This window comes from Pan paniscus, chromosome 11, assembly GCF_029289425.2.
Source record: "Pan paniscus chromosome 11, NHGRI_mPanPan1-v2.0_pri, whole genome shotgun sequence".
In the NCBI taxonomy this organism is placed as follows: Eukaryota; Metazoa; Chordata; class Mammalia; order Primates; family Hominidae; genus Pan; species Pan paniscus.
In genome coordinates, this window is record NC_073260.2 from 28341498 (window position 1) to 28601017 (window position 259520).

At 38.5% G+C, this 259520-nt stretch overlaps 1 protein-coding gene and 1 non-coding gene across 22 annotated transcripts; one reads left to right on the forward strand and one right to left on the reverse strand.

Annotated features, from left to right (window-relative positions):
- Positions 1–40233: 40233 nt before the first annotated feature.
- Positions 40234–205715, forward strand: LPAR1 (lysophosphatidic acid receptor 1). Of its 21 annotated transcripts, none has more exons than XM_063594270.1 (7): positions 40422–40571; positions 73800–73874; positions 76362–76456; positions 105680–105757; positions 107012–107159; positions 137032–137779; positions 203260–205715. In XM_063594270.1, the coding sequence occupies exons 5-7, from the start codon at positions 107115–107117 to the stop codon at positions 203559–203561; spliced, it is 1095 nt and encodes a 364-aa protein (XP_063450340.1). In that variant the 5' UTR covers positions 40422–40571; positions 73800–73874; positions 76362–76456; positions 105680–105757; positions 107012–107114; the 3' UTR covers positions 203562–205715. The 21 variants fall into 21 exon arrangements, with proteins under 21 accessions (XP_034823864.1, XP_054973712.1, XP_063450340.1 ...); XM_057298673.2 differs by lacking the exons at positions 73800–73874; positions 76362–76456 and adding exons at positions 67694–67836; positions 70161–70214 and having other exon boundaries at positions 40442–40571; XM_055117737.3 differs by lacking the exons at positions 73800–73874; positions 76362–76456 and adding an exon at positions 67694–67836 and having other exon boundaries at positions 40353–40571.
- LOC112440961 (U6 spliceosomal RNA) lies at positions 175565–175673 on the reverse strand. Its single transcript, XR_003028938.1, has one exon. It is a non-coding gene; the product is annotated as a U6 spliceosomal RNA (small nuclear RNA).
- Positions 205716–259520: the final 53805 nt, after the last annotated feature.

Genomic DNA, 259520 nt, shown 5'->3' on the forward strand with positions numbered 1-259520 from the left:
GGTGGCTCACGCCTGTAATCCCAGCACTTTGGGAGGCCGAAGCGGGCGGATCCCGAGGTCAGGAGATCCAGACTATCCTGGCTAACACGGTGAAACCCCGTCTCTACTAAAAATACAAAAAATTAGCAGGGCATGGTGGCACGTGCCTGTAGTCCCAGCTACTCGGGAGGCTGAGGCAGGAGAATGACGTGAATCCGGGAGGCGGAGCTTGCAGTGAGCCGAGATCGCGCCACTGCACTCCAGCCTGGGCGACAGAGCGAGATTCCGTCTCAAAAAAAAAAAAAAAAAAAAAAGAAAAGCTGGTTAGGTAAGATGATTACCTTCTTTTAGCCTGGAAGCTGTAGTTAACCCTGACCTTTGAGAGTAGAGCAGAGGGTAGTTAACAGGTGCTAGAGCCAGATTGTCAGTCCCTGGCTGTGTGACCTTGAGCATCTTTCTAAGCTTCAATTTCAACATCTGTAAAATAAGGATGTGATAATAAATGTTTCTATTTCTAGAATTAGTTAAAAAGGAAATGAGATAATCTGTGTAAAATACTCAGTGGCTCACACATAGTAAGAACTCAAAAAGTTCTGCCATATATTGCTGAAATTGGAGAAGAACTTGGAGTAGAGAATGAAGATGATTTCTTGGTTCTCCATGAACACTGCACTTAACTCCCAATATATAGGGTTTCCCAACTAGATTGAGCTACTTGTTAGCTTCCCCTAATTGCCTACATTATCTTTTTTCTTTGTTCTTTTTTGTTTCCCTAAGGGCCACATTTCCCCCACCTCCTCTCTGGAAATTGAACTGCAGAAGTTGTAATAGGTATGTGCAATAGGAAATGCTATGTAGGGCAGATTGACTGTGGCTAAAGCCAGGAGTTCCCCCAAAAGAGGATGAGAAAGGTTACTGAGTTAGAAAATGTGGCAAGCAGAAGATGTTGAGGGGCATGGAGTAGTGGCCACAGGGAACTTGTGGAAATGATGTTAACACAGTGGTGACAGCAAAAGTTTGAAGACACCGGGAGAGTAACTATGGGCTTGAGGGGCAGAGTAAAAATACATTTCTAGGTCTGAGAATGAATAAATGAGTCAAGAGATTTAAGGAGGTCAGATAATAAATTCAACTAGTGGCAGCCCAGTGGGATGCCCAGTGGGAAAAAGAGGAGTCACAAAAGGTTTCACCACCCAAAGATCTTGAAAAGAAACTTTATTTATTTTATTTTATTATTATTATTTTTTGAGATGGTGTCTCGTTTTGTTGCCCAGGCTGGAGTGCAGTGATGTAATCTCAGCTCACTGTAACCTCCACCTCCCAGGTTCAAGCAATTCTCCCACCTCAGCCTACCGAGTAGCTGGGATTACCGGTGCCCACCACCACGCTTGGCTAATTTTTGTATTTTTAGTAGAGACAGGCTTTCACCATGTTGGCCAGGCTGGTCTCAAACTCCTGACCTCAGGTAATTCACCTGCCTTGGCCTCCCAAAATGCTGAGTAGGAAACTATATTTATTGAGCAGCTGTTATATGCTAGTTAGTATCACATATATGTCACCTCACATAATCCTCACAGCAACACTGTGGGGTAGGTACTCTTATCACATCCATTTTGAATGAATAGAAGTGCATTTTGAATAATAACTTTTCAAGGTCACATAACTAGTCAATGTTAGAATTAGCCATGTTATTTCATTCACTTTAAGATAGTTACTTGCCTTCTGAAAAACCTGTAAAAGAATTCATTTTATTTTATTTTATTGATACATAATGTACATATTTTCAGGGTGTATATAATATTTTGATATGTTCATATAATATAAAACAATCAAATCAGGGTAATTGTGATATCCTTCACCTAAAACATTTCTCTTTTCCTAATGTTGGGAACATTTTAATTATTTTCTACTGGCTATTTTGAAATACACAATTAATTATTTTTTACTATAGTCACTCTACTGCTTCATCAAACAGTAGGCTTATTTCTTCTATCTAACTGTATTTTTGTACCCAATAATCAATCTGTCTTTATCTCACCCTCCCCCATCCCCTTCCTAGCTTGTGAAATAATTCTATTAGAGATGACAACAATTTTATATAAACAAGAATTAAGTAGATATATTATTGCTAAAAACTGGTCACTAAGAGAAACAGCAGTAAGTGGAAAGTAAATTTGTCATAGTAGGACAATGATTGATAAGCTAGGAATTACATGCACTGTAAATGCCAATTTAGAAATAATCTAAAATTATTTGAGCGTTCAAATGAGGACTTATGTGCATTAGAATAGTTTTTAATATAAAATTTACTCTCTTCCCACAACACAAGAGTACTCCCTACTAAATCTGGTATCTGAAACTGAAAGTATCCAGAGAATTCGCTGCCCCACTAAAGTTTCCTAGTAGTGAGATTTTGATGTGTCCTGATTTTCTACCCTAGAGCAAAGGAGGACTGTCTTTAATATTTCCCCATGATCTGCCTCTGAGAGAATAAGACTGGGGATGAGAAAGTTAGATTCTTACTCTCTGCAGCAAAAGAGCTTTGTAGAAGCAAGTTGAGGATTATTTGTTTGTTTGTTTGCTTGTTTGAGATAGGTCTCACTATGTTGCCCAGGCTGCTCTCAAATTCCTGGACTCCAGTGATCCTCCTGCCCCAGCCCCGACAGTGCTGGGATTACAAGAATGAGCCACCACTGCACTCGGCCTGGGGAAGTATGTAGGACTGGGTTCACTCTCAGGTATGATTTAGCATTTTTTGTTTTCAGGAAATAGAGAGATGCCTTTACACTAAGAAGAGGAACTCACTCTAAAAATCTAATGATTCTTTTTTTTTTTTTGAGACAGTCTCACTCTTGTTGCCCAGGCTGGAGTGCAGTGGTATGATCTCGGCTCACTGCAGCCTCCAGCTCCAGGGTTCAAGCAATTCTCCTGCCTCAGCCTCCTGAGTAGCTGGGATTACAGTTTCCCACCACCACCACGCCCGGCTAATTTTTGTACTTTTTTTAGTAGAGACGGGGTTTTGCCATGTTGAACAGGCTGGTCTCAAACTCCTGACCCACCCACCTCAGGTTCCCAAAGTGCTGGAATGACAGCCGCTGTCGTGAGCCCCTATGCCCTGCCACATCTAATGATTCTTTGGTGTTGTAACGATGAATGTGCATAGTGCAGGGCTGTCTCTTGTAGTCAAGGACCAGTCCCCGTGGGCAGGGCTTGGATTATAATCCCCAGTAAGCAAGAAGAGGAAGTGAGTAAGAGAAAAATTTGATGAAGAAAGAAAAATACTAACAGGTTCCAGGTTTCCTTTGTTTTTCTTTCTTTTCCTTTCTTCAGCTTAGGGTGGGAGCTAAATCACAACTTTCAAAAGGTCAATATAAATGTTATTCCCTTAGGGCAACAGAGATGGAATCCTTAAAAATAAGTAAAAATAACCAAAAGTAGACATCTTTTGGAGAATTTTCAGTTCATGGACAGTCCAGAGAGAGTTGTAGGATTTCCTTTCCATCCTACCAGAAGCATACTTTTACTGTCTTCCCCACTAACAAATTCTAATAACTGCTAGGTAAAATGGTGGAAGTACAAAAACAAGAATATCATAGCAGCACAGGTCAAATTTGAGAAAGTTACTTTTCTTACACATTCTATGGCCGTGGGAGGAAATAGGGATATAGACCTGTGGGGAAATAAATGTCTTGGTATAAGAATACACTTAACAGGGGGGAAAGAAGTGACAACCTGTGAGATTTGCTACGTAAGGAGAAAAAAAATCATCTGCTGTCTTCGTATCAGGCTTTCGCTCTCCTTTCCAGGCCAAGAGTATGGCTAAAAGTTATTTCTTGCTGAAAGGCTGCTGAGGGAAGGGGAATCCCATAGTTCCAGGGCTTGATTCCTGACTAAAACATTGTCAGTTCAAAACTTCCAGCAGTTCTTTGGTTTTGTGTGTGTGTGTATGGTGGGAATTAGGCAAACATTTTTTTGTTATGGGAAGACCACCACAAATACCCTATTCTGGATTGGAGAGGAGAGAGCCCATGTAGTTTCAAGGAACTAAAATACTCTGCTATTCCTTTTTTTTTTTTTTTTTTTAAGACAGAGTCTCGTTCTGTTGCCCAGGCTGGAGTGCAGTGTTTCTATCTTGGCTCATTGCAACCTCCACCTCCTGGGTTCAAGTGATTCTCGTGCCTCAGTCTCCCAAGTAGCTGGGATTACAGGTGTGTGCAACCATGCCCAGGTAATTTTTGTTATTTTTAGTAGAGACAGGGTTTTGTCATGTTGGCCAGAATGGTCTGGAACTCCTGGCCTTAAGTGATCCACCTGCCTTGGCCTCCCAAAGTGCTTGGATTACAGGCGTGAGACACCATGCCTGGCCAATACTCTGCTATTCCTTTTGACATCATTGAGGATAGAGTTGGATCTTTGCAGATTTTGTAACCTTTAAGAAAATGTTGCTTTTCTAAATATGATTTAGACTGTACTGTTTCTTAAATTTATTTATTATTCTTATGAAGTGTGTGTATGTGTGCTTTCATAGTTATCCACAGGCCACTCACTGGGAGTGGGGTATAGGACTAGGAAAGACCAAAAGCAATGATATGATCAAAGTCTCTCAAAGATCATACTTAGAAACTCATGGGGCTAATTCAGTCAGAATAACCTAGACTTTTGGAAGTATCTTTAAGTCTGACTATTTTATCCTGAAGCTGATAGGCTTTAAATATGTGTTTCCTCTGAATCTCACGTTGAAATGCAATCCCCAGTGTTGGAGATAGGGGGCTGGGTGGGAGGTGATTGGAGCATGAGGGTGGATTTCTCATAAATGATTTAGCACCATCCCCTTGGTGCTGTTCTTGCAATAGTGAGTTCTTGTGGGATCTAGTTGTTGTAAAGTGTGTGGCAACTTCCTCTCACTCTCTCTTTTGCTTCTGCTGCCGCCATGTGAGATGCCTGTTCCCTCTTCACCTTCTGCTATGATTAGAAGTTTCCTGAGGCCTCCCCAAAAGCTAAAATTGGCACTATGCTTCCTATACAGCCTGCAGAACCATGAGTCAATTAAACTTCTTATAAATTACCCAGTCTCAGGTATTTCTTTATGACAATTCAAGAATGACATAATACAGATGCTTTTGTTATAGAAGAGAAGTTTCTGTTGAAGAGACTCTCTGCCATCAAGCAAGAAAATAATTTAGACAGTTTTAAGTTGATCATATCAGGAGATGTGATTTTTACATGTTAACAATTTCTAGAAAATGTAGGTTACATGAACTAGTTGTTAGATATTGAAATTAGAAAATATTAAATGAATTCATATTATAATGTTACACTCTTTTGAACTTTACTCAAAAAGAATCTGAATTCTAGAAATGCTTCTTTTTTATTAGGTAGAAGAGTAACTCTGAACTTGTTTTTTTCTTTCTCTTCCTTTTGTAATAATTTGTTTTACAATATCATAGCAGATGTTTGTAATTTTTTGGCTGCCCAATTTGAACCCTCAACCTATATTTGGAAACTGCTTTATATCTGAGTCTTGGTAACAGGTTGAACCTGAGAATGTTTCCCAGCAGAAGAGGAAATTCTTGCCACCTATACTGACGGTGCATGTGTGTTTTAAATGAAAATGGAGCATTTTATTGGTTTGTGGCCATTGAGAAAAGAATTATTAGTCAAAAAGTCCCTTTCCAGATTTTTATATTGATCAAATAAAGTCACTGAATATACATTTTGTGGGTTAGTTAAAATCTGGAACATATGCAATTAGAAGATGATCCTTCAACTTTCCTTTACTAGTGAGCTAAAAAATATTTAGAATAATGATTCTCCCTGCCTACATATTGGAATCACTTGGAGAGTTATAGAAAATGCTGATGTCTAAATACTACCCTAGAACAAATTAAATCAGTATCTCTGTGGTTGGGATCTAGGAGCTGGTATTATTCCAAACTTCTCAAGGGATTGTAATGCACACTCAGGTTTGTGAATAATTGATCTAGAGCAGAGGTTAGCAAACTTTTTGTAAAGACCAGACAGTAAATATTTTAGGCTTTGCAGGCCTTATAGTCTATGTTGCAACTACTCAACTCTGCCATTGTAGTGCAAAAACGGCCACAGACAATATATAAATAAGTGAGAGTGGCTGTGTTTTGGTAAAACTGTTTACAAAAACAATCCACAGGCCAGAATTAGCCTACCAGCCATGGCTTGTCAACCCTTGACTTAGACTAGAGAGAAGAACAAGAGGATTTTTTAAAGAAAGAGAAACATTTTAGCAATGCTGCAGTAGTACCTTCTGTCTTTTATACTACCCTAAAGATGTTGTTGGTTCATACCCAGAATGCTTTGAAATAAATATGACCTAAATAACAGCAGAAATTACCCATGTCGGAACTTAAACATATGAAAAAAAGTTCAACATCACTGATAATTAGAGAGATGCATATCAAAACCACAATGAGATACCATCTCATGCTAGTCAGAATGGTGGTTATTAAAAAGTCAAGAAACAACAGATGCTGGCGAGGCTGTGGAGAAATAGGAACACTTTTACACTGTTGGTGGGAATGTAAATTAGTTCAACCATTGTGGAAGACAGTGGGGTGATTCCTCAAGGATCTAGAACCAGAAATACCATTTGACCCAGCAATCCCATTACTGGTTATATACCCAAAGGAATATAAATCATTCTATTATAAGGACACATGCACGCATATGTTTATTGCAGCACTATTCACAATAGCAAAGACATGGAATCAGCTTAATGCCCATCAATAACAGACTAGATAAAGAAAATGTAGTACATATATACCATGGAATACTAAGCAGCTATGAAAAGGAATGAGATCATGTCCTTTGTAGGGACATGGATGGAGCTGGAAGCCATATCCTCAGCAAACTAATGCAGGAACAGAAAACCAAACACCACATGTTCTTATTCATAAGTGGGAGCTGAACAATGAGAATACATGGACACAAGGAGAGGAACAACACACGCTGAGGCCTGCTGGTGGGGGTGGAGGTAGGGAGAGCATCAGGATAAATAGCTAATGCATGTGGGGCTTAACACCTTGGTGCTGTGTTGATCTGTGCAGCAAACCACCATGGCACACGTTTACCTATGTAACAAACCTGCACATCCTGTGCATGTATCCTGGAACTTAAAATAAAAAAAGGAATTACCCCGTCCCCTTGTCCTTGAAAACTTACATAAAATCTAAGAATCTCAACTCATGGCCCATATCCCAAGGACTTGGGAAATACAGATTTTAGCCCATGGTTTCACTTATATTCTCAAGATTACTTCTTGTTCCAAAATTGACTGCATCACTTTTCCTATGGCTGATCTCTTCTCTCTCTTCCATGACAACCTTGCTTTCTCCCCTTAATATGTGCATAGCAGGCTCTCCTGAAGTTGTGAGGCAAAGAAAGATATTTATCTTACAGCAATACAAACAACTTAAGTTTGATTATTAATATGTCTCTTCTAAAAAGCCTATTGGCCACCTAAGGAGTTTCCCCAAATATTGACATTAAATTATTATAATCAAACTATCTCTCATATTAAAATGATAATTTTTATTCTATGGCATGTAGAAGAATATAGTGCTATATTATGACAACGTATGTCCAAACCAGGGTACTATTTCAGTTTTAACAGTAACTGTTTAGATTCATAAACATTCATGAACCATCAGCCTGAGAGAACAGCGTTATCATAGACACCCACAAACACAGAAATCCAAACAAAGTAGCTCACAAGGTATATATATATATATTTTATATATATCTTAATCAAATTATATAGTGTATACGTCTTATACAAATTATATTTAAATAAAATAGAATATTCCATATTCTATATAGAATAATATACTATGATAGTATATATTATAATATTAATGGTATATATTACACTACATATATGGTATCTACACATACATCATAGTATATATAGCATATCACATTATTTCATTTGAATATAATTTTTTTTTTTTTTTGGAGACAGAGTCTCACTGTGTCGCCCAGGCTGGAGTACAGTGGTGCCATCTCAGCTCACTGCAACTTCTGCCTCCCAAGTTCAAGAAATTTTTGTGCCTCAGCCCCCCAGGTAGCTGTGATTACAGGCGTGCATTACCATGCCCAGCTAATTTTTGTATTTTCAGTAGAGACGGGGTTTCGCCATGATGACCAGGCTGGTCTCGAATGCCTCGGCCTCCCAAAGTGCTCAGATTACATGCGTGAGCCACCACTCCCAGCCTGAATATAATTTGCTTAATGAAAATAAATTGTTAACTAGGTGGTAAGGCATCAAGGAATTACTATCCTTATTTTAACTTTTTCAGAAAATACCTCTAGCAAAAGCTGAAATTTCAAGAGCTCTTAGCATACAAAAAATGGGTCAGAACCTTGCAAATGGTATTAAAGGGTAGAGCATAACCTTACTAAAGCCAAAGATGGAAATGTGGGAACAATGGAATATGAGGGTAACAAGAAATTTAGTCTGAGAGAAATGATGATGTTGAAAGAGGGAGTAGCATGGTGAGAATTAAAAGTGGAATTCAGCAGATAGTGCCAAGCTATATGTGCACAGTGAACTTCGTGATTTGCATTAATGAATAGGTCTGAAACTTAGAATTTATCATAGAATCTGTATTTCAAAGCTCAAAGGGACTTTGGAAGGAAAAAGCACATTTACCAAGCATGAACTATGCACCGAGCATAACATTTTTGTACAGGTATTTTCAGGGAGGCAACACCTTTGAAGCCAGTTCATATAGATGCAAATCTTGGCCCTGCCACCTTTAGTGGCCCTGGAGAAATTAATTAACCTATTTAGTCATTTGGTTCCTTTCTTCCTTTCTCCCTTCCCTTTTTCTTTTCTTAGAACTTAATGGAATACACTGGGCTCACTTTCTTGGAGTTTCTTTTCCTCTCTTCTTTCTTATCTCCTTCTCCCTCTCTTCCTCTTCCTCTCTTTGTCCCCCTACTCCAGTTTCCTCATGCATATATGGAGAGAGAAAGTCTTCTTCTTCTTCTTTTTCTTTTTTTGAGACGGAGTCTCGCTCTGTTGCCCAGGCTGGAGTGCAGTGGCGTGATCTCGGCTCACTGCAAGCTCTGCCTCCCAGGTTCACATCATTCTCCTGCCTTAGCTTCCCGAGTAGCTGGGACTACAGGCACCCGCCACCACGCCCAGCTAATTTTTTTGTATTTTCAGTAGATATGGGGTTTCACCGTGTTAGCCAGGATGGTCTTGATCTCCTGACCTCGTGATCCACCTGCCTCGGCCTCCCAAAGTGTTGTGATTACAGGCATGAGCCACCACGCCCGGCCCAGAAAGTCTTTTGCAAGAATTTTGTGTGAATAAAATTGAAGCAATTCTCTGAAGTGTATGGAACATTGTAGCTACTCAGTGGATGTTAATTTTCTGCTATCCTTTTAATAGTTTAGAACACTGAGGCTTACAGGTTAGGTGTCATCTTCGATGAAGAGATTTGGCCAAATTTAGGGGTTTTGTTTATTTCCCTGGTTTGATACCTGCCTCCCCCCACCACAATTACACTTTGTCACCACTCAAGTTTGAATGATGTCTACTAGGTAACCTGAATAGATCTGGTGATGCCACATCACTAGGCAGTTTCTAAAAAGGCAACTATTCCTTTCTGTTTCCTAGAAATGTGTAAAAAGTAGCCCTATCATGGAGACAGCAAGGCAGATGACCAATCAACTGTCCCTGAAGGTACATAATTTAATCCGGTGGTCGAATTAGATAGAAAAAAACCGTAAGATGTTGTATAATAGGAAAGGACAGGCACTTAGATGATCTGAGTAGAACAGTGTAAGTATTTATTAATGAAAAAGTGTTTCTTGATGGGCCACTGGGATGGTGGAGCTAAGCTTTTGGAATCTTGTGGCTATAATAAGAAAGCTATTTTTTCCAACTTTGAGATAATATTTCATCTGTCATTTTCTGGCATAATTGGACATTAACAAGACATTAAACATTGAGCTCACTGATTCAGATTCACAGAATAGAAGCTTCAAAAAGTCTCTTTTCTTGGGAGAGGTCAAGCTTATCTAAGCACTCTGAGACTCGTGTGGTATTATTCACGCTGGACAGATGCAAAAGGGCACTGGCTCAAACTCCTTCTCTTTCTCCATTTGTTTTTTATAGGAAAATATACAAGGATGACCATGCCTGTGTATTGTACAAGTCAAGAGCCATGTGACTTGTGGTTTTATGAACTTAACTGGTAGCTCTTTCCAATGGGTAATATCCACCCCACTCCTAGGAATATACCCTAGGGGCAGATATGTAAATTTGTTGATGGCAGACATGAGACATAGTACCCCTTACTGAGGCTGTGGTCCCAGTGGTCAGACAAGAAACAGACATGCTGAGTGGTGTGCTCTCAAACAGTAAATGGAAGGACTGATGTCACTTGATAGTCCATATTTCACAATAAGGCACGAAGTCTAGCTCTCTACCCTTCAGAACTGAATCATGCTCACAAGCCTAAAAAAGGAAAACTAAAAGCAGAACATGAAGAATACGTTCCATTATAAGCTCAGGAGGGAGGTGAAAAGTTTAAGCAAATGAAAAACAGAATCATTGTCAACGGTTGGATATTGTGATTCACATACAAACGCACCAACTCATTAACCAACTGCCAATTGTCTTTTGGGGGCAGAAGAAAATATTACAAGATATAAGATGGATATTTAGCTAGTTTTCCTTAGCATAATAAAACGCAGGCTTTCGATCTTTTCCAACTCTTATTGCTGTGGAGAAAGGGTTTTAGTAGAGAGTGAGAGAATAGATCCCTGCCACAGGGACACAAGCTGGTATAATCAGAGGAGGGAAAAGACCGTATTATTTAGGATAAACAAGAAGGGGAGAGCAATTTAATTGGTTCCTGATGTTCCACATAACACAGGCCAGGGCTTTTAAAACCCAGTGGCTTATTTTTATTTGTGAATATATTTGAGTTTTTAAAAAATGGGTTTTCTGGCCGGGCACGGTGGGTCATGCCTGTAATCCCAGCACTTTGGGAGGCGGAGGCAGGCGGATCACGAGGTCAGGAGTTTGGGACCAGCCCAACCAACATGGTGAAACCCGGTCTCTACTAAAAGTACAAAAATTAGCTGGGCGTGGTGGCATGTGCCTGTAATCCCAGCTACTCAGGAGGCTGAGGCAGGAGAATTGCTTGAACCCGGGAGGCGGAGGTTGCAGTGAGCCGAGATTGCGCCACTGCACTCCGGCCTGGGTGACAGAGTGAGACTTCATCTCAAAAACAAAAAACAAAACACAAAACACAAAAAGTCCCACAACAACGGGTTTTCCATCTGTGTCGGTGGAATTCCAGTCAAGGAACTTCGATCCTGGCTGCTTTCATCTTGTGATCACCTTTCAAAACCATAAAAAGGTCTTCTCTTTTCCTTTATGTAAAAGTACTTCCAGCCAATATTTAATATGAAAGGGATGTTTATCAGACTTGGGATGGGCATATTGAAGCTATTCAGAAGTTGATGCTTTCTTTCCCTGTCTCTTCTTTTTCTCATATACACACTTTTTTTTTTCCCTGCTAGTCTCAGTGCCTTAACTATATTTCCTGTTGTGGATTTGTACAGCTGAGAGAGGTATAGGCAGAAATAAAATTCTTTTAAAAGCGAGTGAGAAGACTAAGAATTAAAGGGGAATTGCTGCGTAAGAGAGAAATGTGCATTAATTCAATTGCAAAACCTCTGACTGACAGTGAGCTGTGATTATTTCAGAGAGCTGACAATTTCAGTACTGTGTGTTTGCCAGATCTTGATCTGAAGTCCAGACTTAGAGGCGGTATTTGGAAGATAATTCTCAGTGGGTGCTGTTGTTACATTTTTTTCCTTCCTATCTCTAGGAAAGCTATGTCTATAAATTATTTAAATTCAGTAAATCAAATGGGTTTCTTTGTGAACTTTTGCAAATAAAAATGGAATTCGTTATTTTAAAAACCAACTGAGGATGATTAAACAGTTTTTTCACATGAAAGAAGTATCTAGTTTCTGGATCACGAAGCCTCATGACCTGAGACAACTCTAAAGCAAACTAACATTTTTCAATCCACTTTCCCCATAATGTTTTTTATAAGCTGTGATACTCATGAGTTAACTTACATATAATTAACATGTTTCTGATACAACGTAAACATACTTGCAGCATTTGTGTTTATCTCAACCTTTAAAACAAAACACTCAGTGAAAGACATGCCTCTATTTTAAGAAAAATAAATTTTTGTCAACCTTAATTTACAAAATAAGACACAATAGGATGGATATTTTCATGTCAAAAAGAATTAATTACTTGACCAAAAAATTACTACACAATTTCTTTAAATTACAGACTCTGACAATACTATTTAAGTATACTTTTACTAACCATAATTTCATCAACATGTAACTTTTCAGTAACAGATTGCAATAAGGGACCACAACCTTCTAATTAGTTGCGTTTTAACTATTTTTAATAAAACAACCACAGTCTTTGCCTGTATTACACTTCTGCAGCCGACAGTTTTTAAAAAGATTTTTTTCCATACTCTTCTAACACAGAACTCTAGTATCACATGGAATATTTAAGCCTTTTTTCATAAGGTCTATAGGATGGAAGCTTTCTTGAAAGATAATGAGCTAGTAAAATTATGGTGAAGGATAAAGGTGCCAGGACAATGTCAGCTTTTAAATATCTATTTATCATACATTCCAGATGATAGAAAAGAAATGCTGGAGCAAGAGGTCAGCTGTTTTAATGTTTCTCTCTGAATCAAAGAGGGGAGGGGACTTTATGGATCCCAGCTGTGCTTACTTTCGGGTTTCCTGGCTCGTTACCATTCTGTATTCTGTAGTCTACATGTCCAAAGCTCAAGGGAGATTTTGATCCAGCAGCTCTTGCACAAGTTAGTTTTCTTTTCTTTTTTAAAATAAAGAATATCAGATACTTGTAATGCTTAGCATACTGCCATGATGCGCTTAAATGCCAGGCCAAGGCAGGGCAGGGGTGGTGGTGCAGGGATTTGGGGGAGACCAGGAAAGGAGGAGATGGGGAGAGGCTGAGAAAAGAGAGATGAAGAAAGGGGAAAAGAGGAAGAAAGACTCCCAGAAAGTGAGCCCAGTGTGTTCCATTAGGTTCCAAGGATAGAAAAAAGAAAGGGAGAAAAGAAGGAAGGAACCAAATAACCAAGAATTGAGAGGACAAAAGGGCCTTATGTATTTTTTTTTTTAGCCTCTTTTCTGGGTCAGTAGTTCTTTTTGTAAAAATTTTTTTTTGAAACAGTCTTGCTCTGTTGCTCAGGCTGGAGTGCAGAGGAGTGATCTTGGCTCACTGCAGCCTCGACCTCCCAGGCTCAAGCGATCCTCCCACCTTTAGCCTCTCTAGTAGCTGGGACTACAGATGTGCACCACCATGTCCGGCTAATTTTTCTTTTTAAAAATTTCCTGTGGATACAGGGTTTCACCATGATGCCCAGGCTTGTAGGTCAGTTGTTCTTGAGTGTTAGTATTTATCATAATCATCTGGAAAACTTACGAAACGCAGACTCCCAGGACCTGCCCAGAGTTTCTGATTTGTTGGGATGGGGCTGGGGTCTGGGAATCTGCATTTGAACAAGGACATATTTAATAGTAATACTAGCGTTGAAAAGCAGTTCATACAGGTATTGGAGCCTTGGAGAGGTTGCTTGAGGACAGGCTATATGCAGTGGATGAAGTCACATACACAGAAAGAATGAACATTTCAGATGGAACTAGAGGACACGGGGAGAGAAGTGTCTAATGAGCAAAACAAAAGTAACAATAATGAGATGTGGGAGAAGTGGGGTTGAAAGAGGAAGTGAGTAGCTACAGAGATCCATTTTAGATTATAACGTCTAGATTTGCCTACCAAAATGAAATAGAAGACGACCATGTTGCTGTTAAGGCATTCATTAAGTTAGAACTTACGGCTAAATTTCTTGATCACGTGGTCACATATTCCAACATTTCTGTTTGAGATACTTACTGCACAACAGAGAAATCGTAAGAAAGTACCATCAGAAGTAAATGACTGATTGAAATAAGTGCCCTTATTCCCAGAGAGGAAGATGGTATTTCAATGTAGCTGAAGCAAACCTGTTGCAGAAGAGATAGGATCAAAAAATTCACCAACAGAAGGATGGAAGCCTGTTATTCTCTGCCTCAAAAAAGAAAACTTCAAAGCTCAAGTGCCTGTTTTAAGGGTTTAGAGATGAAAATGGTACATGGTTAGCCACTGATGATTACAAAATTTTTATGTATAAAAAACCTGGAGGCAGCAATAGTGTTGGAAGGAAGCCTAAAGTTGGATTCACACAGCACTTTACCTAAGCTTGAGAAAGTCAGCTGTTCCTCTCAAATAATAAGGGGTGATGGAGATTACTGGTATTGGAGTAAGGGTGGGTAAAGCTATCCTAGTCTCTTTTTTTTTTTGGTGTGCCAACAAGGATACTCTTCCCTGAAGCAGATTCACATGTCTCCCTAAAATGTCCATAAAACCACAGAAAAAAAATGAAAACATGAGTCTTCGAAAAGACAACCTGTCTGCATTCTGGAGGGAACTCTACTTAGACTATCAAGATCTTGGAATAACCTATACACATCTCATCACTGCAGCCTCTTTGTTTCAACAGCATTCACGTGCACTGGTCTGCCAGTCTCCTCAGTGTCCTTATGTCCTCCATGGGAAGGCATGTGCTAATGTCAGGTGCCCCTGTATGGCTCACACAAATGTGGGAAGCCATCTATCCAGCCACTCTCTCGGCCAGTGCTGTGTTACAGCTCTCATACGTTGTTGGACATCACATTGCTCAAGTGTGGCTGGGGGTTCCCCTAGTCCCAAGAAAGCACTCCATGAGCTCCAGGGTTCTCAGTTTCCCTGACACCTTTTCTTTTCTGGGTGTTTTCCTCTACTCTAAGAGGAGGAAAGTGAGGACACTGGTGTCTGATTTCATCCTTTCCTTTCTCTCAAAACTCTGCTAGAAAAAGAAAGGATGGACTTTCACTCCTTCCTATGTGGCAGGGGCTTTGTTGAGTGCTGTCTACTTTATACTTGTAATGAAACTCTATGATCAAACTAGTGATTATGTAAGTGAGAACTCAGATAATTTAGGAAATCCCCTTCCTGCCAGTCAAAGCCATTTGACAGTCAGAAGCTGAACATTGACTGACTCCTTTCTTTCTCTTGCGCTCCTGCTGTTAACAGTCCTAATCATCCCTGACTATCGCCCAAATTAGATGGATCCTCAAAAAAGGAAAACCACGTTAAAATAGTTCAAAAAATAATTTTCATATTGCATATTTTCCCCAGTTTATAATTTTTAAAAAACATTCCTTGTTTTCATTTATAGGCATTTTAAATTGTTGTTTAATTTAAATCTATCAGTCTTTTTCTTTAGGCTTTCTTCCAGTGGTGTCATGCCAAGCCATCCCCAAATCAAAAGATTTTTTAAAAAATCAATCATATAGTTTTCTAATGCCTTTGTATGTAATGTAGGTATTTATTTCATGAATGACCACTGCAGTACCCCATCTTAGTAAATAATACTTCCTTTCTTCCTGTTGTTCAGGGCAAAACTTTGGCATCATCTTTACTCTGTCTTCCTCTTATGTTAACATATTCAATCCCTCCGCAAACCCTCTTAGCTTTTCCTTTGAAATATATTCAGAATACAACCATCTCTTGTCTGGTCAATTGCAGTAGCCTCCTAAATGGTCTCCTTTTCCCTGCCCCCTGGTAGTCTCTTCTCAACACGGCAGGCAGATTGTTCTTTTAATACATGTTATTTTTCTGCCTAAAACCTACCAGATTACCGTCTCATTCAGGGGAAAATCCAAAGTCCTTCCCACGGGCTGCAAGGCCATCTGTGGTCTCTACCACAACACACACACCAACTCCCACCACACCCAACCTTCTCTGACTTTCTCTCCCAGACTTCTTTCCCTTATTCCTTTCTCTCCAGCTATGATCTTGACCTCATTGCTGTTCATTGAATAAGGAAAGCAAACTGCCATCTCAGGACTATTGCACTTGCCTTCCCTTCTACCTGGAATGTGCATTCCTGTCCCTTCCTCACCTCTTTATCTGCTTTCCTCAGGTCTCTCTTCAAAGGCCATCATTACAAAAGCTTGTTTCTGGTCACTTTATCTAAAATAAGCACTCACAACACTTATTGCTACCTGATATATTACTTATTAGTGAATTTTCTGTCTCCTCCCATTGAAACAGAAGCTTGAGGGAGAGCAGTGTTTTGTATACTGTCGTATCCCCAAGGTCTAAAATGGGACTCTACTACCTTTATTAAGATGTCTTTTTAAAAATATACCACATTTTGGTATGATTTATGAATAAAATTACAAGTCACTTTTAAACACCTAAAATTAATTTTATGTACTTATTTTTAAATTTCATAATAATGGAGTCTACTCTATAATGTTGCCTTTAAAACATTTTAATCTATACTTATGTCAGGTTGGTTTGCACTTTGTTTTACTGTATTAAATTCTCCTTGTATTTCTAATAATTTTTGCTTTAGATAGTTTAAGGCAATATTGCTTGAAGCTCAAAGGTTCACTACTATACCTTTTTGATAAATTATGTCGTGTATTCCTATGAACTGTCCAGGTTTACCTCATTTAATTTTTTTCTTGAATATTACTTAATCTGATCTTAATAATGCCACCCATGAGTTTTTAAATTAGCATTGGCTTAGTACTTTCCCATCCTGTTTATTCTCAAACTTATGTTTTCTTTTCACGCTTCTTAAAAACAGCAGACTTTTAAAATTCACTCAACCTTTAAAAAAATGTTCAAACTTGTTTTTATTGCTACCATCCATGTGTCCTTCAATTATTTAGAAAGAAATCTCAGACATCATATCATTTTACATTTAAATATTTCAGTTAATATCTCGAAAAGAATTCTTTTAAAACATAACTATAATAGTGTTATCACACCTAAAAATTAATAATAGTTTCTAATATCATGAAGTACTCAATTACAATTCAAATATTCCAATTGTCTGTCTTTTTTCTTTTACTTTTTTTGAGATAGGGCCTTGCTCTGTTGCCCAGGCTGGAATGCAATGGCATGATCTGAGTTCACTGCAACCTGCATCTCCTGAGCTCAAGCCAACCTCCCACTTCAGTCTCCTGAGTAGCTGGGACTACAGGCGCATGCCACCATGCCCAGCTAATTTTTGTATTTTTTATAGAGATGGGGTTTCATCATGTTTCCCAGGGTAGTCTCAAATTCCTGAGCTCAAGCAGTCCACCAGCCTCGGCCTCCCAAAGTGCTAAGATTACAGGTGGGAGCCATCATGTCTGGCTCATTTTTCAAAATATAATTTATTTGTATCATAATCCAACTAATGTCTAAGCATTGAAATTGGCCAATATGTCCCTTAAATTCTGTTTAATCTAAAGGTCCACCTCTATCTCTGATTTTGTTTTTCTTACTCCACCCTTTAAATTCCTCACCTAAAACTGTCCCAGAGTGAGTTGTCAAGAGAGAGCCCTTGGACTTAACAATGAATGGTGCATTTCACTGGTAGCCTCTCATTTATTTTACATTTTTCAGGTTTCATCAACATCTTGGACCAGAGTTAGGTGGAACAGGAGTTAGATACAAACATCATCTTTCCCTGCTATGTCTGCTATGTCCATGGCTTAGTAGTGATTTCACAAGGTAGTATGTATAATTAGTGAGAAGCACGTGTAGTCATTTACATGAACTTTCTGAAAACTCTTACCTTTCTACTTTCTCTTATTATATACTGAGGTTGGGGGAAAAAGTGTTGTTAATAGCTAGGACATATTATGCCATCTCTTATTACAGCTTGTAAGTCTGCCCCCACTTTTTAGCATCTCTCTTTAGAAAGTGCACACTTGGAAGCTCTTTATTTTCAGCTGTCAACCTTAATTACCCACTTTTGAAAAATGAGAAAACTTATACTCAGCACCATATCAGTTGCCATAAAGCAGTTGATCTCCCATATCTTTGCTTTATATTAATAACAATAGCTAACATTTGTTAAGTATTTTATGTCAGACCTTCAGAATTTTGCATAAATTACCTCATTTAATCCTCATGGCAATTCAGTAACAGGGGCACTGCTAGCTCAATATAATAGGTGAGAAAATTGACACCTAGAAAGGTTAACTAAAGCAGTATGAGGCTAAATAGCTAAACAGGAGTGGAGCTATGATTGGAACTCAAGTCTTCTAACTAAATGTTCATGATGCCATCACAATGCTGCCATGGTCATACTCTGTTCTAGGAGACGAACAGTGTATACCCGTGGCTCAAACTCATTAATTTGATTTCCAGACTTCTGCTACTTAGTTGGTTTTGCTTTTCTTTGTTGGCAGTCATGTTTTTAAATCTATTAGAATTCATTCTTCTTTTCCAATTACTACTTTCTAATACATTCTAATGGAAGCATGTTTTTTATTGTATTTATGCATTATCCAATAGATTTTATTGGAAATGCCACTTCAAAATTTTTAGAGGCCTTATTTACGGTTCTTCATTACCATTGTTTCCACTGAGGCCATTTTTTTCTGATCTTAAAAAAATTTCCTTTTCTCTTCTAGTGACTGATTGTTTTCTTTCATCTGGTGATTTTTCACTGACCACTTACTTATGAATGAGGATTAGAATGATCAGCACCAGTGGGCTTCCCTAACAATCTGGTTGGATTGTGTTTAATATTCTTTGGTGGGGCCCTTCCCTCCTTTCCCTTCTTCCCTTCTCTGCCTTCTTCTCCCCTCCTTTCTTCCCTTCTCTTGCCTTCCCTTCATGGGCTTCCCTAACAATCTGGTTGGATTGTGTTTAATATTCTTCGGTGGGGCCCTTCCCTCCTTTCTTTCCTTCCCTTCCCTCCCTTCTTCTCCCCTCTTTCTTCCCTCTCTTGCCTTCTCTTCGTGGGCTTCCTTAACAATCTGGTTGGACTGTGTTTAATATTCTTTGGTGGGGCCCTTCCCTCCATTTCTTCCTTCCCTTCCCTTCCTTCCTCTCCCGCCCTTTCTTCCCTTCTCTTCCCTTCCCTTCATGGGCTTCCTTAACAATCTGGTTGGATTATGTTTAATACTCTTTGGTGGGACTCTTCCCTACTTTCATCCCCTTTTTATGAGAAAGGAGAGAAGGCTGTGGTGAAAGATTCAGAAAATGGGAGTATTAGAATAGGTGTTAAGCTGCTGTAAAAAAAGAACCTCAAAATACCGGGACTTAAATAATATACCGATTTATTTCTCTGTCAAGTAACAGTCTAGTAGTGAGTAGTCCAGGTTGGTGGGGCAGCTCTCCTATCTTCAGTTAGTCATTTGAGGACATTGTTTCTTCCATCTTGTTGCTTCTTCAATCCCTATGGTGTTATTTTAACCGGCTGAAATTAGATCAAGCTAGAAGGAGAAAGTACAGTGATGAAGGGCAAGCAATTTCCTTTCATGAAAATGATACAGAAGCTGCTGCAGACATCTCTTCCACTCACATTCTTTCACATACCTCTTCCATTTCCATGGATGAGAACTAATCACATGACCATAACTGGTTGCAAAGTAGGCTGGGAAGTGGAGGCTAAAACTGAATATCCATTTGCCTAGCTAAAATTCCACTACTAGGGAAGAGGAGAAGAAAAGATTTCTGGTGACCACTAGCAGTCTGCTACACCAAGCTGATAGGTAACAGATCTCTTTAAAAGTATGTAAAGCCAGGTCATAATGTTTCTCTAAGAGCCCAAAGTCATCTATGTGGCTCACAAGCCAAAAGGTGAGTCTCTGAAGTCTGGTGCCGGCGCACAAATGGAACCTCTTTTTTACCACCATAAAACTTAATTGGTTTTTAAATTGTTGAAATAATTTTCTTTTCCCTTCATCCCCAAAGATTCTGTGCAAAAGTGCAGAATACTTTTTCTGATGTTCTAAAAGGTAGCAATCTAGGTTATTTATTTAAATACCCTAAATGAAGAAAGTCTATTCAGGGATATCCTCAAATCCCAACTCTTGTTCTCTCCAGAGCCTTCTTCAAGTGCTCCATTTTTCCCTTAACAAAGGAAGATGGAGAAATTCTCCCCAAAGGGGCCAGGGACTCTTGGTTCTCTTCCTTCTGTTGGAACTCCTTGGATAGCAAGGGAAAATTTTAAACTCTGAAATAAAAATGGGAATGTATTGGCTTATGCAATGTAAAAGTTTGCAGAACAGACAAGAGATACACCTTGATCCAGGGTTTCAAAATAGGTCATCAGGATATGTCTCCTAATGTTACTTTTCTGAGTGTTGGCTTACCCCTTTGGCAAGTTCTCATTCATGGCGGTCTCCAACATTTCAAGTTTTTGTTTCACAGCGCCAATTCTATTTTATTTTATCATTATTTTTTGAGACAGGGTCTCACTCTGTTGCCCAGGCTAGAAAACCGTGGCATGATCATGGCTCACTGCAGCTTCAACCTCCCAGGCTCAAATGATCTTCCCACTTCAGCCTCCTGAGTAGCTGGGACTACAGGCACATGCCACCACACCTGGCTATTTTTTTTTTTTTTTTTTTTTTTTTTTGCCTCAGCCTCCCAAAGTGCTGGGATTACAGGCATGAGCCACTGCACCTGACCTCAACAGCCCTAATTCTAGCAAGGAAAGAGAATATACCACTTTCTCATCAGGTCAAGTGAAAGTACCCAAGATCATTAACATTGGCTCTGACTGGATCACTGGTACATCTTAGAATTTTTCAATTCCATGATCACATTGAATGTTCTGAATGACCCGTACCACATCATCCACATCATAGGCACCCATAAAGAGCAAAAGGTTAACATCACACAAAGTAGTAGAAAGGAAAATCAAGGTTCTGTTAGCAGAAGGGAGCTTGGATGGTAGGCAACAAAATAACAACAAATGTCCACCACTCATCCATTTGCCTATGAAGTTGACGAATCTGGCTAATCTTAGGATGACTCTTAAATACTTGCCTTTGAATAAGGATGTTCTCTAGAGCCCTTTAAACTACTGAGTTTCCCTGAGTCGTCTTCTTGCAGTGTCTTATTCCAAGTGTTTGTGGTTATCATGTCCCCATGTTCTTTCACTTTCAGGTCAGGCACATGTCTTTCCCCTAGGACCTACTGATCCTGAGTAATATCACAATAATGACCATGTTGTAAAACTCCTTGTAGTGTTGATTTTATAGGTCACTTCCATTTTCTGTAGCTTCATGCCACACTTCGTTTCTCCTGCAGATGGATATTTTTTTAAATTTCATGTTTCACTTTAAGAAAATGGGGGTACACAAAGATTCATAGCAAGGTAGTTTGTAAAGAATTTTAGGGGTAAGAAACCTTTATTTAATGAACAGAATAATGGATCTCTCCAAGAATTTTTTTTTTTTTTTTTTTTTTGAGACGGAGTCTCGCTCTGTCGCCCAGGCTGGAATGCAGTGGCGCGATCTCGGCTCACTGCAAGTTCTGCCTCCTGGGTTCATGCCATTCTCCTGCCTCAGCCTCCCGAGTACCTGGGACTACAGGCACCTGCCACCATGCCTGGCTAATTTTTTGTATTTTTAGTAGAGACGGGGTTTCACCGTGTTAGCCAGGATGGTCTCGATCTCCTGACCTCGTGATCTGCCCTCCTTGGCCTCTCAAAGTGCTGGGATTACAGGCGTGAATCACCACGCCCGGTTGGCTCTCCAAGATTCTTTAAAGACTGAACCTATTGATAGGTGGTTGTATACCGTGGGGTTTTCTCTAAGGCTTGGAATAGACAAGCCATTTGTTACACTAATGCCAAGGCTCTGTTCATATTGATGAGGAATAAGTGGGGAGCAGAGAATTTTGTTTGACCATTGTTCTTTTGAATAAGATAGATTAGTTGGGACTTCCACAATGTGGTGTGTGGCGAGGTGGCTAAGAACACAGACTGTATAAACATCCTAGTTCTGCCACTTACTGCCTACTTGATCTTAGGTAAGTTACTTGACTTCAGTATTCCTTATTCTTCAATAAAATGGAAATAATAACAGTATTCATGTCACAGAGTTGTGATGCTCATAGGAGTTAATGTGTATAAAATGTTTAGAGTAGTGTAAGAACCTGAAAGTAATATAAGAGCCAGGTAAGGACATACTAAGAACTTTGTTAGTGATTATTATATTATTTTTCATGAGAATTGCTACATAAATATTCCATGAACAAAGTGAAAGAAGTGGCTGGGTGAAGTGTAATCTCAATCTCATGCGTGTAATCTCAACACTTTGGGAGGCTGAGGCAGGAGGCTTGCTTGAAGCCAGGAATTTGCGGCCAGGAGTTCGAGACCACTCTAGACAACATAGAGAGAATCTGTTTCTACAAAACAATAACAATAAAAGAAAAGAAAAGAAATAAAAAGTTTAAAGTGAGAGAAATATGCAGTAGTAAGTTCCTTGAAGAAACAACCAAAGCATAAAACTCAGATTTTCTTTTTATGAATTCTGCCTAAATTATCCACTTCTGAGTAAGAAGGTGGAAGTAGCATACTAACGGAAAAACAGGCTAATGAGCCTACCCTACTTTCACATTCAAGAGGTGGAATAATTTATGGGAAAGCTTTCAAAGCTTCCAAATGCTGCAATCAAATCACTATATGGAGAAAGCTACAAAATCAAATTCCAAACAATGAAGACATCAGTTTCTTAATGGAACAGTTCCAACCATCTGGCATTCGTATGTTGTTTGTAGGGGTGGTTATTGTACAGATATAATGACCCAGTTCCACCTCTAGGCAAGAAGCTTTCATGAAGGAAGTTTACCCTGGCCACTTGTGGCTGGTTAAAATGACCAAAAGAGTTTTCTTTCCTTTTTTTTTTTTTTTAAACTGTGCTATTGTTAATATTTCAAATTTGGACCTTTTCCCAGCAAAACACAAAAAGAAGAAGCTTCAAATACATTCATAGAGTGCAAGAAAGTGAGCAGAAGGAGGTTTCAATGTTTCAGAAAGAAATTTTTTCTTCAAGGCAATTTTTTTTTAAAAGAAGTACCTTATTACATAGGCTGGATCCAGTATTAATGATAATCAGTTATTTTTATTAAACAGGTTTAAATTTTGGATACTTTTTAAAAACTACACCTTAAAAACGGACTTTGGATAAAACTGGAACACAAAAAGCAAAGACATTTCATTTTCCTTTGGATGCACTGCCAATTTTGTTAGCATAGTGTCTTTTCCATTTACTATGGAACTTGACCTACAGTCTAAGGTTCAATTGTTCATTTAAAATTAATTAATTCCACAAATATTTACTGTATAACTAGAAAGTGCTAGATACTGAGGTAGGTATATTTAATGGAGTGCAAAAAAAGTGGTTTTAAAGAAATTGGAACAGGCAGGTTGTGAAAAGGGTAGGTTGGTACAAAATGTTAACAGCATGAGAGATTTTTTTAAAAAAGATAACCAGATAAGATGAAAAAGAAAATGGAAGACAAAAGGGAGACATGCAAGAAAAATTAAAATGCATTCTAAATAAAATCTATATTGGAGTAATTGAAGAGAAAAATGTTCTGGATAATAGCAATGTGGATTTTACAGTTTATAAGCTATCCTAGGATGCAGTGGGGAAAGGCAAAGAGATAAAAATGACAAGTGACTGACTGAATGGAGAACAGAGATCTCAGAGCCAATATATGGATAAGGCTGTTCTTGAAGGAGACTGAAATGAACAAAAGCAACAATTAAATATATGGTAGAAGAAAACTTTCCTGAACCTATTTTATGAAGGTTTATATACTTGTTTATAATCCTATTAAACAAAGACCTATTTGTGTAGATTTGAAGGGGTTTCTTAGTTCCAACATAGTTTCTTAAGAGAAAAAAACATTTAAAGATGTGCTGAGACTAAAATATAGATCACTGCTGGAGTGCATTTGGGCTGCTATAGTAAAATACACTAAAATGGGTAGCTTTTAAACAAAAGAAATTTATTTAAAACAGTTCTGGAGGTTGGGAAGTTCAAGATGAAGGCACCAGCAGATTTGGTGTCTGGTGAGGGCCCATTTCCTGGTTCACAGATGGTACCTTCTCGCTGTGTCTTCACATGTGAAAGGGGTCAGTGCATCTCTTTGAGGCCTCTTTTCCAAAGGCACTAATCCCATTCATAAGCGCAGAGACCTCATGACTTAATTATCTTTCAAAGGCTCTACCTTCTGATATCATCACCCTGGTGATTAGAATTCAACATATAAATTTGTGGGTGACACAAATGTTCAGACCATAGCAACCACCCAGCAGGCCTTGTTGAAAAATGTGAAGATTAGCCCAAGCAACTGAGTTGTGTACCAAGTTGAGAGCATTTAAAAAGTAGTATTAAGGGCTGGGTGCAGTAGCTCATGCCTGTAATTCCAGTGCTTTGTGAGGCCCAGGAGGAAGAATCGCTTCAAGGCTGGAGTTTAAGACCAGCTTCAGCAATGTAGTGAGACCCCATCTCTACAAAAAATTAAAAAGTAAATTTAGCCAGGTGTGGTGACACGTGCCTGTAGTCCTAGCTACTCATGAGGCTGAGATGGAAGGATTGCTTGAGTCTAGTTCGAGGTTACAGTAAGCTATGATTGTGCCACTGCACTCCAGCTTGGGTAACAGGGTAAGACTCTGTCCCGGTAAATAAATAATAAAGATAATTATTAAAAAGGAAGAAAAAAATAAACTGAGCATTCAGCACCAGAAAGGAAAGAGGATAACAACATAAACCCAAGGAAGTCAGTAGTTAAACCCAAGGATTTGACTGTAAGCAAAATAATTAATGAGATACACAACAGTAAAATGAACAGCATTGATAAATACATCCTGGATCTGATTTTGCAAATTATTTTTTTAAAAAGTATCTACAGTACTAGGGTAAAGAAATGGGTAAAATACAGTAAGCAAATACCATTAACAATTTCAGTTCAGGCAATTTGAAATCTCAACAAAAAGATTGTTACATAAAAATTATTTAAAGATAAATAGAATAGTAGCTATGGAAAAGACTTGTTATAGGGTGAGTTCTCAGGAAGTAGATGGGGGAGATTTAGGAGTGCAAAGGGTTCACTGAGGAGTAACATCCGTGAAAGGAAAAGGTAGAGAAGCAGGATAGGGCAGGGGATGCCATCAGATCATGATGCAGACCCTACAAAGTCTTTGCTATCCCGACGTGGATCTTGGGAAAAAGGTGGCCCATTAGAGAAGCTTCTTATTAGGCCCTTGCTCAGTCATTGGGCATGGTACACCATGAGAAGAGCATAATCTCAGCTATCACCTCTTTGCTCATTCATTGGCTGAAAGGATGCCCCGAGAGGAATATGAACCCACTTCCAAAGCTACACAGGACCCTGAAGGCGCTAAATACCATGGGCTATTAGCTAACTACATTCTTTGCAGCTGGTCAGTGTGTTTTCTTGAAAGGGATCTGAATGGCACATTTCCATGTCTTCAATAGTCCACCCCTTGCTCTGTGTGGAGCTATTTCCCCAAACTTGTTGAGGTAGCAGCACCTCCAAGTGTCTGATGGGCCTCTTTGCCTGCAGGAAATCTTAGAAGAGGAAGACTAGCAGGATGAATGTCAGGCTTCATCACAATAGTTGGTCTCAGGACCAAAAATAGTACTCACCCTCTTATTCCCTTATTATACATGCTAATTCTCTAAACCCTCAGTGAACACCTCTGCCAGTCTTGCTAATGTACCTCATAGTGTGTCCCAAATCCTCATTCCTCACAGATCTGTGTTTTTGTAACCGTACTCTTCTTTAGTTGTGATATTTGTCCATTCATAGCCATAGCTGGACAAGGAAGTACCAAGAGGCACCCAAGTGGGTCCTGTGAGTTTCATAAATCTTCCTTCCTGCCCCCATTTAACTACAGCAGCCCTATCTCCTCCTGTTAATTATCAGGGTGGATTATTCCTGAAAGGATGGTGATTGCACTTCTTGTCTGCTGATTTCTAGGCGTAAGGACCACAATTTGCCCAGACAACAACCATGGCTTGTAGTTCAATGGGAACTTTGCAAGAGTGCCGATCCTCTAACCCTGAAGAGCTTAAAGTTGTGTGAAGGGGGGCACAAAGTGACACAGGGAGTCACTGACAGTGATGATAAGTGGGGTCACTTCTGCTTCCATCTTCTTGGGCCATGGACCCATGTATTTTTCGCGTTAGTGGCAAAGCACTGCATAAACATCCCTGATCCAATGCATATACTGCATCCTGAATAACAGTTCCGTATTCTTGCAAGGCACTGTCCCAAGTTGGTGCCTTAGCTGCGTCTTCATCAAAACATTCCATCCTTTAGTAGGAAACTTCTGGATGGTGCAGTATGTGATAAGCCCATATGCACCTTCTTCATTGTAAACTAAATGCCCTGGTTGAATGTTGCATGGTATTCCATGCCTATGAATCAGGCATTCTATAAGCCCTGGATAGCGATACTGGCTGAGGCCCCAAGGGCAGGAAAGGAAATGACATATACAGACTAGATGTCTATTCCTAAGGAAATGAACTACTAATCCATCCAGAAAGAAGAGGCCCAACCTAGCAATCTTGCTACCAAGTTGCTAGTTGGTCTCATCAAGGAATCTAGGGGCTGAACTGGTCTCTGTTTTAGCAGTTTGAACGCTCAGAAATAACACTAGCTAGATCAGCTTTGGTAAGTGGAAATCCATGTTCTTGGGTCCGTGCAGCCTCCCTCTTTGCCATGGTGGCCACTTCATTCATTTGTTCATTGTGTTAGCACTGGTAGCGCTGCTAACAAAGGCTGACTCAGTGTTCCTGCTTGAGAAGATAAGCAGCAATTCTATCTCTTTCCTCTCCTTTGCCTGTTGGAAGAATTATGGAAGCGGGGACCAGGCTCCCGCCTGTAATCCCAGCACTGTAGGAGACTGAGGCAGGTGGATCACTTGAGGCCAGGAGTTCGAGGCTAGTGTGGCCAACATGGTGAAAACCTGTCTCTACTAAAAACACAAAAATTAGCCAGACATGGTGGCATGCACCTATAGTCCCAGCTACTCGGGAGGCTGAGGCAGGAGAATCACTTGAAGCTGGGAGGCGGAGGTTGTAGTGAACCTAGATTGTGCCACTGCACTCCAGCCTAGCCAACAAAGGGAGACTTTGTCCTAAAAAAAAAAAAAAAAAAAAAAAAATTATAGACGGGGAGGATCGTGTTCATTCAGGTTCATCTTGGGATTGATTATGGTACTCAATTTAATACACTTGCCAAAACTTGTCCCTAATGGTCAGATCCATGCTCTCTCAATCTAAATTTCTACAAGTCAGTGCAGATCTCTCTCTGGGAAGAAGTCTAGTAATTTCTATTGTTAATCTTTCAGAAACCTAAAGTCTCAGAAAAAGGTTTTAAAGATAACTTTTCATACTCCTTCCTTTCTAGATATTTTCTTAGAAATTGGAAATAAATTATCCTCATCAGCAAATCCTAGTAATGTTCAAGTGCTATCACTTTCTTTCTTCTGATCACATTGCATCTTCCCAAGGGGTTTAAAGTGTGCTCTGTTACTGTTTCAAACTCATTACAGTCAATTTGTATTCTGCAAATTAGCAGTGATTTCTGCAAGGTCACCTCTTGTCTGCATAGTAATCCTCTCCAGGTTGTAACTGTCTTATACCAAAGTGGTTCTTACTCTAGGATTTGTATTCTTTCCATGGTGCAGACATGAGGTGCCCAAGGGTTCCTGGCAATCATGGATGAGGACTCCACACTTCGTGGGTATTATAGGCTGAAACATTTCCCTCTCTAAATTCCTATTTTGAAATTCTAAACCCCAGTACCTTAGAATGTGTCTGTGTTTGGAGATAGGTCCTTAAAACAGTAATTAAGGTAAATGAGGTCATACGGATGGGTCCTAATTCAATATGACTCATATCCTTATAAAAAGAGGAGATTAGGACATAGATATACACAGACCAAGGGAAGATGAAGGGAAGATACGAGGAGAAGACAAGCCAAGGAGAATGGTCTGAGAAGAAACAACCCTGCCAACACCAGGAACTTGGACTGCCAGACTCCAGAACTTTGAGCAAATAAATTTCTGTTGCTTAAGCCAGCCAGTCTGCAATATTTCATTATACTAGCCTTATCAAACTAATACAGTGGGTTTGTTCCTTTTTTATTTATTTAAATTATTTTTAAAAATAGAGACGAAGCTGGTCTTGAACTCCCGGGCTCAAGCAATCCTCCTGCCTCGGCCTCCCAAAGTGCCAGGATTATAGGTGTGAGCCACTGAACCTGGCCAGTACAGTAGATTTGAATCACCATCAATAAACTTAGATATACAAGAGTATTTTTCTTTATTTCAGATTAAATTCCTGCTCTGGTACCCTTATTCTTCAGAGTTAGTGGGAAAACAGGAGCTCAGCTCTTTTGGAGTTTTCTTTCATTCTTAGGGAACAGTTACACATACCTACCCAGGTCAGTCAGCATTCCAGAGTTTTCTGTAGTTGCAACATGTTGGAGAAGGTCCAGCTAGTTTTGGTCCTTAGAGGTTAACTTTGCTACTTCATTTGCCCAAGTCCATTGCCACTATGCCATTCATGGGACATGAGCATCTGTGACTAAGCTATTCTAGGGCACATCTACCTAAGAATTCCTATCCCTTGAAGTCTTTTATTCTCCAGGGTCTTGCTGTCTCCCCAGCTTCACTGCTGGGAAGCAGGGCAGATGAGCTGTCTGCTCTCAGGATACACAGACCTCTGTTTATCACTCTTTCACTTGTAGAATATCTGTTTTCAGTCTGGGGAACTAAGGTCTATTCATGCCACTTTTTAAATCCCTTTCTCCTAATCTTTCTGTAAAGATTTTTGGCTCTTCTGTTCTCTGTTCTGTCTTGTACTTTCCTGAGCAATAAGCACAGAGCATATTACTATTCAACAATGAGAGAGGGAAAAGTGGAAATACAGGGAGAAGACAATATGGCATAAGAATCTCAAAATAGAGTCCTGTCAATTAATTTTTCTATCCCACTACAGACAGAAAAACTATACACACTGATTATCAAAGTATATTTTATGGTTACATGGAATTAGGATGCTATCTATGAGAAACCACAAGCTTTATGCATAGGAACAAACTATTAACTTGTTTCTTATAATTTGTCTTAGGACATGTTTATCGTGTGTCTTGGTTTTACCTAGGAATACAATCACTTTCTGCTGTTAGGTGTTATAGTGATAATATGTGGTTAATCACAACAGTAGCCCCCGAAGGATCTAATGGCTGAACATTATTCCATAATAGTTTGTTTTAGAAATATTATTGTATGGATAGACCCCAATAATTTCATTTGCCCTTTTTTTTTTTTTTTTTTTTTTTGAGACATAGTCTTGCTCTGTCACCCAGGCTGGAGTGCAGTGGCGTGATCTTGGCCCACTGCAACCTCCACCTCCCGGGCTCCAGCGATGCTGCCTCAGCCTCCTGAGTAGCTGGGACTGCAGGTGGTGCCACCACACCCAGCTAATTTTTTGTATTTCTAGTAGAGACATCATTTTGCTATGTTGGCCAGGCTGGTCTCGAACGTCTGGCCTAAAGTGATCTGCTGCCTCGGCCTCCCGAAGTGCTGGGATTACAGGCATGAGCCATCACAACCTGCCTCATTTGCATTTAAAAATATATTATTGAGGTGTAATTTATGAACGTTAAATTCTACCAATCTTAAATGTTCAGTGCAATGTCCTGCATCTTGTTTTGTGTGGTGGTTACATATACCCATGTTAGCGGAATACATATACCCATGCAATCACCACACAAAGCAAGATATACAGGATATTTCCCTGACTGCAGTTTCCTTGTGTGCCTTTTCAGTCAATCCCCACCCCAAAGGCAATCAATGCTCTATTTCTTTCATCATAGATTAGTTTTTTCTATTCTAGAGCTTTATAAACATGAAATCATGTAGTATGTACTGTTTTGTGTCATTTTTTGCTCAGAGTGTTTTGAGATTCACCCATATTGTGTATATCAGTAGTCCATTCCTGATAGTGCTGACTGGTCTTCCATTTGTGTCTTTAAAAAAAAAAAATCACTGGAATGTACTCTGTTTCTGTATCTGGCAGAGTATATGTTGGCCTCTGAGAAATGCAGGGGTTTGACAGAGCCATTCAGTTAAATATAATCAGTGCCTAATCCAGCAGTTTCTGCAAAGGTGTCACTTCTTTAACTTGTCCACTTATAGTGAGTACTCACTCTAGGGGCAGTACATTTGAGTCTCTCCTTTTCTCTGATCCATCCATGATCTAGCCTACAGGGTGTCATTGAACCCCTGAGATTACGTTCAGAAGGTGGGTGAATATATGCATTAGTTAAGCTAAGATTCTCACAATTTAATGGATCAAGGAAATTTCTTTTTTCATACAAGAATCCGTAGTGGGTATCCATGTTAGCAGAGAGGTGCTACTCTACATGGATGCTTAGGTGTCAGGACTATGGCTGCTTATTATCTTGGCTTCCAAAGTTGGTGTGGGCATCACCATCTTAGCCAGAAGGGACTCATAGCACAGAGGAGCACCCATGGGAGGATTTTACAGGTAGTCTCAGAACTGGCAGAAGTCACTTATGCTCACATTCGACTGGAGAGAACTGTTACATGTCCTCAACTATCTCCAAAAGAAGCTGATGTCCAAGAGGGCAAGAATGGATATTGTCACTAGAGGCCTCTCCTACAATATGTATATTCTACATTTATCTACAGCTTTGATTAGGTTCTCAAAGGGACGGGTCTATACCCAGAAATGTTTCAGAGCCTGCTGTAAGGGCATGTGGGCACTGCTGCTTCCACCTTGCCCTTGAAGGTATACTGGGCCATCAAGGCAAAACATGAAAATGACATAAAATACACATAATGTAGGAAAATCCTGCTGTTGCACAGGATGACATAATACTGTTCATATTCCTTGGAATACTCATTGCAGAATTTGAGGTCGACATCCTATGAGCTACTAGATCTCACAAAAATCCAGCATATTAGAACAAGACATATTTTATGTGAAAGAAAGGAGCAATTTTTTGTGGTATTTTTGTGTCTTTTGTAAGAGATTCTTCTCTACCCTGAAGTGATGAAGATATTCCAAAAATCTGGAAGTTTCACTTTGCAAATTTAGGTTTTTAATTCATTAAGAAATTTTTGTTTTTTTTAAAAAAACTTATTTAATACTCATATATAACAAAGTAACTTTTTAATTAATTGATTAATTTTTAAAAATTATACTTTAAGTTCTGGGATACATGTACAGAATGTGCAGGTTTGTTACATAGGTATACATGTGCCATGATGCAAAGATAATTGGCACTTTATGTAGAGGAAAAAATATCAGATCCCTACATCACACTACTTTTTAAAATGTTCTTATAGAGGAAAAAATATCAGATCCCTATGTCACACTATTTTTTAAAGGTTCTTAAAGAGGAAGAAATATCAGATCCCTATGTCAAAACCTATGTTTAAAAGGTTAACAACCTTTTAAAAAGTAGCGTGATGTAGAGAACTGATTTTTTTCCTGTATATAAAGTGCCAATTATCTCAGCATCATTTATTAAGCAACAACACATTTTTTTTTTTAGCTTTTATTTTAAGTTCAGGGGTACATGTGCAGGTTTGTTACATAGGTATAGTTGTGTCATGGGGGTTTGTTGTACAGACTATTTCATCACCCAGGTATTAAGCCTAGTACCTATTAGTTATTTTTCCTGATCCTCTCCCTCCTCCCACCCTCCACACTCCAATAGGCCCCAGTGTGTTTTGTTCCCCTCTATGTGTCCATGTGTTGTCATCATTTAGCTCTCACTTATAAGTGAGAATATGTGGTGTTTGGTTTTCTATTCCTACATTAATTTGCTAAGGATAATGGCCTCTAGCTCCATCCATGTCCCTGCAAAGGACAAGATCTCATTCCTTGTTATGGCTGCATAGTATTCCATGGTGTGTATGTACCACATTTTCTTTATCCACATTTTTTTTAGCCCATCTGTCACTGATGGGCATTTAGGTTGATTGCATGTCTTTGCTATTGTGAATAGTGCTTCAATGAACATATGTGTGCATGTGTCCTTATAATGGAATGATTTCTGTATTCCTTTGGGTATATTCCCAGTAATGGGATTGCTGGGTTGAATGGCATTTCTGTCTTTAGGTCTTTGAGGACTTGCCACCCTGTCTTCCAGAATGGTTGAACTAATTTACACTCCCACCAACAGTGTATACGCTATTTTTTTGTTTTTGTTTTTGTTTTCCTCCACAACCTCACCAGCATCTGTTATTCTTTGAATTTTTAATAATAACCATTCTGACCGGTATAAGATGGTATGGTACCTCATTGTGGTTTTGATTTGCATTTTTCCAATGATCAGTGATGCTGAGCTTTTTTTTCATATGATTGTTGGCTGCATGTATGTCTTCTTTTGAAAAATGTGTTTGTGTTCTTTGCCCACTTTTCAATGGGGTTGCTTGTTTTTTCTTGTAAATTTGTTTAAGGTCCTTATAGAGGCTGGATATTAGACCTTTGTCAGATGCAAAGTTTGCAAAAATGTTCTCTCATTCGGTAGGTTGTTTACTGTGTTGATAGTTTCTTTTGCTCTGCAGAAGCTCTTTAGTTTGATTAGATCCCATTTGTCAATTTTTGCATTTGGTGTCTTCATCATGAAATCTTTACCTGTGCCTATGTCCTGAGTGATATTGTCTAGGCAGTCTTCAAGGGGTTTTTATAGTTTGGGGTTTTACATTTAAGTCTTTAATCCATATTGAGTTAATTTCAGTATATAGTGTAAGGAAAGGGTCCAGTTTCAATCTTCTGCATATGGCTAGCCGGTTATCCCAGCACCATTTATTGAAAAGGGAATCCTTTCCCCATTGCTTGTTTTTGTCAGGTTAGTCAAAGATCAGATAGTTGTAGGTGTGCAGTCTTATTTCTCAGTTCTTTATTCTGTTCCATTGGTCTATGTGTCTGTTCTTGTACCAGTATCATGCTGTTTTGGTTACCGTAGCCCTGTTGTATAGTTGGAAGTTGGGTAGGGTGGCCTTCAGCTTTGTTGTTTTAAGCAAATCATCTTTGATGTGTGAATTTACATGGACTTGGACATTTACATGTGGTTGTTTCTGAATTCTCTTTCGCTACGTTATCAGCCACTGCACCAATACCACGTTATTATTATTATTTTTAATTTGAGAAAGAAGCCTTAGATTATCTTGATAGCTGGATGGAAAATTTTCCCTCCTTAAGCTTCTCCAGAATTCTCTTGATTATTCTTGGCTTATTAGGCTTACCCTTGAATTTTAGAATCAAGTTGTCAGGGGCTGTGAAAACCCTATTGCAATTTTGAGTAGATTGCATTACATATATTGGAGGTTTTGCATCCACAAACACGGTGCATATTCAGGCCTTTTTATGTATTTTAATAAAGTTTTATAATTTTCCGTATAGGCACTGTACTTTCCTGTTAGTTTTCACTAAAGTTATAATAAAGACTTGTTGCTAATATGGGCCAGGCACAGTGGCTCATGCCTGTAATCCCAGCACTCTGTGAGGCCAAGATGGGCAGATCACTGGAGCCCAGGAGTTCAAAACCAGCCTGGCCAAAATGGTGAAACCCCGTCTCTACTAAACATACAAAATTAGCTGGGCGTGGTGGTGCATGCCTGTAATCCCAGCTACTCAGGAGGCTGAGGCAGGAGAATGACTTGAACCCGGAAGGCAGAAGTTGCAGTGAGCCGAGATAGTGCCACTGCACTCCAGTCTGGGCAACATAGCTAGACTCCATCTCAAAAAAAAATAAAAAAATAAAAAAAATCTGTTGCTAATATTGAGATGGTATTTGTTCCCTTGACCTGGACCCCCTTCGTGGACAGGAATGGAGTGGCTCATTTCACTCAGCCTGCAGTCCATGGATGGCTAAGTGTTAACAGCTCAGTGAAGGGTCAGGGTGACAGCCTCCTGCACCTGCCCTTTTTGACCCTGAGTTCTTGTTTCGTGTCCAGGGAGAATCAGGTCAAATGAACTGTTTAAAAGATGAATGCAGAAGACTTTATTGAGCAGTGGAAGTGGCTCTTGGTGAAAGGGGAGCTGGAAAGGGGATGGTGTGGGGAAAAGGTGATCTTTCCCTGAAGCCCAGCTGTCTCTTGCTGGGCGCCCTTCTGAAACTGCACCATCTGAAGTTAGCCACATTTATCCATAGCCTCTGATGCTTAGTTGCCTGTCTGCTTGCTGCTTGGCTGCTTGTATCCCCGCCAGTCAGCTGCTTGTGCTTCTCTTTTCCTTTTTTTTTTCTGCCAGCTGGTCTGGTTTTTATGGGCACAGGACAGGGGGCAGGGTGGGCCAAAAGGCAATTATTTGGGATGAAAAATGGGGTCAGCTGTTTTCACTTAGGGCCAAGGTTCCAGGCTTGAGGGTGGGGTTTAGCCAGAAGCCCAGCCCTTCAGGATCAGCTGTTTTCACTTAGGTTAGGGGTTCTAGGCTTGAGGGTGGGGTTTAGCCAGGAGCTCAGCCATTCTGTATCAATATGTGTGAGAGGCCTTTCAAAAATTATTTTTTCTAAGGGGGTGTGGCTTTTTTGCATATTGATCTCATATTCAACAATGTTGCTAAGCTCTCTTTATTAGATACTTTATTGGATTTGCTTGAATTTCTTAAGCAGACAACTATATAACCTATAAATCATATTTTTCTTGTTTTCTAACTTTCATACCTTCTAATTTGTTTTTCTTGTCTTATTATATTGACAAGTGGCTTCAGTACAATGTTGAATGGAGATGGCAAAAGCTATCTTTGTTTTGTTGCCAATTTTGAAAGAAAAATGTTGAATGAATTAACATTAAAAATAATGTTTCTGGAGTTGGGTTATTGGTAGCAACTCTTTATCATGTTCAGGAAATTCCTCCCTATTCCTACTTTGCTAAGATAAAAAAATGAGTTGTGAATTACTTTACATTTTCATATATATACATACGTATATATGTACATACATATATATGTACATACATATATATGTATATATTACACATATACATATATACATATATACGTATATATGTACACTTATGTATATGTGTACATATATACATATATATGAAAATGTAAAGTAATTCACAACTCATTTTTTTATCTTAGCAAAGTAGGAATAGGGAGGAATTTCCTGAACATGAAATATGTACATATATATATACACCTATATACGTATATATGTACATATATACGTATATAGGTGTATATATATATGTGTGTGTGTATATATATATATATATATATATTTTTTTTTTTTTTTTTCTCCTGGAGTCTCACACAGGCTGGAGTGCAGGGGTGTGATCCAGGCTCACTGCAACCTCCACCTCCCAGGTTCAAGTGATTCTTTTGCCTCAGCCTCCTGAGTAGCTGGGACTACAGGCGTGCGCCACCACGCCTGGCTAATTTTTGTATTTTTAGTAGAGATGGGGTTTCACTATGTTGGTCAGGCTGGTCTTGAACTCCTGACCTCGTGATCTGCCCACCTCAGCCTCCCAAAGTGCTGGGATTACAGGCGTGAGCCACTGCATCCTGCCACATTTTCTAATATTAAGCCATCTTTACATTTATGGTATCAACCCAATATGTTTATTACGCATATTGTGAAAACACATTGAAATTGGTTTAATAATACTATATGTAGAATTTATCATTTTTTATTCCTTATTAGATTGGTCTAGTATTTTCTTTTCTATGGCTTTGTCAGGTTTTGGTATCAAAATTTTATTAGCTCATAATGGACTGGAGTGCTTTTTTTCTTTTTCTATGCTTTGCAACCATTTGAATAGAGGTTATTTGTCCATGAAGATTTGGTAAGTCTTACCAACCAAAACTTTGAACTTTTTTGCATATTTATTTAGAAATAAGAATTTAAATTATTTAATGGTTTTAAATACATTTGTATTATTTTTGAATTAATGCAATTTTACAATTTATTAAAAAGTATTTCAGCTCTGTAATTTTGTGTTTTTCAAGTTTTAAAAATACTGAGCTTTGTATTATTTAAAAATTTTGCACATAAAGTAAAATTTTCTTGATATGTTTATCATACATTTAAATGTACTTCGGCCAGGTGCCGTGGCTCACGCCTGTAATCCCAGCATTTTGGGAGGCCGAGGTGGGCAGATTACCTGAGATCGGGAGTTCGAGACCAGCCTGACCAACATGGAGAAACCCCGCCTCTACTAAAAATACAAAATTAGCTGGGCATGGTAGCGCACACCTGTAATGCCAGCTACTCGGGAGGCTGCGGCAGGAGAATCACTTGAACCCGGGAGGTGGAGGTTGTGGTGAGCCAAGATTGTGCCATTGCAGCCTGGGCAACAAGAGTGAAACTCCGTCTTAAATAAATGTACTTCAATTAAAATCATACAAAATGTAACTGTACTGTTTTGCTAAATTACATTACAGAGAGTTTGCATGAGTTTATACCTATTTTTCAAGTATCATTATTTAAAAGAAATCTTTGTCAACAAAGGAAAATGTAAAATCATGTATTATTTTAATTTTCATCTTTTATTGAATTAAAAATTAATTTATTGAAGAAAGTATTTCAGCTAAGTTTTTTAATGTTCATAGTATTCTTAGGATTTAAAAAATTCTACTGAAACTGTAATTATAATCTCCATATTCATAGCCTTCTTTTCTCTTTTTTCATTGTCAATTTTACCAGAAATTTATCTATTTTGCTATATAGAACTAGGTTTTTGTTTTGTTGACCCTTTCTATGATTTCTTTGTATCCAGATCTATTTTTAGCTTTATAGTTGTATATATAACACACATATTTTTTTTCCTTTTCCTTTTCTTTCTTCACTCTGTTTTAGATCTAAGCCTTTTTTATTTTGGATGAGGGAGACTACAGAGAAAGGATCTGCTAGCCTTGACCTACTTCTGATGTTACCCAGAGTATTCATGCAGATGTATGTGATAAGAAAAAGGTGAACACAGAGTTACTCTGTTTGGGGCTTTCATTGCAGCCTAGTCCTTGCAGGAGGCTGCTGCACGCAAACCCAAATTCTCTCCATTCTTGGAGTCTCCTTATGCCACCTGCACTCTGAAGAGTGTTATTATTATTACTTTTTACTAAATTGGGCTGCCCCACCCACCTTTGCCGCTGGCCTTTTAAAATAGAAAGGTTTCCTAAGGAGAATGCTTTTTTTTTTTCCCCCTAGCCAAGGGGAAAAACACTGGAGAGGCACAAATATGCCATTTCAAGGAGGAAGAAAACTATGCCTGGAGGCATCTGCAAAACTTTCCGGAAAAGGCTGAGTTCTATCAGGGTATTGTTTCACCAACATACTGTCTTTGAATCAGTCTCTACCTTAATAGACTGGGGGGAAAGTTTCCAACAGATCGTTTTTGCTGATAGTTTTGATTACTCTCGAACAGAAAATTTCAAAAGCTTTTTGCCAGAGGGAAGCGAACAGAGGGAGGAAGAGAGAACTCTTCCATGAGTGTGCCATGACTGGGGAACCTTTTGAACAAATAATAGTGCCAAAGGCAGTGACAGCCAATTTTTCCACCCGAAATGCTTCTCAGATTATAGTCCTTGGATCACTAGCTTATATCAATAGTCTGACAAAGTCTATGGTGTCCTTCCAGATATTAACGTAAAACCTGAACTTGAAATATCCATCACAATGTTTCATTTTGCTGAACTTTTTCTGAGACACAGTCTTGTTCTGTTGCCCAGGCTGGAGTGCAGTGGTGCAATCTTGGCTCACTGCAACCTCTCCCTCCCAAGTTCAAGAGATTCTTATGCCTCAGCCTCCCAACAGCTGGGACTACAGGCATGCACCACCATGCCGGCTAATTTTTATATTTTTAGTAGAGACAGGGTTTTAGTAGAGACAGACATGTTGGCTAGGTTGGTCTCAAACTCTTGGCCTCAAGCGATCTGCCCACCTTGGCCTCCCAAGGTGCTGGGATTACAGGTGTGAGCCACCATGCCTGGCTTCATTTTGCTGAACATACATATATATTTAAAAATTTTAAAACTTTTTAAGAGACAGGGCCTGGCTGTTGCCCAGGCTGGAGTGCAGTGGCACAATGGCGGCTCACTGCAGCTTCGAACTCCTGGGCTCAAGCGCTCCTCTCACCTCAGCCTCCCAAAGTGCTGGGATTACAAGCATGAGCCACTGTGGCTAAGTATATTTTTTGTCATGTTTGACAGCGCCAGCTGTCTTTGGGTCTTTACCTCTGCTGAAGTCATTTGAAGAAACAAATCTAAAGAAATACTGCTTGGCAGAGGGGAGGAGAGAAAGGTTAGGACAGAAAGCATCAGGATGACTCTCCAAGAAAGGGAATGTCTGAATGACAAGAGGACTACAGACAGGAGAAAACATTCAAGAAAATTTAGCAAGGTATTCTTTGTTCCTGTTGAAACCTCATCATCAATGTTAGTGTCTTCAGAAGCCCACCCAAATATATTATTTTACTTTGATAAAAGACAACTTGGAACCATATAAAAGACTGCACTGGTACCATTATTCCATTTTACAGATGAGAAAAGTAGCTCATTTGGAACATAATGAGCTAGGTTTTATGGATTAATCTAGATGCTGAACTGAATTCTGTATTGTATTTCATTTTCTCTGTCCTTTTCTACTGGATGTACATACCTACATTTAATTTTAAAGTTATCGATCTAAAGCTGGCTGCAGAAGCTGTCTCATTTAGACAGGTCCACGCTTGTCAGGAAGACAGGTCTGTCCAAGCAGACCTTTCAGTTTGTTCTATATTTCATTTCAGGCCACAGCAGACCAAATAAAGAGGAAATGAAGTGTTTTATAGCAAATAACTTACCATTGAATACACATGTCTTGTACGGACAGGCCTCCCAATTTGATGTTAGAAGGGGCCACAGAGTAGTTAAGATAGTCAAAACAGAAGCAACTGTATTCCTTAAGAAGGTAAGAGACAAAATCAACATATTAAAAATATTCAAGTTGAGTGGTAGGTAAGAAACTCCTTTTACTTTACCTTTGATTTATGGGGAAAGGCTAAACATGGAAATAATTAATTTTAAAATGTCTTTATATTAGGTATAGAAGTATTGGTGTTAAGAAATCTGATAGTAAGTACAGTGTATAGGAAGAAAGAGACGGGAAAATTAGCTAATAAGTGATTTTTTGACTTGAGTAGAGCTATGGTTAAAAATATATGGAAACCTCTTTCGAGTATATTTTTTTCTTACCAATATATACTTTTTATGATACTGAGATTTTATAGTGAACATTTGCCTATTCATCCCAATATAATATTTCTTATAGTTTGGTATCAACCCCTATCATTATTTGTGAGATAAGGGAGTGGTTTGTATTCATGGGTATACATATCTATACACATTTCTGCATGCTGTACACAAACATAAGTAGCATTGTGCATGAACATATTAGCACTGTGCATGTACTAAAATTTCAATTTTTTCACATAGTAGGTTGTTATAAAATAAATCATATATTCGTAGGAAAGGTATAGAAAGCAAAGTTATTTAAAGTGGATTTTAAAAAAAGATTTGAATGATTTTTTTTTTAAAAAAGGTTAGAACCATTGTTTTTAAAAGGAAACAGCTTTAGATAGTAAATTATTTACAGCCAGGACTCAGCCCTGAGCATCCTGTGAAAACCACACGAGCTTGGTCAAGGTTCTAAGCAGTCACCGGTGGGAGATGGTCATGGTCCCGTCACAGCATAACTCACTTGAGGCTTGAAAAGTTTCCGTCCAGCTACGGTTTGCAGTGACCTTTCTCTTCTGCAAAGCCCACGGTTACCTGGTGGCCACCACCAACATAGCCCCGCCTCGCTGTCCTGCGTTTCTCTCAATCAGATCAGTCCTGCCGAGTCCCCATGCCTTACTGCTGGTGTGCTGTGTCCTCTGTGCCATTTCAAGGCGAGGGCTCATGAAACTTTTACTCACACGCTGCTATTTTTGATATGCGGTGGCCTTAGCTGTGGAGCGAGAGGCCGATAATTGTGATCACTCCGGAAATCCTGGGAAGCCAGAAGTGGGAGATGGGTGTGGTGAGGTGGCGTGGCTAGGGAGACCCCATCGAGTGGGTGTTGTTATAAGACCTGGGCGAATCCTTGTGGCTGCCACTCTCCTGAGAATGTTCCCTAGGCCTTAGTCCCGCGCCGCTCCCACCCACACCTCCAGGTGTGCAGTCCCCGCCCTTAATTACTCTCACTAAAATTGATAGTTTACACTTGCAAAGCTACACTGGGAAAGCGGAAGAGAAATTTATAATCGTGGATATGGAGAACTAGGGGAGCAGACACACTTGCTTTGGTTTACAGATCCAGTGAAGTGAAAAATCAGAACTAGAAACGTATGCACCTTCCTAGCAGCAAAGCCGCTTCTGCGTTCTTCGCAGCCTCCAGTGCAGGGCGGCGCTGGGAGAAACTTTGCGCCTTCTGGAAAGTTTAGAAAGTGAGCCACGAAAGAGAGGCCACATTTCGGGGGTTTTGCGGGCCCCGCGATGTTTTCCAGAGCTTTGCGAGTGGGAAGAGGAGAGCGACAACGTGAAAATGCCCCGTGCCGGGGCGTCCACCGGAGTCCTGCCAGCTGTCCGGCGCTGGGGTAAGCGCAGGAGGGGCGGGGGTGGGACCCGAGCTGGCGGCCACGGGTCTCCCGCGGCGGGTGTGTCGGCTCGGGGGCGGGGCGGGGGAAGCTGCTGAGATAATGAATGGGAGGCTAAGGCCACCCCCCAGCCCCGGCCCTGCCACCACCGTGGGCTGTCGAGCCAATGAATGGAGGAGGGGGCGCAGAGGTCAGGGGCGCTGGGGGCGCCACACCAGGTAAGGGGTCCAGCTTGGGAGCGGGGAGGGCGGACTCTGGGGGTTCGGGTGTTGCTGACTTGTGCTACGTGGAACAAGCAGAAAAGAAGGAAGGCGGAGGAAGAGAGGAGGCTGGCGTCGGCGCTGCTCCTCTGGCCCTCCCTCTGCGCCCCCTCCTCCTGCCAGCGCGCCAAAGCCGGGCAGTAGGGGCCGACCGGCGGCTGACGCTCCCCGAGTGGCGACTCCGTCTCCAACCCCGCTGCGGAGCGCGGGCCGGATCTGGGGCGGCCAGGGCCCGGAGCCGCGGAGCCCTCCCCGCCGCCCGGCCGAGCACGGGACCCCGGCGGGGTGGGCGCAGGGGGCGGCCCCGCTCTGGGCGACTGCCGAGGGGCGGGCGGAGGGCCGGGCTCGGCTGGCGGTGGGGCGGGGGCCGCCGGGACTGGGCGCGCGGCCTGAAGCCAGCCCGGGGGCGGCAGGAGAGGGACGCGCGGCGGCAGCGAGCGCAGGTAAAGGGGCCGGCGCGGCGTGTGGGGACGGCGCCCCCTGGGCGCGAAGCCAGAGGCCGCGGCGACTGCTCGGCCCGCCACACGGCGCGCTGAGCTCACACTGTCCCGCCGCGGACGGGCTTTGTGGTTGGGGGCGCGCGTGCGAGTGCCAGTGAGAGTGTGGGTGCGCGCTCTGGGCCGCGGCGCGGGTGGGTGGCCGTGCGTTCTTGCGAGCCGGCCTGCAGGAGGCGAGGCTCCCCTGGCCTCCCGCACCCAGCGGCGGACCGAGCACCGGGAGGGAAGTTGCCGCAGCCGCCCGGGCCGCCGGCCCTCCTGTCCCGCGCCAGGTCAGTGCGCCCCGGGACCCGCCCAAGTGACACGTAGGTGGCCTCCGGTTACCTGGGTCGGGGTGGGTGCGCGGGAGGGCTTGCGAGGGGCCCTCGAAATTCTCGCAAAACCTCGTCCCGCTGGACGTGCACCTCCGAGGGGTCCCTGCGACCCTGGGGCTCCCGCACCTCTCGCTTCCCACTGACGACTCGGTTGTCCCCCACCACCGGGCTGAGGACTTTTAACTAAGTTTCTGTCCAGCCGCCTAACAAACGTGCTTAGCAAGTAACAGGAGGTTGTAAGGCAAGGGAGGGACCTGGCTTTGAAAGTTGATGGTTTTGAAATCGACGGCTCCTTTGACTTGCGTAGGACTCCTTTGTGGTGAATGGATTTAAAGTTTGTTCTTGTTTTTCTTTGCTGCCATTTGGTCTTTGCAATGTTAAGAGTGAAGGCATTCAGGACTTGCTGCTGCCTGCTGTCTGGGGCCTGAGGTTGTGGCTCTCCGCTTCTGCTCTCCTCTCTTCATTTTTGTTGAAATCCGTGGATTTTTTCATAAATGTGGGTGCTGGCTTGTTTCACTATGGACGCGTCGTTTCCTATGGGGTTAGATAGATATTGGTAAACATAAATATTGAAAACGTAAATGATGATCACAGCGAAATCCTCTATTCCTTCAGGCTCTAACAGTTTGTTTTTCACGTATTTGCATAAGTGTGTTTGCTCAGCTAAGCATAACTGGTAAGCCAGAGGTCTGTGATTCAGAGTCTGCAGTTCTGGTTAAGGGAAGACTGTACACTTGGAAAATGCGAAGTTTTTAAAGAAGTTATTCCCTTGCCAGATAGAAGAGTGGGTCCCAAGGAAAAAGGGTGTATGTTAGAGGTATGGTTATTTGAACCAAACTAAACATCATTAAAATACACAGGGAGGTAGATTGTCACCTAGTTGTTTCTGCCCTTGATTTCCATATCCCAGTAGGAGCGAGTATAATTGCCCCAAATGCAAAATTATGAATAATAATCAGCATTGTAAGTATATTAAGGTTGCATTTTTTTCTTGATACTTGTCTGATTTGAGGATAAAAACACCAAGTGGCAAGAGAAGGAGGTAGCTTGAGGCAGGAAAGCACGGGCGAGGAGCGAGGAGGGAAGGCTGGGTTGTCATCATCCGAGCCCGCAAGGTACACCACGTCCCCTAGCGGCGCGACCTCAGCCAGTCGGGTCAGCTCAGATCCTGGTCTCCGTCTCCCCATCCGGAAAATGGAAGGGGTTGGTGATCGTTGCTGTTCCTTCCAGCTTCCCAAATAGCGAGAAACCGGTGGGAGGTTATCTTATTATGTTAGAGCAATAGGAAAAGGTAGGAGGGGGAAGTGAGAGGTCCAGAGGGCCAGGAAGATGGAAGAAAACCAGCAACAGAGGATGCCTGGAGGAGAAAAATCCTTGAGCTGGGAGCTCATTTCCTCTGTTTTTTTTTTTTTTTTCCTTTCCTCAAGGGACTCAATAATACTTTCCCCCCTCAGATCAATCTCTTGTTACCTTTATTATTTAAAGCTTGTGAGTTTGCTTAGCTAATGCACTAAGGTGAGGTCAAGGTGATCCTTGCAGTCTGACTTCTACTAGGCATCACTTGACTCATTTGCATCATTGTCTCTCAAGGGAACAGCTCCTACCCAGGTCTGTGGGCACTCAGCATGGATTTCAGTCTCCCTGTGAGTGATGGGAAAGAACTAACAGAGGTAAGAATGTAAGTGGCAGCCCTTTCGAAACTTCTATTTTTGTTCAAACCTAATATTTTCCAAAAAGTGATTTGATTTTTTTGTTGTTTCAAATTATACCGTAGGCTGCAAGGTTTTACTGAATCTATTCCATTAGTGACCTACTGGAACATTCAAAGAATAAAAATCTCACTTGCTCAGTGTTTTTGATACACAGTGACATTTAGTCTGAAGTAAGTGATATTTAGGGCCAAGAATCATTTCAAATGCTTAGTATGGAAAGTTGCAATCTGGGCAGAATACACTGTATCATTTTCACTGGGAAGCTCCAAGTATTCAGCAGATAACAGAACTTTCAGAATTTAGTTTGAGGTCAAGATTTTAATGTCTGTGCTTGATGTGTGGCCTGTCTTCCTTTTCTTTGATGTTTTGGTATCAATATGCCTACACCCTTGAGGAACATTATTTATTTCAAAAGCTGAACCGTGATGTAATAAAAACTTAAACATAAGCTCTTGGTTTAAAGTCCAATAGTCTTCTCTGGCCTTAAGTCAGCATCATACTACTGTTTGGTTTCTTATTTTTACATATCATGTTACCCTCTTATTTAAATATCCCGGGCCAGGTGTGGTGGCTTATGCCTGTAATGTCAACACTTTGGGAGGCTGAGGCAGGACAATCACTTGAAGCCAGGAGTTTGAGACCAACCTGGGCAACATAGTGAGACTCTGTCTCTATAAAAAAATAAAAACATTAGCTGGGTATGGTGGCATGTGCGTGTAGTCTCAGCTACTTGGGAGGCGGAGGAGGGAGGATGGCTTCAGCCCAGGATTCAAGGCTGCAGTGAGCTGTGATTGTGCCATTGCACTACAGCCTGGGTGACAGAGAGACTCTATCTCTTAAAAAAAAAATCTTAGGGAAAACTATTATGGATGTCTTAGAAAGTTGAGAGAAAAGGAGGTAATTCTATTTCAGCAAACAATTATTGAATTCCTTCCATGTGGTAGATGCAAGGATGGTGAAAAGGAAGCTCCAGAAAGAACTGCAACACAGGGGGGAAAGATGCAGTGAGCCTCACGGTTCATACCGAATATGTATATGCAGTGTTGTGTAACTGGGTGGTAGCTGTAGAGTCCAAGAACTTTGGCATGCCAGGGAATGGAGAATTACGTTTTGATTCAGGGGACGACTTTATAAATGTGGCTTGAAGAATAACGTATCTTTTAAAAGATGAATGGTGGGGGAATGAAGACAAAGTGAGAGTGTGGGGTGATGAAGGCTGGAAAGTTACGAAGGGACAAATTGTGGGGGACCTCTGATGTTATTTTAAGGAGTTGTGCTACATGGGGATAGGGAGGCAAGGAGGAAGTATTACATAACCTCAAGATGTGGAAAGACACTGAGTAACACATATTGGGGCAGAGTGAGGGGTGCGATGATGGACGGAGGACTGGGCTTTTATTCCATTACAATCCGTGTAACTTATGGCTGCTACGTTTTAAGACACTATTGCCTGTTTACTCAAATTATATAGAATAAACTAATAAGTAGTTTCTTCCTCCCTACTCCCCGAAAATTGATAGTGCTTTATACTTTTAGAAATTTAATTTAGTAAAAATTAATGATGCTATTGTGTTATAGCTGGACCTTGTGGAGCCTTTTGAACATGTGGGGTTGAAGTCATTCTGCAGGCACAGAGCTGTCCAAGAAAACATTTTTTTTTTCCCTCTCTTTTTTGTTTAGGGAAGGGCTTGCTGGTTAATGCTAATTTAAACATGACTCTTCTGGCAGCTGGCATTCTTGACCCTGTTTATGTTATACATGGTATTTAACCACAGTGATTGGGTATTTGCAGCACAGAAGAAAAAGAATTATTATTAGTTTGAAACCGGCATTAATGCCTCTGTAAATGATAGGGCAAGGCAGTAGATGGAAGGAGAGAGGGAAGCCAAGTAGCACACTCGGTACTGCAGTGAGAGATGACATAACCACGAGAATTCTTTAAGTTTAACTTCCAGTAGAAGTAACTTGCTTTCTACATATTTTAAATCCCTAGAGCTAAAGCATTTAACTCATTATCTTCACTCTGTGGGATCCATTTGGGAGAGGTATTCAGGAGCTTTATAGGTTCACACTTGCTCCCCAGTACCTCTGTGTCACAGGAGGATATATATTGGTTTTCAGTTGCATGTCAGAGGTGGAACTGACTTGGATGTCTTTGAATTGCTGTTGAATCTGGAGATGCTAGGGTACCCAGGAGACAGACAGGAAAAAGAAGAGGCTGGGCACGGCGGCTCATGCCTGTAATCCCAGCACTTTGGGAGGCTGAGGCGGGTGGATCACCTGAGGTCAAGAGTTTGAGACCAGCCTGGCTAACATGGTGAAACCCTGTCTCTACTAAAAATACAAAAAAGTAGCCAGGTGTGATGCTGGGCGCCTGTAATCCCAGCTACTCAGGAGGCTGAGGCAGGAGAATCACTTGAACCCAGGAGGGAGAGGTTGCAGTGAGCCAAGATTGTGCCATTGCACTCCAGCCTGGGCAGACAGAGTGAGACTCCATCTCAAAAAACTTAAGAAAAAGAAAAAGAAGCTGGCTGAATTTCTTTCAATTACCTTGTGAATTCAATTTAATGAATGATCTTCCCAGCAGTTTGTTTTATCTTCTGCAAGGGAACTTATGTTTGGCATGTTTAATAAATTAAGTTAATTAAGTTGGAGAAGCCCAAGGTTAGTATACTTTATTTTAGGATACATTTTTGGTAGGAGAGGAGGAGGGGTGGCATGGTGGTGGTGATGATTTTATTTAAACTCTTTGGCATTTTTTAGCAGGTTAGTATGATTTCAAAGTAGTGTTGTTGTTGTATTATCAACTTGTGGGGCTGGGCCAAAGAATATTGTCTTAATACTTGCATGTCCCTGTCATCTAATCAGTGCTATAGAAACTTTAACCCTGAAGTCCATGTAAAATTGTAATTATTTTTTTCCAGAAATGAAAGAGAACTATTTTACTACATTCATGGATTTAGGTTATAATTTATTTTATTTTTGTGATACTGTTTTAAAAAAGTGATATAATGACAGGGCAGACCCTTAACTTTAGTCTAGTGCTAAAACAAACATGCAATAAGCCTGCATGAGGCAGGCCAAGCTGTGTTTGTTGTATTATGAAAATAAAGGAAAATGTTTCCAAAACCAGCATTTTTCTCTAAAAGAAAAAACTTTGACTAATAATACCTGGCCATGGGTGGGATTTCCAGCTGTTGGTTGAAGGAAATTTTGTTCATTATGGCCATTATGTGTGCTATGTTTCTTAGAGTTTAGGATTTGCTATGCTGAGATTGCTACTGTGAACCATTCCTGTTATAGCAAGTTTCCCTATATTCATTAACTTATGTGTCTAAACAATGCTCTAGATTAGACTTTATATCGATCTGTTCTACTAAATTTTCTTCCCCTATGCCTAGGTGGTTCTCTTTGACCAACCCTTAACTGCCCTGATTCTGAAATTCTGCTCTAATTGAAGGATATTCCTGGGTCTTTGGAGGGAGAAATGGTTCAGGGGCAGAGGAAACTTTTTTTTCCCCCATCTCAGGAGCACTTAACTGACTGCCTGCTATATACCAGGCTTTGTGCTAGTTACTAGGGGTGAGTGTGAATAAGGCAGGATTCCCACCCTCCAGGAGGAGCTTACACACGATTAACAGATAATTACAATTCAGTGTAACAAGTGTTATGAGAGAGAAGACTTTGCGGGAGCACGAAGCGGGGCTCTTGACCCTCAGCGGTGAGGTGGTGGAGGTCAGGGAATGCTCCTGGAAGGTTAGGATCTGGAAGGATCCTGGGAGATAAACCAAGCCTAGAAGAGGTAAAAAAGGGATCAAGAGGCTTTCTATCTCCAGTTTTGCTACTCCTGGGTAGGTCAAAGTGCCTCTCTTTTTACATCTGGAAAATAAGAATAAGAACTGATATCTGGTTGGTAATTCTAGTTTTCATTTACTATGTGTTCCTTAATCCTTTATATTACTCTTTCTTCCATATTCAGTAGGCATTTGTACCCACCCTGTGCTGGGAAGATAGCACTGCAGGAAACAAGATGTGGATGGACCCCTTCTCTCATGGAGCTTGCCCTCTATCATATGACATTAGTAAGAGAAGTTCTTTTAGAATGCCTTCAAACTCAGGCATATATATCTTGTTATTCTTCTATTTTAGGAACATTTTCTCCAAGGTAGTCTCAATACTTTGAGGTGAGTTGGCCTTTCCCTTTTAGGGAAGGAGACCACAGAGCCTGGTAATCGCCTTTTCATTTTATATGCTTGAAATATTTTGCTAGGATTTATCTGTTTTAAAGTCTAGAGATAGACATAGCTGTGTTTTATCTGTAGCCCTGCCTTGCTTCCATCTCATTTTCCCTATTCTTACTTTTAACCCAACTTGTGTTTGAGATTCTTTGCTCAGTGTATAGTTTGCTTTCTAGAATAATTCAAATCTAGTGCCTGTGGAAAGTCAGACTTATTTTTTATTTATTTGAGATAGGGTCTTGGAGTGCAGTGGCATAATCCTGGCTCACGGCAGCTTTGACCTCCTGGGCTCAAGCTATTCTCCCACTACAGCCTTCCAAGTAGCTGGGACTGCAGGTGTGTGCCGCTATGCCTGCCTATTTTTTTTCTTTTTCTTTCTTTCTTCTTCTTTCTTTTTCTTTCTTTTTTTTTTTTTTTTTTTTTTTTAAAGAAATGGGCTCTCACTACATTACCCAGGCTGTTCTCAAACTCCTGGGCTCAAGGGATCCTCTCACCTTGGCCTCCCAAAGTGTTGGGATGACAGCTGTGAGCCACCGCATCTGGCTAATACTTATTTTGAAGTCACCCTGTCATGGTGCTTTGCTTCACTAATGTATTTCACTTATGATCTTGAAGTCACTCAGGGATACAAACACAATAAAATGCATCCCAACCAGGAGAGGGTAGCTGCATTCATTTACAAAAATTTTTTTTGCAATGATTCAAACACTATAGATGTGTCTAAAGTAAATGTAAAAATCTCTCTCTGCCACTTTAACCTTACCCATCTGATATCAGTTTGTTCCATAGCCTTCCATAGTTGTCCTTTTACTTATACAAACCTACAAAAATTAATATTTATGTATATGTGTGTGTGGGGTAAGTGTGGATATGTTTATACATACTCATATGTATGTTTATGTGTGTATCTGTCTGTGCCTGCCTCCATTTTCTTTTGCTTTAGAGAGGCTATACTTGAGGCTGCCATCAAGAGTGAGAAGTTTGAAGTTGGAAGAGCCTGCATGGGCCCTTCTTGAACTGGTGCAGCATGACATGACTCAAGAGTTCTTGTCAGAGTGATAATGAATGTCTGGCTATTATAAACGGGAACCAAGAAAACTATTTCCAGCTGTGTGACAACCAAGACGACAAAAAGCATTGCAGACAATATTATTGCCACAAGGACCCTGCTTCATCTGGGTCTCAGACGACGGGAGGAGGGGCATTTTGGAGCACGTGTTTGGCATCTGTGAACCTTTTGTTAGGTAGAAAACAAGGCCTGGATGAAAGGCCTTTCAACCACTTCTGGAGCAGAGAAGATAGGTAGAGTTATTCATTATAGGCAGGTTTCATTGTAGGAGTATTCAATGAGGACCCCCGCCTTGGAAGTCTGTAATCAGCAGATGATAAGGATGGTGTGTTCTTACTAAGAGAATAACACAACTGAAACAGAATTGCCTTTTGTTAAGGGGATGGTTTGCCTTCTTGGACTACGATTGTGGGGAGAAGGATTATTGTCAACTAAGTGAGGCATTCATTCTGTACCCACTATTTATTGTAGTTCCACAGAGAACTGCTTGCTTTACTTTCTGACTAGGCACAGAGAAGTAAAGGTTCAAAGGCTAGGGCAAGATGACTGACTTTTCCAGATTTAGCACAATCTGTTCTCTGGTCACTTTGAGACGCTGTCAGTTTAGTTTCATGCAGCTGATATCTTGGAGAACTTCTGTGTCCTTACGTTTGGCTGAGGACACTAAATTTTTTTTTTTTTTTTTGAGGCAGAGCCTCACTTTATTGCCCAGGCTGGAGTGCAATGGCATGATCTTGGCTCACTGCCTCCTGGGTTCAAGCAATTCTCTTGCCTCAGCCTTCCAAGTAGCTGGGACCACAGGCGTGCGCCACCATGCCTGGCTAATTTTTTTTGTATTTTTTGGTAGAGATGGGGTTTCACTGTGTTGGCCAGGCTGGTCTTGAACTCCTGGCCTCAAGTGAACCACCCGCCTCGGCCTCTCAAAGTGCTGGGTTTATAGGCGCAAGCCACCGTGCCTGGCCTGAGGACACTAAAATTAAAAAAAAATTAAGAAAGTATGGTCCCCGCTCTTGAGTAGCTCATGAACATGGAGCGATATGGACTCAAATGATTAAGATCAGGTAGGTAGTGATGAATATGGTAAACCAAGGTTCAAACAAAGAGCTGTCTGCATATCTGAGGATGGAGGACAGCCTTAGAGGAGGGAAATGACTTGCAGCAGGATGCCAGCCTCAATGGTCTGTGGAGCTCATTCCATGCAGAAGAGTAATGAGGAAGACCCAGTGAGTGACAGGCTTGGGGAGGAGTGCCTGGAATTGACGGTTTGTGGCAGGAAGTGGTGGGACCAATATCGAAGCTTGTGGAGGTAGAAGGGTACTGGAGACTACTGCGGACAAAAAAGGGCATGTTGATGCCATTACCAGACAGGACATGAGAGCATGATGATTGTTGCAGTGAGGCTTGTTAGTTTTAGACATGTCTAAAACCATGCAGGCAGAGATTTTCAGCTGATAGCTGGCAATTTGAGTTTGAAGTTTAGCTGAGAAGTCAGTTGGCAGTATTCAGGCATAATTGCTAAATGTAGAAGTAAATGCCAGTAAACTGTGTGTGATAAGCTGGAGAGCACTTTTAGAGTGAAAAGATTGATATATTTTAACAAGGACAAGGCTTATTTCAATTCTTTAGGTTATTTTTCTTTAGAAGATTAAAGTAGTTTTATGGGTTATCAAGCATTTGTTGAGCGTTTACTATGGCTTCTCTTGATAGGTGGTCCTGGGGAGATAGGAAGGAAATGGTGCAAATTTCAACAATATCCCATTGGGGTGAACAAAAAATCCCTGAAACAGCCCATTCCAGCTATTGTTATCTGGAAAAAAATCCTTTCAATAATTAGATGGTGATTTGATGTCTGGGGGAAGTTGCAGATATAGTTTTAATTTACTGTAGGACTAGTGGCAGTGAGTCTCATATTGCTGTCATATAAAAGGTAAACCTTCCAGAAGAACTTTGGAAATTTCAGTAGCCTAAAGACCACGCTTTGAGAAACTTGTAAAGGTTTGTCATAGAGGTTTTAAAAGTCTGATCAAATAATTTTAAGCTTTAGTTAGCCTACTAAAAAGTAGGATGCAGTACAAGTTTGTCCTTTACTTGGTTAAAAAAAAAAAAAAAAAAAGTCTTTTTCTAATTAAGAATTTATTTTCACTTTAGATAATTTTATTGGCATGCCTTTTTGCATGCAAGATAGAAAAAAGACAAGTTTATTCTTAGTTTTCTTTTTTCTAAGCCATTATGATTCTTTTAAATTATACTCATTTCAATTTGATAGGAAAAAACAGTATTTGCTCATTTTAAAATATGTGGAATGTACAGGGATTCATGTGTAGTTCCATCACTTAAGATTGACTTTCTTGCTAGGCATGGTGGCTCGTGCTGGAAATCCCATCACTTTGGGAGGCCAAGGTGGGCAGATCACTTGAGGTCAGGAGTTCAAGACCAGCCTGGCCAACATGATAAAACCCTGTCTCTACTAAAAATACAAAAATTAACTGGATGTGCTCTCTTGAACCCAGGAGGCTAAGGTTGCAGTGAGCTGAGTTTGTGCCACTGCACTCCAGCCTGGGTGACAGAGCGAGACTCTGCCTCAAAAAAAAAAAAAAAAAAAAAAAAATTCTTATTCCATTTTGGGATAATTTCTTGCAGTTTTAAAAATATTTGCTTTTACGGAATATTTAACAGCATTCTCCTTTGTATCACAAGTATGTACACAGGCCATTAAAATCTTTCATTTTTAATTTCTAATGACTACATATTAGTCACACTATTTAATGTGTGTGTGACTAATTAAACATACCTAATTATGTTTAGTCATTCCCTTTCTCCGCTTGCTTCTTTTTTTTTTTTTTTTTTTTTGAGGACTTGTGCTTCTCTGCCCATATTTCAGTGTTGATGTTCCCAGAGTTCTATCCTTACTCTAAATGATCTCCATTTTTGAGCTTATCCACACAGTGGACTGTGGTTTCCTGGTCTTTGTCCTTCTGCCTAGGACGTTCTTTCCTAGGTATCCACATGCCTGCTCTCATTATTTTCATGTCTTAACTCAAAGGTCAACTCCATACCAAGGCCTTCTATCACTGCATTTAAAATTGTGTGACCTTTCCTGTCTACCCAGCTTGCCTGATATTTTCTTCTCCATTGCACTTTTCTTCTGACTTCTTAGATGAGGACAAGACTTAAAAAAAAATTCTATTTTTATTTTCTGCTGTTTCCCCAAAATATTATTCTTGTTTTGTTTCTTAAAGACCATGTCTTGTTCTGTCACCCAGGCTGGAGTTCAGTTGCTCAATCATAGCTCACTGTGGCCTCAAACTCCTGGGCTCAAACCATCCTCCTGCTTCAGCTTCCTGAGTAGCTGGGACTGTGAGCACATGCCACCATGTTTGGTTATTTATTTATTTATTTATTTATTGGGTAGAGACAGGGTCTTGCTTTATTACCCAGACTAGTCTCGAACTCTCACCTTGACTTCCCAAACTGTTGGGATTGCAGGCATGAACGCCGCACCTGGCCTGTTGATTTGGGGTGGAGCGTTCTGAAATTGAGGCAGTAATTAATAGCCTACCAACCAAAAAAAGCCCAGGACCGGACAGATTCACAACTGCATTCCACCAAAGGTACAAAGAGGAGCTGGTACCATTCCTTCTGAAACTATTCCAAACAATAGAAAAAGAGGGACTCCTCCCTAGCTCATTTTATGAGGCCAGCATCATCCTGATACTAAAACCTGGCAGAGACACAACAAAAAAAGAAAATTTCAGGCCAATATCCCTGATGAACATTGATGCGAAAATCCTCAATAAAATACTGGCAAACTGAATCCAGCAGCACATTAAAAAGCTTATCCACCACAATCAAGTTGGCTTTGTCCCTGGGATGCAAAGCAGGTTCAATGTATACAAATCAATAAACGTAATCCATCGCATAAACAGAACCAACGACCAAAACCACATGATTATCTCAATAGATGCAGAAAAGGCCTTCAATAAAATTCAACACCCTTTCATGCTAAAAACACTCAATAAACTAGGTATTGATGGAACATATCTGAAGATAATAAGAGCTATTTATGACAGACCCACAGCCAATATCATACTGAATGGGTAAAAGCTGGAAGCATTCCCTTTGAAAACTGGCACAAAACAAGGATGCCCTCTTTCACCACTCCTATTCGACATAGTATTGAAAGTTCTGGCCAGGGCAATCAGGCAAGAGAAAAAAATAAAGGATATTCATACAGGAAAAGAGGAAGTCAAATTGTCTCTGTTTGCAGATGACATGATTGTATATTCAGAAAACCCCATCGTCTCAGCCCAAAATCTCCTTAAGCTGATAAGCAACTTCAGGAAAGCCTCAGGATACAAAATCAATGTGCAAAAATCACAAGCATTCCTATACATCATTAATAGACGAACAGAGAGCCAAATCATAAATGAACTCCCATTCACAATTGCTACAAAGAGAATAAAATACTTAGGAAAACAACTTACAAGGGATGTGAAGGACGTCTTAAAGGAGAACTACAAACCAGTGCTCAAGGAAACAAGAGGACACAAATAAATGGAAAAATATTCTTATGGATAGGAAGAATCAATATCATGAAAATGGCCCTACTGCCCAAAGTAATTTATAGATTCAATGCTATTCCCATCAAGCTACCATTGACTTTCTTCACAGAATTAGAAAAAACTACTTCAAATTTCATATGGAACTAAAAAAGAGCCCGTATAGCCAAGACAGTCCTGAGCAAAAAGAACAAAGCTGGAGGCATCACACTACCTGACTTCAAACTATACTACAAGGCTATTACTGGTACCAAAACAGATATAAAGACCAATGGAACAGAACAGAGGCCTCAGAAATAATACCACACATCTACAACCATCTGATCTTTGACAAACCTGACAAAAACAAGCAATGGGGAAAGGATTTCCTATTTAATAAATGGTGTTGGGAAAACTGGCTAGCCATATGTAGAAAAGTGAAACTGGACCCCTTCCTTACACCTTATACAAAAATTAACTGAAGATGGATTAAAGATTTAAATGTAAGAACTAAAACCATAAAAACCCTAAAAGAAAACCCAAGCAATACCATTCAGGACACAGGCATGGGCAAAGACTTCATGACTAAAACACCAAAAGTGATTGCAACCAAAGCCAAAATTGACAAGTGGGATCTAATTAAACTAAAGAGCTTCTGCACAGCAAAAGAAACTATCATCAGAGTGAACAGGCAACCTACAGAGTGGGAGAAAATGTTTGCAATCTATTCATCTGACAAAAGGCTAATATCCAGAATCTACAAGGAACTTAAAACAAATTTACAAGAAAAAAAGAACTCCATCAAAACGTGGGCGAAGGATATGAACAGACACTTTTCAAAAGAAGACATTTATGCAGCCAACAGACTTATGAAAAAAAGCTCATCATCACTGGTCATTAGAGAAATACAAATCAAACTACAATGATCTACCATCTCACACCAGTTAGAATGGCAATCATTAAAAAGTCAGGAATCAACAGATGCTGGAGAGGATGTGGAGAAATAGGAATGCTTTTATACTGTTGGTGGGAGTGTAAATTAGTTCAACCATTGTGGAAGACAGTGTGGTGATTCTTCAAGGATCTAGAACCAGAAATACCATTTGACCCAGCCATCCCATTACTGGGTATATACCCAAAGGATTATAAATCATTCTACTATAAAGACACATGCACACGTATATTTATTGCAGCACTATTTACACTAGCAAAGACTTGAAACCAACCCAAATGCCCATCAATGATAGACTGGATAAAGAAAATGTGGCACATATACACCATGGAATACTATGCAGCCATAAAAAAGGTGAGTTCATGTCCTTTGTGGGGACTTGGATGAAACTGGAAACCATTATTCTCAGCAAACTAACACAAGAACAGAAAACCTAACACTGCATGTTCTCACTCATAAGTGGGAGTTGAACAATGAGAACATATGGGCACAGGGAGGGGAACATCACCCACTGGGACCTGTTGGGGGGTGGGGGACAAGGGGAGGGATAACATTAGGAGAAATACCTAATGTAGATGACGAGTTTATGGGTGCAGCAAACCACCATGGCACATTTATACCTGTGTAACAAACCTGCACGTTCTGTACATGTATCCCAGAACTTAAAGTGTGTGTGTATATATATGTGTGTGTGTGTATATATATATATACACACACACACGCCCATATATATAAATATATATAATTATGTATATATAAATATATATATAAATATGTATGTATATATAAATATATAATTATGTATATAAATATATATGTATATATGTATATATAAATATATACATAAATATGTGTGTGTATATATATATAAAAATATATATATGATGCCCAGCACACTGAATGTATTAGCTGCCATTTTCATTATCTTCATTGGTAAGTTGAATCATATGAGATTGCTGGTATTTGACTGCTCTTGACCTATAAAATGTTTTGTACGGTTCAGTCTAATATTACGCCCTTCAGATTTATCTGGCCAGTTGCATCTTCTGCATTTCCTGAGTTCAATTCATGATTTTTTTCTACATTTGTTAGAGTATCTATCTTGTTGAAGTTCAAAAGGTGTGGTATGCATTGTGCATATGGTCCAAGAACATGCTTCTTACCCATTTTTTGTACTATGTAGTTAGTGGAAATAATGCCTTGGCTTTGGCTGCTTTTTCCTCATATATTTTTAGTGCTATTGCCAATTTTTGTCTTTGTGTGCACCTTCTTGAGCATTTTAACTGGAAATTGTGATGAGTTTTATTGGGACATTTAGTTCAGTGGCTTTCAAACTTTTTAGACATGTCCCATAGTTAGAAATGTTTGTACATACATTTGAATGAGGTATTAGTTGTATATAGTTTACTACATATAGTAAACTCTGACATTTTCTTTTCTATTTATTCCTATGATAATTTGTTCATTTTCATTTTAAAAAGTACTGGTTATAACTCATACATTTTGAAAACACTATCTGGTCATGAACTGCAGTTTGAAAGACACTGATCTAGTCTGTTGCTGTGCTGTCTAAAATCAGGTTCATTTTTCAACATCCATTTGTTAGATACAGTATCGGTTATTTTGCTAGTAGCTGGGAATAGAGTGATGAGTAAAGCAGTCGTTATCACTGGTGGCATGAAGCATAGAGTCTACTGGGATGGAGCATATGAACCAAAAAAAAATCATCCAAATGTATAAATACTCTGCATGATAAATTCTGTGGGGGAAAAGAGCAAAAGTGATTAAATGGGGAACCTCATCTGACTTTGGGGGTGATTCAGGATTTCCCTGGGGAACTGACATTTGGTTAGGTCTGCAGATGAGAATGTGTTAACTCTGTGAAGGACTGAGCAGGGGTGTGTGCGTGGGATTGCAGAGTCATGGAAGAAATAGTAACAGAAGCAAAATAGAAAACCGGAAGGGAAAGACAGGTGGAAGGCAATCTTCTTTGTTTGATGAGTTGGCATTTTTTGTGATACTTAGTAGGCCTTCCTGTTTGTGGCTTTTTTTTCTTACTTGACAAAAGTCAAATAGGAATGTCAAGGATTTTTTGGGGGGGATGGATGTTGGTGTTTGTTGAAGTAGTTTTGTATTAGAGCAATGTAGTATATTGCTAAATAGCAGGGGTTTTTTGTTTTTTTTTTTTGAGACGGAGTCTTGCTGTGTCACCCAGGCTGGAGTGCAGTGGCACGATCTTGGCTCACTGCAAGCTCTGCTTGCCGGGCACGCCATTCTCCTGCTGCAGCCTCCTGAGTAGCTGGGACTACAGGCGCCCGCCACCATGCCCGGCTAATTTTTTTTGTATTTTTAGTAGAGACAGGGTTTTACCGTGTTAGCCAGGATGGTCTCGATCTCCTGACCTCGTAATCCGCCCGCCTTGGCCTCCCAAAGTGCTGGGATTACAGACTTGAGCCACCCCGCCCGGCAATAGCAGGGTTTTTTGAAGGCTTGCTCTGTATGAGGAGCTGTACAAAGTTGTGTTCAATATGCAGGAGAAGTAGATTTGGTTGGATTAAAAAATACTTTTATATAGTATAATTACCAATTTAGTAACTATGCATAATTTGTAAGAAATTATAACACTAAAGTTAAGTTTTTTGTCAGTGAAGATCAGATGGTTGGGTGAGTATTTCATTGCTTCTTGTTGATTTGAATATAATGGTAAGAATTATTGCTGCACTAGGATTTTTGTTTTTTTTTTACCTTGGTAGGATTTTAGTGTTCATTCCCCCCACCCTCTTTTAAAACTGAAGAGTTTAAAAGAAAGATTTTAAATTAGACGTCCATAAAGTAAGTTGGAGACCACATGAGATGGGAGACCATGATTCAATTGCCAGTTCTTCCATTGCTGCACATGGTACCCTTGACAATACCCAACCTTTGAGGCCCTGGGAACCTTGTCTTAAAATGGAGGACTTGAAATCAGTTTGCAAGAATCATTCTCCCAGTCCTATTATTAGTATTAAGTGCCTTTATGCTTTCTATTTTCAACTTTGCTCTGGCTGTTTAAAGACTTGGCACCCCACCATTTAACTAACCTAGTCCAACAAGCTCAGACTAAACTTGGGAGAACTCCAGGTATTTGCATCTTTCTGTGTCTTTGTGGGGTCAGGCTCAGGTGGCACTAATTCCTTCACATTGGGCAACACTACTAATGCTTCTCATTACAACATGGAAGAATGGGTAAAGATTAGAATTCTCTTGAGACTTTTTTTTTTTTGTGACGGGGTCTTGCTGTCATCCAGGCTGGAGTGCGGTGGCGGGATCTCTGCCCACTGCAACCTCCACCTCCCGGGTGGTTCAAGCGATTCTCCTGCTTAAGCCTCTTGAGTAGCTGGGATTACAGGTGTCTGCCCCCACACTCAGCTAATTTTTGTATTTTTAGTAGAGACAGGGTTTCACCATGTTGGTCAGGCTGGTCTTGAACTCCTGACCTCAGGTGATCCACCCACCTGGGCCTCCCAAAGTGTTGGGATTACAGGCATGAGCCACGGCAACTGGCCTAAATCTTTTAAGACTTTATATCATAGTTTGCAGTTTGACAACACTTGGAATTAATTTTTTTTATCCTTTCGGATTCAGCAAACATGGAAAAATATGATTATCTTATGTTTATATGCTGGATGCTTGCTTTGGAGAAATATGCAGCATCTAAGTTATATATAATCCACATTTTATAAAAACCCATTGGATGAGGGTGATATTATTTTAAAAAGATTTTAAAGGGCTAAGGAATCATATGGAAGATGAATTCAATTTTAATGACTACACCAAGTTTAAGGAATATTTTATAAGAAATGGGCTTATGTGAAAGAGAATTAAAGGTACTTGGCAATTCAGCTTATCTTTTGTTTTTCCTCCTAGCTTTATTGATGTATAATGACAAGCAAAACTGTATTTAAGTTCTACTTATGATGGTGATATACATATATACTGTGAAATGAGTACTATTAAGTATCGTCACCGTGCTGTACGTTAGATCCCCAGAACTTACTCATAACTGGAAGTTTGTACCCTTTGACCAGCGTCTTCCATTTCCCCCATCAACTCAGCTTTTCTTACCAGTATATTAAATCATTTGATTCAAATACATTTCAACATTATTTTTTGTAATTCAATATATTCAGTCTTTCAAGTTCATTTATCATAACGTGAATATGTTATTACACTCGTTCTTATTTTTTGTTTAGAAATCGAGGGAAGAAAGATGAGATGCATGCTTTTTCTGTTTGTCTGAACTCTGCTGAATTCCTCATTCATAGTAAAATATTTACTCAGGAAGTCCACGTAACTCTGGAGATTTTACTTAGTGTGTTTTGGTGCTGATTCATCAGTTGATTTTTTAAATTTGTTGTTAAATATCTTCTTAAGCTGATTATTATATGGAAACCAGCCAGAACTCCAGGCTCCTGATCTGAGACAAGGCAGGGGCAGGTCACACAGGCACAGGCAGTGTTTGGCAATGTGTAGGTCCAAGCAGGTACTAGGCACAGGTGCTCAATGCTAGTACTAGAAACAGGTTGGGTCTGAAGGGGTTGGGGTCATGGGGTTAGGGTAGGTTCAAGGTAGACAAAGCCAGGAAGAGGCACAGAGCATGTAGATGCCTGGCCTAGAATTCCATAAAAGGCATTCTGGATAGCCCTAAGAGAGAAGTGGTGTAGACAAAAGTCTAAAGCTCCCAGGAGAAATTTATTTTCAGAGTTGGAAGCATCAGTTGAACTTCGCTGATTGTTCAAGGGAATCTCAACACTCAAGCAGGGGTTTAGTCACCATGACCTTGGGAAAAAGTCCCCGCTTCTCTTCAAGTGTTTGGTCATCTTGAAGTAGAGGGCTTCGAAATCACAAATTCTCATCTGATTCAGGGATTAAGAACCTTGTTGAATACTATTTCTCTAGGAGCAGGAATTAGCTGAGGTCTCATGACTAAATGTATTCTTTCTACAAGAGATTTATTATAAAACATATTTAACATTTGCTATGGACTGGATTTTCTCCCTGATATTCATGTTGGAGCCCTAACCCCCAGTGTAGCTGTATTTGGAGATAAGGCTTTTAGGAGATAATTAGGATTAAATGAGATTATAAGTGTGGGGTCCTAATCTGATAGGATTGGTGGCCTTATGGGAAGAGGAAGAGAGAGATCTTTGTTTCTGTACACATTCACCAAGGAAAGGCTGTGTGAGCAAACAGTGAAAAGACAGCTGTCTGCAAGCCAAAAGGAGAGCCCTCACCAGAAACCAACCATGCTGGCACCCTGTATTACATTTCTAGCCTCTAGAATTATGAGAAAATAAATTTTTGTCATTTAAGCCACCTAACGTATGGAACTTTTTTTTGAGACGGAGTCTCACTCTGTCGCCCAGGCTGATGTGCTGTGGCGTGATCTTGGCTCACTGCAAGCTCCACCTCCCAGGTTCACGCCATTCTCCTGCCTCAGCCTCCTGAGTAGCTGGGACTACAGGTGCCCGCCACCAAGCCTGGCTAATTTTTTGTATTTTTTTTTTTTTTTTTAGTGGAGACGGGGTTTCACCATGTTAGCCAGGATGGTCTCGATCTCCTGTCCTTGTGATCCGCCCGCCTCGGCCTCCCAAGGAACTTTTTAATGGCAGTCTAAGCTAATACAACATTTCACTAATTTGGGTAGGGAATAAAAGTAACTCTGTCCAGTAGCTGTTCAGCAGAAAACACACACTATCATTTACCTGCCTAACTCTCTTCCTTTTTCCTTCTTCATCCCGTTTTAGTGGCAGAATGACTCAGTGAGTAAAAATGTTCCAGTGAACACATCTTAAAGTATTTAAAACTGTTCAACTTATTTAAAACCAATTGTTTTTATATGAAATACTGTTTATTATCTTTTAAAATATATCTCTATTATTATTATTTTTAATAGAGAAGGGGTCTTGCGATGTTGACCAGGCTGGTCTCGAACTCCTGGGCTCAAGCAATCTTCCCAAAGTGTTGGGATCAGAGGTGTGAGCCACCATACCTGGCCCTTAGTGTATTCTTAAAAACATTAAAAAAATTATTTTTGAAATCACATTATGGCAATATTTAAATAAACAAACCCACTTGTATTAGCAGTTCCCTAATGAATGTATTTGTTATTTAGTCATGTTAGTTTTATGGCCTATTTCTATTATGTTCTATTTTATGGTCTACTTCTACCTAGAAGTAACAAATGTGTGTTTTTATTTCTACTGATTGTTTTTTAACACACTGTTATATAAGGCGATATAGTCTGAATCATATTTTTAATAGCCTGATAATAATCCATTAAGCTGTTAAACTGTTCATTCAACCATTGCCCTATTTTTACACAGTTTTATTTCCTTTGTACTTGCTGTTTTAAAAAGTATTGTACTCAACAACTTTTATGTAATTTCCGTAGACTGATTAAGAGTGAGATCACTGATTTGAAAGTAATATCATTTGGTTTCCAAGTAGATTTTAAAAGGTAGTTTAAAAACTTAACTTTCAAAAGTAACACCTGTTTGTGCTCATTTTAGAAAACAAAGAAAAATATAAAGAAGAAGAAGGAAAAAGTACCCATACTCCCCACCTAGAGATAGCCATTGTCAAGTTTATGGGATATTCCCTTTTAATATTTTCTCTGTAAATTTTATCTAGTTGGAATCCTACTGGGCATAATCAGTACTTTGTCCTTTCTCTTAATAGTATGCAGTAAATGGAAGTGATGTTAATTCCATTCAGCTACTGTTATAGTGAACTCACTTCAGTAAATATCTTTGCAAGCCTATTTTTGCATTTCAGGTAATTTCTTTAGAGTAGATTCCTGGTAATATAATTTGTTGCCTTAAAAGGCAGGGATGATTTTTATGGCTAGAGATAGAAATGATTAAATTGATTTCCAAAACAATGATAATGCTTCATACTCCTACCAGCAGAGTTTGAGAAAAACTTAAAGATGGAAATTAGTATAAGTGAAATGTGAAATGATTAGAGCAATGGGAAACTATAATAATAATCTGTCCTGGATGACATTGACTAGACCTCATTGGTGGATGTTCTCTCCACTGTGGTCATGTCTTTCACTCATCCACAGTTTTGTCTTCTAACAGAGAACATTATGTTTCAAGCTTCCCTTAGTTTTATGTCCTTTAATATGCTGTGAAAAGGTTTTGTTTGTTTGTTTGTTTGTTTGTTTTTTAAGACAGAGTCTTGCTGTGTCGCCAGGTTGGAGTGCAGTGGTGCCATCTCGGCTCACTGCAACCTCCACCTCCTGGGTTCAAGCAATTCTCCTGCCTCAGCCTCCCTAGTAGCTGGGACTACAGGCAGGCGCCACCATGCCCAGCTAATTTTTGTATTTTTAGTAGAGATAGGTTTCACCATTTTGGCCAGGATGGTCTCAATCTCTTGATCTCGTGATCCGCCTGCCTCGGCCTCCCAAAGTGCTGAGATTACAGGCGTGAGCCACTGCGCCCAGCCAAGTTTTGTTTTTAACTGTATACACTGCATCAACTGATGGTAGGGTATTCCTGATGAGTATACTTCTGTGAAATAACTGGTTAACTACTAGAAAATGGAGCAAGTGCTCTAAAAATGAATAGAAAAGAATTAAAAACTAAATGGTAATTACACCTGTGCTGGTTTAGTGTGTATTTTGCATATTTACCCGCATAAGCTTAATTTTCTTCTAGATGCCATTGATATTACAGTCAGGGACCACTTTTGTGCCTTGGGGAAATAAAGTGAGCTTCCTTAGGAGGTAATAGATTTGCAATTTCACCCATTACTGGAAGTAGTCACATGTAATCCAATTAAATGTGACATCTAATTAGTGATGGAGGCCCACCTTCAAAAAACTCAGACTCGAGGGATGGGAACTTAATGAAGGTACCATGTGATAAATGCAATGTTATAAGTTAGTTGCATGTCTATTTTCCTACTAAATATAGTGAAATTTAATAAGCATAGGAAGGAAATGGGGTAAGAGGAAGTGAGTGTGAATTTAAGCAGAGACCAAGACCAAGGGCCCACCTTAGGGTGCTATTCATGTATTAGAAAAGGGCCACGCATTTTGCTGTTCTTCCTCATAGTTGACATGAAGAGGGGACTCAATGAGCTGTGTTACCCAGAAAGCCCATGAAGATAAGGACTAACCAGGGGGGACAACTCTTCATGTGCTGGGAGGAGAACTCTTCATGTGCTGGGAGGAGAGAGGATTTTATCCATGGTTCTCCAAACATTAGGTACTTTAATGTATTGAGTCGTGTCTCCAAATACAATCTTACAATGAATGTGACAATGGGGTTTAAAAAACTGTATTGCCCAATATAGGTTACTGGCATAATGCCAATTGCTTATCTCAGAAAAGGCATTCCGTAAGAGCCAAAGCAAGACAGTTCAGACAAGCAGCTCACTGCTGGCTCTGTCCAAGCATAGACATTCCATATTCTTTGTGGAGTGCTGAATTAGATACTTTTCAGGATGTTCCCTATGAATATTACTTCATGCAAAAGGATATTTTTGATAAGAACTGAGTAGCAGTAAGTTCAAGGTTATTAAGCTCAATACTGCATCCTCTCTTTGTGGTCAGTTAAGTGTGGGTTCCTGTGCTTTAAGCATTGGCTTGACTGAGAATAGCATGAACAAAGATCAGCCTATGAGCACGGATTTTGTGGAGTCCTTTTACTTCAGGGAGTAGAAGGAAGAGAAACGAAGGCTCTGACAGTTGATGCCTTTGGCCAGAGTTTACAAGACTGGAAGTCTATGTGCTAAATGAATTTGGCCCCACATACAGTTTATTTGTTCAGGTCAAGTTTCAAAAGTCAGCATAGACAGGTGGGCATTATGATTGTTCCTCGTGCAAGTATAGTTTCTGTATCATGGAAGCTGAAGATCTGTTTTCATTGGCACTTCATGTATTTATGATACCTGGTTGGTCCCTGTGGGTATTTGTGCTTGTGACATTTGCTGGTATATGGTCACAGTGTAATGATGTATGTGTAAGTTCAGAAGCAGCATAGAGGAGGCGGTGATTAATCTGGGTGGGGATTAGGACCCATAAAAGGCTTCATTGAAAGGCTGTGACTGGAAAGATGAGTAGATATTTGCCAGGCATAGAATTTGGACAAGGGAGGGTATTCCAGGAAAAGCCAAGTGCATATGCAAAGACAGCTGTGTGGATTAGCATTATATGTTAGGGGATTTCTGAGTAGATCCAAAGTGCTGGGGCTTAACAAGCAAGGTGAGTTATAGCCTAAGCCAGAAGTACCTGAAGGACTCAGTTTGCTGTGCATGAGGAGGCTGGCCTTGGGGCAATGGGGAACCATGGGAAGGTTTGAAACAGATCATTGCCATACTAGATTTCTGTTTTAGGAAGGTTATTCTCCAAACACCCAGGAGAAATAGTTGCAGGTAGAAGGGACTAGAATAGCTTTTTAAAAAAAGTTATTTATGAAAACATCTTTATTTTTCCTCCATTTCATTGACCTATATAATTTTTTATGGTGAGACATTTGAAATTTACTCTTATTTTGAAATATACAGTGCATTATTATTGACTCTAGCCACTCTGCTGTGCAGTGGATCTCAGAAAGAAGCTATTCCTCTTGTCTGTCTGAAACTTTGTACCCTTTGATCAACAACTCCCTATCTCCCACCCCACTGTTCTTCATCCCTTGCCCCCAGCCTCTGGTGACCATCATTCTACCCTCTACTTCTTGGTTCAACTTTTTAAGATTCTACCTATAAGTTGAGATCGTATAGTACTGAGATATCTTAAGAGGAATAATTAGGGCTTGAGTTAAGGCAGTAACAGTGGGTTTGCAGGGAAGAAGGTAGATACGAAAGACATTTAGGAGGAAGAATTGATGCAACTTGGCTATTGAATAGATATGGTGGGTGGGGGGGGGAGGAGTGATAGTGAATGGATGACAATACCGTTGAATGAGACGAAGTAGGAGAGAGTAACAAGGACATGGGAAGTGTATTTATATTAGATTGCCAGGGCTGCTATGAAGTCCCACGGACTGGGTGGCTGAAACAACAAAAATTTATTTTCTCACAATTCTGGAGGCTGGAAGTCATAGAGAATTGTGAGGACTGTTTTCTTCTGAGGCCTCTCTCTTTGCCTTGCATGTGATGGTCTCCTCCCCGTGTCTTCATGTGGTTTTTCGTTTGTACCTGCCTGTGTCCAACTTTCTTCTCTTATAAGGACACTAGTCATATTGGATTAGGGCCCACTCTAATGACCTCATTCTAACTTAATTACCTCTTTATAGACCGTGGCTCCAAATGTGGTCACATTCTGAGGTACTAGGAGTTAGGACCTTAACATATGAATTTCTCGGGGGGACACAGTTTAGCCTAGAACAGGAAGGATGAAGAGTTTGGTACATGTTGAATTTGCAAACCCTATGGAGTATGTAGGGTGGTGGTGGTGGTTCTATAATGCATTTGGATGTGTGAGAACACAGCCCAGAAAAGAACTCCAGATTTGGTATTTAAAATCATGGGCATGGATAAAATTGTCTTCACCAGTAATACCCAACCTTGGCTTATTTTAAGAACACCTGGGGGAGCTTTTGAAACATGCCATGTGCAGGGGGCTCACTTCAGACCATGACTCAGTCTTTGAAAGAGAGGCCAGGGCAGACACCTGGTCATTCTAATGTGATCCAAGTTTGAGAGGATGGGTCTAGTGTAAGTGTAGAGAAGAGATCCGAAAGAATGGCTCGGATCATTCAAGTGGTGGTTGGTAAGAGAGAGAGAAGGATGGGAAGGATGGGAGTTTGGGGGGCTTCTTGCCTGATGTCCATCAACTTCTCCATGATGGATGTGCAAACTGGGGAGTTCTTTAGGGGATTTAAGGCTTGGAAGAGGCACCGAGAGAAATGGCAGCACTGATGGCTTCTCTTTGTGGGCTCACCTGAGATTAGAATGCATTCATTAATAGTGACAGCTTTACCTTGTCCTTAAGTTTTCCCCACAAGGCCTCTGGAGGTTGTGAATGGGAGCAGAACAGGCAGTTTGGAGTTTAATCATGATTGTGGTGTCAAAGGGCAGATTGGCAGAAAGGAGCATGGGAGGTATCAGGCTGGTGTGAGGGGAGCCCAGAGGGCTGACCATGGTATTTAGGCTGGGCATTGTGAGAATTGACCTTGGATAGGGCTGGTGAACAGGAAAGAATGGAGGGAGCAGGAGGCTGGGTATTTTGGAGGGCTGAAATAATGTGTATGAGCACAAACAGCTGCATAGATGCATAGTTTCAGCTATAAAGGGGGATTTTGAAGTGTCACAGGCAATTCTGAATGATGAGGGGCTAAGTGGTATAGTCAATTCAGAAACTAACTTGACAGGTCAGACTGTTGGGTGTGATGAAATTTTCCTTGATAATGACTTGCTTGATGATTGAGTTGTTTGCAAGAGGGAATGAAGGTTGGGGAAATTTACTAGATAACCTTTAAGGTTTCTTCCAGCCTCAGGATTTAACAAAATGTCATTGTTTTGTGTCACGGCTCCCTGATCACCCTTTCTTTTTCTTTTTGGAATCAGAATAGAGCAATCTGAAAAATGCCATCTAACAATCCCATTTTTATTGATCCCATTGTAATTGTAAATGTTTGACAGGTTATAGCCTCTTTAAATGCCTTTGGAATCCATTAACGCATGTTTCATAGAGTTCACACAGGGTAAAGTGGTACTTTGGTCGGAACATGCTTTGCTGAATGTCACTGATTTGTCTCTACCACACAGCTGGCTTCTGAGGCTTATAATGGGCAATTAGGACAGGAAGGAGTTACTTAAGTTCTTTTTAAGGTAACATTAATTGGATTCATCTCTTACCACATGGTGAGGGTCATGGTTATTACATTTACCATTTTGGGTTTGGTGTTTAACCTCTTTATTGTGGATTGGTTGGTCCTGGACATTTTCAGATTTAGTTTTGTGGTAGGATGTTTTGTCTGTAGTTTGCATGTGTATTTAGAACTGGAATGAAGTGTACTTTTTAAAACTACGACCCCAACAGCAAAAAGGATTTTACAAGCACTTTTGGCCTTCATTGTTAGAGTGTCTTCTTGTTCTATGAGGAAATAAATTTGATCCTTATCCTGGAATTAAAAAAAATCCTTGAATGTATTTTTTGTTGTTCTTGTTGCAGCAAATGCAGATATCAGCGATTTTCATGACGAGTTTGCTTATTTAGGGGAGAACATTTTCTAAATCACATAAAGCTTAACATTAACAGAAGAAAATTTGAAAATTAAAATTTTAAGAGTGAAATTCTAGACCTTTCACAAAGTTACAGGCTGAATCCAGCTGGTCTGCCCTGTCCAGTCACAGGAATTCCCGCTTACTATTACACGAAATTTTCCTTCCTTCTTCCTCTCCTCTCTCTTTCCTTGCCTTTTCCTCTCCTCTCTTCTGGCATATTTCTCTCAATTGAACAGTTTCTTAGTTTTTTACCACCAACCTCAAAGGATCAAGTGTGAATGAAGTAATTGCTTTATTTTAGGCTCTTTATTTTGCCCCATCAGCCCCATTTAAAACTCTGTCTCATCCTCCTACCACATCCCAGATACTGTTTTCTTCTTTAGGGGACAAGCTTGGACTGGAACTGAAAGATGTGATTACCAGGGTCTTGTTCTAATCCTAGCTTTACCATCAACTGAGACCAACCCAGATTCAATTCTGCTTTTGTGGACTGCCAGGATACTGAGTGTGTGTGTGTGTGTGTGTGTGTGTGTGTGTGTGTGCGCGTGCGTACATGCATGTGTGTGTTTGTGTTTGTTAAAACAATAACAATTCGGCAAGCATAGGATAAGGCATTGGTTTTCACTGTTTACTGTCATCAGAAATGCCAGAGATGTGTATTTAAATGCAGAGTTTTCAGCCTGCTCACAGTGTTCACAATTCAGATAATTTGGGAAGGATCCAGGACTCTGCATTTTTTGTTTGTTTGTTTGTTTGTTTGAGACAGGGTTTTGCTCTATTGTCCAGGCTGGAGTGCAGTGGCATGATAACTGCTCTTTGCAGCCTTGAACTCCTAGGCTCAAGCAATTCTCTTACCTCAGCTACCTGAGTAGTTGGGACCACAGATGTGCACCACCATGCCTGGCTAATTAAAAAATTTTTTTGTAGAGACAGGGTCTCGCTATGTTGTCCAGCCTGGTCTTGAACACCTGGGCTCAAGTGATCTTTCTGCCTTGGCCTCTCAAAGTGTTGGAATAACAGGCATGAGCCATTGTGCCTAGCTGAGACTCTGCATTTTTAACAGACAACTGGTGGGCCACATGTTCTTTGAGAAACAGTGGATTTGGGGACTTCAGTTATTATTATTTTCCATCTCACGGTAGCAGCATTTTTCAAAGTTGGGCCAATTTGAAATGACTGTTTTATCAAACTGTAGACATTTTTTTTTTCATTATAATGTGCTCTCTAAACACCTCATATCCAAACATTAAGAACAAGTGGGCTTCATCATATTCTGGACTGATCAGAACTAGCCAGCAAGGGTACCATATTGTGTTTTAGGTGTCATCCTTGAAGGATAGAATAAATCAGCTGTCATGTTCTCAGTGAAAAGTGGAAAGAAGTTGTAAAGGATCTGCAAAATAGAATTATGAGACAGAGGAAAGAAAGAAACAGACAATCTGATCTCTATCTTCATCGGCCAGGTAAGCTTTGAAGTGTTTAAAGAACGGGATTCAGTTTGGTTACAAAAGAGTAGCTGGGTCCCAGGGATGGGTTTTTCAGTTAGGATAATCTGAACTACATTTGAGAGAGAATTTCTAGCAAACTGCCTGTCCAAGGATCTCATGGCTGGCCTTGGAAGGTAGTGAGCTTCCCGTTATTGGAAGTGTTCCAGCAGACATAGAGAATAGATTCTGCAGTGACTAAAGGATTGGATAAGATGTAGAACTAGATGACCTCAGAAGTTTTCTTCCAATCATGAGATGCTATAAATTTTATGAACAACACACTTAAAATAGCTTTAAGACACTCTACACGAATTCGAGGCTGAAATAAGACTAGTTAAACTATAATCAGTCAATTGATTATTAAAACCAAGCACAGACTTACACCCACTACATACACTTATGCTCACAAATGATAAATGCCAGGATAGTTTGGATTGCCTTTGAAGTTTATTATTTGCAGGTGTAGAAGCTCTTAAGTTTTAGTTTGTAGTGTTTCTAAAAGTGAGGCATTCTCTTGAACTGTCTTTGATGATTTGATGTTCATACATTGTGTCTGCTGTGAATTTGGAAAGCACTGCAGAATCACTTTTTCAAAGATCAGAGGAATGTGGGATAGAATAAATTAAGTTTCTGGCTAATATTTGGTATTCTTCTTTAGGGATCTGCTTTCAGAGATCTGTTTCTGGAAGGAGAAGGGAAGTCATGACATTTTATGTGAACTCAACTGGGCAATGTGAGGTTTTCCTATCATTAGCTAATAATATACATTTAAAGTCACATGGAAGTGTGTTGCCTGTGATCTGAATTTTTATTCCTAAATAAATTAGAGATTAAAATCTGTGGTTTCCAGTTCAAGGGTAGGGTACCAAAAAAATTTGTCTGATGTGGGTTTTTATGTCATTAAGAAAAGCGGCAACAGCTAAGTATTATTGGCTTTTCCCTTTTCTTGGTTGCACTGGTCCTTTTCCCTTATCTTGAAAGGCGGTAGTAAATGTTGACTTCTTGCCTCTAATTCACCTCAATGATTGTACATTTTAACATGTTTTAAGATAGGTGGTTTTAGCCCCTACCTTATTTTCCTGGTCTCTTGCTTCCACTGCTCTGGTTCCCAAGAATCAAAATTGAGGCCAGATGTATGTTAACATCAAGAAACTCTGACTGGCGCTCTTGTTCTCTCCCTCCCCAGATATTAATGCAAGAAGGGAACTAGGACACCAGGAACAGCCACTGTTAACATTCTCCTATAATTTCTGCCTGTTATTCCTCTGCAAGACCTTTATGAGAGCTGAATGTATTTTTGTTCTGTGTTTTAAAATTTTAACATTTAAAGGCAGTGCTTTCCTGTCACATTGTAAGTCTCTGAAAACATTGTATATAAGTATATAGATATATTGCATATTTGTTTTCAATTTTAAAGTGGGATTTTCTTGCACAAAGGTTTGTATACAATTCTATGGCCAACTGACCTATCTATGTATCCATATATATATATATATATATATTTTCCTAATTATGAAATGAGAAATGAAAATATGTAAAGTGTAAACTATATAAACAACAAAAACAAATGAGAATTTGTAAAATATAAAAATCATAGTAACTTAGCATCCATAATAAAATCTCTATTAATGTTTGTAAGTACCAAGTCTTTTCCCCTCCATATTTAGACATATAATTTATTCAATTATTGATTAGAAATTATAGGTAAAAATCATCCAAATCATGCAAATTCTGAAAAACTAGAAATAGCAGCTGTTAACAGTATTGGTATATGTCCCTTCATATACTCAAATACATATATATATGCCCAGTATTATTTTCTATTAATTTTTAAATAACTTTTTTTGCTATAAAAGTGATTCATATATAATTCAGAACCCCTGGAAAATATAAAAATGTAAACAAAAAATGGACTGAAATATTTCCACTCAAACATAAACCAATCATTTTTACCAATTCTTCCAAATATGTACACTTATGTCTGTAAACCCCACACTTTTCAAAAAATAAAAATGACACAAGTATATATTGCTTTGTGGCTTTTAAAAAAATATTTAGGAATGTATCAAACATTTTTGTGTTAATAAATGCTCAATAAAATTTGTTTTGGTATGAATTTTTTTTTTTTAAATCTCATTCCTGACTCTAAACCTCACTTTGAGATTTCCCATCTGTGCCTCTGTGTAATTCGTTTGTAGTGATGGTCCGCTCTACTAATTATCTCTTCGGTTGCACTTAATCAGCTGTATTACTCACCTACTGAATATCTAATTTGAAATACTGTGTTTTTATATTTCTAGGAACCCTGTTTCTATTTTTATTTTAGGAACCCTGTTTACATCTTCTTAAAAGTTGTAAGTCATTTTTAATATATTATCCTTTAATATGCCCTCTTTTACTTTTAAACTTATTAAACATTTTTATTTTATAGTCTGTATTGGATAATCCCAGTATCTGTAGACTTCGTAAGTCTGCTTCGGCTATTTGTTCTTTTTGATGACTCTTGTAAATGTTGACTTGTTTCTGTATGTGCTTTGCGATCCCACCCCACTCCCCATTCTCCCAATGTAAGCTCATGTTTCTAGGAACTTTTTCTCTGGGAATTCTTTGAGAGCTTAAGGTGAATCAGTTCAGAAAGAATTTGTGTTTTCTTCTGTTTGATGCATTAAAGGCACTCTCAACCCATGTCCACATCAGGTTGAATTATTAGCTTGAGGTTTTTGGGTGGCTACACCAGCAGTATGAATTCAGGTCATCCCCCGTTTATTAAGGGCAAGTGTCCGGATATAAATTCTCAGGGGCGACTCTTTCCTACCTAGATCCATGTGTGAGACAGTCACATTTTCTGACCCTCTCCCTGTGTGACTTGGGTCAGTATTTTTTCTATTAGTTCAGCTGTTAAGGGTAGGATGTCCCAGCTTTTTGCAGAGGTCTTTGATCTGACTTCCATTTTTCACTTGATTTCTGCTTTTAAAAGCCAAAACTCAAGGTCACCTGGGATTATTGGGATATAATCGGCTGACAGACTCCCTAGTTTATTATTGTTATTTTTTTCTTTTCCGAGTTGATTTCTTGATTACTTTTGCTTCTTGGGAGATTCGTGACTTTTGCCAACTTGGGTAAACATTTACAGAGGTGGAGGTGTGTGCTTGTGTATGCATACACAACAGCAGTTTTACATGTTTTTGTGCTAGAAGAGTTTTCACTGTATTTTGCTCTTAGTATTCTGGGAAAAGACGTCTATAGTGTGACTTTTAAAATAGTAGGACATATTTTGTCCTTCAAATATATTGTTATTAATAAGATTTTTTTTTTTTTTTGAGACGGAGTCTTGTTCTATTGCCCAGGTTGGAGTGCAGTGGCACAATCTTGGCTCACTGCAACCTCCACCTCCCAGGTTCAAGTGATTCTCCTGTCTTAGCCTCCCGAGTAGCTGGGATTACAGGTGCCCACGACCACACCGAGCTAATTTTTGTATTTTTAGTAGAGATGGGGTTTCACCATGTTGGCCAGGCTGGTCTTGAACTCCTGACCTCAGGTGATCTGCCTGCCTTGGCCTCCCAAAGTGCTGGGATTACAGGTGTGAGCCACCGCGCTCGGCATCTTAAATTAATACCACTTCTCGAAACCTTAGGGTTGCTTTCAATTTCCCGGATAGAGTTTTGTAATGATTGTCCTCAATAGGTATGTTAGCACAGATTGCTGATTCTTTTCCAATGATAAACATCTTGAAGTAGGATTGCTAGGTCAAAGGGTGTGTTTGTCTGGCTTTTGATACATATTGCCAAAATCATCCTTCAGGGACAGGATGAGATTTTTCCATACTGAAACCCCAGATCACAGTGCTCGAAAGTACAGCAACTTCATTAAACTGAATATTATAAATTTAGGAAGATTATCAATGTGTTGGGGGCAATGGCATTTTATTTTTAAAATTAGATTATTTAATCACTTTAAGTTAGGCACAATTTTTTCTTATGCTCATCGATCATTTGTATTATTTCTCATAAATTTCTTGTGGATGTTTATCAACCATTTTTCTATTAGGATGCTCATCTAAAAATTTACTTGTTTAAGCTATATATTTAATGCATATAATTTTCGTTTTTAAAACTTTAAGAATGTTAACAGTTTATGATGTGATATAAAGCATTTTTTCAAATATGCATTTGTTTAATATAATGAAGCTTTAAATGTTTAGGTAGTGCATTAGGTCATTTTTATACTGCTGTAAAGAAATACCTAAGACTGGGTAATTTATAAAGAAAAGAAATTTAATTGGCTCACAATTCTGCGGGCTCTACAGGAAGCATGGTGCTGGCATCTGCTCGGCTTCTGGGGAGGCCTCACAAAATTTAGTCATGGCAGTAGGTGAAGGGGGAGGAGGCACCTCATGTGGTGAAAACAGGAGCAAACAAGCACCACTGAAAGAGAGAGAGAAAGGGAGAGAAGGAGTGAGTTAGTTGGGGTGAGGTGACACATACTTTTAAATGACAATATCTTGAGAGAACTCAGATCACTTACCACCAAGAGGATGTTCCAGAACCATTCATGAGGGATCTGTCCCCATGATCCAAACACCTCCCATCAGGCCCCAGGTATAACACTGGGGATTACATTTCAATGTGAGATTTGGTTGGAGACAAATATCCAAACTATTTTAGGTAGTTACCTTTATCAGTCTTTTCTTTGGCCTTATGCTAAAATAGCCTCCTCTCAATCTGTGACTATATAAACATTCTACTGTATTTTCTTCTAGATCTCTTAAGGCTTTATTTTTCATACTCAATTCTAATGCATAAACATTTGTTTATGTGCTGTAAAGATTTATACCTTATACCCCTGTGAATTTATTTGAGTTGGCTTGCCTGTGTACCTATTTGGAGGTGTGATTTGGATCAACCCAAATTATTTGGGATTTTTTGTGTGTGTTGAGTCTGTAACTTTTGAATATGTAATTACCATGGCATGGAATTGGTAATATAGATGTTTGCACAGGCAATGGTGAACTCCAAATTCATGATGGAACAAGCAGGTGCGTGTGTTAAGGAAGAAGGAATAAGTTAAAGGATGTGCCAAGACAGAAAGTTAATTATAATGCTTAACCTTTAGGGATCATTTCCCCAACATTTTGTATGTTTCTTTTTCTTCCTAATGGCCATTGGGAATGGAATGTGTGGGATTGACTAGGAAGGCTCTTGCATCACCAGGATTTTCAGTGACTTGAGAAAGCTGGGAAGATTATATTACCAGCACTTTGTGTCTTGTGTACAGCCTTTTGCATGCATGCATGAATGAAGAAAATCATTGGACAGGAAATAGTTGTGTTAGAATACTTGTGCTTTTGGGCAAACCAATTCTTCAGTTCATTTTTCATTTCTAGTGGCTATATGCCTTCATTAATTCCTCCTTTTATTGTTCAATTACCTTTTATTGAGCACTGTCTATATTGCCAGGCACACTGAGCATTAGGATAAAAAAATAATTATAGTGCTGGCTTTATCCTCAGGAAGCTCAAAGTCCAGCAGTTGTCTCATAACTGAATAGGGTTTAGTGTGATGAATGTTATGACTTATGTGCAAGGTACAGAGGTGATGGCATATAGCAGGGCACACCAACGCACTGCTGATGATGTGTGTGTGGCAGTGATTAAGAAGGAGACTCCTGAGACATCAGCTGGACATTGGAAGATTGAAAGATAAAGGGAGTTCACCTTGTGGATAGGCAGTGGAAGAAGGCATTTTAATTGTGAAAACAGAATATGGAAGGCATGAAGTAACATGATGTTTTCTAGGAACTCCAGGTAGTTTTGTTGGTAAATAATGTTAAGACTTGCTAGTGGATGAGGCAGAGGCTGGATCAGGGGAGGTCTTGGGGAATGTACAAAGGAATCTGAAGTTTGCTTCCTCCTTCCCAATTCTTCTTTTTTATTGAGACAGGGTCTCACTCGTTGCTCAGGCTGGAGTACAGTGGTGCCATCACAGTATACTGCAACCTCCACCTCCTGGGCTCAGGTAATTCTCTCACCTCAGCCTCCCGAGTAGCTGGGACCACACAGTCACACACCACCACACCCAGCTAATTTTTTTCACCATGCTGCCCAGGCTGGTCTCCTGAGCTCAAGTGATCCACCTACCTGGGCCTCCTACAGTGCTGGGATTACAGGCATGAGCCGTCACGCCTGGCCCACCTCCCTCCCAATTCTTAACAATTGAAAGGATTTCCACAATTTTGTTAGATCATTGCAGGAGGTTAAATTGGAGAGAGACAGAGAGAAGTGAAATGAGATTAGAGCTAGAGACCTTTTTTTTTTTTTTTTTTGAGACTCTGTCACCCAGGCTAGAGTACAGTGTTGTAATCATGGCTAACTGCAGCTTCGACCTCTTGGGCTCAACCAATCCTCGCGCTTTAGCCTTTTGAGTACCTGGAACCACAGGCACACGCCATCACACCCAGCTATGTTCGTTTGTTTTTTGTAGAGATGGGGTCTCACTTTGTTGCCCAGGCTTGTCTCAAATTCATGGGCTCAAGTGATCCTCCCACTTTAGCCTCCCAAAGTGCTGAGATTACAGGCATGAGCCACCATGCTCAACCAAGAATGGGTTTGAATCTATTAAGTTGGAATGTTGGACTACGTTCTGGAATGGGATGCATAATTAAGTATCACCAGACTATAAGTGTCTGTGGAATTGATTGGTATGGATAAGATGGCCTAAGGAGAGTAAGCAGAAGTAGAATAGGAAAGGGCTAAGTACAGAGCTTGGGGGTAAGCCAACATTTCCTAGTCATCAGAGGAAGAGGATCCTGCAAAGAAGCTTGAGAAAACGCTATCACAAAGTTGGATAAGAATCAAGGGAGCATGGTGTTGTGAGTAGGGCAAAATTAAAACGAGTGATTAATGATGCAAAATGCCAACAGAGGATCAAGTAAGATGAGGACAGAGAAAGAACCTTTTTAGAGGTCAGTGATCTTAAGGTTTTGAGTTAGGGTGGAGGAAGCCATGGTTCATCATATAAAAATGTAAAAGCAATAAGCACAGTTTCTTCAGTATCCTGGGCCTTGAAAAGGGAGGATGGGGTAGGGGGACGAGAGAGAAGGAAGAAGTTGGGGTCAAGGGAGTACTTTTTCTTTCTTGAATAGGAAATCTAGCATGTTTATATTCTGAGGACTGGGAAATGAGGAGAGAACAAAACTGAAGCCACAGAAGAGAGAATAATTGAATGAAGTAAACTGCAGTGCAAAACAAGATGTGGCCAATTGAAGACTAGGATGAATGGGAGAGATATCTTGCAAAGTCATTGTTAGCCAAAATTGGTGATGGTGACTATCACTGGAGGATCAAGACATGCATTTCACAAATGTTTATGAGCACAAAGAACTATGGCAGCTGTGTACTGGGTGAAGGATGGAGCCTTGATTATGCCCTCATGGAATGATTAGTTTTTCTGAAGTCTGAGTTGTTGGGATGAACTTCATTGAAATAGTTAATGTGACTTTGACACTACTAAGAGTATGAATAGTACATGTTAGTTGGAATAGTGGTCCAAGACATATGCAAATAAATTCAGTTATTTCTGAGTTAAGAATTCTGAGCCCAATTATTGTTACCATTATATTTTTGTTTCTGTGAGCCATATAAATCTGAGATACAGCTGGAGGTTTGGGGGAATAATTCCTAGGATATGTGGCTGCACCATCTCCCCTTAACTCCCACAAAGAATGGCTTGGTTTTCATGGTCCAGCTCCTCGGGATGGTGGAGGAGGAAGCTTCTGACCTGGCCACACTGCATTGGCTCATGGGTGACTGCCCTTTCTGTGATTGCAGCCACCACTTTTTAGTCCCTGACCCCCAAGTAATAGTTCACTGTACTTATCTTACCCTCCCCAAAGAGAAGGAGATTTTCCTTCCAAATAAGAAAACTCTTTAGGGCATCCTCAGGGATGCCTATGTGTTTGTAACACTTTTAGCACCCAACATAGCCCTTTCTCTTTTGATTTGTGGTTCACTCTATTAAGCAAATTACATTCATTGTCCCTAGAGAATGGGTTCTAAGTAGATTTGTGTGCCACCCTGCTGGTCTCACTCTTGCAGGCTTTTACTTGAGATGCGAGGGTGCATGTGTTGACTCTGTCTTACCGTGGAGTGTTCTGGCTTGCCTACTGAACTCCAGGCATAGGGACAGCCGTAATCCTGCCTTCTCTGTTTGTGACTGAATCTCTGTGGTTTAAATACTTTATATAAAACTTACACATTTCAGCTGATTAATAACAGCTATGCAGGAACATTCAATTCTGAGGCAATTTTAATGTAGTCGTTGATAAAATACAAACTATCGTAATAAAACTGTTTAATTTACAGTTGATTCCACAGGATCAGGGGATTTCCATTTCAAATGGGCTCCTGATGATCTGCCCGGATTCCCAGAATTTCTCATCTGGGTATACAAATTAGGTTTCTTGTAACCAACACTTCATATTTTATTTATTTATTTTTTTTGTAGAGATGGGGTCTCACCATGTGGACCAGGCTGGTCTCAAACTCCTGCCTTCAAGCAATTCTCCTGCCTCAGGCCCACAAACTGCCGGGATTACAAGTGTGAGCCACCATGCCTGGCTCCCTTCATATTTTAAAGAGAAGTTACACCTACAGCGCTTTCGACTTTTGATGGACACATCTTTCTAGAGCATAGTTCTTGCATTCCTCTTTTACTGAAAGTTGTTAATTGCTTTGTTCCATTAGCCTTAGCAGGAAAAATCCTATCTCTGGAGTTTTAGGTCCCTTGGTTTATCTTAATTTCGATTAGGAATAAGAGAATACCTACCTATTCAGCTCTCAAACAGCAATGAATATTGCACTGTGTTCATCCTCATTACCTCCCATTATTAGTTTACATTCTGGGACACTTTTTCTATCTTTAATGATAAGTTCATTCAGAAATATGTTCCCACATTGAGCCATACTTCTGGTTTTGTGTGATTAACTTTGGCACCCCATGAGTAGTGTCTGTTAAAATTAAATGCTTGTTTTGCCTCAAGAGAGCTAGAATACATACGCATATTACCGTGATTTACTGTTAAGTGTGCAGATTGAGGTGGTTTAGAAGTTTAAAATTGGTTTCCGAAGGGAAATTTACAAGAAAAGTATAACAGATGAATATGTGATTAGAACTGCATTCCTTTTTTAAGTAAATTAAACAGTTTTATTATGATAGCTTGTATTTTATCAATGATACATTAAAATTGCCTCTGGAATTGAATGTTCCTGCATAGTTGTTATTAATCAGCTGAAACATGTAAGTGTTATATAAAGTAAAAAGAGCTATAAACCAAGGAGAAAGTCTGAAGATAGAACTTTAAAAAACCACTGTTATTTCCAGGTAAAATATTTAATTTCCAAAGAAGGTTAGCATATGTTAAAAGCTAAATCTTATTCTGCATTTGTTGGCTACATTTATATGAATTTTTATATGGAAGTTCCTATCCAGGGTATTTATTAGTCATTTTGGAAGTTTTTATCCAGGGTATTTATTAGTTGGCATCTTATATGTTCTTTCAGAAGCTGTATGTATTATTTTTAAAAATAGAATTCTAATTGAGCTTTTAATCTGTCTGCTGAATCAGGAACATTACATGACTTTCTTTGGAGGGGAAGGAAGCCAGTGGTTAGTTTTAGGTATAAAAGAGATCTTCAAGCACGGTCTTTTTAACTTCTTGTTTCTGTATCATTTCAGGAAATAGAGGCAGCTTTCCCTACATTAGATTGTTAGCACAGAATAACAGTAGAAGGGTTCAGAAATGAAGCTAAAAGGAAATAAGAGACCAGCATGATGCTGGAGTTCCCCTAGGCCAGTCAAATTATGTTCAGGCCTTTAGTCCATTTGGATGTTAGTTCTATGTATGATATGAAGTTGGGGTGTCTGATTAGGTATATTTTTCCTTTTGCCTTAGAACCATTTTTTTTCCAGTCCCTTTATGTCCCCACTGTAATGTCATGTGTATCATTTATGTAAGACTGTTTTGAAACTTTGTGTACCTCTGAATGTCTAGCCTGGAACAATTGTCACATTACCTTCATTACATGGCTTTTAATATGTCTTACTCATTGGTAGGTCAAGTCCTCTACTTCTGTTCTCTTAATTTGTCTTGGCTATTTTGGTCCTTAGCATTTCACTGGAAATTTAGGAGCAGGTTTATCTATAGACTTCCTTGGACTTTGAATTTAAATAATCATTTTGATTGCAAATAAGGGCAGTTTTGACTCTTTCACTCCTTACATGTTATTTATTGTTGTCTTGTTTCATTGAATTAACAAGGCTGTCTAGAACTGTGTTGAATAGTAGGAGTAATAGTGAGATTCTTGTTATTCCTGATATTGAAGAAAATGCTTCTAAAGAGAACCCTATTCCTTTTTGAGGAGTATTATTTAAAACAGCTCAGCATTTCCATGTGTTTGATTTTAGCATATTAAAACATAGGAAACATGCAGTGAACAAAAGGGGTTATTATGAGCTTAGTGTACCAGCTGTCTTAAGGTTTTCATTGTTTTAGAGGCATTTAGTTAGATTTAATTCTGACTCCAAAATGACCGACCTCTCTGGAGACTGTATTTTGTAGGAGAGAATAAGAGTATTTCCATTTTAATGGAAAAGTGGCAAAGCTTCCTTCCACTTCGTAATTTTTGTGGGCAGTATTCCAGCATTGTCCAACAGATTTTTGTGATAATGGAAAATGTATTTCTGCACTGTGCACGTAGGAGAGCAACTATCATATTGGACAATGTGGGCCTAGACTTTGGAGTTCTAACCATGCCCCATTTACTAGCTGCACAGGTTCCTGCCTGGTTTCAGAAGGTTTATTCTTTTGGGCTAGCACAGCTCACACTGAGGCACGTGGCTGGGGGAGTAGAGCAGTCCTTGCTGGATTGCAGCCATGGCTCTCCTTTTAGCCTGATGCCTTTGTGCAAGTGAGCAGCTGGCACCATTGACAAGGGTGATCCTGGTGACTACCTCTGGAGGCTCTGGACCCTGACTGCTGAAACAGGAGAAAACCCTGGCCCCATGCCCCTAAGAAGTCACCTGATCAAAGTGGAGCCTGTTGTTTCCCTAGTCACAAGTCAATACTAAGAGATTTGGCTAGTGACAAGGAAATTTTTCATGTTAGAATTCTTGTACCCAGCTCTTTTAGAACTGGACTACTGTTCTCCCATATTCAGGAGGCCATGAACCAACCAGTAGATTGTTTATTGTGCTTACTGATTTATGAAAAAACTTCTTTGTACAGAGCTTCTGAAAGGGGTAAGAGAAAGGGAGAATAGCAGTGTTATGGACTGAAGAATGTGTCTCCCTGAAATTCATATGTTGAAATCTCAGTCCCCAAGGCGATGGTATTAGGAGGTGATTAGGTCATAAGGGCTCCGCCCTCATGAATGAGATTAGGGGCCTTATAAAAGAGACCCTACAGTCGGTGTGTTGACTCACACCTGTAATCCCAGCACTCTGGGAGGCTGAGGCAGAAGATTTGCTTGAGCTCAGGAGTTTGAGACCAACCTGGGCAACACAGCAAGACCCTGTGTCTACTATTAATAAATATTTTAAAAAATTAGCCTGGTGTGGTGGCGTGTGCGTGTAGTTTCAGCTTCCTGGGAGGCTTAGGTGGCAGAATCACTTGAGCCTAGGAGTTTAAGTCTATAGTGAGGTAGATGGCGCCACTCCAGCCTGGGTGACAGCAAGACCCTGTCCTAACATGCTCTTAGGAGTTTCATTAAATGTGACCCCAGAAGAGCTCTCTAGCCCTGTTTCCACTTGTGAGGCTAAATTGAGAAGATCGCAGACCACAACCCCGAAGAGGCCTCATCAGAGCCCAACTTTGTTGGCACCCTGGTCTTCGACTTCCAGCCTTCAGATCTGTAAGAAAGAAATGTTTGTTGTTTAAGCCACCCAGTCTGTGGTAGCTTTCATAGCAGCCTGAACTGACTAAGACAAGTGGATAGCTGTCTGGTTGTTTTAGAAAGCAGGGCTGCATGGTGTGGGGATGCTGCTGCTACTCATTCCTGCTCATTCCAGTGTTCTGGAAAATGAGGTAGGGTGGGGGAGGTCTGAACCTTCTAATTTATTTCTAGCTGTTCTTTTTTAGCAATTAAAGCATTCATTGGACACCAGTTGCTTTTAATTCAGTTCCATCTGCACTGTACTTAATAGATATTACTCCCAGGTTCTTATAAATGGCTGGTTGTTATTCTTGGTTTCAGAGCTATTTTGAGTTTTTGTCTTCATTTGTATTTTGACTGGAAATTGGGTGTGGACATACTGGGGACTTGGGGCTGACATCATCTTTATTCAGAAGTCACTTTATGACCATGTGCGGGATATATTAATTTCACTACAGCTTTTGATCTTAATAAAATGTCTCTGGGTTGAGCTGACTGATCACGAAGATTTTAAACTTTAATGTTTCTTAAGAGGATTGATACAGCCATCCAGAGAATAACATAGTATATAGGAGTTATCTTTTGACAGATCAAGTTCCATTTCCAAATGATATAAAACCCACCTGTGTCCACATCCTTATGCCTTCTTTTGAATCTATGATTTAATAACTTAAGAAATCTATCTATGCATTAGATATTGCCTTTCCGGTAGAGCTATGGTGTGATCTTATGCTCATGAACAGAAAATGAATTTAAGAATCCTCAGACCTATTGGCCAGTTCTTTTCTTTAAGAAGAACTTGCTATTGACTTTGTCAAAACTAAATCTGTTGCCTTGGGCGACACCCTCCAAAATTCAGATTCAGATGGATTACACTAATAGCTTTATGCTACAGATCAAGTCATATAATGTGAAGGTACATTTGCAGCTCCCTTATTCTTGTAGACGCTTGCCGGGATGAAGTTCTCAAACTTAACATGCTCTTAGGAGTTTCATTAAACATGTGTGTGTATTTTTAATGTCCAAGATTTATAAATGGTAACACCTGCCCTCAGTTCTTTTTTGCACTGGTCCACGGTGTTTCAGTTACAGTCTTTATTGAATAATTCAAAAGTTCTCTCCTGAAACAATATTTCTGGCAGTCCTTATAATTGACCAGGTGGAATGACCTTCAGTTTGGATGAAAGTCCAATTTATTTATTTATTTAATAAAATTCCAAATTTGCCTTTTCTGCCAGGTATTAAAAGCACTTAAAACTGTTTCTAATCAACAATACTGAACACTTCAGACACTTATCAGAGACTTTAGTCTTGAATTATATATTATTTTAAATTATTATTTCCAGTTCTATTAAAGGCCATGTGAGGCCACTGATTTTTTAAATGGACAGTTTAGTGAGTGGTTCTTAAAGTGTGGCCCCATGAGCAGCACCAGCATCACTTGGAGATTTGTTAATAAATGCAAATTCTTGGATCCACCCCAGACCTACTGAATCAGACATGCAGTGGGGTGGGGCTCATACATCTGTGTTTGAACAAGCCCTCCAGTGAATTCTGTGTGCCACACATTACAATTTGAGAACCACTGGTGTAATGCAGTAGTTAACACACCTAGCTTTCAACCTAGACCCACTTTGGGTGCTTGTTAAAATACAGATTCTTGGTTCTCTCTCGCACAGCATCTTATGCACCAGCTTTGGAGAAGACACAGGACTCAGTGTTACTATATTCTGCAGTAAAGCTTGCTCTGCTCACCTTATATCATATTAGATCACTTACTAGCAATAAATGTAGAATATAATACGTTTGTTCTAGTCCAAGTATCTGTGAAGAACTCTGATTTAAGATAATGGCATGTAATCAGACATACGCTTCAGAATTAAGGAGACTTAAAAAAATACAGATGTCTAGTTTCTACTAAATAAAAAGCTCTGTTAAGTTTTGTTTAAGTCTGGTTTTGTTTTGTGTTTAAGTTTCATGGGTGCTATACCATCCAAGAACCATTTATTTTTATCTTCAGCTTTCATTGAGAGTTGATAGGAGAAGAAATAGCCATATTAATATTTTTGTATATTTTATACCATTTGATAACTCTTACTAGGAATTAGTAGAAGAAAATAACATCTCTCTCTCTCAATAGTTAATACGCAACTCCTTATTTTCCCTTTTGCTTTGGTTACCAGAGACTCAGAGTAAAATTTTGCACTCAGTTTTGAAATACCTATTTCCCTTGCTTACTTTAATCCATGACTCTTGTTCTTTATAATCTTCTGTAACCTATCTGAAACTTATTTGGAAGTAGATGGGGCCCCAAAACTAAGTAAATGATGGAATATCTGCCCTTTGCTTTGAAATGGGCTTCTTGATTGACTCTTTCCCAGCTTGGGGTCAGTGTCTTCTTTATATCATCCTTCCTTTCATAGACACAATACAATTGTTGGTAGCCTCACTGTGAAAGAGTTAATGTTTCCCAATACCAGGCACTGACATAGGCAGTAGGAAAAATCTGGTTCATTTTGTTTCAAAATACACCATACCACGAATAAGTACAAACAGCTGCAATTTGGGCTTGGGGCCAAAAGAAATCAGTGTGGTGCTATGAATTCCAGCTGAGAGGAGGAGTTCATGTAACTTGGATCAGAGATCAGTCTCTGTAACGAGACCATCAGACCCCAGAAGGGGAAGGGTCCTTGTATGTCACTTCAGTTACCTCCATAGCTACCACCAAAAGAAACTGGGGTAGTTCTTTGGAGAGGTGGCCTTTTAGAAATCTAAAATTATACCCTTGGAGCCACTTCTCTGCAATGGGCTGAACACATCACATTTTATCCCTTGCCCCCAGCACTGTATTACTGTAAAATGGGGAAATCTGGGAATACAAAAGATTTAGAGACTTGCCACCTGCTCATTTTATCGCTATGACTTGGCTTAAAACAACAGTCACTGTAACCTCAGCCCTTTGGCACACGCTTCCTTCTCAAGCCCCAGGAAATTCTTGGTCAGGTCGCACCCACAGCCACTGAGTCTGGTTGTTTCTTCTTCTCCCAGATTTTTTAGGGAATATCAGTTTAGTAAAACTTCGTTTTTTGTAAGCGGACTCCTTTTGTATCAGAATTCCTTTCCTTTAAAAAATATTTTTATATTTATTATTATTTTTTAAGTAGAGATGGCATCTTGCTATGTTGGCCAGGCTGGTCTCGAACCCCTGGTCTCAAGTGATTGTCCTGCCTTGGCCTCGGAGAGTTACAGGCTTGGAATTACAGGCTTGAGCCACCACACCCAGCCCAGAGTTCCCTTTCTAATGTCATAATGCCTTATCTCTTTTTTGGAGTGGTCATCAAATCCCTTTTCACACTAGTTAGAAGTTTTCTGTGTGATATTCTCCATTCTCTACATATTTGGACTATCCCACTGTGTTTTTCTGGACATGTAGGACAGCATCTTTCAGGCCCATTAGCAGATAGAAGTCTTTCAAGTGGGGCCTCACAGCTGTTTTTAGGTCTCCGGTTGGTTTTTAGGTCATGTCTCAGACATAGGGGCTTTGTGGCTACTTTGTGGTTTTACTATCTCCTCATAGTTTATTAAAAAAGAGGCTCCTTTTCCCTTCCATTTTCTGCTGCTTTCCTGATAAAAGACTTCAGCCATTATTTTTAAAAGTGTCCGCTATTATATTTTAAACCCTTTCATAACAGGAAAACAGGAGTTAACCACTCACATAAGTTAGAGAGGGGACCCCCCTTTTTTGGTGATTTTCATAATTACTAAATCATTGTGAACAGAGAAAAGTCACTTAATTCCCTTTGCTTCACTTCCTGATTTCTTCAACAGAGTGGTAACATTTGAGATGCTATTCATAGAATTGTATATCAAAGAATGAGGCCAGCTCTTTCTTGGTGCCCCCTCAAGTTGGTAAAATCACGTATGTGACTTCTCAGGAAGCCAGAGTATTTACATATCCTCGACCCAGCTGGGAATAATTCATCCTCTAGTACAATACTAGTTTTCTTTAGATTCCCCTCTATATTTACTGTTTTAGAGAGGTATTGCCAAGAGGGTTTTCAATGAGGAAGAATGGTAATATGCTGGGAGCAGGAAAGGAAATGAAATTAAGCGTCTCATTATTTTTCCCATGCTGAAGTAGATATTAGGATTGTATTCCACAGGTCTTATTTTCTTCCCCCTCCCCACCTCAAAACTTCAGGCAGGATGTATAAGTCTAGACTTAGGTTATATACTGATTTTTTTTAAGCTTTTATCTCCAGTTTAATTAGAGGCTGGTGAAGGAAACTGGGTTTCTTATTTGGCTCTCAAACTTTGAAAATAAACAAAACTTTCATATATTTGAATAGCACATTGTGGGCCAAACAACATCTGGAAGAGATTAGTCTCACTGGTAGGCAGAAGAAATTTCATAATGTACCATCTTCAAAGAACATGGTACCTCGTCACATTTCTCGTGTGACATGTATCCTGGAAACAGAAGTACTTAGGGCCACATTGCTGGAGCATCTGCCTTTGTCTTTGTTTTGTGTTTAACATAAATGTGTCTTTCTAATACTATGATATTTCTTTAGCTTTTTTGAAAACACAGCTAAACTTGGTGGTACGATGCTGCCTGCGCTGTTGACTGTGGTCTAGACTTCTCCTTTTTCAGAAGACCTATTTGACTTTTGGCAACGTGCCTCTTAGAGTTTGTGATTTGTTTGAGACATCTTTTCCTGTCTTCTCTAAAATCAAGCACATGTGTGTCTGGGGTAGTCATGTACTTTGTAACAGTCACTTCTAGCCAGATCTTGGGGATGTCTATTCTTAGGGTTAGTAGTGACACATGAACCCTCTCCCACTTAAAATTGTTTTATGTAAGATGACTGCTTCTCCTTCTATCCCTGCTCCTTCCTCTCCTCCTCCTCTACTCTGCCTCCCTCAAACTCATAGAAAAGTTGCAAGTACAGTAAAAAAGTGTGAAGAACCTTTTATCTCCCTAAGTCAATTAAGAGTGAATTGTTTACACTGATGCGCTAACATCTTCAAATACTCTGTTTTTCTCACAAACACATTCTTCAACATAGTCACAAAGCAACCACTGAAATCAGTAAATTCACCCTGGTATCTTACTATCATCTAATTATCAGATCCTATTGAAATTTTCCCATATTGTCACAACAATATCCTTGATAGTGAAGGATCCAGCTCATCATCTTGCACTGTATTTATAATTAGGTCTTTTCTAAGTCTACTTTATTATGGAATAGTTTCTAACTTTTTTCTTGGCTTTTATACCCTTGATCTCTTGATTATAGGCTGCTTATTGTGTAGAATGTTCCTCAGTGGGTTTGTTTCATGTTTCCTGTTGATTAAATTCAGATTTCGAACTTTTGGCAGGAACATGACAGAAGTGATATTCTCATTGCATTTTGTCAGGTGGCACACACTGTTGATTTGCTCCGTTATTGGTGATGTTATTTTGATCACTTGATTAAAGTGATGTCTTCCAGACTTATTTACTGTAAAGTTATTATTTTGCACTTCATGGTAAGTATTTTCTAGGGAAGTGTTTGAGTCTCTGTAAATATCAATTTTTTGGTCAAACTTTTATTTGTATTAAAATGAACTTATGGATTCCTTTTTCATTTTCAAACTTAGAAATAATTAGACCAGTGAGTACCTTTCAAACTAGTTTCCTTGTCCTTTTTACATGTCTGCATAATTCTTTTAAGTGCTGTCTTAACTGTCTGCTCAAGGTAACCAAGGCATCATGTATTTCCCTAATCTGAGGAACAGGCATATCTCCAAGGAGGCTGGCACCTTTCTGTAGAGAATGGTATTAAGAGACGAAGATGTAAGTGTTAGGTGTGCTCATTGTTATTGGGATATCACTATTCCCAGGCTTCTCACTGTGCAACACACACATTGATAACTGTTTTTATTTCTATTTCTATTGAAAACCTCTCTCCTTCTCTCCTGGATTACCTCTCTCTTTCTCTCCTGGTTGACCCCTCACCTTTCAGGCTTTGACACAAACTCTGGGCTGCCTTCCCATGGAGACATCCTCTTCACCTCACTTAGACTCTGACACTGCTTTGCGCTGCCCTTGGAGCCACTGAGGAACATTCTACACAATAAACAGCTTATAATCAAGAGATCAAGGGTATAAAAGCCAGGAAAAAACTTAAAAACTATTCCATAATAATTTTTAAAAATTAGTTTGTGGTATGAGAACACATGGACACAGGAGGGGAACATCACACACCGGGGGCCTGTCGGTGGGTAAGGGGCTGGGGAAGGGATAGCATTAGGAGAAATACCTAATGTAAATGACAAGTTGATGGGTGCAGCAAACCAACATAGCACATGTATACCTATGTAACAAACCTGCATGTGGTGCACATGTACCCTAGAACTTAAAGTATATTAAAAAAAATTAGTTTGTGGTTAGTGGTCATATTTTCTTGTATGCCAGAGTTTTCCATTTAAGGAGAATGTTCTTTAAATATTGCATTTTAAAAAGTTGTAAAATAGCATTTTTCTTTAAGACTTATGCTTTCTTTTAATCTTTTCATTGATAACATAGACTACATATATTTAAAGTATACAATTTGATTTGTTTTGACATATGCATATACTCTCGAAATTATCACTGCAATGAAGATGGTGAACATATCCAACACTCCTCAACTTTTCTCCTGTTGTTTGAAATCCTTCCCTCATGTCATTCTGCTCTTATACTCCCAGGCAACCACTTAATTGCTTTTGGTCACTATAAATTAGTTTGCATTTTCTACAGTTTTATATAATGGAATCATACAGTAAGTGCTGTGTTTTGTCTGGCTTCTTTTACTTGGCTTATTTTGAGAGTGATAGATAGTATTATACATACCAGTAGTTCATTTGTTTTTATTGCTGAGTAGTCTTCTGTTTTATGGATATATAACAATTTGTCCATTCATTTATGAATAGACATTTGAGCTGTTTCCAGTTTTTGGCTATTTACAGATAAAACTACTAGAAGCATTTGTGCTCAAGTCTTTGTATAGACAAATACTTTATTTTCTCTTGGGTAAATACCTAGGAGTAAAATGGCTGAACTGGATAATTAACTTTTAAAGAAACTGTCAGATTATTTTCCAGACTGATTCTATCTTACATTCCCACATCAGTGTGTGAGAGTTGCAGCTTCTTTAAATCCTCACTGACACTTGGTATGGTTGGTTTTTTCAATTTTATCCATTCTAATAGTCATGTAGTGGTGTTTCATTGTGGTTTTAATTTGCATTTTTCCTAATTGCTCTTCTATGCTTATCTGCCATCCGTATATTATCTTTGGTAAACTGTCCCAATCTTTTGCCCCTTTTTGAATTTTGAAATTTCTTATATGCTTTGGATACAAGTTCCTTATGGACATATACTTTGAAAGTATTTTCTCTCAGTTTGTGGCTTGCCATTTAATTTATTTAACAATGTCTTTTAAAAAGTAAATTTAAATGAAGTTCAGTTTTTCCATTTGTACTTTATAGATCCTGCTTTTGATATTTTGACTAAAGAAAAAAAAAAACAAGCTTTTAAAGAATTTAAGTTAGTTTTATCCAGAAGTCTTACTGAGAGCTATAGATTGACTGAGGACTACAGCCTGGGAGGAGTCTTTCAGAAAGGTTCTATTGGCCAGGAGTGGTGGCTCACGCCTGTAATCCCAGCACTTTGGGAGGCCGAGGTGGGCGGATCACCTGAGGTCAGGAGTTTGAGACCAGCCTGACCAACATGGAGAAACCCCATCTCTACTAAAAATACAAATGGCACATACCTGTAATCCCAGCTACTTGGGAGGCTGAGGCAGGAGAATTGCTTGAACCTGGGAGGCGGAGGTTGCAGTGAGCCAAGATCGTGCCATTGCACTCCAGCCTGGGCAACAAGAGTGAAACTGTCCCAAACAACAACAACAACAACAACAACAACAACAACAACAACAACAACAACAACAAAACAAACCAGAAAGATTCTATCAGACTGCTCCAAAATAGTGTTTCAGCTCACAGTTTATATACAGGTTCAGTACATATAAAATCACATCAAAGTTTAGGTGCAAGAGTCTATCTAGTTATAGATTACAGAAGTGTAATCACTAACCCTGTCAGGTGTTCTCTTATGTGTAGGAAAAGGCAAGGACTAGGGCCATTTATCTTTTAAGGAATACAGTGACTCAGGCAAGAGCTGGAGGGTGGGAGGCCCTGTTCTCTATTCTGTTTTGTCTTCAACGCATGTTTCTGGAGAGCTACACGTTGTCACAGAGTCAGGGGCTTTGGGAAAGTATGTTGACAAGCAGAAATGAGCAAATATGTCTTCTTACATTTGTTACTTTGGCTCACAGGTATCTTATCTAAGGAAACTTTGCTTACGCAAAGTACACGATGATTTTCTCTTATGTTTTCCTCTAGAAGTTTTATGGTTCTAAGTTTTACATTTAGGTTTATGACCCTTTTCAGTTAATTTTTGTATATGGTATGAGGTATGAATCAGTTGGTTTTTTCAGTTTATATTTTTGCTTATGGATATCTAATAGTTCCACCATGATTTTAAAATTGTGACTTCATATTTAAAAGTGGAGAGAAGGCTATACTACACTGTCTTAATCATTTATTATACTTTTAATGTCTCTGACAGGGACAATAGTAATGACCCCTCTTTCAATTTTATTATTAGTCATTTATATCTTCTCACCTTTTTTCTCGACTAATCTGGTTAGAGCGTTAGCAATTGTATTGATGTTCTTAAAGACACATCTCTTGGATTTGTTTTATAGTTTCTATATAATTATCTACTATTTTATTTTTTCCTGCTTACTTTGATTTTAATTAAATTATCCTTTTCTAGTTTCTGATGGTAAAAGATGAGGTCATTTATTTGAGACTTTTCTTCTTTTCTATTATAGGTGTTTAATGCTATGATTTTCCTCTTTGGCACTGGTTTAGTGACATCCCACAAATTTTGATATGTTTTGTTTTCATCTTCATTTAATTCAAAATATTCAATTCAAAAGATTTTTTAATTACCTCCTTTGACTTCTTTGATTTATAAGGTATATACAGATACATTACTTAGTTTCCAGCATTTGATGATTTTCCAGAGATCATTCTGTTATTGATAATTTAAGTGTGGTCAGAGAACAGACTTTTTATGACTCAAATTCTTTTACATTTGTTGAGACTTGTTTTATGACCCAGAATATGGTCTATATTGGTACAGATTTCTTTTGTTCTTGAGAGGAGTGTGTAGTCTGGTGTTGGGTTGAGTCTTTTCAAAATGTCAAATTAGATCAAGTTGACTACTTGTATTGTTCAAGTCTCTTATATCCTTACTGATTTTTTCTGTTCTGTCAGTTAATGACTGAGGTGTATTTATCTCTGGCTATATTTGTGGATTTGTTTATTTATCCAGTTACTGGTTTTTACTTTGTATATTTCAAAAATCTGTAATTAGATGCATACACTTTTAGGATTGTTATGTCATCTTGATAAAGAGACTCTATCATTATGAAATAACCTTTTTTTTATAAAATCCCTGGTAATATGTTTTGCTCTAAAATCTACTCTGTTAGATTTTAATATTGGTACTTCAGCTTTGTTTTGTTTAGTGTTAGCTGGGTATTTCGTTTTTTTATCCTTTTACTTTTAATCCATTTGTGTCTTCATGTTTAAAGTATGGTTCATGTAGGGAGCATATAGTTGTGTCTTGCTCTTTTATCCAGTCTCATAATCTATGCCTTTTAATTGAGTTGTTTAGACCACTTACATTTAATGAGTGTATATATATGTGTTTTCATATGGTTATGTTTAAATCTATCATCTTGCTTTTGTCAATTGTCACATTTGTTCTATTTTTTGGATTTGGTATACTTTATGATTTCATTTTATCTTCTTGTTGGATTATTAGCCATAATTCTTTATTTTGTTTTTAGTGGTTGATTCAGTGTGTGCAGTAGGCTTTAATTTATTGTAGGCAACTTTTAAGTGACATCGTACCCCTTTATGTATAGTACAAGAACCTCACAACAATACAGTATACTTACTTTACTCCCCTGCTTTTTAAAACTTTTGTAATAAACTCTATTGTTATTATTTTCATTATCTTTTTAGAACAACTTTATTGAGGTATAATTTAATACCATAAAAGCCAGCCATTTAAAATTCAATAGTTTTTGATATATTAAGAGTTCTGCAGCAGTGGCATGTGCCTGTATTCCCAGCTATTCAGGAGGCAGAGACAGGATCACTTGAGCACAGGAGTTTAAGGCCAGCCTGGGCAACATAGCCAATCCTTGTCTCCAGATAGATAGATAGATAATGTGCAATCATCACTCCAATCAAGCTCAGAAAATGTTTATCATTCCAAGAGAAACCTCATATTTGTTTTCAATCACTCCCTATTTATCCTCTTCCAAACTCCTGAAAAACACGAATCTACTTTCTTTCTCATAGATTTACCTATCTTGGACATTTCATGTAAACAGGCTTATAGATTTGTGGCCTTTTTTGATTGGCTTTTCACTTAGAAAAAAATGCACAATGCTGCATGTTGTAGTATGTATCTTTCTTTCCTTTTTTGTTGCTGCTCAATAATATTCCATTGTTTAAAAATACCATATTTAACTTTATCCTTTCAACAGTTGATAGACATTTGGATTATTTCTACTTTTTGATGATTCTGTAATGCTTCTATGAATATTCTTGGAGAAGTTTTTGTGTGGATATATATTTTCAGTTCTTTTGGGCATATACTTATGAGTGAAATTGCTGGATCATATGAAAATGCTATTTAATATTTTGAGGAACTACCAGATTTTCACAGTGGCTGCACCTTTTATATTCCCACCAGCAATGTATAAGGGTTCCAATTTCTCCACATTCTTACCAACACTTGTTATTATGTCTTTTAAATTATAGCCATCCTAGTAGTTATGAAGTGTGAATTTGGCTTTTGTTTCCCTAATGGCTAAAGGATATCCAGTGTCTTTTCATATTCTTGTTAGCCATTTGTCTGTTTTCTTAGAAAAATATCTATTCAGATATTTAATCATTTTAAAATTAGCTTGTCTCTTTATTATTGAATTGCAGGAGTTCTTTATTCTGGATACAAGTCCCTTATGATTTGCAAATATTTTTCTTTCTATGAGTTGTTTTCAATTATATTTTTGAGATACTTATATAATAAAATGGTTTTTATATTTATCCATGTTATTACTATTAATATTTTTGGTATCCTTCATTTCTTTATGAGGATCCATATTTTCATGTGGTATAATTTTCTTTCTGTCTGATGAACTTCTTTTTCACATTTCTTATGGTCCAACGTCTGCTTATGATGAATTCTTTCACCTTTTGTATGTTTGAAAATGTTTTTATTTTACTTTCACCTCTGAACATTTTTTAATGTGTATAAAGTTCTAGATTGATAGTTTCCCCCACTTCCCATTATTTTAAAGATGTTGATCACCTGCCTTTTTGCTTGGATTGTTTCTGATGAGAAATCTGCTGTCATTCTTATCCTTGTTCCTCTCTAGGTGTCTTTTTTTTTTCTTTAATCCAGTAACTTTAAAGATTTTATTGTTATGGTTTTGTAAATTTGATTGTGCATTTTTCTTTGTTTCCTGTGCTCATGCTTCGTTGAGCTTGTTGAGTCTGTGGGTTTATAGTTTTTATTTTTAGCCTTGTTTTTTCACTCTCCCTTTTTGCTTTGGGGACTCCAGTTACGTGTACAGTTGACCCACGAACAATGCAGATCCATTTATATGCATATTTTTTCCAACCCAATGCAGATCAGAAATACAGTATTCATGGTATGCGAACCCCACAGATATGGAGGGCCAACTTTTTATATATATATACATATATATATATATATATATGCAGGTTCCACAGGGCTGTCTGTGGTGTAACTGCCCAATGGGTTCTCCTTACCTACTCCCCAGGTAGAACTGATTTATCAAGACAGGAGACTTGCAATAGTGAAAGAGTTTAATTCATGCAGAGCCAGCTGAATGGGTGACTGGAGTTTTATTACTCAAATCAGTCTCCCCCCAAATTTGGAGACTGAGGTTTTTAAAGAATAATTTGGTGGGTAGGGGGCCAGGGAGTAGGGAGTGTTATTGGTGGCACTGGAGATGAAATTATTGGGAGTTGAAATATTATATAAACATATATATTATATAAACATATGTATTATATAATTGAATATAATACCTATTATATATGCAATATATTATATAGACTAAACATAATAATTGAATAGATATATAATAGTTGAATTGCATGTAAATGTAGTTTTAATAACAAGGTTGCCAAGTACTGTATTACTGGATGCTTACATTGTTCCTAAAATTATCCTATCATACATGATATTGCATTAAGCATCCTTGTAGCAAATTCTTTGTCCTTTATGTTTTTCCCATAGTATAAATTCCTAGTGGTGGAGTTACATGCCTTCTGATTCAGCACACTTTTTAGGATCTTGATGCAAACCATGCATATACACACATTTCCCTAATATTAGCATTCCAGAAAGGTTACAACAGTTTCACCTATACCAGAAATACATTTGAGCGCCTATTTTCCTACTTTGTATACAAACACATCAGAAAACCATCTTTCAAGGATAACTTTCTTATGTTGAGGCAGTTTTAAATCACAATCATTCAAGCACTCAGTATCGATTTTGATTCATTCTCCCAAAGGTGCTTGAATTTTAAGCTACTTGAAACCTTAAATAATGAAAGATGTCTCTGTTAAGAGAACTCTCTGCCGTTGAACACTGTTATTCAGGGCTGAATCACTTTACTTACCACAGCCACAGACTTCTATATTCTGACTAGCTATTTCGACACTTTGTTTCCACCCCCATTGGTTTCTTTTCTTCCCTAATTTTCTTCCCTTCACTTCATATATTCACATTCCTTCTATTTTAGGCCATTTGGGAATTACTTTTTTTTTTTTAGAATAGTTAACTTTTTAAATTTTTGTTTTATTTTTAATTTTTGTAGAGACAGAGTTTCACTATATTGCCCTGGCTGGTCTCAAACTCCTGGGCTCAAGCAATCCTCCGGCCTTGGCCTCTCAAAGTGCTGGAATTACAGGCATGAGCCACCACACTTGGCTGAAAATTACTTCTGATGTTAGAAACATGCACTTACTCTTAGAATGAAATATTTTCAAGACTCATCTGTGGTTGGAAGAGTCTAGCCTGCCCGAAGCTTGGTTATAGAGGTTGTAATTGTCCTTGTTCTGAAAACTATGGACTGAAAACACCCCAGCTTGGCACAGTGGCGCCCTCAGTAGAAATGTATCCACCCTATAGGGTGCTTCTCCTGTAAGTGGAAATCCTAATTCAGATTTATATCTGCATTGCTCTAGGTCCCTATGCAAATGGCTGAGGGTCATGGCATGCACACACTAAGAAGATCAAGAGTTTAGATGACTCTGGAAAGAAACAGGGCAGAATGAAGTCTGTCTCTTACTCAGAGTAGAGTTCTACTTTTCAAGAGGATTTTTTTCAGTCTTCTTTGTGGAATCCTCCTCATTTCCCCTTAAAATGTAGATCTCATTCCTTCTCTTCTTGCTCTCTGTCTTCATGAGTGATCATACTTCCTTGAGCTCAATTTTCTCCAACTCAGAAATCTGTAGTTCCAGGCCGTTCCTGATTTACTACTTCTAAGTAGAGATTTTCTCCCATTTTCTAAGCATTGTAACACAAACTAGCTTGACCTTGAGGCTAAACAGTTTGGCCAATATATCCTTTGCCTTCATAGTGACACTTATTCTAAGATAGTAATCTCCATAATTTGAATTTTACAATTCTTGGTTATTTTGGTAAGTGTCAGGATAGCATTCCTCTCCATCAGGACAACTTCTAAAGTGAAAACTATACAGCTGGGAATACAGTCTTTGAAATTAAGACAGTGTTTACTTATATAAGTTTTGGCCAGTTTCTCCAGCTTCTAGAATACCTGACCTGGCCCACCCTGACCTGATAAAATACATGTAAAAAGGCGCAATTGTGTTAATTGTGTTTCTCTCTCTGCAGTCAGTGTGCGCAGGATGGGCTAGTTGTATTTCTTCCATGGAATGCATTAGCTCTGTGCCCTGTAGAAAAAATGATAGACTTTTAGACCAATTTGAAAATAAAAGGTCTAATTGAAAAGCTGGAGAAGCAAATGAAAAGACTGATCTTATTTGTGGAAAAGGATTTATGAACATGAAATATATTGTATCCTGTGAGTACACTGAAGCAAGATCTTAGGCCTGACACTTTGAGGAAGAGAGGAAAGTAGCCACAGAGAGGAAAGCAGCCTGTAGCCACAGGTGGCGATGGTATTTTAAAACAAAACATAAGGTAGTCATTTGGTTTCTCAAATGCATTTCTGATTTCTTTGTTCTGAATCTGCATGTGAAGCAAATGGACCCATAGCCTCCTTCATCCCAGCTGAACCATTTGCTTCACTGTCAGTGAAGGGGATAGAGTCAGTGGTAGGGATAAGTAACCCAGATAAAAAGTTTAGCATAGCCATGTCTCTGTCATCCTGTTTTCCCCTTTCCTTTTCCTTTTTGATTCTTTAAACCGGAAATTCTGATTTTATCAACTTTAGAAATGAAACAGTATTGATTGGCTCCTTTCTCAAAAGGTGAAGAATGTTCTCCTTTTTCTTGTGACTTTCTGGAGTTTTCATCTTAGCTTATTAGTTACACGTATTTCAACTGTATAGCTTTTTTTTTCCTATTAGTTAAAACTGCATTCTTTTTTTTTTTTTTGTCACCATTACTATCACAGGTATTCTGTGCTTATCTGGATTGACAAGCTGCTCTTGCCAAAGGTTTCCTGAGCACATTATTTTGATTTGTCATATGAGTAGTTGTATTATGTCATTGAACAAATTTTTCAGGGAGAAATATATCTTAATTATACCATATGATCCAGCAATCTCACTGCTAAGTATATATCCAAAAGAAAAAAAATCAGCATATTGAAGAGGTATCTTCACTCTTATGTTTATTGCAGCACTGTTCACAATAGCCAAGATTTGGAAGCAGCCTAAGTGTCCATTAACAGAAAAATGGATAAAGAAAATGTGGTACTTATACACAATGGAGTATTATTCAGCCAGAAAAGGAATAAGATCTTGTCATTTGCAACAACATGGATGGAACTGGAGGTCACTGTGTTAAGTGAAGTAAGCTAGTCACAGATAAACTTTGCATGTTCTTATTTGTAGGAACTAAAAAAATTAATTGAACATGTGGAGACAGAATAGAAGGATAGTAACGAGGGGCTAGGAAGGTGGGTTGGTTAATGGGTACAAAAATATAGTTAAATAGAATGAATAAGATCTAGTATTTGGTAGCATAACAGGGTAAATTTATTGTACATTTTATAATAGTTAAAAGAGTATAGTTGGATTATTGGATTGTTTGTAACACAAAGAAAGGATAAGTGCTTGAGGTGATGCGTACCCCATTTACCATGATGTGACTATTACATATTGCATGCCTGCATCAGAATATCCCATATACCCCACAAATATATACACCTACTATGTACCCACAAAAATTAAAAATAAAAATATTAAAAGTGGCTTGTTTTTGTTATTGCAGGTAAACAAAGGCTTGATTGGCTGTGGAATTTTTGAGTCATTCCATATTTCTGACAAAATCTTGAAATTTATTCCTTCATCTTATTTGTTGGGGTGAGGTTAATGGCTGTGTCCAGCCCATTTTTTTCCCATTATGATTTGATTTATTTTCCCCATTTGATTTTTTTAATGGGATTTCTTTTAATTTTTAAAGCTTATTAACTTAAACCTGTTTTTCACTTATCATTTACTTCATAGTTTTCCTGGAATTTGTCACACTTTTTAAAATTATGGTAAAATACACATAACATAAAATTTACCCTCTTAACCATTTAAATGTACAGTTCAGTAGTGTTAAATATATTCAGACTGTTGTGCAACCAATCTCCAGAACTCTTTTCGTCTTGTAAAACTGAAACTCCGTACCCATTACACAGCAATTTCTCATTCATCCCTCTCCCCCAGTCCCTGGCAAGTACTACTGTACTTTGTCTCTATTAATTTGACTATTAGCTACCTTATATATGTGGAGTATTTGTCCTTTTTTGACTGGCTTATTTCACTTAGCATAATGTCTTCAGGGTTCATCCATGTCATAGCATATGCCAGAATATCCTTTTGAAGGCTGGATGATAAGCCATTGTATGTACATACCAATTTAGTTTATGTCTGTTCATCTGTTGTTGAAAACTTGGGTTGCTTCTACCTCTTGGCTCTTGTAGATAGTGCTGCTACAAACATGGGTATACAAATATCTCTTTGAAAGATCATTAACAGTTATTTTGGATATACACCCAGAGGTGGGATTGCTAAATCATATGGTAATCCTATTTTAATTTTTTTGAGGAACCTCTATACTGTTTTCCATAGTGATTGTACCATTTTTGGTCCCACCAGCAGTGCTGGGTTCCAGTTTGTCCACATCCTTGCTAATGCTTCTTTTCTTTTTTTGATAATGGCTATCTTAATGGGTGTCAGATGTTATCTTACTATTTTGATTTGCATTTGCATTTTACTGATGATTAGTGATGTTGAGCATCTCTTCATGTTTGGCCGTGTGTGTGTGTGTGTGTGTGTGTGTGTGTATGTGTATATACATTTTTGTAGAAGTGTCTACTCGAGTCTTTTGCCCAATTTTTAAGTTGTTTGTTGTTTTTGATTTTGAGTTGTAGGAGTTAGGAAAGTTTACTTTTATTGCTAAGTAACTTCTGTTCCACTTATTTTTCTCAAGTATGCCGATTATGTTGAATCTTTATGTCCTGTGATTTATATCCATAATTTCTTTTTAAATTTTTTTATTTTTATTTTTTTATTATTATACTTTAAGTTCTGGGGTACATGTGCACAACATGCAGGTTTGTTACATAAGTATACATGTGCCATGCTGGTTTGCTGCATCCATCAACTCGTCATTTACATTAGGTATTTCTCCTAATGCTATCCCTCCCCCAGTCCACCACCCCCTGACAGGCCCCAGTGTGTGATGTTCCCTTCCCTGTGTCCATGTGTTCTTATTGTTCAACTCCCACTTATGAGTGAGAATATGTGGTGTTTGGTTTTCTCTTCTTGTGTTACTTTGCTGAGAATGATGGTTTCCAGTTTCATCCATGTCCCTGAAAAGGACATAAACTCATCCATTTTTATGGCTGCATAGTATTCCATGGTTATATGTATCACATTTTCTTTATTCAGTCTATCATTTGATGGGCATTTGGGTTGGTTCCAAGTCTTTGCTATTGTGAACAATGCTGCAGTAAACATATGTGTGTATGTGTCTTTATAGTAGAATGATTTATAATCTTTTAGGTGTATACCCAGTAATGGGATGGCTGGGTCAAATGGTATTTCTAGTTCTAGATCCTTGAGGAGTTGCCACACTGTGTTCCACAATGGTTGAACTAATTTACACTCCTACCAACACTGTAAAAGCATTCCTATTTTCCCCACATCCTCTCCAGCATCTGTTGATTCCTGACTTTTTAATGCTCGCCATTCTAAATGATGTGAGATGGTATCTCATTGTGGTTTTGATTTGCATTTCTCTAACGAGCAGTGATGATGAACATTTTTTCATAAGTTTGTTGGCTGCATAAATGTCTTCTTTTGAGAAGTGTCTGTTCATATCCTTTGCCTACTTTTTGATGAGGTTGTTTTCTTTTTGTAAATTTGTTTATTTCTAGATTCTGTATGTCCATAATTTCTAATTAATCCAGTAAATTCCATTATTGTAAGCACATGTACTTTTTCCCAAGCCAGACTTCCATGGCACCAACTTGGTTTTCTGCAGTGGCACTTCTGTCTTTTGTAGTTTTAAATTTTTAGTTTCTGCAGTGATTTTTTTTTTAATTTTCTTAAAAAATTTTAAAATCAAACTTGTAAATGTTTATAATTTAAAAATGTATAGGTAGATACTTTATTTGGCAAACAATGTTAGCTATCACTTTTACCATGTTCACTATATTGTTCACAGTATGATAAGTATTACTCCAGGTGTCTTAGGTACATTAATCAATTCAATTCTTATAGTCATATGTGGCAGCCTTACTATTATTATACCCATTTTACAGAGGAGAAATCTGAGGCAAGGAGACATGACATAACCTGCCCAGGGTCATACTGGCAGGACAAGGATTTGAACCTAGGCAGTTGGATTCCCTAGCGTACTGTACTTGTAACTACTATGCAGCACTGCCTCTCTTCCTCCTTTTCTTAAAAAAAGAAAAGAAATGTATGTGCTTTATTTGAATTCTGACTCAACCAACCAAACTGTTAAAAGTTATAAGAAAATCAGGGGATTGTGAACTTACCGCATATTTGATGATATCAAGTACCTCTGATTAATTTTTTAACTGTGATGATGGTAAGGTAGTTTCCTTATAAAAGAGTTCTTTTAAGGACAAAACAGCTAAATATGTAAACATAAAGTTATTTACAGCATATGTATTATGCTGAGTTATTTACAGAAGAAATTAAATGATGCTTGGGATTTGTTCCTCTATATTATCTTTAAATATATTCATTTTAATTGACATACATTTGTACATATTTATGGGATACAGTGTGATATTTTGATACATGTATATACAATGTGTAATGATCAAATTAAGGCAATTAACATATCCATCACCTCAAACCTTCATCATTTCTTTATATGGGTAACAGTCAAAGTCCTCTCTTCTAGCTATTTGAAAAAATACAATAAATTGTTGTTTGCTATAAGTCACTCTTCAGATCTATAGAACACTAGAACTTATTTTTGCTATCCAGGTATAACTTTGTACATCCATTAACCAAACTCTCCCTATCCCTCCCTGTCCCCTAGGCTTCCTAGTATCTAGTAAGCACTATCCTACTCTCTACTTCTGTGGGATCAACTTTTTTAGCTCCCACATAGGAGCGAGAACATTGCAGTATTTATCTTTCTGTGCCTGACTTACTTCGCTTAACATGCAGTCCTCCAGGCTCACCCGTGTTGCTGCAAATGACAGGATGTATGTAATTTAAAGTGTCAAATAGCTCTGAGGCTTGCCAGGAAAGAGGAGTCCTTGCTTGCTTCCTACAATTTTACCTTCCCCAGAGCTACCACTTTCAGTTGTTTTGGCAGCCTCATTTGATATTTGCATTGAATCTGTAAGATTTTTTTAACTTCTTTTTGAAAATTTTTAAAATTGTGAATGATATGTTTTGAAATATGTACTATGTGGAATTTTAAGGTTTTTATTTCTTTTTTTATCTTACTAGTTTGGAATATTTATAGATGTACCATGTGCAAAGTGTACCATTCACATACTCCCATCCTGAACCTCCTTTTCTTAGTATAGTTAGGTCATGATTTTGACTAGGCCGTTATTCAGTGTTAATAGGATGATGACCTTGTTAATGCTGTTCATACCTGAGCCATGTAGAATTCTATGAATCCTTTTCCTCTTCTGCAAATTTTTTGTTCTATTTAAACTAATTGTTCTTTTGATGTTTGCTTAGTTTTCTATGTGCTTTTTACTCATTCAGTCCTAAATGCTCTTGGTTATCCAAATCTCCTCTTGATATACTACTTCTTGAGTCTTTTTGCTTATCACCCAAGGATTTCCCTTCACAATTATGCCAGGAATTCCTTTTTTTCTCCCTCTTGTATTGGACTCCTGTTTCCTGTATCACATGCCTGTCTTTTTCTTAGTTTCCTCCCTGTTTTGCAGAAGAACATCTGCCAATAGAATTCTAGGTTGTCAACTGCCTTCCTCATTGCTTCATTGTCTTCTAGCTTTCAGGGTTGCTGTTGAAAAGTCCAGAGACTTTCTGATTCCTAATCCTTTGCTTATGAGCTTCCCTACCTGCTTTTTGATATTTTATAGGACCTTTTTAATATCCTTACAGTTAAAAAAACACAACTCATGATGAGAGATGCTGTGTTTAATGTGGGCATATTGAAATCAAATGAAATGGGCAGGTAGGCACTCAGTGGGCCCTTACAGTCTACACAGTTATGACCTTACGTTTTAGGAAATATTTTGAGTTAGTCATTTGACTTCACTCCCACCCCATTTCCTTTACTCTTTTATTCTGGAATTCTATTTGGCTATTAGACCTGCTGGACTCATTTTGTAGCCTTCTCATTTTTACTGTTCTAGTCTTCTTTACTTTTTTTTTTTTTAACTCTACATTTTGGGCACATTCCTTAAAGTTATATTCTAATCTGTCTACTGAATTCTTTTTAAATTCTTAAAAATTGACATATAAAATTATAAGTATCATGCACAATATGATGTTTTGAGTATATATATATTGTGGAATGGTTAAGTCTAGCTAATTAACAAATGCATTACCTCACATAGCCACCATTTGTTTGCGGTAAGAACAGTTAACATCCACTCCCTTGACATTTTCCAAGAATACCATGTATCATCATTATCTGTAGTCACTGTCCTACACGATAGATCTGACCTTTTTCCTCCTAACTGCAATAGATCTCCTGTCTAACTGTAAATATGTATCCTTTGATCAACATCTTCCCATCTCCCTCTCCCCACAGCCACCCCAGCCTTTGGTAACCACCACTTTGCTCTCTACTTCTGTGGGAAAAACTTTTTTAGATTTTGAATTACCACTTTTTAAGCATCCTGTTTTTTGTTTGAATAAGTGCAATATATTCTTCTCGATGTTACTATTGTTAAACCTATTCATCTGCTCAGATTCCAGAGAGAAAAAATCTTTCCGTCTCAGGCCTTAGATGATGTAAGACTGCCTTCAGATGCTATTTAGCTCTGATAGGCGGAAGAGATAATAAGAAAGAAGACAAGCTTCAGCTCTGAACTGCCTGTATCTCATCTTGTTCCTCCAGGTTTGGGCTTCAGGAATTTCTTCTATTTTGTTTATATCAGACTATAGGGCTCTCTGAAGAATGATACATAGTTTGAAAAATTTCCCCATTTTATCTAAATTGTTGTATATCTGTAATAGTTTTCTAAAGTTTTTAGAATAAATTTGTCCTTTCCAGGTTTCAGCATTGATGGTTTCTTCTTTCCTCCTTTATTGCTTTTCATTCATCTATTCTGTTTTGGGGATGAAGGCTTTAAAATCTTTACCCACGTAGCTTCCCCCAACTACCTCTGAGAAGTCTGTTTTATCTTTTGCATCACTAATTTTATTTTTTGCTTTTTAAAAATATTCTACTTTCTGCTTCATTGGTTGCTTTTATTCAAGTTCATAATTCAGATTTTCTTTTCTGGTTAGCACAGACTCTTTTCTGGTCTCATATTTCTTTCTATGACTACCTGCTCTATGTGCAAAGATTCTACTATGTCCCCTGGAATTTTAAGAACATGAGCTAGAAATTTTCTGTTAATAGAGTTTTCTCTTTTATATAGTATATCTATTTCTTAAGTAAATATTTGCTCTGATTCTAGAATCTTCCCCTTTTTTGAACCACAATGTGTTCTATTTGCCTGGTGGATTTAGATTTTTCTCCTTTGCTTATCCTTAGGGAAGTCAATGCATATTCGGTATTGGGTATTGCCTTGTTTTCTTTCCTTCTTTCCTTCCTTCTTTCCTTCCTTCCTTCCTTCCTTCCCTCCCTCCTTCCCTCCCTCCCTCCCTCCCTCCTTCCTTCCTTCCTTCCTTCTTTCCTTCTGTTTTAAAATTTTACTTTAAGTTCCGGGATACATGTGCAGAACATGCAGGTTTCTTACATAGGTATACATGTGCCATGGTGGTTTGATGCACTTGTCAACTCGTCATCTAGGTTTTAAGCCCCGCGTGCATTAGTAACCCTGTGTTCTTTCAAGAAACTTGTATGAGTCACTATTTGACTCAAGTCCAGACAAAGGAAAAAGGTTACATTTGTAGTAGATTAATTTACCAATTATGAATTCATATTCCTGTGAGGCCTGGGAAAAGAGCCAGCATCAGCTCCAGAAGTAATCAAAGGGAAGTTTGCCTCAAACCAAAGACTTTGTTTTAGGTATTTGGTGTGGCACTCAGTAATTAGCAAGGTCATTGTCACTTGGCATGGCTGCCCTTGCCAGGAGCCAGCTGGGAGTGTCTTTTTCCCATGTGTTTTCTGTGGTAGTCATCATGGCCACCTGTCAACCAGTAGTAAATGCAGCCAGAGGTTACTTGCTTGGCTGGCCTCTGAAGCCAGGAGCCCTTTTAAAGGAGTTAGTGTGTTTTAAATGTACCCCAAGTCTTCCTGGGCTTAGTTCCCTCAGCCCCCATCACTCTGAACTAGGGGTATCATTATCGGTTTAGTGGATTCTCATTTGCTTATTTTCTGGTGGTGCAGTTGCAGTTTCACATGAAGAGGATATCGTGTTTTAGTCCTTTTGTCAACCTCCCATGTTGATTCTTTCAAGTATATATTTCTGAACGTTTAAGATCTATTTATAGTTTCCAGGGCTGATTCAGGATATTCCTCTGTTATAATCAACTGGTCATTTCTTTGGTAATCTGGCACAAAGAAATAAGCTTATAGCTTTCTTATTTGGAAATTGTATTTTATATATGTGATTTGAATCATAGGGGGGATATTGAGGTAATTTAGACCCAGTGATTGTAAAGGAATGGATGAATGATCCAATAAATAAATAGATGACAAAGCTCATCTTTTGCAGGTGAGAGGCATTAGAAGTAATTTTACGGTTTTGAGAAGAGAAATATAGATGAGAAGAGATGCCTAGGAGAATAGAAAATGGAGACAACTAGGAAAGAAGAGAAGAGGCAACAGTAATGCTCCAAGGGCAGTTGGAGAGCCTGATGTCAGCTGGGCAAACCCACATTGCTTCATGGTTTTCTGTGGCTAGAACACAGTTTTGAAGCTCAAGCAAAGGAAATGGAGAGTTAGGTTGGTGGCAGGTTGGAAGAGTTGCAGAACAGGTATCCAAGTACTTGGAAGAGTTCAGAGGGGTGTATTTCTTAGTCTCACTCTGTTGCCCAGGCTGGAGTGCAGTGGTGCAATCTTGGCTCACTGCAACTTCTGCCTCCCGGGTTCAGGCAGCTCTCTGCCTCAGCCTCCTGAGTAGCTGGGATTACAGGCGCCTGCCGCCACGCCTGGCTAAATTTTTTTTTTTTTTTTTTTTTGTATTTTTAGTAGAGACGGGGTTTCACCATCTTGGCCAGGCTGGTCTTGAACTCCTGACCTCGTGATCCACCCACATCGGCGTCTCAAAATGCTAGGATTACAGACGTGAACCACCGCACCCGGCCAGGGGTGTATTTCTTTAAAAATTATTGTGCAACTCTCTAGTTGACAGTCTGGGGCTCTGGTAAGGCGGGGGTTCATCTGTCAAAGTGAGCCAGCTTACTCAGCTAGATACTGTATGGCATGATTACTTAGGGTAATGTCTTTTTTGTCTTATTTAGTTCCCCCATGATTTGTGCAGTTTTGTAAATAAGTTGAGAAGTAAATAGATTTCATGATATAATTTTAAGACTTCACTCCCAAGGGAAAACTGATTTATACCTTTGAAGTTATGTCATTTAGCCCTTGTATTTGGCAAAGTAAGCATACACTATTTTATAAAGCGTTCTTGTAATGTGTGAATAGGTTCAACAAAATTAGACGTGTCTCATGTTTTAGGAGAAGGCAGTTAATTTTCTGTCTTATTTTCTTCTTGAAAATGTGAAACTAACAATCTGTCGTGTTTATTAGGCATCTCAAGAAAATGAAACATCCAAATGAGGGTTAAATGATTAAAATTTTATATAGATGAGAGGAGCACAAGGTTCTCTGTCTCAGGGTTACTCTGCAGGTCATCTGACTTTCATCCTACTTTCTCCATTTTTTATCTGACATTTTTGCTTAAAGATTCCATGTGCTTTCCATCTCTTTTTAATCTTTGATCACATGGAGTATTGGCCTATGGAAAGAGTATGAATCTTAGCATAGGCCCTGGTTCAGACCTAAGCTCTTTCGTTTCCTGACTGTGTGACTGTGGGTATGTTGCATAACCTCACAATACCTTTCAAAGCCTCACATGTATCCTCTGTAAAATAACCGAATAGTATCTGCCTCAAACTGTCGGGGAAATGACTGCTCCAAAGCTCAGCATCCAGTGGCCTTCCATGAAATCCCAGTCTCGCATCTTTCCCTCTGCTGTTGTTAGTAATAACGCCATATGACATATTTGTTTGGTGGATCTCATCCATTTCTATATCGCTTTCCTTACTCTAAGCTAGGTGCCTCTATTTAACTTTTAGGCAACTCTCTATATTCTGAATATTGAAAATATTTTAAGGTTATATTGCTTAATGACATAGCTTGGTGAAATGTTATTGGACCTGAGCATATAGTATGTGTCCTTAAGAATGGAATCTTATGTGCTTGATTTTTTGCTTTTTAGTTATATTATTGATATATTCATTTATGTCACATAGAACAAGATAATGTGAATTATAAATACATAAGAGGGAGAAAGGAAAAATGAAAGTAGGAGTGAGCAAAAAATAGTGCCAGGAGTAAGTTCAGTGTAAAACAGTGCACCTTGGGGTTCCTGTAATTTTCTTGGGTAGGTTTGGCACTCTAGCAGTCATCTTGAAAAAAGAAAGGTCCTGTATACATATGCTTTTCTCCTGGGTTGTTTATTTACTTTCACAGTGTGATAAACAAGTCTCATTTGTTCCTAAAACTGGGACTAAGGAGAATATCAGTACTGTCACAGGGCAGCTGTGGAATTCGGTGTTGAATGTCATGACAAGATAACTTGAGAACTTTACTACTTATTTGTGAATGAAAATAATTGCTGTAATGGGAGAAGAAAATAGGAAGGCTCTACAGTTCTAAGCAGCCAGAACCTAAAGTGATTGAAACTGTAGTATCAAGGATGCTGCACAAAAATGTAGCAATTAAAAATTTAAGCTTATAGAAGTTGCTGTCAAACCTAGATTATTTCTTAGAAAAGCAGCACTTCTGAGCTCCTCATTTGCCCAGTATCCCTGAGCTAATATAGGGTAGCACCAAGGGATGTGGGGGACAAAGGACTTGGATTAAATGTCCAACTCCACAGTTCCTGCTGTGCAAGACTTGGATCTTGTGACATCTGGTTCATTACTTTTACTATTATGAAAAGTATCATTTCCCAATAGTTTAAAAAGTGTTCAGGTATCATCTTGCATGTTGGTGAAACTAGAAAGTATATTTACAGACAAAAGCTCTTTAAAGGCAAGGTTGGCTTAGCCTTACTTTTTTTTTTTTTGAGACAGAGTCTTGCTCTGTTGCCCAGGCTGGAGTGCAGTGGCACGATCTCGGCTCACTGCAACCTCCGCCTCCTGGGTTCAAGTGATTCTCCTGCCTCAGCCTCCTGAGCAGGTGTGTGCCACCACGCCCAGCTAATTTTTATATTTTAAGTAGAGATGGGGTTTCACCATGTTGGTCAGTCTGGTCTCAAATTCCTGACCTCTGATGATCTGCCCCCACTGGCCTCCCAAAGTTTTGAGATTACAGGCCTGAGCTGCTGTGCCCAGCCAATAACGTCTTTTGAATAAAAGAAAAGATATTGTTAGGGAGTATGAACATCACCGGAAAATGAAAATGTTTCTTAAAAATAAAAGAATTTTTAAAAATTATTTTCTTAAAATGAAAAATTTTTTTCTTCTGGACTAAATTGCAATGTGGAAAGAGTCACATCAGCCTTTGGACAGAACTAGGGCTGTGATTTACTATAGGGAAGTTAGCATCTTTCTGAGTTTTCTTAATGAACATGTGAATAAGAGATTTGGTTATACTTTGTGCTTATTTAGCATCCTCTCTTTGAGGATGTCAAAAGGATTTTAGAAATGTTCTCTTTCTCACACAGGTGGACGTCTGATTTATGAAGCTCCCCATCCACCTATCTGAGTACCTGACTTCTCAGGACTGACACCTACAGCATCAGGTATCTTGCCTTTCTTTAGTCTTAAAAGCGGTAACTAAGTTCCTTGAGGAGATATAGGCAGGGAACACATTCACTTCGTTACGTTTCATATAGGCCTGGGAACTGGAGTTGCTGCTGTAGTCCTGGTTCTACCATTAAATGTGTGACTCTAGTCCCTTTTCTTCTCTAAGCCTCAATTTTTTCTTCTGCAAATAGGTGGGGTTGGACTGGGTGCTGTCTAATGACTTGACGGTATTATGGTAGTCTACCTTTATCCGAAGGTTCACTTTCCACAGTTTCAGTTACCTGCAGTCAAACTTGGTCCAAAAATATTAAATGAAAAATTTCAGAAACAAACAATTCACAAGTTGTAAATTGCACACCGTTCTGAATAGTGTGGGTGAAATCTCATACTGTCCATGTGATTTGTCCCTTTGTCCTGCGATTCCACACTGTATGTGCTACCTGTACATTAGTCACTCAGTAGCTGTCTCTGTTATATACAGGGTTGGGTACTATTCACAGTTTCTTTTTCTTTTTCTTTTTTTTGAGAAGGAGTCTCGCTGTGTCACCCAGGCTGGAGTGCAGTGGTGCCATCTTGGATCACTGCAACCTCTACCTCCCAGGTTCAAGCAATTCTCCTGCCTCAGCCTCCTGAGTAGCTAGGATTACAGGCATGTTCTACCACTCCTGGCTAATTTTTGTATTTTTAGTAGAGATGGGGTTTTGCCGTGTTGGCCAGGCTGGTCTCAAACTCCTGACCTCAGGTAATCCTTCCCCCTCGGCTTCCCAAAGAGCTGAGATTATAGGCGTGAGCCACCGCACCTGACCCACTATCCAGTTTCAAGTATCCACTGGGGGGCTTAGAATCCACTCCTCAGATAAGTGGGGGTGGTTACTGCATTCTCTTTGCCCTCTATGTAAGCCATCAGCTCTCCACTGTGGATTATTCAATTCCTTTATTATTTAATGGCAGGATGGCTTTTCCCCCAACTCACCCTCCCCAGCTCTGCAACTTGAAACTGTCTTCCCAAAACATCTAGCTGGGATGTTGGATTCAAACCTATGAAAATTCCTCAACTTCAGAGTATTTGGACAGATAGCATAGAAGTCGTGGCTTTTAGACCTTAGCTTTTCCCTACCGGCTTTCTGTTTGCATTAAGCTAGTATTTGACACTTGACGTCTAGGGATTCTTACCTCCTTTGGCCAATGGTACTTCACACCCATATGCTAGTCCTTTTATGCGAAATGTGGGTTTTCCTGTTGTTTTCCAGGTACACAACTTCTCCTAGCATGACCTCGATCTGATCAGCAAACAAGAAAATTTGTCTCCCGTAGTTCTGGGGCGTGTTCACCACCTACAACCACAGAGCTGTCATGGCTGCCATCTCTACTTCCATCCCTGTAATTTCACAGCCCCAGGTAAGGGCTTCAAACTAGCAGAGGTCTGAGGTAATCATAAGTTTGTCAAATATTTAAACTGGGTTTCAGGAAGTGTATTTGACTCTAGGGATCATGTATATCTCTCTCGCTATCATTTGGTGTGTATTCGAATAATGGTGCTTTTGTGAGTGAGGTGCCATTTCGTTCAGGAAGCAGCTGGAACAATGAACAAGTGATTTTAGTGAACTGGCCTCTGTTCATAGGAGGCCTTGGTTTTCAGTGCTTAGGATGACTGACTGTCATTATAGGCATCAAACTCTAAATCAAAGTAAGTCAGTAGTAAACCCTGCTGCTTTTCCTCTCTTGGCTTTTTTGTGGGCCGGGGGGTGGGGTGGGGTTTAATGAAATATATCAGAATGGATCTAATTTTATAACAAGTTTTCTGAGGGCTGTCTTGTTGTCCTCCTCCTATACTTACACTTTTGCCTTGACCTGTTCTAGGAACTTTGAAAACAAAATGCAATTCCAGAAACTTCTGAGCAGCAATCGTATGAGTTATTTTTTTCTGTCCAGTGAAGAGCAGTAATACGGCAGGGACATGGTCTTTGTTCAGATGATTTTACAGCCTGATTTAATCAGGCATTCGCTGGACTCTTTCAGATTCACCAGGCAGCAGGGTACAATGTGGAAACAGACTTTGGAGTCATAAGGCCACAGTTCACATCCTTGCTCCTCTGATTGCAGGATAAAGAGCCCTAGTCATGCTAGCTTCTCTCAGCTTCAGTTTCCTCTCATGTAATCATTCCTCACATGATGGTTATATGGATAAAATGATGGTTCATATACATGAGGCATACAGAGGTGCTCAGAAAGTGTAGTTTCCCATTTACTCTTCATTTATCTTCTTTCTATAGTGTGACCTCCTTTCTTATTTGTGACAATCATTTTTTGGCCAACTTTATTTTTATTTATTGATTTTTTTGAGAGAGAGCCTTGCTCTGTTGCCCAGGCTGGAGTGTAGTGGCATGATCTTGGTTTACTGCAATCTCCACCTCCTGGGTTCAAGCGATTCTCCTGTCTCAGCTTCCTGAGTAGCTGAGATTACAGGCGCCCGCCACCACGCCCAGCTAATTTTTGTATTTTAGTAGAGATGGGGTTTCACCATGTTGGTCAGGCTGGTCTTGAACTCTTGACCTCAAATGATCCACCTGCCTTGGCCTCCCAAAGTGCTGGGATTACAGGCCTGAGCCACTGTGCCCGGCCTCGGGCAACTTTGAAGAAAAAAGCATACTTTCAAGAAAGAGCCATATTGATTGAAATTTGAACTTGATACAAAATGTTGTTCCACACTGTTTTTTTCAGTATGATTTTGCAGACTATTCTATTTTGTATGTATTTTAAGTAGGGGTTTGTGTGTTTGTGAGAGAAGAAGAGACGGAGGAGAGGGAAAAAGGAGAACAAGGGGCATTTTTCCCTCATATAGTATAGTGTTTTCTCCTCAACACCATTTGGGATGTCATCATTGTTATCAACCTTGGGATTTTATCATATGAATAAAGCCCTTTATTCATATCATATGAATAAAGAATAAAGTACTAAGGCCTTTAGTATTATTTTCCAGAATGTTTAGTGTTACCATCGTCATACGCATTCCTCTTTCTGGTAAGTGGACCATTGTCCTTTCAACACTTCATTTACTTTGGGTGTTTGGTTTCCCTTATCTTCAATAGACTTTTTTGGTATCTGAGAGACTTGGAGAATGGGCAAAGAGATTTAGTGCCTGTTACCTGAGGTCACCATTTCAAAGTCCACTGCAGCTGTTCCCATGTAATGACTCTTCTTAGTCCTTTCGTGAAGTGAGTTAGGCTAGTGCAGGTTTTCTAGACAGGGCATTTCCACATCCCGGTTTGCTACTATCATCTGTCAGCATTTCCAACAGCATCTTCTTATCTATATATCTTCTCTGTTACACAAGCTCCTATCAGCTGGTGAGGAATAGAAATACCTCTAAATGACTCATTTAATTAAAATGTTTAACACTGCCCAAAGGAGAAAGAGGTTCTATTTCATACAATCACTGGGGGAAATGTGTACTCTTGTAAATTCTCTGTGGGAAAGTAAATTGGTACAGTCACTCTGGAGGGTAATTCAACAGTATCTATTAAAATTATACACTTCTGCACATGCCCTGCTCCTGTCTTGGAATCTACATTAGAAAAACACTCACACATGAGCCCAAGGAGTGTATAAGGAATGTATAAAGATATTCACTGAAGCATTGGTTGCAAACCAAGAAGTACAAAATTTTGTGAATATCCAATAGTAGAAAGACTTAATGAATTCAGGAATGTGGACATGATTGAAATACTATTCAGTCATTTTATTTATTTCTTTTTTTTTTTCTGAGACAGAGTCTCGCTCTATTGCCCAGGCTGGAGTGTAGTGGCACGATCTTGTCTCACTGCAACCTCCATCTTCTGGGTTCCAGTGATTCTCCTGCCTCAGCCTCCCAAGTAGCTAGGATTATAAGCATGTGCCTCCATGCCTGGTTAATTTCTGTATTTTTAGTAGAGACGGGGTTTCACCATGTTGTCCAGGCTGGTCTCAAACTCCTGACCTCAGGTGATCTGCCCATCTTGGCCTCCCAAAGTTCTGGGATTACAGCCATGAGCCACTGCGCCCGACCACTATTCAGTAGTTTTAAAATGAGGATGTCTACACAGCTATATATTACTCCAAGATATCGTATGGAGGAAAAAGAAAGCAAGATGCAAAATAGTACTTATGGGAAGATACCATTAGAATTCTAAAACAAGACTGTGTATTTTTAGGGAGAAGTATATGGTACATTAATGGAAATGGATAATGAAAGTCCTAGAACATACATTCTTAACATAGTTATGTTGCCCCAAGAGGACAAAAATTGGGTTTTGGGAGATGAAAAAAATCCCTCCAGAGCTTATACCTCTATCCAACAAAATCTTATTCCTTAGTATTTAGTTTTTTCTCATTAGAAAAAATTTAAATGTAATTAATTTTTCTCCTTAAGGATCACTAATGAGAAAAAAATATGACCAAGAAACACTGGTTTCTTGAGGGAGGCACATAGGCTCACCAGTCACCCTGCTTCAATTTACTAATTACCTGAGCCTGAGGGGAAGGTATCCACCCTCTTAGTGCCTCTATTTCCTTACCCATGGAATGAGCATAGCATTAATGAAGCCAACCTGATAGGGTTATTTTAAGGCGGAAATGAAATAATTTCTATAAAACTCAGTGCCTGGCACATATTCTGGGCACATATTGCCCAGTGCATATTAGCAAGCATTGTTATTATTGCTGAGCAAGCCTTGTGGCAGGGCTGGGGGGTACAAGAATAAATAAGAGAAATAAGTTTTGCCCTGCCAGAGTTTACAGATATAGTGGGAGATACACAGATAAAACAAAAAGTTACAACGCTTTGTCACCCATGCAGGAATGCACAAATACAGGAAGTATGGGTTCTCTGGGAGGAAAGTGGAGACCCAAGAAAAGATTTAGAGGATCAGGGAAGGCTTCTTGAAGGAAGACCACTAGGCTGAGGACAAATTAATATGAGTTATTTTGGTAAAGGAGAAGAAAAAGCATAGGTGAATGTCAAGTGTCCCAAGGTGTGTGTGAGAGAGAGAGAGAGAGGGAGCAAAGCATTTAGAATTTTGTTTTGGATGGTTGCACTACAGTGGGGCATGAGATTGTAAACAGTGATGTCCCTAGAGCCACCTATACCAACTCACAGAAGCAGATTGTTAAATTTTCAGGAATTTCGCGAGCCAATTAACTTCATGCCAGCAGCTTGAAATCAGCCACATGGAATAGTTATACTGCAGAAATCGGCAAGTGCTAGAATTAGCATAAATGGGTTAGGTTATAAAATTGGAGATTTTACAGGGTCTTTCAAACCGTATTAATGAATTTAACATTGATCTTAAAAGAAGTCTTTGTTAGCTTAATGGTCCCAGCCTTTGAAATAGACCTGGGTTCAAGTTCTGACTTTCGATAATAGTTTTATTGAGCAAGTTTATTAATTAACCTTAACCAGGGTAGTTGCATTATTCTCACTGTATTTTGGGAATAGTGGCAGCCTCTGATGGTTGGGGAACTAAGCCCACGGGGAAGGAGTCAGCTATACACTGGGACATAAGGTCATAGAGATAGATAGCTTCTTCTGGAGAGATGCAGACCATTGGGTCACTTGGTTCCCAGGATCCTTTGGCCAATGATGGGCCTCCTAATTATATGTCAATTCCTCACATGTAATTTGTACAGTGAAATTTAGTCCAAGGCTGACTTGCCCTTGCCCCGAAGCTTCTACTGATGTCTTCTCTCTTATTATCAGTTTTGCCCAAGTTCAAAGAAGGTAAAAATAATTTAGATATAGCATCTTCTTAGGCAAGCATAATAAGCAGCTCACTCAGTCACCTTAGCCTGGTATTGTTTGGCACATCAACTTGCATTCTTTTCCAGTGAATTCAGGGACCTTGTAAAGATAAATCCACATTCAAGTGTGAAAGGCCTGAAAATCCTTTTCTAAGGCCAAAACAACAATTTTTTAAAAAAGCTTTTGGTTTTGTTTGTTACTCTATTCATTGGGTAACAAAGAGCATTTTTCTAATCAAGGCTGCCTAATACTACATATAAACGAATTAATATGAACAAATAGCTTGTGATTGTTTCAAACAATAATAGGGAAGAAAGCTTGCATTGTCACGCCTGCTGGGATTGCTGTTTAGTTAGTTGAAAGATATGCCTTGTTTTTTGAAGTGGGGCAAGTTTGTATTCTCTGCTTTACCCCTGCCTTGACTCTGAGACAGATTTTTGTTTTCTCATGCTGAGAGAGCACCTAGCTCTTACAAAGCTAGGTGATGAATACTAAGACGAAACTGGACTAGCAGCAGCAAGAAGATGCTGTGTTTGTAACCGATTTATAGTTCTGCTGGTCCAGACACTGAAAAAGAGTTTTCTTATCCAAAGGAAACTCCTGGGATGTATTTGCAGACAGGAACCTGTTCATCATTAGGTTGAGTTAATGTGTTCGTATCCTGTGGATACTGGGGGCATGGGGATGGGGTAGGAAACCAAACAAACTTGCAGCTCTCCAGAGCCATTTTCTGTTTCTAGCACTGTGTTAAGCATTACCCTGTGCTTGATCAGGTTACTGTGGATAGAAGTTGGATTAAAAGTTTCATTTTCATTTTTCATGAAAGAGTCAATAGTTCAGTACCAGAGTGAGCAGTTTGGCTTCTCTTAAACCTAGGATTATATTAGAGGCCAGAATAGGTATCTGAAAACCTAAAAGATATTCAGGTCTCACACCTGTGATTCCAGTAAGGAAAGAGTCTTCTTTATCAGTATTTTTCATGGTGTATCATTCTGTCTCTCATTTGTTACATGACCATTTTGTTATTTTTTTAATTTTTATTTTTATATTTATTTGAATTTAAATTATTTTATTTTAAAATGTTTTACTTTAAGTTCTGGGATACATGTGCAGAACATGCAGGTTTGTTACATAGGTATACGTGTGCCATGGTAGTTTGCTGTACCTATCAACCCATCATCTAGGTTGGTTTTTTTTTTTTTTTCTTGAGATGGAGTCTCACTCTGTTGCCCAGGCTGGAGTGCAATGTCGTGATCTTGGCTCGCCACAACCTCTGCCTCCTGAGTTCAAGCGATTCTCCTGCCTCAGCCTCCTGAGTAGCTGGGACTACAGGCATGTGCCACCATGCCTGGCTAATTGTTATATTTTTAGTAGAGATGGGGTTTCACTATGTTGGCCAGGCTGGTCTTGAACTCCTGACTTAGTGATCCGCCCGCCTTGGCCTGCCAAAGTGCTGAGATTACAGGTGTGAGCCGGCATGCCCGGCCCATCATCTAGGTTTTAAGCCCGCATACAATAGGTATTTGTTCTAATGCTCTCCCTCCCCTTTTCCCCCACTCCCAGACAGGCCCTGGTGTGTGATGTTCCCCTCCCTGTGTCCATGTGTTCTCATTGTTCATCTCCCACTTATGAGTGAGAATATGTGGTACTTGGTTTTCTGTTCCTGTGTTAGTTTGCTGAGAATGATGGTTTTCAGCTTCATCCATGTCTCTACAAAGGCGTGAACTTATTCTTTTTTATGGCTGCATAGTATTCCATGGTGTATATGTGCCATATCTTCTTTATCCAGTCTGTCATTGATGGGCATCTGGGTTGGTTCCAAGTCTTTGCTATTGTAAATATAGTGCTACAATAAACATGCGTGTGCATGTGTCTTCATAGTAGAAATGATTTATAATCCTTTGGGTATATACCCAGTAATGGGATTGCTGGGTCAAATGGTATTTCTGGTTCTAGATCCTTGAGGAATCACCACACTGTCTTCCACAAAGGTTGAACTAGTTCACATTCCCACCAACAGCGTAAAGGTGTTCCCATTTCTCCACATCCTCTTCAGCATCTGTTGTTTCCTGACTTTTTAATAATCATCATTCTAACTGGTGTGAGATGGTATCTCATTGTGGTTTTGATTTGCATTTCTCTAATGACCAGGAATAATGAGCTTTTTTTCATATGTTTGTTGGACACATAAATGTCTTCTTTTGAGAAGTATCCGTTCATATCCTTCACCCACATTTTGATGGGGTTGTTTTTTCTCTTAAATTTGTTTAAGTTCCTTGTAGATTCTGGATATTAGACCTTTGTCAGATGGATAGATTGCAAAATTTTTCTCCCATTCTGTAGGTTGCCTGTTCACAACCATTTTGGTTTTAAGTCAAGAACATAAAGATATTTTGATCCCTCCAAGTGATTTCCTGTAGCTTTCATTGAAGATGTGAATTTGGGTAGATTTTCAATATCTTAGTTAAGAGATTGTTCCTCCAATTCTCATTCAGTGTTCTGATAAAAAGTGATTGCGGCTGGGTGCTGTGGCTCACACCTATAATCCCAGCACTTTGGGAGGTTGAGACTGGTGGATCGCCTGTCAGAAGTTTGAGACCAGCCTCGCCAATATGGTGAAACCCCGTCTCTACTGAAAATACAAAAATCAGCCGGGTGTGGTGGCGTGCACCTGTAATCTCAGCTACTCAGGAGGCTGAGACAGGAGAATTGCTTGAACCCAGGAGGCAAATGTTGCAGGTGGCAGTGAGCCGAGATCGCACTACTGCACTCCAGCCTAGGTGAAACAGTGAGACTCTGTCTCAAAAAAAAAAAAAAAAAAAAAAAGAAGTGATTGGTGTCTGTCTGTTGTCTTTTGGAAGACACTTTTTTTTTGGACATCCTTACCAATAGGTACTCTCAACAAAATATGTATTTTCAAAATCTGTGTTTTAGAAGGTTTTATTTCTGTTATTAGAAAGTGGATTTTTTTTTATCAAAGCAACTGAATTTCACATTAAATGGGTTGTTTTTTTTGAGGCTGAAAGATTCGTCTTTTTGGATAGAACTTTGTACTATGGCAGTTTTCAGACATTCACAAAAATAAAAAAAAAAATCTCAATATAGCCAACACCTAGATTCAGTAATAACATTTTGACACCGTTGCTTCACTTGCTCCTTTTTTGGGGGATGAAGTATTTTAGGATCCCTAGCATTGTCATCTTTTAAAAAATCCCCTTATGTTAATATGCATATCTAAAAAATAATTTGCTTAAATAACCACACTGCCATCATCACACTTAGCAAAAGTATAAATAACTCCTTAATATCACTTGATACTCAATTCATATTCAGGTTTCTTCAGTTGCTTTTCTAAAATGTGTTCTTGTAGTTGGTGGGTTATTTACTTTTATTTTTTAAAAACATTGATTAGATCAGTTTACTCTTCTGCATAAAATGATTCAATGACTCTTAAGGTTTAAAAAGGCAATTCCACTTCTTCTCTTTATTTTCTAAGTGAGAAAACAGATTGAAATTATAACTAGAATATTTCACAACTGAAGAATACAAAAATGAGACACACAGAAGGCTCCAGAGTAAGGGAATTCATACAATGTTTACAATTATTAAATTATGAGACTCTGAAGTAAGGGATTACAGATTATCTTGATAGTGCTTTCTTTCAAACTAAAATGTGAACAATTAATTGCAGTATGAAGTATGTTTCCAGTGCCACACGATAATTTCATCTAACATAGAATTGAGAAAGGTAATGCATGGGCGTAGACCCAGGTGGATTTTGGTTCAAATCTAGACTGTTATACACCATAGCTAGGGGATCTTCAATACGTAGGTCTTTTTCAGCTTTATTTTTTAAAATTTCTAGAATTCAAATAACATACAGTGTGGTAACAAGTTTAAATGGCAAAAATAACTGTTAAGTGCTTTGTATAGTATCAGCCTTTTGATAGATACCTGACGTATGTTAGTTCTTTCCCTTTTCCCCATGATTATTCTGGAAGTTCTTTTTTTTTTAAATTTTATTATTATTACACTTTAAGTTTTAGGGTACATGTGCACAATGTGCAGGTTTGTTACATATGTATACATGTGCCATGTTGGTGTGCTGCACCCATTAACTCGTCATTTAACATTAGGTAAATTCTGGAAGTTCTTTACAGGGAGAAAGAGGTAACCACTACATATGGTCTGTGTATGTGGTATGCCAGAAGACCCATCAAAGGAAGGCCACGTTGGATAAACACTCTATGGAAAACTCCAACGTATTGCCAGGAATAAATGCATGTGGAGATAAACATTGAGACTTCTGACTTCATCTTGAACCGTGTTTCCATTAGAAGTTAAATTTGTTCCCATATTGCAATTTAAATTCATCTTGTGCCTCCTTTTGTGTTTATAAACTCAGATAAGGTTTGAGAAGAGATATTATTTTGGAATCTGAAAGCCCATTTTGAATTTTCTATTCATAAGATGAAATTGTACAGGGGTACCTAGGGTAAACCACATAAGACACCTTTCATGTTTGTTTATTTTTCTTTCTAATACATCCTTTTTAATTGGTTTAGTCTTCAATGGTTAATGGAGCTACTCCTTTATCTTTCAAAGTGGATCTGGCTTTTTCCCACTTCTTGCCCATTAGGGAACTGTTTGCCCAATCTCGTTTTCATACCCCTAGATTCTCCAGCTGTCTTTCTTTGAACTTTTGTTGCAGCTTTGCTGTGAATACGCACTAAGGTGGGACAATGGCCTGCTGTTTTTTTCCACCTGAGAAAATCATAGAGTCCAGGGGATTTCTGTCTTTTAAGATCTGTACCTTGCCTTAATAAGACTGTCATTTAAAAAAAATCAACCTTTCCCTGCTGTGTGATAATATTAATACTGCCATTTGGTAATTGCATAACATCACTTAAGAGCTGCCCTTAAGTTAAACTTATCCCATTTCATACATGATTGTGTTAGGCAGGCTCAGGCCAGGAGAAAAGCAAAAGTGGGTTGATACTTTCTTCTCAGCATCAGAGAATATGTTTATTAGAGGGCCATGGAGCATATTAGTTTCTGAAAGCATAGATTAGAAATAAAGCAACTTTCAATGATTCAGACAACCTTTAGTAGCAGGAATTCCAATCTTGCAGGAAGAAGAGTAGGGTGTGTGTGTTGGTCAACTAGTTGGCTGATTTCAAAGTCAGAATGTCTAGCAGGTGATATCAAACATTTGCACTTAGATGAGTTTCCACCACCAAGCAGAGGAAGGTTTTGGAGTAGAGCAGGTGTAGGCCCCAACTCTCAGGGCTTTGCATACTTAAAACTCTGTTTAGTATTACCTTAATTGTGGTTGATCAGGTTACTGCAGTAACCTGGTAAAGACAGTGGAGGAGAAGACCCAGGAAGCATCCCAGCTCAATGGCACAGGTCATAGTGCGGGGCTCACCTCTGACATGCTGGATTGTGTAGAGATGACTGATGGGAACTTAGGAATGAGCTGTCATGGTCAGATGCAGATCCCACTTATGTAAGATAGGTCAAGATGGAGAGACTTAGCCATAGATCATTCCACTGTCTCATTCAAAACTAGCTGGAAAACTAGGGCAACACTGAAGTTGCAGGGGGGAATTCAATGCTATGGCAGTGGAGAAAGAAAAGGCAGGAGAAACAAGGTGGCAAATGATTGTGAGGATTATAGTCATCAGTTACACCATGGTATTTACTCTTTCAAATGATGTGTCACAAATATACATGATATGGTTTGACTCTGTTCCCACCCAAATCTTATCCTGAATCGTAGCTCCCATAATCCTCATGTCGTGGGAGGGACCTGGTGGGAGGTAATTGAATCATGGGGGTGGGTTTCTCCCATGCTGTTCTCATGATAGTAAATAAGTCTCATGAAATCTGATGGTTTTATAAAGGGCAGTTCCCCTGTACACACTCTCTTGCCTGCGGCCATGTACGATGTGCCTTTGCTCCTCCTTCACCTTCTGCCATGATTGTGAAGCCTCCCCAGACATGTGGAACTGTGAGTCCATTAAACCTCTTTTTCTTTCTTTCTTTTTTTTTTTTTTTTTTGAGATAGAGTCTCGCTCTGTCACCCAGGCTGAAGTGCAGTGGCATGATCACAGTTCACTGCAACCTCTGCCTCCCGGTTTCAAGCGATTCTCCTGCCTCAGCCTCCCAAGTATCTGGGACTACAAGTGTGTGCCACTACACCTGGCTAATTTTTGTATTTTTAGTAGAGATGGGATTTCACCATGTTGGCCAGGCTGGTCTTGAACTCCTGACCTCAGGTGATCCACCCGTCTCGGCCTCCCAAAGTGCTGGGATTACAGGTGTGAGCCACCGTGCCCGGCCCTAAACCTCTTTTTTTTTTATAAGTTACCCAGTGTTGGGTATTTCTTCATAGCAGTATGAAAATGGACTAATACATTTACTCATAGGAGTCTTAGGAGCACATTTGGCTTTTTTTTCCCCCTTAAAATGGTTATAAATGAATTGCTCTCAGTATCTAAAATATTAAGTGCTGCTTTTTAAAAATTGTATAAGTTTATTGCTGTCTCTTAGCTCATCACAGTAAAAAGATAGTTTATAGAGATAAGCTGTTTTGTAATAAAAAAAGGACAATAATGGAAGGTAGTAGAAGATAATAAAAACTAAAATAGATACAAAATTCCATTTTAAAAATTGAAATGGAATAAGTTTATAAGGAAATATATTGTTATTAGCCTTTCAGCAAAATGGGCTAATGGAAAATAATTTTTCATTTTTGTCAGTATGAATTATTATATTGTTTTGACCTGTCAGTTCAAGTAAGGCTGCATTTTAGAGCTGGCATTTGGTTTATGAAGGTTCAAGTCTTCTGGGTTACCTGATTAAAAGTTTCAGGAGAATAGATGTCACAGAAATAGAGTTCTCAATGTTCAACATATAAAAGGTGATCTTTTTCTCTTTGTTTTGTGGATGAGTAAATTAACATTCCCTCCCATTTCTTCCTCTCTCTCTTAATGGCTCAGACTGAATTCAATTTCTTTCTTTCCTTTTTAAAAAAAAAATTAAGCAAAATGAAATGCTTACAGGGAGTTATAATGCAATAACATAGCCATTACCCAGCTTTGTAAAATGTTAACATTTCGATGTAATTTCTTCAAGATCTTTTGGGACTTAATACATAAAACAAGTCAGTAATTACAGATAAAGTTGGAGCCCTTTTACTCCTTCCTAATTCCATTAGCCTCCTCTTTGCCCAGGCCATTAATTGATACTTATCGTCTCTCTGCATGTGCTTGTGAATTTATACATATGTGAGAAAAACATAAAAAATATATAGTAGGCTTCTGCAGGTTTATTTATTGATACATAATATTTGTACATGTTTACAGGGTACATGTGATATTTTATTACACACATAGAATGTGTCATGATCAAGTCAGGCTATTCAGGCTATTCATCACCTCATGTACTTATTATTTCTGTTGAGATATGTTGGGAACACATCCATGTGTTCCTATCCATATCAATGTGTTGGGAATGTTTTAAGTTCTCTCTTCTAGCTGTTTGGAAATATACCATACATTTTCGTTAACTATAGCCACCCTACTCTGCTATCGAATGTTAGAACTTACTCCTTCTATCTAACTGTATGTTTGTACCCATTAACTAACCCCTCTTTATCCTCACCTCCCCATTACCCTTCCCAGCCTCTGGTAACCACCATTCTATTCACTATACATGAGATCAATTTTTTTAAATCCTATGTTCATAGATCCCATGCCTGGGATATTTGTCATTCTGTGTCTGGCTTATTTCGCTTAATATAATGACTGCCCCCCACTCCATTCATGTTGCTGCAACTGACATGATTTCATTCTTTTTTATGACCAGATAGTATCCCATTGTGTATATATACCACATTTTCTTTATCCATTCATTAATTGATAGGCACTTAGGTTGAATCTGTGTCTCTGCTATTTTAAATAGTGCTGTGGTAACACATGAATGCAGGTATCCTTTTGATATACTGATATCTTTTTCCTCTTCTACTTTTTTTTGTTTATTTTTTTGTTTGTTTTTTGAGACAGGGTCTCACTCTGTCACCCAGGCTGGAGTGCAGTGTTGTGATCTCAGCTCACTGCAACCTCCACCACCCAGGCTCAAGTGATCCTCCCACCTCAGCCTCCCAAGTAGCTAGGACCACAGGTGTGTACCACCATGCCTGGCTAATTTGTTTTTATTTTTGGTAGAGACGGGGTTTCACCGTGTTGCCCAGGCTGGTCTTGAACTCCTAAGCTCAAGCAATTTGCCTGCCTCAGCCCCCTAAAGTGCTGAAATGATGCCCTCCCTCCCTTCCTCCCTTCTTCCTTTCTTCCTTTCCTCCTTTCCTCCCTTCCTCCCTTCCTTCCATCCTTACCTTCTCTGTCTTTCTTTCTTTTTTCTCTTTTCTGATAAATAGCCAGTAGAGGGATACCTAGATCATATGGAATGTCTGGTTTTAGTGGTTTTTTTTTTTTTTTTTTGTAGAGACATCTTCATACTGTTTTTTTTTTAATAGTCACTGTACTAATTTACATTCCCACCAACACTGTATAAGAGTTCCCTTTTCTCTGCATCCTTGCCAGCATTTTTTTTTTTTGTCTTTTTAATAATAGCCATTCTGGCTGGGGTAAGATGATATCTTATTGTGGTTTTGATTTGCATTTCCCTGATGATTAGGAAAGTTAAGTGTTTTTTTTCATATACCTACTGGGCATTTGTATGTCTTCTTATGAGAAAGTGTATTCATATCCTTTGCCCACTTTTTAATGAGATTATTTGCTTTTTTTTTTTTTTAACTCTTGACTTGTTTGAGTTCCTTCCTTGTATACTCTGGATATTAGTACCTTGTCAGATGAATAGTTAGAAAATATTTTATCCCATTCAACCAGTTGCCTCTCATTCTATTGATTGTTTTAAAACATTTAGTTTAAAATAGTCCCTTTTGCCTGTTTTTGTTTTTATTTGTGCTTTTGAGGTCTTAGCCATAAAATATTTGCCTAGATCAATGCCCTGAAGTGTTTCCCAATGTTTTTAGTAATTTTATAGTTTGCAGTCTTAATAAAGTCTTTATCTTGAGTTGATTTTTATATATGGTGAGACATAGGGGTCCAGTTCTATTCTTCTGCATAAGGATATCCAGATTTCCCAGCACCACTTATTGAAGAGGGTTTCTTTCCTCAGTGTAGGTTCTTGATGCTTTTGTCAAAAAGTAGGTTGGCTGTAAATACAGGGATTTATTTCTGTGTTTTCTATTCTGTTCCATTGGTCTATGTGTCTGTTTTTATACCAATACCATGCTGTTTTGGTTACCATAGCTTTGTGATATATTTTGAAGTCAGATAGTGTGATGTTTCCAGCTTTGTTCTTTTTGCTTAGGATTGCTTTAGCTATTTAGGCTTGTTTTTGGTTCTGTATGAATTTTGGGATTGTTTTTTCTATTTCTGTTAAAAATGACATTGGTATTTTGATAGAGATTGCATTGAATCTGTAGATTGCTTTGGGTAGTGTGATCATTTTAACAACGTTAATTCGTTCGATCTATACGCTTAGGATGTCTTTCCATTTGTGTCCTCTTCAGTTTCTTTCATCAGTGTTTTGTAGTTTTCCTTGAAGAGGTCTTTTCCCTCCTTGCATAAATTTGGTCCTAGGTATTTTATTTTATTTTTGTAGCTTTGGAAAGGGGATTGCCTTCTTTATTTCTTTTTTGGATAGTTCATTATTGGTGTGTAAAAACACTATTGATTTTTGTATGTTGATTTTGTATCCTGCAACTTTACTGAATTTATCCAATGTAGGAGATTTTTGGTGGAGTCTTTAGATTTTTCTAGATATAAGATCATGTCATCTGCAAAGGGGGGCAATTTGCCTTCCTCTTTTCCAATTTGGATGCCTTTATTTCTTTCTCTTGCCTGATTGCTTTGGCTGGAACTTCTAGTATTATGTTGACTAGGAGTGGTGAAAGTGGGCATGCTGTGTTGTTCCAGTTCTTAGAAGAAAGGCTTTCAGCTTTTCCCTATTCAATATGATGTTAGCTGTGGATTTGTCATATATAGGCTTTATTAGGGTAAGGTATGTTCCTTTTATGCCTAGTTTGCTGAGAGTTTTTGTCATGAAAGAATGTTGAATTTTATCAATTTTTTTTGCATCTATTGAGATGGTCATATGGTATTTATTCTTCATTCTGTTAATATGATGTATTGTGTTTATTGATTTGCATATGTTGAACCATCATTGCATCCATGGGATAAATCCTACTTGATCATGGTGCATGGTGCATGGTGCATTATTATTATTATTATTTTTTTTTTTTTTTTGAGACAGAGTATCGCTCTATCACCTAGGTTGGAGTGCAATGGCATAATCATAGCTCCTGGGCTCAAGGGTTCCTCTTGCCTCAGCCTCCCATGTAGCTGGGACTATAGGTGCGCACTACTATGCCTTTTTTTTTGTAGAGATGGCATCTCACTTTGTTGCCCAGGCTGGTCTTGAACTCCTGGGCTCAAGTGATCCTCCCACCTTGACCTCCCAAAATTCTGGGATTACGGGCATGAGCCACTGAGCCCAACGTGGTATATTATCTTTTTGATGTGTTATTAGATTCAGTTTGCTGATATTTTGTTGAGGATTTTTTCCATCTATGTTCATCTGGGATATAGCCCTGCAGTTTTCTTTTTGTGTTACATCCTTTTCTGGTTTCGATATCAGAGTAATGCTGGCCTTGTAGAGTGGATTAGGAAAAATCACCCCCCTTTGATATTTTGGAATCCTTTGAGGAGAATTGTGTTAATTCTTTGTAAGTTCGGTAGAATTTGGCAGTGAAGTCATTTAGTCCTGGAATTTATTTTGTTGGGAGACTTTTTATTACTGATTCAGTCTCATTATTCATTGTTGGTCTGTTTAGGTTTTCCACTTTTTGATTCAATCTTGGTAGGTTGTATGTTTCTAGGAATGTATCCATTTCCTCTAGGTTTTCCAGTTTGCTAGCGTATAGTTGTTTATAATAGTCTGATGATCTTTTGTATTTCTATGGTATCAGTTATACTGCTTTTTTTTTCATTTCTAATTATATTTGGGTTGTCTTTTTTCTTGGTTAGTCTAGTTAGTAGTTCAATTTTGTTTATCTTTTCAAAACACTAACTTCTTGTTTGGTTGATCCTTTGTATTGTCTTTTAAAGTCTATTTTATTTAGTTTTGCCCTAATCTTTCTTTCTTTATTTTTAAAATATTAACTTTTATTCCCTACTACACATAGTATTTTTATTATTATTATTATACTTTAAGTTCTGGGGTACATGTGCAGAATGTGCAGTTTTGTTACATAGGTATACACATGCTATGGTGGTTTGCTGCACCCATCAACCCGTCACCTACATTAAGTATTTCTCCTAATGCTATCCCTCCCCTAGCCCCCCAACCCCCCGACAGGCCCCCATGTGTGGTGTTCCCCTCCCGGTGTCCATGTGTTCGCCTTGTTCAACTCCCACTTATGAGTGAGAACATGCAGTGTTTGGTTTTCTGTTCTTGTGATAGTTTGCTGATAATGATGGTTTCCAGCTTCATCCATGTCCCTGCAAAGGACACGAACTCATCCTTTTTTTATGCCCTAATCTTTATTATTTTTTTTCTTCTATTTATTTGGGGCTTGATTTTGTTCTTTTCTAGTTTTTTGAGATACATTTTTGGGTTGTTTATTGGAAATCTTTCTAGTTTTTTGATGTAGGAATTTATTGCTATAAATTTCCTTCTTTGCACTGCTTTGGTTGTATCCCATTGGTTTTGGTATGTTGTGTTTCAATTTTCATTTGTTTCAAGAAATTTTTTGATTTTCTTTTTAATTTCTTCCTTGACCCAATGGTCATTCAGTAGTATTTTTTTTTAATTCCATGTATTTGTATAGTTTCCAAAGTTACTCTTGTAATTGATTTGTGTTTTTTTTTTTCCTATTGTGGTCTGAGGAGATAATTGGTATGATTTTTATTTAAATTTGTTGAGACTTTTTTATGTGGTCTATTCTGGGAACTGTTCCATGTGCTGATACAAAGAATGTATATTCTATAGCAGTTGGATGAAATGTTCTCTAAATGTCTATTAGGTCCATTTTTGTGTAAAGTGTAGTTTAAATCCAATGTTTATTTGTTAATTTTTTTCCCAATGCTGAGAGTGGGGTGTTGAGGTCACCAACCATTATTGTATTGGAATCTGTCTCTTCCTTTAGGTCTAATAATATTATACATCTAGTTGTTTCTGTGTTTGGTGTATATGTTTAGAATTGTTACATCTTCCTGGATTGATTCCTTTATCATTATGTAATGACCCTCTTTGTCTCTTTTTACTGTTTTAATTTAAAGTCCATTTTATCTGACATGTGTATAGGTACTTGTGTTCATTCTTGGTTTTCATTTGCATGGAATATCTTTTTCTGTCTTTTTACTTTCAGTCTACATGTGTCTTCACAGATGAGATGAGTTTCTTGTGGGTAACAGTATAGTTGGATCACGTTTTTAAATCCATTCAGCCAGGCTGTATCTTTCAAGTGGAAAGTTTAATCTGTTTACATTCTTGGTTGTTATTGATATGTGAGGGATTATTCCTGTCATTTTGTTAATTGATTTTTAGTTGTTTCATGTATCCTTTTTCCTTTCTTTCTTATTGTTTATCATTGTGGTTTTGTGGTTTTCTTTAGTGGTAACATATGAGTTCTTTCTCTTCCTCATTTGTATGTTTGCTCTACCAGTGGGTTTTACACTTTTGTATGTTTTCATGATGGCAGAAATTATCCTGTCACTTCCAAGTGTAGGACTCCCTGAAGCATTTCTTGTAGGTATGGTCTAGTGGTAATTCCCTCAGCTTTTGCTTGTTTGGGAAATACATTATTTATTCTACATTTATGAAGGATAACTTTGCTGGGTATAGTATCTTTACTGGCAGTTTTTTTGTTTGTTTGTTTGTTTGTTTTTTTCCTCCTTCAGCACTTCGAATGAATGTGTCATCCCATCCCATTCTCTCCTGGCCTGTACAATTTCTCCTGACAAATCTGTTAGTCTGATGAGGGTTCCCTTATAAGTGACTTGATGCTTTTTGTTTTTCTTGAGGTTTTTATAATTCTCTGTTTGTCCTTGACTTTTGATAGTTTGATTATTATGTGCCATGGAGAAGACCTTTTTGGGTTGTATCTGTTTGGGGATCCCTGAGCCTCCTATATCTGGATGTCTAATTCTCTTGCTAGACTTGGGAAATTTTCAGCTGTTATTTTGTTAAATAGGTCTTCTTTCCCTTTCATTTTTCTCTTTGCCTTCTGGAACATGTAAACTTCAAATATTTGATCAGTATATCGTGTCCAATATGTCACATAGGCTTTGTTCATTCTTTTTTTATCCTTTTGTTTCTCTTTTGGTCTGCCTGGGTTATGTCAAAAGACCTGTCTTCAAATTCTGAAATTGTTCTCCTTGATCTTGTCTGTTGTCTGTTGTTGAAGCTTTTTGAATGTATTTTGTATTTCTTTCAGTGAATTCTTTAGTACCAAGATTTCTGTTTGGTTCTTTTTAATGATATCTGTCTCTGCTAAATTTCTCATTTATATCCTGAATTGCTTTTCTGATTTCTTTTTATTGTTTAATCTGAATTCTCTTATAATTCACTATTTTAAAAAATATTATTATTTTGAATTCTTTGTCCTGGATTTCATAAGTTTCTTTTTCATTCAAGTCTATTGCTGAAGAATTATTGTGCTCTTTTGAAGGTGTCATAGTTCCTTGCTTTTTTGTGTTTCTTTTGTTCGCATGTTGATAATTTGCACATCTGATATAAAATTTTCTTATTCCAGTTTTGGGAATTTACTTTCATAGGGGAGGATGTTTTCCTGAAGATGTATCTATGGTGTTGGTTGTGTAGGTCACTTTGGCTTTGATTCTGAGTATGTGAAGTAGTGTAGTCTCCATATAATTTCTTTGGCTGTAAATGCATCAGTAGTGTCTGTAATTTTTTTTTTTTTTTTTTTTTTGAGACCAAGTTTCACTCTTGTTGCCCAGGCTGGAGTGAAATGGCACGATCTTAGCTCACCACAACCTCTGCCTCCTGGGTTCAAGCCATTCTTCTGCCTCAGCCTCCCAAGTAGTTGGGATTACAGGCATGTGCCACCATGCCCGGCTAATTTTGTATTTTTAGTAGAGTTGGGGTTTCTCCATGTTGATCAGGCTGGTCTTGAACTTCCGACCTCAGGTGATCTGTCCACCTCGGCCTCCCAAAGTGCTGGGATTACAGGCATGAGCCACCATGCCCGGACTATGTGTCTGTAATTCTTTAAGTGGCTTTGGGTGTGGTTGGTTGTGGAGGCTGTGGCAAAGGTTTGCTGGGGCCGGGGATGTCAGATGGGTCAGTCCTGAGCCTCAGTAGTGGCAGTTGCAGGCTGAGCATGCCTGTTCTTGGTGTATGCTGGTACCAGTGTAAGAGGTCCAGGCAGGCTGATTCTTGAGCCTCCAGGCTTGCCTGAGTGGGCCAGGCATGTGGGTAGGTCCTTCGGTCCCTCTGAGTGTCAGGTGTGGTGTGGGAGATAGCAGTATTAGTGATGGGGCAACCCTGTGGGATCCAAGTGGTCCATACTGTGTTGACAGTGGCTGCAACAGGCTGGGAGGGCCAGTCGCCAGGCCTGCAGTTGGCACATACGTCTGTGTGCCAACTGAGGTGATAGTGGCAGTTTGGGTGAGCCCATCCTGAGATCCCCAGGAAGTGTGCTCAGGTGCCAGTGGTGGTGGTTGGGGCAGGGTGATCCCAAGGCCCCTGGATGGCATGCTTGAGCACTGGAGGTAGACAGTGGAGCTGGGCCAGGTGGACATGTCCTCAGGCTCCCAAGTGCTGGTGCTAGCTGTGGTAGGCAGGGGCGGGGTGATCCTCAGTTCTGCAGTGGAATGCTTGGTGGGGGTGGCAATGGCTGTGCTGTGGTCCTACTGCTGGGGAGGGCAGGGTTGCTTTCAGTGGCAGCAACCATAGACAGGTGGTTGGAGAGCGCATGCTTCAGCCCCAGGTGGCAGCTATAAGCAGAGTAGCCTTTCCTCAGGGCACTTTTAAGTGTGTTGTAGCCCTGCTATCGTGGGCAGCAGAGTTGCTGCCAATGGCAGTCAGCTGTGGTGGTAGATGTAAGCAGAGGGTGTCAGTGTAGCTTCAGATATGTGGAGAGAGGAGGGTCTTGGGCCCCTTGGGTAGATGCAGTTTGGTGGGGGCTGGGTTCTCAAAGTGGTGCTTTGCTGTAGCTGCTTAGGACTAGAGGGTGAGGGGGAAGGTGGGAATTGGCATGAGCTCTGTCTCTGGAGTAACGCTGTTGCATGGTCTCCAGGCAGCTCCCTACATCAGTTTCAGGGCCCTTTTGGGTTGAGGGGCTCTCCTGTGGCTAGGATTGGAGTCTGTGGTGGGATTGTGGACCACTGGAGGTCACTTCCCCTTTCCCTACATCGAAGAGCTGTTCTAGGCTTCTCGCCAGTCCCAGAACAGCAGGCTGCCTTGCTTCCCTCTTCTTCCTTGCCTTAGGTGTTTCCTGTCACTTCTCTGTTGAATTCTAGTACTCTTTTTTAGGTGGTCTGTTTAAAGTGTGACTATCTACTTGCTATTTCTGTTCTTTCTGGAGGAGGTGAGTACCAGATGCCTCTAGTCAGCCGTCTTGGCTTCTGCAAGTTTTTAATATTCACAAGAATAATGTACTGCATGCATCCTTGTGCAAATTGCTTCAGTCATTAGCATATTTAAAGCTATACTTTATTTTAACTGCTTTATATCTTTCTGGTAATATTGTGATTTATTCCTTCACCAGTTGATAAATATTTGTGTTGCTTTTGATATTTTAAAAGAGTGGCAATTGGAATTCATGCGTCTCTCGTTAGGCACATGTGTGATTTTTTTAAACTAGGGTTAGAATCTTTTGATCTAGTGTATGAACATGTTCATAGTTAGTAGTTTTTGCCAAACTGTTTTTCAAAGCTATTGTACTAAATTTTACTTTCACTAGCACTGTAGGACTGACCTCACTGACTCTTGACATTTTCCAACTTGGTAATTTTTGCCAACCTGATGGAAATAAATTGGATCTCACTGCAGTTTGTAATTAATTCTCTGATTCCCTGTAAATGTAATTTTCTTTTCTTGTGATTATTGGCTCTTAAGGTTTTCTCTTCTGTGAATTGCCTATCCACATCGGTGCCCCTTTTTCTGTTGGATTGTTTGTCTTTTCCCTTTTTGACTTGTAAGAAGTCTTTACATTTCACTGTAGAGAAAGTCTTTCTTATGTGTGTTTCTAAAGTTTCTACTAATTTAGTTTTTCTTTTCACTCATTAGATTTTGCAGCACAGAAGTCTTAAAATTTTGATTAGTCAAGTTTTATCGATGCTTTTTGGTCATATTTAGAAATATTCCCCTCTTCAGAGCTTATAAATATATTTTTTCATTTTCTTCTTAAAATTATATTTTATTATACGTGTATTTTCATATTGCCTGAAACGAATTTCTGTGTTTAAAATAAATATTCAGTTTTTAAGTATTATTACATGAATGAACAGATACGTCATTTTCTCAATTGATGGGTAAAATCATATCTCTCATATCAAGTTATAATATGTGTGTTTCAGGCTCTTTATTCTGTTCCATTGGGCTATCCATGTATTTCTATGCCAATATCACAATGTCCTAACTACCATCACTTTAAAATGTAGTATTCAATAACGCATCTAGTTATTAGTTTTCTAGTTGTCTTGGGTATTGTTGTTCTTTTGTGCTTTCATATCAATGTTCAGGGAGTCTGTCAAGTTCCATGAGAAACCGTTTTGGGATTTTAATTTTATCATGTTAAATTTATATATTGATACTGGGAAAATTGACATCTTTACATCTCTATTCACAAAATATTTTATTTCTTCATTTATTTAGGTTTGCTTGTATGCTTTTGTAAAGTCAGACTTATTCCTAGATACGTTAGAGCTCTTGTTACTGTAAATGTGTTCTTTCTTGAAATAATAACTAGAATTTTTTTCTCTGGTATTTTTATAGGAGCAGTTGATTCATATGGCTTGATGATTAATTCAGAAAATTTGTTAAAGTCTCTTAATACAGTTTGTTTATAGGTGTCTTGCATTTTCTGTGTAACTGATTATATTATGTGTGGTTAAAAATAAGGTTTTTAAAAAATTTCCAGTTTTTTTTTTTTTTTTAGACAGAGTCATTTTAGCCTGTGTCACCCAGGCTGGAATGCAGTGATGCTATCTCCGCTCACTGCAACCTCCGCCTCCCAGGTTCAAGGAATTCTCATGCCTCAGCCTCCCAAATAGCTGGGATTACAGGCATGTACCACTACGCCCAGCTAAATTTCGTATTTTTATTATAGTAGAGATGGGATTTTGCCATGCTGTACAGACTGGTCTCAAATTCCTGGCCTCAAGTGAGCCACCTGCCTCAGCCCTTCACAGTGCTGGGATTACAGGCATCAACCACCACGCCTGTCCTTGTTTCTGTTTGAAAGTGAATGCTTAAATATGACATGAATGTCATATTTAAATATGATATGAATGTTTTGAAAGTGAATGCTTAAATATGACAATTAGTGTACATGTTTGATAGCTACTTTTCAATAAGTTAGGGAAATTAATTATCTTCTAATTATAGATTGTCAGAATATCATGAAAGTGTATTAAAAATTGCCAAGCACATTTTCCATGTCTTTTGAGATGATCATTGGCTTTTTTTCTCTCTTTCAATTTGTTAGAGTGGTTAATTATGTAACCAAATTTTTTAAATGTTAAATCATCTTTGCATTCTGGAGGAAACCCTATTTAGTCGTAAGAAATTGATATACATACAACCCATTTAGTCATATATACACACACCCCATCTTCTGTGTGTTTGTGTGTATCTTGAAGATACATATTTGATTTACTTGCATTTTATTTAGAAACTCTCATTTATGGTCTTAAATTAGATTAACTCATAATTCATGTTGTTCTTACTCTCCTTGTTCTTGTAAGATGATTCTACTGGCTTCTTATGGGGTAACCAAATAAACTGGGAAAATAAGTAATAGCAAGTAATTTTAGGTAGGCTTCAGAACAAATGGAAGTAGAATGTTGAGCCACAGTAACATGTAAGATGGGAGTGGAGGCACTGGAGAGAAAACATATCAAGGGAAGAGGATTACCTTCAGACTTCTAGTCAAGTGTGCATGTTAAAATATTAAGACTAAGCATTAAAGAATAGAAACAATGTATAACTCTTGAACCAATAGAAGTGGAAAAGGGAGAATGCAGTCAGTTCCGTTTTGTCTTTAATCATTTATTATCTGACATTCTTGGGTCTAATCCTGCTGTGGACTGTTCTGGGGATTCTCACATGTGGCATCCTCCTGTGTTTTTTTCCTTTTGGAAGATGAGTTTATATTCAGTGGGGCTGGTTGGAGAGAATCCCATGTGGCTGGCTGTGTTGAGGTCTCGTCCTCTAGAGAAGTTTGGTGTTCGCTAGTGTTAGGCGGTGAGTGGGAGGAGCATGGGGATATCACCAACTCAGGACCTTGGTTTGTGTTAATTTCTTCTCCTGAGGGTTCTCAGACTTGACAGGTAGTCTAAGTTCAAATCCCAGCCTTGTGTGATTTATGGGACTAGAGTCATGATTTCTTAAGGGACTCTTTATTTATTTTCCAATCTGGAGCCTGAGCTTGACAAAACTTCCTTGTTCTTCCCAGTGCAAGTAGGGATATCTTTTTTTTTTTTTTTTCCTGATCTACACACTTACCGATACGAAGATCTTAGAGACTGCTAGCTTGGTGGGTGGGTCTCAATTCCAACTCACTGCCTCAGTCAAGCCCAAGGGCTCATCTTCTGTTTCCCAATAGTATTAAAGCCCTGTCCTCATGATCTCTGACAATCTGCTGCCTGGACAGCCTTTCACCTTGGTTTAAGTTCCCTCTTAGCTTAGCAGTGCATCTAAGGACTATTTATTATACTTTATCCAGCACATCTTAGTGTTTTTAGTGAATTTTTCCATTCCTTCCTCTTAGGACTGACACAGAATTCTCTTTGGAAATTTGACAAGTATGATGATGTGTACCTTTTCTCAGCATGGTAGACAGTGGGCTATAATAGATAAAAAGTACTTTTATTAACTTACAATTTTTGTGTTGCACAGTTTCTTTTTGCATATGTGTATATCACATTGATATACATTATTATTTTATAAGGAGTAGCATTTTATGTACTTTTTCAGATAAACCTCCTAAAATTTACTAGTTGCATATTCTTCAGCGATTTTAAGTATTCTAGTTTAAAATCATTTTTAGTGGATATCAGTATTGTTTTGTGGCCCATTTTCTAGTTATTGTGACAAAACATCTCACTTTTTAAAATGTCCAATTTGAAGCTCTAAGAAGGGTGAGGACTTTTTTCTTGTTAATAGAGACTTAATGGAATTTAATTAAATTCTATGCTGTCTCTTTTCTAATCTTTTTTGGAGAAAGAAAATAGGCCTGATTATTTTGAATTTAAGAATAAGAATTTAAAAAGTCTTAGAGGTCATCCTTACCTTCATTTACAAATGAGACAATTGAGATTCAGAACAGTTTTGGAACTTATTGAAAAACAAATTAGCTAGTTGAAAATGAGAATCAGAAAGAGATCTGCTTAACCAAAGCTACAAATCAGGCCCCCGCCCCGGCTCACTCTATTGTATTTTAACAGAAGTGGAGGAAGTAAGTTGGTTTGATTTATATCCTATTACTAGTTCTTTATCAGCATAGATTACAGTCTCCCTTAGAGTATCTCAGTAGAGTACATATTTACATTCATATCTAAATACTAAATCACATTGGTGTAATTACTAGCATGTGAGTTTATGCCAACTGTTCCTTCTTCCTCTTGGCTAATGAGTATGTAATTGTCTTTCAAGAGATGGAAGAACACATCAGATGTACTGTGAGTGGCTCCATGCCAGGCACTTGGGTGCATCAGTCGTACTCCTAGAAGGCATAATGCAGTGCCATGCCCAACCTGGTATCCTATAAACGTTCAAGAATGTGTGCATGGATGAATGAATTGCATGGTGAAGGTAAACACCATATGTGACTCTTTAGCGTTTAGGCTTGACAGATTTGTTATAACTTATTTTGAGATCACACAATAAGGTGAGGTAAATTTCTGAGATTTGTAACATCTACTCTATAGAGCAGCCAGTGAGATCACTTCCCTCGAACCCTATCATCCTAAGACAAAATAATTGATGGGTGAGAAAAGGGCATGAATATGAACTTCTCTTTTCAGTTTTGAGGACAACTGAATTTGGGAATAATGCTATCTTATTTATGTTTTTGTTTCTTGGGCAGGGTGAAATTCTATAACTTTGTATTACAGAGAAGTTTCTAATTATGGTGATTTGGATTTTATAATGAGCTTTTTGGAAAAGTACTTATTGGACTTTGTATGAGTGTATTTTTGTTCTTCCCAAAATTTCTTGCAATAAATATGAGCTACTTTCTAAAGATGAAAAAATCATCTATAATCTCACCTACATAAATTTTACAAAATTGTCATTCTATATATTGCTTATGCTTTCCTCCTATTTTGCACTCTGTTTTTCTCCAGTAATACAAAAAGTTGCCATTCTGCTTTAGTGTATTAATTATTCAGTTCAGTGGTTTTTGAATCAGCATATTTAACTTTATTTTTGAAAACTTGTCACATTTAAATCATCTCATTTTTACTTGAGTAATAAGAGAAAATTAATATGTTTACATTCTGCTTCCCCATTTCAAGTTTTTATCTATACAGTAAGTAATTTTAATCCCAGATTATTATTAAATTGCTATTTTATTAATAGGTATAGCTTCTTTCAATAATTATTTTTGATATTTGCTTTAAGTTTTATAACCCTATGAAGAACAATTATTTAGAATCATGTTCTGTGGGTTTTAATGCTTGCTGCCAGGGTCTTGTATTTATTGTGTGTGTGTGTGTATTTGTTTTTTTCTTTTCTCAAGAGTTAAATACTATATACACTTTCTCTACGAAGGAAGTGTAGATGAAATGTAGATGGCATTCTTTCTGAATACTCACATTTCTGTGACTGTTCTTTATTGTCCTCGTATGAAAACATCAATGTAATTGGCTATGTATCTCAAAAAATTTCTCTGTATAATGGGTCTGTTCTGATTCTCTCTGTCTTTAAATATTTGACTTGTTATTTTTTTTCTCTAAACTCTTACAATTTTTCTTTACCATTGAGATCCCAAAATCTCATCAAGATACACCTACATTTTAGTTGCTTTTAATTAACTTTGTTTTGTAATCTACATAAATTTAAATCACTAATCTGAGACCTTTCTTTCTAGGCAATTACTTGTCTTCTATTTGGAGCTGTGTTTTTCAGGTTCCTTCTAATCTTTCTTGGACCCCTGGTGCATCTTGAATTTTTTTCCTGTATGTGCCTTCTTTTCTTTTGTTCTTGTCATCTCTGACTCTTTTGAGTGTTGGGTGAATTTCCTAAGTCTTCTACCTGCCATTTCAGTTTTCTGGAATTTTTATACTTCCTTTCATTACCTGCATTGCCATTTTTAATACAGAAATTGTTTTTCAGTTTGTTCTGATAGGCACAATAATGGCTTCCAAAGATATCCATTACTTAATCCTCAGAGCCTGTGGCTACTACCTTGCATAGAGAAAGGGACTTTTCAGATGTGTTTCAGTTAAAGATGTTGAGATGGGGAGTTCTCCTAGATTTTTGGGTGGGCTCAGTGTAATCACAGGGGTCATCAAATGTGGAAGAGTGAGAAAGAAGATTGAGTGTCAGTCATGTGAGAAAGACCTGACTAGTCATTACTAGCTTTTGAAGGTGACAGGTAGCCATGAGCCAAGAGATGTGGGCAGCCTCTAGAAGTTGGAAAAGACAAGGAAACGGATTCTCCCCTAGAGCTTCTGGAAAGAAACAGAGCTTTGCCTTCCCGGTGATTTTAGTCCTGTGAGACCTATTTTGGACTTCTGACCTCTAGGACTGTAAGAGAATAAATTTGTATATTTATGCTGCTAAATTTATAGCAATTTGTTAAAGTAGCAATAAAAAACTATTTTTGTGATGTTTTTACTGATTTCTTTTGTCTTCATAATGGCTTGTTCTATTTTCAATGTTACTATGTTAACAAAACACATTGAGGACACAAATCAGAGATGTCCCATCATTTAATCTTTTTCTCTTTCTATCTCTTCTTTTTTTCCCCTCCCATACATCTGCTTCAGTGGGAGGTGATTTCTTCTTTGGCGAGAGATAAGTGGCCACCTCCTTTGATTACATTTTTCCCCATTATGTTCCATAATTATTTTTCTGTCATTATAGCCCTGACTATCTTATTGGCCTATAGTCCAATTGCAGTTAAATTGGATTCTCTCTGAACCATGTAGGTTTTCTGCCTAAGTCTGTCGGCTCCTGAAGAAGTAGGAAAGCCCATTCACACTGCCCTTCTCACTGCCATTGGAGGTGCTTTCAGGGTCTCCACTGCTTATTCTTTTGACCTGTTGCTTTCTGCAGACAATAAGAGAGGAGGTTTAATTCCTCTATCAGTTCAGTCCTATTGTCATAAAACTAACTGAAATTCCTCTCACTTCTTCTCAGGCATATTATACACTCCCAATTTTTAATTCCTGGTGTATTTTCTACTCTTTCAATATTTAGCTGCTAATTTTCATGAAATATAGAGTTCTTATCCAGAATCCTCTTAGTATAAGATTTTAAATCTGAACTAGACCTTATGTATAAGTTAGTCCAATTTCCTCATTTCACAGATGATAAAATTGAGTTTCGAAAATCATTTAAGTTTTATCATTAAATATGTATGGTTTTTATGGTATTACAGTCAATTGTTGAGAGAAAAGAAATGGCATAGGACAGGGCATTTTTCTCTACCTTTAGAGAAAATCTGTCAGTTTTACTCATCTTTGTACATTGTGGCTTAAAGAGATAATTTATACTTTTTAATTTTGCCATCCTTAACTTTATCATTTTTCTCTGTGGGAAGGGCTAAGAAGCTGCATATATCTCTGCTTAACTTTGTTGCTACTTGGTGTTCAGAAGTTGGAATGCTGGGAAATAATATACGCTTGATATTTGGTTTAAACATTTCTTGATTCAGAGAAGGTAGATGGTTATAGAGACTAATGAACAGACTTTTATATTTGTCTTGACAAAGTTTTAAATATCCTTTGCAGAAAGAAAATTGGTAAAGTTTAAACATTTTTGGAAATATCTTTAATTTATTAAGGAAATCAATATGTATTTAGCATGTAGTCCATAGAACAGTTGGATACTATACAACAATGAATAAGCAAGCTAGAATCTCTGCGTTTATAGGGTTTCATAGCCTAGTGTAGAGGGGATCAACAGATAATTAAGCAATTATGATACAGTGATTCCCTGGACCAGCAGCCTTGGCATTACTTGGGACCCTACCTCAGATCTACTGAATCAGAAGTTCTTGCGGGGTATGTCAGCAATCAGTGTTTTACAAACTCTCAGGTAATTCTGATACAAGAAACCACTGTTTTCACTGTTGAGAACCAGAGTTGAGAGAGAGAGCACAGCACATTAAATAGAGCTGAAGCTGAGAGTTTAGAGTCATTAATATCTTGAGTTGAGGCTGGAGAGGCAGGTAAGTAAGGTCTGATAAGATGATTGAAAAGTTTAGACTTTTATCTAACGTGCACTCATAAGCCCTTAAAACATGTCCAGTGGGGAAACAGCTTGATCAACTTTGTCTTTTTTTTTTTTTTTTGAGATGGAGTCGGGGTCTTGCTTTGTTACTCAGGCTGGAGTGCATTGGCATGATCTTGGCTCACTGCAACCTCCACCTCCTGGGTTCAAGCGATTCTCCTGCTTCAGCCTCCCGAGTAGCTGGGATTACAGGTGCCCACCACCATGTCTGACTAATTTCTGTATTTTTAGTAGAGAGGGGGTTTCACCATGTTGGCCAGGCTGGTCTCGAACTTCTGACCTCAAGTGATCCACCCACTTTGGCCTCCCAAAGTGCTGGGATTACAGATGTGAGCCACCGTGCCCTGGACTGTGATCTCTTTAAGAAGCAGACAAGTAAAGAGATAAATAATTATACAATGTATTAAGTATAATATTTGAAGCATAATCTAAAAGCTATTAAAGTCTAGATAAGGAAAGAGACTTTAGATGCCTGGGTAAGTCAGAAGACTAACCACTTAAGTATTTCACGTTGTTCTTGGAAGTTTTAGTGTACAACCTATGGATATTCAGTAGAATATTTGATCAAAAATAGTGGTTAAAAGTGTCATATGTTTTGGGTAATTTATTAGATTCAAAGCAAAATAAAAATGAAAAAGTAGAATGTGAACCGTCTTCAAGATATATTTTTTAATTTTAGGGGTCCCAGGTAAGCTTAGAGCTTCAAGAAGAATGACTTACTCTATGTGATGTATACTTTTCTAATTTCTAGTTTGCTACTTATTTTCTAATTTTGTTTAAATATATTATTATATATAATTACATATTATAATTATATATAATTATATATTATGATAGATAAATAAACATATATTATTCTGTTTTAAACTGTCTCAATCCTTTTTAAAGTGATTATTATAAATAATTATTGTAAATAATAAGCAAATATATTCTTATCAATGATGTTGAAGCATAAGTAAACATGTTATAAAGCATTTTCACTCCACACTTTAAAAAATATGCTGCATCTAATCTAAGTATATTTTACTTGTAGAACATTGTCAAAGGGTCACCTACTCTTTGGAGGTTACGTTGGGTCCTCCAAAAAGAAAAAAAAATCTCAAATGTCGTAGATTGGTTGACGAGTCCTATTCTGAACTTAAGGAGTTGTTGGGGTAGGCAGTGCTGACCACAGGAATGTTGAGCAGCAAATGCTGGCTTTGGGCAAAAAACCTTTGATGCACAGTGACTTGTTTGAAATGTTTGGAATGATGGTCCTTGTGGGAACCTGCATTACAAAATGTCTGTCCCACATGGAACATACTGTGTGAGAATAGAAATGCAGAATAATAGGGCAATGATACCCTATCTAGAAACCAACTGTGTTTACAGATTCCCTAAATAACAGGTCAAATAGATTTTACTATGGTAAATATTCCAATTGCAATGTTCTGCAAAATTTTTGTCTGTCTCATGTATTTTAAGCAAGATTTCTTGGCCATGTGGCTTTTGTAGTAGACTTCAATGACATAAAACCACTAAGCAGAGACCTTGTCATTTATTTAACTCCAACTGCCTTTAATCTTAAGGACAGTAATATTGTGAGAAACCTTGGAGTTTCAACATAATCACAAGATGGTATGCAGGATCAAATGTTCAAATTATTTGCTTTTGTTTTTCTGTTGCATGTACTATAAAAGTCTTGTGTTATCTATATAAGCTTTAAATTTGGACCTGTGCCTTCTTTTTCATCATCTTTTCTCCTTTTTCTTTTAGTTCACAGCCATGAATGAACCACAGTGCTTCTACAACGAGTCCATTGCCTTCTTTTATAACCGAAGTGGAAAGCATCTTGCCACAGAATGGAACACAGTCAGCAAGCTGGTGATGGGACTTGGAATCACTGTTTGTATCTTCATCATGTTGGCCAACCTATTGGTCATGGTGGCAATCTATGTCAACCGCCGCTTCCATTTTCCTATTTATTACCTAATGGCTAATCTGGCTGCTGCAGACTTCTTTGCTGGGTTGGCCTACTTCTATCTCATGTTCAACACAGGACCCAATACTCGGAGACTGACTGTTAGCACATGGCTCCTTCGTCAGGGCCTCATTGACACCAGCCTGACGGCATCTGTGGCCAACTTACTGGCTATTGCAATCGAGAGGCACATTACGGTTTTCCGCATGCAGCTCCACACACGGATGAGCAACCGGCGGGTAGTGGTGGTCATTGTGGTCATCTGGACTATGGCCATCGTTATGGGTGCTATACCCAGTGTGGGCTGGAACTGTATCTGTGATATTGAAAATTGTTCCAACATGGCACCCCTCTACAGTGACTCTTACTTAGTCTTCTGGGCCATTTTCAACTTGGTGACCTTTGTGGTAATGGTGGTTCTCTATGCTCACATCTTTGGCTATGTTCGCCAGAGGACTATGAGAATGTCTCGGCATAGTTCTGGACCCCGGCGGAATCGGGATACCATGATGAGTCTTCTGAAGACTGTGGTCATTGTGCTTGGTAAGTTCTGTCTTGACTGTAACTTACTTTATAGATTCTCAGTGACTAACATAAACCACATTATTTTATGACAGAGGTAACCAACAGTATGAATATTCACCAGGTAATTCACCAGGAATTACAAGGGGATGAGGCACCTTTATATTAAATGTCAGCTTATGAGTCTTCCTAAAATTATAGAATTAGCGTTAGGGAAACATGGGTCCCAGTGGTGCAGTATAAATGATGATGATGTAAAAGATGTCATTGAAGAGTTTGGCTATCTAATATTGAAAATACCAGAATTACCAGTCAAACTCATCTCATTTTTCTTGCAGCCTAAATTGTGAAACTTTTGCATTGTGGTTTCTGTATTACATATTTTCAGACAGAAAGTGCTTTTGTAGAATATGAATATGCTTCCATATATAGTTATTTTTGTTAGTCTATTCTGTAATTGTTACTACATTATAGGTAGTATATCAAGGTTTCATATAGATTTACTGAACAAAACAGATTGGAATTAATGATATTCTCTGACAGTCATCTTCATGAAAACTTCCTTCTTTTCTATTAATTTTCTATTTGTAGTAATGGAGGTTAATTCATATTTCAAGGTGAAGAGCAAGATTTGTAGACTCAAATACCTTCTGCTTTTAAATAAGCACTGTTTTTCTTGGATGAAAAATTCATAGTAGTGATCAAGAAGAATATATTCACTTATGTGTGTAGAAGGTAGTTAAAGAGCACCTACTATGTTCTACGCTCTGTGCTGGCTCCATGAAAAGGACAGATACAGACATTTCCTTTGGAGCTTGGAGTAGAGTGAGAGTTTTTTAAAATAATTACCCAATGGAATTATACATTCTCCATAGACTATATTCAGGTTAACGTTTGATCACATTAAAAAATCTTTTTTGAAAACCTTTTATCATTTCATCTTTCCCTATGGAAATTGAAAAAAAACATTTTATCACCTCCTCTTTCCCCACAGAAATTCAATGGAAAGTTCCTATAATTCTCTGTGCTCCAATTTATATAGCATTTTTGGGTGAATGTAACATGGGATTATGTGGCTCCTCTGAAACTCTGGGAATTACCTTAATTTTAGCCACTGGAAGGAGACAGGGTCCTGCTGATCATTATATAAAGTAGTATTCAGATTGATGCATAGGTCTCGTCTGTTTTGGTTAGGATGACTGCGTCATGGACATCATTTTCAGCTATACTCATTGTTGACCCTCTTGTAGACCTGTGAGAATAGCAACTAAGCCTTGGGATCACTGACACACCTAAAACCCTGCCTAACTAACTGAAACACTGAGGACCCCATCACCTCAGATATGAGATTGTCTTATTGCATCCAATGAAGATTAGTAGAACTACAAAAATGGTTTCTCTGTATGTTTATTAACAGGACCTTAACCACACCTGTGCCACAAGGCCACATTTTCCATGATGTGGATAAAACACATCTTTGTTTACCATGGATGCTATTTTTGTATGAAATAAAACATGAGACATTAAATAACATGAGACTTTTTTTCTGTATTGACTCAAATATTTATTTGCTGATGACCTAAATGTTGGTTGACATTTTTTATATTCATGAACTTTTTCTATTACGACAAGTGCTACTCATAGTTTGCAGAATTGCCAGCAGCAAATGACTACTGAACTTGGACTATTAACCTGCCAAGTTCTTGTTTTAATTTTGACCTTTGTATAATATCTTGTGTATTCCAGTGTGCAATGTACTGAATGATTCACATACTTTTGTGCCTCATTGGGTTGTTTTTCAGGTTGAAATAATCATTTTGAGGCTATAGGAGCTAGTGTTTCAGTGTACATCTGCCCTAAATGCCACTTTCCCATGCCCAACTACTACCACTGCACAACCACTAACTTTAAAATAACAGAAATAATATTTAAACTAGTATACTCCACAAAGATCTAATGCAGTTGACATCTCTGGAATAAAGAGCATGATTTTTAAAGCTGTGAGATGGAAGAACTTTCAGAACATGGAAAACCCCGTCATGGTGATAGGTGAAGGTATTTGGTGAAGAAAGATGGGAATAAGATTGTAATATAGGAAACAGAAATTAAATGGACCGTAGCCTTTTTGAGAAAAGTAGCAAGAATAAGAGAATGGGCAGGATGTGGGCAGGGAGTGGTTGGAAAGTTTAGAATGGGGAAGTCACAATCCTAACAGATGTTTTTCAAGGCGTGATGCCTAATGCCATTCCTACAGTATGCTCCCCTATTTGAATTGTAAGTGTCCATCCTTAGATAGGCACGGTTACATGGGAGACATGGGTTGGTCTTGTCATAATGTAGGCAAACCCCAAAATTGGGGCTCAGCCTGGGGGAGTTCTTGGCTCTGCCCAGGAAAGAATTCAAGAGTGAACCAACAGTGAAAGAAAGCAAGTTTGTTAGGGTAACAGTGTACAGCCAAATGACCACTCCAAAGGCAGAGCAGGGCTATCTCATAGGCAGGGTAGCACAGAACAGCACTAATGGATTGCTGGCTAGTTATATTTATACCCATTCTTTTTTCTTTTTCTTTGAGACAGGGTCTTGCTGTATCACCCAGGCTGGAGTGCAGTGGCATGATCTTGGCTCATTGTAGCCTGGACCTCCTAGGCTCCAGCAGTTCTCCCACTTCAGCCTCTCAATTAGCTGAGATTACAGGTGCATACCACCACACCCAGCTACCCAGATATTTTTTTTCTTTTTTCTTTTTTTTTTTTGTAGAGATGGGGTTTTGTCATGTTGCCCAGGCTGGTCTTGAGCTTCTGGGTTCCAGTGATCTTCCTGCCTTGGCCTCCCAAAATGCTGGGATTGCAGGCATAAGCCACCATGCCTGGGCCCCCACTCTTAATGCTAAATATAATTAAACAGGTTATTCATGAACTTCCTGGAAAAGGGGTGGGGAGTTCCTGAAACCATGTAAGGTTAACTTCCAAGTCATTGCCATTGCATTTGTAAACCGTCATGGTGCTGGTAGGAATGTCTAATGCAAATGTGTTATGATTCCTGGTCCTTGCTGGTTTGGATTGGTTTCTTTCCTACATCCTGTTTTGATCAGCAGCGTTGTGAAAACAAGTCCTGCTGGTCTCCCACTTCAGTAGGAACAAGAATTCTGGTCTACTCGAAGTTCTTCTCTTTGTAAATTAGTCCATTGATAATCTGGTTATTTTACTTTAGTTTGTGTACATTTGGTTTTTAGTATTTGTCTTCACTGCCAGATTGCCAGGTTTGTGAGGGCAGGCAGGATTGTAATGATTGTTTGTTTTCTCCACGTTGCCACATTGCCTGTCACGGCTATCTGGTACAAAGTAGGTAGTCAATAAATGCTGAGAAATGCATGTGATGACAAAACCAATTTTCTCTGCCTTCAAAACTGAAGACCAGAGCCGTAGTGAATTCACTACAGTAAATGCCACTTTATTCAGCTATGTGGGAGCCAAACCTAGCGACACCTTTATGTTCCATGCCTTCTAAAATACAACAGCCTGGAAAACTCCTGGCTACAATGGGTGCTCAGTAAATAATATGTTTGTTTTACTTCCATTTATTCTGGGAATGATTACTCAGTTTCCATTTTCACTTCATCAAAATGATCCCTGGGTTTTAGACCTATTCAGTCTTCATGATCAAAAGAAGAATTTGTTGGTCAGCAACTGACTTGTTATGAGTCAAGTTATATTAAAATAAAGTCATCTTTGAGATTAATAATGGGCAATACCAATGGCTGGTTTTTAAGCATGATCTTGTATTAAGCTGCTTTTGAGTGAGTACTGGATCTTAATAATTATTTTTAGTTGTGAAATACTTATCTGGCATAAATCATGTGCTACCTTAGAAATTAGTATTTGTAAATTACAACCCTATGGAGTATAGGTACTGTTATTGATTTGTTATCCTTATTTTCCAGATGATAAAAACTGAGGTAAGGAGAGGTTAGGTAACTCCCCACAGCCACACAGCTAGGAAGTATAGGAACGGGGATTCAAGGTCAGGAGCTGGGATTCAAGGTTGGGCACTTGGGTTTCAGAACCCATGTGTTTTTCCCCTCCATGTTATTCTACTTCCCTTTAATCAAAACAACTAGCAGCACATGCTGTATTTAGTTATAACATTTGAACAGCAAGCAGTGTGTGCTATTAAATTGAAACACTGTGATCTCATTTGTTTCTGTTGAAACTGCCTAGCTGTGCTGACTGGGCTTTGTTTCCCTGGGCAGAGAAAGCTTTTAAGGGAGCAATCTTTTCTTCCTTTTGCTTCTGATGACCCTCATTTCATCCACCCTTTTCCACTGTTTCGTGTTGCAGCAGCACTAACTGATGGCTTCTGATTGAGGGAGGATTTTGTTCAAGGTATAGTTAACTTGAAGGTTCATTGCCCTAGCATAAAGTCATGTAATCCCTCCCTAGGCTTGAAGTCTCCCTACTTGACATTTTACCAAGAATTCCTTCTGAGTCGTTTCCACTATTGAGTCAGAGTGGCCGTCAAGATGTTCTTCCTTATTTGACCATGGCATGTCTTGAATTATAAGTCCTTTCCTTTTTGGCTGTATTCTTTGTGATGACACTTCTGTCCAGGATACTTAGAGAGGAGGAGATCCAGAATTTGAAAAGAGAAAATCATGGTTAAGATGTGAAGTTTTTACATCTGAGTCCTGGGGAGAGACATAGAGTAAAATGAATCCAGGTGTGGCTTACCTCTTTGGGGAAGAAGAGGGAGACACTGTTTTTCTAGTTTGTTCTGGTTGGAAACGATCACCATGGAAGCTAAATTACTCCTTATGTCTTACATTCTCTGTACTAGGGTCCGTATGCGGCCCTACTCTTCCTGTGTTGTTTATACTCTTACATCAAGGAGTTACATTTTCCTCATTTTACGTTGAGGGAACTGAATTAGGATAGGATAAGTAACTTGTCTAAGATCATTCTTTTTGTAAGTGGCAGAACTGGAAATCAGCTGTCAGATTCTTGTAGACCATGCCTTTTGGCCACAGGACACTGACTCTTCACATGCCATGGTGACTGTCACCAGTGGTGACGAAAGTGGCAGGAGTCAGATAAGTTTAAGACCATAGTTTTCTTGTTCACTTTGATGAAAGATTTAATTTGGCTACTATCCTATTAGCAAATCTATATGTGCTTCTCTTTTCAGTTTACTTCAACAAGCATGTTGTTGAGTGCTAATTGTGTGCTAAGGGATAAGAGAAAAAATTCTTTACAGAGCTTATGATGTAGTAGAGGAGACTAAAAAAGAGCTGCAAAGCACTCGGGTTCATGTGCTAGTAGAGGTATGGGCAGAGAGTGATGACGAGTGGAGTGATGGGAGGGGCTCCCAGAGGAGGCAATCTTGAGCTGAGTCTTGCTGGATGTAGAGGAGCTTGCCTTACTGTAGCATTGGGTGGAGGAGAAGGTGACCAGTTCATGAGCAATGATGATCACCTTTGAGGAACTGAAAGTAGTCAGGTGTGATTAGCATTTAGTAGATATGCCAGATGGAGTTTTGACAAGAGGGTCAAAACCTTTATAACATACTGAGAAGTTTGAGCTTCTGTCTGTGGGAGTTGGGAGACGGTGAAGGGTTCCCCAAGATCAAATGAACACCAATTCCTTATAGGCAGAGTCCTCACATAATGTATCATCCAAACTGAGATGCTTTTGGGAGTGAAAACAGGCACTAACTGTTGGGAATCTGGGATAACAGGAGTAAATCAAGACTGTTTAGGGCAACCTAGGATGAATGGTCACCCTCCTCCGAGGCTCTGCTCTCTGTTTGTTCTTTTTTTGTTTTAGAGCCAGGGTTTCACCATGTTGCCTAGGCTGGTGTTGAACTCGTGAGCTCAAGTGATCTACTCACCTCAGCCTCCCAAAGTGTTGAGATTTCAGGTGTGATCTAAGTTGGAACATGCCCAGCCAATATTTTTTTCTAGGTTCTCTTTTAGTTTTTCAAATGCAGCTCTCAACACTGGACTTGTATTGCTGTGTATAATTGGCTTTTTTTTTTTTTAAGGCTGGAGTCGGTCCAGATTTAGAATTCTTAGAACTTGAAAGGATCCCTAAAAATTATATCATCCAACTCCCACATCTTACAAATGAAGAGACCGAGACCCCCAGGTTAATTGAGAACTTCAGGTCTTAGTTAGCTCATGATCCAAGCCAGGATCCAAGTTTCCTGACTTCCACTAAGGTGCTGTTTTTACTGCCCCTGCCTTGTTCAGTCCCATCCACACTTTCCATCTTCATCTTTTTTTGGGAACTTCAGCCATGTATTTATGTGGCTAGCCAGGATTAGGTGTAAACATTGTGGCTGTGAAGGTAACTGGTTCTCAAAGGAAGAGTTTCCTTGAATAGGTCTTCTTATAACCAATTGGTAATCTCCCTCCCTAATTAAACCTTGAAAAAAGTTATCTGAAACTGAATCGCTTGTACATTATTAGCATCACATATAGTAGCTTTTCACATATATTAGCATCTTGTTAGCTTTCTTGACAACAGCATTATGTTACTATTTTTCATTCCACTTGGTTTTTATATTAAGTTTGTGCTCTCTCTCTCCTCTCCTCTCTCTCTCACTCTCTCTCTCTGTGTGTGTGTGTGTGTGTGTGTGTGTTTGTGTGTGTGTTCAGTTATATTCACTGAGTCAGGGCACCTCTGGAATCTACTCTTTGACAAGAACTATCTGGATGATTCTGGGCAAGTTACTTTCCCTGTGTGTTAATTTTTTCTGTATGATAAGGTGACCAATTTGATTTCCAAGATTACTTAGGATTCTATTTATTCTGTAAATAAAATTATAAGGACAGTAACTACTGTGGATCAACCATGTAGAGCTTTCTAGAGGAAAACTTGAAAGGGGACTGGGACAAAAATAAGGGACTATGATTCTTCTTTGTATGAACGGTGCATTCCACCTTCTTTTTTATTTTTTAAGGCTAGTCAAGTAGAACAGTGGGAGTGGAGAAAGAACAAAGAAATCTGTAATTGGTTATAATCAATTAGTTGTACACGTCCCTGCACTCAGACCAGCCATTACCTTCTCTAATAATAAGCTTTTAGATGCACTATCCCCCATTAGAGGGAGGCGAGTGTATAAAGGATCCTCTCAAAGAGATGAATCTGGGGGCTTTACTTTCCTGTGGGAGAGCCATGTGGCAGGAAGGGAAGACTTCCCAATTGGTCCTGTTGCTAGGGGCAGGGAATGGACACAGAGTCTCTTATTCCCTGGCCACAGGTGACCAGCTACACATTCTGTTACTCTGAAGGGGAACTAAAGCTACCCCATGTCTCCTCAGGTCCCAGTGGCATCCCTGTAAAGGCCTCTTTGAGGAAGAACCTGAGCGAATATCCATGAGAGCCTCGATTGTTTGGCCAGCCATTAGGCTGCTTGGCACCATGGGTGGTGGCCAGGAGACAGTCCTTGCAAAAGTCCCACAGTGCTTCCCAGACCCCACATCCTGGGCTTGGGTCAAAACAGAAAACAACTTTCAAACACCAGCTCTTTATACCCTTTTGTTGCCCATCTCCATTCAAATATTTTTTCTCAGAAGAAACGTTTAAACAGAAACAGAAACCAAAAATACCACATGAACCTAACAGAGTTCCTTTTGAAGTGTGGACAGAGGAACCAGAACATGAAGCTCTTATTTTAGGTCTGTTGAGAGTGATTCAGGCCTTGTCTGGGCGAGACTCTTGTTCATCCAAATATGAATGTTGGAAAGTCATTTACTTTTCCTTGTCGTTAAAGGTAATAAATGATGCAAAGATTTCTTAAATGAATTGTGGTGACCACTGAGAATCACTGTTTCCTAGGGGTTGAGAGTTTAGATTTGGAGTAAGATAGGCCAGAGTTTGAAGTTCACATCCTGGCTCCTTGCTTATGAGTTCCATAGTCCCAAATAACTGACTTAACCTCTCTGAGTCTTGGTTTCAGAATTAACAAAGTAAGAATCATAGGGCCTTTCTCAAGTGGTTGTGAGCATTAGATGAACGGATTTATGTAAAGCACATACATGTGGCTTACAGAAGACACTTAATGGTAGCAAGTATTATCATTACTCTTAGGTTGTGTCCTCATGAGAATTCCCCTCCTTTTTCTTTCCCTTTCTCTTTTTTGACACACCCACATCCATTCACATCTACCTACACACCAAGTCCACGTATAATTTGATGTTCGAGATGGTGCTTCATTTCTATGGCATAGAATGAAATTACTATTGTGTTCCAGCAGCTGTTGGCTCGAATTATACTCTGTAAATTTTTATCCCGAATGAATGGCCTTTGCTTTTACTGCAGCTTTGCCTACACCCTACTTGTTGAGCCTCAGCCCTATGTATGAAAAATCCTGTTAGCATCACAGGAAATGCTAATAGTTCTGACCTGCTAACTCTTCAGAGTTGGTTAAATGGTGTTGACTATTAAAATGAACTTTGGAATGTAACAGGCCACTTTGTCAATGTCTATAAGAAAGTCATGAGCTCCCTCAGATGGATCTGCAGTACTTAAGGCACAGCTGAAAGCCCAGGCATCATCTAGGGCAGTGGTCCCCAACCTTTTTGGCCCCAGGAATCACTTTCATGGAAGACAATTTTTCCACAGATGGGTTGGAGGAGGGGGAATGGTTTAGGGATGAAATGTTCCAACTTAGATCATCAGGCATTAGTTAGATTCTCATAAGAAGCATGCAATCTAGATCCCTCACATCTGCAAATCACAATAGGGTTCACACTCCTATGAGAATCTAATGCCTCCACTGATCTGGCAGGAGGCAGAGCTCAAGCAGTAATGCTTGCGCATCTGCTGCTCACCTCCTGCTGTGCAGCCCGATTCTTAACAGGCTATGGACTGTTACTGGTCCATGGCCTGGGGATTTCGAACCCCTGATCTAGGGCACCGTTCTGTTATTCTGTTTCCTTTTGATCAGCAGTGAAGGGCCATGTCTGGCATGTATGGAAGAAATGACGAATGGCTGGGGTCATGAGACCTGATTGCTGTTCTCTAGCCGGTCCTAGCTTCACAGTTTGACCACCTATGAATCCTTTAGTCTGGGATTCATCGTCATTTACTTACAAAGAAAATGCTATTTATTAATAACTCCTAATCTCTCACTGCTACCTCATGAATCTCTGTGAAGAATCATCATGGCTGTTCTATGATGCCAGGGCTTTATCTTACTTCCCAGCACCTAGAATAGGTCCTGGCACTCTAGATATTTGTTGAATGACTACATGAAATATACCTCTTGTTCTGGATTGGGAGTTTTACAGGTTTCCTAGTTACAATAGTAATATACCCAGGTAGCCAAAAATTCAATGCGATTTAATAGTGGATCTCATTCAAAGGGATATTTGCCATAAGGTCGTTATAATTAAGCAGCTACAACTCCTGCCTCTCAGGACTTTTTTTAAGGCTAAGTTCCAGTGAAAACTTCCCACATTGCCAAGTCAATCCTAAGCCAAAAGAACAAAGCTGGAGGCATCATGCTACCTGACTTCAAACTATACTACAAGGCTACAGTAACCAAAACAGCATGGTACTGGTACCAAAACAGAGATATAGACCAATGGAACAGAACAGAGCCCTCAGAAATAATGCCACATATCTACAACCATCTGATCTTTGACAAACCTGACAAAAACAAGAAATGGGGAAACGATTCCCTATTTAATAAATGGTGCTGGGAAAACTGGCTAGCCATATGTAGAAAGCTGAAACTGGATCCCTTCCTTACACCTTATACAAAAATTAATTCAAGATGGATTAAAGACTTAAATGTTAGACCTAAAACCATAAAAACCCTAGAAGAAAACCTAGGCAATACCATTCAGGACATAGGCATGGGCAAGGACTTCATGTCTAAAACACCAAAAGCAATGGCAACAAAAGCCAAAATTGACAAATGGGATCTAATTAAGAGCTTCTGCACAGCAAAAGAAACTAACATCAGAATTTTTTTTGCAAACTTGTTAATAATAGTTTATTTTGTCAGCAAACATGCATTGAAGTCTTCTAGACTCTCTGTTAATGAGTATGACTGCAAAGATCAACAAAAATATGTATCCCGCTTTCAAGAAGCTCTCACTGTAGCAGATAATGACAGATAATTTAAATAAGTGCAATATAACATGGTAAATAAACACAATATAATATGACAAAATAGGCAAAGTGCTATGTGAATGCTGTATTTCACCGGGCAATGTCTGGAAAAGACTTCAAGATGAAATTGATGTTGGAATTTCATCTTAGATGATGTATAGAAGTTTGCTAAGTAAGCCTAGGCAAAGGAATTATTTCTATTAGATATTCTTTATACCCTGAATTGAATGAAATATTCAATTACTTTTCTTATATTGTAATTAGTATTTCACTTAGCTACGACAATAGCCGTTGTTAGGCATGTACATCTTGTATAAATCCTTAGAGTGGAAAGGGAAGCTTCCAGAATTGTCAGATAATATTTACTTATAACTTTCTGGCTGCATTTTGCACTGGCATAATATTCACTTTTTTTTTGTTTTTGTGACGGAATTTCGCTCTTGTTGCCCAGGCTGGAGTGCAGTGGCGTGATCTCGGTTCACCGCAACATCTGCCTCCCGGGTTCAAGAAATTCTCCTGCCTCAGCCTCCGGGGTAGCTGGGACTATAGGCACGTGCCACCACGCCCGGCTGATTTTGAAGTTTTAGTAGAGACGGGGTTTCTCCATGTTGGTCAGGCTGGTCTAGAACTCACAACGTCAGGTGATCCACCCACCTCAGCCTCCCAAAGTGCTGGGAGCTACCAAGCCTGGCCCAATATTCACTTTCTTTAATTGACTAGAGATAGCAATTTGACATCATCAAACTGGTTATGAAGTAAATGGGTTTTGAATGGTTACTGACCTATAAGGAAAGGGATTAATTTATTTTTATTTTTATTTTTATTTTTTGAGATGGAGTTTTGCTCTTGTTGTCTAGGCTGGAGTGCAATGGCGCAATCTCCGGCTCACTGCAACCTCTGCCTCCTGGGTTCAAGCGATTCTCTTGCCTCAGCCTCCCGAGCAGCTGGGATTACAGGCCACCACACCCAGCTAATTTTTTGTATTTAGTAGAGACGGAGTTTCTCCATGTTGGTCAGGGTGGTATTGAACTCTCAATCTCAGGTAATCTGCCTGCCTCGGCCTCCCAAAGTGCTGGATTACAGGCGTGAGCCACCACGTCCGGTGGAAAGGGATTCATTTCTATATGTCAGATTAACATCCTATGGAGAAGAAGAAGGGATTGACAGTGACGTGTATGTGTTTCAGGATCTGAAAGATCATTGCCAGGAAAAGTCGACACCTATACCTGAAACATAACGAGAATATAATTTTCTATGGTATTTTACAGTCTGTAATGGCCTGGTTGAGGTTTCAGAATGTCTTCAGGTGTTTTTTGTTATTGTTACAGCAGTAGAATTCACAGGCAGCTGTTTCATCTGGAAATGTGTAGTTCTATTTTTGAGGGGTTTACGTTCTTTGCAACTCGAAGCATCATTTCTGATTCCCTGATACAGATTGAAAAAATGAGAATGAACATAGGAGGCACACACATGAATTGCCGAATTTAGCCAATAAAAATAATTGCATGGGATATACTTATACTAAAAAACAAATACTTCTTTTTTATTTGAAATTAAAATTTAACTGGGTATCTTGTGTTTTATCTGGCAACTATAACACACACACACACACACACACACACACACACACACACATTATTGGCTGGGAAATACAGCATTTTAGATAGCAATCAATTCTATATTACATGGATTTTCTCCTTTGTCTTATAGGCTTCCATATTATCCTGGAGTTCAATTTAACTATACAAGAAGTTTCACTTATTTACTATTTCTGCATTTTATTTTGAGTTGCCTTGAAATAAAGGATTGTATTCAGTTTATAGAATCTTGTTTTCTCAGAAATTGTGCTTGCTTATGAACGGGTAATGTTGTAAACTTCTGTGTCAAAATTGAATTTTTCCCTTCTGTTACATAGTCTTTGTCATGCTCTTTGAAAAAAGCATTTTAATGAAATTTGTTTTTTTCGTATAAACAATTTTCTTCTTCTGTTGGTACCTTTGATATTGTTTTTCTTTGAGGCCTAACTAGAGCCTGTGCCTCTGAGAAGCTACTTTCTGTTCATGTATTTTAGTGAAGATGATAGTGTCTAGACTGAATGTGGTCATGGCTTTACTTAAACCCTGGCAGGGCTCCTGCACCCATAGAGGAGTTATTATAATGATCCAAAGCAAATATGAGGTTCTAATAGGGTGACACAGCAATAACAGGGTCTTTTTGAAGAAATGGGATTTAATCTGGCATTGGGAGACTGGAAATTCATGGCTTCACTTATTTATTCTGCCCAAGTAGACTTTTGTTGACACAAAGAACACTGCATTTTAAGTTGGGTTTTCCATGAGTTCATTCTAAACAGGTATTTCTGTGCTTCAAAAAGCTTCTCATATTTATATTGCAGGCATGAACTCATTCACTCAAGTTATTTTCCTTTCTCTTGGGAGAGAGAAGGTAGCCACTTAGGAGCCTAGCCTTAAAGAACATGCAGAAAAGATGGATGAAGTGAACAGTCCAGAAGCTTTTGCTGTAGCCAGCAAGTGATTCACCATTTTATGCTGAAGGGATTGGGTTTGCTAACCTTGCCAAGCACGTGGTACTCCTTTGTATATTGGTCCAGTCTGAGAGGAAAGGCCAAGCTATAAATTGAGGAGCTGGAATCAGTGAGTTTCTGAACTAAAGCAAAAGAGGCTGTATTTAGACATTCTTTAAAAGGTGTGTGTGTGTATATGTATGTGTGCGTGTGTATAAAACGATCAGACGGTAGAGATTAGAGCACTGGCTTTGTTTAATTTGGCAAATTCTAATGTTCTAGAAGAAAAGTGAAGATGTTTTAATTAAAAACACTATTTCTAAGGCACCATACATATATTCTAGAGTACCAGTATATGAGAACTACTTATTTAGAGTGGCAGAGCATGCTATAGAAACAAAATATGAGTAATTCTAACTGTAGTTATGTTATATTAGCATAGTGAGATAGTAACATTAATAGAATTCCTTAGTGGAATTTCTTAATGCTTCAGTTCAATCTAAATTAGTATTAATACTTTAAGGCAAGAAATCTGTCCGAAAGCATTTGTAAATTTAAAAAGCATTGAAATGAGAAGCAGAAACAAAAAATATTCATTTCTATGTATTGCTCTATCTATATTATATAACTGATTTACTACCATTAAATTATAAAATATTACATGTTCAGTGTATTGTCCTTCTGCAGTTACTGATTTATAACTTTAATAGTAACAGATGTAGCTTTATTACTAGGAAGCTTATTGAGATCATGGGACATTTTGACCCATTGTTTTGATTAAACTTTGAGGACATTTTTGTACTATCTTTATAAATATGGATATTTAAATCAGAATTACAGTAACATTGATTTTTATTGAGAAGACATTTCTAGAGTATATATTATTAATTCACTTTAATCCCTTCAACATACAGCACAGTTAAAATATTTCTAGTTTGCTACAAGTTTCAGATATAGCTAAAATTTTCATAAGACTAAAATCTTTGTGTATGTCAAAGATTTGTGTATGAAGGCTTAACTTATTGATTAGTTTTTTAACATACCAAATTGCAGTAACTAAACCATCTACTATTGTGAGTTATTTTTCCTCTCACGTTTACTTTTCCTTGGCCTTATTTTACAGCTAAATTTTATAAAAAAGATTTGATTCATTTTTGAATCAAATCAAATTTATTCTAATATGTAATAAACTTTATTGCATGCAGTTTGGCTGTTTTCAGTTTTGTTTTCAATTTTTCCTACTTTTCTTAACTTTTCCTAGGTCAATATTTTTAGTTCTGAGAGTTTCTAAAAAGAAAATATAATAATAATGGTTAACATTTGAGTGTTTACTAGTTTTCAGAACTCATTAAGTCCTACTTTGTCCCAAATTGAGTATAACTTTGAGCAAGAATCTTAATCTCTCTGAATTTCAGCCCCTTCATCTGCCAAATACAGAAAATATATTTTTGTGAGGATCATATTGGATAATGAATGTGAGAGCTCTTTTTATAGGAAGTGCCACACAAATGTAAGCTATGAATGTTTTCGCAGCTGCTACTTATAGAGCAGTGACCCAAATTAAAAAAAAAAAGTGTGGAATGCTAAGTAAAAAATGTGATGTAGTGTAGTTGCAAAGGCGTTAGCTGTATTCTAATTCCAGATTTGCCACTTACTCGTTGGATTGACTTTGGGCAATCCACTTAACCTTTACGACAACTTCTTTATCTGTACCATGAAGGACTTCGCTACGTCAGTGTTCCTCCAGGTGTGGTCCAAGGGCCACCTTGCATCTGAGTCACCTGGGATGCTTGTTTAAAGGCTGATTTTTGGGCCTCAGCCCAGACTATTGAAATAGAATCTTTGTGTTGGGATTCAGGCATCAGTACCTACGTCACACAAACCTTCAACAATGACCGTGTGAGGAGTTGCTGGCTTTGGTTTAAATTACATGGCATTCAACCTGTCCTTGCTCAATTTTAAAACCCTTTTCACCTTTTCCACTGAAATGGGTACATTTTTGGTACTGTGAGTATCCGTGATTGCCCCAGGCATGTGAGTTTGCACACTTGCTTTACAGGGGAGAGGATCAGAAGGGAAAAGGAAAGGAAAGGAGAGTTAGGGGAAAAAAACACAAAACCACTAGGGCAAAATTCTTGGCTCTTGAAGAGCTATGAGAGAAAATAGATTGTTTCACACTAAATAGACTTTCCTCTCAAAATATTTGAAACATCCACACTAATTAGTTTTATCACCCTAGGAAAATTTGTCACCTGTAAATTAATGTCTGAAAATCACCTGATCTACTAAAAGGTATCTTGAGAAATTATGGGGTATCTAAGAATGTTTCAAGTAGGCATATGATTTTATATTATCCTGAGGAGAAACCATTTGTTTCCCCCAAGAATGAGGATGGAGCAACAATGTTTATTTATTTTTGCATTAACCTAATACAATTGTATGTGTCTGCATGGAAACTTTTGTAGAAAAAGGGTAAATCAATCATTTGCTTGTTCATAGGCTTTAATTTCTTCCTGAGTCAGCATGGTATAATCTGAAGAGCTTGGGAGTCGGACTCACATGTCCTTGTGTGCAAAAACCCAGTTCTGGGCTCGGCGCGGTGGCTCACGCCTGTAATCCCGGCACTTTGGGAGGCCTAGGCGGGTGGATCACGAGGTCAGGAGATCGAGACCATCCTGGCTAACATGGTGAAACCCCGTCTCTACTAAAAATACAAAAAATTAGCCGGGCGCAGTGGCAGGTGCCTGTAGTCCCAGCTACTCAGGAGGCTGAGGCAGGAGAATGGCGCGAACCCGGGAGGCAGAGCTTGCAGTGAGCCGAGATCGCACCACTGCACTCCAGCCTGGGTGACAGACCGAGACTCCAACTCAAAAAAAAAAAAAAAAAAAAAAACCAGTTCTGATGACATGTTAATTGTGTGACGTAGAGCAGTTTATATGACCCTTCTGAGCTTCTATTCCCATCTATAACTGGGTAGAGTACTGTCTCCCAGATGAGGAGATTGTTGAGAAAATTAGATTTGTTCAAGTGCTTAGCATGCTGCCTGGCACATGCTGCGGTGAATGTAATGTTCTCATACTTTACCTGTGGCTCACATACATGAAAGGGCCACCTGTGGCCTGCTGTGATTAGTGGTTGGAGCTGCCTTCCCAGGATGGTCATTCCTTGAAGTTATCTAGCTTCTTTTATAGGCCTGTATAATGATGAGTGGCATTTTCCCATTCTCTGCCTGTACAAGGTGATCTGAAGGTTCTATATGGGGATTCCACTCGTTAGTTTGTATATTTATCCAGAAATTCATCCTCTAGTCATTCATTCAATCAATGATGTAGAATCCCAGCAGGATTCTATAAACTGTCATCTATCAGGATTATGAGACTATCAGGAATATGATGTTCATACAATCTTCCAAAGCCAGGCTTGAATTGTCTATATGGGAGCAATGATAAGTGGTTTTTCAGCATCTGCTCAAGCATCTTGGATACACGGACCAATGTATCCCCCAAGAGGCCAGACGATCTTTAGATATATGGACTATTTTATATATATATAATTAAATATATATTATGTCATATATCTATATCTATATCCAAAATCTCAGAAAAAAACTATTTTGGGGTGCCATCCACTAAGCCTATTTGTCTCCTTGGGTGCCATAAAGAGCACTGCAACTATATACAAACCAATTCTGCGTGGGTGGCATATTGCCTATTGTGTGATGGGAAAACAAATACCAAAATGTATAATCCCTATTCACTTACAAATATGACTAAAATCCAGGGAGAATGGGAGTCAGACTCATGGCAGATGTAATTATGAAGCAAATCTGGCCCTGACATGCCAATACCTATAGTCTGGTAGGAAGGATGGCACATATACATAGATAATTATTGAGAAAGGCAAAAGGTGACAAAAGTATCATAAAAGAAGTACAAATAAAGCTGTATGAGAATTTAGAGGAGAGAGACTATCTTGTTGGAAGTAAAATCAGGAAAGCTTTATGTAAATGAATTTTATGTATGACTTGGCTGTTGACATACAGGTGATGTTTAGGGAATGAAGTATTAGACTGCATTTACCTTGTTAAGTACTGAATCTTATTTTAATCACATCACATTTCCTCTTTTTTTTTTTTTTTCTAAGAGATAGTGTATTGCTATGTTGCTCAGGCTGGAATTGAACTCAGTGGGCTTTAGTGATCCTCCTGCCTCAGCCTCCTGAGTAGCTAGAACTGCAGGTGCATGCCACCACACCCAGCTTACTCTTTTTTTGATTAGCAAACTAATGCATATTCATTAAGGAAAAAAAAGAAAATCATTTAGAATTTTACCTTTCATAATTAACCAAAATATTAAGTTGAATATACTGTTTCTTTCTAGTCCTTTGCTAATTAATAGTTTATTCAATTCATATAATACATACCATTTTATAGATTCTTTAAAAGATTGTCTTGAGCATTTATTATGCCATTAAGTAATCTTTGAAAGTGTGATTTTTCTACCCAAAGTTCGGTACATTCATATGATGAAATATATAATCACTAGACATTTAAGTTTTTTTTTCTATTATAATAACATTAAGATAAATATCTCTTATGATTCCTTCCTCACAGAGTAATGAATCATAATGACTTACTGTTAAATGTTCTTCAGAAAGCTTGTGCCAATTTATCACAAGGGGATTGGGAGTCTTTTGTCACATTCATGACAATATTGGATTTTTTTTAATGGCACTATGTTACAACCATTTGTGTTATCTTTATTCATGATGATAAACATTAGCAAACCTAAAAGATGGAAACTTTTTAAGGATTTAGAAACCAAGATAAACAAAAATAGGAATGTATGTGGCCACATAAAAATATATGTACTCCTTTGAAGTACTTTGTTCCATGTGAAAGTCTAGTGTATATTTACTTCTTTAGAAATCTAAAGGCCTAACAGCTGAAAAAGACAGCATGGTGATTAACAGTGTTACTTTTGAAGTCCCAACTTCCTGGATTCTCATCCTGACACTACTGCATACCAGCAGAGTCCACTTGAGCAATGTATCCAATTGCTGCAAACTCCAGTTTCCTTGCGTGTTAAATGAGAGACACAGCAGAAACAGTAAAACCTCAAAAGGTTAAGTGAGATTATTACATAAATGTTTCCTGACTTAGCGATGGGGTTACATCTCCATAAATCCATCGTAAATTGAAAATATTGTAAGTTGAAAATGCATTTAATACACATAACCTTGGAACATCATAGCTTAGCCTATCCTACCTTAAACATGCTCAGAACACTTACATTAGCCTACAGTTGGGCAAAATAATATAACACAAAGCCTATTGTACAATAAAGTGTTGAATATCTCATCGATTTATTGAATACTGAAATGAAAGTGAAAAACAGAATGGTTATATGGGTACCCAAAGTACAGTTTCTAAGGAATGGGTGTATCACTTTTACACTGTCATAAAGTCAAAAAATCCTAAATCAAACCATTGTAAGTCAGGGACCGTCTGTATAAGATGCCAAGTATATAAGTACTTGGTAGGTACTATTATAAAATACATGATACATAACTTGTTTTCATCAGATTATCATATTGCCATGCGGAAATCTAAAGTCCCTGAATTAATCCTCATTGTGGCAGATCTTTATTATGTCTTGAGCAGGACCAGACCACAAGGGTCAGGACCCATGATGCTTCTAGGATTCAGTGGGGCAAGTCTCCTTTGTATTGAGTGGTGTTGCCATGTCAAAGCATGGACACAGGGAGGAGAATATCACACACTGGGGCCTGTTGGGGGTTGGGGGGCTGAGGGAGGGATAGCGTTAGGAGAAATACCCAATGTGGATGATGGGTTGATGGGTGCAGCAAACCACCATGGCACGTATATACCTATGTAACAAACCTGCACGTTCTGCATATGTACCCCAGAACTTAAAGTATAATAATAATAATAATAATAATAATAATAATAATAATAATATGACCTTGAAAACAGATATGCAACTCACTGCTGAGATCCTTTACTTTTCAATCTTCCCTAGACAACTTTAATCCCTAAGTAATATTCCCATGACGTCTCAGTTCAGTGCTCATACTGTCTCAGTTTTTTTCCAGTGCCCCAAAGCTAAAAGAAATACCTAACAGTTTCATTTATTAAATCAACTTAATAAGTATATTCAACTTAATTAGTTAGTTCAACTTAATACGTATATAGGTCCTAATAAATTAGTAGCCATTTTGTAAAACAGAACCATATAAATTGAAAGAAAGAATTATCATTTTTATCTAATCCTTCATATTTACTAAGGTATGTATGCACCTGTTGGGCACTGCACAACTTTTCAAAACTTGAATTCAGATTGGAAACCACCATCTTCATTTTCTGTTCCACACTGAGTTTTATGTTTACACTTCATTTTTATTATAGCAGATATCATATTGCAAGGACATGATGTCATTGAAAGGAATATAATGCCATCTAATGTTGAAGCGCTGAACTACTTCATGCTCGTAGTTCACAGGGTGTCTGAGAGATGTCGAGTGTTAGCTGCCCTCAAATTAAAAATATCTAGTAGCATTCCTCTGAATTCACTGTGGCACCCCAAGGTTCCTGGGGGCACAGTTTGGGAACCAGAGCCTTACAGTATTTCTGGTTTCTGGCTTTACTTCAGTTTTGTTTTCTTTCGTCTCATTGACTCTTCTTCCCCAGTTCCTACTTTTATTTCTTGGTTCCAGCTCTCTGGTTACTTTCTCCGTTGCTCAGGTCCGCTCTCTGCATACTCACCATCAAGCAGCAGCAGTCTCTGTAACTTCTGGACCTTTGCAGACCTAGATGCAGCCCCGTAGGCTCTGATGTGGTTTGGTAGCTGGCTGTAGGTCAATCGATGTGTTCTAAATTCTACAGGACTTCTTCAGTTCACAACTCCAGGGAGCATTACGTCCATCATAACCTGCCCTAATGGCGTGCCTTTCATGTGGCTGGCCATTAGCTTCTGTCTGTGGCGGTCTCCCTGCAATGTGGGTGGGCTTGTCCTCCACATCAGGTCTCCTAGCTCACTAGGAACACTCTGCTTTGTAACAACAAGACTACCTGTATGCTGAGACCACATCTCATTGCTCCTTTTCTTGGAGTATCAACCCGGAAAATGTATTTGAAACAGTTGAGTGGTTAATTGTGGACTCCGGATTAACCTGCTTAATTTTTTTTTATCATAGGTTTACTACTTACTCTTTAACTTCCTGAAACTTCAGATTCCTCATCTGTAAAATAGAGATAATTGGTTTCCTTCATGTGAGAATCAAATGAAAAGTTATGTGATGCCCTTTAGTCAATGTCTGACATTTATTAAATGTTAACTGTTACTATATTTTTCTGACAGTAATTTTGTAATTTACTTTTAACTATTTTAATGTTTTTAGGAACAGAGTAATAAACTACTGGCTCTTAAAGTTTAGTTTGTCAGTTCATGAGAGGAAACATAAATATTGAAAGGAAAAATACATTCATATAATTTCCTTTAATTAAACTGAGATAAGGTCTTGCTCTGTCACCTATACTGGAGTACAGTGGCTAGATCACAGCTCACTGCAGCCTCAACCTCCTGGTATCAAGCCATCCTCCTACCTCAGCCTGTTTTTCGTTTTGTTTTTGTTTTGTTTTGTTTTTTGAAACAGGGTTTTGCTCTGTCACACAGGCTGGAGTACAGTAGCGATCCTTGCTCACTGCAGCTTCAAATTCCTGGGCTCAAGGGATTCTCCCACTTTAGCCTCGTGTGCAGCTAGGACTATAGGCAAGTGCCATCACGTCTGGCTAATTAAAAAAAAAAATTTGTTGTTGTTGTTGAGATGGGGTCTCATTATGTTTCCCAGGCTGGTCTGGGACTCCTGGCCTCAAGCATTCCTCCCACATCAGTCTCCCAAAGTGCTGAGAATACAGTCATGGGCCACTGTGCCTGGCCACATTTGGTTTATATGTACTACAATATCTTTGTAGACATATGATCTGTGATGATTTTTATGAAATTATAGGTATGATAGTGCAGATAGTGTTTTACCCATTTTAGAGATGATAAAACAGATTCAGAGAGATGACGTGAATTACTGAAGGAAATTAAGTATTTGCTAGACCCCATACCCTAACCTAGGACTTGTAGTTTCAGTGCTGATGCTCATTACTTGCTATTTTGTTGCCTTTAGTATTTCAAAAGGTAAAAACAAAAGAGGAAGGGAAGAAAAAAAGGAAAAGAAGATTGTTATTCTCTGATGTGTTTTTAAACAATGAAAATTTGCTATTTCTGCTGTGTCTAGTATATATAAGTATTATAATGATTTTAATTAGTGCATAAAAATCACAACAGTTGAAAAAAATTGCCAATGCTCTCTCATTAGAAATAATTTCAAAAGATAAATTGCTTATCGACCTTACTTGAACTATGCATCCAAAGCATTGTATTCATCACTCAGAAAAGTATAAGGTAAGCATTGGTAAGTTTGATTTCCAGTTGACAGAAAAATGCTTCAGAAAAAGAGACAAACTTTCCCTTCCCCCCATTCTCTACTTTTCCAAATATTCAGATGCCTAAACCTTCCACCCATGCTAGAGCTGTTGCTGCCTAACCACCTTCTGGGCACAGTGGCATGGAAATACATAATCAGGGTATAATTTTGTGCAGGGCAGAGAGAACATGCTATTATGGAATCAAGTCTCAGCTGAATAGCCTGGCCTTTGGCTGTGTTTTGATCTCAGTGCTAAAATGGAAATGAAACATTGCCTCCTCCTTTGTGGTCTATACAAAGTTTGCTGATTCTGTGCTCATTTGGTGATTTTCATGCCCAAGTAGGTGAAGGGAGAACAACTACGTACATAGATGTGCAGCTTTGGGGTTGAAGGCATTGATATGTGTGTGCTGAGTCACTATGACAATCTAAAGAGGACTCTGTGGTGGCTGATTAGAAAATTGTGGAAGTTACAGGCTGTCTGGGTTAAACATTTCCTGGTTGGAGGCAGATTTCCTTGGGCAAGCAAGCATTGAAACTCCCACAGTGGTGTCATGTGATGGTTCTCCAGCGAAGCATTTTGGATATGGTGACAGCTGCTTTAGTTTAAGTATCTGGAACATCTAATGTGGGAGAACTTGGCTAAGTGATGTGAGAAGTTAAGAGAGGAGTCTGAAGTTTCTGTTACATTTTTTTCTGTTTAGTGGATTAAAAGGCAATTCCCATGCAAATTGTCTCTGTCTTTAGGTGTTGTATTCATTTTCTATGCTACATCGCAAGTTGTCACAAACTTAGTGGTTTAAAACACACCCATGAATTATCTCTCAGTCTCTGTAGGTTAAAAGTCCAGGCATGCTTAGCTGGGTTCTGTGCTTGGGGTCTCACAAGCTGAAGTCTGCGTACCAGTTGGGTTGCATTCTCATGTGGAGGCTCGACTAGGGAAGGATCTGCTTCAAGTTCCTTAGGTTGCTGGTAGAATTCATTTCCTTGTGACTGTAGAATTCATGGAAACTTGCATCTTCAAGGCCACCAATGGGCGGAGGCAGGGGGTGGGCAGAGGGAGAGAGGGAGGGAGAGATAGAGGGAGAGAGAGAGAAATCTGTACTTCTTCCAGTCTCTGGCCTCTGTGAGAGCTCACTTAAGTCAGTCCAACTGACCCAGGGTAATCTCCCTTTTGAGCAATTTATTGTCAATTTAATTACATATGCAAAACCCCTTCACTTTTGCTATTTGACAGAACCTAATCAAGGGAGTGGCATCCTATAACTGTATTCTATGGCTAGAAGCAAGTTACAGGTTCTGCTCACACACCAGGGGAGGGGGGACTACACAAGAGTGTGACTCATTTTGGAACATCTTAGGGTGTGTCCACCATAGATGTACCATTTTGAGTACAGATGGGAAAAAAAAAAACCCAGCTTTTCAAAAATGCTGTTTTAAAGGAATTGATGTTGTTAGGTTGAAGGCTAAAGGATGGAATGTTATGTATTTAAATGTATACTTAGTTTTTAAAAAGTTTGTGCCAGGAATATTAGTCATCTGTTAAAGAATGTATCATCTAGTACTTTCTTTTTGAAGTTTTCTTTAATTTTGGCTACAGAGACATTACTCTTTTCTGAGTCTCATATCTCTTTACCTGTTCCTTCACTTCCCCTTCCTTCATCCCTTCTGTTTGTTTTTGAAATGCTGCATCTCTAACCTGACAGTTCCTTCTGTCCACTCACCTCAAGGATGGCTAGAAATCTTATACCCAGACCGCTTACTTCCTGAACACAGTGGCGTGGAAACACATAATCATGATGTAATCATGAGCCTGTACATAAGCCAGCTGCTCTGTTGGGTTCAGGTTGTAACCTGAGTGTCTGCAGAATGGCCTGTGGATGAGAGACCTTAGATTGTTTCAATCTCACTGTTAAAATATAAATGAAAATTTATTTTCTTTTTGGTATAGGAAACATGCTGGTTTCATTCATGTTGGGTGGTTCTTATGTCCAATAGCAGTCTTACATAAACAGTCTTACAGAAGTGTACAGAGTATGTGCCTGTTTATTTATACTTAATCTTTTATTTAAAAAAGGATTTGGCTGGTGCAGTGGCTCACACCTATAATTCTAGCACTTTGGGAGGCCAAAGTGGATGGATTGCTTGAGCTTAGGAGTTCGAGACCAGCCTGATGACATGGAAAAACCCCATCTCTACAAACAAACAAACAAACAAACAAAAAACAAAAGTTAGTTGGGCATGGTGGTGCATGCCTCTTGTCCCAGCTACTTGGAAGGCTGAGTTGGAAGGATAGCATGAGGCCTGTAGGTGGAGGCTACAGTGAGCCGTGATCGTGCCACTGTACTACAGCCTGGGTGGCAGAGCGAGACCCAGTCTCAAAACAAAGTATTTAAGACAGCTTAAAAAGATGCATTCAGTTCAGAGGACAAAGTTGAGTTTAAAATAAGCAAGAAAAAGGAGGGAAAGGGAAAAAGAAATCTAAGAAACTGACATGGAGTCAGGTAAAGACATACTTTCTAGCAGTTAATGAAGATGTAAAACACAATAAGGTTCATGATTTGGTGGCCATAAAGTAAAATCAGGAGAAATAACCCTTCTAAGTACTGAGTCCAAAGAGACATTTCTCATTTGGGTATTGCTCTGTGATGGATGCATCAGCTATGATGTGATGTTCTGGAGAGCTCTACATTCTTTATGGCACATTCAGTACCATGTCCCATAAAGTCATGCCATATCATTTCTCAGTGAAGGTTGGTGGTCTGTAACCAAAGTGCAGTTCAATGAAAGCAATTCTGTGGGGCTTAAAGATATAGCCCAGTCATGTGGCTTTCTAATATATTAGTTGGCTCCCTCAAGAATCAGGTTTAGCATAGTGTTTCTTTGTCTTATTAAAAACGTATTGCCCTGCCCCTGAAAAGCTTAAGAACTTTATTATTATTATTATTTTTGAGATGGAATTTCGCTCTTGTCATCTAGGCTAGAGTGCAGTGGCACAATCTCGGCTCACTGCAGCCTCCACCTCCCAGGTTCAAGTGATGCTCCTTCCCCAGCCTCCCAAGTAGCTGGGATTACAGGCATGTACCACCATGCCTGGCTAATTTTTTTTTTTTTTTTTGTATTTTTAGTAGAGACGAGGTTGCATTTTGTTAGCCAGGCTGGTCTTGAACTCCTGACCTCAGGTGATCCACCCGCCTTGGCTTCCCAAAGTGCTGGGATTACAGCCGTGAGCCGCTGTACCCGGCCAAGAACATTTTAAAGTTTTTTTCATACCTTAGCTTATTTTTGAAAAGAAGTTATTTTATCTTCCAACTACAAAGTTATTACAATATTGACAATATACACACTTAGCACTAGTTAATCTGCCCTCAACAACCTTAAAAAAAAAAAAGACTTTATTTTGGCCTATCCAAAAGAATGAATTATATAGTTTTCCTTGCATATTGTTACAGTTATTTTTTCCAAGTTTAAAAAATATTATCTTTATTGCTAACATCTGGATATACCTTTTTTATAATTTCTAGTTAAAGTGAGTGGAGTTTTTTTAGGGGGTGGTTTGGGAGTAATTAGCATTCTCTAGAGAAAACTGGAGGATTTAAAAAAGACATCTGCCTCATTAGGAGGCTGTTCCACCTCAGCTACAAGACAGAAGAGGAAAAAAATTATGGCCAACCCAAGGGTTTCTGCATAATAATAATAATGGTCTTCCTACAGAGGGTCTGAGTGATCCAGGCCACCTGGGTCTGAGTCACAAAGCCTGCATGCAATACTTATTATTCATTAATTTATTTCTGGTTATAAAAGTAAATCGTATTCTATGTCAATGTTTTATAGTATACACAATCATTTAAGTAAGGATACAAAAGTGATTCTGAACTTGACCACCACCATTTTGACATACTTCCATCCAGTGTATCTTTTTTCTTGTGCCAATATAGCATAGTGGCTAAGAGCAAAGGCCTCTGGAGGCATCCAGATTTAGAGTAAGATCCCAGCTCCGTCATTCCTAGCTGTATTGCCCAGAGAAGTTTCTTGACCTCTTTGAACCTCAATTTCCTCATTTGTAAAATATAGGCAGTCCCATCTCATAAGGTTATTGCCAGGGACTACATGAGAAGTATATTCAATGAGGTTATTAGTACAGTGCCAATTATATGACAGACCTCAGTAGATACTGGCTATTGCATGCTACATGTGTGTATACATGCATTTAAATGTATTATAGTAGTGTTATATAATTGATATCATACTCAAGGTTCCCTTATCCTTTAAATTTAACATCTAACATTTTACCATAAGGTTATATCACTGTATACTTACCTGTTTGTTTGATTTTAGTCATTCATGTTATTACCATGATTTTCATATTGATAATTTGATAACTTATATTGACAGAAGTGAGAAGTAAGACACTCAGAAGTAAGCAAGAGAGGAAAAGAAGGCACACTCGTTCAATTTTTCTTCTTTCTCAGGGTAGTCAATGTTTCGTTTTTGATGATAACGTATGGAAAAATAGCTAAAATCTACATCTAAGGAATTTAAACCATTCATATCCATTTACATCTTCATAATTCCAGAAATTTATTCTAAGAAAAATGAGTATGTACAAATATATGATTGTGGTTATATGTGTACATACACATGTGGACATATGTATGTGTGTATATATACATGTACACATTTTGAATAATATGTTCACAGATTAAATTCTAGAGATGGAATTACAGATACTTTTTTGTTGTATATTCTCTTTTTTGAGAGACAGAGTCTCACTCTGTCACCCAGGCTGGAGTGCAATGGCATGATCTCTGCTCACTACAACCTCCACCTCCCAGGTTCAAGTGATTCTTCTTCTGCTTCTGCATCAGCCTTCCAAGTAGCTGGGATTACAGGCACATGCCACCACCCCTGGCTAAGTTTTGAATTTTTAGTAGAGATGGGGTTTCACTATGTTGGTCAGGCTGGTCTCCAACTCTTTACCTCCAGTGATCTGCCTGCCTCAGCTTCCCAAAGTGCTGGGATTACAGGCATGAGCCACCATGCCCGACCTGTTGTATATTCATTTTCAAATATTCTACGATATGTACTTCTTATTCTCATCATCATAAAATAGCAATAAATATTACTGTTTTTAAAATGAAAGAAGATAAAGAAAAACTATGAATCATAAGCACACTTTAGAGAGTACAATTATACAGGGAGTTTAAAAACCATCAAAATTATCCTTAAGGACAATGTCTGCATCTTAAATGAGAGACATCCTAGACTGCAAGTGCATGCAGCTTGCACAAAGGGGCCCTCACTATCATTCTGATCATTACATTCTTTTTTTTTTTAACTTGTGAAATCTGTTTTATTCAAGTTTCTTTCAAGCCAAGTGGCTAGAACTAAGGTTAGGTTTCATTTTTGAGTATGAGATTAGCAGTTGTCTTAGCTCGAGAGCTAAAACATTAATTTTGAAGCAGGAAAAGTAAAACACAGAAATATCATCTCAGCAAGCAAAATAAGCTTTTTTTCCCCCCTTGAGTCTTTAATGAAGAAAGGAAGTGAAAAGAGATAAAAAGAGGCCTGTCTCTGCATACTGTACTAGGCATCTTCCATGTCAGTATCAGCATTCTGCCTTCCTTGATAAGACTCTCAGTCTGGGAAAGGAGGAAACCAAGAATTATCCTCACAACCAGAATTGTTCTAGAGATTTTGTGGAAACACATTTATTAAAGACTGATATAGTTTGGCTGGGTCCCCACCCAAATCTCTTCTTGAATTGTAGCTCCTATAATTCCCATGTGTTGTGGGAGGGACCTGGTGGGAGTTAATTGAATCATGGGGGTGGGTCTTTCCCGTGCTGTTCTGGTGGTAGTGAATAAGTCTCATGAGACCTGATGGTTTTACAGGGGGAAACCCCTTTTGCTTGGCTCTCATTCTCCCTCTTGCTTGCCGCCATGTAAGATGTACCTTTTGCCTTCCACCATGATTGTGAGGCCTCCCCAGCCATGTGGAACTGTGAGTTCATTAAACCTCTTTTTCTTTATAAATTATCCAGTCTCAGGTATGTCTTTATTAGCAGTATGAAAACAGATTAACACAAAGACATTTGTGTACACAGTGATAAAATGGTTTAAAAGTTAGGGAGACAGCTACATAAGACAAAGGGAAACAGGATTAGAATCAGGCAAAGGAGTTTGTAAGTTCTTGGGTGTGGAGCTTGCTTTCTCCTGGGAAGAGTTGCCTTTTGAAATGCTGTCATCCTTTGAGGACAGGAACCAAAGGGAAAAAGCAATGAGGGAACTTCTTTTTGTCCCAAATCGCCTGCCAAAAGTAAGTCAGTGATGCTTGTCAAGCTTGGACGTGTCTTGTTCATACAGTCTGGTAATAGCCAGCTTTCTTGTGGAAAAATATAGCAGGCACCCATTGAACTTCTTAGATGTTCTCTCCTCTTTGAGCATGTAACCTTTCATCTACATTCTACAAAATAGCCACTTTGATCTTCCTACTCAACAATTTAAATGGATCCCCACTGCCTAAGAAGGAAAGCAGAAATCTCTTACCCTAATGTTCTCGTCCTTCCAAAATCACATTGCAGCCTGTCCTTTAGTCTTATTTTCCATAACTTCACTTCACTTGGTTTGTTCCATTCAGAATGTGCTTTTTGTTTGTGGGCATACTTAATTAGGCTTATCTGCTGGTCTACTCTGATTATTACATAGTTTTGTAATATCTAAAGCTAAAAATGGATATATATATACTTATTAAAATGAACTTGATACATATGTGTGTACATATACATATATATAAATACCTTTCATCAATACTTTTGCAAAACTTTCATTTAGAGACTTTTAGAAACAAATTGTGTGTATGTATATTATGACAGGTTGGCACTGATTTTAATTTCTTTTAGGATAATGAACCTTTCTGATTTGGCTGACTTGTAGTAGTGGTAAGTACTACCTGTTGGAAACCTGTACTTAATCTAACAGATGCTCTAAAAGTCTGTACTTTCTATGCAGCATGGTCTGGCAGAAAAACACTTTTGGAGTCAGACAGCTCAATGCCTCAGTTATATAAACAAGAGGTATCTACGTAGATACATAGCTAGATTCCTAGATAGATGGTATCTATTATATCCCAGATGGTTTTCTAGGTCAGGGAATATAATGGAAGATCTGGATTTGAATACAGACTTCAGTTTGAATGGAGCTTGACAAGTCAATTACTTTCAAGTTTAAGTTCCTCCTCTGGGAAATAGCACAAATAGCACACATGACACCACTTCATAGGATGTGCTAAAGAGTAACTGGCTTAATGCTGTTAACCTCCCAACCTTGTTCGTATGACAGTGCTTTCTGAGGCTGAAAATCTGATCTTCCCAGGTTTAACCAGTTGCTCTGTTTAGCTAAGGTCAGCCTGTTTATTATTTGGGACAGTCCCAAGAGAGGCAAGATTAGCATCCTTTGAACTGAAAGGAACCCTTCTCATCTGGAGGGTGAAGAAGGAAGAACAGAGTGTCCTGGTGGCATTTAGAATGGAATCTCTAGCCCTTCTCCTTGGACACTGTTTGCGTCATGAAAAAAACTGTAATATGGAGATGCTGTCTCCAGCAAGAAACTTATGGCTATATTTCAATAGTTTGTTCAAATTTAGACCATGCCAGCTTCTATAGTTGATGAAAGCCTGAATATCCAAACACTATCTCCATTAATAAAATCTCAATGTTCCCAGAATGACGAATGTCTGAAAACGGGTTTTATTGTGAAAGGAGAAGCTCATTTGGTGTTTCCTCTTCTCTCTTTGCTTTTAGAAGAAAAAAATGAGAAAAATCTGTAGTCAGCCAAAAGGTCTTTGCCCCCTATTAATTCTTTTTTTAAAACTGTCATGAGAAGATGAGAGTTTTAAAGTTTTGTATTCTATCTCTGGGTCAGGGATCAAATATTTGCATTTGTAAAGAAATCAGAACTGTCTTTGAGAGGTGGAGATTCCTGGCAATGTTCAAGCTCACAAGTTGCACAATTCTGTAATGTGAAGTACTTCTAGTCACCTCGATGATGGAGAGGGTCACAGCAAAGAGATCTGGCCACATGGGTGGTCAAAAGTAGGATGTGCTTAGAAAGAAGTTGTTTTTCTTTCCATTTTCTATTATTAAGTATTTAAAAACTGTGATGTAGCCACATTGTTTCTGCGTTGATACTGTGCTTTCCTTTCTCCCTCCCACAGCCCTCAGTAACCCAGACGTTTATTCTTCTATCTACCTACCTTCACTTCCTATCACCCAAGGGTTTCTGCCTTTTAGGTTTTCTTTAGACTGAGATACTGTCTCCCTAGCCTTTCTGCTTTCCGGCTGGCCGTTAAAACAATCACCCAGCCCTTTTCTGTATTATAAGTGTTAATTCTGATCTCAATTGGGAAATAGGCATATGGGAAAGATACGGGCATACCTTGGAGATATTGCAGATTTGGTTCCAGACCACTGCAATAGAGCAAATATTGCAATAAAGTGAGTCACACAAATTTTTTTGGTTTCCTGGTTCATATGATAGTTATGTTTGTAATATAGTCTATTAAATGTGCAATAGTAGTATGTCTTAAAAAAGTATGTGCATACCTTAATTTAAAAACAGCTTATTTCTTTAAAAATGCTAACAGTCATCTGAGCCTTAAGTCATAATCTTTTGAAAATATTTTTTCTTAAATTAAAAAAATTAAAGTATCTTAAGTCTGCTTCTTAATTTTTTTTTCAAATCCTCCACTATTTTTTTAGATAGGATCTTCCTCTGTCACCCAGGCTGGAGTGCAGTGGCACAGTCTTGGTGCATTGTAGCCTCTACTTCCCAGGCTAAAGCAATCCTCCCACCTCAGCCTCCCAAGTAGCTGGGCCACAGGTGTGAACCACCATGCCTGGCTTTTGTATTTTGGGTAGAAATGACATCTCGCTATGTTGCCCAGGCTTGTCTCAAACTCCTGGGCTCAAGCAATCCACCTGCCTTGGTCTCTCAAAGTGCTGGGATTACAGGCGTGCACCACCATGCCCTGCACAGGTCATGATCTTTTTGCTGGTGGAAGGTCTGGCCTTGATGTTGATGGTTGCTGGCTGATGACAGTGGTGGTTGCTGAAGATTGGGGTGGCTGTGGCAATTTCTTAAAATGAGACAGTAATGAAGTTTGCCACGTTGATTGATTCTTCCTTTCACAAAAGATTTTTCAGTAGCATGTGATACTGTTAGCATTTTACCTACAGTAAAACTTCTTTCAAAATCTGAGTCAATCCTCTCAAACCCTAATGCTGCTTTATCAACTAAGTTGATGGAATATTTTCAATCCTTTGTTGTCATTTCAACACTGACAACCGGAATATATTCTATCTCCGGAGACCACTTTCTTTGCTCCTCCATAAGAAGCATCTCTTCATCCATTAAAGTTTTATCATGAGATTGTAGCAATTTAGCTACATCTTCAGGTGCCACTTCTAACTCTTTCTCTTGCTCTTTCTCCCAAATCTGCAGCAACTTCCTCCACTGAAGTCTTGAACCCTTCAAAGTCATCCATGAGGGTTGGAATCAACTTCTTATAAACTCCTATTAATGTTGATATTTTGGCCTCCTCCTATGAATCATGGATGTTCTTAATGGCATCTAGAATGGTGAATTCTTTCCAGAAAGTTTTCAACTAACTTTGCCAAGATCCATCAGAGAAATCACTATCTATGGCAGCTCTAGCTTTACAAAATATACTTATTAAATTAGACTTGAAAGTCAAAATTACTCCTTGATCCATGGGCTGCAGAATGGATATTGGGTTAGCAGTCATGAACACAACATTAATATCCCTGTACATGTCCATCAGAGCTCTTAGGTGACTAGGTACATTGTCAATGAGCAGTAATATTTTGAAAGGAATCTTTGTTTCTTAGCAGGTCTCAACAATGGGCTTAAAATATTCAGTAAGCCATGATATAAACAGATGTGTTATCCAAGCTTTGTTGTTCCATTTATAGACTACAGGCAGAGTAGATCTAGTATAATTCTTAAGGGCTGTAGGATTTTTGGAATGGTAAAGGAGCACTGGCTTCTGCTTAAAGACACACCAGCCACTTTATCCCCTAACAAGAGAGTCAGCCTACCCTTTGAAGCTTAGAAGCCAGACATTCACGTTTCCTCTCCAGCTATGAAAGTCTTAGGTGGAATTTTCTCTCTGCACTTATTGGTCAGTTATGTTGTGAAACTAACCTGCTCTAAAAATAACATTTGGGCCAGACGTGGTGGCTCATGCCTATAATCCCAGCACTTTGGGAAGCCGAGGCAGGTGGATAGCTTGAGCTCAGGAGTTTGAGACCAGCCTGGGCAACATGATGAAACCTTGTCTCTCCAAAAAATGCAAAAAATTAGCCGAGCATGGTGGCAGGCACCTGTAGTCCCAGCTACTCGGGAGGCTGAGGTGGGAGGATCACTTTTGAGCCCAGGAAACAGAGGTCACAGTGAGCCGAGATCACACCACTGTACTCTAGTCAGGGCAACAGAGCCAGACCCTGTCTCTAAATAAATAAATAAATAAATAAATACTTTATTTAATAAATGAAGCAAAACAAAAAGTTCACTGATCACAGATCACCATAACAGATATAATAATGAAAAGTTTGAAATATTGTGAGGATTACCAAGATGTGACACAGATACCAAGTGAGCACATGCTGCTGGAGGAGAGGTGCCACTATCCTTGTGTGATACAGGGCTGCCACAAACCTTCAATTTCTAAAAAATGTAATGAGCACAGTGAAATGAACTGCGCCTGTACAAGAAGGTGCTAGGATCATGTAACTTATACTGTTACTGAAACACCAGGGGTTTGGTCTAGGTCCTGCTGCCCACTGCACAGAAAGTCAATCACTGAGATGCCAAGCATTGCTAAGGAAGAAGGCTTTTCTTGGGTGCTGCAGCTGAGGAGATGGGAGCTCAGACTCAAATCCATCTCCCTGACTGACTAAAATCACGGGTTTATATAGAAGGGAAAAAAATAGTCACAATGTGTAAGAAATAGGAACTAGGGAGGAGCAGCGAAGCAATCATGATGCGTGAGGGATATGGCATTTGGTACAGTGATCTGGTGAATTTCACTTCTTTGATACTTTTTTGAGAGGCCTGAAGGTCCTTTCCCAAGAAAGGAACTCAGATAAAATAAATATAAGTTTCAAGCTTTAAGACAAAAAAGGTCAATTTCTATGTTTATCCAAAAGAACAGTCTATGGAACAATGGGGTTGGTTTCAATACTTCCCTGGCATCTGATTGGTAGTTCTCGTGTCCCTTCTGAAATGGAAACTATAAGACTCCTTGAACATTTTTCTCTATGTGACCAGACCAGTTCTTCTGAAAGGATGCTGGTCACACCTGCCCTTTCCCTTCAATATAGTTCTTTCCAGCAAGGGCAACTCCAAGAGCTGGCCCTTTGCATTTTCAAGGCCTCCTAGGAAGTCATATTCATGTCAGGGAATTTCTGGTCCACAGAAGAAAAGGTACTTCCTCACAGTGCTTAGGTAACTTCACTAACTAATGAATCTCTCTGAAAGACCAGAATGTTCCATTCAATGCAGTTACTAAAATGTATTTTTCCTTTAAGATTATTCTACTTTATATTTCCCTTTGGATTTCTCTTGAACATAATATGTGATAAGAGACTAATTTCAGTATTAATTTTCTGTTTTAATACTTTATGATGAAAATAATTATAATTCAGTACATTTAAATTTTAATAAAATAACATCTAGACAATAACTTATTAGTATCAATTTATTAATATATAGTTAATTATAATATATTAATTAATATTAATTTATTAATAGTTTATTAAGCATTAATGAATTATAAAAACATTTAAACAAATGTCTTAATATTTTAAAATAATTTAAGAAAATATTTTAAAATTGCTTACTATTTATAAACATTTAGATATTTAAAATTAATAATACTTTAGTTCCTAGTTTAAATAGAAAAATGTTCCTAAAATATGCATAAGGGAAAAAAAAGAAAAGAAAAACACACTGATTATTTATTTCCAAAGAACAATTAAACAAGAAGCAACTGATGAGAAGCAGAATTATTTGGGTTGGATATGAGCCTTAGCCTCCAGCTTCTGTAGTGTAATTTTCTTATGAATCTGTTTTAGCTTTTCCCTGAAATCAGAAAAGCTGTGTGTGTGTGCGTGTGTGTGTGTGTGCGTGTGTGTGTGTATTTTGTCAAAGGTTAAGTCTTTCTTTTTTGATGTGAAAGTTTTAGAACAATTAAACTGATGTAAATCAAATTACTGTTCTTTGAATAGTAAGCCATCCTTATGCTCTCTGTAGTTCCTGCTTTTTCTGTTTTAATCTGTGCATTATTATTAATAAAAATTATTTTCTTCTATAAAGATAACATATGATTAGTACAGATATATTGGGAAATATTAAGAATCGAAGAAAGAAAATAGTAACCTGTAGTCTCCCATGCAAAGACAACACATATCCTTTATCTGAGATTTTCCTGTTGTCCAGACATGTGAATGTCAAGAGAGAATATAGAATTAATGAATCAAAACAGTTCCTGTGAACTCATATAGATGTTGCTTTACTGGACCCTGATGTTTAACATTGTTACAGAAACGTCTGGGGTCAGTCTGATTATGCTCCCTTTACAGGTAACCTGTTTATTTTGGCTGAGGTGATTGTGTGTCTTTATTCTTATAGTTTATTCTCTGTTCCCTTTCTTTCACCAGAGTCTGTTCCATTAAAGACCAAGAACGATTACCCCTTGCCTTTTTACAGAGCTAAGAATATTAGAACCATCAGTAGCTCAGGGCCTGTCAAGTCTCCAGTGAGTCATTCTAGGTTGTTCACCATACATTTCTGTTCATCTTAGTTTCTCTCTGTTCCTCTCTTGATTTTTTGCCGGACAGAATATTATAAGGAATATTTATTGTTTGTGACATTAGGCCATCAAATTCTTAAATAAGATTTAGTCCTTTCTCAGAGGTAGTATTATCCTTTTCTCCCTTTTGTTAAAGTGATAATATGATCAATGTAATTTTTAACATTTTTCAAATATATATCAACTTTTGAAATTAGCTGCATGTAGTAATACCAGAAAATGTACATTCATAGAATTTGTTTTGTTCTTAATTCTAGATTTTTTTAAGTTACAGAATTAAAATGTTAATCTGAATCCCTTTTGCATCAATAAAGGATTTTTATATCATAATTTTTAGAAACTTCCTTCATCCTTAAGTTGGCCTTCAAAGCATATATATCCAATGTCACTCCATAGAAACTTTGGTTTTACAGGTAAATATATAGTTCATTTACTTTATGTGATATATTTGTTATGTTTTGTATTTGCTGACTATATGCATTTTATGTGGAAAAGCATTTTAATTTTAAAAGTTTCATTCTAGAAGAAAATCAGCTGTTTTAAAAGTATTTTGATAACTGGTTATGAGCCATAATAGTATTATTGTTGTGAAGCATTTTATTTCCCTAAGTGTAAGAGTCAAACCCAAGAAAAATATTTTAATATGAAAAAATATTCTACCACACAATGATCAGAATATGTACTTTTATTAGATAATATTTTGAGGTGACCGTTTTGGCATGTGTTGGGTTGGTACTAAAAAATGAAAAGATGAGCTTGCATTTCCAGCACAGGCTAAAATTATGGAGATGATACTCTTAATGATTATATGTCTTTAATCAGAAGTTTTCACCCAAAGAACACATGACTTGAAAGAAGTTTTTTAAAAACATCACCAGTGTCAACATTATATTATACAAATTAAGAAGTAGGATTTTTTCCTTTTTTTAATGAAACACATTACACCAAGTTGGGAAGGGTTAACATTGTCCTACATATAATAGAAGACAGAGAATGGACCAGCAATGTAGTCAGAAGGTTGATTCTAGAGTTCCAGGGATCTTAGAAGTCCCAAACATAAGCAGGGAGAATTTTGGCTTTAGAGGTAACATCTATCTTGTCCATAGAACTTGACGTATTTTTGTGCCATAACCTTTACTAATCTGATTTCTTGAAATGTTTTACTTTGTTTCCAAATCCATTGCTTCCTATGGTAAAGTTTCTGACAAAGAGCATGCTCCTGGATTATAATAGCTACTGTAGAAAGCTTATTACATGTCACGTGTTTGAAATACAGAAATTCATTTGGTTCTTATAGCACTGCTATAAATTAGGTATTACCATATCCTTTTCACAAATGAAGAAAGTGAACCTCAGGGTATTGAGCCAGGACGCTCAGCCAGCAAGTGCACACACTGGCATGTTCTAGCCCAGGTATGTTCACCACTATCTGTCTAGGGAAAATAATTCCATAGAACATAAGAGACTGAGGAAATGTATAGAGCCTTTTAAATCCTTACATATTACTGATAAGAAAATGCAAGCCCTTTAACTTTTATGGTAAATGGTGCAATTAAGGTGTTTATACTTATTTATAAAACATAGCGGGCTGGGCGCCATGGCTCACACCTGTAATCCCAGCACTTTGGGAGGCTGAGGTGGGCAGATTATTTGAGGTCTGGAGTTCGAGACCAGCCTGGCCAACATGGTGAAACCCCATCTCTACTAAAAATAATAATAATAACAAATTAGCTGAGTGTGGTGGCACACGCCTGTAATCCCAGCTGCTGGGGGAAGGTGAGACAGGAGAATCGCTTCAACCTGGGTGACGGAGGTTGCAGTGAGCCAAGATCATGCCACTGCACTCCAGCCTGCGTAATAGAGCGAGACTCCTGCAAAAAAAAAAAAAAAGCAAAGGCATATTTTGTTTTAAATGCATTTCATTGTCCAGTGTACCCAACCATCCATATATGACCTAGCACTTCTCAAGGACAAATTATCTTGCCACCTATGCAGACTTGGAATAGGATAGCATGGTAAACTGAGGAAGAAGTGAGAGCATGTTAAGTTGGTGGACCATGATTGGCATCAGCCAATTTTCATATAGTTCCTTTAGTTCCAAGGATTTGTTATAGTTGATCTAAAAGGATGCCGAATGAACAGCAGTAAATAGTTGACCCTGCTTTGCTTATTGGTGTTCCCTACCAGAGGTGGGAAAGAAATGAATAATTCCTCTAAGTGGAAATGGTCCATGCTCCAGTAGGTTTATGCTACATTTGAAGTGTCTTCCTTCTGTCACTTCCTCTCCTCTCTACTCTGGGGTTTGTGAGAGCTTGGAGTGTGTCATACAATATCCTCTTTGGATTGTGAACTTTCTTACAGTTTTCAGAGCACTTTGAAAGACATCTGAATCATAAGGGATAACACGGGATGGATGAGACGAATTAAAACCTGTAATAATGTATAGAATTATCACTGGGTGTGGTCCAGGTTGTCCGTCAGACCTACTTCTCCAGCCACTCCTATTTCAAAGATGTGGCAGTTAAGGTCCAGGAATTTCTGGTGATCCTGATTCCTAGTTAAGAGTCAGAAACATGCTCCAGTCTAGTTCTGTCTCAGAATGAGGTAGCTCCTAGTCTAGGACTTTGCCGTGAACAACTTAATACTTTTATTTATATTGAGTCATTTGATATGCAGAATCCCAAATAGATATTGAGGACTTTTGGGATTATACCTCTATTTATTTACTATGTCTTTGAGTATACCTCTTTGAATAGTTTTCCTTTTGGTTGCTCTTTTATTACAATACACATGTGACTTATCACAGTCTACTGATATCAACATTTTACCACTTTGAGTGACACATGGGGGCCTTATTTCCATTTAAATGCTTTTACCTTTCCCACTTTTAAATATTATTGTCTTGAGTATCAGATGGCGTTATAATGTTTAAGTCATCTAATATATCTTATGAAACTCATGAGGAGGATCATCTATCGTATGTAGCCATATTTCAGCTTGTTTTGTTGTTTTATTTCCTAATGCTCCATGATTCCATCTTCCATCATTTTCTTTCTGTTCAAAAAACTTATTTTAGCCATTTTTAAAAGGTCTGCCAGCAACACAGTCTTTTTGTTTCTTTCATCTGTTTCTATATTCCCTTCATTCTTGAAGTATAGTTTTCCTGGATATAGAATTTGAAGATGACAATTCTTTGTTTTCAGCACTTGGAAAATGCACCTTTTCCTTCTGACCTATATGGTTTCAGGTAAGAAATTTGCTGTTATTGGAGTTGATGTTCCCTAATAGGTAATGTGTTGTTGCTCTCTCAGTGCTTTCAAGACTTTTTTTTTTTTTTTTTGCAATTCACTTATCAAAATTTTAATTATGAAATGTCCTGGTATGGATTTCTTTGGGTTTATCCTGTTTGAGATTTATACAGCTTATGAATCTGTAGATTTATATTTTTTTGCCAAATTTAGAAAATTTTAAGCCATTATTTTAAAAATAATTTTTCAAGCCCACTCTCTTTTTCTCCCTCTATTCTGGACCTTTGATGATGTGAATATTGAACATTTTGTTATTGTGCTACAAGTCCTTGAGGGTCTGTTATTTGTCGGTTTTTAGTCTATTTTCTTCTTCTTCATAGTGAGTAAATTTGGTAATTCTGTTGATCTGTTCTCAGGTTCACTGATTCTGTCCTTTGTCACCTTCATTTTACTATTGAACCCGCTAAGTTTATATTTGTTGTACTTTTTAGTTTTATAATTTCCATTTGGTTCTTTTTTTAATTTCTCAAAAAATATGGAATGCGTCACGACTTTGCATGTCACCCTTGTGCAGGGGCCATGCTAATCTTATCTATGCTGTTCCAATGTTAATGTAATTGCTGCTGAACTGTGAGCACCGTGGTTCTTTTTTCTATAACTTCTAGTTCTTGGCTGAGATTTTCTATTTTTTCATTTGTTTCTAAATAATTTACAATTACTCATTACACCATTTTGAGGATGGCTGCTTTAAAATCTTTGTCAATAAGTTCTTCTTCTGTTTCATCTCTGGGTTAGTGTCAGTTGTCATTTCACAGTCAAGTTGTGATTTTCCTGATTTTTGGTTTGTTGGGTAATTTTTCATTCTATCCTGGAATTTGGCTATGCTATTAGGAGACTCAGAGTCCGATTTAAATCTTTTGTTTTAGTAGGCAGTCATCCCATTTAGGTTTAGCAAGAAAATCCTGGCCTAATTTTGTGGGCTGTGCATCCAATGACAATTACATTTTCAGAGACTTTGTGGTGCTATTTTGGTCTTCTTGGTTTATCTGGGGCTGCTAGGGTCCCTCCTGGCATCTGCTGGTGCTACCTGAAGGGGTGGAGCTCTTCGGTAGAGCCTCATGATGCCTCTGATGGAGGTAGAGGGAATACAAACAGATATCCTGGAGACAGGCACTAGTGCTGAGGACCGCCCCTCTCTCCAAGGAAAACACTTCCCAGGTGGAGCCTTTTTTTGTGGCAGGATCCCCTTTGCTAGTGCTGCAAGCCACCTGCTGTTTCTCATTGAAGGAAGGGAGTCTTAGGCTTGGTGAGTAAGGAGAGTGCTTTCCTGTCTTCTTATGGCCAGCAGGTGTATTAATCTCACGCTGCTAATAAAGACATACCTGAGACTGGGTAATTTATAAAGGAAAGAGGTTTAATTGACTCCCAGTTCCACATGGCTGGGAAGGCCTCAGGAAACTTAACAATCATGGTGGAAGGGAAAGCAAACACGTCCTTCTTCACAAGGCAGCAGGAGAGAGAAGTGCTGAGCAAAGTGGGAAAAGCCCCTTATAAACCCATCAGATGTCGTGATAACTTACTATCACAAGAACAGCATGAGGGTATCCACCCCCATGATTCAATAACCTCCCACCAGGTCCCTCACAATGTGGGATTATGGGAACTACAATTCAAGATGAGATTTGGGTGGGGACACAGCCAAACAATATCAGCATGGCTCCTGCTCCATTTTCCCTGGCTAATACCGCTGGCCAGCCTGGTAGTATCATTGGGACTCCCCTTTGGTCTGAGTGGGAATGAGCCTATTTGGGCTGGCTACTAGATTGAGGCTCTAGAAACACTGGGCTTGGGTGACCTTCTGTGAGGTTGTGGGTTGTAAGACACTGTCACTATGACATTCCTCTAGTTGTAGGGTCTCTAACCATTTCACCTTTCGGAGTTCTCTGGCTTCCTTTTGTGTTTTTTTCTAGGGTTTATATTTATACTTAGCTGGGAGGAACAGGGAAAAAGTATCTGTACCATCTTGTCCAGTCCAGAATTCTTGTGCAGGGACTATTTTTGGGTAGAGGTGGGGTGGGAGAAGACCCTTAAGACTACTCATTATAGAAAAAATGAATTTAGTTAGTGGCTTTGTTTCAGTAGAAAGTTCTCTATTTTTCTACCTTTCATAGTTCCCTGTAAACAAAACTGAAATGCAGTCTGCCTGCCCTCTCTCTTCCCCCTACTTCGTAATCATGCTGTGATATGGTTTGGCTGTGTCCCCACCCAAATCTCATCTTGAATTGTAGCTGCCACAATTCCCACATGTCATGAGAGGTACCTGGTGGGAGGTAATTGAATCATGGAGGCTGGTCTTTCCCATGCTGTTCTCATGATAGTGAATAAGTCTCACAAGATCTGATGGTTTTATAAAGGGCAATTCCCCTGCACACACTCTCTCTTGCCTGCTGCATGTAAGACATACCTTGCTCTTCCACCATGGTTGTGAGGCCTCCCTAACTATATGGAACTATGAGTCCATTAAACCTGTTTCCTTTATAAATTACCCAGTCTCAGGTATGTCTTTATTAGCAGCATGAGAACAGACTAATACATGCTGCCTCTATGGGCTTCAATGAGCTGAAGCTCTTATATCTTTAGGAACGTGGAGGAAGAGTTAAAGCCTCACTTTTTCAGTTTTGCTACTCTTGTCGTAGTGGGAACGTGAGTCAACAAATACTCTATCTTTAGGCCACGACTTCTCCTTCTGCCTTCCTCCTAATCGGCTCTTGTCAACTTCACCAAGTTTAACTTCACAGACTGGGAAAAATGAGCTTTTAAAGACAGTTAGTCAAATCTTATAGGTCAAACTCAAAAAGGGAAAGAAACCGTAAGTGTAAATGCCATCTGGCTTTATTTACTCATCCGCCCCCATCTCAGAATCACTTTGAGCAGATGCATGCTTTCACTCTAAAGAGCAGTTTATAGGAACAGATTGAAGAAAAGATTTGTTTTAAACATTTCAGCACGATAATTAGATTCAATTAAATTTGTCACTAAGTATTCTGTAACTTAAGATGCCCTAGCCCTTGGCACATATGAGCAAAAATCTAAAAAACACAGGGAAGGTGCTGATGAAGGTTTTGGATGAGGGTTCAAGTAGCCAAATACTACCTTCACTTTTGAGATAAATCTAAAAGAAAATTTTTAAGGTAGTAAATATAACTCTGTAAAATACAAATAGAATTCTTAAATTTCAGGAAACACCCAAAGATTCAGAAATGAATCATATTTCCTCATTTGTTGGGCATTTAAAATGTAATTTTATACTAGTGATAGCAACAGGGTCAAGAAAGCTTGGGAATGGTGCCAGAAACTAACATTAAAAGTAGAAAAACTTGGTTCTTCCTTAGATGAATTTATGTGTGACTAGAAATGCTATGAAATGTTCTCAGGTAGGAAAGTACTTGCGGCACAGAAGAAAATCCCTGTTCTCTAGGATTTTGGGGGAGAAACTTTATCTTAAATTATTCTAGGTATGAAATCATTTACAATTGTAATTTTTATTTTAACACGGTGGGAGTGAGAAATACGGACCACTAAAGATGCTCACATCCTTATCCCTGGAACAAAAAGATACTTTTCAGATGTGATTAAGTTAAAGGCCTTGAGATAGGGAGGTTTTATGCTGGATCATTGGCTTTGAAGAAAGAGGAAGGGTCCATGAGCAGTGGAAGCTTCTGGAAGCTGGAAAAGTCAAGGAAACTGATTCTTCCCTGGATCCCGAAGAAAGAATTACAGCCCTGCTAACACTTTGATTTTTGCCTAGCAAGGACTCACATCAGATTTCTGACCTCTAGAATTATAAGATAATAAATGTGGATTATTCTGAGTCACAAAGTTTTGTGATAATTTGTTACAGCAGAAATAGAAAACGAATACAAATAAGTGAGTTATTTTTAAGAGGGTTGCTATTTGTCTCGTATAACTTTTTATGTAAAAGCACTATCTACACCACTGACTTTGCCCCTAGGAAAACATTTGGCAATGTTTGGAGACATTTTTGATTTTCACAATGGGGGCATGGGGGTGGTGTATTACTGGCACTGAGTGGGCAAAAGCCAGGGGTGCTACTAAATATCTTACAATGGAATGACCAGTCCCACAAGAAAGAATCATCTCGCCAAAATAGAGAAATTCTGAGCTAGGTTAATTTATATACTCAAAGCATACTCTTGCTACCCAAAGTGCTGTACGTGGATGAGTAACATTAGCATTACCTGACAGCTGTTAGAAATGCTGATTCTCAGGTCCCACTCCAGACCTACTGAATCAGAATCTGTATTTTAATAGATCTCTGGGTGATTCGTGTACACACTGAAGTTGATAAAGCACTGGTCTAGGTGACTTTCTCTTGCTTTCTTCCTCTCCCTATCATTTCCTTTCTCCTCCCTTGCTACTCCCTGCACTTACGGTTCCCATTTAGCTACATAAATGCCTTTCTTCCCAGCTTCAGTTTCTAGTCTCCTCAAGCCAGGTCTGTGTATTATTTCATCTCTATATTCCCCCAAAGACACTGACTACATTGCATTGCACAAAATAGCTGCTTGATATTATTTATGGATCGAATGAACTTCTGAAAATTCTTGATGTAGATAATTTTCATTTTAACTGAATGGATGGCTGCCATCATTTTTACTTTGCAATTTAATTCAAACATTTCCTAGAGTGTCAGCTATGAAAAAAGATAGCCATTTCAAATATCTAGAAATTCCATAGTAAATTGAAGCTTCCTAATGATTTCACAGTGTGAAGAAGAGAACTCATCCTAAGTATCCTATATTCTGATTCTTGATGTGTAACAAAATGTAGCCAGTATTTCCATTCTTAACATTCCATTCTTAACATTAATTCTCCAGAGCAATCATTTGTGTAATGGAATAATTTGTGTTGTATTTTTAAAAAAGAATTAGCCGATGTTTGTCCAAGGAACCTAAGGGGATTATCAGGTTTTTGGTATTTATCAAAATCTGTTACTTTATATGATGGTTACAACTACAAGGAATTATCTCATTTTTTTTCTTTGCACGAATGCAGTGAAAACACTCATGGGATGTTTTGGAGTTAAGGTGACACACATTACGTGAAAGGCCTGATTTTATGAATACTGCATCTTACAGCAAAAATAAGAATTCACTGCTACAGAGAAGGAGCAAATTAAAAATTCTAGTTTAATTAGCCAGATATTTCTCAGGCTGTAAGTGATCTCCTTCATTTTGTAGATGAGGAATTTGAGGCCTAGAGAAGTTGGTGCTAGTCAAAAGATCAAACCGTTGCATGTTTTGTGGAAAGGACAGTATTGGAGGCTTGCTTTTAAACATAGCTGTCTTCATCTTGTGAACGTGTGCTGTAAACCCGATGACCCTTGAGGGCCTTGCAACTTTTGAAACATTTTAAATCCGGTTCTCCCACTCTAAATATAGCGTTCTTATAGTTTCATACTGCCTCTCTGTAGACTATTTCTGTCTGGAGAAAAGGATGGGTAGGTGGATGGAAGCTGTCACTACAATACTAGTACAAAAGTTAGATTTAAATTCATGTTTCTTTGCACACGGTAATCTACATAAAAAAGTTTTTACTTCATATGTAGATGAATAAAAGTGCCAAGTTATATTAATTCTCTGATAAAATAGTTTTGTAATTCCAAAGCTACTGGGAAAAGTCCAACAGACACATATTTTTTAAATTTCTAAAAGCAAAACTAGCACTGGAAAAAATAACTTGGTCCAGAAATATTGGTTTGTATTGCTTGGAATTGTAAGTATTGTGTTGTTTTAAGGTCCTTTTTACCCTTCAGGATAGAGCCATGGCTTTCACTGGATTCCCAGAGGCACCAATGTCACAGAAATGAGTCACTAGTTTTCTCAACTCTTGAAATACGTATCTGAAGACCAGTGAAAATCTGACTTGTCAAGACTATGATTCTAATTACTAGGGTTTCTTGAGCTCACTGTTTTTGCTATTAAATATTTTCTTCCTTCCTCCAGAAATTCTGTGTTTGAGGATTTTATGTATCCCTTGTGAAATAATCCCCAAATAATGAAAATTCAACAATACAAAGTGATGCAGAGACAATGATCCTTGACAACAGTAGTATAGATATCTGCTCATTAAAAAAAAAATCAAAGGCCTTATTTTAGTCTATATCTAGTTATTTTTTTCTACTTTTCAATGTTTCTCCCTATCTTTCTAGAATTAGTTCTCCAGTTGTCTTTTTCCTTTTACCTTATGTTGTTTTATCTTCAAAGACAGAGTGATGGAGCTTAGTAAGGATGCTATGATTTGAAGAACACAGATGCCTCTAACTTATGGAAGAGGAAGCCAAATGCTGCTCCACATTCAGATAAACAGATGAATGGATGCAAAAGTTTCTCCCTATAAGATGTGTTTGTAGTTCTGATGCATAAGAACTTTTCCAGCATGCTAAGGGGGTTGAAAGGTACTGTATTAGTTTGTTTTCACACTGCTGATAAAGACATACCCGAGACTGGGCAATTTACAGAAGAAAGAGGTTTATTGGACTTATGGTTCAACATGGCTGGGAGGCCACAGAATCGTGGAGGAAGGCAAGGAGGAGCAAGTCACATCTTACATGGATGGCGGCAGGCAAAGAGAGAGCTTGTGCAGAGAAACTCCTGTTTTAAATCAGATCTCATGAGACCCATTTGCTATCATGAGAACAGCACGGGCAAGACCCTCCCCCATGATTCAGTCATCTCCCATGGGGTCCCTTCCGCAACACATGGGAATTATGGGAGCTACAAGATGAGATTTGGATGGGAACATAGAGCCAAACTATGTCAGGTAGGAAGGCAGGATTCAGGAAAATAAATTTCTCTGTCTGATTAAAGAGTTCACTAAATCACGCCTGTAATCTCAGCACTTTGGGAGGCCGAGGTGGGCAGATCATGAGGTCAGGAGATCGAGACCATCCTGGCTAACACGGTGAAACCCCATCTCTACTAAAAATACAAAAAATTAGCCAGGTGTGGTGGCAGGCGCCTGTAGTCCCAGCTACTCGGGAGGCTGAGGCAGGAGAATGGCATGAACCTGGGAGGCGGAGCTTGCAGTGAGCCGAGATCACGCCACTGCACTCCAGCCTGGGCAACAGAGCAAGACTCCATCTCAAAAAAAAAAAAAAAAAAAAAGATTTCACTAAATAGTTGCATATTCAAATACAAGTCACTTAACTCAACCCCTCCCAAATTTTAAGTCATGCTTCAGTGTATTATGTGTTTATTACAAGTTCATACAGTGCTTAAATCCTAGTCTTCAATCTAGTAACCTCACTATGGGTAATCCTTAGTGTACTATTCTCGTGGATCCTTTCCTTTGTTTTTCTTGCCTACTTAAATGTAGGGTTACTTTCTAGATCATACCATGGAGTAGTACAATGGGGAATGTCTTAAAAATCAAATACTTAAGTGCAAAACACAAAATAAGGTGTAATTCAGTAACAATCAGACTAAGCAAATAAAAAACATTCTGAGATGCCTTTTAAATGTTTCAAGTGTGGGTTGCCCCTGATAAATTTAATTAGGCATTATAAAGAGATAACATATAAATGCATTTAAAAGATGTAATTGCACCTCAAAACTTTACATAGTTAAAAATCAAAAGGCCACAAATGACCTGAATAAATAGCAGGAGTCTGAAAAATAACTGTCAAAAAGAAAATTGTCAGCAATGTTTTTGAAAATATAATGAGGGCCCTAGAAAGTATGCAGCATAGTTAAAAATCTGTCGTGGTAACAAGAATAATTATGAGCAGGACTTGAGGTTCTTCATTAGCATCATATACCTGGATTAAATGGAGCAAGTACCTTTCTCCCTCTGATCTAAACTGGAAGCGAGCACTTTACTGGTTTACAGCTAAAGGAAGACAAAGGAATTGACCCAGCTTACATCTTCCCTAACTAAGTTTTTCACTCTGTAAGCCTGATCTGATTAAGATTTTTAACTAAGAAATGAATACGAAATGGATGGGTAAATGGCATGAGAAGCAAGAGAAATGCCCAGGTGTCCCAAAGGCTGTCTTTCCATTCTTCACGCGGGGCCAACATGAAGCCCCTCTGGGCTGCATCTGGTTCTCTTTTGTTGCTACTTTATTTCTTAGGAAAATTATTTTTATTGTTTTTTAGCCAGAACTGTTCTGCAATGAAATTCTCTCAGCGCTGGCCTTTGCCCAGCTGCCCAGCTGTTTCTGGAGGGTGGGGTCCAATCTTACCGAGGTGGCCAGAGTGCATCCAGCTCCGAACACCCCCCAGTCAGTGCTGTTGTCTGATAAGTCTCCAACAGACCCTCCCGAACTGTGACCTGTGAAAAATAGAAATATGAGGCCTGTGTGTTCACTCCCTAAAGAGTTCCCTCCCTGGCTTATCTATTTTCCTCAAACATCTCAACTAGGTCAGGCCCTGTCATTAAAAAACAAGTGGGTCTCCCCTAGTTTCCCAGCTCAGAAGATCTGGCCTCTGCCTTAGGCCCTGACTAGGGGGCCCCGTGCTGCAATAACTGATTGTGCAGCCCACCCAGCCTAGTGGCCAGGCCCCAGTGTCTGCCCCAGAGAGGAGAGGTTGGAGCCAGCCACCCAGAACCTTTGCTGGCTATGCCTGGCTGTAGCAGCTGTTGTGGCTATGCAACTCTGAGCATGCTCAGAGTGGGGCGTCCAGTACACCCTGTCTTCCCAGGCTCTCTAAAGCCAGAAGGATTTCATTCTTTTCCAGAATGTGGTACTTTAGCAGGCTGAGATAGTCCATTCCTCTTAGAAATTGTTCCCCTCTACTTGAAGGATAGTAAAATAAAGGACCATTTAAACTTTTAAACTTGACTCTTACCTCAAATTCTTTTTCAAATGAGATTGGGCCTAAAATTAAGAAATTAAAAGCAAATATTCATTTTATATTCTTTTTTTATTTTTTAAGACTAGGTCTTGCTTTGTCATCCAGGCTGGAGTGCGGTGGTGCAATCATAACTCACTGCAGCCTTGACCTCCTGGGCTCAAGCAATTCCCCCACCTCGGCCTCTCATGTCATTGGGACCACATATGTGTGCCGCTGCATCTGGCTGATTTTTTTTTTTACTTTTTCTGGAGGTAGGGTTTCACCTTGTTTCCCAGGCTGGTGTTGAACTCCTGGGCTCAAGCGATCCTCCTGCCTCAGGCTCCCAAAAGGCTGGGATTATAGGTGTGAGCCACTGCACCTGTCCCTTATTTTTAATTTTAAGCAAAAAGGGGACTGACTCTGAAGTTCAAAAAGTCATCAAGAAATGCTGATGGGTTACTTCAGAATTGTTTCAGATTAAAGGACAGCCTGATGTCACTCTGTGACTATGGTAATGGCATAGTAGGGAGTACAGCTTCCCACTTTGCTATCTCTAGGTTAGGAGAACCAATGACAGTTCACCCAAAATATCCACATTTCTTGGAGGCTTATCCTTTGCGTATTCACTGAAGAAGGAAAGGAAAGAAACGAAGGGAACCCATTAGGTGGCTCTGTGCTTCGTATTCCATTTGCAGTGTCTCATTCAGTCCTCACAATAGTGCTGAAAGTAGATCATATCCTCATTTGACAGATAAGGATATTGAGGCTGGGCAAAAGTGAATAACTTGTCCAATGTCCCATATGCAGTAAGGAAAAGAAACAGTATCTGACCTCAGGTCTGTCTGTCTCTTTCCTCCTATAAAAGATGAATACATACCTTTAAAGTCCTCCAAGTTACCCAGCCTCGGAGATTAAAATAAATTTTATTTCCAAGATATCTCTATTTTTCTTCTTCCCCACTAACTAGCTTCTTAAGTTCCCATGTGAATATTATCATTCATTTCCTTAATTATTAAAGAAAAACATGTTTTTTTTTAAACTGGTAAATAGTGTTTAATAAAGGTTTTATTATTATTTTAAAAACATTTTTAATGAAGTTCTTTCCATTGAAGCATTTCTAATTTATTCTAATGAAGCATTTCCAAAGAATAAAGAAAATTAATAATTTAGGGTTGGTTATCTACATCAGTATCATTATCAAAGTCTACTGTCTGTTTTTCCTCTTTTTTCCTCCTGCTTAGATCAGGGAGCATAGTAGATGAACATCATGCAGGCCAGCACACTGAGGCCACATGTAAGCAGGTGGGAAGATTATGTGCATGAAACAGACAGTCGCATACCACTTTTGGTTACAAACACTTGCCCTGGATGAGAGCAGGAATTGAGACCACGTTTGTGTCCCAGTGGGTTCCAGGACTTTTTTTCCATCAATTTCCACCCTGTCCTGGACAGGCTTAGAAAAACATGTTTCTTACCAAAAAAAGTTACAAAAACAATGTTTACATTAAAATTTAAAGTCCATGCAACTGCCCCTGGTTCCTCAAGGTAACTACTGCCAATGATTTGGTGTGTATCCTTCTAGACATTTTTTGTAATGCACATAAGGTATATATGCATATAAGTACCTATAGCAATTTTGTAAGTGACCTATTGTACATGAGGTAACTTTATAGACTTAATGTAATGTGCGTATCTTCCCTTGTGGGTAAATATGATAGAGCAGTGCCAATCTGCTTAATGGCTGCTTACTACTCCACTTATGTATACTATCAGTGGATATTGAGATAGTTTCTAATTTTCTACCATTATAAATATTTCATTGAACATTTTGTGGTTGTATTTTTATATGCTTCTTCAAGTATATCTGGATGATACATTTCTAAAATGGAATTGTTAGGTAAAAGAGGACATTGTACATTTAGATAGATATTGCCAAATTGCCTTTCAAAAAGATGGTCAAATGACTCTTCTATCAACAGTATATGAGTGTGTCCATTTATTTATTACCATTATGTCACTAGTAAGAGCATTTTAAAACTTTTCCACTGTGCTACCTATTCTTTTTAAGATCAGAATAACACATTTAATACTGATGAGCTTTAGTTCTGAAGCCAAAGTGCTTGCTAATATTTCATCCCTGGATCAACAGACTCAACTACCCAGCCACAGATATTGCTGGACAATCATGGGTTTCCCCAGTAAGGGTGAAGCCTGCACCGCTAAGCTTATTGAGTGTTTTTGAGCCTGCCTGCCTGCCTGCCTGCCTGCCTGCCTTCCTTCCTTCCTTCCTTCCTTCCTTCCTTCCTTCCTTCCTTCCTTCCTTCCCTTCCTCCCCTTCCTCCCTCCCTCTTCCTTCCCTTTCCCTTTCCCTTTCCCTTTCCCTTCCCTTCCCTTCCCCTCCCCTCCCCTCCCCCCTCTCTCTCTCTTTCTTTCTCACTCTGTCACCCAGGCTGGAGTGCAGTGGCATGATCTCAGCTGAGTGTAACCTCTGCCTCCCAAAATCAAGCGATTCTCCTGCCTCAGCCTCCCGAGTAGCTGGGATTACAGGCACATGCCACCTCGCCTGGCTAATTTTTGTATTTTTAGTAGAGATGGGGTTTCACCATGTTGGTCAGGCTGGTCTCAAACTCCTGACCTCGTGATCCACCTGCCTCGGCCTCCCGAAGTGCTTGGATTATAGGCATGAGCCACCATGCCGGCCTGAGCTATGAGCTACTTTCTACAGGAAACTAGAAGAAGAAACTAAAGATAGTTGGTGCTGGCCTTTCTAGTGTTGGTCAACCTCTTCCTCACTCTCTCTCTCTGTCATTCTCTCTTTCCTACTTTATTGAACTATAATTGACATATAACATGTTGCATATATTGATAGTTTGTTTCTATTACAGACTAGTATTCCATTGATTGGAAATACTACTGTATATTCACCTGTTGATTTGTGGATGGACTTTTGGGTTGTTTCTAGTTATTGACTATTACAAATATTTTGCTCTGGGCATTTCCTACACATCTTTGTGTGGACATATTCTTTCCTTTCTCTTGGATAAATATTGAGTAGAATGGCTGAGTCATATGATATGTGAATGTTTAACTTTTGAGGAAGCTGCCAAACTGTTTTCCAAATAATTAATACCATATTACATTTTCACCAGCAGTGATGAAAGTTTCAGTTCCACTATATCCAAGTCAACATTTGCTAGGGTCACTCTTCTAAATTGTAGACATTCAGTGGGTATGCAGTCGTATCTCATTGTGGATTTAATTTGCATTTCCCTGATGACTAGTGAAGCTGATCACCTTTTCATGTGCTTAATGCGCCATTTATACATTTTCTTCTGAGAAGCATCTATTAAACTATTTTACATTTTAATTGGATTATTCATTTTATTATTGTACTGACATGTAATGGGAATCTGACTTTTATATCCCTCCCTCACCCCAAAGTCAAATTATTCCAAGACTATTTATTGAGCATTTGATCTTTTCTTCATGTTTTAAAATATGTGTTAGATTTTGTTATGCAGAGATCCATTTTTAGATTTTAATGTGTGCCACTAATCTCGTTTATCCTCCTGCTAGTACCAAACTAGCTTAAACCTGCGACTTTATAGCATGTTTTAATGAGATAATCCCCTTTCATTAACTTGCCCCCACAAATGCGTTTAATATACAAACTAATTTTGAAAGAATTCCTATTTTAAAAGTATTGAATCTTCCCCTTCAAGAATATGGTACTAGTTCCATTTATTTAGGAATTTTTTCTTAAAAGTTATGTAATGTTCTTTATTGAAGAATAACATACTTTTGCTAGATGATGATTATCTTGGAAATATTTATTATAAGAAATCCATTTAGTTTTGTACTTTAATCTATATATGCCCACTTTTCTGAGTTACAAATTTTTTTCTAATAGTTGATTAAATAGTTGTCAGGTATCTTAGTTTTTCTATTAACAAGCAGGCAATCTGAGGACAACTTATTTTCAATTGTTTATCAATTTTTTTCTTTTCCAGCTTAATTCATTGACTAGAATGTCAGTACAAATGGATATCCTTTTCTTATCCCTTATATTAGTGGAATACTTCTAGTATATCGTTGTTAAATAAGATTTCTGTTGGTTTCTAATAAGTTTTCTGTAGTTTTCCCCTATTCCCAGATTACTAAGTGTTGTACTTGTAATTATATTTTGATTCGTTGGTGGTGGTGTTTTATCTTCCTTTTAAAAAAGTAAATGTTGAATTTTACCAGGCAAGTCATTGGTGCTAATATTTTTTCTTAATAGTGTGGTGAATTGCATTAAGAGATTTCCTAGTGTTAACCCTTTTTGGTTGTATCATAGCATTCTGCTAATATAATGTCAGATTCAATTATATTCATAAAGTTGACTGGTCTATACAGTTATTCTCAAGGAAAGGTGGTACTTCCTGCTGACTATTCTCCAGGGACATTTGGGAATGTGAGGGAGTAGTTTTTGCTGGCCACAATGGGCAGGGTGCTAAGGACCCTGGAATTCATGGAACAGTTAATGCAACAAAGAAGCTTTTCATCCCCAAAGCCAATTCCAATACCATTGAGAAAAACTAATCTGTAGTTTTGTGGGGGGGAGATCTGTTTTGTCTATCTTTTTATAGTTTATTTTAGTCTCTTAGAATGAATTGGAATTTTTTTTTAAATGTTAATACTTGGGGAACAATATAAATTCCATAGGAAGTAATATGTTCCTTAGTGGTTTGATAAATTTCATCCACAAATCCATCTGAATCTGGTGCCTTTTGAGGGGGGTGAAGGAACTTTTTTAACGATTATATTCTCTATGTTTTTTGTTTTGGGCATATTCAGATTATCAAACGATTACATCAATTGTCATAGTTTGTTTCCTTAGAAAAACATCAATTTTAGCCATTTTTTCAAATTTATTGGCAAATAATTTCATGTAACTTCTTCTAGTTGTGTGAACTTCATCATCTATGGTTATCTCTTCTTCGTAATCTGTTTTTATTTTGTTGGTCATATTTATAAGACATTTGTCTCTTTAGTTGTTTCTTTAAATACCAGATTTGTTGTCTTAATCAAGTTTATTCTTTTTTATTTACTATTTCAGTAACATGTTTTAATTTCTTTTTTGCTTTTGGGGACGTTATATATTTTTGCTCAACTTCTTGAGTTAAATGCATGGTTCATTTCTTTCTCATTATTTGTATTCATTTGTAAAAATATTTTGGCCTCTGAATGCAAAACTGTGCTGTTAACGGATTTCTAGTCTGTTAGACATTCCATTTGGATATAACTCAATCACTTAATTAGGGTATGTGATTTGTATTACTAGAACCAATAGTGATTATTTTTTAACTGCAATATGCTGTTTGTACAGCAAACAAACCTAAAGCTGCTTTGAATTTCCAGCAGCTCAGCTGGTATCCTGTTGTTATTAACAGTTGTAAACTCAATTACAATTTTACAATTAATTTTAAAGTAATGATTTGTGACAAAAATTCTAGTAGTGAAAAATACACAGTGAATCTACCTTCTCACCTCAATCTTTAGCCATGGCAATACTAATTTCTGATTTAGAATTTTTAAAAATTATCTACATATATAAGCATAAGTGAGTGTGGGAGGGCATGTGTGTATCTACATATACACACTGAGTATATGCACCTATTCTTACCTGACTTTTCTTTTCACCAACTTAATGTGTTTTTTTCTTTCTTTCTTTATTTTTTTATTTTTTGAGACAGAGTCTCACTCTGTTGCCCAGGCTGGAGTGCAGTGGTACAATCTCGGCTCACTGCAAGCTCCGCCTCCCGGCTTCACACCATTCTCCTGCCTCAGCCTCCCGAGTAGCTGAGACTACAGGCGCCCAACCATGCCCGGCTAATTTTTGTATTTTTAGTAGAGACAGGGTTTCACCTTGTTAGCCAGGATGGTCTCGATCTCCTGACCTCGTGATCTGCCCACCTCGGCCTCCCAAAGTGCTGGGATTACAGGCGAGAGCCACCGCACCCGGCCAATGTGTTAACAATAGTTTTGTAAAACATACTAATTCATGCCCATAGCCACTTTTCTATTCTCTTCCAGTAAAACTGCTTCAAAAAGTTGTATATCCTTGCAGTATTCAGTTTCTTTCCTGCTCTCTCGATGTCACTCCAAGTCAGGAGTTCTCATGACTTCACTGAACTGTCATCAGTGACCTCCTTGCCACTAAATTCATTTTTTTCAGTTTTCAGGTATTTTTGACTTTTCTCCTTCTCTCCAGTATCCAGTCTGTTAGCCATACATATCAGCTGTATGGTCAAAATGTGTCTATGATCTCCACCTTCCCGTATTCAAAGCCACCATTATCTCTTGTCTGAGTTACTGCGTGAGTTTCTAGCTGCTCTTCTTGTATCCACACTTGCTCTTCCACAGTCTCCAAATATTATTCCCCTCTAAAATGTATCTTACTTATTTTGTATTTTGTCGATTGTCTTTCTCATTTATCTTAGAACCTAAACTCAATGAAGGCAGATTTTTTTTTTTTTTCTGCTGGGTTCATTGCTGCATCCCTAGTCATATAACTAATTAAATAATTACATTGTCTAATAAAATAAGTACAAAAAGAAGACATTGTTTCTATGACAATTAGGTGAATGCTTTGTTAACATTCAATTAAGGTAAATTGGGGGAAAAAAAATAATTGATGAAAACAACTGTCGAAGTTTGGAGAATCCATAAAAACACTCCACAGCATTTTTCACTGAAATGGCTTTGCAAGAATTTTAAGTTCTGACTCTATTCTGGAGGAGCCAAATTGGAAGTAGTATGGGATGCTTAATTGGGGTTGCTTTTGCTTCAAATATGACACAGAACTCCAGTCAATGCACCTGTGTTCAAATAAAAAGCCTTGACTCTATGTCAAAACATTGGTAAATGAATACAAATTTATATTTTTAAATAAGATGTTTAAAGTATCATTTTTATGATTTGTTGTTCTAAACACTGTTAGAGGCATTGACTTTTATCCTCCATTAAGGCTTACTGTAGGGCATCTGATGATTTGGTATCAGTAAAAGCAGAATATCTAAACTGATAGAATTGAATAGGATTCTACTTTATGGGTGCAGTGTACCTTATTTTACTTCTCTATTTATGCTTAAGTTATTTACAGTTTTTAAAATAAAGAATACTGCAAATCTTTGCACATGCATAATTGTGTGTAAATATATCTATAGGATAAGTTTCTATCAGCGATATTGTTGCAGTTTATTTAGACAGCTTTAGAACTGATTGACTTTTGCTTAGGATTTATGGGCTAGTCAGAATTTGCTTTGTGATATTTAGACTTGGTGTTGTCAATTTTATCAGCTAGCTTTTTTACTCTACACTTGTACTTAAAATAATTGAAATTTATATAGAAAAAAGTATGTTTATGATTGTGAATCTGGAATTCTGTAGCCAAAGCACCCACTTCCCAATTGAATAATTGTTTTTATAACCTTACTTTAAGGATTTTTTTAATTTAGAAAAAGTTTTTGATAAAGAGAGATATCTTAGACACATAGCTATCATATTAGAACAGACCGTACCTCCTTTCTGCTCTGCCAAGAATCTGTGCTTCCTAAAGATCAATCCAGGGCATTTGGCAGCTATAGGAGATGTAACTAATCTCAAAAAGAATGACAATGACCACATTTACAGTTTATACTGTTCTTCTTTTCATGTCTTTTGGCTATTAAAAATTATATTTATGTAAATATAAACATTTTTAGGTTATGTAAATAATTCACAAAGTTTTCTGAATTTGCTTTTAGATTAATTTTTAATATTTTCCCCATTTTGATAGTAAGAAAATGAATTGTAAATAAAATTTCCATTACGTTTCTCTATCCTTGAAGTTTCTGTCTTGGGTAATACATATCTTGTGATTCATGAACTGCAAAGAAAAAAAATCCGCAGGATTTTGTCATCAGCTACATTCTATGAGCATTTTCAGCCAGATTTCAGTACTTGTTTAGATTTATATTATTTTGGGAGAACCTTAATTTGTAGTTAAAAAATTAAATATGTTGCAAAACCAATTATAAACTTCCTGTTAATGTTGAACTTTTGCTAGGGAAAGATTCTAAGGGGAATTTCCTTTATCCTTTTAAAGGGATAAATATTATTCAAATCACCTTAGTAACAGTTGGACCACAGTCATGCAATTAGTTTAGTATCACTTTCTAAGTTAGATGGTGTTGGTCAGGAGTTGACAACATTGATTTTCTGTGAAGTTTACGATTTATTATTTTTTAAATAAGGGGGAAATTTTGCCTTTTAAAACTTTTGCAATTTATCACTTGGTTTACGAGGCAAAATAGATTTAACCATTTTGAGAACTGTGAGTTATTTTCTATGTGAAGAATGTATGTGGTACCATTGTTTTTGATTGGGTCTCATAGTGCACATTATGTAAAAGAAAACAAATCTTACTGTCTTTTTTATGATACAGCAAAGTGAAGACTGAGGATCCTGAGTGTGCATAGTGCATGCATGTTATGTATGTGTTATATGTGTATGCATACGTATGGGTATATATATAGTTTTACAAGTTTAAAATAATATCAGTGACTTGAAAATTGTAAGGGCTTACCAGATAATCTCTTTGTAGGCCTTGGAGTAGCATTGTTTTTTTTTTTTTTTCTTTGGTTATTGATGGGTAATAATGCTCTGGTAAATCAGTCTTTTTTTTTTTTTTTTTTTTTTTTTTGAGATGGAGTTTCGCTCTTGTTGCCCAGGCTGGAGAGCAATGGTGCAATCTTTGCTCACTGCAACCTCTGTCTCCCGGGTTCAAGTGATTCTTCTGCCTCAGCCTCCTGAGTGGCTGGGATTACAGGCATGTGTCACCACACCCAGCTAAATTTTTTTTTTTTTTGAGATGGATTTTTGCTCTTGTTGCTCAGGCTGGAGTGCAATGGTGCAATCTTGGCTCACTGCAACCTCTGCCTCTCAGGTTCAAGCAATTCTCCTGCCGTAGACTCCGGAGTGGCTGAGATTACAGGCACCCGCCATCACACCCGACTAATTTTTGTGGTTTTAGTAGAGACAGGGTAATACCATGTTGGTCAGGCTGGTCTTGAACTCCTGACCTCAGGCAATCCACCCGCCTCAGCCTCCCAAAGTGCTGGGATTACAGGCATGAGCCACCACGCCCAGCCTAATTTTGTATTTTTAGTAGAGATGGGGTTTTATCATATTGGTCAGGCTGGTCTCGAACTCCTCACCTCAGGTGATCCACCCGCCTCAGCCTCCCAAAGTGTTGGGATTATAGGCATGATCCACCACGCCCGGCCTGGTAAGTCAGTCTTAACCTTAGTTACTTCACCCTAAGACAGAGCTGGGTAGAAATCAGAAGACAAGAATTAGGAAAAAAGGAAGAGGCAGTGACCCATCTTAAGGTTTAGACTGTATTGTTTGATTGCGAGTAAATTAAAGCCTTTCCTTTTTTGTATGCTTATAGACCTCAGGGGTCACATTCTGTTCCTGAGAATAGTAGCTACTGTTGGCAGTGAAGTATGTGTGCATACATCCTGGATCTAATTAGGTGGTTGTGCTGCTTCCATATTTTTGGAACATTATTCTGACTTTATTTGTTCTATTTGTAGATAAGAACATTCAGAGGAACACATCTCTCCCCATGTAATTATCTCATTTAGCATTTTGCCTACTCAGAGGGCATGGCTAAATGTTTTAGGTACAGGGAAAAGCTGACTTTGGTGGCAATTCTTTATGCTGTCTTCTCAAATTAAGAGGGTCCTCTATTCAGGAATGTTTCCTGCATAATGAATAGACATTCCTTGAAGCATGATGACCCCCCACCCACTGCATTTGAATGTAGAGCAACATCTTACATGGAAACAGTGATAGTATAGGAAACACAAAATAACGTCAAAGAAACTCTAATTAATAGCTTCACAAATTCAAGAAGATACTGTATTGACTAAATTAGTACATATTACTATGCAAAAGTATCATTCAGAGAACAGTGTTCCTGAAAATAAAAAAATCTGATCGCCTGCCCTCCTTTATGCATTACTAATAAACAGACAAACCAAAAGTCACTACCAAGTAGTGAAATGGATATAGCTAAAAATCAAATATTTGACCTTGAAAATAAGTCCACAATATCACCCAGGATACCAAATAAAAAGTAAAGTGTTAAAAATACAAATGAAAAATTAAGAGACGTCAAGGATCCATCAATTTTTAAATGTAGATTCCCAAATATCCAACATTCATTGTAAAAGAAGTCTCAAATGAACAGAAACAATGGAAAGAAAATTACTCAAAGTAATAGGATATTTCCTTAATCTAAAGACGAATGTGAGACTATAGATAAAATTGCCAATCAAGGGCCAAGCAAGAATTATGAGCAAAGCCAAGACATTATATTCTAGTGATATCTGTGATCTCCCAAAGTTAATGAAAGACATTGTGACAGTTTCAGGTAGGAGAGGATGAGAAAAATATTTGGTTAATGGCCTAGGTTGGTGGCTAGCTAGCCAGATCCTTGTTCTGTCTTTCACTTATTTTTTTTATTCATTCAACAAATGTTTATAGAGCACTTACTATATGCCAAAAATTTTGTTAGGTAATAATAGACACAGTGGAGTAAAAATAGTCTGATGACAGAAGTAAACAATAATCACATTATAAATAAAAATAAATTACACCTGTGATAACTTCTACCATGGAGTGTTTTATAGTGCTGAGAGCATATTACAAAGGGATTTTTGACTTAATCAGGGAAGGCATCCCAGAAGTAGCGGTAAGTAAAGTGTGAGTAGGAATTAGATTGCGAGGAGAGCAGGTAACATCCCAGGAAGAGAGAGCAACACGTACAAAGGCCCATGGTTAGGGGGATTGTGATAGACTGAAAGGAATGGAAAAACTAATATGTCCAGAAAGCAGACATGCAGTGCAAGACAAAGCTTGGCGAGTAAGTAAGGACTCGTACTATGCAGGTGTTTTACACAAAAAGAATGGGAATCATACATCAGACTTCTCACCTGCAAGACTAAATACAAGAATACAGTGTTCTGAGAGAAAATGATTTTAAGCTTATGCAAACTTTCTAGAAAGAATGCTCATGGATACACTCTAGAAAATGGGGGTGGGGGAGGGAGAAGAAAAGAGATTCCAAAAAAAAGATGTACGTTAGAAGAAACAATGTGCCACCTAGGTATGTAAAATAAGCAGCCCTCAATGGAAGCTGAGAAGCAGGCCTAGAAATCAATGGGTTCGATTGGGTTAGTAAGTCAGGGGGCTGCAGGAAATGTCTTTGGGGATAAATTGTATAATTAAAAAGTTGGAAATACATCTGTGGCATGCTTCTGCTGTAATAAACTATGTGTTTCTTATCTGTAACAAAAGAGAGAGAATAAAAAGAAAAAGCAGTTAGAAGTTCAAGGGAAAACAAAAATCTGTTCAAAAGTCATGGTGTTGAATCTGTTTTTTAGTAAGAGAATTAAGGGCATCACATTTATGATATCTAGTCACATGTTTGGGCTTATTCTTGACATTCTATTTACGTGTGTGCATTTCCTTGCTTTTGCTTCTGTCTTTTCTTTTCCTTCCTTTTGATAAATTGAGTTTTCTTTTCAAACTGTTTTGTTCTTCCTTCCTTTTTAAAAAATTTTTCTTTGTTTCTTTAGTGGTTTGAGTGGTACATCCAATATCTATTTTTAATAGTGGCTAACGTTAAATTTTAAAAACACTCTTTAAAAAATTCAAGATATAGGCCGGGCACGGTGGCTCATGGCTATATTCTTAGCACTTTGGGAGGCCGAGGTGGGCAGAACACCTGAGGTCAGCAATTCAAGACCAGCCTGGCCAACATGGTGAAAGCCCATCTCTACTAAAAATACAAAAATTAGGCATGGTGGCGTGCACCTGTAATCCCAGCTATTCAGGAGACTGAGGCAAGGGAATCGCTTGAATCTGGGAGGCAGAGGTTGCAGTGAGCCAAGATCATGCCACTGCACTCCAGCCTGGATGACAGAGTGAGACTCAGTCTCAAGTAAAATAAAATTCAAGATATAATTCGGTTTCTACAGTAGCCCCCAAACAAGACAAAACTTTTGGCAAACTTTCTACTCTTCTGCCTCCTCTTCTTACCTTTTACTTAAGAAAAATCAAGACTTCCAGTTTCTTGTTGTTAAAATTTCTAAATTTATAAATATCTGAATATGAGTGAGTCGAATATATAAAAAGCACAAAAAGTAATATGACAATCATCTAATGACCAAACATTAAAATCAAACATGCTAACATTTTGCATAATTTGCTTCAGGTCTCTGAAAAGAATTGTAGATATAACCAAAGCACCATCCCCTACTCCTTCCTCCTGCCTGTCATCTCAGAAGTTGTCCGGAAATTGCTGCTGCTTGTTCTCATTCATGTGCTTGCACTTTTATTATATATCTGTGCACTCATTTAAAAAACCCTCACACTTAAAAATAATTTGGCCAGGTAATACAGGTTAAAATTATAGGATACAAATTCTGAACCTTCAAAAGTGTGTAGGAATTGTTCCACCATTCTAGAATTTAGTCTTCCAGGGTCTTCCTTATGCCCCTTTGAATGTCCTATAGCATCCATTTAAAGACCTTACACACGGTAGATGTTAATGTTTATTTTCCACCCATAATTTAATGACATTTCTACTTATTAATTTTTCTTGTTTGGGATATATGTACTAGGCGCTTAGCTATGACTTGCTAATTCATCCAATGGAAGATACTGAGTGTCTGCTGTCGCCAGGCAATATTCTAGATTCCAGAGATACAGACATGAAAGAGGTAGCATTCCTTCCTTCATGAAGTTAATATTCTTGTTGAGGGAAGATAAAACAATAAACATGTAAACCAATAAATACAATAATTTTGGGTATAAATAAAGGATATATCATTTGGGTATATCAGCATGTGATGATAATAAAATGGGAGAATGTGGTGATGGTGGTGGGCTGTTGCTTTGGCTAGGATAACCAAGGATAGCCTTTTAAGAAAGCGACATTTAATAAGTAAATAGACATAAAAAGCTGCAGAGAGAGTAATCCCAGCAGATGGATCTATAAATGCAAAGATCCTGAGACAGAAATGGGCTTGGTCTGTGTGACTGGAACCTCGTAAATGAGGAGCGAGTGGAAAGAGATGAGATCCAAGAAACTAGCAGGGCCAGTCATGTGTAGGGCATTATGGATAGCAGTAAGGATTTCAAGTAGGAAGACTTTGGAGGGTTTTAAGCAGGAGAGTGACTTAATGCAAATTGATTTATGCTTGTTTTGTGCAAGCTGGACTTTAGGGAAGCAGTGTGGAGGAAGAGGAATTGGTTAAGAGCCTGTTGCAATTGGCAGATAAAAGGTATTGCTCACTTGGCTAGGGTGGTAGCAGTGGAGAAGTGGTTTTACCTGGCTTTTCAGCACCTGAATGGTCTGTAAGAATGGCACTAGCATACAAGTCATTTCAATGTGGACTTTCCAAGGTACAGTTGCAGGATGAGAGTTAGAGTCTGTTGTAGGGTATGGAACTTGTACGTGCGCAATACACACTACTTAATGTTAAGGAGAGTACACCAGAGGGAAGGCAGCTTTGGCATTCTCTTGGGTACAGGAAAGTAGCATTGTGATGATCAGGAGAGTCTAATGAAGCTAAAACTGTCACCCAGGAATGTTAAAAAGAGAACATAATGAGTATTCTGCTCTGCTTTAGAGCTCTGTATGGTGTTATTATCCTTCTCTAAAAGATAAATGTTGCTCTCAAGAGTGAGTAATGAAAATACTAGAGCACATCATACAATAAATGAAATCATGAAACTTTAAATGTATGCAACATGTGCTGTGACCAGGAAGGAATGGCAGTGTTGAACACCAAACTAGATGGAGTAAAATTGGTATCAGGGTGGAAATAATATAGAACAATAATACTGTGGAGATATCTCAGTTAAATTATATAGCTTCAATAGTCAGGAAAAAAGATTTTTTAATTAATCTGGGTTATTCTTTTAGAAAAAGCGTTAATCTCAAAAAGCCATCCACATACACCCCCATTATAATGAACCCTTAGCTGCAAGACTGGGGAAGAATAAGCTTTGCATCTGTGGCCACTTTTTCTGACATAGGCTCTGTTAAGATACATAGCATTGAAGGATTTCCTAGCTAACTATGTAGTATGTGTGTACCTTAATAGCAGAAATCACAACGTAACTACAGAGATGAACTAAAATTTGATTAGATTCTGGGATACCAAGCTGCCTGACCTGAGGGAATAAACAATTTAGGGAAAACAGAAAAAGCAACTTAGGCACTCACTTATTTTCTCCCTTGATTCCCACCGCAGGTCTCTGAGATGGGACTGTTTCTGGGATCCTCATTTGGAAAACAAGAAGAGTGAGGCCACCTTGGGCACAGTGCTGTTGTAGAATTGATTTACCTTGACTTGTTTTGGATCTGTGGGATGTCTGGTTCTTTTGTAAAAACACAACTTTGCCAGCCAGACTAGAAACGCTTTCTGTGTTTTTCATCAAAAATCTTGGACACTGTCTCTAGAGGTCTTCTCTGGCAAGGACTGTTTTCCTCTTTAACTTTGGTTCTTGCATTCCATATGTAAGCAAAGTTCAACTAGTTAGGAAAAAGTCATTCTAGAAAAAAAGACTGTAATTGTGAGACCAGATGGTAAGCATTATTCAGCTGATGAGGTTGGGTAGATTTGAGGGAAGGTGTGGTAATATGATCTCGATCTGCAGCTGTGACCTGTTGTTCCAAAACAGCCTCATTCCTCCCTGCCTTTTGCGTCTGCATTCCAGCACCTCTCCCTCCATCTTTGTGGGCATTGGGGTTCTCACAGATTGCTTTGACAGATGCATCAGGGAGGAATAAAGCTTGTTCAAGGAAGAACAACCCACGGATCTGTTTTGAATATCCTCCACCCCATGTTACTTGTAATATTGGCAAATCAGGGGACAATATAACCACTTTTGTTCAGCATGCTGTGAGACAGTTTCCCATGACACAAATTGTCATGAGCCTATTTAGATGTAATTAAGGCATTTCCATTAGATGTCTTGCAGGTACCTCAAACTAAACACATACTGAACCCAGCTCATCAGCTGTCTTCTTCTCCTTACCTCCCTTACAAAACACCAGTAAACATTTTCTCCTGTGTTTCCTCCTTCAACCAAAGTGAAAATTTAGAAGTCATTCTAGACTTCTGTGTCTCATCCATCTCATGGAGTCCGTCTCCTAAATACTTCTCCAGTCCTTCTATATCTCTTCCCAGTGCTGCTGTCCTGATTCTGGCTTTCATTATCTCTCTTCTGGAATTTGGAAATAGTTTTGCCTTTACTTTATTTTCTTCTTCCACTCTGTCACCAATGTTGTGTCTTAAATGAAAATCTGACCAGTAAGGCCAATGAGATTACAATCCCATAGTGGGAGGTGTGGGTGAAGGTCTTTATTTTTTAAAGAAGCTCTGCAGACTATTGTAATGTGTGGCTAGGGTTGAGAATGTATGCTGGACTGGACAAATTTCAAATATCTTAGCGAGATATACAAGACCTTTGTGACCTTGAACATCTTATCTTCTGCTACTTCTGTTTCTGATGTTACAATAAATAACCACACTTCTTCTTCCTTTTTTTTTTTTTTTTTTTTTTTTGAGATGGAGTCTTGCTCTGTCGCTCAGGCTGGAGTGTGGTGGTGTGAGCTTGGCTCACTGCAACCTCTGCCTCCTGGGTTCAAGTGATTCTCCTGCCTCAGCCTCCCAAGTAGCTGGGACCACAGGTGTGCACCACCACGCCTGGCTAATTTTTGTATTTTTAGTAGAGATGCGGTTTCACCGTTGTTGGCCAGGCTGGTCTCGAACTCCTGACCTCAGGTGATCCACCCACCTCGGCCTCCCAAAGTGCTAGGATTACAGGTGTGAGCTCCCGCACCGGGCCCTTCCTCTTACTTTCATACTGTTGCATACCATTCATTGGTGTTGTGCCTGGGTTTGTGGGATTCTTCTATCAGAAATGTGCTGGAAATATACAAACTACTCAAAGCACTATGACTACTGAGTACTATATTTCATTCCCCATCTTGGTAGGTGATGGCATTGACCCATGAGAACCTCCAAAATGATTTGCTTCCCTATGTTGTCTCTCTATTCCCTCTTGTTATCTTCTTCATACCCAACTGCAACTCCTAGGAATCTCTTTATAATCAGGATAGTATTGTCTCAGAGCCTTTTGACATGCCAGCTCTTTCTTGTCCAAAACACATTTTCACATTCTGCCCTTGGAGAATCTATCCTAGGGCTCTGCAACACCAGCATGCCACTCACGTAAGTCATGGTGGTCAGGTAGATGCACAGTTTATAGAGGGCTTTTACAAGTTGTATCTCAGTTTGATCCTCACTGTGCCATGTGGAGGAGGCAGGGAGCTATTATTTCTCCACTTCAGAGGTGCTGAGATGGAGGTGTTTTAACTCTTATCAACCTTTCAGGTGTACGCTGAACTCTCTGTAGATTACATGTTGATGGGGTCCACAATGCACATCTCAAGTCCTGTAACCTGATTGAATTATGGTTAGCTCCTTACTATTAAAGGGGTTTAGGTGTGGTTTATTATTGTTTTCAGAAGCTCAAGGGGAAATCCTTAATTTGAGCAAAATTTATTTCAGAATATCCATTCATTGTGGGTTAGGAACCTCATCCCTTACAATTTTCCAGCCCCCATTTTCGTCTTCTGTAGTGCATCCTCATCTTTTGGTCAATTTGATCCTTGAGGCCTCTGTGAAATAGAAAGGAGGGGGAGGGGGGCGCAGAATTTCCATATGATTGGTTTTAGATGTTGATTTCGGAGGCCTGTACTGTGAGTCACTGAAATTATTGGATTGAGTCTTGAAGATCCAAACACAGAATGTTGGGACTGTGTGGTTGGGCCTAATCCTAGTACAAAAACCAGTTCCTTTCAGTGAAGAAGAAAAAGGAGAGGAATCCAGGTTCCTCAATGAAGCATCCATACATAGAAGCTCCTGTGTCAGGCTGTGGTGTTTCCCACTTCCTGCCTTCAGTCTAGCAGGGTTCCTTGCATTTCTTGGTCTAAAAGTAAGGCTTATGGGCTCTTTCTGGAAAGATCTTACACCTTTTAAATTTTAACATGGGAAGAAATTATAAACAACAAATGACAGTGTTTGAATTCTCTCACTTTTGAACAAAGTCAAGCAGCTTAAGTATGTGAGAATAAAGATATTTCCTTCTGTTGCCCAGAAGGAGAAAAAGATCATTTTATTTAAAATCTAGCTATTGAGATGCATGTTCCTTGTGTCTAATCAAGTTCTGAATTTGAACTCAATTAGAGCTTTGATAAAAGGAAGGGGAAAGGAAACTTGAAAGAATGCTGTTCCATTCATGAAGGGACTGTGTGTTTTTAGTTTCCAAGTAAATGGCATAATGGGACCATGCATTTTCCATCCAAGCATTTTCCATCCTGAGAATAATTCCCTTCCTGGCTTCTCAATGAATAATGCATTATTTCTGAAACCCAAGAGGCATTCCTTTGATTTTCCTTTATGTTTAGCTTTCTGAGTGATTTTCAAGCAAGGAAATTCAGGGACTTGGAATGAATGCTTTATTAACATTTTTATTGAAGTTCAAATTGCTCCTTGGCTATTATCTCCTGATATTTGAAATATTTTTTTCTCTCCAAGGAAAGTCTAAGGTGTTGTATTTATTAGAAAATGAAGTACCTTGGCCAATCTTCAAAGTGAACAGCAGTTTAAAACCAATACACATTTGTGTTGTAGAACAGAGAGCTTTATGGGGGTACTTTTCTCCTTTATTTTCCTTTCCCTGCTGAAAAGTTTCACAAAAGAAAGCTCAGATTCAAAAGTGGGCTGTTTGGAGACTAAATCTCATTTGTTTACATTTTGTGAAACTAATTCCTTGAGGCTGGACCAAATCCATGACCCCAGTCCAAGCCTGCATCCACCAAAGCCAGCGCCATTTAAATCTGAAGATGCAAATGCCCTTCTGGGATTGCTCCTACTTCCGCTCTGCCTGATTACACATATGTAGCCTGCCTGATTACACATATGGGGCCCATTAGGTGAGGTGTAATGGGACACAGTGGTGCCCACCGCTGTTGGCTCATGTTCTTTCAGTAGAAGATCCCCAGCAGAGTCTGGAGTAACACAGTGGTAGGATTTAATGCTATTTTACAACCTCCATTTTCCTGGGATCCAAATGATGAGTGATTTCAGAAACTAAATGAAATAGAATTAAGCATCTCATCTATATTTTCATTGCTCTTACAGTTATAGTAAAATTGTAATGATTCAGAATAATTGGGGGAAGAACGAGAACAAAGTTGATCTAAATTAGTAAAACATCTGAAATAGTAAATTTGGTTTAAAATATTTAATGTTATCATTTTCAAGACATAGAAATGTAATATTTTCTAGAGCTTGAACTCTGGAGGCAGCCTCTAAGAACAGAAACTCTGGGATTTTTCTGCTTTCCAGTACTGTGGCCTTGAGCCAGTTATATAAACTTTCTGGGTCTCAGTTCCTTCATCTGTACAATGGGGATATTAGTTTCTATGTCATATGGCTACTGTGAAAATTCAATAAGTTATTACTGGTAAAGCATATAGGACAGCACTATGTGGGTAGTTGTTGAATAAAAATAAAACATAGATCTTGTCATTGAAAATCACAATTTCCAAACAGGCCCATGCTACTCAGCAGGTAATAATTATTATTGTTATTGTAGATACAGATTGAGTGATTATTTCCTTAACACTTGTTTAATCCATACAACAAACCTTATGAGGTGTAAATATAATCATCTGCATTTTCAGATGGGAAAATTAAGGAAAGAAAGTAGTCTGCCTAAGTTCACCCGGTTTATTACATGTCAAACAAGGATTTGGGCCCAGACAACCTGAATCCAGAAACTATGCCTTAATTAAACATTAAAGGACACTTATCATTCGTGCTTATCTTTTGCCTGAAAATAACACTGCTATTAAAAACCATGTTGTTGTGTGAGGTGAAGTGTTTCCTGAATGCAGTTTTTCATATCTCAATTGCTTATCAAACTGTTTGTGTTTTGCTCAAAATAATAATCATCAATGTCTCATAATTACTTGATTTTAGTAACGTCCGAAATAAAATTTTAAGTTGACTATCGTTAAATTTTTTCTGATTTTCTCAGGAAATGAGTATTTCATTTGCGACAATGGTGGCTTCCAACTTCAGTATTTTTATATTGAACTGAAATCATTTCACTTTATGGTCGCATGTTTTATAATATTTTTTCATTCTCTTTTTAAAAATCCTTCTGATCCCTATCCTTGTCCTTGTAGGGGCCTTTATCATCTGCTGGACTCCTGGATTGGTTTTGTTACTTCTAGACGTGTGCTGTCCACAGTGCGACGTGCTGGCCTATGAGAAATTCTTCCTTCTCCTTGCTGAATTCAACTCTGCCATGAACCCCATCATTTACTCCTACCGCGACAAAGAAATGAGCGCCACCTTTAGGCAGATCCTCTGCTGCCAGCGCAGTGAGAACCCCACCGGCCCCACAGAAGGCTCAGACCGCTCGGCTTCCTCCCTCAACCACACCATCTTGGCTGGAGTTCACAGCAATGACCACTCTGTGGTTTAGAACGGAAACTGAGATGAGGAACCAGCCGTCCTCTCTTGGAGGATAAACAGCCTCCCCCTACCCAATTGCCAGGGCAAGGTGGGGTGTGAGAGAGGAGAAAAGTCAACTCATGTACTTAAACACTAACCAATGACAGTATTTGTTCCTGGACCCCACAAGACTTGATATATATTGAAAATTAGCTTATGTGACAACCCTCATCTTGATCCCCATCCCTTCTGAAAGTAGGAAGTTGGAGCTCTTGCAATGGAATTCAAGAACAGACTCTGGAGTGTCCATTTAGACTACACTAACTAGACTTTTAAAAGATTTTGTGTGGTTTGGTGCAAGTCAGAATAAATTCTGACTAGTTGAATCCACAACTTCATTTATATACAGGCTTCCCTTTTTTATTTTTAAAGGATACGTTTCACTTAATAAACACGTTTATGCCTATCAGCATGTTTGTGATGGATGAGACTATGGACTGCTTTTAAACTACCATAATTTCATTTTTTCCCTTACATAGGAAAACTGTAAGTTGGAATTATCTTTTGTTTAGAAAGCATGCATGTAATGTATGTATGCAGTATGCCTTACTTAAAAAGATTAAAAGGATACTAATGTTAAATCTTCTAGGAAATAGAACCTAGACTTCAAAGCCAGTATTTGTTTAGGTCATGAAGCAAACAATGCTCTAATCACAATATTAACTGTTTAATTAAAATGTTGTAACAAGTATAAAACAGGGAATGTAAGTTTATTACCAAAGTGATATGTATTCCAAAAAAGTCATAGAAGATGAAGCACTGTAATATTGTTCCCATATATTTAAAATACCCAAGTACATTCTAATTACCAGTATATCAGAGGAAAATTTTCATAGTCTTTGTAAAATAATATACTCATCATAGAAGACTTGAAAAATGCAGAAATGTATAAAAAAGCAAAAATGATTACTGATAATATCACAACCCAGAAGTAACCACCTTTAAAAAGCAACCCCCATGTATGCCTATATGTGTATTGTATACTTTTTTTACATAATTGGAGTCATACTGTAAACAGTTTTATAAGTAGATCTTTTTCATTGCAAAATTGCCACATTTTCTTATGGCATTAAAAATTTTACAAAAACATAATTTTAATGGCTATATTATATTCCATTTAATGGATGCAACTCAGTTTATTTGACCATTCCCATGTTGTTAACTATTTAGGTTGTTTCTAATTTTCATTATTATAAAGTTGCAGAAATTTGGTGTACATAAAACCGTCTCCATATAATTGATTATTAGGATATATTCCCATGAAGGATTCTTTTTTTAAAAAAATGTGAAATGTCATCTTGTACTTACACCTTTCATGAAAAGGGATTTCCTGCTTTTGTACTGCATGGGTGGCAGTTGTGAGGAAAAGCCAGTCAAATGACCTTTTTACAAAAGAAATGCAGTGGTCACTTATTTGAGAGTGACTTTTTAATATAACAAGATCAACTAGAAGAATTCAACTGTCTCAAGAATCAAGGTACCCCAATATATCTCGCAATTCCAAACTTTGTTTGAGGGACTCGTTATCCAGCTCTTGGTAGCCGCACCTGCAATGTAAAATGGAAGAAAATGCAAAGAAACCAAATGTGCCGAGTGAATAAAGGATTGTCATATCAATTAGTGTGGGTCCATCTGTAGCAAATGGGTTGAGTGTGTCAGTATGTGGTTGGTTACTGTGTATTCGCCAGGAATCACCCCGATAGGCTGCCACCCTATTAGGTGATACCTGTTTAATATGTTGTCCAGGTAGACTAGTAGTTGCATCAGTTTGCTGTAACAAGTAACTAGTGAGGTAACACAGTCGTGAAGCAGGTCAGGGGAGGTCAGGAGGATGTCTGAGAGAAAGAAGTCCGGGAGATGAATGGCTGTCTAGGAAGGAGGATGTCAGTGCACGGTTAGTGTTTGAGCAGAGGGCAGACTTGTAAAGTACCTGTAGTGAAAAGAATGTGGGGACCCAATTAGCAGAAAGGTGTTTGCACATACTTTATACAAAATACAGAATATATGGGAAGTGAAAGAAATGAACGTGGACTTTTACACATGTGCATATTTTTCTGGAGGCTATATGGATTATTTGAAATGAAAAGCATACTAATTGGACTTTAATAAATCATTTTCAATCAGCGTTTGGTAATGTGTGGTTCTGGTCAGTGCTATTTCTCTTGTTCGAGAGTCTTCCAGCTTGCATTGCGTGGGTGTTTTTCCCACTGTGACCTCCTTTATTTCTCTGTAACAAGGGCTGCTTAACCCTGAGGCGGAGCAACCGTGTGCTCCCCCAGCCCACAACTGCTTTTTTTCAATCTGAGTAATAAATCTTGCCAATGTCTGGGAGATGGTAGTTTATGTTCCTTGAGAGGTGACAATTTATTAAGATGGTACTTTACCTCAACAGGATAACTGTTAGAGTGGGTTTCTTTTTTAAAGACTCTGATTTTACAAAAAATTTTGACAACTTTATGAAACACTCTCACTAGTTTATAAAGTCACAGTGGTATTTCTACTTATAGGTTTAATAACCAACAAGATAAAAGTTATATATATATCTTCCAATGATAGAACCATTATAACATTTTCAGTATATCACTAAGGTGTTGGAAAAAGATAAAATATTTATTCAAGTGAATGTCTCAATGAGGATTTGGAAGAGAATTCTGAACCTTTAATTTTAGGTGGATATAAGATTGTTAGAAATCAAATATCTTTGAACTGGTCTTTACAAATTAGCCACCCCTCACATATTCCTCTCTTTAAATTAGTGAAACCATAATTTTCAAGAACTAAGACCGCAACTAACGTATAATTAATGAATCTTCAAGCCTTCCTTTTCTCCTTCCCAGTTAGCTATTGTTTTAGGTTCCACTGTTCATCTTCCAATTTATTCCAGAATTCTCTCAACTTCCGAAATATTACATACTGCTTCTAGCTCCTTCCCTTAAAATCCAGAGTGTGCACTCATGCTAGGTAAAAACTGTAGAAACACCTCTTTTATCATATCCCTTCACTATAACAAAGTAAACAGAACATTTTAATGAAAAGAGCTTTTGAAACAAAGTGCTAATTGTTTCATATCAACTGAGCTTCACCTGATTCCAAACCCAATAAGAATTAGGGATTATTTGTGGGTATAGAATGGTGGTTTGTGAATGAGGTTAGACACTGCATGATAGAAGAGATGTATATAACTAGGAGCCAGGATGTATTGTTAATCTTCCTAAGCAAGGGCTGTTCATGTTCTAGCATTCACCTGCATCTTGTGTAGTCTACACAGCAAATTCTCTAATTCTTCCCTTAATGTTATAAAGCTCATATTCATAGACTATTAACAAATTATTAAATTATAAACTTAAATAATAAATTATTAGCAAATAGTCTATGAATATGAGCTTTGTAACTCTGAATATGAACTTTAATGATGTGACATATAATGACCATTTGAAAATACGCTGAATTTGCAAACTAAGGCACATCAGTCGAATCCACTTATTTTTGTATGACCTATGAGCTGAGAACAGGTTTTACATTTTTAAATGGTTGGGAAAATATTTTGTGACACATGAAAATTATAAGAAATGCAAATGTCAATGTCCATAAATAAAGTTTTATTGGAATACAGCCATCCTTATTAGTTTATTAATTCCCTATGACTGCTTTTGTATCATTAAATACTAGCGCAGAATGGAGTAGTTGCAACAGAGTCTATAATGGCCCTCAGAGTCTAAGATATTCACTCTCTGGCCCTTTATTGAAAAAGTTTTCCAATCCTTGATTTAGAAGATTCCATTTTCAAAAACAAAAACAAAAATATTCCATTTTCAATCATGCTATCCTGATTTGATTATGGATGTTCATTAGAAGAGGAAGGAGAAATTGGGTACAAGATTCCTTAATCTAGCTCTAGCCTGCAGAGAGAATTCTCAACCCAATTTTTTATGCTAAAGATAACTTGCATTTTGGAACTTAAGGAAAAGCTAACCAAATTTACAGATTTTGTGAATAAATTGCCAACATGATGCCCCATCAGCCCTGAATACTTTTTTATGTAATTCCACAGATAAGGACATTCTCTTTCATAACCTCAGTGCAATTATTAAAGTCAAATTAACATTGATGCAGGAACTATCATTTAATTCACAGATCCCATTCAACCTTCATCAATTTGTCCAATAATGTCCATTATAGCAAAATAACCTAGTCCAGGCTGGCTGGCTGTATTATCTCTCTTTGAGTCTTCTTAAATCTTCAACAGTCTCTTAGTTTTTTCTTGACCTTCATGACTTTGTCACTTAAAGATCACAGGTCATTTTTTAGAATGTCTCTCAACTTGGCTTGTCTGACATTTTCAATGGTATATATATCATTTATCTTTGACAAAACAAGAGAGAAATGCTGCTGTGTTTCTTCTGACCACATCCCATCAAGCAGCACATCATGTTGATTTGTCCTATTAATGTACTTTGATTATGTAGTTAAGGTGATGTCTACTAGGTTTGCCACTATGAAGAAAACAGATACCTGTTGCACACATACCCTCAATCACTTTTTTTCCTTTGTAATAAGCACCCTGTAGAGAGGTAATTGGGACTATGTGAGTATGCTGTTCCTCATCAAATTTTAATGTCTAGTTTTAGCATCCATTGATATTTCTTGGGTGAATTAATCATTATTCTGATAGTTGCCTAACGATGAATTTCTAATTCTCTTTTCAAAATATATTAGCATTCTTCTGTGAGAAACTTTTTCTCTCATTTATTCACTCATTTATACCCCTATGAACTCATGGGTTCCTGTTTTGTTTAATTTCTTATACTGTTACTGTCGCTTTCCAGTTAAATCTTTCCTTTTGAGATAATTGCAGATTCACATGCAGTTCTAAGAAATAATATGGACTGATTCCGTATATCTTTTACCTGGTTTCTCCCAGTGGCCAGTATCTCACAAAACCATAGCATAACATTACAACCAGGAAGTTGACATTGATATAATCAAGGCATAGAACAGTTCCATCACCACAAAGATTCCTCATGTTGCAATTTATAGCTTCATCCAACTCCCTTACCCCCATTCTGACTCCTAGCATTCACTAATCTAGTCCTCATTTCTTCAATTACATTTGATAATTTTCTCATGCTAAAACTCATAAGACTTCTCTGTAACAATGGGTGTGGTGCTGATACTTCCCTAGAGTTAACAGACAGGAAGAGAGAGTCTCTATACACATGAACTATAGACTATATCTAGTCCAGAGAGAAACCACGCAAACAAATATTTCAAGGAACACAGAAATGAGTAAAGTAGAAAGTGGAAGTCTCCCCTACAGTTTAGAAGTTAGACCACAGATAATCTGTTGCACACAACCTGATAAACAGACATTCACAAAGTGATTTTACTTTTTTTTTTTTTTTTGAGATGGAGTCTTGCTCTGTTGCCCAGACTGGAGTGCAGTGGTGCGATCTCCACTCACTGCAAGCTCCACCTCCCAGGTTCACACCATTCTCCTGCCTCAGCTTCCTGAGTAGCTGGGACTACAGGCGCCTGCCACCACACCCGGCTAATTTTTTTGTATTTTTAGTAGAGATGGGGTTTCACCGTTTAGCCAGCATGGTCTCCATCTCCTGACCTCGTAATCTGCCTGCCTTGGCCTCCCAAAGTGCTGAGATTACAGGTGTGAGCCACCATGCCTGGCTGTGATTTTACATTTCTGTTTGTTTTGTGGAACTCTCAACGTCTCTTTGGCATCAGGAAAGCCAGACTTCATTTTGTTTCATGTGTGACATTGTTTATAATTTGCATCTTTTAACTCGGATCTTTCATGAAAGGAATCTTTGTATTTTCTATTATGAAGAACATATAGTGCTGAGTAGTACTTAACACTTGTTTATGTAAATGAAATGTGTGAACTGCAAGTAAAGGCATGCTTAATGAAGAAATGCTCTTTAATTCCACAATCCTGATAAAAGGTTTCCTTCACATTTAAGAATATTACAGTTAAAATTAAGTCGGAATAATGTAAAAAAAAAAAAAGCTTAAATCCTTCGATGATATGTTCTACCAATGTGTCTGTGTTTTCTGAGTAGTCAACTTGTTTTGCTATGCTTTGGGAAAAATTTTAATAGCACTACTGTGTTGCGTGGGTAATGGGATTTATAGCTCACATAAAACATTCATATAATTTGTATTTTGATCTTTGTGATAACTCTTACACATGAGGAAACAGTCTCAAAGAAAAAACTGGGGGTCTAATATTTGTTGTTTATAGCATTATTTGATGGCTAATTACATATTCTTTATATTGTAATCGATAATTCCTTATATATATTTATCTATTGTGGCTCCCCAAACAAATTATGAGTTCCTTGAGAAGAGGTATGATGTTTTACATATTTTTTAATCCCTCAAAGAATTTAGCACAGTAAAAGTAAGAGAAGAAAACATGATGTCATTAACAGGTGCATGAACTGTGCTGTGCGGTGTTCATATTATTGCAGGCATGCCTATATTCCAAGCTAGAAAACAAGTTATTAATATTTGAGAGTAAGATAATCTTGTGCTTTCCATTACTTTTTTATTATACCAATGACTATAACAAAACTAGAAATATGGTGTCACTCAACAGTTCTTAAGTGAAAATTTTATGACCATAATTAGATGTGATAGTTGATGTTATCACTATCTACCACTCATTCTTTGACTTATTCATCTACAAATATTTTTTCAGAGTCTTCTGTGTATCAGGCTCTTATGATGTTGCTGTGAATGTGATAAGCAAGATCTTTAATAGAACTTGGTTGCAGCGAAGGAGAAGAAAATAAGTTCAAAATAAAAGTACAAATTGTATTAAGAGTTATGAAGGAAACAATGGCATGACATAGAAATTAAAGGAAAATAAAATGGATGGTGGAAGATAGGGAGAGGAACTATCTTTGAAAGGACAATTTAGAATGCTCTGTCTTAGAATGAGAACTGTCCTGTCAAAGCCACTCACCTTGAGCCTGAGTTGCACAGAGGTGTGCCCCTGTCAAGCTCTTGAACTTGCACTCACTCTGGTAATCAGTTCACATCAAAACAACCCATTAGAAAAATTGGCATGCATCTAGCATATGCAGATAGGAATTTCAGACAAGATGTGTAAATGCTTAGTGAGAGAAAGCATGCCATTTGGGAAAGAAGGGCAGGTATAGACTGTGAGGATGAGGCTTGAAAGGCAGGCTGGCGTGATGACTTGAGTGATTTTGGAAGTGATTTTATCCTTGAGAATTGTGGGAAATAAGCTAAAGGATTTAAGTTTAAAAAAAAACCACACAATCTGGTTTACACTTCAGAATAAATTGGAGAAGAAAGACTGAGGCAAAAGATAGGATCAGAGGCTGTCACATTAACTGAGACGAAAGATGAAGGTGGCAATGGAGGTGCAGAGATGAATGGATTCAGGGGTGTTTGGGTCACGGTGATTGTTTGGATAAAGATGTTTTCTCAAGTTATGACCTCGAATACTGGATGGATGGACATGTGATATGTTGAGATAAGGAACATAAGAGCAATTTTACAGAGAAAAGATAATGAGTAGAGCCTTCAAATGAGAATTTTGTGGTAGGAAGGTGGCTATGTGAAACTTGAAGCTCAGGATATATCCCTGGACTGAAGACTTAGATTTTGGAGTCTGATTTTTTTCTGCTGCCATCTTGCTATATTCTTCCCTAAGATGAGAAGCACACAGCCTCGATCTGCTTGAATAAGAAGAAGGAAATGAGCTAAAACAAGGAGAAATAAAAAAAGCAGAACTTAATATCTGAATGTATTATCCAGAAACATGTGAAGCTGTTTCTTTTCAACAAAATAAGGTTATGTACCATGTATTTGATTTTTAACTTGATAATACATTATAGATATCCATCCAAGGTTTAAGTATGTGTCTGCCTTGCTCTGCAGTTGAAGTAGAGATTATTACAGGTCATCAATGTTTTGTTTACCCCTTCTTCCTGGACTCTTGGAAAGCTACAACTCTGTTAGACAGGTTTGTGCAACTAGTTATGTCCAGTGGGCTGTGAGTGGATGTGACATCTGTCATTTCTAGACTTGATGAACTAAAATACCCCATGCTACTTTTCAGATCTTTTTTCTCTCCCCCTCCACCTTCCAAAAGCCAAAAATAGAGGCGGCAGAATAAGAGAGTGACATCCCCATCAGCTTGAGTGACTATGTAGAGCAAACTCCCTGATGTCTCATATTGAATGGACAGCATTATCAAGTCTGAAAGGAAAATAAAATTTCACTATGAAAATCACTATGCCAAAAGGGAAAAATTCAGCTGAAATCTAAGTCATGCAAGAAACTGCTTTTCCTTTTGTCCCTAAGCACACGGCTGCAGATAAAAGGCCAGATATCTCCACAGGTAGCTACTCTAGGTTCACCTTATCTTATGTAAAGTGCTGATTTACTGAGCACCAGACAAATACATAATTGGCTTTTCCCCTACCTGCTCCTTTTCTCGTGCAACACGTGGATTCAGTAATGTGACCACACCTTCTCTCTTTCCCCTCCAAACTGCGTTTCCCCTTTAAATACTGAAGCCTTTTTCTCTTTGGAGAAAGGCACACAGGACAGACTGTTTCTGTGATTTCTGTGTTCCTTTCTTCAGGGGATGTCCTTAATGTTGACAAAATAAACTTCTAAATTGATTGAGAATTGTCTCTGATAATTTCTGATTTACACAAGAAATAAGCACCTGCTCTGTTTTCAGTGAGATTTTGTCATTCATCTGTTACTGCAACATAGCTTATCCCAACTGATAAATAGTATTCAGTCTTGATGAGCATTAAAATTGACTTTTGCCTTTTCCTGATTATAGGAAATGGACATTTAATTTTTTATTTTTTGTAAAGCATACCAAAGTGCACTCCAAAAATACTGTACCAGTTTATAGTACCATAGTGTATGAGACTACCTTTTAACCCATCTCTTCATCAGTATTGGATACTGTCAGTCTTTTAGGTTTCTTTAATTAAAAAAGAGTTTGGCCAAAAGACCCCAAAAGACTTGTAGGTTAAACAACACACTTCTAAATAACACATGGGTCAAAGAAGAAATCTCAATAAATTTAAAATTTGAACTAAATAAAAATAAAACATCAAAATTTGTGGGATGCAATGAATGCAGTGCTTAGAGGGAAATCTGTAGCAGTGCATTCATATACTAGAAAAGAAGAAAGATCTAAAATCAATAACATTCCTCCTTAGGGAACTTTTTTAAAAGAGCAAATTAAATCCAAAGTAAGCCAAAGAAAAATAATAAAAATTAGACAGAAATCAATGAAATTGAAAATAGGAAGTCAATAGAGAAAAATCAATGGGACTAAAAGCTGGTTCTTTGAAAAGAGAGAAAATTAATAAACCTGTAGCCAAGCTAAGGAAAAAAGAGAAAGTCTCCAAATTACTAAGATCAGAAAAGGAAGAGGGGACATTACTACAGATCCCATGAATATTACAAGGTAATAAAGAAATACTATAAACAACAATTCTATGTCCACAAATTTGATAACCTGGATTAAATGGACCAAATCTTTGAAAGACATCTGCCAAAACTCACACAAGAAGAAAGATAATCTGAGTCAACCTATACCTATTAAATACATTAAATCAGTAATTAATAACCTTTCAAAACAGAAAGCACTGGACCCATGTGGGTCTACTAGCGAAGAATTCTGCCAAACATTTAAAGAAGAAATTATACCAATTCTCTATAATATCTTCCAAAAGACATAAACAGAGAAAATACTTCCTAACTCAATTCTATGAAGTTAGCATTACCCTATACCCAAACCAAAGATATTATTAAAATGAAAACAATATCTCTCATGAACATTGATACAAAAATTCTCAACAGAATATTAGCAAATTGAGTCCAAAAATGTATAAGAAAATACACTATGACCAAGTGGATTTTAATTTGGGCATGCAAGGCAGATTTAACATTAAAAAAATCAATGTAATCCATCACATCTATGGGCTAAAGTAGGAAAATCACATGAATATATCAATAGATGAAGAAAACTATTAGACAAAATTTAATATTCATTCATGATAAAAACTTTCTAACTAGGGATAGAGAGGGAACTTCCCCAACTTGATAAAGAACATCTGCAGAAAACTTACAGCTTATATCATACTTAATGGTGAGAAACTAGAAGCTTTCCCACTAAGATAAGGGACAAGGCAAGGCTATCCCCTCTCACCATTCCTTTTCAACATCATACTGGAAGTCTTATCTAATAAAATATGTTAAGAAAAGGAAATAAGTTTCAGAAAGGAAAAATAAAACTGACTTTAATGATTGCCTAAAAAATCTGAAGAAACTGACGAACTCCTAGAACTAATAAGCTAATATAACTATAACTAATAGGGAATAAAAAAGCCCAAAATACTGGCAACAACAAATGCTGGTGAAGATGTGGAACAATTGGAACTCTCATTCATTGTTGATGGGAATGCAAAATGGTATAGCCACTTTGGAAGATAGTTGGCAGTTCCTTGCAAAACATACTCTTACCATATGACCTAGCAAAATACTTCTTGGTATCTATCTGAATGTGTTGAAAATTTATGTCCACAGAAAAACCTGCATGGCATATTTAAAGCAACTTTATTCATAATTACTGAAACTTGGAAACAATCAACATGTCCTTCAGTAGGTGAATGGATAAACTATGGCACATCCAGACCATGGAATGTTATTTAGCACTCAAAATAAATGAGCTATCAAGCCATATAAAAACATGGAGAAAATTTAAATGTAGATTACTAAATAAAATAAGCCAAAGTGAAAAGTCTACATGGTTGTCCAGGTCTCTTAGTGTTTGTGGGGATGGTGGTGATGGTGGATGAAATCATTTGTGTTAAGAATCTGTCATGTCTATAGGGCGAGGCCTAGTTAAGAATAGGGTTCAGAGGAGCCTGACTAGAGTAGAGCTTAGTCAAGGAGAGAGCCTTTGTCACTTCCTCCAAGGCTAGTAATCCAAAAAAAACCAAGGCAGAAGTGGCTGTGTCTTTCCCAAGCTATTTGGGAAATCACACTCTATTACTTCCATAATATTCCACTGGTCACATGGTCAGCTCTAATTCAGTGTGTGGGGAATCACCCTAAGGCAGAAATACCAGGAGGCAAAGATTATTGGGTGCCATCTAGAAGTCTGGCTACAACAGTTTTCACTCTGCTCTCCAATGATTTATGTTTCTCCACATGCAAAACATACTTCTTCCCCCTTCCCAGGGTACCCAATAGTCTCTCCTTTTACAGCATCATCAAAGTACAAGATCTAACCATTTGTGTTTCTACATATGGTTGAGGCTCTTTGACTGTGGTTCCTTAAGGACAACCCCTCAACAGGGTTTCTCTCAATATGAAGACCTGTGAACTAAGGAGAAATAGTTATCTGTGCCCACACCCCCAACCCCATCTCCAACAAATCAAATAACTGATGGGACAGGCATAAAAAGAACCACTATAGACATTCAATAAAGGAGAGAAATGGAAGACACACGTAGGGAATCCATTATGCTATCCAACAAGAGAGATATTGGCAGTTCCTTGATTATAACTTAAAACTTGGTAATGATTTTCCATGGTTATTAGTGCCACATTCTGAGTTCTTGTTTTGTCATTTCAGTTTTCCTATCTTCTCTATGAAAGTTAGCTTGTGTTTGCTACTAAGTTGTTTTCTTAGACTGCTTTCAGACTGTAGAAGTCTGGGCATTCAAACGTTCTTTGCATTTTGCTGTGTCTACTTCAGTCAAACCTGACAATGATTCTGATAATATATTTACCTTAAAACATTGTGGGTTTTCTATGAGTTTTATTGAGGTTTACTCCATTAAACAAAAGTGTCAACCACTAAATAACAGATCGCTTTGAAATAAGACCTTTTTATCTTTGACTTTTGCTGAAGCTGCTGAGAAACAGAATCTTTTAGTTTCTTAGAAGCCCTACTGTTTGAATGATTCTTGGAGGCATCAACTTAGACCTTTTCCAAATCTGAACAAAATGTTTTACAGTCACAAACTTAGCTTCATTTTTAGATCATGTTTTCTTGAAATCGCCCTCAATTTGTTCTTTGCCTGAAGCTATTTTTTACTTAGCATCATTTTCCATTGTTGGAAGTGGATAGTTTTCAAACCAAACAATTCCTGGATCCTTTATATTTAACAGCACTTTCTTTAGCTCTTCTATCTTCTCTTGCATTTTACTATAAATGGCAAAAAGCAGGTAGAAAAAACCTCCAACACCCCATTTGGAAATTTCCTTAGCAAAACCACTCAGTTTATAGGTACTTCTTTTACTTTCCATGTTACTGTAGGTGTCAGCACTGCTAAACTTTATGCCCCCACCTGAAAAGGATTTCCCTTCCTTCTAGTTTCCAATATCATTTTTCTTGCTTTCCCTTAATTCTTCACCAGTAGCAGCCTTGAAGTCCATCATTTACAACTCTGGCTTAGAAATTTCACATGATCATTTCTTTGGTATTTTTGTTAGTCTGTTCTCTCACTGTTATAAAGAACTGCTCAAGGCTGGGTAATTTATAAAGGAAAGCAGTTTAATTGACTCACAGTTCCACAGGTGCTGGGGAGGCCTCAGGAAACTTACAACAATGGTAGAAGTGTAAGCAAACAGGTCCTTCTTCACATGATGGCAGGAAGGAGAAGAATGAGAACCAAGTGAAGGAGGAAGCCCCTTATAAAACCATCAGATTTCATGAGAACTTACTATCATGAGAATAACATGAGAGTGACCACCCATGTGATTAAATTACCTCCCACTGGATCCCTCCCACAATACATGGGGATTATGGGAACTTAAATTCAAGATGAGATTTGTGTGGGAACACAGCCAAACCATATCATTCCATCCCTGACCCCTCCCAAATCTCATGTCTTCACATTTCAAACAAAATCATGCCCTTCAACAGTCTGCCAAAGTCTTAACTTGTTCTAGCATTAACTCAAAAGCCCAAGTCCAAAGTCTTATCTGAGACAAGGCAAATCCCTTCTACCTATGAGTCTGTAAAATCAGAAGCAAATTAGTTACTTCCTAGATACAAGGAGGGTACAGGTGTTGGTTAAGTACACTCATTCCAAATGGGAGAAATTGGCCAAAACAAAGAGGCCACAGACTACATGCAAGTTCAAAATCTACTATGGCAGTCATTAAACCTTAAAGTTCCAAAATGATATCCTTTGACTCCATGTCACACTGATGCAAGAGGTGGGCTCCCATGGCCTTGGGCAGCTCTACCCTGTGGCTTTGCAGGGTATAGCTCCCCTCCTGGCTTCTTTCACAGGCTGATGTTGAATGTCCATGACTTTTCCAGGCGCCTGGTGCAAGCTGTCAGTGGATCTACCATTTTGTCATCTGGAGGATGGTGGCCCTCTTCTTGCAGCTCCACTGGGCAGTGCCCCAGTAGGGACTCTGTGTGAGGGCTTCGACCTCACATTTTCCTTCCTCACTGCCCTAGCAGAGGTTTTCCATGAGGGCTCCACCCATGCAGCAAACTTCTGCCTGGACATCCAGGCATTTCCATACATCCTCTGAAATATAGGCAGAGGTTCCCAAACCTCAATTATTGACTTCTGTGCATCCACAGGACCAACACCATGTGGAAGCTGCCAAGGCTTGGGGCTTGCACCCTTTAAAGCAATGGCCCAAGCTGTACCTTGGCCCCTTTTAGCCACTGCTGGAGCAGCTGGGATGTGGGGCACCAAGTCCCTAGGCTGCACACAGCTGGGAGGCCCTGGGCCTGGCCCACAAAGCCATTTTTCCCTCCTAGGCCTCTGGGCCTGTGATGGGAGGAGCTGCTGAGAAGGTCCCTGACATGCCCTGGAGACATTTTCACCATTGTTTTGGTGATTAACATTTGACTCCTCTTACTTTTGCAAATTTCTGCAGCAAGCTAGAATTTCTCCCCAGAAAATGGGTTTTTCTTTTCTATTACATCATCAGGCTGCACATTTTATGCTCTGCCTCCTCTTGAACACTTTGCTGCTTAGAAATTTCTTCTGCCAGAATTCGGGCAGGGTGGCTCATGCCTGTAATCCCAGCACTTTGGGAGGCCGAGGTGGGCAGATCATGAGGTCAGGAGATCAAGACCATTCTGGCCAACGTGGTGAAACCCTGTCTCTACTAAAAATACAAAAATTAGCTGGGTTTGGTGGCACATGCCTCTAATCCCAGCTACTCTGGAGGCTGAGGCAGGAGACTTGCTTGAACCCAGGAAGTGGAGGTTGCAGTGAGCCAAGATTGTAACACTGCACTCTAGCCTGGCGACAGAGCAAGACTCCATCTCAAAAAAAAAAAAAAGAAGTTTCTTCTGCCAGATACCCTAAATCATCTCTTTTGAAGTTCAAAGTTCCAGAGATCTCCAGGGCAGGGGCAAAATGCTGCCAGTCTCTTTGCGTAGTAAGAGTGACCTTTACTCTAGTTCCCAACAAGTTCCTCATCTACATCTGAGACCACCTCAGCCTGGACTTTATTGTCCATATCACTATCAGCATTTTGGTCAAAGCCATTCAACAAGTCTCTAGCAAATTCCAAACTTTCCCACATCTTGCTGTCTTCTTCTGAGCCCTCCAAACTTCTGCCTGTTACCCAGTTCCAAAGTCACTTCTGCATTTTTGGGTATTATTACAGCATCACCCCACTACCTGGTACCAATTTACTATATTAGTCTGTTCACACACTACTATAAAGAACTGCTTGAGGCTGAGTAATTTATAAAGGAAAGATGTTTAATTGACTCACAGTTGTGCTGGATTGGGAGGCCTCAGGAAATTTACAATCATGGCAGAAGGGAAAGCAAACATGTCCCTCTTCACATGATGGCAGGAAAGAGAAGAATGAGAACCAAGCAAAGGGGGAAGCTCCTTATAAAACCATTAGATCTTGTGAAAACTTACACACTATCACGAGAACTCATAGAGGTAACTGCCCCCATGATTAAAGTACCTCCCACTGGGTCCCTCTCAGTGGGAGTTCTTTATGGGAACTACAATCCAAGATGAGATTTGGGTGGTGACACAGCCAAACCATCAGTGTTCTAATATCTTGAATAGTTTCCTCTGCTGGAGCCCTCCGAAGTTCATTCCCATGCCTATTCTCATCTTTTTCTATCATTTTTACTATGTACTTCCATCTAGTTCCATGATTTTAAAAACACCTGTACACTGACAATTCTTAAATTTTTATCTCTAATCCTGTGTAGTCTCTTGGGCTCCAGGTTTATGTTTCCTATTGTATTTTCAAAAGTTTCCTCATTTTTATATAGGAGCTATTTTATATTAGGGGAAATAACTGTCTATTAAAATATTGCAAATATTTTCTCAAATTTCACACCTTTTGACTGTGTTTTTAGTTTTTGTTTAGATACACATCAATCTTTTCTTTATGGCTTCTGTTGTTTTATTTATTTATTTATTTATTTATTTTGTCTTGTTTAAAGAAGCCTCTTCCCCTCCATGATAATTTTAAAACTCTTTTATTTTTCTAAAATTTCGTAGCTCTGATTGTTATACTTTAGATACTTATCAATCTTGAATAAACTATTTTTAAAATTTTGCCTTATAGTATATTTATATATGTGTGCGTGTGTATGTGTGTGTATACAAACATGTATATATACACATACATACATATATATTTGTTTGGGGAAACTTTTGTTGGTACTAGTGATCAATTTTCTACTATTGTTCATTTTGTTTATGAAAACTTTAAAACATTATTTTTGTTTGTTTGTTTGTTTTTTGAATGGAGTCTCGCTCTGTCACCCAGGCTGGAGTGCAGTGGCACAATCTCGGCTCACTGCAACCTCCACCTTCTGGGTTAGAGCAATTCTCCTGCCTCAGCCTCCCGAGTAGCTGGGACTACAGGTGCACACCACCATGCTCCACTAATTTTTGTACTTTTAGTAGAGACGGGGTTTTCCCATGTTGGCCAGGCTGGTCTCAAACCCCTGACCTCAAGTGATCCACATGCCTCAGCCTCCCAGAGTGCTGGGATTATAGGCATGAGCTGCTGCACCCGGCCTAAAACATTATTTGATATCTGGTAGGACTAATCCCTCTGAATTAGTTTATATCTCTAGTATAATAGTTCTGGCTACTCATATAAAACATTTCATCTGATTACAAGTATAACAGTTGTTCAATGTAGGAAAATGTAAAAGTGGGAAGAAAGCAAAATAATAAAATGTTTTCAAAATAAAACAAAAAATAAATATCACTTGTGGTTTTCCAGCTATGGTAGAACTACTCTTTATATAAAATTTTGGGCTGCATTTGAGGTATAATCTCTACCTCTACAGTCGAGGTAGAGACCGCTAGTGGTCCACCCAGTATCCATTTATTTATCTCCTTTGCTAAGAAATTCCTAATCCTCCCTCACAGATAAGGTTGGTCACGTGTCATAGTTCAGATCTTTGAGATTTAAGGAGAATCTGCTAGGTAGAGTTTTTAAGAAAGTTCTTTAAAGGGGGCTAACTCGGATGATGTATACTGTTTTGCTCTTTGCCCTTCCCTTTCTTTCTGGAATGTAGACGTGATGGATCAAATTATCCTGTGACAGCTGTGCAGGCTCTGGACTCTCTACATTAATGTTCTTCATGTTATAAGAAAAGTAAAATCACTAATGTGTTTTTCACATTTCTGTTAATCACAGCTGAGTGCATTTCTGTTTATACATTCGTTATAGCCTATGATAGATCTCTACTTGTGTTTTTCAAAAATAGAATCATACTTTACCTTCTTTTTTTCAAACTTCTTTTGAATGTTTCTGTGGTTCCTAGTGAAGCATTTATTTAGCTGTGCTAAACATATGCTGCATGTTTGAGAAAGTGGTAAAACGAGAAACATATGGCACCTATCCTTACAGAGCTTACAGTCTAGAAAGGACATCCATTGGGAAAGTAATTATTTTATTATTATTATTTTTTACACTCTTGGAAAGGAGAGAGTGGGTTGACCTCTGCTAAATGAGATCAGCCAGGTGAATAATTATTACAAGTGAGGATGAGGTAACCTTGTCTAAGAATGGGGTTGGGGTTGCAAACAAGGCCTGCCTGAGAAAATGATTTTAAAGTTTACAGCTGAGGACTGTGTAGAAGTTATTTAGGTGAAAGGGGCACATGGGAATGCAAATGTAATGTCATGTGTAAAGTTTTTAAAGCATGTATTTAAGGACTTGAATGGTTACATATGTGGAGCATGTAAAACAGGGGCTGGAGCTGGGATAATTATTCTTAACTATATTAGGCTGACCCTATAATTCATGCTAAAGAGTTTTTTTCTTTATTCTTGAAGACAATGAGCCACTCAAAAGTTTCAAGATAGGGATAAAAATGATGAGATAGGCAATTTCAAAACTTGCTATTTAGATAACTGTTTAGATGGGGCATGAGTGGTTGGAAGGAGAGCAATTGGATGCTACTAATGTATCTGAAATGAAAAATGAAGTTAGCTTGAGCGAGGTGCTGGTGGTGTTCATGGAAAGAAGTGGGTGTATTTTAGATATATTTAGGAGGTAAAACCAGCGAAGATTTAGTGATTGATGGAATGAGGTTTATAAGAGAAATGAAAAAATAGGAAAATCCTCTTGCTTCTGGCTTAAGCAATTGCATGGGTAGTGTTGCCATTTACTAAGATGGGAAATTTTAGAGAAGGAACAGATTTGGGGTGAGGGTTGGGGGAAGAATATAAGTTCATTTACAGATGTGTATGGTAGTAGGTATCTCTGGAACATCCAAGAAAAGAGGTTGTGTAGGAAGTTGAGTTGTAGCAATTGCACATACAGGACTTGCTTTAGAAGAAAGGAGTAAGTTTGAAATAAAAATCTATAACTGGCATATAGATGGCACTGGAAACATGAGCATGTTTGAGATTTCTCAAGGAAAGCATGCAGAGTGAGGGGAAAAGAAAAAGCCAAGAGCAACCCTGGAGAATTGCTAACATTTATGATTAGAAAGGAATTCATCAAAAAAGACGGAAGAAAGTTATCACAGTGGCAAAAAAGGGGGAAGAGAGTAAGAGGAATCCAATCGTGTCAAATGTTCCCAAGAGGTTATACAAGATAAGAAAAAATATAGCTTCTGGATTTACCTACAAAATTGTCATTGGTGAGAAAAGTTTCAGAAAAATTAAGGAGAAAGAATCTAGATTGAATTAAGTTGTGATGTAAATCAAAGGTGAAAAATTGAAAACAGCAAATATAGCCAACTTTAAAAAGATTGATATCTAAAGGAAGAAAAGAAAATGGTTGTAATGAAAGAAACAGGTGTTTGATGGATTATCTATCTATCTGTGATTCGAATATAGTTAAATGCTGGTAGGAAGAAACAGTTGATGACTCAACTGGGGATTACACAATATCATAAAATTGTTGATTAGGAGGAGAAAATGACTTTAAGCACAGGTAGAATAAATGATCTTATTTAGGTAAGATTCAAGTAGGTGTGTAGAGTTTGTGATGTAAAGTCGAATAGCTCACCACTGATGACTTCTATCTTTCCTGTCAATTAGTAGGTGAGATGTTTTGTGGAGCATAAGGTTTGAGAAGAATAAAGACAATGGAAGACAGTTGTAAGCGATTTGACTAGAAAAACCTTGTAGGATTGTCAGGAAGATTTGAAATATTTTGTTTAGTTTCATTATCATGATTAGTTCTCAAAGTAGCAGTACACCAGTTTTCTGGTTATGGTTTCTTTTTCCTTCAAAATATGCAGCATCTCAGAGTAGGCCAAAGAAGGCAGATAATTTAATTGATACCAACAAGTGACACAAAAAGACAGAAATGTGAATCAAGAGCATATGTTAATGAAAGGGGCAGGAGTGTTGTTGAAGGGCTTAATTTGGATTCTGTGGTGGAAATGATGCTGTGTCAGTTTTGGGCTTAGCTCTGAGCCGCACTGGAAGATATCCAGGTTACTCTATAGGACATAGAGGCCCTGTGAAGGAGTAACAGTCGGGCAAGTTAAGTGAAGAAGTCATCTTAGACTTTCTAGCTCCAGTAGACACCATAAGGAAGAAAACCAAGCAACCCAGCTAATAGCCACAACTGTGATATAAGAAATTTATATTTGATATTCATCGTCAGTTCCTAGCCTAAGGGCTTCTGAAGCCCTAGAAATTTCCTGTGAGATAGTGAGAGAAGTGACATGTGTTATTCATAAAAAGCCCCTTTAAACTATACCTGAGTTTATGCTAATGTGGTGACTCTTTATGGGCACCTAGATAGACTCAGGATGGGGATCGGTTGCCAGAGAAATTAACCATGTGATAAGAGGGTTGGTACTTTTAGCCCTCACCCCCAGACCTCCAGGGAGAGGAGAGGGGCTGGAGATTGAGCTCAATCACCAATGGTGAATGGTTTAATCAATCATGCCTACATAATAGAATATCCATAAAAACACACAAGTGGTGGAATTCAGAGAGCTTCTAGTTGGTGAGCCTATTGATGAAGTGCTTGGAGGGTGGTGTGCCCAGACTGGGTATGGAAGCTCCTGCAGCCATACCTTGCCCTATACATCTATCTCATTTAGCTGTTTCTGAATTGTATCCTTTACGATAACTCAGTAATAACTTGTGAATTGTTTTCCTGAGTTCTATGGGCTATCATAAAAATTATCAAACCTTAGGAAGAGGTTGAGTGAGCTCCCTGACTTATAGCCTATTGGTCAAAAGTATAGGTGGCTTAGACACATGATTGGTGTCTAAACTGATGCAGCCCTTGTGAGACTGAGCCCTAGCAGAGTCTGTGCTAACTCTTTGTAGTTAGTGTCAGAAATGAACTGAATTGTGGGACACCAAGTTTGTGTAGAGAGAGTTGGAGACTTAGTTGATATGAGAAGTCCTCTCCCATATTTGGCGTCAGAAGTGTGATATAGAACATTATCAGGTGAAGCCTCAGACACATGTGCCCAGTTAAATAGGCCCTCCATTTCTAGTCACTCAACTAGGTCCCCAGAGAGAGTAGAGCTGAATCAAGCTATCCCTACTATGCCTTTCCCAAAATGCTGACACATAGAATCATGAACATAATACAATGATTGATGTTTTATGCCACTAATTTTGAGATAGTTTATTACACAGCAATAGTCAACTGGAAAAATTCTAAGCTAACAAGGGTTAAAGTGAAGGCAGAAAAGTGCTGATGAATAAGGAGGAACTAAGAGGGCCAATGCAATGAAAGTGTCAATAAGATAAAGAATTAAAACAAAAAGCAAATATAGGTAGTAGTAATCTGTTTTTTACATTATTTCTGTTTTCTCCACAGTCAGTTCTCTGTGTTTATCTTATTCCTTTTCCACATCGTTTGCTTTTCTTTAATACCTGATGACCTTGAGTTCTTCATTCATATTTAAGAGTAAGGGTCCAGGTAGATTGGTATTGTTACCTGACATGGATTTCTTCTGCAAGTGTGCAGGTCTGAAGTACAGGGCTGGGTGTGGACTCTGTAAAGAGGTCTGTATAGAGCAGTTTGGCAGGTTCTACACTCAATAGAGGCATTTCACTGGAGATGAAAATATATTCTATTTCGTGACTGAGTGAAGTTGTTTTTTTTCTTGTTTTACTTTCCTAGTTCATGATGGAGGTCCTAAGTTATCTGAATCTACTCTGTCTGGATCTAACACATCCCAGGTGCTACAATAAATTATGGTGCAGTCATGCAATGAAATATACCACTTAATAGTTAAAAAGTATAATGTAGACACAGAGGAACAGATATGTTAAGATGTCTAGGATACACATTACAGAAAATATATTTGATATGAATTATTTAATAATGAAAGTATACTAAAAATATATGCCTGCACACATATGCACCCTATCCTGACTGACAGACAAGGTAAAGGTACAGAACATTATTAATGGTACTTACTTTTATGGAATGTAATTGGTGGGAGAATGTTTGACTTTAAATGCTGTATTTCTATATTGTTAAAGTTTGTTAAAATGAGTATATATTATTCCTGTATTTTAAATGAACACAGGCCAGTGTGGTGTCACGCCTGTAATCCCAGCACTTTGGGAGGCTGAGGTGGGTGGATCACCTGAGGTCAGGAGTTGGCAAGCCTGGCCAACATGGTGAAATCCTGTCTCTGCTAAAAAAAAAAAAAAAAAAAAAAAAAAAAAGCCAGGCGTGGTGGCACGCACCTGTAGTCCCAGCTACTCGGGAGGCTGAGGCAGGAGAATCACTTGAACTCGGGAGGCAGAGGTTGCAGCGAGCTGAGATTGCGCCATTGCACTCCAGCCCGGGCAACAAAAGTGAAGCTCTATCTCAAACTAAATAAATAAATAATAAAATAATATGAATCCAGATTTTTAAAAATTCATATCATAGGAGAAGCAGGACCAACTTCATAATTTGTGGGACCCAGTGCAAAATAAAAATGTGGAGCCTATTCTTCAAAAATTAAGAATATCAGGACACCCATAGCAGAGCACTAAACCACATGCAGTCTCTTGTAAGTGTACAACCCTGTGCAACTGACTACACTGATCTTATGTCCGTGAAACCAGCCTTTAGGGGGAAATTCAGCCACCAAGTTAGAATGATAGGAGATTACGGTCTGTCTCAGAGAGTAGAATATCTGCATAAAGAGATTTGGAGGGTGGAACCATTTCAGATTCTAAGGTGTGAGGAGAATTGGTGGTTCAGGTAGACAGGAAAACAAGATTCATGGAGAGGAAAATATCAAGAGACTGAATGTCTGGAGTGATGACCAGGAAGTCCATGTGAACTATGAAAGGTCCACTTAGGATTCTGGCTGGACTTAAAGTGGAAGGTCCTGTTAGGATGCTGGCTGTATTTAAGGTGGAATGGAAGGCTGTGAATCGGGAGCCAGTCTTCAATGAATCAGGGGGATCAGGAGACACATCCTGGGGGCCAGTAGATGATAGCAACAGGAAGTATTGGAAGTTTTTGGTAGAAGGAGGCAGCGTTGCATGTCTAGAAGCAGCCCTAGGGAATGAGGAGGATGTCAATGATCAGCTCCCCACTCCCATTCCTAATGTACTTAAGTTTTATAAAAGTGAGGAGTTCAATGAAGAAATGAAGAAGGATATGGCCAAATGTGTTCATCTTTAAAACATGTAGTTGAGTCCACAACATCTGTTTCATCTGGGAGCTTGTAAGAAATGCAGACTCTCAGGGGTGACCCAGGCCTCCTGAATTAGAACATGTGTTTTAACAAGATCTCCAGGCTATGTGTGTGTACATTAAAGTTTGGGAAGCTCTCTGCTCTAGAAAATACAACAAAAATGTTTGAGAGAAGCAAGAGAATTGGCACATTGGGCAAGGAGGAACAGAAAATTATTTTGATGAGAAAATGGAGGGGCAATTATTTTGAAACATATATTAGAAGAAAAATTAAGTTTTAGGCAAGGGATGTTTTTTTCTTAACTAATATATAGGAAAGCTTTCATGTAGTACATATATTAACACTTTTCCATATGTGCTATGAAGGTTATCATTTTCCTTTTTAATAAATGAACCTTTCTTGCTTATTTATTTATTTATTTATTTATATATCTGTTTCACTTTACATAATTTTAAAAGGTACGGTGTTTATTACACCAATCTTTTACTTGAACTTCCTAGCTTCAATAGCTTGTTTAAAATCTTGCTTCCTACACTTAGGTTATGTCAATATATACCTATGTTTCCTGCTAGTAGTCTAATGACTTTTTTAATACAATAAAAATGTGAAATCATTTGGAATTTACATTTTTAGAAGGTATGAGTTATATTTTTCTCTCTCCCTGTGCTATTTTATGAAATTCTGAGAAAAAAGGAATGTTTATGGAAATTGTGTTGAAATGTTTACAGGAATTGCATTTATAGTAGAATAATTTGAAAAGAATTGACATCTAAATACTTGGTATGTTTTTCTCTTTATTTGTTACGTTTAGGTCTTTCAGTTGCATTTTAGGTTTTTTTCATGTTTTTCCTAACAATGTTGTTATTAATAAACAATGTTTATATTTACGTATTTTATATTGTGGCCGATAATTTGAATAGAACGTTTTCCCCATTATGTTCTTTAACTGATTATTGTTCCTGTATAAAAAGTATTAACTGTATTTGAAATTGGCCACCATAGTAAACATTCTTATTTGTTTGAAATTGGTCACCATAGTAAGCATTCTTATTTCTTTTAACAAACTTTTAAATTTATCACCTTGAGGCATCAGTTAGAGTTCTTTTGTTGCATTAATAAAATTTTACCCTGACTAACTTAAACAAAAAAGGAATTAATTGATAGAAAATTAAGAGTTCACAAAATTAATTAAAAGATTAGAAAGTTAGTCTTGGAAATAAACAGGTACTGAGCTGGGTAGCAGGAATTACAGAATTTCTCTTCTAGCAGAAACAATCTGGTCAGAATATCTCTGTGGAAATGGATGGATTCTAACAATTTTTGGTCTCTTTGACTTTCTCTTCAAGATATAGATTCAATCAAGACCTGTATCTTGGGTCACATATCTCAATGTCTGGCCTAGAGAAGGACAGGGCAAGGCAGGGCTGCTGATCATAGTTTGTATCCAGAAGGAAAAAGGTAATTATTTAAATGTAATTGGGGTACTTTCAAGAAGAGAAAAAAGATACTGGGCAGTAAAAACAGCAAATGTCCACTACACTTAGGCTTTTCAGACTGATAATCATCCTGTCTACAAATGATCGTAATTTTTCCTCTTTTTATTATATTTGACTTTATTTGCTTTAATATCTCTATACAGAATTATGTGGATAAATTTGGTGAATTTTTATTTTTGGAAAATAACAATTGTTAAAAATACCCTAATTGTTCCCTGTATTAATTTATCGAAGTATACTGGAGCAAAAGTGATATGATAAACTTCAAGTACTATAGACATTAATGAGGCATTGGGAGCCTCAAATGGCCACCCAGGCCATTTAAGAGGAAGGGTTTCAGGACTCACCATCATGGTTAAGTCAAACCTAACTAAAGCACAACGTCATTGATTCCACTGGAGATATTTTCTCTCCTTAGTGACCAGAGCATAGGTTCCAAGATGAAATGGAATGGAATACAGTGGCTCTCACCTCTATCGGAGCCAATGCCTACCTTTATTAACAATGTTTTTGTTTAATAAAGTATTATTATCCTGAAATGAGATTTTTAGATAATGCAACCTAATTAATTCATATCTTTAAAAAACAGTATAATCAATTATAATATAATGGACAATATATAAAAGGAAATTAATTTATAATGAAATGATGTTCTGATATGTAAATGCTCAGTAAATGCTACACTAAGGCAAACCTTCAAGGCAGGGAGCACTCTGAGATTTCCTGGGGTTGGCTGTGTGGACAAGCACTGTCTCCTCCCAAATGTGTTTTGGAGCCTCCTCGTGGCAGTTGCTCTACATCATCTGAATATTGGTGGGAAGAATTTGAGGCCCTGTACTTAAAATTTCCCTTTGAACTGGATTGTAACATCTTACTGGTTCCCTCATTAATTAATGAGCTGAACGAAATCTTTGATATGCATTCATTTTATTTTTGTATCTGAGTCATGATTTCATTTCTTAAAAAATACCCACTTGGCACTATCATCTCCTTGAAAAACACGTTGTATTGCATAAATGCTGAGAGATTGTTGGTGGGTGGGACAAGGCTGGGGGTCAGGGATAGGGAAGGTGGAATTCATAGGAATTCAGGGCCTAGGGGCATTCTAGGAACCACAGACAGCAGTTGTTCATCCTGCAAACACTCAAAAGCCACATAGGACCTGCTACACGAGGGCAGAAGCTGTTAAACCAGATGGAACAAGCCTGGAGTCCTTGGGAGCATCCTCTTTCCAACCAGAGCCTCCTTGTTCCAACACCATAATAGCCATGAGCTTCCCTTGTACCCAGATGCCTTGAATGAGAGTCCTCAAGATAAAATAAAGGAGAAAAATGGCATGAGGAGCAAGTTCCCCAGAGGAAACCAAGTTAACCTTCAAGAAACCAAGTTTTAAAATAATTTTCGAAGTTACCCTGCATGAGTGAGATTGATTTTTCTTTCTACCACTGAATGGAAATAGGGTTTTATAAGAAGGCTAAATTCAGTTAAATCAATAAAGTTAGAATATTGTACCTAAAAGATGTAACTATAAATTTTAATCAACATCATTCAAAAATTGGATCTTGGCATACATATGCTTTGTAATATGCTTTTGGTTTTGTTTCTGTTTTCGTATTTTACAAATTTGGGGCAACTTTGCATACATACACATATATATGCATCTCAGGTTTTAAATTGCTACGTGAAATTCCATTGTGTTCATGTACCGTAATTAAAATAATGCTTCCTTGGTGGCAATTTAAGTTTTTATTATTTTATTTTATTTTATTATTTTATCTTTGAGAGAGGGTCTCACTGTGTCACCCAGACTGGAGTGCAGAGGTGCAGTCATGGCTCACTGAAGCTTCAACCTCCCAGGTTCAAGCAATCCTCCTGCTTCAGCCTCCCAAATAGCTGGTACTACAGGCGTGTGCCACCAAGCCCAGCTAATTTTTGTATTTTTTGTAGAGACAGGATTTTGCCATGTTGCCCATGCTGGTCTTGAACTTCTGAACTTAAGTGAACCTCCCACTTCAACCTCCCAAAGTGCTGAGATTACAGGTATGCACCACCTGGCCAATTTTTTCTTCTTATTAAAAAAATGCTGAGATAAGAATCTATATCTTTGTGCAATTATTACTTCCCTAAGATAAATTTCTAGAAGTGAAATTGCTGCTACATGTATGAACATTCAGTTTTTGTTACTACTGATTGGATGTCCTTCAAGATTTTTAGTGATTAGAGAGACCATTTTCCCATGTCTTCATCAATACTGGTTATGAGCAATCTTTTGATTTTTAGCCAAACTGGTATGTGATTATTTCTCACTTTTATTTTAGTTTTCAGTTCTTTGTTTATCGGTGACATTGAGGGTTTTTTCATAAGTTTATTCTTTTCTGTGCATATCTTTTATTTTTATGAGTTGATGTTTTTGTTAATTTGGAAGCTATTTATTTGTTAACATACTAGCTCTTCATCTTTCTTATATATTTTTTCAGCTTTGAATATAATGTCTTTGGCTACAAAAAAAAATTTTTCATTTTTTTGTTAATCAATTCTGTGTAATTTTCATTGATGGTTTCTGAATTTTGAGACAAGATTAGACATGCTTTTCCCTCTGATTTTAAAATTTATTTGACTATCTTTTCTTTTGTTTATTTTGTGCATCTATTATTTTTAGTGACTAAGTATTCAATTTCAGTGCAGTTTATTCAAGCATATTGTAAGAAAATGTATCTTTTTTCCCCCAAAAAGCCAATTTTTTAACACCAGTTACAGAATTTTAAAATATTTGTAAATGTGTGTTACAGATTATGTGCATCTGGAGAAAGAAAAAGAAGAAGAAAGAAAAAGTAGCTTGTTGATCTCAACTCTTTCAGTTTAACAATTTACATATTATAATTTTACATTCATTTAATATAATTCTTAAGTCATCATAATGTTAAATATTTTAATATGTGAAATGGAAACTCATATTATTCCTTTGTGTCAATATTTTTGTAGGTATTCTTACACATTTGTTCTATTTACAATTTAGAATTAATATGTCAAATCCCTAAAACTTGAAAAGTTTGTAAGACCTTTGCTGGGTATACAGGTCTATATTTTCTTTTCTATAAAGTTTGGAAATGGTATGTTTAATTTATCTTAATTTATCCTCTTCTACTTTAATTATGAAGTTAATATAGTTTTCTTATGATCTCCCATTATGTTTGTGATTTGGCCAATCTAAATGCTTTTGACTTAGATTGACATTGGTTGAACATTTTATTATGCAATCGCATTTTTTGTTTATTTGGTTTTAGATTTCTCTAAATATTGGTATCTCCAAGACTGCTCTTTTAAAATTAATTTTCCAACTCTACATTATTTTGTTCTAGGCATATGTCTTATAAACAGCAGAAATCTTGTTTTTGCTCTATTTTTCATTCCATAAGGCTTTGCATAATAGGGTTATTTAGTTGTTTTTTTATTTCTCTTTATTATGCTTTTGTACATCCTTGTTTTTCTTTGTTCTAATTTGCCATCTTGAAATTATTTTTTCCAGTTACTTTGAAGTTGTCTGTTTAAAAAGTATCTTCCAAAAACATTTTAAGCTCTATTAATCACGAGATTATATGTGTGTGTTTCCCTTTTTCAGATTCAGAAATTTACCAGAGTTGTAGGTCCTTCCTATTCTTTTCTCTAAAATTCCTCATCTATTGAAACAACTCCATATTTATTTTCAGATCCGCTTTTTTTTTTTTTTTTCCTAATGATGTTTTTCTTTGAAGGATTTTTTGCTAACATCTGCCAAGAAGTCCTTAGATAACTCTAGCTTGCCGGTTATGTTGCTTGTTAGGTTTTTTTTTTTTCTCCCATCTTCCTCTTTCTTTATCTCTTTATGCTGAATCATTTTTCTTTTGGCTTCCATAATGACTTTTTTCCCCAGAAAGCATACTTTGTGGCTGCTTATATGTATGAAAACATATTTCATTTTTCCTCTTACACGAACATTTTTTGGCTGAGTTTATAGTTCTTGTGTAATAATATTTTCCTTAAGAAATATTAAAACATTGCTTAATTATTTCTAGCATTAAGTGTTTCAGCAGTGATAAATGATGCTAGTCTAGTACATTATCTTGTAGGATTTAATCTTTATTTAGGAATTCAGAAGCCAAGAGTTTTTATCTTGGTATCCATATTCTAAATGTCTCTTGCAGGCTTGAGAAAAACTAATATTCTCCAATGGTTGGATGCAAAATTCTATATGTTTTCATTAGATCAGTCCTGCTGATTATGTTTGAAAATCTTAGCTATTTTGCTTTTTTCTGCTTTTTCTATTTACAGTTGAGAAAGATATATTGATATCTCCTACTTTGATGGTGCATTTGTCATTTTTTCTCTGGGGGTGGGTCTATGAATTTCTGCCTCATATATTTTGAGGAGTATTCATATTTAAAATTATCTTCCTAGTGAATTAAATTGTATATCATTATATGGTGATGCTTCCTATATCTAATAATGTTTTTAATTTACATGATCTTAAAAGTTGATATTAATATAATTGAATGCACTTTATCATGTCTCCAGAGAACTCAGCGAGTCTTTTTGCTGTAAATCTCAAGCAGCTCAGAGAAATTTTCTTCTATTCTTTCCTCCATTTGCTCTCTAGTGTTCTTCTAGAATAACTAATTATATAAATACTGTATCACCTTTATCTATTGTTCATATTACTTACAATTTCTCTTATCATTTATATCAATGTATTTTTCTCCACCAAATTCTGTAATATTTCTCACAAGGGTGAAAGCTCCATGGGACTGCAATTTATTTTCTTGTTATTATATATTAAATGCTTACATATGAGCCAGAATAGAGAACAGAGGAGGTACTTAAATAATATTTACTGAATAGGTGAGTGAATTTCTGGGTTGCTGTTCTAATTTGTTTTTCAGCAGTATAGTGTTCATTCTGCTATTTCTGGCCTTTTAAATTCATTTTTTATAAATTATTATTTCCCTTAAGAACCCATTCTATTCTCTGATTTCTTACTTTCCCATAGCCATATACATTACTTTCATGCATCCCTAAAGCCTGTCAAACTGCACTGAAAATATGCATTGTGATCTTTTAGAAAAGTTTTTTTCCTATTTTTTCTATCATCTCTTTTTCTCTGAGAGAAGGGGCTTTGACACTAAACTAGTGATCCTTTCTATAGCAAGGTGTTTTGATGAATCTACCTTTTTTCTTCTTTTTTAATCAGTGAAGGGTAAGCTTGAGTTATACTGGAACTGATGTTAGCCCTTTCAGCAATAACATATGTCACTTTTTAGGGTCCCCAGGATGGCTCAACCTGACTAGCTACTGACTGCAGGAGTCTCAGAACAAGCTTTTCTCTGGGTATAGTAAATGGATGGAGATTCCCTTTGGTGCTTAGCACTAAAGCTTAGATTGAGCCCAGTGTTGAGGAAAGCAGAAAATTGCATGGGTCCATAGACAGATGGCAAAATTCTGTGGGTTTTTTCTTTTCTTTTTTTTTTTTTATGGTATTTAAGAGTGTTTTAAAGATTTTAGTGATTTGAATTCTTATTTCTTTTCTGGTATTATGCTTTCTATTTTCTTTGACTTCCTTCAGAGTTTCTGGCTTACTAAAAAATAAAAGATTTGACCTTATCTCTTATGGTTCTCATTTTGTTTCTCCGCTTTGCTACAGAAATTCTCAGATTTTGTTGGGAGTCACTATTTCCACTTCCTTACAACCCATTTTTGTTTCATTTTTCTTTTCTTTTCTTTTTTTTTTTTTGAGGCAGAGTCTTGCTCTGTTGCCTAGCCTGGAGTGCAGCGGCACGATCTCAGCTCACTGCAACCTCCGCCTCCTGGGTTCAAGTGATTCTCATGCCTCAGCCCCCCAAGTAGCTGGGATTACAGATGTATACCACCATACCTGGCTAATTTGTTTGTATTTTTAGTAGAGAGGGGGTTTCACCATGTTGGTGAGGCTGGTCTTGAACTCCTGGCCTCAAGTGATCTGCCTGCCTTGGCTTCCCAAAGTGCTAGGATTACAGGCGTGAGCCACCACCTTTTCAAATTTTTAAAAAGACATTAAAAATTTTCTTTTTAATCCACCCTAATTGGGCTTTTATTTCTACCTCTCTCTTAAAAGCACTCTTGTCTTTCTAAATATGGTGGTCATTTCTCTTATCTTCTCTTACTTACTCAGCAGCATTTGATGGGTTTGACAAACATCTTCTTCACTAGGCTTCCATAATTAAACGCTTCCATGGTTTTCCTCCTACTTCTATGGCTGCACCTTCAATGTCGGCCTCTCTGGTTCTTTTTCCTCTTCATAATCTCTAAATATTCTAGTGCCCCAGGGCTTGGTCCTGGGCCTTCTTCTAAATACTGTCTCACTGATTTCTGTCAATTATAATAGGACTTTAAATATGCCAACGTGTCTTTTAAATATATGTGCCTAGCCCTGTGCCCTCCCTTGAATCCCAAACTACCTGACAACTTCATCTTACTGTTTAATAGACCTTTCAAACCTAACATGTCTAAAACAAATCACTTCACATCCATTCTCTTCCGCTGCCCCAAAATAACCATCACCTTTTCCTATCCCAATACCTATCTCAACAAACACACCCTATTAGCCATCCAGTCACTTAAGCCCCATATTCAGAGGCATCTTCAGTACCTCCTTTTCTTCATTCACAACACAATCCTGTAGCAAGTGTGTCCTGCTTTATTTCTAGAATGTAACTCAAATTCACATACCTGCTTTCCATTTCAGTTGCTACCTCTCTGGTCCCAGTTCCTATCATCAGCCTCTAAATTAATTTAACAGCCTCTTAACTGGTATCCCTCATCTACCTTTGAAAAAAAAATAAAATCGATGTTTTAGAACAGTTTTGGATTTACAGAAAACTTAGGAAGATTATAGAGTTCCCACATCCCCTATACCTGGTTTCCACTATTATTAACACTCTACATTTCTATAGTATGTTTGTTATAGTGAATGAATCGATATCGATCATTATTATTAACTAAAGTTCACAGTTTATCCAGATTTCACTAGTTTTTCCTAATGTCCTTTTTCTGTTTCTGAATTTTATTTAAGATACTGTATTTCATTCAGTTATCATATCTCCTTAGCCTTCTCTTTACTGTGACAGTTTCTCAGGCTTTGCTTTTTTTTTTTTTTTTTGATGCCCCTGAAAGTTTTGAAGACTCTTTCCCTTTGTGCTCTTTTGTTCACTGACTGCTATTTCATGATTTTGGGGCATCGTGGAAGTGTGAGAGGTATTAAAAGAAAAGGGCAATGGCTTATGTGGCTTTTGTGTCATAATCTAACACTGGAACCTCCTGCCTGTTAGGTTCTCAATTACTGTTTTTCTTTCATGGGTCACTTTTATGAATTCTTTGCAGATTATCTGGGGATTTTTGATCTGGCACTACTCCCTAGTATTAGTAACGCAGTCTGCATCTGCCACCTCTGATGTCTTCTTACCGTCAGCTTCTGCCTCTCAGGTTAAGACTACAGAGCTCTTATCACTGAGGTCCCCTTGCCCTGGCCAATTTCTCAGGTAGAGACCTTGCAAGATGACTCAAACTAGGCTTCACTGAACTTCACTGCTACTCTGAGAAGGTCTGAAACTCTCATATAACCCATTAGGAAAATCTCAGCCCAAATTCTTTATGGATAGTTATATCAGTCCATTCTCACATTGCTATAAAGAACTACCTGAAACTGGGTAATTTATAAGAAGAGAGGTTGAGTTGGCTCATTGTTCTGCAGGCTGTACTGGAAGCATGGCTGGGGGAGGCCTCAGGAAACTTACAATCATGGTGGAAGATGAAGGGGAAGCAGGCATGCTCGACACAGCTGGAGGAGGAGGGAGAGAGAGTGAAGGGGGTGGTGCTACACACTTTTAAACAACCAGGTATCATGAGAACTCAATCACAAGACAGCACTAGGGGGATGGTACTAAATCACTAGAAACCACCCCCATGATCCAATCACTTCCCACCAGGACCCACCTTCAACATTTGGAATTACAAGTCAACATGAGATTTGGGTGGGGACACAAAGCCAAACCATATCAACAGGCTACTCTCACATAAGCCCTATGTCTTTGTTTTGCTATCACAGGTGGCCCCAGACAAGAGAAAAGTTTTGCTCTATGGACCATCTACATTCCAGGAGATCCATGTCAACTCTCCATGTGCCTCCCTGTTTCCCCGAAAACCATGTCCAGTTAAACTTGGGAGAAACAGTGAAAATCATGCTTGAGGAAATTTTAGGGAAACATGCCAACATTTTTAAGTATGGCTTGAGTTTCTAATTTGACTTTAAGATTGTCTGAAATATCTCTTCTATTGTTTACTGCCTTCATTATGTTTTAAATTTGGTAGTTGTGATAGTAGTCTGATATTCTTGGAATATTCTTGGAAAGCCTTGGAATATTTTCCCTTTGGGTCATAAAGGATTCATCCAGGAAACATTTTTCAATGAGCTACTGTGAGAGGAATTCAGAGAGAGTCTGACCTGCCTTGATTAGTTCAAGGTTTAGCCTGCCTTTACCAGAGGGAGTTAGATTCATCTTTCACCCCCAACCCTCACCCCCAACACACACACAGGGACTTCATGGACTTGCATATCAGCTTTGGAGGCATTTGGGACTGGCCAGTTGCCCCAACAGCTTGAGATATGACTGGATATAATGTAACAGGGATAGAGGGGTGTGGTTAGAACGTGTCACAAAAATGTATAAGGAAGGTCACGTTCAGAGGCAGAGAAACGTTGCTATTTGTGTGAGTGCTGGGCCTCCCAAATGGAATGATCACAGACAAAGTCTTCCAATGACTGACTTTTCTGAGCAGAAACATCTCATTACCTTTGACCAACAGGAAAAGTGATTAGGACTCATATCTATGCTAATTCTTAATACTTTTGGGAAGATCCACCTTGTTTACACTGTCAGAGCTCTCTTCTGAGGGGCTAATGAATGAAACTTGGAGGCTAGAAAGCAGCCAGATAAAATTCATGTGGTGCGAGTTTATAGTCAGAAATTATCAAACCCATTCAGAACTTTACTGCTACTCTGAGGACCCTCTAAGTCTGTCTACTGGTGAAGAAGAATAGAATTAAGGAGGAAAAGCAGTCAACATGAAAAGCTCTCTGGACATAGGATTTCGTTCCAGAATGAAGTTCAGAACTTAATGCTGGGACACAGGGTGCAGGCTCCCCTCCACTCCTTCAAGACAGGGCCCCTGAAAGAACCGTGTATGGCAGCCAGGCTCTGACTCAGAACTGCACTTCTGATTACTCACAAGGAGGTTCTGCCCACCCAGGTACTCATTCCCCCTACTTGTCACATACCTTGCGGTGAGGTGAAGACTCATTCCTCTGTTTAGGTTGAGGGGATGAGGGACATCTAGTGGCAGTCTGCAACCAGGAGGACTCTTACCAGGAAACATCACTTCCGTGCCAAATATCCGGAATGGAGCTCATGAAGTCAGGGCCAATTAAATACGGAATTGACTGCGTTTGCTTCCCAGGATTTTGCCTGTCCCTCAGTCTCAGTCAAGTTTGATAAGAAGGGGCTGTGGTCATCCAGCTGGAAGATGCCAGAGGCACAATCACAAGGGCCATGACAGGTATCCCCAGTAGAAGAAAAAGAGTGGGGAAGTTAGACTGTAAATAAAGAGTTTCTGGGATCCCCACTTAAAATAAGAATTTTTCTATGTGTGTATGTGTATGTGTGTGTGTATGTTGCGGGGTGGGGGGGGCAGTAATTTTTGACTAGAGGGCAGAGAGACATAATAAAAATTATTAAACTGTATAAGTCACTTAAGCATCCCAGCTACCCCAAGAGAAAGGTGTTTTCCTACCTGGGGTAATCTCCATCCACTGCCCTCTGAGGAACAGTTCTCTCTGCCCCACCAGCTCCTGGACACAGAATAGCTGATGGGGAAGGGAGCATGGTGGCTGGGGAGAGAGATAACAAGTTAGTCTCCACAGAAAGATAGGAATGCTTTTACACTGTTGGTGGGAATTCAGATTAGTTCAACCATTGTGGAAGACAGTGTGGTGATTCCTTAAAGACCTAGAACCAGAAATACCATTTGACCCAGCATTCCCATTACTGGGTATATACCCAAAGGAATATAAATCATTCTATTATAAGGATAAAGGCACACGTATGTTAATTGTAGCACTATTCACAGTAGCAAAGACATGAAATCAACCCGAATGCCCATCAGTGATGGACTGGACAAAGAAAATGTGGTACATATACACCGTGGAATACTATGCAGCCATAAAAAGGAATAAGATTATGTCCTTTGCAGAGACATGGATGAAACTGGAAGCCATTGTCCTCAGCAAACCGACACAGGAACAGAAAACCAAATGCTGCATGTTCTCACTTATAAGTGCGGACTGAACAATGAGAACACATGGACACATAGAGGGGGAAAACACACACTGACACTTGTTGAGGGGGTCGGGGGAGGGATAGCATCAGGATAAATAGCTAATGCATGTGGGGCTCAATTCCTAGGTAATGGGTTGATAGGTGCAGCAAACCACCGTGGCACATGTTTACCTATGTAACAAACCTGCACATCCTGCACATATACTCCAGAACTTCAAATAAAATAAAATTGTTTTTTTAAAAAAGAATTTAGTCTCTATAGTAACTCAGAGAGAATATAAGGAAGAGTTTTGAATGTGCCATTTACTGTTTTTGTTGTTTTTGAGAGTTGCATGTTGAAGATTGAAAAAAAATCTTTTTTTTTTTTTGGCTGTTTCTGATGGTGCTTCCTTGAATGTGACATCATCCAAGAGCTAGGCCCACTGTATCCGTGATTCATAATAGTCAGAGTGTCAGCTCTACCTGCCATATCCCCCTCGCTGCTGATCCCTAACCCGAGTCCAGAATTCTGCCTCTTTTTGAATGGACTCTCCAAGCCTCAGTGCATGAACCTCTGACTCTGACCTCCCCATTTCTATGATAGAAAGGACTTGACCCTTACCTCGCCATTTTAGTATCTTAACCCATCTCCAAACTCTTCCTGACCAATCCCGTCCCTGATGCTGTCTTCCAATAGTCTACTCCCAGTGTTCCTGTTTAAATCATTCTGTCAACCCTGCAGAGCAAGGGGCATGTCCCTGTCTTACTGTTTTATAAAGCTGTATACCTGTATATTCCCTTTCATTAGCATCCGAACAGAATATTTTCTAAATAGCTCCCCTGCCATTTGGTTATTCCTATAGGAATCCCATACTGATTTCTTGGTTATTAGAAGCTGGTCATTCCATAAACATATTATTTCTAATTCTAGGCCTTTTTTTCCTATCAGCACACAGATTGTATGTATTGCAAAACATCACGCATATTTGTGATTTCCTATTAGATAAATTGATTTTGGTACAGGACGATGTCTTTGCTTACCTCCTCTCCCCTCCCCACCCACCTTACATTCAGCTTTACAGTACAGGCAATGCTGGTGATATTTGTACCAATATAGAGTGTTCCCTTTAGATGTCTTCAATTTAAAACCAATGAGGAGATATGCACAGGTATCCAGAAAAAAACTCCCCTCCTTTTTTTTTTTCCTGTAAAACAAAACATCAGGGGTAAAGCCAAAATTAATCAGAGAAGGTGGGTTAATTTGAATAATTACAGCTGATGGATAGTTTTAACATCAAGTGTCTGAAGGGTTATTCTGAACAAGATAGGAAAGAGATAGGGACAAGCTGTTTTCACTCATGTTTGTTAAAAGTTAGAACAGGCTGTATATGAGGCTACCAAATAGGATAGAAACCTTGAATTTGGAGATGAGGTCTGAAAATTTATACTCTGAAAATGAAATAAAAATGAGCCTTCTCTTCTAGGCATACAAACACTCAATAAAAAAGTGAAGTGTGTTTGCTGATAAAATATTTCTAACTCTTCAGCAAATGACCAAGGTCTATGTTCAATCAAGAAAACCAGTCAGGAGTATATATAACTGGCATATAATTGAAGTAAACAGTAATCTTCTCAATTGTCATGTATCAGAAGGGCTGTAGTCTGTGTGGAGTCTAGAAATCTAAAGCCAAAGAGTGATTCACGTGTCTCCAACCCAGTTTGGAGAGGGAACTGTGATGGACTGGAATGAATAGTGGACCCCTTGGTAGAATATCCCTATAGGAATACTTGGGCAACATTTCCCTGCTGCTTTGCTCTCATTCAGTGCTCACTGAAAAACCTTTCTTTTTAAATTTTCAGCTTTTGTTTGCAGGTATTATTTTATGTGAGACATTTATTATTTTTCATCATAAAGTTATATTCTTACATAAAATGCTTTGTAAAATAGAAATATTTTTAAAAATCTCTTATCTTCACTCAACTAAACCCCTTTGGGCATGTATTATCTTTTTTTTTTTTTTTTTTTTTTTTTTTTGAGACGAGTCTGGCTCTGTCGCCCAGGCTGGAGTGGGGTGGTGCGATCTCATCTCACTGCAAGCTCCCACCTCCCGGGTTCACACCATTCTCCTGCCTCAGCCTCCGAAGTAGCTAGGACTACAGGCGCCCGCCACCACGCCTGGCTAATTTTTTTTTGTATTTTTAGTATAGACGGGGTTTCACTGTATTAGCCAGGATGGTCTAGATCTCCTGACCTCGTGATCTGCCCGCCTTGGCCTCCCAAAGTGCTGGGATTACAGGCTTGAGCCACGGCCACCACGCCCGGCCTGGGCTTGTATTTTCTTATCTGTTTTTTTTTTTTGACACAGCGTCTCACTCTGTTGCCCAGGCTGGAATGCAGTGGGCTCACTGCAGCCTCAACCTCCTGGGCTTTTAAGCTATCCACTCACCCCAGCCTCCCAAAGTGCTAAGATTATAGGTGTGAGCCACCATGCCTGGTCAGGCATGTATTTTCTATCAATCAGTTTTCTAGGAATATGTTATAAAATAACATTGTACAAAAAAATTTTGCTTTCTGTTTTTTCACTTAACATTGTATCATTAGCATGTCCCATACAGCCCAGTCAGGCTCAGAATCATTGTTTGTAATGTCTCCACACAAGTATCAAAAAGCTTGTCTTGTATAAACAACATAAAAGAATTATACACAAACTTTCTGTGTCACCATGTGAAAAGTTTTGCAATAGAGGTTTTCCATGTCAGCCTGTCTCTCTCTCACCTGTGCCAGAGGCTGAATGGTCCTCTAACAACGGCAGTAATACCTTCTCATGAGTATTAGAATTGGATACCCAAATTGCCTTTCTTGGCACTTATAGTGGGATTCACAGCCTGCCTATTTCTCTGGGTTTGGCGATGATTTTGGACTGTGAGCCAGTCTTTTTATTTTAGCGTCTTCCCAAGACAGTGCCTTTCTGGTTTCTTCTCTCACAGACAAATCCCTGAGCTACCATCACGCTTGCAAGACATAGGCTTCTAGAATGCTGAGCCCTTGATGGCACCTAATGCCTCAAACTTTGCTCGTGGCAAAAACAAAAAACAAACAAACAAACAGACAAAAGAAAACTCAGACAAATGCATTGAGAAAATAAAATTATTTCTACTTGCATAGTTTTTCAAGTTACTCCAGATTTTAAGAGAGCTGGGATCCCTGAATTAAACAAGGTGAAAGTTGGTTTGTTCATGGCAGAAAATCAGATGTTTCTTCACTTGATTGTCATATCAGTAAATAAAGGTTCGCATATATATGTAGGCATCAGTTTTGTAAAAGTCAAGGATAAAATTATTTTGGTTAGAGAATTAACAAGGGGAAGGGCTGAAGTCTTCATTTATTTGGAGGAATAGTACAAGGCAGGGTGTTATTACATTTTTAAGAAACTTTATTAGAAAGCAGAGAGGATGTTTTTTCCCCTATGACTAAAGTTTGAATGGCAGCAGGTCAAGGTGCCAGTTTTGCTTCCTCGTTTGTCTTGGAGAAGAGCTGGCCTAAAGCATGCAGAGTGGCTATGGGAGGACAGAGAAGGACAAATAAACTACACTAAATGTTTTGGTTAATCTACAACACACCACATAAGAAGCAACCACACCTCAAAACTGCACATACCAGTAAGGATTTATCTGACACGTCTTTTGGTCCTCTCAGGGTCAGCTGATTAGAGAAGTTCTCCATGTGTTTCTCATGATCATTCTGAGACAGGCTCAGACAGGTTCTTCTCATAGGGATGTCATAAGTTTGTTTAAAAGGGTTTGGAACTGGCACATTATTACCTCCGCTTCTGTGCTATTGGCCACAGCAAGGCACAAGGGTGGGAAAGTCTACTTTGGTCATGATGAAGCCATGGCAAAAATGTATAGGCAGAGAGTGGTGAGCAAATGCAATCTATCACACCAGGGAAAGGGTAGACCTCTTTTGAAAGGAATGAATGAACTGATCCTAGAAGGATGAGAAAAGAATAAGCTTTGAGGTTTGGAATGGCATTCCAATAGAAGAAATGATTGTAGGAAGGCAGTGATACATGAAACAGCATGATGTGTTTGGGAAAATCGAGGTAGTGATTGAGATGCAAGGGATGTGGGATTGCAGATGTGAGTCTAGAGGTAGAATAAAGCCAGACCATGAAGGGCCGGTGTACAAAACAAAGAAGCTTAAATAACTCTAGAGCTATGGAAAAGCCATTTGGGAGTCTCAGACTGGCCTTTGATAAAGGTCATTATGGGAGGACTATGTAAGAAAAATTGGCATGGCCCAGCAAGGAGTCAGGGAGATCAGTAGAGAGAGCATAGAGGCTGTTTTGAAGGAGGTGTCATTCCCTCTTGAATTAAGGCAATGGAGGTGGGGATGATGCGGAGCGAGGGGCTATAAACAAGGAAGACTTGATAATCTAGTGTTGGAGTCATGAAAAAAGTTCTTGCTTTTCAGACGTGCTACTCCAAGGGTCATTCATAGATTAATAACATCAACTTCACCTGAGGAGTTAATTTTCTGATTTGGACAGTATGGGGAAGGCATAAGTGTAGACGCTTAGTTCAGTTTGGGGCCTGTTGAGTTTAGGTCTCCAAGGTTTGTTCAGGTGGAAATGTCTTATCTATAGTTCTGGGTATTAGGATAAATATCTGGGACTTGAATCTATGGATCTGGATGAGGCTACTCAAGGAAAGGGATTTAAACCCAAATAGTTGAGTATGAAAGACAGATCCTAGATGCAAAGGATGAGATGAAGAATAAAGAGAAGAATCAGCTGACAGGTAAGCAGAAAACCAGAAAGGTGGTGCCATGAAAACTCAAGGAGGAAAGGTGATCAGCAGGGTACAAGGCCATGGAGAGGTTAAGTGAGATTTTAATAAAAGAGTGTATTGTACTTGGGAACCAGCAGGTTATTGGTGACATTGATAAAGCTAATTTTGCTGGAGTGATGGGCTAAGTGTCTCAGCCAGGATCACACATAATATTTAAATGACTAATCTGGGACTTGGACCAGGGATTCTGACTCCAAGTCAGTTTTCATCTGGTGTACCTCAGCAGCTACTGATGTATTTCTAAAGATAAATTAATGGGCTGACATCTTAGCCACCAAAACCTCTGTGGGAAGGAGGCTGGCAAAGATGCATAAATGACTGGTTTATATAAAAAAAAAAATCTGGTAAGTTCATTTAGTCACAGCTCTTGGACATCCCAGAATAGCCCTTAGTTGAGCAGATTCATCTGGGCTCTTGGATCTGCAAAGCTGAAGACTCCCTTCAGCCTAGAGCCCTGGGGTCTCCAGCAGCCTGCAAGATGCTCCATGACATTGTTATTCTGTAATTTCCTTGAAGTCACACAGACTTCAAAGGACTCTGGAGCCTTTCTTTTTTCTCCACATTACTGGAGGTTTTGAATAGTAGGTCAGGGAAGACGGGAATACATGATATTGGCCCTTAGCTTTTCCACTCTTCCTTTGCAAAAGTTCTTCCTTTTTTTTCATGTGGGCAATAAATCCTATAACTAATAAAAGGTCAAATCATTATAACCTAAAGATCCATGAAAAATTTTCTCCTCTTCCTTCCAGTTAAAATACTGACACACAAAAATAAACTATCTGTCCAACATTGTGGTTTCAAGCATTTTTCCAGGCAAAATAGGCAAGGAAAAAGAATGTAAAGAATTTAACTGGTATGCATTCTCGGGAGGTGAAACAGGACTTAATGATTTCCAGTTCATGGGGACTGTTCAGCCTGAAAGATGAATTTGAGCTCTAACCTTCCACTCCCATTGCCACTCCCACACACGTATATCTTTTTTTTTTTTTTTCACAGACTTTCCGTTTCTTGGATTACTGAAATATTGTATTACTAAAGATGATTTTGAAGTTGGTTTTATTTTTCTATTTATATAGTCTATTATATAGAAATAATTATTTTGCATTTTCTTTTTAAAGAGAAACCTCATTTTTCCTTTTACTTACTGACTGCCTTAGTTAAAACATGTAGAATAAATTTAAGTTAGGGTAATGATAACAGATATGTTTTATTTTTTATTACTTACATATGTCTTTCTTGTGTCAATGTTAGGTGTTAATTACAGTTATTTCAGATAGACGTGTACACATTCTCCTATTCTTGTTTACTTGTGGGGGTCATCCATCTATTTTTTTCTGCTAGAGATAGATACTGAGTGCTTTTGGGGATAGTATTTTTTTCGCTATTATTATTGGTATGATATGTCATTTTGCTAGATATATTCAAATTGAACAATCTTTATATTCCTGGAGTAATTTCTACTTATTCATGAACTTTCATTTTTGTAATATAATGTAGTGGTGGCATAGCAGAGTAGTTAGGGGACTGTATTCTGAAGACAGATTGCCTGAATTTAAGTCCCAATTCTACTGTTTACTAGTTATATAATTTAGGCAAGTTTCTCGACCTCTCTCTACCTCAGTTTTCTCATCTGTATAGTGGGGCTATTCGCTTCTACCATACAGCATTGTTGCAAGAATACAATAGATTATGGAAGTGAAGTATTGGTATGATGCCTGGGGTGATGGGGTGGTGATGGGCTCAAGGAAGTGGGATTTCTTTTTGGGTGATGAAAATGTTCCAGAATTGACTGTGGTGATTAATGTACAACTCTGTGAATATGCCAAAAGCCATTGCATTGTACGATTAAAAATGGTTGCGTTGTATTATATGTTGATGCCCAAAAAATATTAGCTAAGAACATTAATATTGATAATATTTAATGTTGTGATTGAAAGCTTGGGTTTTATAACAGTGTTGTGTAGTAAGCTCAACCACTTGCTAGTTGTATGATGTCAGGCAATTTACGTAACCTCTTATGTGTTCCCTCATTGTAAAATGAAAATAGTAATAGTGTCTACCTTTTGGGTTGTTATGAAAAACAAATATATTAATACATTTAAAGCACTAAGAACAGTGGCTGTCAAATAGCAAGTTTCTAGTAAACGTTAACTTTCATTAAAAATGTTGGGTAACATTCATTTAGGATTTAAAATTTCTTTTTTTTCTAAAATTTTTTAAAAATCTTTTTTTTTCTAAATTATATTGGTTCATTGTTCTTTTGTTTTTTGCTTTTTTAAAATAACCTCCTCTTGTAACAAAGGAGATACTCTATTATTGTATATCTGCTTAAGAAATTATAAGCCAAACAAGAAATCAAATAAACCCACAACCACATTGTTCTGAAATAGTCACTGTTACCATTTTTATAGCCTTTTTCCTTCTCACTCTCATTCTCTTTCTTCCCAGAAATATATGTGTGTGTTATGTGTTTCGTTACATGTTATAAATTAAAATGTATATTACATGTAATATATCTATTAATGTATACTGAATATAACACAATTTACAGGAGTAATTCACAAAATGAGTTTGTACCCCATAACTTGTATTACCTGATTTTAAAAATCAGTGATCTATTGTGAACATCTTTTCGTATCATTAAATATCCTCTAATTCTTTTAAAGAATGAGTGACAGTCCCTGTGATGTGCCATAATTAACAAGCAATTATATACTGATAACTTCAGGATGTTTCCAATGCATGTTATTACACACCATACTAACATATAGCGTAATACTTCAAATACTAAAAAATATCAGTTTAAATGCCTAAACATATCTATATTTTGTTCTATTTTATTATTTGGTTCTTTATATTTAAGGTATCTGGGGATTATTTTGGTTTGTGTAAATTGGTCAGCTCACCATCTAGTCCTCCTCCTTCTAATGCCCTTCCTTGCACTGCACAGGCTGGAAAACTGAAACCTGCAGTTTCCATACATCTGTGTAACTAGTGTGGCTGATGTGACTTAGATTTTGTGGATCAAATGTACTTGAGTGAGATTTGATTTGGCAAATGAGTTGTGCAGAAACTAGCAAGGGCAGTGTGGCTTCAGACCTAGCCACTGTAGAAGAAATTTAGCAAGTTGGCACCAACTTTCCTAGCCCAGACCTACCATGTGGCTTTGGAAGCTGTTCCTGGAAGTACAGCCTATAGTCTCTTTTTTCTTTTTTCTTTTTTTCCATTTCTCTTAATGATTCCGTAAGCCCTTTAGTACCATGTAATAAATTTCCTTCTGCTTAAACTAGCTAATGAATACACCGGGTTTTTGCAATTGACCTTGACAGATATATAATGGTTCTAACTTATTTTTTCCCAAGTATCATTCACTAATCCATCTTGTTCTCACTGATTTGAAATGCAAACTTTATCACACTTCATTCCTTTCAGATTTATCATATTAATCTGTTTTTAAAAATTGACTTTTTCTTGTTTATTCTACTGCCGGTACTACACTTTTTTGATTACTGTAGCTTTATGGTAATCTTTAAAATGTGTTTGGATAAGTGCCCCCCATTAATTCAACCTTTTATAAGCCCCATAGGCTTTTCTTCCAGATGAATATTTTGTCAAGTTCTGGATATATCTTTGCTGAATTTTAATTATGTTCAGGAAATAACATACATCTGATAATATCAATTATCCCACCTCAAGACATCTTTCTCTATTTAAACCACTTTTACTTTTATAATTAAAATTTAGGGGGCTTTTTGGGGTTGCTGTTGCTAATTATATACTTCTTACACATTTATTTTCATGCTCACCAGTGGGATCATTCCCAGATTTTTTTGTAACTTTGAGAGTAACATAATATATATATTTTAACCAGCTTTATTTAGAATATATTGATTGCTTCCTATTTATTTTTAACTACCTACTCACCTGAACTCTTTGATGTTTCATAATCTTCAGTTACTCATTGGCTAGCAGTGTAGTCAGTTCTATAAAATGATAGTTTCCTCCATTATAATTCTTAAACCTCATCTTATTATGTAAAGTTATGATTAATACATTGTGGTAGATTAGGTGTCCTTTAGATGGATCAGCTTTGGACACCAGTGGGATCCTCAAGAAATCTTTATGGGTTGGGCAGTTTCCTTCAGACCAAAAAGGTATCTATCATGCTCTGTTCCTTTTCAACTATGATGCAGCACAAACTTATCCATCCTTCTGTCCATTCATTCAAAGATCCCCTTGCTTAGCATCATCTTACTATTCCATATTTAGCCATAAATGATCTCATCATTTTTTCCAATGGAAGAGAATCCAAATTTATATCAATAGGAGCCCCTGTTCTCTGAGTCCAGATCTCTTGGTAGTATCCATCCTTTCTATATTTCTGTGGCAAAGACAGTGTGCTATTTCTGAGTACACCAGTCATTAGAATATAAAAAAGAATTTGTAAAGAATTGAAAGAATGAAAACATCAAGTTAGTAAAAATGGAGGGAAACAGGCACCTGTCATTGGGTAAATGAATCCCATGCACTTTCTGGAGAACTACTTGGCAATATGCTTCCAGATCTTTGTAATGTACAAATGCTATGTTAATAAAAATTATTTGGTTACAATTAACAGGAAACAACAAAGAAGAGGGGTTGGAGAGTTTACTACAAGAATGCAGAAGTATCATAGGCAATCCAATAGCAGAGTTACAACTGGGCTTTGAAACAGGATTAGAACCAGGATAAGAGAAGTGTCAAGAGCTTAGTCCTTCAGCTTCATGTCTTTGTCCCCTGTGGTTCTGTTTACCTGTACTTGTCTGTTCATATTTTTTTTTGCCATGGATACCCATCATATATTCTTCCAAATTCTATGTCCTTGACTACCTATGTTCCTCTTTGACCCTGGTGTTTAGGCTCCCTGTGTAGTCATTTGGTGTACTGAGCTCCCAATTTTCAGCTTCAGCCTGTCCTCAGTTTGGTCAACGTTTACACTTTGCCATTCTGTCTGTCTTCTCCCAGGTGTCTGATCTTAGTTTTGGGCTTTGTTCATACTTGCTTAGCAGTAAGCTGTATCTGGCATTTTATCACTAAAGTGTCTAAAACTACTGCTTCAATACAGAGATTAGTGACTTTTAAAACCTTTTTTTCTTTGATGCCATTGATTCCAAAATAAATTCCATTGATCAATTCCATTCATTCTCAGAATAAATTACTGACCTCTGCCCTCCCCCCACCCAGCCCCATAATTAGGGTAAGTGTTAGAACGGAGCTTTTGTACTGGTTTTGGTGTGGAGTACTTAAAAGAGAAATAGGATTTATTCAAGCATCATTCTGGTTTGGGCCTACCAGTCTCTGCCCTAGGATACTAAGGATGCAAACCAGCTGGCTCTCATTTCAGGTTTCTTGGTTTATAATAACAAATGATTCAGCTTGTGATTTTATAAAACAATGATGATACAGGAGTGCTGGGAAGGTAAGAGTGTGGTCTCTTTAAATGATAAGGAATGGGGGAACAGAAGTGCTGGGTAGAGACGGGGGTGGCCCCTGGTTAGGGCTCCATCCCCGCAGACCTAGGTGAGTACTAGCACTTCTGCCTTCTTGCCCTAATGTTGCATTTTCCAAGACCACCCTGGCCCGTCACGCCCCCATCCTGGGCCTATAAAAACATGAGACCCTAGCAAGGCAGAGACACAAGCGGCAGGACGTCCTGAGGAGCACGTTGGAGGAAGAAGACGCAAGCGGCTGGTCGTTGAGAGGACGTTGAGAGGAGCACGTCGGCAGAAGAGTATATAGAACAGACACAGGCACCGGCCCGCCGGCCGGGCATCCACCGGTGGGACCAGTGGAGTTCGGTGGGCAGTCGAAGGAGAGCGGCCCCCGAGCCCCTCAACTCCAGGAGAAAACCATCTCCCTTCTGGCTCCCCCATCCGCTGAGAGCTACTTCCACTCAATAAAACTTTGCACTCATTCTCCAAGCCCACGTGTGATCTGATTCTTCGGGTACACCAGGCAAGAACCCAGGATACAGAAAGCCCTGTGTCCTTGTGACAGGGTAGAGGGTCTAATTGAGCTGGTTAACACAAGCCACCTATAGATGGCAAACTAAGAGAGCACCCTGTAACACAGGCCTACTGGGGCTTCAGGAGCCCACACATTCACCCCTAGACACTGCTGTGGGATCGGAACCCCACGGCCTGCCGGTGTGTGTGCTCCCCTAGAGGTCTGAGCAGCAGGGCACTCAAGAAGCGAGCCACACCCACATCGCATGCCCTGTCGGGGGGACAAGGGAACATTTCCCCCTTCAATGAGTCAACCCAAACTAAGGAGTAAAGTAAAGCGCTTGTGTTTAGTAACCTTCGTCATCACAACTACCACCACCCCTTTCCATGTGCATATAGGTGGCTTGTGTTAACCAGCTCAATTAGACCCTCTACCCTGTCACAAGGACACAGGGTTTTCTGTATCCTGGGTTCTTGCCTGGTGTACCCGAAGAATCAGATCACACGTGGGCTTGGAGAATGAGTGCAAAGCTTTATTGAGTGGAAGTAGCTCTCAGCGGATGGCGGAGCCAGAAGGGAGACGGTTTTCTCCTGGTGTGTTCCTTTTTTTTTTTTTTTTTTGTCTTAGATGGAGTCTCAATCTGTCGCCCAGGCTGGAGTGCAGTGGCGCGATCTCCGCACACTGCAAGCTCCGCCTCCCGGGTTCAAGCAATTCTCTGCCTCAGCCTCCTGAGTAGCTGGGATTACAGGCGCCGCCACCTCTGCGGTGTGTTTCTATTGTTAGTTACCCATCCTTATTATTAGGTTATTGGTTAAATCTTGAGCCTGGAGTGATCACTACTAGTCTGTTCTACCCTGGACAACATGTTGCATGGAATATCCTATCTTAGTTACTTCTCTATTTTAGACAACACAAGATAATTTCACAGAACTCCCTGGCTTGCAACGGAATCAGTTTACTCTCTATGGAACTTCTTACTGTGACTTTATGATTTCATCCATGTTTTCCATTATTCTGGCTTTTGGAGGGTTATTTTTTGCTATCTGTGAATTGTAGGGTTGATAGAATTCTGTCTGCTGTATAATGTTAATTATTCTGAGGAAAAATGCCATCTAAAAAATTACTGACATTGTGGTGGGAGAGGGTTAGAGACTTCTTTGGTTTTCCGCCAGGAAAAGGATATCTTTTAAATTGGATGCTTTTTGAAAGACTTGCCCTCATCAATCAGAAAATCTTTCTTCCATGTTCACTTTCTGTTTACCAATGTTTAACATCCCTGGACAGCAGGAGGTAGAGTTAAAAGCTATGCACTGATAGCCTTTCTGAGATAATTCTGCTGTTTTCCTAAAAATGAAAAGCTTCATTAACTAGTGTCCAAACTATTTATGGTTCTAATCATCATATCATTGCATGGACTGATTTTTAAAATATTAACATGTGTGGAGAAAATATTTCTAAGAAATAAGACAGGATACTTAATACAATAATAATAATCTACTTTTAAGTATGCTAGCAACTAATGAATATAGCAATCTAAAGTCATTAAGAATGTTTCTCATTCATTCCTGATAGTAGTTTTCCAAAGGATTCTTAGTAGTTACCCTTATTTAAGCACTAAAAGGGCTTTAGAAAAATCAGCCATTAAAAATTGGCTCTGATTAACAGGCTTTCTCCTTTCTCAAACAACCGAGTGAAGTTTTATAGTGTTGATTATTTTGGGGATTAGTTAATTTGCCAATTGTGGTTAACAGATATTTTGTAAGGAAAATTAATTGCTTTATTCTCATAACTAGTATTTTTTCCCACAGCCTTACAATTTTAATTTTTTTGGTTTTGGTGAACTATTCAGTACACATACTCTCCTAATCTTCTCATATGTGTGTCAGCTGCTGGTCCCTATCCAAATGCTGAACTCATTTGACTAAGCACCGCCAGGGCCTTTTCTGTGTGTTTTCCCACCTCCCTTCCCCATTTCTTGGGACTGGAGACTTCTATTTCTCCTGAATGCCTCTGTCTGGGAAAGATTATCTTGGCAAAAAAAAAGGGGGACTTTGGGAAATAAGAGAAGGCAGATTCTTTGTTGCCAAGCAGAAGTAGTGCCTCACTGACTTCAGAGAAATGTGGGTAGGAGAACTGGGAAGCTCAGGGCGTCCCTCAGTCTTTAGAAAGTGTAAGTGATCTCATTCCTTTCCTTAAGTGATTTCAGTCCCACAAAGCAAAGAAAGATGCCTGAGAGCTTGACATTCGAGCTGATCAGTCTTATTTTTACATAGCCTCAGATACGTGATTTGCGGGCACTAAGATGATGTTACTGAGCACTCAAAAATGAGCCATTTCATGTATTTGTCCAGTCTGTGAAACTTTGTTACCATAGCACATTACATGGTTGTCCTAGCCAGCAGAGTGGTGTTCAAATGGTATGCACTGGGGGACAGACCAGTTGTTAAAATGTTGAAATATTTCAGGGATCCTCTGGGTCTTCCTTGGGTCCACTAAAATGTCATCTGGCAAGAGGGGGCCTCCAGGCCTTCTATGGATGACGGTCTTTCTAATCTGTCTGTGCCTGGGGCATATCAATTAGTAAATTCTTTGATCATCTATCCTAATACCAATCTTCATTCCAATTATTCCTTCTACCAACCCATTTATTCATTTTTAATTCATTCAAATTTAATTTATTCAAATTTAATTTATTCAACAAATGCTTCCTAATTACCTGCTAATGGCTAGGCATTGTTGTAGATGCTAAAGACTAGTGAATAATATGGACAAGGTCCCTGATCCAGTGGTGCTTTCATTCTAGTAGAGGAAACAAACAATAAACATGAGCACAATGATATAAACAAGATAATTTCATTAATGATGGGTGATATGTTTTGGCTCTCTGTCCCCACCCAAATCTCATCTTGAATTATACTCCCATAATTCCCACGTGTTGTGGGAGGGACCCAGTGGGAGATAATTGAATCATGGGGGCACTTTCCTCCATACTGTTCTCGTGACCGTGAATAAGTCTCATGAAATCTGATGGTTTTATAAAGAGTTCCCCTGCACAAGCTCTCCCTCTTTTTGCCTGCTGCCATCCATGCAACACATGACTTGCTCCTTCTTGCCTTCGGCCATGATTGTGAGGACTCCCCAATCATGTGGAACTGTAAGTCCATTAAACCTCTTTCTTCTGTAAAGTGCCCAGTCTCAGGTATTTCTTTATCAGCAGCTTGAAAGTGGATGAATACAATGGGTGCTGTGAAGGCAGTATGAAGGGGTGGCCTGCCTCTCCACACCTGTGGGCGTTTCTCGTCAGGTGGAATGAGAGACTTGAGAAAAGAAAGAGGCACAGAGACAAAAGTATAGAGAAAGAAAAGTGGGCCCAGGGGAGCTGCGCTCAGCTTACGGAGGACCGGTGCTGGCACAGGTCTCTGTGTTCCCTCAGTATTTATTGATCATTATCTCTACCATCTCGGAGAGGGGGATGTGGCAGGACAATAGGGTAATAGTGGGGAAAGGGTCAGCAGGAAAACATGTGAACAAATGTCTCTGAATCATAAACAAGGTAAAGAAAAAAGTGCTATGCTTTTGATGTGCATATACATAAACATCTCAATGCCTTAAAGAGCAGTATTGCCACCAGCATGTCTCACCTCCAGCCCTAAGGTGGTTTTCTCCTATCTCAGTAGATGGAATATACAATCGAGTTTTACACCAAGACATTCCATTGCCCAGGGACGAGCAGGAGACAGATATCTTCCTCTTATCTCAACTGCAAAGAGGGCTTCCTCTTTTACTAATCCTCCTCAGCACAGACCCTTTACGGGTGTCGGGCTGGCGGACAGTCAGGTCTTTCCCTTCCCACGAGGCCATGTTTCACACTATCACATGGGGAGAAACCTTGGACAATACCTGGCTTTCCTAGACAGAGGTCCCTGCGGGCTTCCTCAGTGTTTTTTGTCCCTGGGTACTTGAGAGTAGGGAGTGGTGATGAATTTTAACAAGCACGCTGCCTTCAAGCATTTGTTTAACAAAGCACATTCTGCATAGCCCTAAATCCATTAAACCTTGAGTCGACAAAGCACATGTTTCTGCGAGCACAGGGTTGGGGATAGGGTTACAGATTAACAGCATCTCAAGGCAAAAGAATTTTTCTTAGTACAGAACAAAATGGAGTCTCTTATGTCTACTTCTTTCTACATAGACACAGTAACAGTCTGATCTTTCTTTTCCCCACAGCAGTATAAAATTAATGAGATTATTGCCCAAGGCAGGGTTCATTAGGTGGAGGGGACAAGGAAGCCTTCCTGGAGGGGAGCATTTAGCTGACACTTGAGCGGGTGGTTCTGATCTCTGTCAGGCTTGAGAGTGTCTTTGAGAGTCTACAGGCTGCCCCTTGGGCTCTACTCCATGTGTCTCTTACATATGTCGAGAAAACAATGACTAAGGTAAAAGAGAAGGAACACATTTTTCTAGAATCTTCCTGTGTCACATTTGCAGCATCATTGGTTAAAGGCATTCACATGGATGAGCTCAGAGGCAAAGAGGAAAAGTGCCATGAAGTTAAATAATGAAGGACTTGGATAAAGTGAAGGGTGAAGAAATGGGATCATTAATACAGTCAATCTACCATAAATTCTTTTTGTTTATTTTTAAATTTTGTTGGTACGTAGTAGGTATATATATTTGTGGGATACATAAGATATTTTGATACAGGCATACAATGAATAATAATCACATTAGGGTAAATGGGGTATTCATCACCTCAAGCATTTATCCTTTCTCTGTGTTACAATCAAATTACAATCTTTTAGTTATTTAAAATGTATAATAAATTATTGTTGACTGTAGTCACCCCATTGTTCTATCAAATACTAGATCTTATTCATTCTAACTATACTTGTGTACCCATGAATCATCCCCACTTCCCCCACACCATCCTCACTACCCTTCCCAGCCTCTGGTAACCATCATTCTACTCTCTATCTCCATGAGTTCAATTGTTTTTTTTTTTTTTAGCTCCCACAAATAAGCAAGAATATGTGAAGTTTATCTTTCTGTGCCTGGCTTATTTCACTTAAAGTAATTTCCTTTTGTTCCATCCATGTTGTTGCAAATGACAGGATCTTATTCTTTTTATGGCTGAGTAATACTCCATTGTGTATATGTACCACATTTTCTTTATCCATTTGTCTGTTGATGGACACAGGTTGCTTCCAAATCTTGACTATTGTGAATAGTGCTGCGATACACATGAGAGTGCAGACATCTCTTTGATATACTGATATTTACATATGCCATGCCACTGACATTTGTATGATGTTTTCTGGGTGTTTTGGTGTCTTCTCTTCCTCCTTTCCTTTCTTTCTGTTCTTCTTTTAGTGAAGGTGATTTTCTCAGGTGATATGTTTTAATTTCTTATATTATATTTTTTGTGTATCTGTTGTATGTTTTTTGATTTGAGGTTACCATGAGGCTTGCAAATACTATCTTATAACCTATTATTTTAAAGTGATGACAATTTAACACTGATTGCATAAACAAAGAAGCAAAGAGAAAACTAATAAAAATTAAACTTTATCTTCCAGCTTTTTAACTTTTTGTCATATCTATTTATATCTTACTATACTGTCTACATCTTGAAAAGTTGTTGGAGTTATTATTTTTGATAGGTTCATCTTTTAGTCTTTCTACTCAACATATACCACAATTACAGTGTTATGACATTCTGTGTACTAACTTTACCAGTGAGTTTCATACCTTCACATGATTTATTTTTGCTCATTAACATCCTTTTCTTTCAGATTGAAGAACTCCCTTTAGCATTTCTTGTAGAACAAGTCTGGTATTGATGAAATACCTCAGCTTTTGTCTGGAAAAGTCTATTTCTCCTTTATGTTTGAAGGATATTTTCAGTGAATATACTATTCTAGGATAACAGTTTTTTCCTTTAGCACTTTAAATATGTCATGCCACTCCTGGCCTCTAAAGTTTCCACTGAGAAGTTTGCTGCCAGATGTACTGAAGTTCCTTTATATGTTATTATTAACATGTAAAGCTCCTTTATATGTTATTATTATTATTTTTTATCTTGCTGCTTTTAGGGTCCTTTCTTTATCCTTGATCTTTGGGAATTTGATTATTAAATGTCTTGAAGTAGTCTTCTTTGTGTTAAAATTGCTTGGTGCTTATAACTTTCTTGTACTTGAATATTGATATCTTTCTCTAGGTTTGGGAAGTTCTCTGTTACTATCTCTTTGAATAAACTTTTTACACCTATCTCTTTCTCTACCTCCTATTTAAGGCCAATAACTTTTAGATTTCCCATTTTGAAGCTATTTTCTAGTTCTTGTAGGTGTGCTTCATTGCATTTTATTCTTTTTCCATTTGTCTCCTCTGACTGTGTATTTTCAAATAGCCTGTCTTCAAGCTTACTAATTATTTCTCTTGCTTGATCAGTTCTGCTGGTGAGATTCTCTGATGCATTCTTCAACATGTCAATTGCGTTTTTCAGCTCCAGAATTTCTGCTTGATTCTTTTTAATTATTTCAATCTCTTCATTAAATTTATCTGATAGGATTCTGAATTCCTTCTCCATGTTATCTTGGATTTTGTTTAGCTTCCTCGAAACAGCTATTTTGAATTCTCTGTCTGAAAGGTCACATATTTCTGTTTCCCCGGGATTGATCCCTGGTGCCTTATTTAGTTCATTTGGTGAAGTCATATTTTCCTGGATGGTCTTGATGCTTGTGGATGTTCGTCGGTGTCTGGGCATTGAAGAATTAGATATTTGTTGTAGTCTTTACAGTTTGGGCTTGTTTGAACCTGTCCTTTTTGGCAAGGCTTTCCAAATATTTGAAGGAACTTGGGTGTTGTGATCTAAGTCTTTGGTCACTGCAGCCATATCTGCCTTAGGGGACACCCCAAGCCCAGTAATGCTGTGGCTCTTGCAGACTTGTAGAGGTATCACTTTGGTGGTCTTGGGTAAGATCAGAGAGAATTCCCTAGATTACAAGGAGACTCCTGTTCTCTTCCCTTACTTTTCTCCAAACAAACTGAGTCTCTCTCTGTGCTGAGCTGCTTGGAGCTGGGAGAGGGATGATATAGGCACCCCTGTGACCACAACCACTAGGAGAGCATGGGGTCAGGCCTAAAGTCAGCACAGCACTGGGTCTCACCCAAGGCCTGTAGTGACCACTGCCTGGCTACTGCCTACTTTTGCTCAAGGCCCAAGTGCTCTACAATCAGCAGGTAGCAAATTCAGCCGAACATGTGTCCTTCCATTCAGGCTGGCAAGTTCTCCCTAGCCCTGGGTGGTCCAGAGGTGCCATCTGGGTACCAGGGCCTGGAGTCGAGAACCTTAGAAATCTACCTGATACTGGCTGGGTGCGGTGGCTCACGCCTGTAATCCCAGCACCTTGGGAGGCCGAGGCAGGCAGATCATGAGGTAAGAAGATTGAGACCATCCTGGCTAACAAGGTGAAACCCCATCTCTACTAAAAATACAAAAAAATTAGCTGGGCGCAGTGGCGGGTGCCTGTAGTCCCAGTTACTCTGGAGGCTGAGGCAGGAGAATGGTATGAACACTGGAGGCAGAGCTTGCACTGAGCTGAGATAGCGCCACTGCACTCCAGCCTGGGCAACAGAGAGAGACTCTGTTTAAAAAAAAAAAAAAAAAAAAAAAGAAATCTACCTGATCCTCTCTATTCTACTGAAGATTAGCTGGCACCCAAACTACAGGACAGTTTTCTCCACTCTTGCCTTCCTTTCCCTCAAACAGAGAAGTCTCTACCAGGGTCGCCACTGCCCGAGGCCTGTGCTGAGTGCTGCCTTGCTACTGTCATATTCACTCAAGGCCCAAAGGCTGGTCAGTCAGCTTGTGTGATTGCCGCCAGGCCTGAGTCTCTCCTTTTAGAGCATTAGGTTCCCCTCTGGCCCAGGGTAGGTCCTGAAATGCCATCCAAGAGCCAAGGTCTAGAATCAGGGACACAAGGAGCCCATGAGGTATTGTACCCCACTGTGGTCCAGCTGGTACCCAAGGTGCAAGACAAAGTCACCTTTACTTTTTCCCCAAGTAGAAGGGGTCTCCCCGTAGCTATCTCAGCTGAGAATGTGCTTGGTCACACCTGAAGCCAGCAGGGCTCTGAGTCTCATCCAAGGCTCATAGCGAGTACTGCCTGGCTGCCACTGCTGATTATTCGGGGACCAAGGGCTGTTTAGTCAGCAGGTGATGAATCCTGCCAAGAATGGGTCCTTCCCTTCAAGGAAACCGATTCCCTTCTGGCCCAAGGTGTGTCCAGAAATGTCAGGAGTTAGGGTCTGAATTGGGGGCCTCAAGGACTCTGCCAAGTGCCCTATCCTACTGTGGCTGAGTTGGTATCCAAGTTGCAAGACAAACTTCTCTTTACTCTTCTCTCTCCCTTCCTTAAGCACAGGGAAGGAGCTTCTCCTAGAGCTGCAAGCTGCACTGCCTGTAGTTGGGGAAGGTGTGACTCAAGCATTTCCATGGCCACCCAGCTGACAACCATATATTCTCATATTGACTTTTCTCTTTTAGCTAAACTACTTAAACTTTAAAAGAAAACTTTTTTTTCTCCTTTTCTATAGCAACCTGTTTTTATAGTTTTGGATGCAGTATCTGAATATCCTATCAAGCTTCCCTGAGAATACAAATCAGAATTTTTTCCTTAGATCGTCTCAGTTCTGTGAAAAATTGCTTTTTCCTCAGGGGTCATTATTATTTTTGTAATGTGCTCATTTGATCCCTCTCATTGGTGTCGTGATTTGTCTTGGCTATCTGCTAATGCTTGAGTCTCTCTTCGTGAAGGAATGGATTGGTGAAACTCAGGCACAGCTGTGAGCTTTTTCTATAGATTTTTCCTTCAATAGGCCTCTCTCCTGAATCCTCATTTTGGTATTTGGCTATTTGCTCATCACTTTTGCTCTCTAAACTAAAGCCTATGAAGTTCTCTGAAGTACCTGGATCACCAAGGGTAACTGTAATCCTACCCAAATAAATTATTTACTATTTTAGAGAATAGCTTCTCTAAAATATGATGGGTGGTGCCACCCATCATTCTGTATAGTCAGGGGCCTGGAACAGAGAGGCTGGCTGAGCAGAGCAGGCATTCTAGTGGCTGAAGGAGATTTCTCTTTCTGTTTCCCTTTCTACTCTCTATGCCTGCCTCTGCCTAGCCAGAAGCCTATCAAGGGTTCAGCCATGAAGAGTGGCTTCTACTGCCTCGTTCTCTTGTTTCCTGTGCTCTGTTATCTGTCAGCCTGACCCCAATCTGCTTTCCATATTCCACACATGTTTTCAATCTGTAGTCTACTGAGGCCACAGGTATTGAGACAAACACATGTGTTTCCTCTTCCATCTTGAACTGGAAGCTTATCTAAAATGAAAAACCTCACAATAAACCCCTCCCAAATTAAGATTACCAAGCACTAAATCTTCAAGTTAAGGAACATAAGTAAATCAATTTATATGTAACATCGTCCATTTTATATCTTAGCATGTTACTATTCATGTTTTCCTTTTTAACACAAAAAAGAATTCGTTTTAAAGATTTCTGTTCAAAAGGTACACATCCATAAAACCCCCCTATGTGATTTTGGTGCTAACTATTCCAGGAGCAAATTGCCTGTAGGAATTACAGGTTTAGCCTAACTTTGAGCACTTTCTTCTAAAACTGTTCTACAGCTCTTAGAACCTTGTTCAGTCTCTCTAGGGAAGACATATTTAGATATGAATGAGGATTTTTGGAAACTTATCTGCTGAGAAACATCTCAAGTAAAGTAGACCTTTCTGCCCCCCTCCACTTGCCCCCAGCAAAGAAATTTCCTGGAGATAAACTGTTCTCAAGCCAATGATTCTGCCCAAGAGATTCCAGGCTCACAGCTGCTTAGGCAAATTGCCCATCCTGCATTGCTGGTCCACAGCCAGGGGTTGTCCAACAACACAAAGCTCCAGTTTAGTTGCCCCCTTCTTTGAATTTAAAGTTTAGGGAGGGTGAGCAACTCTCATCCCTTCTCTTGAAGTTTTGGTGGGAGGCTTCTCCATTTTTCTGGCTTTGGAGAAGTGAAAAAACGTCTTGACTAGATGTACACAGTGTCATTGTAATGGCTGTCAACACATGCTTGATAGCATGTCCTTTTGTCAGAACACTGGAAAACTTATCTCTGGCAGGAATTTTGTTTGACCATTCATTCATGAAAGGTGTATAATTATAATTCCTAGTACTTAAACCAAAAATATTTTGGGTTGTTTGGGAATCTGCTCAACTAACTAGAACATATTGAAAGAAGAAAAAAATGTAAATCAAGTCAATAAGGCCTTCGTATACACATTGTAATTGCAATACTGCTGTGAGTACTCTTGTACTCCAAATATCCCTCAATATTTCAGCTATTTTCAATTGAACTATTTTTTTTTTTGTACACCTTAGGTAGGAGGTAGAGACTTTGGGACAGGGCCAAATGCCTTTGGCTGTGGTCTCTGGTCATACATACTAGTTTGTGACCAGTAGCCTCTGCCTCAGTGGTCACAGTCAAGGAGACACACAGACAAGATTTCTGCTGTAAGGACCAGCAAGAATCCAGAGGCACTGCATGTAATCTTGGGTCCTCTTTGTTGCTCTCATAAGGTGAGGTAATCATTTTACCACTGCCCATATCCCATCCTGAAGAAGGACAGAGGATGTCACACCATCTAAAAATCTGAGAGCCACAGAATTTTATAGGAGATGACTGAGTTTCTACAAGGACTGCTAAATAAAGTTGGTGGACCAAATTTACTGTAGTAAGCTCAAAGATAGATTTCCTTTCTACACAGCAGGTGAGAATACTTGAAGAAGCAACAAAGAAGCTACATTTTTCTGTATTTTCTCTGGTTGTAAACAAATCTGTGACTCTGACAGTACATGTATTTACTGTGACTCTGATAGTATGTGTATTTATTGACCTGTTTTTCCAGCTTGGGACACAAGCATGTTCACATGTCTAATTTTTTCAATTACTACTTCAAACACCCACCAATTCCTCCTCTTATGTTCTCTCCTTCTGTATCCTCAATTGTCCAAAGACCCCAGGCAAAAAAG

Bases quoted from the DNA above. Each gene is read 5' to 3' on its own strand.
- LPAR1 (XM_034967973.3), top strand. From the start codon at position 107,115: ATGGCTGCCATCTCTACTTCCATCCCTGTAATTTCACAGCCCCAG. The intron at 107,160-137,031 runs GTAAGGGCTTCA...TTTTTCTTTTAG, and splicing joins CTGTAATTTCACAGCCCCAG to TTCACAGCCATGAATGAACC. The intron at 137,780-203,259 runs GTAAGTTCTGTC...TTGTCCTTGTAG, and splicing joins GACTGTGGTCATTGTGCTTG to GGGCCTTTATCATCTGCTGG.